The sequence below is a fragment of the Hemitrygon akajei genome, chromosome 24 (assembly GCF_048418815.1).
Source record: "Hemitrygon akajei chromosome 24, sHemAka1.3, whole genome shotgun sequence".
NCBI lineage: Eukaryota > Metazoa > Chordata > Chondrichthyes > Myliobatiformes > Dasyatidae > Hemitrygon > Hemitrygon akajei.
The window spans coordinates 271,100-509,101 of record NC_133147.1 but is presented as its reverse complement, the minus strand read 5'-3'; the positions used below and the strand labels follow the sequence as shown (position 1 = coordinate 509,101).

The 238,002-nt window shown below is 42.4% G+C and overlaps 2 protein-coding genes across 6 annotated transcripts; both read right to left on the bottom strand.

The window, feature by feature from the left end:
• Nucleotides 1–8,134: 8,134 nt before the first annotated feature.
• LOC140715779 (alpha-taxilin-like) lies at nt 8,135–71,841 on the bottom strand. The gene is made up of 10 exons (XM_073028158.1): nt 71,711–71,841; nt 61,287–61,923; nt 49,053–49,144; nt 44,715–44,885; nt 37,215–37,409; nt 36,345–36,464; nt 27,910–27,984; nt 24,509–24,601; nt 17,350–17,445; nt 8,135–10,434 (listed from the first exon to the last, which is right to left on the bottom strand). Exons 2-10 carry the CDS (start codon nt 61,897–61,899, stop codon nt 10,033–10,035), a joined length of 1,857 nt encoding a protein of 618 aa, XP_072884259.1. The 5' UTR covers nt 61,900–61,923; nt 71,711–71,841; the 3' UTR covers nt 8,135–10,032.
• A 22,939-nt stretch (nt 71,842–94,780) lies between these two features.
• On the bottom strand, nt 94,781–224,319 carry LOC140715778 (importin subunit alpha-7-like). Of its 5 annotated transcripts, XM_073028154.1 has the most exons (15): nt 224,220–224,286; nt 221,931–222,044; nt 209,144–209,277; nt 196,196–196,291; nt 178,761–178,860; nt 163,917–164,011; nt 159,039–159,170; nt 157,481–157,569; nt 156,971–157,070; nt 130,454–130,617; nt 129,664–129,742; nt 128,107–128,232; nt 115,052–115,179; nt 96,929–97,107; nt 94,781–96,836 (listed from the first exon to the last, which is right to left on the bottom strand). In XM_073028154.1, the coding sequence occupies exons 3-15, from the start codon at nt 209,240–209,242 to the stop codon at nt 96,649–96,651; spliced, it is 1,575 nt and encodes a 524-aa protein (XP_072884255.1). In that variant the 5' UTR covers nt 209,243–209,277; nt 221,931–222,044; nt 224,220–224,286; the 3' UTR covers nt 94,781–96,648. The 5 variants fall into 5 exon arrangements, with proteins under 5 accessions (XP_072884255.1, XP_072884253.1, XP_072884256.1 ...); XM_073028152.1 differs by lacking the exon at nt 221,931–222,044 and having other exon boundaries at nt 224,220–224,319; XM_073028155.1 differs by lacking the exons at nt 221,931–222,044; nt 224,220–224,286 and adding an exon at nt 221,876–221,895.
• Between the last annotated feature and the right edge of the window lie 13,683 nt (nt 224,320–238,002).

The following is a 238,002-nucleotide window of genomic DNA, read 5'->3' as shown; positions in this document are numbered from 1 at the left end:
CCATCCAATTTCTAAATGGGCATTGAACCCACGAGCACCAACTCACTGCATTAATTTCAGTTTTTGCACTACTTAATTTAACTATTTACTATACATATAAATACTGTAATTCAGCTTTTGTTTTTCTATATTTATCATGTATTGCATTACCGCTAAGTTAATAAATTTCATCGCATATGCCGGTAATATTAAACCTGCTTCTGATTCTGTCACATGAGGATTTGTTACTCACATTCCATCTTCACTTAACCAATCCATGCCCACTATTCCCAAGAATTTAGAAACATAGAAAGCCTACAGCACAATACAGGCCCTTCAGCCCACAAAGTTGTGCCGAACATGTCCCTACCTCCGAAATTACTAGGCTTACCTATAGCCCTCTATTTTACTAAGCTACATGTACCTATCTAAAAGTCTCTTAAAAGGCTTCATATCCATCTCCACCACCATTGCCGGCAGCCCATTCCACGCACTCAACACTCTCTGAGTAAAAAACTTACCCCTCACATCTCCTCTGTACCTACTCCCCAGCACCTTAAACCTGTGTCCTCTTGTGGCAGCCATTTCAGCCCTGGGAAAAAGTCTCTGACTATCCACACGATCGATGCCTCTCATCATCTTGTACACCTCTATCAGGTCACCTCTCATCCTCCTTCACTTCAAGGAGGAAAGGCTGAGTACACTCAACCTATTCTCATAAGGCATGCTCCCCAATCCAGGCAACATCCTTGTAAATCTCCTCTGCACCCTTTCTATGGCTTCCACATCCTTTCCGTAGTGAAGCAACCAGAACTAAGCACAGTACACCAAGCGGGGTACTATATAGCTGTGACATTACCTCTCAGCTCCTAAATTCAATTCCACAGTTGATGAAGGCCAATACGTCATACGCCTTAACCACAGAGTCAACCTGTGCAGCTGCTTCAAGCGTCCTATGGGCTCGGACCCCAAGATCCCTCTGATCCTCCACACTGCCAAGAGTCTTACTATTAATACTATATTCTGCCATCATATTTGACCTACCAACATGAACCACTTCACACTTATCTGGGTTGAACTCCATCTGCCATTTCTCAGGCCAGTTTTTCATCCTATCAATGTCCCGCTGTAACCTCTGACAGCCCTCCACACTATGCACAACACCTCCAACCTTTGCATCATCAGCAAACTTACTAACCCACCCCTCCACTTCCTCATCCAGGTCATTTATAAAAATCACAGACAGTAAGGGTCCCAGAACAGATCCCTGAGGCACTCCACTGGTGACCGACCTCCATGCAGAACATGACCCGTCCACAAACACTCTTTGTCTTCTGTGGGCAAGCCAGTTCTGGGTCCACAAAGCAATGTCCCCTTGGATCCTATGCTTTCTTACTTTCTCAGTAAGCCTTACATGGGGTACCTTATCAAATGCCTTGCTGAAATCCATATACACTACCTCTACTGCTCTTCCTTCATCAATGTGTTTCGACACATCCTCAAAAAATTCAATCAGGCTCGTAAGGCACGACCTGCCCTTGACAAAACCATGCCGACTATTCCTAATCATATTAAACCTCTCCAAATGTTCATAACTCCTGCCTCTCAGGATCTTCTCCATCAACTTACCAACCACTGAGTTAAGACTCACTGGTCTATAATTTCCTGGGCTATCTCTACTCCTTCTCTTGAATAAAGGAACAACATCAGCAACCCTCCAATCCTGCGGAACCTCTCCCATCCCCAATGATGATGTAAAGATCATCGCCAGAGGCTCAGCCATCTCCTCCCTCGCCTCCCACAGTAGCCTAGGGTACATTTTGTTTGGTCCCGGTGACTTAACCAACTTGATGCTTTCCAAAAGCTCCAGCATATCCTCTTTCTTAATATCTACATTAGGCCTTAATACGACGACATCTTTCCACCACGTTAGCCACCCAGTCCATTTGGTAATGGCACTCCACTGCAGCAACTCACTCTTTTAAACTCATCATAATTAACTGAGATTTCCAAATGAGCCTTATGAAACGGATGGTAATTAAAATGATTTTAGGGCTCTGAGGTCAAGGTTTATTAAATAAATCTAAGCATATTGGTGCAATCAATCTTCCATTTTACTAGGCAAAACAAAATTAAACTTGTGACAAAGTTATTTTTATTTGTTATTGCACATAAAGTCCAATCTCTTCAATTAAAATGTTCACAATAATCAATGTTTCAATTGAATAATACCTAAAGACAAACATTGTCAGAGTAGAGATGTCACTGGATAACTTATTAACAAAGATAATGTAAATTACCTAATACTAAACTGACATCACAATTATTTCCCAGCCTCCACAAAATGTTTCAATTAATACACGCTCATTTTGTCGAGAAACAGGATTATTGCAACAGGAGAGCTGATTATTTACAATTGCTGCAGAAAGTAAAGGGCTTTCAAAAAATATACAGTCTTCAAACAACATATGATATTGAACTACATTATACTCCAATTTAAGAACCATTTTCTAAACACAAGGAAACAATTTCTTTAGTCATCTTTCAACAAGAATCTAGAGCTTTCCCAGTGTATGTGATGAATAAACTCTTCTTGATCTTCCAGTTGGGTACAGGTATTGATTTTAATCAACATTTTGATAATTTCTCCTCATCCCTGTTCTAAATGAACATCCTTCTATTTTGAGGTTATGCCCTCTAGTTAATTTGAGCTGAGGTTAATATACCCATAAAAGATACCAGGCTGAGAGAGCCAAGTAGTCAGTTGTAAACCAGACTTTGAAACTAATAAATTTCATGAGGACTAGGATATAAAAGCAAAGATGTAATGTTGAGACTTTATAAAGCACTGGTGAGGCCTCACTTGGAGCATTGTGAGTAGTTTTGGGCCCCTTATCCAAGAAAGGAGAGAATTCAGAGGAGGTTCATGAGAATGATTCCAGGAATTAAAAGGTTGTCATATGAGGAGCATTTGATGACTGAGCCTGTACTCACTGGGATTTAGAAGAATGGGGGGTGGGGGGGGGGGAAGATCTCACTTAAACCTTTCGAATGTTTAAAGGCATCTTTAGAGTGGATGTGGAGAGGATGTTTTTTTTAATGGTGGTGGGAAGTCTAAGTCCAGAGGGGACAGCCTCATAGAGAGGGATCAAGTCAAGTCAAGTCACTTTTATTGTCATTTCGACCATAACTGCTGGTATAGTACATAGTAAAAATGAGATGACGTTTTTCAGGACCATGGTGTTACATGACACAGTACAAAAACTAGACTGAACTACGTAAAAAAAAAACCAACAAAGAGAAAGCTACACTAGACTACAGACCTACACAGGACTGCATAAAGTGCACAGAAACAGTGCAGGCATTACAATAAATAATAAAAGGACAATAGGGCAAGGTGTCAGTCCAGGCTTCAGGTATTGAGGAGTCTGATAGCTTGGGGGAAGAAACTGTTACATAGTCTGGTCGTGAGAGCCCGAATGCTTCAGAGCCTTTTCCCAGATGGCAGGAGGGAGAAGAAATTGTATGATGGGTGCATGGGGTCCTTCATAATGCTGTTTCCCTTGTGAACTAATTCTTGATTAGTCAGGGTATGAAGGGTTACAGGGAGAAGGCACGAGATTGGGGTTGAGATGGAAATAGAAATAGATCAACCATCATAAAATGGTGGAGCAGATGCAATGGGCCGAATGGCCTAATTCTGCTCCTATATCTTATGGTCGTAGGCTACTGCCTAGATAATTTTATAAAATATATTTACCACCAAACACATCTTTACCTCCTCCCCCCCCCCCCCCCAACTTTCTGCAGGGATCCCTTGTCTATTTGTCCCTCCCCACAAATCTCCCTCCCAGAACAAATGCTACACCTACTAATTCACCTCCATTCAGGGCCCCAAATGGCCCTTGCAGGTTGTCAACACTTCATCTGCAATGCTGTCAGTATTATTGACTGTATCTAATTGCATATGACATTGGCAAAGCCTAATTTGGAATATTGTGTGCAGTTTTGGTCACCTAACTACAGGAAAAATGTAAGTAAGGTTGAAAGAGTACAGAGAAAATTTACAAGGATGTAGTTGGGTCTGTAGGACCTGAGTTATAAGGACAGATTGAATAGGTTAGGACTTTATTCCTTGGAACACAGAAAAGTAAGAGGAGATAAGACAGAGGTAAACAAAATTATGAGGGGTATAGGCAAGTTAAATGCCAGCAGGGCTTTTTCCACTCAGTTTGGGTGGGTCCACAACTAGAGGTCATAGGTTAAGGGTGAAAGGTGAAAAGTTCAAGAGGAACATGAGGGGAAACTTCTTCACTCAGAGGTTGGTAAGAGTGTGGAAAGAACTTCCAGCCCAAGTGGTGCATCTGAGCTCAATTTCAACATTTAAGAGAAGTTTGGATAAGTACATGGATGGTAGGGTTATGGAGGGCTAAGGTTCTGCTGCAAGTTGATGGGAGTAGACAGTTTAAATGGTCAGGCATGGACTAGATGGGCCAAAGGGCCCATTTGTGTGCTGTACTTTTTGTGGCTATGCTCCAGTTGTAGCATCCTCTATATTGTGTGCCACCTGGCTTCACCTTCCTCTTCCCTATCCTTTTTATTCTGGTTTCTTCCTCCTCCTTCCTTTCCAGTCCAATGAAGGGTCTGGGCCCAAAATATCCACTGTTAATTCATTTCCATAGATGCTACCTGACCTGCTGAGCTCCCCCAGCATTTTGAGTGTATTGCTCTGGATTTCCAGCATTTTCAGAATCTCTTGTGCTTACATTTATAGAATTAAAGTTAATGATTTCAATTCACACAATTCCAGCCTTGGCAACATAATCTGACAAGATTCCCCTCTAACACACCAATTGAGTTTATGGCCACAGGCTCTTTGTTGGAATGAGGCACAGCATGCAGCACTGGGAGTCAGATTTGGATAATACTTGGCAATGGAAATGAATGATTGAATTCTGAAATTGTCAGAAATGCAGAGCACTTAAGTTTCATAAATGTTCCTTCGTCTAAAAGCCAAGCTAACTTGAAGATCCATAAAGCTGTGAAAACTACATTGAAGATTTTGCAAGCACTGAAACATATCGAACACTGAAAGGCTAGATAGAGTAGTTGTGGAGGGGATATTTCCTATAGTGGGTGAGTCTAAGACCAGCCTCAGAATCGAGGAATGTCTATTTAGTACAAAGAGGAGTAATTTCTTTAGCCAGAGGGTGGTGAATCTGAGGAATTCATTGCCACAGGTGGCTGTGGAGGTCAAGTCATTGGGTATACTTAAAGTGGAAGTTGATAGTTTCTTGGTTAGTCGGGGCATGAAATGTTATGAGAAGGCAGGAGAATGGGGATGAGAGGGATAATAAATCAGCAATTTTGGAATGATGGAGCAAAATTGATGGGTGGAGTGGCCTAATTCTGCTCCTGTGTCTTATAGTCCAAGGGGGTTGGTAAAGCTAATGTATTTAAGCCTCATTCTTCCTGAATCATTGAGGAAATCATTAAAGAGGAAACTGTCATTGGCTATATCATAGATTGCTATCACACTAGGAAGAGTTTTTAAAATCATGAAGACACTAAAACGTGTGAAACTGCAATAAGATTCAAATACTAAACTAACAGGGTCCTTATTCTGTTTTCTTTCATCAGGTACTGATACTGACATTAATTTCAAATCAATTTAAGATGTATTAATAAAACAAAAAACTGGAAAAATATTAGTACCCATTTAGTAAACGACTGTATCACCACTAATTTCTGCAAAGTTTCTATGGTTAATTGTCTTAACATTAAAGGGAAGTAAAAGTCAGAATGGACTGTTCCACACCCGATTCTTATTTTTTTTGTGTGTAACTGCCAGCTCTGTGGTGCATGAATATACTAATGACCAATTATCCATAAGAAAAAGGGGAAGATATTAATGATTCTAAACACATGGAGCAGCAAATAGAAAAGCCCTTTACGACCTCTCAAGTTTGCTCCAACATTCAAGAGCGTGGCTGAGCATTGATTATCCATCTCCACTCTAAATGGCCAACTCCTTACCCAGAGGCCTGTAGTTAAAGACTTTCCAAACTTAGATACACAAAAGCTATTTCCTGCTCTTTTAAACCTTCTCAAAACTTTATCTGATTGAGATCATCTTTCATTCTTCTAAAGCCAAGTTTAGGCCAATCTTAATGCATTCCTTCTCACAAGTCAACCATTTATTCTATGCTGAAAATCTTGATAAATAGAAGCATCTCAAAAGTGCACTTTACATGCTATTTCACATAAGTTCTTTCTTGTAGTTCTAGACACCAAAAGCAAAAAAAAACTGCACAAGAAAATAACATGAACTTAAGACAAAACCAAATATCCACACTTCCTACCTCCCCAATCTGCTCAGGACTTTTCCCAAAGATTATATTGAAAAATTCAAATCCATTGATAATATATAGTATGCCACTTCTGATCACTGGGCACTGCTGCTCTGTAACAATCGGGTTTGTCAATTATGAAAGGCAACTAATAGAAGGATCACAAGTACAATATAGGCACTCCAACTGATATTGCAGTATTTTACTTTTTTTTGCAGTAAGGGAATAATCTTTTTCATCAAGTGATATGCGCAAGGACAGAAGGAAACCCAAGTCATCAGGTCCTTCCACTTTCAGTACAAGTTTAAACTCGACTCCACAATGCCACCTGATCCCTATTTCAATGAGACATCATTCAAAACCCTCATGACAGAAAACTGTACAGATTCACCCACAAAGTTAAGAAATTTCTTACAGCAAGTCATGTTTCCATTTCCTGGGTTCTACACTCTTCAGCCAATAGAGGTAACTTACCAGATTCTTCCCTGAAGAGCAGTCCACGTGGTCTACGCCAAGGGGTCACACTCTGCAATGTGCAGTGCTGAGAAATCAGGATGTGCACAATTCAAACAGCTGAAGTTAACAAGAGTGAATCTGCAGATGCTGTAAATAAATAAAAAACACAAAATGCTGGCAGAACTCAGCAGGCCAGACAGCATCTATGGGAGGAAGTAGTGACGATGTTTCGGGCCGAAACCCTTCATCAGGAGTGAAGTAACATGGGATGGTCGAGGGGGGATAAGAAGTGGGGGGAGGGATGAAGTAGAGAGCTGGGAAGTGATAGGCTGGAGGGAAATGGGCTAAGGGGAAGGTGGAGAATTATGGGAAATAAGAGAGAAAGAAAGGTAGGGCTGGGGGGAGATAATAGTGAGGGGGGAAAAAGAGAGAGAAATAGAACCAGACTAAAATTATAGATAGGGATGGGGTAAGGGGGGGGGCAGGGGTATCAACGGAGGTCTGTGAGTTGAATGTTCATGCTGGCAGGTAGGAGGCTACCTAGGCGGAAGATAAGGTGTTGCTCCATCAACCTGCGTGTGGCCTCATCTTGACGGTAGAGGAGGCCATGGACAGACATATCGGAGTGGGAGTGGTCTGTGGAATTGAAATGTGTGGCCACAGGGAGATCCCGCCACTGCTGGAGGACTGAGCGCCGGTGTTCGGCGAAATGGCCTCCCAGTCTGCGGCAGGTCTCCCCAAATGTATAAATGGCCACATCGGGCGCACCGGATACAGTATATGACCCCAGCTGAAGTTAGTTCAGAATCACATGTGAACATTAGGGGAGAAATTGTATCTGTGTTCAGAATTAGCACACTGTTTTATTAAATGAGATTGACACAACGGTCTCAGTGTTGATCAATGAAAATTGAGATAGTGTTATATGTTGCTGTAAAATGAAATTTTCCACTTGTGAACTAATTCGGCAGCAAACAAATGATACAAGCTACTTCATATACAATATAGTAACAAAAAATTGAACCACATTAACTAGAATGGGTTGCTTAATTATCAAAGTATCTACAAGATTTAAAACAAGGACACACATTTCTGTGCATAGGTACAAGGTACAAAATATCAGCATTTGCTTACAATATTTTTTTTAGTGATTCTGATCTACGCACAAACTGAATATTGTTTTGGAATTAACTCATCTACCTCTTACTTTTAACACATTTCCAAGTGTAGAAACAAATAGGAACTTTATCACTTCGTGGATACCATCCATTTTGAACCTATGTCAGGTTTTTGATCATTGGTATAGGAGGCTAAGTATGGAGCAAATAAGTATCTTATTTCTCACTGAATTCAGAGCAACAATCAATATGATTTTTAATCTATATTTTTAAAAAGCACTGAAGCAACCAAGCAATTCTTCAATCGCATTACAGATAATCACACATCACATTGCAGATTTAATCTGCTTTAGTGTTTTTTTTAAATCTTCTCAGTGGTACATCGTTACTTTGTGATTGATGATGTATCAGTCAGAGCTAAACTGCCTTCCTCCAGCAAAGCAACATGGGCAACCAGGAACACAAGAGGAACGGCGAGAAATAGCATTTACCACTGTGCAATTGTCAGCACACAGTAGGAAATACTGAAAAATTAAGGCTTTATGTTCTGAGAGTTTAGCCCCTATTCACTTCCAATCTTGTCAACGACACTGCAAGTTGTATCAGTCCACAAATTATTAGAAGTTGGAAAGATATTAAATATTCTGAGTTCCACTAAAGTCATTAAATTCATAATATGAAATTCAAGAGCAAGTAATTCAATAATGCTTTTGTGTGGAAGTTTCTGAATAAAATTTCAACACTAAACATTCATAATCAAGGTACAGCTAATCATAGTTACATTTCTTCAGCATTATCAAACTACTTTCTTCTGTGCAATATAATGGGACAGCATTATGATGCAACATTTAGTAAGTTAACACCACTTTAAATGCTAAGTATAACAAAAGATTTTATTTGGTAGAAAATGTGGTTAAAAAGGAAAACCAATTGCCTCCACCGTCCATCTGTAACATCATCATAGTCCTGTAAAATCTCTCGGGACTTCAGAACAAAGTGAAGGTGGCAAATGAAAGTGCATGTGACATTTTTATTCAGTGCTCATATTAATGAGCTTTAAGAGAACATAATGAACTACAAACAAGTAAATAAAACTTTCCCAAAAAGGTAACATCACAAACACCATTTGCAATGGCACTATCTTCAGCTTTACATTTCACAATAATATGTTTTAAAAGATTTACTAAGATCCAAGATAAAAGTTTGAGATAATCTTTTTTGATTCTTAAGCAAATGTTAAATGAAGAAACAGTATGGAAGCAAGATTTTTTTTTAAAAATGGACAAAGAGAGAAAGTATGAAGTTTGGTTCAGTTAAATTGTCGATTTATGTAAATTAGATGGAATCGAGGATACGAAAGCTCCCTCAAAGACTTTTTGACAGTGTTATCCAAGAGTAAATGGTTTGCTTAAATATCACTTGCCTTAGTTAATTTAAATTAACATTTTCTTGGTTAATTTAAACCTTCAATCTTTTCAGTCTTCAAACAAAATGCAGCTTGACTGCATGAGTTGTGGAAAAAGGCTTCTCTGTACTTCCTTCTGTCTGACCCTTGTTTTTTCACATGCCAAGGGTACTTTAAAAACCATTTCAAAAGCAGGGGTGAAAAAGATGTGTTTTTTGCCATGCCACTGTTGCACATCCTCTAATGATCTATTAAAGAGCTAAAGTAGACAAAGAACTGTGTTTGCCAACTTTTGTGGACAGAAAACAGCTCAATAAAATCAAAGTAACTGGAGAGGTATAGGTGTATACTCCAAGGACAGGGAGTGCAGAAAGAACATTAAAACCTAAGAAAGTGTAAATAAAAAATGGACCATCTGATTTACTTCAAATGGCCTCTACTTTTGAATGTGCAAAGCTGACTTCAGGAGCCTATTTCAATCACACTGATAGCTTTTGCATGCAATTAACCAAACTTTTTTGACTCATACTTGCATGAACCATTTGGTCTAATACAGAAGTTTTGTCAACAAGCTTTTGAGGAAACTTATTTAACCAAATCACTAATGAATAATTTTACCCAAACGAAGATATTGTAAAAATGTCTCAGTTCCATACAGCCCAAACATTTTGGATTTAATAACATTCTATGTACTTCTTTTTGCACTCCCTATGGCCATGGCAAGCTACTCTGATGAGCTGTTTGATGATAGTAATTCAGGCTGGGTGCTAGAAGCTTCACTGGTAGATTTCTCCAAATTTTCTGTAAATATGGGTGACTGTATTTGCTCAGCCACACAAGCACAAACTTCAGATGAGAGCTGAATTTCTTGGCTAGGGCAATTAGGCTTTACAGAAACACCTGGTGTAGATCCTTTGCCTTGATCATCTTGGGGGACACTACTGAAGGACTGGGAATCTTCATTTTCTCCAGCCCCCTTGTTGTGCCCATCCTGTGTAGACTGGACACTCAGGTCATGAACCTTTTTATTCAAGTCATTCCTCTCAGTCTGAAGAGCTCGACACAATTTCTCCAGGCGCTGAATCTTTATCTGAAGATTTTCAAATTCTTTGTCGCGCAGGGTTTTCTAGTTTTAATTAAAAAAAAATAAAGCCAATATTCAATACAAGACATAGGACATAGGAGCAGAATTAGGACACTTGGACCATCAAATTTGCTTTGCCATTCCACCATGGCTGATTTATTATCCCTGTTAACCCCCACTCTCACGCCTTCTCCCCGTAGCTTTTGTTGCCCTGATTAATCAAGAACCTATCAACCTACGCTTTAAATATTCCCAATGACTTGGTCTCCACAGACACCTGTGGCAATGAATTCCACAGATTCACCACCTTCAAGCTACAGAAATTTTCTAAAGTGACATCCTTCTATTCTGAAGCTACCCATTCTTGATTCTCTTTTACTCTTTATATATCTTAAAAAACTTTTGGTGTCCACTTTTATATTCCATTTATTTTCTCCTTATGGCTTTCTTACTTGCCTTCTGTTGGTCTTTAAAGCCTTCCCAACCTTCTAACTTCCCACCAATATTTGCTATACAGTCGGCCCTCCTTATCCGCGGGGGATTGGTTCCGGGACCCCCCCCCCCCCCCCCCCCCCCAGTCGATACCAAAAAAATGCAGATGCTCAAGTCCCTTATTTAACCTGTCTCAGTACGGTGGTCTTTAGGACCCAGTGAAACCCCTGACCTTATTTAACATGCATCAGTGTGGTGGACTTTAGGACCTGGCGCAGCTCTGAATCAGCAGGGTTTCTGTTCATGAAAATAATCACGATCACGATTGAAAATAAAGTGGAAGTAATAAGGCGATCGGAAATTGGTCATTGGAAAAGTGTTAGACTACAGTCAGTCAACAACCGGAACAATTTTAATGGAGCATCTGAAAGGCCCTGCCCTGATGAAAGCTACAATTATCACTAAGCAATGCAGCGGTTTAATTATTGAAATACATATGTTTCTTAAATGTTTTATATGCATAGAAAGGTAAAATATATACTATATACTAAGCCAAACGTTTTACTAACTGAGGCTACATAATACCGGATGTACCTGTTCCAACTTCAAATCCGACAAAGACAGACTCAGGAACGGAACTCGTTCATAACCTGGGGACTGCCTGTACTTTTAAATCATCTCTAGATTACTTATATTATGATACCAGCCCCCTCCTTTGCGAGAATCGCAAGAGCCCTAGTGAAGGGGGGGGGTCAATGACCCAAGAGAGAGAGAGACGTGCTGAATACCACGTTCCACCGGGATGCAGAATAAAGCGACACTGACTATTGTCTCATGAAGACCACGTGTAAAGCCCTCGGGCAAAGTGGGCTGGTTGAGAGAGAGAGAGTGACACCTGCGAGCCCGTGAGGAAGTATAAAGGAGGGTCTGGGGGGACGACCCCTCCAGACGCACCAAGGAGACACGATAGCGATCCCGTCGTAGCGGGAAGCCATTTTGAAGGAAGCCACATGCGTTAGATTCCGAATCGGGAGTCTGTGGCTGGAATCACAGACAATTGCTTTTAACTAACGACAGGAAAGCCTGCTCCCCTGATTCCACGGCTTTGCTTCATAAGGACCTGGGCAAGTGTTCCTTTTCTCACCAATCTCTCTCTCCAACACGGGAAACTCAGCGGTTCCCAAAAGGCTGAAGCCTGCCGACTTTTGAATGACTGTTATATTTTTTACAAATGGACAAGATATTATCCCCTAGACAACAACAGAGCTTATTTCTTATTGAGTAGTACTACCCCTGTGCTTTAGATTGAGTATTGACGACGTGTGTTATCTGAATGTTTGTATTAACCTTACGTTTGTGCCCCTTTATAAATAAAAATGTTTGAAAATGGTACCATCAGACTTCAGCGGACCTCTATCTTTGCTGGTAAGTGATCCAGTTACGGGATACGTAACAACGTGGGAGCCTCGTCTCGAGATTTGAAACCAAAATTGGGAGGGCAGTGAATTGGGTTTGCAAGTCAAAAAAAATAAAAAATAAAATAAATTTGGATCTGGTACGCGGGTAGCCAGACGGGAAACCAGCAAAGATGGACGTGGATGAATTTATGAAAAATCCGACTGCAGGGGCGCTAGAGGCGGCCACCAAATCAGACTTGTTAAATTTGGCGAAGGGATTGGACCTCGCAGAAGTGAGGTCGTCCATGAAAAAGTGGGAGGTGTGAGGGGCCATAACTCGGTATTACATTGGGAAGAAAGTGTTCGAAGCTGGGGTCTTGGAAAATATCCCTGAAGAAGTACCAGCGAGTGGAACGGATCAGCTAGAGTTGGAGAAATTAAGGTTGGAACATGAATTTAAAATGAAGCAGCTGGAAGCGGCTGAGAGAGAGAAAAAACGGGCTGAGAGAGAGAAAGAACAGGCCCAGGAGCTCCAACTAAAGGAGTTAGAGGTGGGAAAAGAGCAGGACCAAGCTGAAAAGCAAAGACAGCATGAAATTCAGCTAAAAGAGCTAGAAGTAGCCGAGAACGAGAGGGAACGAGCCGAGAACGAGAGAGAACGAGCCGAAAAGCAAAGAGAGTATGAGGAGAGACGAGAACAGAGGGAACATGACTTGGAGATGGAGAAGTTAAAGAAAGAGCAAAGAGATCTAGGGTTAGAATGAGAGGAGAGGTTTAATGTTAGTCAGGAGTTCAGGGTAGTACCTCCATTCGAAGAGTCGGATGTTGATAGTTATTTCTTGCTTTTTGAAAAGGTGGCAGTAAATCAAAAGTGGCCCAAAGAGCAGTGGGTGGCGTTGTTACAAAGTGTGTTAAAGGGGAAGGCACAACGAGCATATGCGGCCTTGGCCGTCAAGGAAGGGGAAGCGGAGAATTATGCCAAAGTAAAAGAGGCCATTCTCCTGAGTTACGAGCTAGTACCGGAAGCATATAGACAAAGGTTCAGAAATTTACGGAAAGGGTGGAATCAAACATATACCGAGCTAGCCTATGAAAAGGGTGTGCTCTTGGACCGTTGGTGCACCGCGGAACAGGTGGACGGGGATTATGGGCGTATCAGGGAGTTATTTCTGATTGAGGAATTAATAGGGTGTGTTCCGGAGGCGATCCGGATGTATTTGAATGAGAAGGCGAATAAGTCCATCTCAGAAATTGCTAGGTTCGCAGATGAATATGCCCTAACCCACAGGCTAAAGATTTCCTCGCCAAAAGGTTACCCGAGAGACCGTCAGAACGGTAGGGAAAGTCCGCCGGCTGAGGCAGAGGTCCCGCCGGAAGCTAGTGGTAAGGTTGAGGGGGAAAGGCCAGGCGGCCCGAGATTTCCGGGCTTGAACTGTTTTAATTGTGGGAAGGGAGGACATATTGCCTCTAGGTGCTTTGCTCCGAGAAAGGAGCCAGAAACCGGGAGAGCAGCGGTCCCTATCGGGTATGCCGTGGTAATCAGTAAATCGACGAGAGAGCCCCGGGTAGACAGAGTACGAGAAGGGTCAGAGACCTGGCTGTCACCCGGAACCGTGTCCGTGAAGGGGGGAGACCCACCCATTCCCGTCCGAATCTGGCGAGACACCGGGGCGGAGCTGTCGTTGATCCGCCGTGAGATACTAGATTTCGGTCGGAGAAGGGGAATGGTCGCTGTGAAGGGGATAGGTACAAGAATAGAAATGGTGCCCCTACATCAGGTAATTATGGATTGTGAGCTGGTATCTGGACCAGTCGAAATAGGGGTGCCAGCAGAATTCCCGAGAACTGACACGGACGTTCTCCTCGGAAATGATTTAGCCGGGGGGCAGGTTTGGACACGGCTCAAACCGCCTGTGAGGATTGTAGCCCCGCCCCTCGCATCTCCAGTCTGTACCACAGGCGCAAGCATTCGCAGCCTGTCAAGAAAGGCAGCTGAGAAAGCGAGCAGTTTAAATCTGGCCAGTATTGATTTGGCCAAGACGGTCCTACCGACCCTGTACCATGGGGGTTCTGAGGGTGGTAAACTGAAGAGTAGTAAAGTGAAAGGGGTTAAGGGAGAGGAGCGAGATCTTCCCTTAGCGAAGAGAAAGGTCCTAGAGGTAGGAAATAAAGATGAGAGACGGGAAAAGCTGTTAAAATGTCCAGAGTTGGACATGGATGATCTGTCGGGGGTGGCAGCCCTGTTTGAAGTAGTTGAGAGTTATCAAGGTGTTCCCGATAATGAGATGAAGGCAGTCCTAGATGAAAAGGATGCCATTACCTTGGAGAGGTCCGCTGGGTTGGCAGACGAGGTTGTTTCAGCCCGCGGGGTTGAGTTTACTCCGGAAGGGAGTTGCCCAGAGAGGAACTGGGAGGATCAGGGGAATTTAGAATCTGAAAAGGGTACGGGTATTGAAAGCCTGGGAGAGGCAGATGTCCCGTTTGAGTGTGTCCAAGATGTGGATGCACGTGGTACTGAACCTAGTAATGGAGCTCAGAACAAGTCTGAGGTATTTGATTCAGTTGAAAAGGAATGCAGTCCCTGTGGGTCAGATGGACTGGGTTTAGTGAAGACAGGGTTAACCCTGGTAATTGGGGGAAGGGAGGGTTCCCAGGTGTTGGTACACGAAGGGGTGGTGAACCTTAAAGTGGAACTCGACCACGGGGGAATAAACATCATTATTGAAGGGAACGGGAAGTTTGTAGTTCCCAAATCGAATGAAGAAAATTTAAAGTTTAGATTGGTGTCAGAAGAAGCAACCAAGCTACAGAAACGAGGGCTTGGGAACGCGGTGCCTGCGCATTGATTACAGGTTGATTTGGAATGTAAAGGTGCCCCACACGCTGTTGTTATTCAAGAGAGCGCTGTGAAAAAGCCGAAATTTAAATGCGGCCTGAGGGAAAGGTTCGAACTGAAACCCATCAGCCTGCATGGTCCTGACAAAAGGGCTAGCCGCCTGGGTAAAATTACAGAATTGGGTGGAAATGGTCTAAGTGGTGTTGATAAGATGACCCCGATGAACGAGACGGGCGGGAGTTCACCACGCCAAATTACTCAAGTTCCCCACGGGGGGGACTCCCCGAAAAAGAGGCGACGGTTAATTGAAGTCTGATGCTACAAGATTTTCAGTATGGTACGCGATGTTAAGATATTAAAGAAAGGGACACTGTAATCGTTAACTGTTTAGATACTGACTTGAATGTATAACAGTAGTACTCTGTGAAAAGAAAAGCTTGTGTATTGTGGTAGGTTCAAAAAATCCTGTAAGACTCTATACCACTGTTTTTAACCGCTGGTAAAAAACGTTTAAGAGGGGAGGTGTTATGATACCAGCCCCCTCCTTTGCGAGAATCGCAAGAGCCCTAGTGAAGGGGGGGGGGGGGGTCAATGACCCAAGAGAGAGAGAGACGTGCTGAATACCACGTTCCACCGGGATGCAGAATAAAGCGACCCTGACTATTGTCTCATGAAGACCACGTGTAAAGCCCTCGGGCAAAGTGGGCTGGTTGAGAGAGAGAGAGAGAGTGACACCTGCGATCCCGTGAGGAAGTATAAAGGAGGGTCTGGGGGGACGACCCCTCCAGACGCACCAAGGAGACACGATAGCGATCCCGTCGTAGCGGGAAGCCATTTTGAAGGAAGCCACGTGCGTTACGATTCCGAATCGGGAGTCTGTGGCTGGAATCACGGACAATTGCTTTTAACTAACAACAGGAAAGCCTGCTCCCCTGATTCCACGGCTTTGCTTCGTAAGGACCTGGGCAAGTGTTCCTTTTCTCACCAATCTCTCTCTCTCTCTCTCTCCCCAACACGGGAAACTCGGCGGTTCCCAAAAGGCTGAAGCCTGCCGACTTTTGAATGACTGTTATATTTTTTCCAAATGGACAAGATATTATCCCCTAGACAACGATAGAGCTTATTTCTTATTGAGTAGTACTACCCCTGCGCTTTAGATTGAGTATTGACGACGTGTGTTATCTGAATGTTTGTATTAACCTTACGTTTGTGCCCCTTTATAAATAAAAACGTTTGAAAATGGTACCATCAGACTTCAGCGGACCTCTCTATCTTTGCTGGTAAGTGATTCAGTTACGGGATACGTAACACTTATAATACCTAATACAATGTAAATACTATGTAAATAGTTGTTATACTGTATTGTTTAGAGAAAAAAGACTGTACTTGCTCAAACAACGAGTGCTGGAGAAAGAACTTCCAGGTTTTCCTGGTCCGCGGTTGCTTGAATCCGCGCATGCAGAACCCGCGGATAAGGAGGGCCGACTGTATTATGTGTCCTTTCTTTTGCTTTTATGCTCTTTAACTCATGCCTCAGTAATTCCCTTTACTCCACTGTATTACTGATACATCTGAATTCAGCTTCACCCTCTCAAATTGAAGGGTGAATTCCATCATATTATAATCACCATTTCCTAAGGGTTCCTTTACCACAAGCTCCCTAATCACAACACCCAACCCAGAATTGTCTCTTCCCTAGTGGGCTCAACCATAAATTGCCTTAAAAAGCCATCTCATAGGCATTCTACAAATTCTCTCTTGGGATCCAGCAACAAGTTCTCTTTAAACCATTTCATTTTTTGGAAGGGGAAAAAGTTTCTGCAACAGTTCACATTGAATGATGAGCAACACGTAATGATCAACATTGTCAAATGTTGGAGGTAAACAGCCTAATAACATCAAACGAATTGAAGAAAAGTTCCAGCTTTGGGGATTCTTCTATGACAGTGGTCTGAGGTCAATGATCAGCCATGATAGTGTGCAGGGGAGCAGGCCCGAAAGGCCAAATGGCCTAACAGCAGTACAAATCAATACAGGTTTTTCTAGTCCAGGTGGTTCTAGATCTAGCTCCCATAAATTAATATGAAACCTTCAATTTAAAAAGTACTTGAAGCACAAATTATTTTCAAAAACAGACAAATGATTTAAACTTGAAAGTTAATTAATGAGAAGTAGATTAGAAGAGTACAGAAACAGGCCCTTTTGGCACACAATGATGGCACAAGTATCTATCATTATTATAGAAGTAGATCTAATTTAACATTTAACTTTGGAGTACAAATGATTACTTACCTCCTCGACCATATCCAGTAAAGCTTTATTACTGCACTCCCATCTACTCCGATACATCGTTGTCTCCTTTTCCAGTTTCTTAATCTTTTTTGTCATCTCATTAAAGCAAAAAGAGAGAAAAAAAAAGTTTTATAGCACTATGTTTTCTGGTCTCATGGAAATTACACAAATCAGATTACAACTTCTTGCTAAGGGCTACGGGCCATGGCGAGACCCCACTGCAAGCTGTGTGCAGTTTTAGTCTCTATCTGGAAGCCCTTGTCATGAAAGGAATGCAAACAAAAGCTTTACAAGATTAACTCCTGGGATGGCCAGATTGACATACAGAAAGGTATAATGTATATTAGAACATAGATCAGTATAGACCAGACAGGCCTTTCAGCCCATGATATTGTGTCAGACTAAATGAATGAACTTTAATTAATCTAATCCCTCTTCCCCACACATTGACCATAACCCTTCCTTCTCTGCATATGCATGTGCTTATCTAAGAGTCTCTTAAATACTCTATGCTATCTGCCTCCAACACCACACCTGGCAAATGGCCAAATTTGGCTCCCATGTCTTATGGTCCACTCCTGGCTCCTACTATGTGTATAAAAAAAATTGCCTCACACATCTTTGTATTTCCTCCTCCCATTTTAAATATATGCACTCTAGCACCAGGCATTTCAATCCTGGCAAAAAGATAATGGCTGCCTACTCTATTTATACCTCACATAATTTTATATGCTATCAATTTAACTATTAAACCCTCAGACTCCGCTGCTCAAGGGAAACCATGTTTTGATTATTTAGCCTCTCGTTATAGCACATGCCCTCTAATCCAGGCAACATTCTGGTAAACCTGTTCTTCACCCTCCATATCCTTCTTAGAAGGAGGGAAACATATCATACTCCTTTATCTACTTGTGTGGCCACTTTTAGGGAGCCACATGCTAGGAGTCCCTCTGTTCATTGGTGCTGCTCTATGTTGGATCTTCCAAAGTACAATACCTCACCCTTTCCCAGATTAAACCCCCATCTGCCACTTCTCCACCCATATCTACATCTATATCCTACTGTATTCTTTGGCAAATTTTTATGCAATCCGGAACACTACCAACCTTTGTAAAACTATTCATTCACTCTATCACATTTTCATTCAAATCACATATATTTGACAAAAAAACAGAAAAAAGGTTTATCATTAGTTTATGTTGTGAAATTTGTTATTTTGTGTCAGCAGTACATTGCAATACATAATAAAAGGAATAAAATATAACAATATACATATAAATTAAATGTTTTGAACAGCAACAAATATAAAACCTCGAACAAAGAAATCAAGTAAAAATACAGGGAAGCAAAAGGACAATGGATAAATGGAGAAAGCAAAGTGATAGAGAAACTGAAAGTTCTGGCAATGGTGCACAAAGGTGCTAATTTTTTTTACATCTAGTGAGTGCTTGAAGATGAAAGATGTATGAATACACATGGAAAAAGCAAATACACTGGCTTGATGGTTTGAATACATGCTGGAAGATACAAGAGGAGAGAAGTCAATAATTACTACGAACATGGATGGCCCACTGATTATAAAATCAGAAGTTAAAGCAGTAGTGGGGAAAATGAACAAAAATAAGGCATCGGGACCAGATGATTCAAGTGCTGGAAGATTTTGGAATTGAAAGCTTGACAGATTTGCTGAATGAAATCCATGATAGCAGGGATACACCTGAGGAAATGGACAAGTCAGTATGTACAAAACCTCGAGCAACCGAATGCGAATTACACTGCACAATTAGTTTGTTGAGTCACATAGTGAAAGTCCTACTATGAGTCATCATGATGAGCACAGAAAAAGCATGAAACCAGAGACTGTGCAAGAGCAGTGTGGCTTCATTGAAGATTATGAAACACAAAATGCAATCTTCATCCTTGGAATGATTTGGGAACACACCATAGAGGTCCAGAAAGACCTGTACCTACATTTCATCGATTATACCAAACCTTTTGAAAAGGTGAGACATGAAGAACTTATAAAAATCCTTCAGCACTTGGACACTGATGGAAAAGATAACAGAATAATCAGAAATTTGTACTGGGAACAAAGAGCAGGAATGATAATTGTAAATGAGACACAATTTTGTCCAGATTAAGAGGGGAGTCAGACAGGGTTGCGTTCTCTTGCCTCACCTATTCAACCTCTATAGTGAGAAGATTCTAAGAGAAATTAGTATTTCAGGCATGATAACTGGTGGATACAATCTGAACAACCTACAATACCCAGACAACACAGTGTTGATAACTACTTCTCAAGAGAAGCTCCAAGAAATACTTGATAAAGTCGAAGAAAGTGCAAAGACAGTGTTGACCATCAACTGCAAGAAGAGCACATATAATTATTTAGATCAATGATTTAGATAATGGAATTGCTGGCTTTGTGGCAAAGCTTAAGGATGACACAAAGATAGCTGGAAGGGTGGGTAGTGCTGAGGAAGCAATGCAATTGCAGCAGGACTTGGACAAATTGGAAGAATGGGCAAAAAAAGTGGCAGGTGGAATACAATATTGGGAAATGTATGATAGTGCATTTTGGTAAAAGGAACAATAGTGCGGACTGTCATCTAAATGGGGAGAAGGTTCAAACATCAGAGGTGCAGAGGGACTAAGGAGTCCTCGTGCAAGACTTCAGAAGGTTAATTTACAGGTTGAATCTACGGTAAAGGTAAATGCAATGTTGGCATTTATTTCAAGGGGAATAATTCTGAGCCTTTACAAGGTCACACTTAAGAGTATTGTCAACAGTTTTGGGCCTCTTATCTCAGAAAGGATGCGATCGTCATTTGAGAGAGTCCAGAAGAGCATCACGAGGATGATTCACGGGAATGAAGAGGTTAACATTTTTGAGAAGGTGTTTAAATAATTGATAAGCTACAGAACCTGGGCCTCTGTACTTCACTCTGCAATTGGATCCTCTACTTCCTAACCAGAAGACCACAATCTGTGCAGATTGGTGATAATATCTCCTCGCTGACAATCAACACTGGCACACCTCAGGGGTGTGTGCTTAGCCCACTGCTCTACTCTCTCTATATCCATGACTGTGTGGCTAGGCATAGCCCAAATACAATCCATAAAATTTGCTGATGATGCAACCATTGTTGGTAGAATCTCAGATGGAGATGAGGGTGTACAGGAGCCAGATATACCAGCTAGTTGAGTGGTGTCGCAGCAACAACCTGGTGCTCAACGTCAGTAAGATAAAAGAGTTGATTGTAGACTTCAGAAAAGGTAAGACAGGAAACACGAGCCAATCCTCATAGAGGGATCAGAAATGGAGAGTGAGCAATTTCAAGTTCCTAGGTGTCAAGATCTCTGAGGATCTAACCTGGTAACAACATACTGATGCAGCTATAAAGAAGGCAAGACTATAATATGGCTATATTTCAATAGGAGTTTGAAGAGATTTGGTCTATCACCTAAAACACTCAAAAACTTCTATAGATGTACCATGGAGAACATTCTGACAGGCTGTATCACTGTCTGGTATGGGAGTGGGGTGGGGGAGGCTACTGCACAGGACCAAAAGAAGCTACAAAAGGTTGTAAAATTAGTCAGAATCTATCTTGGGTACTAGCCTCTGTAGCATCCAAGACATCCTCAAAGAGCACTTCTTCAGAAAGGCAACATCCATTATTAAGGACATCCAGCACCCAAAGGCATGCCCTTTTTGCACTGTTACTATCAGGAAGGTGGTACAGAAGCCTGATGGCACACACTCAGTGATTCAGGAACAGCTTCTTCCTCTCTGCCCATACAATTCCTAAATGGACATTGAACTTGAACACTACCTCACTTTTCCTTTTAAATATATATTGCTTTTGATATATTATATTTTTACACACACACACACACACACACACACAGAGAGTAATTGGTTTAATTATTTATTTTCTTTCTATATTATCATGTATTGCATTGTACGGCTGCTAAGTTAACAGATTTCATGACACATGCCAGTGATAATAAACCTGATTCTGATCTCCCTGGTTAACATTGTACAACACAGTATGAAGGCAGTAGAAGTAGAACAGAAAGAGAGGAGAAAAAAGGCAGTGCTCATGGGTTCATTGTCCATTCAGAAATCTGATGGCAGAAGGGAAGAAACTGTTCCTGAAACATTGAGTTAATTGGTGGGTAGTAATGAGAAGAGGACACGCCCTAGGTGATGGGAGTCCTTAATGATGGATCACTGCAATTCATGTTAGGTTTTTGCTGTGTAAGTAGTAATGGCTCCTAACCATGCCAGAGCTATGTGCATCCAGTTCCATCTCTAACCTCAATAGGAATTGTTTTCTTCCCCCACACTTTAAATAGCTTTCCACCAGTGACCCTGTTTCCATCCAAGGGGTCAGTGTGGACATGGAGGAGGATTACAAATACCTGGGGATACGAATTGACAATAAACTGGACTGGTCAGAAGAACACTGAGGCTGTCTACAAGAATGGGTCAGAGCCATCTCTATTTCCTGAGGAGACTGAGGTCCTTTAACATCTGCCGGACGATGCTGAGGATGTTCTGCGAGTCTGTGGTGGCCAGTGCTATCATGTTTGCTGTTGTGTGCTGGGGCAGCAGGCTGAGGGTAGCAGACACAACAAAATCAACAAACTCATTCATAAGGCCAGTGATGTTGTGGGGGTGGAACTGGACTCTCTGACGGTGGTGTCTGAAAAGAGGATGCTGTCCAAGTTGCATGCCATCTTGGACAATGTCTCCCATCCACTCCATAATGTACTGGTTAGGCACAGGGAAGTAACATTCAGCCAGAGACTCATTCCACCAAGATGCAACACTGAGCCATCATAGGAAGTCATTCCTGCCTGTGGCCATCAAACTTGACAACTCCTCCCTCAGAGTGTCAGACACCCTGAGCCAATAGGCTGGTCCTGGACTAATTTCCACTTGGCATTACTTATTTATTATTTAATTATTTATGGTTTTATATTGCTATATTTCTACACTATTCTTAGTTGGTGCGACTGTAACGAAACCCAATTTCCCTCTGGATCAATAAAGTATGTCTGTCTGTCATAGGTTGTGCCTGTTCTGGACCACCAGTCCTTGAATTCCACAGCCCTAGCCCTCAACAGACTACAAATCTCCTGGTTCAGCCACAGCTTTTAGTTTGGGCATGTCCAGTACACACTCATTAACATAAGTCTTGATGAAGTCAGTGACAATTGTGGTGCATCATTCAGACTCAGATGAATCCCCCAAAATTGTCCTGTCCACTGACTTGAAGCAGTTCTGTAAGTACTTCTCCACTTCGCTTGACCCATGCCTTCTTGGCCCTCATTGGTGCTGCTGTCTTTAGTCTCTGCCGATACACTGGGAGTAGAAGTACAGCCAGGTTATCGGACTTTCCAAAGTGTAGGTGCGGGGGTGGCAAGGCAAGTGTTCTTGATGGTGATCATTTGTGTTGACTCCTCTGGTTCCACAAGTGATATGTTGGTGATAGCTGTTCAAAGACTTCAAGATGGTCTGCTTGAAATCCCCCACAATGATAGGGAAGACACCAGTGTCCCTGTGGAACACTAGTCACATAAGACTTCTATCCAGAATAAGACCCAACCACAACTACACTCGCCTATATTTTTTAATTTAGACTTATTTTGAGATACAACATGGTAACAGGCCCTTTTGGTACAATGAGCCCACACTACCCAATTACACCCATGTAACCATCAATCTACTAACCCTTATATATTTTGGTATGTGGTAGGACACTGCAGCACCAGAAATTAACTCATACAGTCACAGGGAGAATGTACAAACTCCTTACAGACAGTTTTAGAAACTGAATCCCAGTTCCTGGTGCTGTAATAATGTTATGCTAACTGCTATGCCACCATGTCCCCCCTTCGATGGGCAAGCCAATTTTGGATCCAATCAGTCAAGTTACTGTGGCTTCTGGATGAGCCCACCACCTGAGACCTTGGTGAATTCTTTACTAAATCCACAGCTCTACCTTCACCACAGAGACGAGAGACTCTGTAGATGCTGGAAATCTTGAGCACACACTCAAAATGCAGGAGGAACTCAACAGGTCAGGCAGTATGAATGGAGGGAAATGAACAGTCTGGCTTCTGCCCTCTTCGCATCCAGTCCTGATGAAGGGTCTCAGCCTGAAATAATTGCTCATTTCCCTCCACAGATGCTGTAGAGTTGCTCCAGAATTCTGTGTGATCTACCATATTCACTGTCATCCCCCTTTTAAAAACCTTGATCCAGCTGTGTCTGACATGACCTGCTCCAACACAAAGCCATGACGGCTGTCCCTTAATCAGCTTTTTGAATGATCTTAAATCCTTCCCCTAAGAATCCTGTCCATTACTTTCCTTACCACAGATGTGAGACTCACTGGTCTATAATTTAAGGACTTGCCTATTTCTTTTCTTGAACAAAGGCCTTGCCACTGCATCACCAGACCTTGATCAAAGCCCCAGCACCTCAGCTCTAACCTCTCTCAATAACCTGGGCATATTTCATCAGAATGGTGAGACAGGCCTCTATTTCTAAATTAAACATTTCTTTCTAGGGCTTGGTACTAATAGGGATAAACTGACAATTACACCTATTCTACATAATGGCAATTTTGTTCCTTTTCTATATTTAGGCTTTTTGTTATCAGGTATAAGTATTATAAGTATCCACTTATAAGCTTGAGTGGATAATAATGTCCCGAGGAAGAGCGTCCTTCAAGATCATTTCTGTAATCCAAAGGATGATAATTTAGTGTCAATACAGAGTAAACAGAGTAAATGCGATTACTGGTATTGTGTAACACAGATTTTCTGTTTCAAACTCATGCCTGAAGCAAAATAGAGAATCCCAAGTTACAAAGAGAATGGACCACTAAAATTTGGGTCACAAGATTTATTAAAACAGAACCTCAAAATTTCCACTCAGAAAATTAAGATTTAATTACAGAGGGTTTTGATAAAGTTTATAATAAAGTTGCTAACTCTTGTAATTACCAATATTTGAAACATCTGAGCTGCCTTACTGGAAAAATATTACAGCTAAATTTGCATGGTATGTTAGGTCAAATAGCTTGTTAAGTTACAAACCATCAGCCTGTACATGGCACATCTTCAAAGTGATAAACTTTACCTTTTCCATCTCTTGTCTGAAGGTTGTAAATACTTCGTTGCTTTTTGACAGAGTAGTCTGGAATTCTTCAAACTTTCCAGTGTAGAGTGCCAACTAATAAAATATAAAATAAATAAGCATTAACACTGGAACTGAGAGAGACTGCAGATGCTGGAAATCTGCAGTAACTTGGATGATTAAGTTTTATTATTTTGAGTACTTCAAGAATGTGAAATATAACTTCCTTGATCAATAAAGTGGGGGACCTACTAGAGGGCAGAACATTGGATCGCTACCTGGGGAATAAGGTAGGCCAACGCAGAAGTATCTGTCAACAAGCACTTTGGTCCAGTGACCATAACTGTATTATTTTAAAAACAATTATGGAGAAAGATAAGACAGATTCACAGGTTCTGAACTGAAACAGAACAAACACTTAGCCACTAAGCAGGAATTTGCAGTGGCTGATTGAGCAAGATTATTTATAGGGAAAGGAATGTCTGCCTTTAAATGTGCGGTGTCAGAAGCTCAGGGCCTGCCTGTTCCTGTTAAGAGTGAAGGGCAAGGCTTGCAAGTTTAGGGAGTGCTGGCTGATGAGAAATAGTGAGGCTCAGGTTAAGTAAAGCAAGGAAGCATTTGTTGTGCATAGGGAATTGGAAGCCTGTGAATCTCTTGATGATTGCAAGTAGCAAGTAGTGACTGTAAGTAGTGGATATAGTTCAGACCATCATGGGCAAAACCCTTCCCACCACTGAACATATTAACAGGGACAACTGTCACAGGAAAGCAGCATCCATCACCAGAGACCCCCACCATCCAGGCCAAGCTCTCTTCTTGTTGCTGCTATCGGGAAGAAAGTACAAAAGCCTCAGAACCCAGACCACGAGGTTCAGAAACAGTTATTGCCCATCAACCATCAGGCTCTTGAACCAGAGGGAATAACTTCACTCACCCCAACAATAAACTGTTTCCACAACCCATGGACTCACTTTCAAGGATTCTTCATCTTATGTTCTCAATATTTATTGCCCATTCATTATTATTATACTTGCTTTTTGTTGTTTCTTTGTATTTACCATAAATACCCACAAGAGAATGAATCTCATGGTTGTATATGGTGACATATTTGCATTTAGATAATACATCTACTTTGAACTTTAGAAGTGTAGGAGTGCACTTCAGGCAGAAGTCGGGAGAGGGAAAGAGGCTATGAGTAGGATCTGGCAGGCAGAGGGAGGTAAAAATCAATAGAGATTCTATAGACAAAGACTAAAATGGTGGATAAGGAGAAAATGGTCATCTGTGTACGGAACAAAGGAAACAGGAGTGAATTTTAATATTACCCTTCAGGTTTTACTGTGCAGAAAATGAAGGAAGCTAATGAAATGGGTGGTAAATGAGTAGTGATCTTTTGGACCACATTAAAACGTTGGGGGAACTCAAGCAGGTCGGGCAGCATCTATGGAAAGGACTAAATAGTCAACATTTCGGGCTGAGACCCTTCCTTCAAGACTGGAAAGGAATAAGAATGTGGGAGGAGAGGAAGGAGTACAAGCTACCAGGTGAGACTAGATGAGGGGCAAGGTGGCTGAGTGGGGGGGGGGGGGGGGGCAGGAGATGATTGGTGGAAAAGGTAAAGGGCTGAAGAAGGAGTAATCTGTTATGAAACGATAGTAGCCTATGGGAGAAAGGGAAGGAGGAGGGGCAGTACAGGGAAATGATGGGGAGGAAAGAAGAGAAAGGGTGAGAGGGAAGACAGAATGGGGAATGGATAAACAGAGAAATAGGAGGGGAAAGAAATCATCGGAATTTAGAAAAATCGACGTTCATTCTATCAGGTTGGAGTTTACCCAGAAGGAATGAGGTGTTGCTCCACCAACCTGAGTGACCTCATCGTGGCAGTAGAGGCGGCCACGGACTGACATGTTGCAATGGAAATGGGGAGTGGAATTGAAATGGCTGGCTGTTTCTACGTCAGGTCTCACTAATGTAGAGGAGGCTGCACTGGGAGCACCAGACACAATAGACGACTCCAAAAGATTCGCAGATGAAGCGTTGCCTCACCTGGAAGGACTGTTCAGGGCCCTAAATGGAGGAGAGGGAGGAGGTGAATGCACAGGTGAAGCACTTCTTCCACTTGCAGGGATAAGTGCCAGGAGGAAGATTGGTGGAGGGGGATGAATGGACAAGAGAATCACAGAGATCCCTGCAGAAAGCGGAGAGTGGGTAGGAGGTAAAGATGTGTTTAGCGACAGGATCTCATTTGAAGATGGCAGAAGTTGTGGAGTCTCAATAGTAGCAGGTGAGGACAAAGGGAACTTTCCCTGTTAAGGCGGCAGAAAGATGGGTGTACAATGTCCTGTGTATGTTACTAAAAAGGGCTTCTTTGGTTTGTTACGAGTAGGGATGTTTCTTTGTCTGTTAAATGTTTCTCTTGCCGTTGTTTTGCTTTAGAATGGCTGATATGGTAATTGTATTCATTTGTTAATCAATGGGGAATGTTATTGTGTTTTGTGAGGCTGGGAACTTGGGGGAGGGGTTGCACGGGCTTGGTGGGTGAAGGGAGTCGGAAGGGAGACGCCGAGGAAGGTGGACGTGCGCTCGGAAGACCACCGGGGAGTCCGAGGTGGAAGACGTGGAAGTCGGAGGCAAGCGACGAGGGGTCGAATGGTTCGCTGGTTGAGCTCCAACGAGTGCACTAACTGACTGAACTTTGATAAGTTGGCGCCTTTTGTTTTTTTCTTGTATATATATATATATATATCTATATATATCTATATATATAGTATTGCCTAATACTCTTTTAATTTTAGTAAACTCTTTAAAGTGTATTTCATACCGGTATTTGTTGTGGGTTTGATACTGTTGGCGGGCGCGAGGCATAAACGCGATTCTCACAGCACCTGCGTGTACGGGAGGCGGGGTTGGTGAGTGGCTGGATCTCCTTTTCCCCTAGACATATACCAGCCTTTTGGGTAAGTGTTACATGGGCAAAGGCAGATGTCCGGAAAATGAAGAGAACAGGCTGAAGGCAGCATCAGTCGTAGAAGGCAAGGAGGAGGACATCAGATTTTCTGGAATGGAAAGCCTTATCTTGAGAACATCTGTTTTTTTTTAAAAAAACAAGTGCCAGGGTGAGAAAAGGTACATTTAAGATAGCTATAAGAGTCAGTACACTTATAAAATATATAAGTAGACAGCCTGGCTCCAGAGATTGAGAAAAGGGGAGATATCAGGAAAAGGACTCCTGTCTATCTTCACCTCACCAAGATCACTCCAATCAAATATACAGCTTCATGTACAGGACCAGGAAACAAACCAATTCTGTGAATGCAATGGATCATTTTCATATCATCAGCAAATAAATACTTTGCTTTAGCATATCTAATCACAAGAATGTGAGAATGTCTACTTCAACACACCTGCTGTTTCAGATGAACTTCTTGTTGCTTCATCAGTTCACACATTCTCTGGCTTTCCACAGTCTCCTTTAACAGCTGAAGCCCAGACAAAGTGGTTAGAAATCATTTTGCAATATTTTAAGTGTGTTCATCACAAGTCTAAATATAGCCCATTATAGAGAGGAAGAGTTATTCTTCAAGGCCAAAAAAGGTAAAGTTCACACAAAAGTCATCAATCTCAAAGCAAGCTGCTGATAATTCCAGTGTTTTGCATGTATTGGCAGATATTGAAAAGACATGTTTACACCAGATAAATTTAGAATTAAGCACAGCTGTATTCCAATGCTGGATATTAGGGAATTAAAATTGAATAATTAACCTTCGTTGTATTATGAAAAATAGGCATCAAAAGAAAGCACGTCCACACTGAAGAATTGTTTGTGTCATCTCTGCTATTGAGTACCTATCTATACAAATTCCGTTAGCAGCATTTGGCCCTTATCCATTATCAGTCAAGTATATTATGAGAGCACAAACCTCCACCATCTTCTCAGGCAGCATGTTTCAGAATGCAATCACTCTCTAGGTGAAAGGCTCTTCCTTAAATTGCCGTAAGCCACATATTCCTCATCTTAAACATGTGCCCTTTGGACACAGAGATGACTGCTATGTAGAAAGGTTTCCTTCCATCCATGCCCCTCAATTTTGTACAATTCAGGTCCCTCCTCAGCTCCATAGAAAATGTATCCCAACCTATCTAGTTTCTCCTCAACTGAAACATTCCACCTCAGGCAACATCCTGGGTAATATCTTCTGTACCTCTCCATATTCTTCCTTAACATGGCAACCAGAATGGTACACAATATTCCAGCTGTGGCCTAAACAACATTTTATAAAGTTTTATCTTCCAGCCAAAGAAAGTAAGTGTCCCAAATGGCACCATAGTGCAAAGGAACTGTCCTTTCTGCCCAATTTGTCGATGCTGCTTTCTACTCTCTCATTCACCCACTCCACGCCTCATAGCCCTCTACTCCCTTCCTACACAAGATATCTTTTCAATGCTGTAACTGCTTCTGCCTCAACCAGTTCCTTTGTCAACTCCTTTCATATAACCACAGCCCCGTGTCAAAAACCTGACTCTCAGATCTCCATTTCTCCTCTAGTTTTAGACTCCTTCAGTATGAAAAATGTCTATCAATCCAATCCAAGACTCATAATTTTATAAACTTCTACAAGGTCACCCCCTGAACCCCTTACATTTGGGGAGAATAAGCCCTGTATATCTCTCCCAAGACCATTTGACCACAAGTTATAGGAACAGAATTTGGCCACTCGGTCCATCAAGTCTGCTCTGCCATCTCATCATGGCTGATCCATTGCCCTCAGCCTCAATCTCCTGCCTCTATCCTTTCATGCCCTGATTACTCAAGAATCCATCAACCTTTGCCTTAAATGTACATAAAGACAGTCTCCACAGCTGCCCGTGGCAAAGAATTCCACAGATTCACCACTTCTTGCCTAAAGAAATTCCTCCTCATCTCCATTCTAAAAGACATCCATCCATTCTGAGGTTGTGTCCTCTGGTTTAAGACTCTCCCACCATAGGAAACATCCTCTTCACATCCACTCTTTTGAGGTCTTTCAACATTCAATAGGTTTCAATAAGGTCATCCTCATTCTTCTGAATTCTAGTGAATACAGGCCCAGAGCCAAACACTCCTCGTATGACAAGCTTTTCAATCCTAGAATCATTTTTGTAAACCTCTTTTGAATCCTCTCCAATGTCAGTACATCATTTCTTAGATAAATGGTCCAAAACTGCTCACAATACTCCAAGTGAGACCTCATCAGTATTTTATAAAGTCTCAACATTACATCCTTGCTTTATATTCTAGCCCTCTCAAAATGAATGCCAACATCATATTTGCTTTCCTCGCCACTAACTCAACATGCAAATTAATCTTCAGGGAATCCTGCATGAGGACTCCCAATCCTCTTTGCACCTCAGATTTTTGAATTTTCCCTCCATTTAGAAAATAGTCTACACTTTCATTTTTTCTGCCAAGGCAACATCCCAGTAAACTCTGATGCCACATCCTTCCTGCAGTGAGAAGACCAGAATAGTTGAAAATTGACCAAAGTTTTGTACAGTTGCAACATGATATCACAAACTCTTATTCTCAATGCCTTTGCCTAGGGGAGTGTGTCAAATGCCTCCTTACTTCCATAATCATCTGTGTCACCATTTCCAGGGTGAAATGTGAAGTAAATGAATTTTCAGGCAGCATCTGAGTAAACAGAAACTGAGGAAATGTAACAAGCCCCGATCCTGTCCAAGATTTTGTTGTCTCCAGACTCTTCTGGTTGGACTATTGTCCACACTCTTTGCTGCAGCCAGAACTCTAAGTTTGACCCTTGAGAACTCTTTGCTATAGAGAAATTTACGTTCTTCAGGACCTAAATCATCCCACACTTCAATCTTTTCACTCAATCACAAATGAAAATAAATCTGGAAATCAAGTTAAAATTGCATACACGAGGAAATGTGCAGATGCTGGAAATTCAAGCAACACACACAAAATGCTGGTGGAATGCAGCAGGCCAAGCAACATCTATAAGAAGAAGTACAGTCGACGATTCAGGCCGAGACCTGTCCTAGCAAAGGGTCTCGGCCTGAAACATTGACTGTACTTCTTCCTATAGATGCTGCCTGGCCTGCTGCGTTCCACCAGCATTTTGTGTGTGTTGCTTGAACTGCATACAGCTCAGTATTAGCATCATATTTGAAAGAAAAGTAGATTCGTGATTGGTCAGTAGGACATCACCATAGGCCACGTTGTTCAATGGTGTCATCTTGAAGAAGGTACATAAAGTGGGACAGTGATATCTCTATTAGGCTGCAAGCTACAGAAATGTGGTCAAGACCATTCAAAAGTGCAGATTCTGAACTCTACCCCATTGAACACCATATCCTAATTCACAGAAATTGCATCACTGCATGATTAGAGTATGGAATCATACTAGCTAACACTGTACTACCTTAGCAAACAGCAACAATGTGTAGGCTGGGGCCAAAAATAGCACAATTTCTGCGTTCATGATATGCCAAATACACAAGTGTCACATTGCTTTTCAACAACTATAATGTGCTTCAAGCAACGTCTAAGAGAACAGTGGGTTTGCAAGAGATGAGGTGATTATGTGATTATTATTATCAATTTTGAGGCACTGAAGATCAAATGGTTATAAGCAATTCATTTCTTAAATTAAGCCTGTAAGCCATTAGCTGCCCCCCCCCCCGGCTACAAAGCGCCCCCCACCACCTTTAAAGTGTCACGTAGTTTTCAGACTGTAAAAATTTTCTACTCAGAGCTTTGGCTGGTCTGCGCAGCTGTTTAAAAAAAAACTAGAGGGAATGTTGCTGATGAGTATCCAACAAGGACCTCACCTACTTCCTTTGGCTGCACACATCTTTGACAAGTGGACCTATCCCTTTTCAGCTACACTAGATGTACAAACTGTCTTTATGTTCTTGGCAAGTAGGACTAAGAATTTCATAACCCTTTTTAGCCCTTCTAAATGCTGACTCTGGCACCCTGCATTGTCTTGTCTGTGTCCTTTGTTTCTCCTGGCAGCTGCCTACACATCTGCCACCTGTACCTCAGGGGTGACCACTTCACTGAAACCCTCATCTTCAATATGCTCAAGATCCCATATGGTTCCTTAATGGAGACAGCGAGGAGCTGGAGCTCTACACACTGCACAGGCGTAGTTCTCAGGGACAAAGGATCTTGTAGGATGTGGGACCCTGATCTCCCACATCCTACAAGAGAAGCACATTACTGGCCTAACTAACTTCCTCATTGCACTCATTCTAAGAGTAATGTGAAAAGTAAAACTTATCGGTCTTTCTTCTTAGCCTCTCACCAAAGCCTCTCAAGTCAACATAATACAAATTTAGCTCATCGCTTCTGCCGGTACGTGATCCAGATCCCTCCATATTCCTGCGCCTATCTAAAAACTTCTTAAACACCATGATCATACATACTTCCATCACTATGCCTGGCAGCTTGTTCCAAACACCCACCACTCTTTAAAGAAACAAACAACCCCACATCTAATCTCATCATAAATGTATTTGACATTCCCACTCTGAAAAAGTCTGACTGTCTACCCATCCCTTCCTTGTCCCTCTGAAGAGTAAAGTTGCCCCACCAGCTTTGCTGGGCCTTCCTACTCTATATTGCACAACTAACATTCTTTCTTCATGTTCTCACTCTAAAACTGCCCCCATTCACTCACTAACCTGATAACCTTGTTTACAGTTCATCTAAGGTTGCTCTGTTTAACCCCCAGAGACAACCCCATCATGTAGTTTCTGCAGCTGAACTAGTTCATTGTCTCTATTCCAATTATGAAGAAACATCAGCTTTGCTTCTCTTCTCACAGATGCACCATGACCAGCTGAATATTCCCCGCATTTTCTGTTTGATGTAAATTTCCTAATTTTCTGGCGTTCACTATTTGTAAATTCAAACCATTCTTCAATCTGTTTTAGATGGAGCCAAGAAATTACTAATGGCACAAAACTGTGAGGAGTAATTTATCAGATCCCTAATCAATATTAGACTGAGCAAAAGCAATAGAGGTTCCCAAAAAAAGTGAAAGGTGAAATGCTTAAAGGAAACTTCTTCACTCAGAGTCATAAGAGTGTGGGGCGAGCTGCCAGCACAAGTGCAAGCATGCAAGCTTGATTTAAGAAGTTTGGATGGGACGGTTATGGAGGGCTATGGTCCGGGTGCAGGTCAATGGGAGTAGGCACTTTAAAAGGTTTGGTATGGACTAGATGTGTCTGTTTCTATGCCGCACTTTTCTATGACTATCAACTTTCAATATTTCACTTCTAAATGCCTCCAACTTGCCCAGCATCCCTTTGCCAAAAAACAACCTATCCTAATCAACACTTGCCAGATTATTTCTGATGCCATCAAAATTGGCCTTTCTCCAATTTAGAATCTCTACCCAAGGACCAGACTCCTCCTTCTCCATAATTAACTTGAAACTAATGAAATTGCAATCACTAGATCCAAAGTACCTCCTTGCACACACTTCTGTCACTTGCCCTGTCTTGTTCACTAATAGAAAATTCAATAATCCATTCACATTAGTTGAAACCTCTACATATCAAAGAAACTTTTCTGAACATTTGACAAACTATCCCTATCCAGTCCTTTTACAGTATGGGAGTCCTAGTCAATATGCAAAAGTTAAAATAATCTATCACAGCCATATTTTACTTGCAACTGTCTGCCATCTCTCTACAGAATTGCTCTTCTAAATCCAGTCTATTAATGTTATCTTCCCTGTTTTATTCCTCAATTCCATCCATTTAACCTCAGTAGATGAGCCATCCAGTATGTTCTGTGTGAGCACTGCTGTGACATTTTTCCTGAAGAGTAAAACTTTTATTTTGATACAGGATGGTAACAGTTGGCCCAATGAGCCCATATTGCCCAATTACACCCATGTGACCAATTAACCTAATAGCATGTGCAATTTTTGCCATAGGCAGCTGTGGAGACCTGGTCTTTATGTATACTTAAGGCAGAGGTTGATAGATTCTTGATTGGTCAGGGCATGAAGGGATACGGAGAGAAGGCAGGAGTTTGGGGCTTAGAGGAAAATTGGATCAGCCAAAATGAAATGGCAGAGCAGACTTGATAGGCCAAATGGCCTAATTCTGCTCCTATATCTTATGGTCTTGTGTCTTTGGCATGTGGATAGAAGCTGGAGCACCTGGAGGAAACCCACATGGCCACAGGGAGCACATACAGACTCCTTACATACAGTGGTGTGAATTGAACCAAGGCCTCTGTTGCTGTAATAACATTACCCTTAGTGTCACCCTTAATGCCGCAATGCTATCTTATAATATCTCTCCCTGTTGAAGGTAAAACATTGAAGAGAAAAAATGAGAGGTTTCTATGGAAGGACAAGGACATTCGATTGTTTCAGGAAAAATGGAAACAACAAGTCAGGTTAAAGATTTTCTCTCCACAGAGACTGCACAACTTGCTGGATGTTTCCAGCTGCTGCAGTCTTTCTCTGATTGCATTGAAAACATTATGAAAAATTATTTAAAACATTATGACCCCTCCCATCTGTCCAACAATCTCTTTGACCCCCTCTCCACCCCATCATCAGGCAGGAGGTACCATAGCATTAAGACAAGAATTGTTAGAATGGGAAACAGCTTCTTCCCTCAGGCAGCTGAACTCCCTGGCATCACCCAGGTCTCATCACACATAAGGTGCCAGTAGTGTAATACCGTTTACTTTTTAAAATTGTATAAGGAACCTTATTATATGTTAGCAACACACACGAAATGCAGGTGGAACACAGCAGGCCAGGCAGCATCTATAGGGAGAAGCACTGCCGACGTTTCAGGCCGAGACCCTTCGTCAGGACTAACTGAAAGGAAAGATAGTAAGAGAATCTCTTACTATCTTTCCTGGCCTGGCCTGCTGTGTTCCATCAGCATTTTGTGTGTGTTGCTTGAATTTCCAGTATCTGCAGATTTCCTCGTGTTTATTATATGTTAATTTGTTTGTGGTAATATTACCTGATGTGTGTGAGATACATGTACTGTGCTGTGTACCTTGGTCTGGAGGAATGTTGCTTTGTTTGGCAGTATAGGGTTGAATGACAATGATCTGAATTTATGCCAAATGTCATACCCAGCACGATAAAGGGTTTAACTGTTCAATTAATAATTAGAAATTTATATCAGGAAAGGTTCTAGCATAAATCAGTTCCAAAAACATCACAAAAAGCTTTATGTAACATTTTCCCTTGCCATTTGAAAGGCATTGATTGACCCACATTGGAAAGTGGTTGGGGTTATTGTTGATGGAGGTGGTATATGTTAGGACTAGACTCTTGTTGGGAACTGGTTTGGGTTATCGTCGGTGGAGGTGGTGTATGTTAGGACTACTAACTGTTCCCAACAGTTCCTTGTTGGGAACTGGTTTGAGTTATTGTTGGTGGAGGTGGTATATGTTAGGACTAGACCCCTGTTGGGAACTGGTTTGGGTTATTGTTGGCGGAGGTGGTGTATGTTAGGACTAAACTCTTCCAATCTGATGTAGTACAAGAAACAATTAGGAAAGCTTATAGGGTGTTAGCACATTGCTCGGGGAATCAAGCACAATGTAAAAAGATTATTGACACACAAGAGAATACAGATGCTGGAACCTCGAGCAAAAAAAAAACTTCAGGATCACAGTGGAACGATCATAGAGAATTGGATGGTCAACGTTTTGGGTGAGATTCTTCATCTGGTTACGAGGCCTCTGGTGAGCCCCGATCTGGAATACATAGTACAGGAATAGTCTCCCAATGTAAGGATGTCAGTACACTGGAAACAGTTCAGGGAAGGTTTGCTACACAAATGGCTGAAAGTGCTGGGTTATCTATGGGGACAGGTTAGACAGATGAGGCTTGCATTCTCTCGAGATTAAAAGAGGGAGGTAGTTTAATTATGACATGTTCAATCCTGAGTGGTGTTGAGCAGTTATAGAGTAATTGTTTCCTGTTGTGGGAATCTGGAACTGGCTCATTGTTCAAACATAAGGGGTCACCCACATAATCCCATTAAAGGGGTCATCCTTTGCTTATTCTCAAAGAATCCAATCTTTGGAACTTCCTTCCCCATGGAGCAGTGGAAACAGAGCCCGAATAGGCAGAGGGAGATGGATTATTGATAAACAAGGATATTACAAGGACATGATTTGGACCGGAGAGAGTGAAGAGAAAAACACCAGGATGTTATCTTGGATGGAACATTTCAGTTCAGAGGAATGACAAGGTAATCTGGTTTTGCTTCATGGACCAGAGGAATGGGAGTGGGAGAAAGGTGTGGGAGTCTGATGGAAGGGTACAAAATTATGAACATAGACAGGATAGTGAGAAGCTTTTCCCCATAACAGAGGCATGTAAAACCAGAGAACACAGGTTTAGGGTGAAGAGTAAGAGCACTGGAGGGAAGTTAAGGGCAAGATTTTCATCCAGGGTTATTAGTTATTTGGAAATCAATACCCGAGGTGGTCAGGTCAGTATTCCCTTAAAGCCCTTGAGTCGACAAGGTACAGAAGACTAATGGGTCTGATGCTGGAATATGAGATCAATACATATGACTAAATAATGATTGGCAGGGATATGATGGACTGAATGGACTGTTTCTTTGACTGACTTTTGGCCAACCTGCCAAATAATTTATTTTCTAGCATTGTCAATATTTTTGCCTGTTTATACTGCATAAATTGCCTTGAAATATTTAATCTCCTTTTACGGCATTGTAAAATGCATATGGTTAGCAAATCAGCATGTTCAATTACACTGGTGCCTTTATGTGCATAATAATTGAAAGAGAAAGTTCAAAGGATTTGACAACTCACGTAATCTTTCTCCTTCTGATGCCTTTCTTCTGCTTCTTTCAGTAGCTCCTGTGCTTGCTGGAGCTTGGCATCAATGAGTTGTTGTTGTAGATCTTTGTGCTTGAACACTTTGTCAATGTGCTGTGAACAAGTTTTCATGATTAAAAACTGATACCATCTCAACACAAAATCAGTTCATTGATTCCTGCATGTACCATTTTGCCGATGCCATTGTAGACACTGTCTCCTGCTTTACTTTCACCAAATGAACTTGCTAAAAGGATGCTTACTTCACTGGGACAAACTATATTTTCAATATAAAGCATTGCACCAAACCTCACCCCTGTCAATCCTGCCACTTTCATAAACAAGCCTTGGCTTTATCTGAAGCAGAATATACTGTGTCTTCACATATATAATGTCTGAATACTTTGATATAAGGGTTAATATTTGAAATCAAACATTTCCAAGTAAAGACAACTCTACCCTACTTGCCACCTGGAAGAAGCATGAATGCTGTTGGCATTTTGTTTTACGTAATAGAAAGAAGTTTGGTCAAATGTTTGCTGATAGCTTCAGAACATTTGATTGGAAATAAGACAAAAAATACTTTCAAAAAAACTGCAGTATGTCAAATGTGTTCAGTAAAGTTTCCTTAATCAGTACATGGAAATCACAATAAGAGTGCGTGCGATACTTGAAATTAGTGAAAGATCCGGAAGTGTGGACCAGTGTCCCACTCCTCAACCTTGCACTGTGCTACCCTTGACAAAATGTGTTCATCTCTAGCAATCCACTGTACCACATCCAATTCAATTAACCAGATGTAGAACAAGACAATAAACTCCATTTCGAACAGACAGTCTCCGACAAACATTACAATTGGTTTACCTCCTCTCGCAGCTCATATTGCTCTATCAGTTTCTTCAGTTTCTCAGCCAACTCCATGTTTTCCTGGCGCAGTTTGGAATTCCGTTCATTGTGTTGTTCCATCTGTGCCTGGATATCGTTTAGAGTTACTTGAAAGTGAGAAGTGATCTCTTTACGCTTTTCTTCCTCATCCCTTCCACGTTGAACACCTTCTTCCTTTGGGAATATTTTATAAACAGATAAAATTATAATACTGACAAACACAAGAAAGGCAACAATTTTATTTGTTACGTGTCTCACATTTTATGGCATGTAATAAAGCTGAAATTGACCCACTGGCTAACAAAACTTTCTGACAAAGGAATAAACCTCAACTGGGCTGTCAAATATAATCACCAAGACAAGGCATCCAAGGTAAAAAACCAACTTGCAAACCATCGATCTACACAGAGAGGATGTTTTACAAGATGGTATTGGTGAAGCACAACAATGACTTGCTGGTAGCAAGAACAACTAACTATTTATCACACTCTTTTCTGGTAAACGATCACTGCAATCAGTAGTCTGCAACTTCCCCGTCAGAGTTGAGCTTTAGAACCGCCTGCACCACCTGGCATTTTTGCAGTGTGAACTGAAATCTCAAAGGTGCAGGACTGTTGCAGTGTGGAGGAGACATGTCAATCAAGGTGGAGCCCAGGCCCAAGAGCGGGCAACAAGCCAATGTTTGGCTGCGATTTGGAGACTATTCAAAGCAACCAAACTGAGTCGAGGCAGTCGGGCTGGGGCTCAGGCCCGAGAACAAGGAACAAACAGAGGGTTGACCAATTTAAGCACCAGGCTGAATTGGAAAGATTCAGTACGGGCTTAATCAAGGCAGCAGATCCCCGGCCAGAGAGCATATCGAAGCCACACAACCCGGGTCCGAGAGTAAGGACTGACTCGCTGTTTGGCCAATTTAAGCACTGGGCTAGATTGAAAAAGTCAGGGTGTTGGGGTCAGAAGAGCGAAATGGGCCAATGTTCAGCATCGCTGCTCTGCGAGGTGCTGAACTGATGCTGTGGCCTGCAACTAACAGGTTCTTGGATCAGCTGCAGTGAGGACAGGTGTTGTGGCTTTGGACTCACTTTAATGAACTTCAATTCTGAATGCTGTTGGCTTACTTTTAATGCTTGCACAATTTGTTTTTTCTTCTGCACATTGGGTGTTTGTTGGTCTTATTTTTTTTTAAAAATGGATTCTACTGGGTTTCTTCATTTTGTGGATGCTTGCAATTGACAAATCAAGGTTGCATATAGCATACATTCTTGTATAATGAATATACTCTGAATTTTGAGATAACACAAGTTCAAAGTACAACGTATGTAGACTATTTACAACCTTGAGATTAATCTTCTTCCATGAAAAAACCCCAGTCAACATCCAGTGTGAGAAATAAAGAACAAAACACACAAACAATAAAACAGAGAACACACAGAATATGAACTGCAGAGTCACTGAAAGCAAGTCCACAGCTACAGAGTCCATTCAGCAATGAGGCGAATTAAACCGTTCCAGGAACCCGATGTCCACAGGTCACAGGCTCGGTGTCAAGGTGAACACTGATGCCTGCAGGCCAGAGGCATGGAGCCCACTCAGTGTTGAGGTGAACATCGATCAATGCCACAGCTGCAGTCAGTTCAGCACTGAGGTGAGTGAAGCCTCATGGAAAAGTGAGCTGAACACTGGTTCAATCTTCGCCCTCTGCCTCAAAGTCCTTCATCTTTTTAATCTGACAGTGCTTACATTGACTAAACATCAGTCTGTTTTCCACTTTTTGGCCCAGGCCCCATCCCGTCAATCTGGCCCGGAATCTGCTCCAGCAAAGGCTGCCACAGTTGTACCTGCATTCGGGAGCCCAGGTTCACCAGAACCTTCAGGATACCACAAAAACTCAGGTCATACAGACTGCTTAAAAACTCATCTCCCAAAGGGAAATTACAGGCTGCAGATTGCAGTCCACATAAAGAGTATTTAATAGAGTAATTAGTTCCCATTGCTGCTGCAAAACATCACTATGTCTTGGAATACGTACACAACGCTGGAAGAACTCAGTAGGTCAGGCAGCATCCGTGAGAAAAGAGTAGCCAACATTTCGGGCCGAGACCCTTCATCAGGAATGGGGGGGGGGAGAAGAGAGGGCCGAAGCCCAGTAATAGAGATAGGGGAGGGGGTAGGGCCTAGAGGCACCAGGTGGAAAACCAATCAGAGGAAAGATAAAGGGGGGAGTGGGAGGGGATAAGCATGAAAGAACTGTAGAGATAAAGAAGCAGAAAGTTGAAAGGGGAGAGAGGCAGAGAGGGACCTGGGATAGGGGAAGGGGGAGGGGGAGGGAATTACCGGAAATTGGAGAATTCAATATTCATACCACCAGGCTGGAGGCTACCCAGATGATAAATGAGGTGTTGCACCTCCAACCTGAGTTTGGCCTCATCATGGCAGTAGAAGAGGCCATGTATGGACATATCCAGATGGGAATGAGAGGCAGAGTTGAAGTGGGTGGCAACCGGGAGGTCCTGTCTATTGTGACAGACGGAGCGTAGGTGCTCGACGAAGCGGTCCCCCAATCTGCGTCAGGTCTTGCCGATGTAGAGGAGGCCGCACCGGGAGCACCGGATGCAACAGATGACTCCAGCAGACTCGCAGGTGAAGTGTTGCCTCACCTGGAAGGACTGTCTGGGGCCCGGAATGGTGGTAAGGGGGGGGGAGGTGTGGGGACAGGTGTATCATTTGCGCTTGCAGGGATAAGTGCCAGGTGGGAGTTCTGTGGGGAGGGACGTGTGGACCAGGTAGTCGCGGAGGGAACGATCCCTGCGAAAAGCTGAGAGGGGTAGGGAGGGAAAGATGTGCTTGGTGGTGGGGTCCTGTTGAAGGTGGCAGAAGTTGCGGAGGATAATATGCTGGATCCGGAGGCTGGTGGGGTGGTAGGTGAGGACAAGGGGAACCCTGTCCCTGTTGTGGTGACGGGAGGGTGGGTTAAGGGCTGAAGTGCAGGAAGTGGAGGAGATGCAGGTGAGGGCATCTTTGATGACGCCAGAAGGGAAACCACGATCCTGAAAGAAAGAGGACATTTGAGAAGTTCTGGAACGGAAAGCCTCATCCTGGGAGCACTATGTCATCACTATGTCTTGCTAGTGCCAATTTGTAAGGTCCAAGGGATAAATGGGCTATTTTAAAGTTGCCAAGTTGTAACTAGTGAGGCCTTGATTATTTACATACTTTTTTGACTTGGATAAGAGTCCAAATGTAACCTATGCAAAAGCAATTTACTATAAATGCTGAAAAACAGAAAAGCAGAAAATGGTGGAAGTACTCAAGAGGAAGTGCTTGACAATGTGTGTACAAAGAAATTGAGTGAACATTTCAGGTTAATGAACTTTCATCAGAACTAGGGAAAAATAAACTTATACAGCATAGAAACAGGCTCTTCGGCGCAGCTCAGTCACATCAACTCTAATGCTTTACTACACTAATCTGATTTCCCTTTATATCCAATCACCTGCACAAAAGCCTTTTAAATACAAAGGTTTGCACTATTAATTGTGCCTCTACCACTTCCTCTGGCACCTTGTTCTATTTAACCCTCTGCATGAAAATCCAACCTTTCAGATCTCTTTAAGGTGAAAAGATTTCTCAGAAATCAGGTCCCTTCTATAGTGTCTGTGACCTAACCAATGTTTTATGAAGTGTCTGCTCATGTCTTCTATGCACCAGCTAATGAAGGCAAGTATCCTGTACTTGGACCTGAACATAGCATCCTAATTACTGTACTCACTGCCCTGACTCAATGTCAGTGAGTGAAACACCTTCCCCCCCCCCCCCCCCCATCCACTTATAATGCTGCTTTCAACAAACTATGCACTTGTACTTGTTAGGGTTAATGTTAGGGTTAATTCGAGACTGCCATTACAGGTCAGGAGTGGCTCACGTAATATTAGGAGACCAGAATGCGAGGGAGGGGGGAAGCGAAACTGGGGATTCCGCTACACCGAAACTACTAGTGTCACGCGATTCAGTAAACAAAAGAAACAGGTAACTCGTGAGTGTATGGCATCGGGCCAATAAGATGGACGCAAGTGCCCGATATTACCTAATTTGTAGCGGGGGGTTGTGCTGGGGGGAAAAGGGGTATAAATAAGAGCAGATTGTAAGGGGAAGAGAGAACGCGCCTTCTCCAGCGACTCCGTGGATTCGCTGTGCCAGTTACGAATTCTGCAATAAACCCAAGTTTTGTAATATTCCGGTGTTGGTTGTCTCTCTTCCTAAACGAACACAGGGCAGAATTTCAAGCCCAACATACTCCTGGACCCCTCTGTTCCATTACACTCCCTTGTGCCCTACTACTCATTGTATAAATCCTACACTGGTTTGACTTTCCAAATTGCATCCTGTATCAAAATCCATCTGCCACTCCTCAGCCCACTTCCCTATCTGATCAAGACCCACTTGTAATCCATGATAAATTATTCACTATCAGCCACTTTTAATTTCGTGTCATCCACAAGCGTACTGATCAAGCCTAGTGCATTCAAATCATTTAGTTATAACAAATAAGAATGACCCCAACACCAATCCCTGCAGTACAGTATCTGCCATTTCCAGAGACCACTTTTGAATCCATCTAAACTAGCTCTTCCTGGAGTCCATGGGATTTAACCTTTCAGATTAGCATACCATAGTACAATACACAAGTACAAAAGATTTTCAACCCACAAGGTTATGCCAACCTAATTAAATCAGGAAACAAAAAACAACTAAATGAATCCCTTCTACCTACACAATGTACATATCCTGAGCATTCATGTGTCTTTACTGTTCAATATCATAAAGTGCAATAATTCACATTTGGTCAGGTTCTTTGCCCTTATCTGCATCTGATCGATATTCCACGGTATCCATTGTCAGTGTGCTATGCTACTCGCCATCAATCTTCATAATATATGCAGTCTTACATCTACATTTTCAATCAGGTCATCATAACCAATTAATATATGTAATGACCATGTCGAAGACCTTGCTAGTACAAATAGACAACATTCATTGCCCTACCCTTATCTAACTTTTTGATTACTTCTTCAGAAAACTCTTAAAAGGTACGTCAAGCACAACTTCCCACTAACAAAGCCCGGTGGAATTCTAATTTCCACTCTGCCTATCCAAATGCTGGTGGATCCTGTTCCTCAAAATTCCCTCCAGGAACTTCCCCACCATTGATATTAAGCCTCTCTGGCTTGTCCTTGCTGCCTTTTCTAAACCACAGAACAGCAACAGTCTTCAGAACTACATCACTGGCTAACAATGAAACAAATATATCTATAAGGGCTTCCAGAATTTCCTCTCTGGCCTTCCACAAAGTCTGAGGATGCAGTTGGCCAGGCCCTGGGGATCTATCTGCCTTAATGTGTTACAAGGCTGCAAAAACATCCTCTCTGGCAATATGGAGGCTCACCAAAGCTTTTTTGCTTATCCCTTGAGCAACTACAAGCTTTTTCTTCAGTGAACACAAAGATGAAACATTAATTAAAAATCCCACCCACCTCCTGTGGCTCAAGACAGACAGGGGAAGAGGTAAATTTCCCTGAACTTACCAGGTTTACTCTTCACCCTAACAGGAACACGTTGCTCATGAACACTTGCTATCACTTTGGCAAATGCGAGGCTTTTAACATTAGTTTCTTCCCTTTCAAACAGGCCCACCCATCAACCTGCTGTATCTGTCTAATTAGACTCATTGGGCCAAATGGATCTGTTATTATGTTATATCTCTAAACAAAAAATAAATAAAAATAATTCCTCTAGAACTGGCCCAGCTCCAGTTTAGGACCCTAACCCATGGACCTGACCTATTCTTTTCTATTACGGTCTTAAAACTAAGAGTAACGGTCATTAGAGCTGAAGTGTTCCCCAACCGCCACTTCAATTATTCTGCCTCATTCCCAAGAAGAGGTCTGGTATCGCACCTTCCTAAATCGAGGACAACACTCCCTCTAAGGTGTGCGCGCTCACATCTTTTGCTACTGGCGCACAAAGGGTTGTCACCCTCTACCTCATTGGCATGTTAAGTACATTTCACGATCGTACACAATCACATTTCCTTTTCCAGTTTCTGATGCAGACAGTGTTAACAATGTGGAGTTTGTGATGATTTGTCTACAGATGTTAGAACTGGCATATTTCTACTGTTTGTATTGAACAAATTATTCAGTGTGCACATGTTGTAATCACTGGGTAAAAAACTGCACAGAGCAAGATTTTTGTTGACACTGGTCATTATAAATTAGAGGGAACATTGGTTGAGGCCTCCAAATAATGACTCTGTAAACTTTCCTGCACATTCCATAAATTCCATCCGACCCAGGCCCTTAACACTTTGGGTGGCCCAGCCAATACCAGGGAAATTAACATCTCCCACTAATACAACTCTATTATTCTTACAACAATGAGCAATTTCTCCACACACCAGCTCGAGTTCCTACTGATGATTGGATGGGTGTCAATAATACAGCCCCCACTAGAGTGGCACTCGACTTCTTGTTTCCAACTTCTAACCATGTGGCCAAACAGGACAATCTACCAAGAACATTAATCAAGTACAGCAGTTACGTCCCCTCTCATCAAACAGCTACACAACTCTCCAGGCTTAACTGCACTTGAGTCACACCTGTACATCTGTATCCAGGAATAGCAAGTTGTCAGGCCTTCCCTTCTTTCAGCCATGTTTCTGTTATGGGTTTGATATGCCAGTCCCAGAACCAATCCATATTGTGAGTTTGTCTGCCTTGCTTGTTAAACCTCAGGCATTGAAATCATTTAAGTATTTCCTTTCCTGTCTCACTGTGTCCCTGGCTATCTAGACAAACTCTCACGGATCCTGGCCACATCCTTGTCTTCTACCATGTGGCCAATTGCTAACCACCCCAAAAGACAAGCAAATTTACCACCAGATACAGGAATCAAATTATTTAACTGCATTAATCTATCAGGATCAAAAGAAGCTACAGAAGTTGTAAAATAAGTCAGCTCCATCATGGGTTCTAGCTTCCAAAGTAACCAAGACATCTTCACATGCATGCCTCAAAAAGGCAACATCCATTATTAAGGACCACCATTACCCAGGGCATGCCCTCTTCTCATTGCTACCCATCAAGGAGGTACAGAAACCTGAAGGCAAATACTCAGTGATTCAGGAACAGCTTCTTTCTCTCTGACATCTGATTTCTGAATGGGCATTGAACCCATTTTACAGTTCCTATTTTTTGCACGACATATTTAATTAACCTATATCAGGGTTAGGGCATACACACACACTTATTGTTATTCACACACACACTTGCTATTCAGAGTTTTATTTTTCTTTCTATTATCATGAATTGCATTGTACTTCTGCTGCTAAGTTAACAAATTTCATGACATATGCTGGTGATATTAAACCCGATTCCCATTGATATGGTCTGCCCACCCATTTAGAATGAACAATCAGCTTACCTTGAGTGTTCGGTTGTGGCGCTGCAGCTCACGACACAAGCTCTCTAGCTTGCTACGTGCTAGAATGGCTTTGCTATGCTCATTCCGCAAGTGATCCTTCTCTTGGATAATCTGGGTTTGTTTCTTTTGTAGCAGCCTCATTTGTTTTTGTGTATTTCTGTGCTCTTCAAGCTGCAGGAAGATCAAGTATTGCTATTTAGGCTTGGTACCAAACTTACTTAACAACCTAAAATCAAAACACTTTCTAGAAAAGTATCTAGCTATGCCAGGCCGAATCCAGATACTGATGTGCACAGATCTGTGTCACTTCATTCTGCAGTTAAAGTTACAGGGGCTGCTGTGTTCAGGACATGCATACTTGCAAGTAGCTGAATGCTAGTGCTATGCACCCCCAGCCTTGCTGACTAGTGGGTGCTGTGGGCTTGCAGCATGTTGCACTCGGGATAAGGATTTCACAAAGAGAGAAGCCTCTGACTGTGGCTCCAAGTTTAGCACAAACAGCAATATCAACATTTCAAGCTCCATTACTTCCTGATGAGCAGGAGGCTGAACCAATTAATACCAGATCTATTCCCCAATGCAGATAGTTAATGACTGAAGATTCTGCCTGCTCTACCCCTCCTGAGCGAAAAGGATTTGAACATAGAATCAGTAGATGACAGAACTCTTTTTTTAAAATCATTTATTCAATGGAGACAGCATTTAATTATCTGTTGCCAGTTACTACTGAGAAGGTGGTGGGAAGCTCCTTCAGAATTGCTGCAGCAGAGGTGTGGCTACTCCCATACTGCTGTAGGGAGGGAGTTCCAGGACTTTGACCCTGTCACAGCGAAGGCATGGTGGTGTTAGAAAGTTTGTGAATCCTTTCAAATGTTCTCTATTGTATCAGTATGACCTAAAATGTGATCAGATCTTCACGTGTCCTAAAACTCAACAAACAGAACCCAATTAAACAAGTAACACAAAAACATCATACTTTTTTCCATTTACTTATTGAGAAAAATGATCCAATATTACATGTATTTGCTGGAAAAAGTATGCAAAACTTTACTTTCAGTCCCTTGTACAACAATAACTTCAACCAAATGTTTCCAGTAACTGTTGATCAGTCCTGCACATCGGCTTGGAGGAATTTTAGGCCATTCCTTCTTACAAAACTGCTTCAACTCTGGGATGGTGGTGGACTTCCTTGCATGAATTGCTTGCTTCAGGTCCTTCCACATTTCTATAGGATTAAGGTCAGGACTTTGACTCGGCCATTCCAAAACGTGAAACTTCTTCTACTTTAACCATTCTTTGGCGTGTTTAGAGCTGTTGCCTTGCTGCATGACCCACTTTCTCTTGAGCTTCAGTTCACAGACAGATACCCTGACATCTTCCTGTAGAATTTGCTGGTATAATTCAGAATTCATAGTTCTATCAATGATGACAAGCCGTCATGGTCTCGAGGCAGCAAAACACGGCCAAACCATGACATTGCCACCACCATGTTTCACAGATGGGATGAGGTTCTGGTGCTGGAATGCAGTGTTTGCTTTTTGCCAAACGCAACGCTTCTCACTTAAGCCAAAAAGTTCTATTTTAGACTCATGCATCCACAGAACATTTTTCCAATAGCTTTCTGGCTTATCCACATGGTCTTCAGCAAACTTTAGATGAGCAGCAATGTGCTCTTGAAGAGTAGTGGCTTTCTCCTTGCAATTCTACCATGTACACCATTGTTGTTCAGTGCTTGTCTGATGGTAGACTCAGGAACACTTACATGAGCCATTGCATGAGAGGCTTGCAGATCCTTAGATGTTACCCTGGAGTTCTTGTGACCTCCTGGAAAATTACACATATTGCTCTTGGAGTGATTTTTGTTGGGCGACCACTCCTAGGGAGAGTAACAACGGTGTTGAATTTATTCCATTTGTACACCATCTGGCTGACTGCAGATTGGTGGAACCCGAACACTTTAGAAATGGGTTTGTACCCTTTTCCAGCCTGGTGAGCATCAACAACTTTTTTTGAGGTCCTCAAAAATCTCTTTTGATCGAGGCATGGCACACTTCCAAAAACCTGTGTGGTGAAGGCCCAGGTTTATGTTCTTTAAATGGAGCAGGGCCTCCCACACTCTCACCTGATTGCCATCCGATTGATTGAAACACCTAACTAATTTCCCCTTTAAATGAAGTGATAATCCTAGAGATTCACTACTTTTTCCAACATACACAGGTAATATTGGATCATTTTTCTTCAATAAATAAATGAACAAGTATAATGTTTTTGTGTTATTTATTTAATTGTGTTCTCTTTATCTAGTTTTAGGACTTGCATGAAAATCTGATCACATTTTAGGGTATATTTATGCAGAAATAGAGAAAATTCTAAAGCGTTCACTGTACATACATGTCACAGAGAAGGCACAGAACAGAAGCAGGTAGTGTTCTTAGGGAGGGAGTTCCAGGTCTTTGACCCTGTCGTGGTGAAGGTACAGTAGAGAAGAGGGTAGTGCTGGAGGATGTTTCAGGATTTTGACCCCGTCACAGTGAAGGTACATACTCCAATACATTTTCAAGGCCTAATGGAAGGTGGGTTGGATGCAACTTACAGCAGGAGGTGATCTCATGCTTTTGCTACACTCATCCTTCTAAAGGTTGAAGGTTTGAAAGTGGCTGAGAAGTCTTGCTGGCAGATTTTGTGCCTTGATCAATTTTCTGCTCAATTCCCATTTCACCCTCCAGTGAACCAGCTCACAAAGTGCCACCTCACCCCTCCCCCCATCCCCAGAGCAGGGACTTCCAGGTTTTCATCGCCAGCTGGTGGAAATATTTGCTCATGTTTGAGAGTCCTCCCCCAGTTCTGGATTCTACACCCTGCGGACCCTATCTATCCCTCGGCTGTTTGGAAATCTCAGTGGGGTCAGCTCTATTCTCTCGGAGTCCATCAAACAAGGGCAAATGTTATTTAACGTCTCCCAGCCTTGTCTCTTGAACTCACAAAGGAAAGTGGCCATCTTAGTGATTGCTAACCTCCATACCAGGAGCACTGATTGTTAAACAGCCAAATAACAGGTGTCCATGTCTAGATTGTAACTCAATCATCCAGCATGGAAACTGGCCTTCAGACCACATTGACCAACAATCAGCCAGCTACACTAATTTTGGACCACACCAGACAATTTTCCCCAGCCTCTCCTCCTAGGAACCTCCAAACACTTCAGATAACTTGCAATGGCCCATTAGCCTATCAATCTGCATGGCTTTGGGAAGTGGGATGAAACTGGAGCAGCACTGACACAGCAATGGAGATCAGGATTTAACACAGGTCTAGACTCTATATGGAGAATTTGTACGAACTAGGGATGCTTTCTCTGGACTGGCAGAAGCTTGATAAGCTTTTATAAAATTAAAAGAGGCATTGACACAGTAGACAGCAGGTATCTTACTCTTCAGGGGTGGAAGGTCTAACACTAGAGGGCATGAATTTAACATGGGAGGGGGTTGATGTGGGGAGCTTGCTGCTTGCTTCTTTTATTTAAAATACACAGACTGGTGTGTGCCTGTAATATACTGCCAGCCACACCGGTGGAGACAAGTATGATACAGGCAGTTAGATGTGTAGAGAAATATGCAGAAAACAGCGGGAAATGGACCATAGGCAGGCAGAAGGGATTACAGGCCATTAATTAGTTCAATAGAACATGGTGGGACGAAGGCCAAATCCTGTGCTGTTCTGAACATATACAACTTTTGTATTGTACGTCATAAACTGCAAATTCAGTAGCACTGGAGCAACATCTCACTGGTAAAAACCACATGGGGCATAAACAAGGACAGCCCAGTGGAGAGGGGCTGGAAGATTCATACAATAGCACTGTGGCGATGAATGTATTGTGCCAAAAATGTCAAGCTTATGTGACACATCTTAGGATCCATGTTATCCACCTTTTTAAACACTTAAGTTCAATCTCTTTACAGGTGAGACAGACAGACAGACATACTTTATTGATCCCGAGGGAAATTGGGTTTCGTTACAGCCGTGCCAACCAAGAATAGTGTAAAAATATAGCAATATAAAACCATAAATAATTAAATAATAAGTTAATCATGCCAAGTGGAAGTAAGTCCAGGACCAGCCTATTGGCCCAGGGTGTCTGACACTCCGAGGGAGGAGTTGTAAAGTTTGATGGCCACAGGCAGGAATGACTTTCTATGACGCTCAGTGTTACATCTCGGTGGAATGAGATGATCTCAGTGGCATGATTAACACATTGCAACATCACTACAGTAAATTACACAAGTTAATTGCAATTGGCAGTCTGAAAAACAATCATGTTCCAATGCATTAATTTACCATATCTGCATATTTTTTGCACAGTGCAGCAAGCTTCTCTTCCGGGGTGCTCAAAGTATTCAACGTTTGCATTAGTAATGTAATTTCCTTTCCTGAAAAAGATGATGACATACAAGAAACTTAATGGAATGCTTTTTGATAGTTGATCAACATGTCAACATTTGGTCTCTAGTTCTTCTCAAGGCAGGGCCTGACAGCAATGTTCCCTCTAACTTGCAATGACCAATGTGTGCAAAAATCTTGTGCTATGCTATTTTTTGCCTGGTGACAACAACATGTGAGCACTGAATAATTTCTTCAATAAGAACAGTATAAATAAGTCACTTCTAAAATCTGCAGATAAATCATCACAAACTCCATGTTGTCAACACTCTCCGCATCAGAAACCGAAAAGGAAATGTGATTGTGTACGATGCTTAACACACCAACAAGTAGAGGTGACAACCTTTTGTGCACAGTTTAAATTCCTTTGTGCACTGAGAGCAAAAGATGTGCATTCACGCACATGCACATACCTTAGAGGGAACATTGCCTGGCAGAGTAAGCTGAAATTCTCTTTGACATTTTCACACATTATATTCTGTCACCCAATTCTTACCCATCCTAACTCCAACCCATTTCACGATTAACCTAATCCTTCCCTCCCATGTAGGCCTATATTTTTAACTGTTACTCAGAGTTTTATGCACACTCTGTTGGCAGCCTCCTGATGGGGACCTTCACACAATCCTTCTGAAAGCCCAAATTGATCACATCCACTTATTGACTGAGTCACATTCCCAAATAATCCAAGAAAGAGGTTGTGATCACAATTCTTTTAAGTTTTAAGATAGTGGTGATAAGGTTACAGCTGGTTCTTGGGTAGAAATACTAAATTAAGGCAAGAGTAACTACAGCAGTTTAAACAGGAGCTGAGAGAGTCAATTGAGCAGGTAAATCCATATCTGATGTGGGTATCTTGACATTAGTATGGTAATGGATGCCATCTACATAAAGTCCCTAGTAAGCTAGCCCAGATATATAACTCACACAAGATCCATTGTGAGTTGCACAGACAGACAGACATACTTTACTGATCCCGAGGGACACTGGGTTTCGTTACAGTCGCACCAAGAATAGTGTAGAAATATAGCAATATAAAACCATAAATAATTAAATAATAATAAGTAAATTATGCCAAGTGGAAATTAGTCCAGGACCAGCCTATTGGCTCAGGGTGTCTGACACTCCAAGGGAGGAGTTGGAAAGTTTGATGGCCACAGGCAGGAATGACTTCCTATGACGCTCAGTGTTGCATCTCGGTGGAATGAGTCTCTGGCTGAATGTACTCCTGTGCCTAACCAGTACATTATGGAGTAGATGGGAGACATTGTCCAAGATGGCATGCAACTTGGACAGCATCCTCTTTTCAGACACCACCGTCAGAGAGTCCAGTTCCACCCCCACAACATCACTGGCCTTACGAATGAGTTTGTTGATTCTGTTGGTGTCCGCTACCCTCAGCCTGCTGCCCAGCACACAACAGCAAACATGATAGCACTGGCCACCACAGACTCGTAGAACATCCTCAGCATCGTCCAGCAGATGTTAAAGGACCTCAGTCTCCTCAGGAAATAGAGACAGCTCTGACCCTTCTTGTAGACAGCCTCAGTGTTCTTTGACCAGAAATTTGGTAGACAGGACCAAAATTTCTTGGTCCTACAAGATAGAGGGTAGTGGTAGAGGTCTGTAACCAGTGGTGCTCCACAGTGATAAGTGTTGGGACCTCTTTTGTTCTTAATATAAATAAAGGATTTGAATGAAAATGCAGGCAGTCAAACTAGAAAATATAAAGACATCACATGAACAGTCAGAATTGTTGATAGTGAAGAAAGATGTTAAAGGAAATTAATTAGTTGTAAGTTTGGGCAGATGGAGTTTAACCTGGTCAAGTTCAAAGCTCAAACAAATAAATAGAAGGGTAGCTCAAGCGGAGCGGCCTGTGGAAAGCGGCCAGTGAAGGAATGGAGATTTGAGGCTTTGACTCGAGAGGCTTCGACGAGAAGAGGCGGAGGACGAGTTTGTTCCCAGTTAGTCTTCGCAATGCCTCCTGAGACGGTGATGTGTCTCTCCTGTGAGATGTGGCAGGTCTTGGGGAAACTCCCCTCTCCCGCAGAGTCACATCTGCCAGAAGTGCTTGTGGCTGGGCGATCTGGAAGACCGTGTGAGGAATCTGGAGCAGCAACTGGATGACCTTCGACTCATAAGGGAGAATGAGGCAGTCATAGATGAGAACTACAGGGAGGTAGTCACACCTAGGCTGCTGGAAGCAGATCGTTGGGTGACAGTCCGAGGGGGAAAAGCGAAGGAGAGTAGACAGGTAGTGCAGAGCACCCCTATAGCCATTTCCCTGAATAATAAGTTTACCGTCCTGGATGCTGTTGGTGAGGACGACCGACCAGGTGTGAGCCACAGTGGCAGGGCCTCTGGCACTGAGTTTGACCCTGTGGTGCAGAAGGATGGGACGGAGAAGAGGAGAGCTGTCGTCATTGGAGACTCTATAGTCAGGGGAGCAGACAGGAGATTTTGTGGATGTGAGAAGGACACCCACATGGTTTGTTGCCTCCCGGGTGCCAGGGTCTGGGATGTCTCTGACCGGGTGCATGACATACTGTTACGAGAAGGAAAGCAACCAGAAGTCGTGATATATGTTGGTACCAATGACATAGGCAGGAAGAGGGATGAGGTCCTGAAGTGAGAGTTTTGGGAACTAGGCAGAAGGCTGAAGAACAGGACCTTAAGGGTGGAGTTCTCAGGATTGCTGCTAGTGCTACGTGATAGTGATGGTAAGAATTGGAGGAGATGGCAGTTGAATGCGTGGCTGAGGAGTTGGTGCAGGGCGCAGGGTTTTAGATTTTTGGATCATTGGGATATCTTCTGGGGAAGGTGGGACCTGTACAGATTGGACGGGTTGCACCTGAACTTGAGGGGGAGCAATATCCTTGCAGGTAGGTTTGTTAGCATGGTTTGGGAGGGTTTAAACTAATTTGCAAGGAGGATGGGACCCAGAGCGATAGAGCAGTGAAAGAAGTGCATGGAGTAAAGCCAGATGTAACATATAGAGAGACTTTGAAGAAAGAGAAGCAGAATAAAGGGTGTAAAGGTAGTAAGGTAGAAGGGCTAAAGTTTGTGTACTTCAATGCAAGAAGCATCAGGAACAAAGGTGATGAACTGAGAGCTTGGATACATACATGGAATTATGAAGCAGTGGCCATTACAGAGACTTGGCTGGCATCAGGGCAGGAATGGATTCTCAATATTCCTGGATTTCAGTGCTTTAAAAGGGATAGAGAGGGAGGAAAAAAGGGGAGGAGGGGCGGTATTACTAGTCAGGGATACTATTACAGCTGCAGAAAGGGTGGATAATGTAGCAGGATCCTCTTTTGAGTTAATATGAGTAGAAGTCAGGAACAGGAAGGGAGCAGTTACTCTACTGGGGGTATTCTATAGGCCACCTGTTAGCAGCAGAGATACCGAGGAGCAGATTGGGAGGCAGATTTTGGAAAGGTGCAAAAATAACAGGGTTGTTATCATGTGTGACTTTAACTTCCCTAATATTGATTGGCACTTGTTTAGTTCCAAGGGTTTAGATGGTGCAGAGTTTGTTAAGTGTGTCCAGGATGGATTCCTGTCACAGTATGTTGACAGACCGACTAGGGGGAATGCCATACTAGATCTAGGATTAGGTGATGAACCGGGTCAGGTCACAGATCTGTCAGTGGTTGAGCATCTGGGGGACAGTGATCACCGCTCCCTGACCTTTAGCATTATCATGGAAAGGGATAGAATCAGAGAGGACAGGAAAATTTTTAATTGGGGAAGGGCAAATTATGAAGCTATCAGGCTGGAACTTGCGGGTGTGAATTGGGATGATGTTTTCACAGGGAAATGTACTACGGACATGTGGTCGATGTTTAAGGATCTTTTGCAGGATGTTAGGGATAAATTTGTCCCAGTGAGGAAGATAAAGAATGGTAGGATGAAGTGGAAAATCTAGTCAGGTGGAAGAAGGCAGCATACATGAGGTTTAGGAAGCAAGGATCAGATGGGTCTATTGAGGAATATAAGGTAGCAAGAAAGGAGCTTAAGAAGGGGCTGAGAAGAGCAAGAAGGGGGCATGAGAAGGCCTTGGCAAGTAGGGTAAAGGAAAACCCCAAGGCATTCTTCAATTATGTGATAAACAAAAGGATGACAGGAGTAAAGGTAGGACCAATTAGAGATAAAAGTGGGAAGATGTGCCTGGAGGCTGTGGAAGTGAGCGAGGTCCTCAATGAATACTTCTCTTCGGTATTCACCAATGAGAGGGAACTTGATGACGGTGAGGACAATGAGTGAGGTTGATGTTCTGGAGTATGTTGATATTAAGGGAGAGCAGGTGTTGTTAAAATACATTAGGACGGATAAGTCCCCGGGGCCTGACAGAATATTCACCAGGCTGCTCCACGAGGCGAGGGAAGAAATTGCTGAGCCTCTGGCTAGGATCTTTATGTCCTCGTTGTCCACAGGAATGGTACCAGAGGATTGGAGGGAGGCGAATGTTGTCCCCTTGTTCAAAAAAGGTAGTAGGGATAGTCCAGGTAATTATAGACCAGTGAGCCTTGCATCTGTGGTGGGAAAGCTGTTGGAAAAGATTCTTAGAGATAGGATCTATGGGCATTTAGAGAATCATGGTCTGATCAGGGACAGTCAGCATGGCTTTGTGAAGGGCAGACCGTGCCTAACAAGGCTGATAGAGTTCTTTGAGGTGGTGACCAGGCATATAGATGAGGGTAGTGCAGTGGATGTGATCTACATGGATTTTAGTAAGGCATTTGACAAGGTTCCACACGGTAGGCTTATTCAGAAAGTCCGAAGGCATGGGATCCAGGGAAGTTTGGCCAGGTGGATTCAGAATTGGCTTGCCTGCAGATGGCAGAGAGTTGTGGTGGAGGAAGTACATTCAGATTGGAGGGTTGTGACTAGTGGTGTGCCACAAGGATCTGTTCTGGGACCTCTACTTTTTGTGATTTTTATTAACGACCTGGATGTGGGGGTAGAAGGGTGGGCTGGCAAGTTTGCAGACGACACAAAGGTTGGTGGTGTTGTAAAGGATTGTCAAAGATTGCAGACAGACATTGATAGGATGCAGAAGTGGGCTGAGCAGTGGCAGATGGAGTTCAACCCAGAGAAGTGTGTGGTGATACACTTTGGAAGGACAAACTCCAAGGCAGAGTACGAAGTAAATGGCAGGATATTTGGTAGTGTGGAGGAGCAGAGGGATCTGAGGGTACATGTCCACAGATCCCTGAAAGTTGCCTCACAGGTAGATAGGGTAGTTAAGAAAGCTTATGGGGTGTTAGCTTTCATAAATCGAGGGATAGAGTTTAAGAGACGTAATGTAATGATGCAGCTCTTTTAAACTCTAGTTAGGCCACACTTGGAGTACTGTGTCCAGTTCTGGTCGCCTCAGTATAGGAAGGATGTGGAAGCATTAGAAAGGGTACAGAGGAGATTTACCATGATGCTGCCTGGTTTAGAGAGTATGGATTATGAGCAGAGATTAAGGGAGCTAGGGCTTTACTCTTTGGAGAGAAGGAGGATGAGAGGAGACATGATAGAGGTGTACAAGATATTAAGAGGAGTAGACAGAGTGGACAGCCAGTGCCTCTTCCCCAGGGCAACACTGCTCAGTACAAGAGGATATGGCTTTAAGTTAAGGGGAGGGAAGTTCAAGGGGGATATTAGAGCAAGGTTTTTCACTCAGAGAGTGGTTGGTGCGTGGAATGCGCTGTCTGAGTCAGTGGTGGAGGCAGACACACTAGTGAAGTTTAAGAGACTACTAGACAGGTATATGGAGGAATTTAAGGTGGGGGGTTATATGTGAGGCAGGGTTTGAGGATCAGCACAACATTGTGGGCCGAAGGGCCTGTAATGTGCTGTACTGTTCTATGTTCTAAGTGTGAAATTATGCAAAAGGACCTTTGGGAGTATTAATACATTGAGGAATCTTGGGTGGTAAATTCATAGATCCCTGTAAGTGCCAACAAATGTGGATTAGGTGGCAGGCACAATTACAACAGTTAAGAGAAGTTAGGATGAGTACATGGATGGGAGGGATATAAAGCTGTGAATCTATGTGACCAGGCAGAATATCAGCTTGAAATAGACTGAATGATGCTATCAGTTGGGATACTGAGAACAAACTTCAGCAGTTTACATTGTCATTAAACAACACTTTGGATAATCAATACTTGGAGTATTGTGCATAGTTTTGGTTGTCACACAACAGGAAGCATGTAGTGGTCTACCAGCATTGCTGCCTAATTTGGACTGTAGTGTGTATTAGTTACAAGGAGATACCAGACAATCTAGTATTTTCACCTCCAATTCCGAGGCTGGGGAGGAGGGAGAGGAAGCAGTGGCTGGGAAAAGCAGCACACAAAATTACCTGAGGCACAGATAGAGAAGCCATTCAGCATTTAAGGAGGGAATAGATGGATATACGCCCTGTTCAGGCAGAGGAGATTCGTTAGATTGACATTTAAGACTGACATGGCACGCCAAAGGCCCTGCCTGCCCTGTACTGTTCAACATACTATTTGTCAAACATGATTTTTTTTTCATGAATCCATTCAAACTCTTAAATCTTATTAATTTTTAAAAGAATATTATATGATGCAGAACATCACCCATTGGGGTTGTTATCGTAGGTGATTTTAACTTTCACACATTGATTAACTCCCATATTGCAAAGCAATAGATGAGATAGAGATGGTCAAAAGTGTTCAATAAAAGTTTCCTTAATCAGCCATGGAAGTCCCAACAAGACGATGTGTGATATGAGGTCTATTAGGGAATGAGACTGGGCAGGTGACAGAAGTTTGTGTAGGGGAACACTTTGCATTTAGTGATCATATCAATCAAATCATTAGAAAGAGGTGACATAGGGTTGGAAGCTGTTGAATCATTGTGGATAGAGCTAAGGAACTGCAAGGGTAAAGAGACCCTGATGGGAGTTGTATACAGACCACCAAACAGTAGCAAGGATGTGGTTTACAAATTACAACAGGAGATAGAAAATGCATGCCAAAAGGGCAATGTTACAATAGTCATGGGGGCCTTCATAATGCAGATAGATTGGGAAAATCAGGTTGGTGCTGGATCCAAGTAGAGGAACTTCAAGAACGCCTGTGAGATGGCTTTTAAAGCAGCTCGCGGTTCAGCTCACTAGGGGATCAGCTATTCTGAACTGGGTGTTGTGCAATGAACTGGAATTGATTAGAGAACGTAAGGTAGAAGAACCTTTAGGGGACAAGTGATTAAAATATGATCAAATTCACCATGAAATTTGAGAAGGAGAAGCTAAAGTCAGATGTATCAGTATTACAATGGAATAAAGAGAATTACAGAGGCAAGAGAGAGGAGTTGGCGAGAATTGACTGGAAAAGAACATTGGCAGGGATGACGGTAGAGCAGCAATGGCTGGAATTTCTGGAAACAATTTGGAAGGCACAGGACATACATCCCAAAGAGGAAGTAGTATTCTAAGGCAAAGTGACACAACCACAGCTAACAAGAGAATTCAAAGCCAACATAAAAGCCAAAGAGAGGGCATATAATAGATCAAAAATTAATGGGAAGTTAGAGGATTAGGAAGCTTTGGAAAAACCATCAGAAGGCAACTAGAGAAGTAATTATGAAGGTAAAGATGGAATATGAAAGTGAGCTGGCCAATAATGTTACAGAGGATAGCCGAAGAGATCATGGCGGCATTAGTAATGATCTTACAATAATCACTAGATTCTGGAATGGTTCCGGAAGACTGGAAAATTGCAAATGTCACTCCACTCTTCAAGAAGGGTAAGAGGCAGAAGAAAGGAAATTGTAGGTCAGTTAGTTTGACCTCAGTGGTTGGGAAGACATTGTGAGCTGATTATTAAGGATGTGGTTTTGGGGCACTTTAGAGGCACATGATAAAATAGGCCATAGTCAGCATGATTTTCTTAAGGGAAAATCTTGCCTGACCAATCTGTTGGAATTCTTTGAAGAAATAACAAGCAAGATAGACAAAGAAGAATTGGTTGATGTACTTGGATTTTCAAAAGGCCCTTGACAAGGTGTCACACACAAGTCTGCTTAACAAGTTACAAGCTCATAGGTAGGTTGGGAGCATGGGCAAAGTGGCAGGTGGTTAATTAACAGGCTGAGTCTGTGGTAAAGATGCAAATCCAATGTTGGCATTTAAAGGGAATAGAACAAAAAAGCAAGGAGACAATGCTGAGGCGTTATAAGACACGTCAGGGCCACATATCAGTTTTGGGCCCCATATCTCAGAAAGGATGTGTTGTCATTGGAGAAAGTCCAGAGGAGGCTCACAAGGATGATTCCAGGAATGAAGGGGTTAACTGAGGAGCATTTGGCTGCTTTGGATCTGTACTCACTGGAATTTGGAAGAATGCGGAGGGATCTCATTGAAATCTACTGAATGTTGAAAGGACTAGATAAGGTGGATGTGGAGAGGATGTTTCCTATGGTGAGGGTATCCAGAACTAGAGGGCACAGCCTCAAAATTGAGGGTGACCTTTCAGAACAGAGGTAAGGAAGGATTGTTTTTTAGCTGGCGAGTGGTGAACCTGTGGAATGCTCTGCCACAGACTGCTCTGGAGGGCAAGTCCGTGAGTATACTTAAGGCAGAAGTTAATCATTTCCTGATCACTCAGAGCCTCAAAGGACATGGCGAGAAGTCAGGTGTCTGAGGTTGAGTGGGATCCTGGATCAGCCATGAAGGAATGCAGGGCAGATTCGACAGGCTGAATGACCTAATTCTGCTCCCATGTCTTATGGATTACAGTGTCAGGAAGTGTATTGTTACGTACCCGTGGGTATCTTGTGCCTGTCACATGACCATGATGTAATTGAGGCTATGCTGGGCATGATGTAATGGTCTTGTGATGGTGGAGTGACATAATTTTCCTGCCAGTGAGAGGTCATGTGATAGTTTTTTTTTTCAACAGGGTATAAAAGGGGAACCCCTCCCTGTGACACAGGGCAGTTCGTGGTTGAATTTGCCAGTGACTCCATTTTGCTGAGTATTCGATGTAATGATGCAGTTTTTGCTTTAAAGTAGAGTTTTACTTTCTGCCTTAAGTCTCAAAGGTTATTGCCGGCAGTTTTGCTACAATACTGCCAGTTAAAGTCCAGTCGGAGAGTGAAGAATTATCAAAGTTCAGAGAACCCGAAAGATCAAGGAAAGTTGGTATTGTTGGCGGTAAACGGGTCCGACCTTATTTGATCCTCATTTGGAAGGAATTAATAATCTGCACCCACGTTAGTCCCTGCTGTAGGAGCAGAAAGGACTGGGGCAGTGAGTTATTCGCCAAAAGGAGAAGGTCAGTGCCTTTAAGCCATTTTATTTCCTTCAATCGTAAATCCCTCGGCAAAGCATACTTTGGCTGGGATCAGCAGTAACATCGCAAAAGAGGATTTTAATTTACTCCAAGCAAAGTCTCTCTTAACTGACTGTGTAAATCATTTTGGACTTTTTGCAATACTACTTTAAAGAACTGAGTTCGCATTTCTCGCTTTAAGAACTGTTCGAGCTGCCGTATCGCAGCCAGCTTCCGGTTAAGTTAGTCGTTTGTTTACTTCTGGGGTTTTTTTCCAACAGTGTTTAATAAATGTTTTATTTGTTATAAAAAAACCTGTCTCAATTATATATTCATTGTTGCTGGATCATAACAGTATGGTCACACACTTTGGTAGAAGAAATAAAATGGTTGACTTTTCTAAATGGTGAAAAAATTCAAAAACTGAGGTGTTGAAGGTTTTGGGAGTCCTTGTGCAGAAATCCTAAAAAGGTTATTTTGCAGGTCGAGTCAAATGCAGCGTTAGCATTCATTTCAACAGGACCAGAATATAAATGCAAGAATGTAGTGTTGAGACTTTATAAAGCACTGGAAAGACCTTACTTGGAGTACTATGATTAGTTTTGGGCCCCTTATCTAAAAAGGACATTCTGAAACTGGAGAAGGTTCAAAGCAGGTTCACGAAAATGATTCCAGGCCCTAGTAAAAGGAAAAAGGAGTTGCAATGCCAGGAACAATGAGGTATTTATGGAGTATAAGAAATGCAAGAGAACACTTAAGAAAGAAATCAGGAGGGCTAAAACAAAGCTTGAGGTTGCCTAGCAGACAAGGTGAAGAAGAATCCTAATGAATTCTACAGATATTTTAAGAGCAAAAGAATTGCAAAGGATAAAATTGGTCCTCTGGAAGATCAGAATGGTAATCTATGTGGAGTCAAAAGAGATGGGGGAAATCTTAAATCTCTAGAAGAGAGTAAGCATTCGGCACGGACTAGAAGGACCGAGATGGCCTGTTTCCGTGCTGTAATTGTTATATGGTTATATATGGTTAAATGGATTTTATGCATCTGCATTTTACTCAGGAGATGGACACAGAATTTATAGAAGTGAGGCAAAGCAGCAGTGAGGTTGTGGATTATAGAGGAGCAGGTGCTTGTAATCTTAAGGCAAATTAGGGTGGACAAATCCCCAGAGCCTGACAAGGTGTTCCTTTGGAACTTGATTTAGGCAAGTGCAGAAATTACAGGGGTCCTAGCAGAAACAGTTAATTCATCCTTACAAAAGGTGAGGCACCAGAGGAGTGGAGGAGAGCCAATGTTGTTCCACTGTTTAAAAAAGCTCCAAATTTCAACCATGAATTATAGGCCAATGTGTCCGACATCGGTAGCAGGGAAGTTACTGGCATGTATTCCAAGGAACCAGATACATGAGTATTTGAATAGACAGAGAATGATTAAGGATAGTCAACATGACTTTGTGCACGGTAGGTCATGTCTAACCAATCTTAAAAGAGTTTTTTGAGGGAGTTACCAGGAAAATTGATGAAGGCAATAAAGTAGATATTGTCTACATGGACTTTATCAAGGCACTTGAAAACATCCGGCATGGGAAGTTGGTTAGGAAGGTTCAGTTGCTCGGCATTCAAGATGAGGTTGTAAATTGGATTAGACATTGGCTTTGTGGGAAAGCCAGACAGCAGTTGGTTGCTTCACTGACTGGACTGTGACCAGCGGTTTGCCGCAGGTATGCTGAGTCCATTGGTTTTTGTCATCTATATCAATGATCTAGATGATAATCTGGTTAATTGAATCAGCAAATTTGCGGATAACACTAAGATTGGGGGCATAGTGGACAGCAAAGAAAGCTATTATAGCTTGCAGAGGGACCTGGATCAGTTGGAAAAATGGGCGGAGAAAATGGTAGATGAAACTTAGTGCAACACCTTGCTTGTCTGCATTTCGGTAGGACCAGCCAAGGTAGGTCTCACACAGTGAACATTAGCGCACTGAGGAGTGTGGTAGATCAAAGGGATCTTAGAATACAAGTCCATAATACAAACGTACATTGAAAGTGACATTATGGGTAGATAGGGTTGTAAAGTAAGCCTTTGGCACATTGGCTTTCATAAATCAATGTACAGAGTACAGGAGATGAGCTGTTATGTTGAAGTTGCGTAAGACATTGGTGAGGCCCAACTTGAAGTACTGTGTGCAGTTCTGATCACCTACCTATTGGAAAATTGTGAGTCAGGTTGAACAGAGACCAAGAAAATTTACAAGGATGTTGCCAGGTCTGGAGGACACAAGTTATAAGGAAAGATGGAATAGGTTGGGACTTTATTCATTGGAATGTAGAAAATTGAGAGGAGATTTGATAGAGGTATACAAAATTATGAGGAGCGTAGATAGGGCAAATGAAAGCAGGCTTTTTCCCACTGAGTCTGCATGGGACTATAACTAGATGTCATGGAATAAGAGTGGAAACTGAACATTTTGAGAGAACATGAGGAGAAACCTCTTTACTCAGAGGGCTGTGGGAGTGTAGAATGAGCTGCCAGCACAAAAGGTGCATGCAAGCTCGATTTCAACATTTAAAAGAAATTTGGATAGGTATATGGATGGTAGGGGTCTACAGGGCTACAGTCCTGGTGCAGGTCAATAGGAGGAGGCAGTTTAAATGGTTCAGCACAGACTGGATGGGCCAAAGGGCCTGTTTCTCTGCTGTACTTTTCTTTGTTTCTATGACAATCACTGTCAGCATTTCATTGATTTTTCTCTTAACTGAGAAAAATAAACATGCAAATTTTAAACAAGAGAACTTGCATTACTTTAACTAGGAGAAATTTAGCTCACCCAATGCTTTGGTTTTCTTTTTTTCTGGAGCTTTTTTCAGGTCCTTGTTGTTCTGGACATCTCCATTCTCTTTGACACGAACCTCAGCCTTCACCACTTTCTCAATCTCTTCACTCATCTCTCCACACTCTATCTCCCGCACACCATTCCTGAGTGGCTCGCTGTTGGCACACTTTTCAAGCTCTTCCATTTCTGGTGATTCCTCAGACTGCACAGAAGAACTGTGGTCTGGCAGATTACAGCAGTAAGTGTTCAGAATGTCTTCTAGCTGTCGGCTAAGCTCATCTGAGACATCAGATGTCGAAGACTCAGGCTGGAGGCTGTTCAAGCTCTCTGCAGCTGACGTCCCTTGGACAATAAATGATTCCTCACCATCATTTCCTGCTGCTCGTTTCAGAACCTCTTCACAGACTTCGACATTATCATGGTTTTCAACAAGCCCATTCTGGCCACTAGATTTTTCAATTGTTTGACAAACGGTTTCCAGTCCAGCAGATTCAACCCTTAGGTCATCCTCTCCTCCAAAAGATTCTGCACCTGCGACTCTAACTAATTCAGCCTCAACACCATCAGCAGATGGGCTGAACTTACTCTCAGAATCTTGATTTTTCATGGTTATGTTTTATTTGATGGAAACCTGCAGAGAAACAATAGGAGTCATCTTAATTACTTTCATCTTCATTACTTTCTAAAATTAAAATCTACAAAATTCAAATAGCTACATAACCCAATTACTTGGAAACACATTTGGCAAAATGATTAATTTGGATAACCCTGCTATTAATTTCTCAGTTACCTTGTATTAATTGTAAAATTTTCTGAAATATTATACACAAGATGTAACTGATTAATTCAGATTATGAATGGCTGCACAGCATCACAACAGAATAAATTGTAATTTATAACTTTCTACTTTGAAGATGTTCAAAATGAGTTTAAATTTTTAAAAGACAGGTAAAGTGGAAGAGGCAGCAATAATGAATGAAATCTCTGAGAAAAGGCATGAAAAAAGCAAAAGACATGAACATAATAGTATCAAAAAGAAAGTGAAGAGGAGGATGGTGACTGGAGTGAGGGCAGGACTAATCAGGGATAATGTGGGAAACGTGTTCCTGATGTCATAGGAGGTAATGTGGGTAACTGATGAATACTTTTATTCAATATTCACCAGGAAAAGGGACCCGGAAAAATGCTGAACACATTAATGTACTGAAGGATGTTGTCAGGAAAAGAAGCAGTGTTGTAGCTTTTGAAAAAGTTTAGAAATGATAATTTCCTGGGCCAGGCAGAATATGCCCTAAATTACTATATGAAGTGAGGGGAGATATCGCTGTGCCTTTAGCAATGACCTTTGCATCTTCACTGGCCACAAGAGTAATACCAGAGCATTGGGAGGCTGGAAATGTTATTCCTTAGTTCAAAAAGAGGAACACTGAGAATTATAGACCAATGAGTTTTACATCAGTGATGGGCAAACTAATGAGGACTCTTAGCAACAGGATTTGAGCACTTGGAGAAGTGTATTCTTATTACCGATCAGCATAACTTTATGAGGGGCAGGGCATGACTCACAGGCCTGATTTAATTGTTTTTTGAGGATGTGACAAGGCACACTGATGAAGATTGAGCAATGGATACAGTGTACAAGGACTTCCGTAACGATTTTGACAATGATCCCATGGAAGGCTCATCCAAAATGACATGAGGCATGGGAGCCATGGAAACTTGGCAGCGTGAATTTGAAATTGCCTTGCACATAGGAGGTACAAGGTGGTAGTAGATGACACGTATGCTGCTTAGAGGTCAGTGATCGATGGTATTCCTCAGGGATCTGTTCAGAGATCCCAGCTCTTTGTGATTTTGGATGAGGAAGTGGAAGGGGTGAGCTAACAAGTTTGCAGTTGCCACGAAGGTTGGTGATGTGGATAGTGTAGAAGGTTGTCATACGTTACAACAGGATGCAGAGCTAGGCTGAGAAGTTTAATCCAGCTAAATATGAAGTGATACACTTTGGAAGGTCAAACATGAAAGCAAGTACAAAGTTAATCACAGTATTTTTAGCAGGGTGGTAGAACAGAGGGATCTTTTGGGGGGGGGGGGTGCTCCAAGTCCATAAAACCCTCAAGGCTGCTGCACACGTCAATAGGGTGGCTAAGGCAGATGGTTTGTTGTCCTTCATTAGTCTTGTGATTGAGTTCATGAGCTGTAAGAGAATGCTGCAGCTCTATAAAATTGTGGTACCACAGCATAGCAGTTAGTGCACTTTTACAGTGGCAACTGTAAGATCAGTATAAAATCCCTGCTGCTGTCTAAATGTTCTCCCCATGACAGTGTGGGTTTCCTCACATATTACAAAGACATACAGTTAGGGTTATAGTGTTGTGGCTATGCTATTTTGGTAATGGAAGTGTGGCAACACTTGCAGACTGCACACCATAAGCTTTGCTGATTTGACTTGACATAAGCGACCCATTTAACTGTATGTTTCAATGTATATGTGACAAATAAAGCTAACCTTTATCTTTAAAACTCTAGTCATGTTCTGTTCATCTCATTATAAGAAGGATGTGGTAGAATTAGAGAGGATGCAGAGGAGATTTACAAGGATGCCTTCTGGATTAGAGAGCATGTATTGTGTGGAAAGGTTGAGTGAGCCTGGGTTTTTCTCTTTGGAGCGAAGGAGGATGAGAGGCAACAATAGCAGTGTATAAGATTATAAGATGCAGAGACAGAGTGGACAGTCAGTGCCTTTTTCACCAGGATAGCAATGGCCAATAAAAGTGAAAGTCAATTTAACATACAACACAACAGCTCAGGAAAGAGCCTTCACCCCACAATGTTGTGCCAACCTTTGACTTAATCCAAGACCAATCTAGCCCTTTCCTTCCACGTAGACCTCCATTTCCTGTCATCAATGTGCCCATCCAAGGGTTTCATGAATGCCCTAATGTCTCTGCCTCTACCACCACACTGAGCTGCCAGAAGTGATTGAGAGAAGTACAATATTATATTAGAGGATGGAGAAGGAACTAGAAAAATCCTGATGAAAATACTTGCACCATGTTATCCACGGGTGCTTACCCTTTAACTATGTCTATTCCCATTATAATTTCCTGTGATTTTTTTTTCCAATATTTTCCTCACAACATAGAAAGTTATTGAAAGGTATTCCAAGGAACCAGCTATGAGTATTTGGATAGACATGGACTAATAGACAGCATGGTTTTGTGCGTGGTAGGTCATGTCTAATTAATGTTACAGAGTCTTCAAGGAAGATACCAGGAAAGTAGATGAAGGCAAGGCAGTGGATGCTGTCTACATGGACTTTAGCCAGGCACTTGACAAGGTCCCACACAGGAGGTTGGTCAAGAAAGTTCAGTCGCTCGGCATTCAAGATGAGGTTGGCTAAGACATTTGCTTTCTGGGAGAAGCCAGAAAGTGGTAGTAGATAGCTGCCTCCCTGATTGGAGAACTGTGACTAGTGGTGATCAGTGCTGGGTCCAGTGTTGTTTATCATATATATCACTGAGCTGGATGATAATGTGATAACTGAATCATCAAATTTGCAGATGACACCAAAATTCAGGGTGTAGTGAAGAGTGAGGAAGGCTATCGTGGTTTGAAGAGGGAGATGGACCAGCTAGAAAAATAGGCTAAAAAAAAAAATGGCAGATGGAATTTAATGCAGACAAGTATTAGGTTTTGCACTTCAATAGGACCAACCAGGGCAGGTCTTACACAGAGAACGGCCAGGCACTGAGGAATGTGGTAGAACAAATAGATCTGAGAATACAGATCCATAATTCATTGAAAGTAGCATCACGGTTAGATCAGGTCATAAAGAAAGCTTTAGGAACATTGACCTTCATCGATCGAAGTATAAAAGATGGATGTTCTGTTGAAGTTGTACAAGATATTGGTGAGGCCCAATTTGGAGTATTATGTGCAGTTTTGGTCACCTACCTAACGGAAAGATGTAAACAAGGTTGAAAGACCACAGAGAAAATTTATAAGAATGTTGCAAGGACTGGAGGGCCTAAGTTATAAGGAAAGATTGAATAGGTTAGGATTTTATTCCTTGGAAAGTAGAAGATTGAGAGGAGATTTGATAGAGGTATACAAAATTATGATGGTATAGATAGGGTAAATACAAGTAGGCCATTTTCCACTAAGGTTAGGTGGGACTACCACTACAGGTCATGGGTTAAGGGTGAAAAACAAAAAGTCTAGGGGAACATGAGGGGAAACTTCTTCACTCAGAGGGTGGTGAGAGGGTGGAACAAGCTGCCAGCTCAAGTGGTGCATGCAAGCTCAATTTCACATTTAAGATTAGTTTGAACATAGACAGTAGGGGATATGGAGGGTTAAAAAAACATAGATAGAAACATAGAAAATAGGTGCAGGAGTAGGCCATTTCGCCCTTCGAGCCTGCACCGCCATTCAGTATGATCATGGCTGATCATCCAACTCAGAACCCTGTACCTGCTTTCTCTCTATACCCCGATCCCTTTAGCCACAAGGGCCATATCTAACTCCCTCTTAAATATAGCCAATGAACTGGCCTCAACTGTTTCCTGTGGCAGAGAATTCCACAGATTCACCACTCTGTGTGAAGAAGTTTTTCCTCATCTCGGTCCTAAAAGGCTTCCCCTTTAACCTTAAACTGTGACCCCTCGTTCTGGACTTCCCCAACATCGGAAACAATCTTCCTGCATCTAGCCTGTCCAATCCCTTTAGAATTTTATACGTTTCAATAAGATCCCCCCTCAATCTTCTAAATTCCAGTGAGTATAAGCCTAGTCGATCCAGTCTTTCTTCATATGAAAGCCCTACCATCCCAGGAATCAATCTGGTGAACCTTCTTTGTACTCCCTCTATGGCAAGAATGTCTTTCCTCAGATTAGGAGACCAAAACTGCACACAATACTCCAGTTGTGGTCTCACCAAGGCCTTGTACAACTGCAGTAGAACCTCCCTGCTCCTGTACTCGAATCCTCTTGCTATGACTGCCAACATATCATTCGCCTTTTTCACCGCCTGCTGTACCTGCATGCCCACTTTCAATGACACCCAGGTCTCATTGCACCTCCCCTTTTCCTAATCGGCCACCATTCAGATAATAATCTGTTTTCCTGTTCTTGCCACCAAATGGATAACCTCACAGTTATCCACATTAAATTGCATCTGCCATGAATTTGCCCACTCACCTAACCTAACCACATCACCCTGCATCCTCTTAGCATCCTCCTCACAGCTAACACTGCCGCCCAGCTTCGTGTCATCCGCAAACTTGGAGATGCTGCATTTAATTCCCTCGTCTAAATCATTAATATATATTGTAAATAACTGGGGTCCCAGCACTGAGCCTTGCAGTACCCCACTAGTCACTGCCTGCCATTCTGAAAAGGTCCCATTTATTCCCACTCTTTGCTTCCTGTCTGCCAACCAATTCTCTATCCACATCAATACCATACCCCCAATACCGTGTGCTTTTAAGTTTGCACACTAATCTCCTGTGTGGGACCTTGTCAAAAGCCTTTTGAAAATCCAAATATACCACATCTACTGGTTCTCCCCTATCACTCTAGTAGTTACATCCTCAAAAAATTCTATAAGATTCATCAGACATGATTTTACTTTCACAAATCCATGCTGACTTTGTCCGATGATTTCACCGCTTTCCAAATGTGCTGTTATCACATCTTTGATAACTGACTCTAGCATTTTCCCCACCACCAATGTTAGGCTAACCGGTCTATAATTCCCCGGTTTCTCTCTCGCTCCATTTTTTAAAAGTGGGATTACATTAGCCACCCTCCAATCCTCAGGAACTAATCCCAGTATCTAAAGAGTTTTGAAAAATTATCACTGGATGCATCCACTATTTCTTGGGCTACTTCCTTAAGCACTCTGGGATGCAGACCATCTGGCCCTGGGGTTATTGTCCTTGTGCAGGTAGATGGGGGTGGGAGTAAATAGTTTGAATGGTTCAGCATGGAGTAGATGGGCCAAAGGGCCTGCTTCTGTGCTGTACTTTTCTGAGACCGACTCGTTTCTATACCAATTCAACAGAGCAATCCCACTCCCACACACACTTCTCCTCTGTATTCTGTTGTTCCTGCATTTTTAACACCTCCTCAACTGCTTATCTACACAAGGGATAATGTCCAGTTCAGGGACCAAACTAAGCCACATACCTTTGTGATGTAGAAGTTGCAGAATACAAGGTTATATGAAGATTGGTCAAATCAAATTCACAACTATACCATAGAAAAGGAATATGTGGGCTTGTGTTTGGAATAATACTCTATATCCCAAAGGAACCAACTTGGTTTTCTATGATAAGAGGATTACATAATGATGACCTTTGGGCTATGTGGGAAGTATACAGAGATCCCTGTGCATGGAAGTCAGGCTGGCAAGTGCTGAGGACGTAGACCATGTTGATGATACCACCCCCCCCCCCCACCCCCACAGGTCAGTAGGTGTTGGAATTGGAGGTCAGTGCAGGCAGGAAACACAAGGGTCAATGATCCCCCTCCTAGGTCAGTGAGTCTGAAGTTTGAAGACTGGACTTTGATGTCCCTTCGTTAGCAGGTCCTGGGGTCGATACAGAAGATCAAAGTTGGTGAGGCTGGAACTTGAGACGCTGATAATGTATGTAAAGGGTTAAACATAGCAGGCTGTTTTTTTCTGCAAGAAACCTTGATGATCAACAGATGTGCTAATTTTGTTATTCAATGCTGAGCAATATTTCTTCTCGAAGTTAGCCAGCTAGTGTTTCAGGATGCTTGTCTCCTTGTGCAGTCATGCGCAGAGACAAGACCACTCCAGTCTGTTTTGTGTATGTGGCCATTATACAGTTGACCCTCCTTATCCATGAGTTCCGCATGCACGAATTCAACCAACCGTGAATCGAGAAAACCCGGAAGTGCTCTTCCAACACTTGTTGTTCGAGCATGTAGAGACTTTTTTTTCTTGTCATTATTCCCTAAACAATGCAATATAACAACTATTTTACATTGTATTTACATTGTATTAGGTATTAAAGTAATCTAGAGATGATTTAAAGTATACAGGAGGATATGCGTAGGTTATCGTGGATCGGGATCGAAAAAGAATTGGAAGATCTCTTACTAAGTCAGTCGGAACAGGTACATCCGGTATTATTTAGTGTCAGTCAAATGTTTGTCTTAGTATATAGTATATATTTTACCTTTCTGTGCATATAAAACACTTAAGAACGTATGTTTCAGCTCGGAACTTGGAAGTTCCCAAGTTAGATCCAGTGACAGATCGCTCCTGAGCGCACTCTCCATCTGTGCCTGGTTGATGTGGAGGATCAAAAACCCAAAACCCAATAATTAAACCACTGCGTTGCTTAGTAATAATTGTAGCTTTCATCAGGGCAGGGCTTTTCTCACTTCATCCTTTAAAATTGTTCTGATCGTTGACCGACTGTAGCCTAATGCTTTTGCAATGACCAATGGCATTTCACCTCTTTCTGATCGCTTTACTATTTCCACTTTATTTTCAATCGTGATCGTGATTATTTTCGTGAACACAAAGACTGCGGATTCAGAGCTCCGCCGCACTGAGACAGATTAAATAAAGTGGGCATGCTGTGTTAGGCACAAGAGGCACATTTCACTGTACGTTTCCACAAGACGTGAGCAAAATTGGGCCATTCAGCATTGAGTCTGCTGAACCTCTATCATGTCTGATCTATTACCCCTCTCAACCCCATTTTCCTGCCTACTCCCCAGCTAATCAAGAACCTATCAACCACCACTTTAAATATGTTTACTTGGCCTCTAGAACCATCTGGGGTAATGAATTCCATAGATTCATCACCCTGTACCGAAAGAAATCCCTCATCTCTGTTCTAAATGGACATTCCTCTATTCTGAGGCTGTGCTCTCTGGTCCTAGACTTCCCCACCGTAGGAAACATCTTCTCCACATCCACGCTACCTACGCCTTGCAATATTCAGTAGGATTCAATGAGATTCCCCCTTATTCTTCTAAACTCCAGTGAGCACAGGCTCAGAGCCATCCAACACCCTTCAAACATTAACCCTTTCCTTCTCATGAACCTCCTTTGGATCCTCTCCAATGCCAGCACACCTTTTCTTAGACAAGGGCACCAAAACTGCTCCCAATGTTCCAAGTACAGTGACCAATGTTTCGATGTACATATGATAAATGGCCCTGAATTTGAAATCCAACTTCAATCTGAAATAATCTTTTGTGTTTTCTTTACTTCTCACTCATTCCCCATGCTTATCTCAGATAAGCTATTCTCTGCTTTTCCACCAGGACATCAGACTGTTTAATTCATGCTGCTACAACTGAATTTCTGTTATATTGACTATCTTGTTGTAAATAATATTATAAATTACTATAATTGCACATTCGAATAGAGATGTAAAGATTTTTAATTCCACATTTATATGAAGGATGTAAGTAATAAAGTCAATTCAATTTATGAGCAGTTTTAATATTATTTGCTAGTTCACCATTGTTTTATTTTATCCTTATTTAACCTAACTTTTTCTATATTTTAAAATTTCCAAATCTCTGGCCTTTATTGAAGGAACACAGCTCACCTTTTTTTAAACTTACTTTGATAGGCAGGACTAAAGCCACTTTCTCTCCGTGCCTTCACCGCTCCAGGAAATGGCTCAGGTGAAATTTAGCCTTGAATGTTTGTCACAAGATACAGCAGCTTGACATATACACTGTTACAAGACACATAGACAGACCTCTTGTACAATAATCATGAACTTTTGATTTCATCTTGACCTTTGTGGTTCATGTCTACTCACACAGCACAATCTTTGTAACTGTAACAACATTCTGCATTCTCTTGTTTTTCCTCTCGCACAACCTCAATGTACTTCAGTTTGGAATGATCTATACAGACAGCATGCAAAGCAAAGATTGCCACTGTATCTCAGTACGTGGCGGTTGATTAGGGGTAGCCAACCTGACAGCCTGGAGCCCAGACCGACTGGTTCCCCAGTCCCATCCCTGGACAAGGAATAGTTATAGATTTGCAGATGGTGTAGAAAAGGTGCCATCAAGAATTGCAGTGGGTTCTTGATCAGCAGGGTGGGGGGGGGGGGGGTGAGGAATAGCAAATAGAATTTAATTCAAATAAACATTACCTTTTGGAACTTCAAATCAAGGAAGCACTTTTACATTGAACAAATTACCCTGGGTATTGTTGTACAGAGTAAAGATGCATAGTTCCCTTCAAGTGGAGACACAGGAAAACAGGGTCCTGAAAGGTATATTTTGGCAGCCGGCCTTTGTTAGTCTGGGCACTGAATATACAAGGTTGGGAGGTTAAGTTGTGATTACACAAGACGCCGATGAAGCCACCTTTGGAGTACTGTTTTGTTCACCCTGTTACAATTCCATGCCTGGAAAATGGGACAAGTCCTTTCCAACTCCCGCAACGACGATTCTACTAGGCTGTATTTTTTAACCTCATACAAGATCAATGATTGCAGGTAACAGGAAGAGGAAATCCTGTTTCACTCGGTTACCACCTGGAATATTTATACAGGGCTTCACGCGATAAGATGAAACTGGCAGGACACTAGGCGAGGTAGAGAGAATAGACTGAGAGCTGATAAATACACAATTCCTTAATAAGGCTGAAACCCCAGAACGACAACGGTTCAGGCCTGAGGCTCGAGTGCACTAGGGCCAAGAGGACACCCAGCTCAGCCTCCGGCGTCTCCACCTCCCCCTAGGCCGCACTGTGACGGCAGTGCAGCCAATACCGAGCAACAACGCAGAGGCCCCAGGCCCGGCCCGCCGATCCTTCGCTGCCCACAACCTTGGGCTCTCTCCCCCCAAGGGCCATCGCTTAACAGTGCCTCCGACCCGCTCACCCATTCCTGGAGCCGGGAACCGGACCGATTGGTTCCACACCCCACTCCCCGGTCCCAGCCCCAGAGTCCGGACCGATCGGTCCCCCAGTCCCAACACAGACTCCGAGAGTCTAGACTCCGGACTGACCAGTCCCCCGACCCCTGGAGCCTGGACTCCGGACTGACAGGTCCTTCGACCCCTGGAGCCTGGACTCCGGACTGACCGGTCCCTCGACCCCTGGAGCCTGGACTCCGGACTGACCGGTCCCCCGACCCCTGGAGCCTGAACTCCGGACTGACCGGTCCCCCGACCCCTGGAGCCTGGCCTCCGGACTGACCGGACCCCCAACCCCTGGAACCTGGACTCCGGACTGACCGGTCCCCCGATTCCTGGAGCCTGGACTCCGGACTGACCGGTTCCCCGGAGCCTGGACTCCGAGCTGACCGGTCCCCCGACCCCTGGAGCCTGGCCTCCGGACTGACCGGACCCCCAACCCCTGGAACCTTGACTCCGGACTGACCGATCCCCCCCAAGACCCACCTGAGCCGGAGCAGGAGCCGAGTATTTTGACTCCGCAGCGGAATTCCCACACCGTTGGGGCGAGGAGGATATACGTCATTGCGTATAATCCTTTTATCAACCAATCAGAGTCCACCGCGCCGCCGCTTCACAACTGTTCCACAACGGTGGCCACGTCCGCTAGGGTCAGGGGTGAAAGGTCGGGGGCGGATGCAGTGGCATTGGTCCTTGGGATTCGTTCTTTTTTGGACGGGGTTTGTGTCCGCCGGGAAAGGCTCCTGAAAGTCGGACTGTTTAATCGCTGTCCCCACGCACATACACACACTTATTTGACAAATAAAATTAAGCCCTTGTTAAATTTCACATGTTCTGCCAGTGGTGTCGCCTGTTAAATCTTCTATACGGTGTTGTGCTGGGGCAATGGCATCAACATGGGAGATGCCAACATGCTCAATAAACTGATGAGAAAGGCTGGCTCTCGTATAGGAGTCAAACTGGACACACTGGAGGCTGTGGTAGAACAAAGGACTCTACGGAAAATCCCGGCAATTCTGGGCAATGTTTCTAATTTCTACATGCCTCCTTGGCTGAACAGAGGAGAACTTTCAGTAACAGACTAAGACAACTATGCTGCTCCAAAGAGTGCTATATGAGTTCATTCTTACCCTCAGCCATTAGGCTCTATAATGAGTCAACCTACAGCCGGGAAGTGATGGGCCCCTCCCATTGGCCTGTTTGTGGTTACTTTTTTTTATTCTTTCTTACTTTTATAATATGCACTGGTAATGCTACTGTGACATTGTAATTCCCCTTGGGATCAATAAAGTATCTATCTGTCTATTTCATGTAAATTGGACTGACTTTGATAAGGTTGGCCGTGCTAAAGACGTCCCACTTTCTTCCCCCACATCTCCATTGTTTTTGCAATGCAGAAATGAAACAAACTCCTGATATTTTCAATGACTTGGTCTTCTTTTGTATTGAAAAATTGAACAAAGTAATGACCCTTAGTTTTAAAGATAAGATAATGTACATTGAAGCATACAGTGAAATGCACCATTATGTCTACAACCAACACAGTCCAAGGATATGCTGGGAGCCCACCAGTGTCACCGTACTTCTGACACCACTTTAGCATGTCCTTAATTTACCCATATGAATGTCCTTGTAATGTGGGAGGAAATCAGAGGAAAACCAATGTCATGGGAAGAACGTACAGAGGCGAGAATTGAACCCAGGTCTCTGGCGCTGTTATAGCAATACACCTTGAACTCTGAACACCAATCACAATGCGTGCCACCTAATTTGTTAACAGTTTGGTTAGCTTCCACAAAAAAACAGAATCAATCATTCCCTTTGAGAGAGTTCCTGACCCGTTATTCCATCTCCAGCAACCACATCCCCTCTCCCAGTCACTTCCTTACCTTCAGAGAACGTTGTGAGGAATTATTTGTAGAAATAGTTGTAATGCTGAATCTGACATGTAACAAAAAAATTGGAAAAGCATGTAACAATCTAATGAAGTAATTATGGAAGAATTTGCTCCATATATAGGCCGTAGTATTAATTAAATGGTGAGAGAGAGAGAGGTAATGATGTTTGAACACACCTGAGTATATTGTATACAGGTCACTGAAGGACAAAGTGCACTTCCAGCAAGCAATTAGGGCAAATTGTGAGTCAGCCTTCACAGCAAGAGGTAAGGTTGCATGAGAAATTGTGTACTGTCACAACAGATCAACACCAGATGCCATTTCCTTGGCTCTTCACTCAACCTTGGAATATCTGGACAATGAAGAGGCATACGTCAGGATGCTCTTTATTGACTACAGCTCTGCCTTCAACACTATCATCCCCTTAAGACTAATCATTAACTCCAAAACCTTGACTTCAATACTTCCCTGTGCAACTGAATCCTTGATTTCCTCACTTGCATATCCCAGTAGGTCCAGACTGGCAACATCTCCTTTACAATCTCCATCAGCACAGGTGCACCATAAGACTGTGCTTAGCTCCAGCTCTACTCACTTTACACTCATGACTGTGAGACTAAGTACAGCTCCAATGTCGTATTTAAGTTTGCCATTGACACAACTGTCATCGGCCAAATCAAATGTGGTGATGAATCAGCATACAGGAGGGAGATTGAAAATCTGGCCAATGACACCTCAACAACAACCTCTACTCAATGTCAGTGTGGTGAACTACATATACCTATCTGGACACCCCCCCCCACCGCTGACTGCTCCTGTGGCTCCTCCCACAGACCCCAGTATAAAGGCGATTGGAGCCACAGACCCTTCCTCAGTCTCCAGGATGTTGTGTGATGGTCACTTGCTGCTTGTGCTTTCTTCCAGCCAATAAAAGCCTACCTTAACCCACGTCTCAGAGTTATTGATGGTGCATCAGTCAGCAAGGCCAAGAAGCAGATTATTAACTACAAGAGGAGGAAACTGAAGGTCTATGAGCCAGTCCTTGTCAGAAGATTAGAGGTGGAAAGAGTCAGTAGTGTTAAATTCCTCGATATTACCATTTCAGAGGATCTGTCCTGCGTACCAGAGAAGTACCATTACAAAAGCATGGCAGTGCCTCTAATTTCTTAGAAGTTTACAAAGATCTGGCATGACATCTAAAACTTTGACAATCTTTTATAGATATGCAGTGGGGAGTATACTAACTGATTGCATCATGGCCTGGTATGGAACACCAATGCCCTTGAATGGAAAAGCCTGCAAAAATTGGTGGATTTACCAGTCCATCATTGGTAAATCCCTCCCCACCATTGAGCACATCTGCACGAAACGCTGTCACAAGGAAGCAGCATCCATCATCAAGGACCCTCACCGCCCAGATCATACCCTCGTTTCACTGCTGCCATCAGGAAGAAAGTACAGGAGCCACAGGACTCGCACCACCAGGTTCAGGAACAGTTATTACCCCTCAACCATCAGACTTTTGAACTAGAGTGGATAACTTTGGTCACCTCGACACTGAACTGATTCCACAACCTATGGACTCACTTTGAAGGACTCTACGACTCATGCTCTCAATATCTATTATTTATTTATTATTATTATTATACAATGTTGCACAGGGGTCGGTATTGGGACCACTACTTTTCACGTTATTTGTTGATGATTTGGATGACAGAATTGATGGTTTTGTGGCCAAGATTGCAGATGATAGGTAGAGGGGTAAGTGGTGTTGAGGAAGCAGCAAGTCTGCAGAAGAACTTACACCAATTGGGAGAATGGGCAAGAAGGAGCAAATGGAATATAGTGTAGGGTCATGCGCTTTGGTAGAAGGAATAAAGGTATAGACTATTTTTTAAATGGGGAGTAAATTCAAAAGTTAGTAAATTTGCTGACAACACAAAGATTGGGGGTATTGTGGATAGTGTGGAGGGCTGTCAGAGGTTACAGCAGGACATTGATAGAATGCAAAACTAGGCTGAGAAGTGGCAGATGGAGTTCAACCCAGAAAAGTGTGAGGTGATTCATTTTGGTAGGTCAAATATGATGGCAGAATACAGTACTAATGGTAAGACTCTCAGCAGTATGGAGGATCAGAGGGATCTTGGGGCCTGAGTCCATTGGACACTCAAAGCTGCTGCGTAGATTGACTCAGTGGTTAAGAAGGCGTGTGGTGCATTGGCCTTCATCAATCGTGGGATTGAGTTTAGGAGCCAAGAGGTAATGTTACAGTTATATAGGACCCTGCTCAGAACCCACTTGGAGTATTGTGCTCAGTTCTGGTCGCCTCACTATAGGAAGGATGTGGAAGCCATAGAAAGGTTGCAGAGGAGATTTACAAGGATGTTGCCTGGATTGGGGAGCATACCTTATGAGAATAGGCTGAGTGAACTCGATCTTTTTTCCTTGGAGCAATGGAGGATGAGAGGTGACCTGATAGAGGTGTATAAGATGATAAGAGGCATTAATTGTGTGGATAGTCAGAGGTTTTTTCCCAGGGCTGAAATGGTTGCCACAAGAGGACACAGGTTTAAGGTGCTTGGAAGTACAGAGGAGATGTCAGGGGCAAGTTTTTTACGCAGAGAGTGGTGAGTGCATGGAATGGGCTGCCAGCGATGGTGGTGGAGGCGGATACGATAGAGTCTTTTAAGAGATTCCTGGACAGTTACATGGAGCTCAGAAAAATAGAGGGCTATTGGTAACCTTAGGTAATTTCTAAGGTAAGGACATGTTCAGCACAGCTTTGTGGGCTGAAGGGCCTGTATTGTGCTGTAGGTTTTCTATGTTTCTAGGTGCTGAGGGACTTTGGGAGCGCTCGTACAGGATTCCCTGAAAGTTAATTTTCAGGTTGAATCAGTGGTGAGGAAGGCAAATGCAATGTTAGCATTCATTTCGAGAGGAGCAGATTAGGATATAAAAGCAAGGATGTAATACTGAGGCTTGATAAGGCATTGGTCAGACCGCACTATGAGCAGTGTGAGCAGTTTTGAGCTCCTTATCTAAGAAAAGACATGCTGGCATTGGAGAGGGTCCAGAGGAGGGTCTAGAGAATGAATCCACCAATGAAAGGGGTAATATTTGAGGAGTGTTTGATGGCTCTGTGCCTGTACTCACTGGAGAATAGAAGAATAAAGTGGAATCTCATTGAAACCTTTTGAAAATTGAAAGACATGGATAAAATGGATGTGGAGAGGGTATTTTCTATAGTGGGGGAATCTAAGACCAGAGGGCACAGAATAGAGGGACATCCATTTAGAACAGAGATAAGAAGGAATTTCTTTAGCCTTATGGTGGTGAATCTGTGGAATTCATTGCCACAGACAGTTGTGGAGACCAAGTCATTGAATATATTTAAAATGGAGGTTGATAGGTTCTTGATTTGTCAGAGCATCTAAGGGTTTGGGGAGAAGGCAGGAGAATGGGGTTGACAGGGAAAATAAATCAGCCATAATGAAATGATGGCGCAGGCTCAATGGGCCGAATGGCTTAATTCTGTTCTGATGTCATAAGGTCTTAGGTCAATAATTGGATGAAAATGTGCAGGATATGTTTCATAAAGGTGCAGAGGACACTAAAATAAGTATTTTTTGTCAACAGTGAAGGTGGTTATCAAAAATTATCAGGGATCTTAATTAGCTGGGTAAGTGAACTAAGGATTGGCAAATGGAGTTTAATTCAAATGAGTGCAAGCTGTTGCAGTTTGGAAAGTCAAATCAAAGTAGAACTTTCACAGTGAACAGCAGGACCCTGGGGAGTGGTTGTACAACAGAGATCTTGGGGTTCAGTTACAAAAGAATCAGGAGCAGGAGTTGGTCATCTGATTCGCCGAGCCTGCGCCACAATTCAACAAGATCATAAGAAATAGGAGCAGAATTAGGCCATTTGGCCCATCAACTCTACTCCACCATTTCATCATGGCTGATTCCATTTTCCCTCTCAGCTGATAGGACAGTAGCCTCAACTCTATTACCTACCTGCCTTTTCCCCCTAGCTCTACTACCCTGACTAGGCAGGAGTTATTATCTAACTGTACAAAGTACACGCTTCTCTGAAAATGGAGTCACAGACAGTCAATGGTGAAGAAGGCTTTTGATACACTGGTCATCTTCAGTTGGGGGATTGAGTTGAGAAGTGAGGATGTTATGTTGCATTGGAGAGGTAGTATGAACTGTTGTGTTCAATTTTGGTTCCCCCACTGTAGGGAAAACTGGAGAGAAAGCAGAAAAGATGTATAAGGACATTGACAGATCTTGAGGGGCTTGGTTATGCAGAGAGGTTGGATTGACCAAGATTATTTCTGTTTGGAGGGGTGCAGACAGAGGTTTATAAAATTGTGAGGTGTGCAGATAAAGTGATGTACTGGCTCTTTTCCCCAGAGTTATGAAAACAAAAAATGGAGGCCGTAAGTTTAAGCTGAAAGAGGAAAGATTTATCAGGATCTGAAGGTACAACACAGAGCACAGTACATATATGGAATAAGCTACCAGAGGAAATGATCAAGGCAGCTACAGTAACATTTAGAAACAAAGCATTTGGACATGTGAATGAATTACAAGGCAAATGGGATTTGTTTAGATGGGGCATTTGGGTTGCTATGGACCAATGAATGTGAGGAAGTGGAAGGATATTCTCCCTCTCTCCCTCCCTCTTTCCCTCTTCCTTCCTCCCTCCCTCTCTCCCCGTCTCTCTCAGTTTCTCTCCCTCCTTCCCCCTCTCTGTCTTTCTCTCTATCTCCCTCTCCAGATCATGACCTGTCTTTGGGAGCTTTGCCATTGATTATTTGGTGGATAGTGAACACTGTTGCTTCCTGCTGAAACAAGTGGGGGGAGGGGTAATGCTTTGCTGCTGCATGTGTGTTGGAGGGGGAGGGGGCTTTGGGGTTCTATTTTTTCTGTTATTCATTGTTTGGGGTTCCCTTCTGTTTCATGGATGTCTGTGAAGAGTAAGAATTTCAGGTTGTATAATGTATACATTCTCTGATATTAAATTGAACCATTGAACAAATTTTCTTGGTTCAGCACAACATTTTGGGCTGAAGGGCCTGTTCCTGTGCTGTATGACTGACTATAACAATTTATTTTCCAGAGTCATTTAAACTTTAACAAACGATTAAAGGGTTGGGCAGTTTCTTGAGTCATTGTCAGAAAACAAAGAAAGTGACTCTTTGACACACTCTGTTCCAGCGACGATTAGGCACTTTTGTGCAGTAACCATCATTATTTACTAGCCACAACACACACAAAATGCTGGTGGAATGCAGCAGGCCAGGCAGCATCTATAGGCAGAAGCGCTGTCGACGTTTCGGGCCGAGACCCTTCATCAGGATTATTTACTAGCCCCTGGTTTGTAGCTTTCTCTGCTTCGGTGATTCACAAGCTCATTTAGATACTTAAATGTGGTGAGAATATTTTCCTCAAGCAGAGGCAATGTATTCTTTCCTTTATCTGACACTGAGACAAAGGTGCTGGCCTGTCACCGTCTCATTAGGCTCTCTATCTCCTTCTTGTATTCTGACACACCGTTATTTGAGATGTGGCCCACTCCAGTGGTATCATCTGCAAACGTGTAGCAGAATCTAGTCACCGGGAGCAAAGGGGAGAGTGTCATGGTCCTGATTGTTAATTCCCTATCTTGCTCCTAATTTCCTTTGATTATGCCTTGATACCGACTGTTAATGTCCCATTTACTGCTAATTCTCTTTGATGATGGCACACCTGGTTTCTATCAAGACCTGCAGCCTAGGAACCCTGGCTTTACAACCACTAGTCGCCAGTTCATTGGTCTTTTTCCTGTGAGTAACTGCATTCCTCGACCACTTAGAACCGTTTGTTCTAAGTTTAGCTCCAGTTCCAAGGTTGACCTATGAGACTCTGTTTCTCTGAGTCAAGGCTCTGTGTCAAGATACCATATCAGGACTCCTTGTCAAGATCCCTCCTGCTTGCTATTTGGCGTTTACGTCTGAGTTAACATCTAAACTCAGTCTCCGTGCCTGTGCCCTGCATTTAGGTTTGCTTCCTTCGCTGTTTGTAACAGAGAGCTGAGGGAGCCTTGTGGGGTGCCAGGGTTGACAATAATCATGGTAGAAATGTTAACCACCAATCTGGTGGTTAGGAAGTCAAGGATCCATTTCTGAAGGGAATGTCCCCAGTGAGAGGATGAATTCCAATTCCACACTCCCCATGATCTCCTATCCCTTCCCCACCCTTGTTCCCATCTCTCTTGCATATTCCCCCTGTCTATAGGACCACTCATTACCCTGTTATCATTAGATTCTATCATCTGTAGCCCTTTGACTTTACCAATCACCTCCCATCCCATCTGCTCATCGATCCAGCTTTCCAGCCATCCCCCTCACCACTTTATATTGGCTTTCTCCCTTTTATACCATCAGTCTTAATATTCAGAGTTAAAAGTAAATTTATTATCAACGTACATAAATGTGACCATATACAACCCCAAAATTCATTTTCTTGGGGACGCATTCAGTAAATCAATAACCATAACAGATGTCATGCCAAATCTCAGCAAACTTCTAAGGAAGTAGAGGCAATGCGGTACTTTCTTCATAATTGCACTTAACGTGATGGCCCAAGACAGGCCATCCGAAATAATAACGTAGAGGAATTTAAAGTTGCTGACACACTCTACCTCTGATCCCCAGTGAAGAGTAGCCCATGTTCCTCTGGTTTGGTCTTGCCAATATTGAGTAAGAGGATGGTTTTGTGGCACCACTCAGCCAGATTTTTAATCTCCATTCTATATACTGATTTGTCTCCAGCTTTGATTCAGCCTACAACAGTGGTGTTGTTAACAAACTTGAATATGGCATTGGAGCTGTGCTTAGCCACACAGTCATAAGTATGAAGTGAGTAGAGCAGAGGATTAAGCTCACAGGCTTGTAGTGCACTTGTGCTGATGGAGACTGTGGAAATGTAGTTTCTCAATCCAAAATGTCAGCACCCTCTAAGCCTCCAAGGTGGTGTCTGAGTCATTGAGTTTCTTGTTCCTCTAGCAGCTTTTTTTTTCAACCAAGTCATGCTCTCCATCCTTGATTACGGTCTCAATAAAATAATCTTCTGTAATGTCTTTCTCACCAAGCATTGTGGGCATTCTATTGCTGGTGTTGAAACATGTGGCAACACTTAGAGTCATAGAAAAGTACAGCATGGAAACAGGCCCTTCAGTCCATCTAGTCCATGGCAAACATTTAAACTTCCTACTCCCATCGACCTGCACCAGGACCATAACCCTGCATACCTCTGCCATCCACGTACCTAACCAAACATCTCTTAAATGTGTAATTCGAGCTCCCTTAGACCACTTGTGCTGGCAGCTTGTTTCCACTGTGTCATGACCCTCTGAGTGAAGAAGATTACCCCTCATGTTTCCCTTAAACATTTCACTTTTACCCCCTAACCCATGACCTCTGGTTGTTACTCCTTCCAAGCTCAGTGGAAAAATCCTATTGCATTTACCCTATCTGTACCCCTCATAAGTTTGTATACCTCTATCAAATCTCTTCTCAATCTACATTCCTAGCAACAAAGTCCTAACTTATTCAATCTTTCCTTACAACTCAGGTTTTCCAGACCCGGCAACATCCTTGTAAATTTTCTCTGTGCTCTTTCAACCTTATTTACATCTTTCCTGTAGGTAGGTGACCAAAAATGCATACAATACTCCAAATTAGGCCTCACCAACTTCTTATACAACTTCAACATAACATTCCATCTTATGTACTCAGTACTTTGATTTATGAAGGCATATGTGCTAAAAGTTTTCTTTATGACCCTATCTACCTGTGACACCACTTTCAATGAATTATGGATTATTCCCAGATCCCTGTGTTCTATAGCATTCCTCAGTGCCCTATCATTCACAGTGTAAGACCTACCCTGGTTGGTCCTACTGAAGTGTAACACCACCATCATCCCTTCAAAACTAGTCAGTGAGCTCCAAGACATGGGCCTCAGTCACTCCTTGTGCAGTTGGATCCTGGATTTCCCCACTTGCAGACCCCATACAGTTTGAATTAGTAAAAATATCTCCTCCACAATCTCCATCAGTACAGGTGCACACAGCAATGTGTGCTTAACCCCTGCTCTACTCACTTTACACCAATGTGTGGCTAAGTACAGCTCCAAAACCATATTCAAGTTTGCTGATGACACCACTGTTGTGGGCTGTATCAAAGGTGGCGATGAATCAATACAAGAGGAAGATTGAAAATCTGACTGAATGATGTCATAACAGCAACCTCTCACTCAACGTCAGCAAGCCAAGGAACTGATTGTAGACTTCAGGAGAAGGAAACCAGAGGTCTATGAGCCAGTTGTCATTGGAGGATCAGAGATGGAAAAAGTCAATAACTTTAAATTCCTGGGTGTCACTATCTCAGATGACCTGTCCTGGACCTGTCATATAAATATAATTGCAAAGAAAGCATGACAGTACCTCTTCTTCCTCAGGAGTATGCAGAGATTCGTCATGTCATCAAAAATTTTGACAAACTTCTACAAATGTGTGGTGGAAAGTGTATTGACTGGCTACATTATGGCCTGATATGGGAACACCAGTGCCTTTGAATGGAAAATCCTACAAAAGGTAGTGGATTCAGCCCAGTTCATCAAGGGTAAAGCCCTTCCAGCCATTGAGCACCTCTACATGAAAGGTTGCCGTGGAAAAGCAGCATCCATCATCAAAGATCCTCACGACCCAAGCCTTGCTTTCTTCTTGCTGCTGCCATCAGGTATAACATACAAGAGTTACTACCCCTCAGCTATCAGCTTCTTGAACAAAAGGGGAAAACTGCACTCATCTACTGAGATGTTCCCACAACAGATGGTCTCACTTTAAGGAGTCTTTATCTTGTTACTTCATGCTCTCATAATTTATTCATATTTATTTATTTATATTTGCATTTCCACAGTTTGTTGTTTTCTATGCTCTCACTCTTTCATTGATCCTGTTTGCAGTAAATATTCTATACATTGCTGAGTGTACCAGCAGGAAAATGTATCTCAGGGATGTATGTGGTGACATACCGTATACGTGCTGACAGGAAAATATATCTCAGGAATGTATGTGGTGACATACTGTACACTGTATGTGCTCTGATAATAAATTTTACTTTGAACCTTGCACTTGCCTGCCAGTTTTCAGCCCATTTTCCCAGCTGATGCAGATCCTACTGCAAGTCATAATAGCCTTCCTCACTCTCCACTACACCCCAATCCTGGTGTCATCTGCAGATTTGCTGATCCAGTTAACCACATTATCATCCAGATGACAAACAACAAAGCACTCAATACCGATCCCTCCACTCGTCACAGTCAGAGAGGTAACCATCTACTATCATTTTCTGCCTTCTCCCACAAAGCTAATGTCTAATATAGTTTACTACCTCATCTTGAATGCTGAATGACTGAACCTTTTTGACCAACCTCCCATGCAGGATCTTGTAAAATGCCTTGCTAAAGTCCATGTAGACAACATCCACTGCCTTACCTTCATCCACTTTCCTGATAACTTCCTTGAAAAACTCTGTAAAATTGGTTAGACATGACAAATTTTGCATGAAGCTGTGCGGACTATCCTTAATCAGTCCGTGTCTATTGGTTCCTTAAGGTTGTTATAACTGGGAGTGGTAATGGGGACAAGCTTCCACTACCTATTAAATACTCCTAATAGCGTGCACCTCAAAATCCTCTGACAACCAAGTCTACCTCCTAGCCTTCATGTGTGCCTTAGCTACTAAACCTGGCAGAACCGTTTTTACTGAAGGAGCAAAGTTCAATTCCACGATTAATGAAGGCCAATACACCATATGCCTTCTTAACCACAGAGTCAACCTGCGCATCTACTTTGAGCGTCCTATGGACTAGGACCCCAAGATCCCTCTGATTCACCATACTGCCAAGAGTCTTACCATTAATACTGTCTTCTGCCATCATATTTGACCTACCAAAATGAACCACTTCACACTTATCTGGGTTGAACTCCATCTGCCACTTCTCAGCCCAGCTTGCATCCTATCAGTGTCCCACTGTAACCTCTGACAGCCCTCCACACTATCCACAACACCTCCAACCTTTGTGTCATCAGCAAATTTACTAACCCATCCCTCCACTTCCTCATCCAGGTCACTTATAAAAATCATGAAGAGTAAGGGTCCCAGAACAGATTCCTGAGGCATGTGTGTAGGCCTCCGTTAGTCTTGATAGATCATGGATTTGCGCTTTGGAAAGTTTCCAGGGCACAAGCATGGGCAAGGTTTTTTTGATGGAAGTTGCCCAAGCTGCAAGTCTCCCCTCTCCATGCCACCGATGTTGTCCAAGGGAAGGGCATTAGGAACCATACAGCTTGGCACCCTGAGGCACTCCACTGGTGACTGACCTCCATGCAGAGTATGACCCGTCTACAACCACTCTTTGCCTTCTGTGGGCAAGCCAGTTCTGGATCCACAAAGCAATGTTCCCTTGGATCCCCTGCCTCCTTACTTTCTCAATAAGCCTTGCATGGGGTACCTTATCAAATGCCTTGCTGAAATCCATATATGCTACATCTACTTCCTTCATCAATGTGTTTAGACACATCCTCAAAAAATTCAATCAGGCTCGTAAGGCACGACCTGCCCTTGACAAAGTCATGCTGACTATTCCTAATCATATTATACCTCTCCAAATGTTCATAAATCCTGCCTCTCCAGATCTTCTCCATCAACTTGCCAACAACTGGAGCAAGACTCACGGGTCTATAATTTCCTGGGCTATCTCTACTCCCTTTCTTGAATAAAGGAACAACATCTGCAACCCTCCAATCCTCCAGAACCTCTCCCATCCCCATTGATGATGCAAAGATCATCGTTAGAGGCTCAGAAATCTCCTCCCTCACCTCCCACAGTACCCTGGGGTATCTCTTATCCGGTCCCGGCAACATCCAACTTGATGCTTTCCAAGAGTTCCAGCACAGCCTCTTTTTTAATATCTACATACTCAAGCTTTTCAGTCTGCTGCAAGTCAGCACTACAATCACCAAGATCCTTTTCCACAGTGAAGACTGAAGTAAAGTACCTCTGCTATTTCCTCTGGTTCCATACACACTTTCCCACTGTCACACTTGATAGGTCCTATTCTTTCACGTCTTATCCTCTTGCTGTTCACATACTTGTAGAATGCCTTGGGGTTTTCCTTAATCCTGTCTGCCAAGGCCTTCTCATGGCCCCTTCTGGCTCTCCTAATTTCCTTTTTAAGTTCCTTCCTGTTAGCCTTATATTGTAATATTTTGGATCTCTAACATTACCTAGATCTCTGAACCTTTTGTAAGCTTTTCTTTTCTTCTTGACTTGATTTATTACAGCCTTTGTACACCATGGTTCCTGTACCCTACCATAGCTTCCCTGTCTTATTGGAACATACCTATACAGAACTCAACACAAATATCCCCTGAACATTTGTCACATTTCTTCTGTACTTTTCCCTGAGAACATCTGTTCCCAATTTAAGCTTCCAATTTCCTGCTTCATAGCCTCATAATTCCCCTCACTCCGATTAAACGCTTTTCTAACTTGTCTGTTTCTTTCTCTCTCCAATGCTATGGTAAAGGAGATAGAATTATGATCACTATCTCCAAAATGCTCTCCCACTGAGAGACCTGACATCTGACCAGGTTCATTTCTCAATACCAAATCAAGTACAGTCTCCCCTCTTGTAGGCTTATCTACATATTGTGTCAAGAAACCTTCCTGAACACACTTAACAAACTCCACCCCATCTGAACCCCTTGCTCTGGGCAGATGCCAATCGATATTTGGGAAATTAAAATCTCCCATCACAATAACTCTTATTATTACACCTTTCCAGGATCTGTTTCCCTATCTGCTCCTCGATATCCCTGTTACTATTGGGTGGCCTATAAAAAACACCCAGTAAAGTTATTGACCCCTTCCTGTTCCTAATCTCCACCCACAGAGTCTCCATAGACAATCCCTCCATTATTTCCACCTTTTCTGCAGCCGTGACACTATCTACGATCAACAGTGCCACATCCCACCTCTTTTGCCTCCCTCTTTGTCCTTTCTGAAACATCTAAAACCCAGCACTTGAAGTAACCATTCCTGTCCCTGAGCCATCCAAGTCTCTGTAATATCCACCACATCATAGCTCCAAGTACTGATCCATGCTCTAAGCTCATCCACTTTGTTCACAACACTCCTTGTGTTAAAATAGATAGATGCTTTTCCCCAGGGCTGAAATGTTTAGCATGAGAGGGCATAGTTTTAAGGTGCTTGGAAGTAGGTACAGAGGAGATGTCAGGGGTAAGTTTTTTATGCAGAGAATAGTGAGTGTGTGGAATGGGCTGCTGGCAGCAGTGGTGGAGGCAGAAATGATAGGGTGCTTTAAGAGACTCCTGGATGGCTACATGGAGCTCAGAAGAATAGAAGGCTATGGGTAAAGCCTAGGTAGTTCTAAGGTAGGGACATGTTCGGCACAGCTTTGTGGGCCTGTATTGTGCTGTATATTTTCTATGTTTCTATCTACTCTGTCAACATTTGAAAGGTTTCAATGAGATCCCTTCATCCTTCTGAATTCCAGAGAGTACAAACCCAGAGCCATCAAACATTCCTCATATAATAACCCTTTCAGTCCTGGAATCATTCTTGTGAACCTCTTCTGGATCCTCTTCAAATGCAAGCACATCTTTTCGAAGATGAGGGGCCCAAAACTGTTCACGATACTCAAGGTGAGGCCTCACCAATGCCTTATTAAGCTCCCAGCTATAATCTTTCAGCCATGATTCAATGATGCCTACAAGGGCATACTTACCAATCTGTAATTGTGCTACAAGTTCATCTACTTTATTCTGTATACTGTGTGTATGCAAATATAATACCTTTAGTCCTGTTTTGAAATTGTCCACCTTTAATGTTGCAGCTCATCTCATTGATTAAAATTTTGCCCTATCAACAGACTCTCCTGGCTAGGAATCTCACTACACACTGCCTTTGTTTGTAAACCAGCTACGTCATCCTCAGTACTCTGGTTCCCATCCCCCTGCCAAATTAGTTTAAATGTTTCCAAACAACTCTAGCAAATATGGCCATAAGGATATTTGTCTCCTTCAGGTTCAGGTGTAACCCATTCCTTTTGTACAGGTCATACTTTCCCCAGAAGAGATCACAATGATCCATAAATCTGACCCTCTGCTCCTGCACCAGTTCCTCAGCGACAGATTCACCTGCCAAATCATCCTATTTTTACCATCACCAGTGCGTGGTACAGGCAACAATCCGGAGATTACTACCCCAGAAAACCTATTTTTCAGCTTTCTCCCCAGCTCCCTAAAATTTTTCTTCAGGACGTCCTCACCTTGGCTACCAATGTCATTGGTGCCGACGTCTACCAAGACTGCTCACCCTCGTCCTTGAGAATGCCTTGGACCTGATCCAAGACAGCCCTAATCTAGCACCTCACCTGTATCACCATCAGGAGCTTGAACAATCTGCTGCCTCACTTCTCACCTTGGGATACATCTAGCACCTCACCTGTATCACCTTCAGGGGTGTAAGCAATCTCTTATCTCACTTCTCATCCTTGGATACATCTGGGACATTCAAGGGTGTCTGGGAAGTGAAGTATGTGCAGTGAAAATTATGACTGAGAAGGTACTCAGCAAGCTTAATTTTCTGAGGGTGGATATAAACCTCCTGGACCTGATGGAATGCACCCTCAGGTTCTGAAGGAAGTAGCTGGAGAGATTGCGGAGGCATTAATGATGATCTTTCAAGAATCGATAAGATTCTGGCATTGTACCGGATGACTGGAAAATTGCAAGTGTTACTCGGCTATTTAAGAAGGGTGGGAGGCAGCAGAGAAGAAACTATAAACCTGTTAACCTGATATCAGTGGTTGACAAGTTGTTGCAATCGATTGTTAAGAATGAGATTACAGAGTACCTGGAGGCACATGACAAGATAGGCCAAAGCCAGCATAGTTTCCTGAAAGGAAAATCCTGCCTGACTAACCTACAACAATCTTTTTTGAGGAAATTACAAGCAGGGTACACAAAGGAGATGCAATAGGTGTGGCGTACTTGGATTTCCAGAAGGACTTTGACAAGGTGCCACACATGAGGCTGCTTATCAAGAGCCCATGGAATTACAGGGAGGTTACTAGCATGGGTGGAGCATTGGCTGATCGGCAGAAAACAGAGACTGGGAATAAAGGGATCCAATTCTGGCTGGCTGCCAGTTACCAGTGGAGTTCCACAGGAATTGGTGTTGGGGCTACTGCTTTTTATGATGTATGTCAATGATTTGGACTATGGGATTAATGGATTTGTAGCTAAATTTATCGATGATACAAAGATAGGTGGAGGAGCGGGTAGTGTTGAGGAAACAGAGCTTGTGGAGAGACTTAGTTTAGGGGAATGGGCAAAGAAGTGGCAAATGAAATACAATGTTGTAAAGTGTATGGTCATGTACTTTAATGGAAGAAATAAACGGGCAGACCATTATTTAGATGGCGAGAGAATTCAAAATGCAGAGATTAAAGGGACTTGGCAGTCCTTGTGCAAGATACCCTAAAGGTTAACCTCCAGGTTGAGTTGGTGGTGAAGAAGGCAAATGCTATGTTGGCATTCATTTCTAGAGGTATAGAATATAAGAGCAGCGATGCGATGTTGAGGCTCTATAAGGCACTCATGAGACCACACGGAGTATTGTGTGCGGTTTTGGGCTCCTTATTTTAGAAAGGATATACTGACATTAACCCCGTTGGTGGCACAGTGACATCAGCACCGGACTCCAGAACTAAGGATCCTGAATTCGAATCCAGCTCCCAGACACTCTTTCCATCTGTGCCAGGTTGAGCGTTGAGCTTGCAACTTGGCCTTGTAAACAAAACCACTGCACTATGAAGGATGTGGGGGACAACTACTTGAAAAAAAAAGTGGTCACCGAGGCTCCGGCAGAGTATGGCACACACAAAAAAAATACTGACATTGGAGAAGATTCAGAAAAGATTCACAAGGATGATTCCAGGAATAAAAGGGTTACCGTATGAGGAATGTCTGGCAGCTCTTGGGCTGAATTCCCTGGAGTTCTGGAAAATGAGGCGGTTATCTCATTGAAACATTCCAAATGTTAAAAGGCCTAAACAGATTAAATATGGCAGTTATTTCTCTTAGTAGAGGAGTCCAGTACAAGAGGGCACAACTTCAGGATTGAAGGACTTCCATTTAGAACTGAGATATAGAGAAATTAATTTAGTCAATGGGTAGTAAATCTGTGGAATTTGTTGTCACGAGCAGCTGTGGAGGCCAAGTTACTGGGTGCATTTAAGGCAGAGATAGATAGGTTCTTGATTAGCCAGGGCATCAAAGGGTATGGGGAGAAGGGATGACTGGAAGAATTGGATCTGCTCATGATTGAATGGCAGAGCAGACTCTATGGGCTGAATGGCCTACTTATGCTCCTATACCTTATGGTCTTATGATCAGGCCCTGGGAATTTATCCACTTTTATGACCAGTGAGACGACTAATAACACTTGCAAAGGGTCTCAGCCCAAAACATCGACTGTACTTTTTTCCACAGATGCTGCCTGGCCTGCTGAGTTCCTCCAGCATTTTGTGTGTGTTGCTGATAACACCTTCGCTTTGTTATCATATTATGAATTTCAAATCTCTGGTTTTGTTCATTTCTAAAGCTTATGTGGGGCTAAAAGAGGGGTTCAGAATTAAAGTGACAGATAATAACAGGGGTGGTGGGCAACTGAGGGTCAACAAGTTTTCCTCCAATACACTCAATCATCTGGCTGAATACATCCTCACATTGAGTGACTTTTACTTCGACTGTGGCTGAAATGGGCTGCCGGGATGGTGGAAGAGGCTAATGCAATAGGGACTTAGATAGGCAAATGGATGTAATATTTAAAAAAGAGGGTTATTGGATGTGTAGGAGGGAAGGTTAGATTCGTTGTGGAGTAGGTTTACATAGGTCAGCACAACATTCTATGTTCTACAAATTAATAGTTGTCTCATTGTAATTATACTATGCTACATTGAACATATCATTTGAAGGCCTGGTCACCACACTATAGGAATGAAATTGAGGCTTTGGAGGGGATGTAGAAGGATGTTCAACAAGATGTTTCCTGGATTGGAGTGCATTAACCACAAGGAAAATGAAGCAAACTTGAATTGCTTTCTCTGAAGCATTGGAGGTTGATAACTACCGGTTTGAAGTTTATAAAATTGAGAGACTTGTAGATAGGGTGGACAGTCAGGATTTTTTTCTCAAGGTGGAAATGTGAAGTACTAAGACAGATAGGTTTATGGTGGGAAGGGGGTTCTTTTTTATTTTACACAGAATGGTAGGTGTCTGGACCACATGTCCAGGTCAGGTAGTAGAAATAAATACAATAGCAATGTTTGAGGCACTTAGGCAGACAGCAGACACATTAACAGATAGAATGGGGGAAGCAGGTGGGATTAGATTATATTGGTCAGCACAAGCACATTGGGCCATAGGGCCTAACCCTATACTGTACAGTTCTAAATTTCTCCTGGCCCTTTAGAGAATCTTATATATGCACCCTTAAAGGACATAATTTGGAAGGCAGAATAGGCAGTTTAAGAACTGTCCTGGATCCAGCATGTAAGTGCAACTGTGAAGAAAGTACAGCAGCACCTCTCCTTCCCTAGGCATCTGCAGAGATTCAGCATGGCATCTAAAACTTTGATAAACTTCTATAGACGAGTAGCGGAGAGTGTATTGACTGGCTGCATCATGGTCTGGCATGGAAAATCCTACAAAAGGTAGTGGATTCAGCCCAGTCTATAATGGGCAAAGCCCTCTAACCATTAACCAGTAACCACATCTGCAATGAAACTCTGCCATAGGAAAGCAGGAATCCCAACCACCTAGGCCATGCTCTCTTTTCACAGCTGCCATCAGGTAGACAGTCCAAGAGCCCAGGACTTGCACCACTTGGTTCAAGAACTGTTACTCCCCCATAAACATCAGGCTCTTGAATAAACAGGAATAATTATATTCACTTGCCCTTGCATTGAGATGTTCCCACAACCGCAAATTCTCTCTTTAAGGATTCTTTATCTCATTATTTATTGCTATTTATTTATATTTGCATTTGCACAGTTCATTGTCTTCTGCACTGTGGTTGATCTTTTATTGCTCCTGTAATAGCTACTATTCTATAGACTTGCTGAGTATGTCTGCAAGAAAATGAATCTTAGGGTTGTATATGGTGCCATATATGTACTTAGATAATAAAATTTATTTTGAACTTTGAATTGTCTGGTTGATTAAAGACATATGTCATATTATCCATTCTCAACCTAAATCTGTTGTAAATTCACAATGAATGAGCCCAAAGCAATATCCACTTCAATTTAGATGATCATCACCTTTTGGCAGCAAGAAACAAGATTTCCCTTTAGGTTAATTTCTTTACTAACGTTGTTATTTCAAGTGCAATAAATTGAAATGATACATTCACTTTGGTAAGATCTGAGCAAATGGTTGAATTTTGCAAACAATACCCCGCGAAGAATTTTACAAATTTAATAGTCTGTTGTAGGCAACACACAAATTGTAGATTTGAAACAAGATTTATTTTATACTTGTACATTTACATTGTTTAAGCAGAGGAACAAAACTTGGTAGTGTGTGTGTGTGCATTCTTCATGTGCATTGTCATATGTAGTAAATGTTCTGTTGTGCTGTCATTTCACATATTCATACAGTTAGCTGACAAGTCCGTCCACTGTCAAAAGCATTTTGGGTGGTGACACACACTCCCAAAATGAATTAATAAGAAAAAGAAAACCAGGTTTATTTAAGTTTTGAAGATTAGTTTGGACATGGACATTAAATTTGCAAACATCTGTAGAAGATGAAGTAAAAAAAATCTTGTTATAATATGTATCAAAATAAATAAATATTTCTTTTGGTTATGCATTTTTAGGGTGCATGTTCAAAAAAACAAAATTTTAAATCTGCTACATTTGTTTGCAAACTAGCATATAAGATTCTGGCCATGGGCATACAGAGTTGGATTTTCTAGTTAGTGGTTAACAATCAATTATATTCCAAACCCATGAATCAATGGACAAGTACACGTAACGTCAGTACTCCCCAATATTCATGTGACCCAAGTAATAGCTTTGTGGTTGTTAATTATAAAGAGCAGCATGTTTCCACATATCCATGAAAAGTTTACATTCAAGTAACTACATTTGTTCAAGACAAAAACACAAATCTTCATGGACTCGTGGTCAGATTGGCACTTGTGTGAACATACAACAGGAAGGAGTGCATTAACATTTTGATTTATTTTTTGTTCTGCAGAAAATCTCTGCTATGACTTTGCAAAGGAGGGGTGCAGGTGCCAAAAACTTCTGTAAACAAATGCCAGTTAAGTTTAAAGTACAGAAGTTAACTTAGTTACAGCAGCTTAACTTTTGCTATCGTTGGCAGTGCTTGCCCTACAGTAGAATTCTCAGTAACAGTGTTTCAAATTATAACAGCTCTAATTAATACAAATTGAACCTTTCTCCCTGTCAAATTGCACATTTAAGCACTATACATTAAATTATATCTGTAGAAAAACTGTACAAGATCCCCTGGACAACAGAGATGCTTTATAATATTTTGATACATTGAAAGCAAGGATCCTGGTCAGAAGGCCTCAAACAAAAGTTTGCATAGAAGGAAAATGGAAGTTGTTGAATTTTTAATGACAATATTGCAATATCCATACTTCGTGAAAATTTGCATATAGCATCCTTGAGGAAAATTATTTGCTGTTCTGGTGTCAGTTGGAAAAATTCAAAAGATAGATGCTACTGGTATATTGGTTGGTGAAGGATTCAGAACCAATTTATGGTATTGATAAACAAGAAATGGACATAAGAGTACACCAAAATATGAAATACAATCAGGTCTCTTCAACTTCACGGCTCTAATGCAGTCAGTATTCTCAAATCAAAATATTAAAGGGTATTGTAGCAAATATAATATTTCTGTTTTTATTAAATAATCAACCTGTGATACGCAAGCCTAGAGTGCAGGATTGATAAAAACAATTATATCTCTCTATTGATATTTACGCTCCAAATACTTTCTTTTCCTTTATAAAATTTAAGCAGCTGAGATTACTTAGTGTAAGTAAATTATTTCTATGCCATCTTGCAGCCACTTCATATGAATACAAATTAAACTTCTTATTGGTAACAGGGTTTAACATTGTCACTGATCAGCAATATTCCAAAATTTGAATGCTGTTCTCATCAACTGTCCACCAGTAATTGAAACGAATTGTCCGTCAGCAACTCCACAAAGTCAGACCAATTACCAACACAATGTACTCTGATAACCATAGGTTTATAATTAAGTAAAAAGGAAATTCAGTTAAAAAAAAAATCAGGTTACAAAGACCAAAATGAGTAAACTCCAGCACTGGAAAATTTTTCTATAATTAACATTGTATACCTTAAAGTATTTGTTACGGTTCCAGAAGTGCAAAATATATCAGTTATCTAATAATTCCAAAATCATGCAGAAATGCTGAAAGAATCCTCAAGGATATTTTTTAAAAAGTCCTAACTCTGCATATTAGTTTTCCATTTTCCATTGTTTTGTTTGCTCTTTCACAATGTCCACCAGACAGGAATGAACACCATTTCACTGTCACTGAAGGTGCAAAATGTAGTTTCACTGATTCTAACCAACTGGAGAGAATAAACATCCTCCTCTCTTCCCAAAGTGAAAGAGTGGCTGAATCAAAGGAAAATATGTAAAGGTGCCAGATGCTGAAGGCCAAACAAGCATAATATTTACCAACTCAGCAAATGTTTTCAGGATTAATTTTAAAATACTAGTAAAACACAGTATGTAAAACAGGTAATCTTGAAGATTAAATTTTCTGTAGTATAATCATTATCCTACTACAAAATTTTTGAAAATCCGGTTCTGAGCCCATTCCTATCCTGCTGATTACATAGACTCGGGAAAAATTGAAACTGTCTGGTCAGAAGCAATGGAAATTGTAAGATTCAAACTTTCCATCCCAACACACTGTTATTGAGTCAATGTTAGGCTTGTCTGTTAGTAACATGTAGAAGAACCAAGCACCATAGTGGGATTTTATGGCAGGGTAAATATATTATACTACATATCCAGTACCCTGATCCTTTAGAGCTGATCTTCAGAAACTCCAAACAAAACTAACATGATCAATTTAAAATCCAATGAAAGATATTATAAATTGTAATTTCTGAAATGAATAATACCACTCAACCGGACATATAAGTACACTCAAGCAAGATTCTAGTTCAGAGTGATTCCAATTCCTACATCTTTAATATAATCTGTCTACCCAATTATAGCACAGTTAATCACAATCGCAGAGGTAGAGAAAAATGGCTTCACTGTTTAATATTTAATAGATCAGTAATTAAGATTCACATTTTATAGAATGGAGTCTCCCAGCACATTCTTTCATAATAACCTGTCTATCTGAATTGTAGAAGCCATTTCCTCTAAAACTGTAGATGTTAAACTGTATGCTGGTATATGCATACAAATAATAGAAAATCTGTTAAAATATCAACAACTATTCCTTTGCCAAAGCACAAGGCTATCAGGTTTTTTTTGTTTAAAAATTACCTTCTGGAAGATGTCTTCCTTTTTTAAAGAAAGGGGCTTCCCTTCATCCACTATCAACTCTGCCCTCCATCGTGTCTCTCATATTTCACGCACCTCTGCCCTCACCCCATCCCCCCCGCCAGCCCACAGGGATAGAGTCCCCCTGGTCCTCACCTATCACCCTACCAGCCTACAGATCCAACGTATAATCCTCCGTAACTTCCGCCACCTCCTACGTGATCCCACCACCAGCCACATCTTCCCCTCCCCCCCCACTCTCGGCTTTCTGCAGAGATCGCTCCCTATGCGACTCCCTTGTCCATTCATCCCCCCCCCCATCCCTCCCCACCGACCTCCCTCCGGGCACTCATCCCTGCAAACGGAAGAAGTGCTATACCTGCCCCCACACTTCATCCCTCACTACCATCCCAGGCCCCAGACAGTCCTTTCAGGTGAGGCACCACTTCACCTGCGAGTCAGCTGGGGTGATATACTGTATCTGGTGCTCCCGATGTGGCCATTTATACATTGGGAAGACCCGCTGCAGACTGGGAGACCATTTCGCCGAACACCGGCGCTCAGTCCTCCAGCAGTGGTGGGATCTCCCTGTGGCCACACACTTCAATTCCACAGACCACTCCCATTCCGACATGTCTGTCCTTGGCCTCCTCTACTGTCAAGATGAGGCCACACGCAGGTCAATGGAGCAATACCTTATCTCCCGCCTAGGTAGCTTCCTACCTGCCGGCATGAACATCCAACTCACAGACCTCCGTTGATACCCCTGCCCCCCCCTTACCCCCATCCCTATCTATTATTTTAGTCTGGTTCTCTTTCTCTCTCTTTTTTCCCCCCTCACTATAATCTCCCCCCAGCCCTACCTTTCTTTCTCTTTTATTTCCCATAGTTCTCCACCTTCCCCCTGGCCCATTTCCCTAGCTCTCTACTTTATCCCTCCCCCCACTTCTTATCCCCCCTCGACCATCCCATGTCACTTCACTCCTGATGAACGGTTTCGGCCTGAAACGTTGTCACTACCTCCTCCCATAGATGCTGTCTGGCCTGCTGAGTTCTGCCAGCATTTTGTGTTTTTATTTATTTCCAGCATCTAAAGATTCACTCGTGTTGCTTCTGGAATATTAGCCTTCTTTCTCATAAATTGATGTGGATTTTATACTTGCTTTAGAGTTTTTTCCTCATCATACTCCCAGCAATTAAATTGCCTAATCAATGATAACACGTGACTCTGTAGCACTCAGCCAAGACTGAATTCAATTGTTTTTCAATTCAGCTTGGATATAGGCTCCTTTAAAATCAGAATGAAAAGCTCCACTTTACGTCTACTTACAAACTAACTTAACAGTAAATAGAATCTAATTTCACATGGAAGATTTAACACATAGTATCTCTTCTGTCAAGGGCCTCAGGCAGACATCCAGAGATAAATTTGGTGTTTGAGGGAGGGAGCGATGTGCAAATAATACAGATGCTTCAGCAAAAATGCATGTGACCTCCCAAAGGAAAAGATGATATAAATGGCAGATGATTAGAAATACTGTACATAGCAGATTGACATAAACCAGGAACTTAGATATTCAAGAGGTAGCTGCTGAGAAAACAGAAGCAAGTTTTAAAACTTGGCATCTAAATGATCATGGTCATGATAGATTTATACCAGATGTGTGGCATGGGATAGAATTAGTTATTTAAATACAACATGTTAAATAATGGCTGATGTTCACAGGACTGCATCGTATACTCAATTCCTCCAGAGATCAAGTCTGTATATTTTTAAATAGATGAAACAGCTGTTCCAATGCAACACCTGGCAAGGTCAGATACTTCAATCCTTATAAACATAGCAAACATTTTCTATTTTATCCCTAACTACATTATCAGCTCACACCAAAAGATGTATCTTGCATTTCCAAATCATTACCAAAAGTTATAACACCCTTCCGTTTTTCCACAGAGGAAAAAATGTACAAATCAAATCTGAATGTTAAATTAATCCATAATCAACAAACTATTTTTAAACACTTGTGGAAAATACACATTTAACCTACTCAAAATATCAAAAATGCCAATTCTGAATCATTGTAGGTCTCCAAATATACTGCTCTTAACTTTCCAGTCAGAATCTTGGCTCCACCCTTGATTAATGTTAACTGCATCCAAGCAAATAATTATTTCATTAAAACTGCAAATTCACCACACTGAGAATCAGGACAAGCCTGTAGTTGCTCACTATTATGCATATATTCACTTTAGACCCTCCTCACTCACCCTTACCAGCCATTCCCACCAAACAAAAAAATTGCAAACAAAAATCCAAAGGGTTTTTTTCCAATACTTACATTTTTTAACTATCTAATCGATCAAATGGCATGTTTACCCAACTAAGGTAGTAATCATTCATAAGCATTCTACAAAAACTTATGAATTTCATAATTATATCAAGTGAAGTTTGGTGATTTTACTCAAAAGCATTCAATTTAGCCCAATTCAAATATCTACTGGATTTTGACCTGCTTTATTTCTGGGAGGATTGCATTTTACTGATGCAAGAGGTACGTTGCACACACTGGAAAAAAATTGTTTAATGCAACAGGAATTAAAGAAAGGGAAAGTGCAACAATTACCCCACAACTCCCACCACTCAAACAAAATAAAGGATACAATATTTTGTTCCTAATTAATTTTTCTCTTCAGACACTTTTTCTGATCATCTCTCAAGTCAACTTAACATGTGGTGGTGGTTTGGACAGGGTGGGGGAAGCAAGGAGGTGGATGGGGCAGAGGAGTACTTTGTTGAACACTTTACAATTGGAAACCCTCCATGGGCACCTCCTGTTGCTGAAAAAGAAACTGCTGTGTATTTTCATCCACTTGTGGAGTGATGCTACTGTCTTCTTCTTCCACACCAAAGTGATGTTCAATAAGATCAAATGCCTTCTGATAGATTTCCTGATTCTCGTGACTCTGCAAAAATTCTATTTTATCCAGTCCTAGGATTAAGAATTATGACATTTATTATAGTCCTTTCGTAAACAACATTATAATTCGAATGGAAAAAAGCAATTGTTAATTCTCCTCCTACCATAGGCTTCTTCAATAAGGCCACAATATGGATTGACACCTGTCCCATTCTGTTTTGCCTCCTGTTCTCCAAGTCTTAAGATATTCTCCAGCCCATTTAGAGCAACTTGAACTATTTTTGAGTCCATGACAGTCAGTAGATCACACAAAGGTTTAATGCAACCCAAGTTTACAAGGTACCTTTAAAATCAAGAAAACAAACAAAAATATACAGTCAATTTAATCAAAAGCTGACTTTTGTTTCATTATAATGGACCAAGTTCTGGTGTCTCCAAATTAAGTTGGTTTGGATGTGTATTAAATTGAGTACAAAAATAGACTATTCCGTTTTTAAATCAGAATCACATCACCAAAACAGGCCCTTTGCCCACTGTCCATGCTGACCAAAGTGCCTTCTTGCTAGTCTAATTTGTTTGCATTTGTTGCATATCTGCTAAACCTTTCCATCAATAACCCGTTTAAATGTTATAATTGTACCCACCTCTACAACTTCCTCTGGCAGCTCATTCTATATTCCACCACCACCCTCTCTGTGGTAAAACATGTCTCTCCGATCTCCTTTAAATCTTCCCATTCTCACATTAAACCTGTGCCATTAAATTTTCTCACTCTCTCCTTAAACCTGTGCCTTCCAGTTTTAGACTCCCCTACCTTGTTCACTATCCACCACACCACCAACTTTGGTGTTATTCACAAACTTACTAACCACGTCACCTACATTCTCAGCAAAATCACCAAGAGAAGCAGGAGTGAACCCAGCACTATTACACTTTCCACAATTACTCACTCTGGCTCCCATGTGATCCAATCTTCCAGATGAGCCTTTCATTTAGATCATTATCTAAAGCATTGTTAAAGTCTACATAGACTATGTCTACCTCCCTACACTCATCAGTCCTCACGGTGACCTCTTCAAAAAAATTTTATATGAGATACGAGTTTCCCCATACAAAGCTGGGCTGGCAGTCCTAGTATTATCAAGTACAAGTAGATGCTGTCTGTCAGAATCCCTTCCAGTAACTTTCCCACCAATGACATTAAGCTCACCATCATGTAGTCCCTGGCTTTCCTGCTCAGCCCTTCTTAAAGGCAGAACATAAGCATGAACTGGAGAATGTTTAGGAAGGCTGTTACTGATGGAAACCATGTTAACATCAATGAATAGGTGGATTCTGTGATTGGCTACATGGAGAAGTGTACAGAGAATGCTACCATCAAGAAACACATCTGGGTGAGGCAAATCAGAAGCCTTGGCTACTGTAGAGGTCTGGGCCAGGCTGAGGGATCATCATGCTGCTTTTAGATCCAGCGATGAGACAGGTCGCAAGGAAGCAAGAACTGTGCTTACCCACTCCATCAGGAAGGCAAAATGGGAGCATTCTCAAAGAATTTACAGTCACTTCTGCAACACCAAAGACATGAAGCACACGTGGCAGGGAATTCAAAGGATTACAGACTCCATCTAACCTGTACATCAGTGACTGGGATGCTTCACTCCCTGAGAGAGGCTGAATGTCTTCTATGCCCGGTTTGATGCACAGAACAAAGTGCTGGCAAAGAAGGCACCCCTCATGCCCAGGTGAGCAGACATTCTGTCTGGCTGAAGCTGAGGTGAGGAAGACCCTGGTCAGAGTCACCCCAAGAAAAGCTACGGGACCAAATAATACAGCAGGTTGGGTTCAGAAAGACTGCGCAGCCCAGCTGATGGATATATTCAACACCTCTAAAGAACAATTCATTGTCCTGTTGGTTTTCTAGGCAGCAACCAGCATTCCACTACAAAAGAAGGCAACAGTAACCTGCCTAAATGACTATCGTCTTGTGGCATTAACATCAACCATTATGAAATGTTTTGAGCGGCTGGTCATAGGAAAATTAAAACCTTTCTCCTGGCTACACTGGGCCTTTTCCAGTTCACTTATTGCTCAAATCGATCCACTGATGATACAATAGCCCCTTCCCTCCACTCTGTCCTATCCCATCTGGAAAATGGGGTTTCATATGCCAGACTGCTGTTTATAACCAGTTTGGCATTCAACATCATCATACCCCAGAAACTGGTAGGGAAACTGTCCTTGCTGGGTCTCAACACCTCCCTCTGTAATTGGATACTGGACTTTTTAACAGTAAGACCACAGTCAGTCTGTGTGTGAAGCAATATCTCTTGTCCCATTACACTGAGCACTGGTGCTCTCCAAGGCTGTGTGCTCAGCCCTCTGCTGACATATGACTCTGTTGCTAAAGCCGTGTCATCAAGTTTGTGGATGACAACAGTGGTTGGCCTTATCAAGAACGATGATGAGACTGAGTATAGAGAGGAAGTGGAGCGGCTGGTGAATCGGTGTGAGAAGAACAACCCAAGCTTGAACCTGGAGAAGACAAAAGAAATCATTGTGGACTTCAGGAAGGTGAAGACAAACCATCTCCCTCTGTGAATTCATGGCTCCTCCACAGAGAGAGCTAAGTGCACAAAGTTCCTGGGAGTTCCCATCATGGATGACATCACCTGGTCCCTAATATCACCTCCCTGAACAAGAAGGCACAGCAGTGCCTCCACTTCCTAAAAAGATTGAGGCAAACAAGACTCCCACCCCACATCTTAACTGCATTTTACAAGAGCACCATTGAGAGCGTCCTGACATTTGGTATGGGAGCAGTTGAACATCAAACCAGAAGTTCCAGCAAAGGACTGAGAACAGCTAAGAGGATCATAAGGGTCCCCCTATCATCCACAGGGGACATTTATCAGGAGCACTGCATACGTAGGGCTTTTAGTATTATTACCCACCCATCCATCTAGTATCCTCTTTGACTTTCTACCATCAGACAGGAGACTACAATACATAAAAACAGGAACGGTCAGGATGAGAAACAGTTTCTTTCCTGAGGCCATTAGGCTTATGATCTCCTAGCTGCATTGTATTTGAGATGTCACTGGTTAATCTGTTTTGTACCTTACAAAAATTTGATATTAATGCACCTTAGTTTGTTATTTATGTGTGATTCATCTGTAGATTTTATCCTTACCTTCATAACACACGTTATGAACCTTATGCCCCAGTTCAAAGAAACGTTGTCTCATTTCTATATACGTTATATGGTTGTATACATTATATTACAGGAGATTATAGGAGATTTTGTGGGGAAGATCAGGAGTCTCGGATGGTAAGTTGCCTCCCTGGTGCCGGGGTCCGGGACATCTCAGATCAGGTGCAGGTTATTCTCGAGAGGGAGAGCAAGAACCCAGATGTTGTGGTCCATGTAGGGACCAACGACGTGGGTAGGATGAGTGAGGGGGTCCTGCGTAGTGAGTTCAGGGAGTTAGGTGTGAAGCTGAAGGGCAGGACCTCCAGGGTAACAATCTCAGGATTGCTACCTGTGCCACGTGCGAGAGAGGCAAGGAACAGAAGGATTATACAGATTAATACGTGGCTGAGAGGATGGTGCAGGAGGGAGGGCTTCAGGTTTTTAGATAATTGGGCTTTGTTCCAGGGAAGGTGGGATCTGTTCCGAAGGGACGGTTTACACCTGAACTGGAGCGGTACTATCATTCTTGCAGGAAAGTTTGCTAATTCTTCTCGGGGGGGGGGGGGGGTTTAAACTAAATTTGCAGGGGGCAGGGATCAAGAATGCGAGAGAGGATAGCGAGATGAAGAATAAAGGACAGGTGGGGACTACACGGTTCCGGAATATTAAGTGTGTAGTAGAGAAAGGTGAGGCGGAACAAGTGATAAGGAGGACACATGTACAGAGGGATGGTCTGACGGAACATGGAGTTAAATGTGCTGAAAGAATAAGTAAATTTAGAAAGGACAACAAAATTCAAGGGGTGTATAGCCCGAAGGGAGTTCGGGGAGCTGGGTTAAGCACAATAGGCAGCGATTTAAACAGAGAGAGGAGAAATGGGCTGAAAATTCTATATCTGAATGCACGAAGTGTCAGAAATAAGGCGGATGAGCTTGAAGCTCAGGTGCGAATGGGTAACTATGATGTTGTTGGGATAACGGAGACATGGCTGCAGGGAGATCAGACCTGGGAAATGAATGTACAAGGGTATACGTGCTATCATAAGGACAGAAATGTGGGCAGAGGGGGTGGGGTGGCCCTGTTGGTGAGGAATGAGATTCAGTCCTTTGCAAGGGGGGACATAGGATCAGGAGAAGTAGAGTCTGTGTGGATAGAACTGAGGAACAGTAAGGGCAAAAAGACCCTAATGGGTGTTGTCTACAGGCCACCAAACAGTAGCATGGATATTGGGTGCAAGTTGAATAGGGAGTTAACACTGGCATGTGGCAAAGGTAATGTCGCAGTAGTTATGGGGGATTTCAACATGCAGGAGAACTGGGAGAATCAGGTTGGTGCTGGACCCCAGGATAGGGAGTTTGTAGAGTGCCTACGGGATGCATTCTTGGAACAGCTTGTATGAGAGCTGACCAGGGACAAGGCTATTCTGGATTTAGTCTTGTGTAATGAACAGGATTTGATAAGCGATCTTGAAGTAAAGGAGCCATTAGGAGGTAGTGACCATAATATCATAAGTTTTTTTCTGCAATTTGAGAAGGATAAGGGCAGATCGGAGGTGTCATTGTTGTAGTTGAACAAAGGAGACTATGGAGCCATGAGGGAAGAGCTGGCCAAAGTTAACTGGATGGATATCCTAGCAGAAAAGACAGTGGAACAGCAATGACAGGTATTCTTGGGAATAATGCACAAGGTGGAAAATCAGTTCATCCCCCGGAGAAGGAAGGATTCAAAGGGGGGAAAGGGGCCACAGTGGTTGACAAAGGAAGTATGACAGAGCTAAGGTGAGTGGGAGGACAGATGATTGGGAAATTTTTAAGGAACAACAGAACTTAACTAAAAAGGCAATACGGGGAGAAAAAATGAGGTACGAACGCAAGCTAGCCAGGAATATAAAGGAGGATAGCAAAAGCTTTTTTAGGTATGTGAAGAGAAAGAAGATAGTTAAGAACAATGTTGGGCCCTTGAAGAATGAATTGGGTGAAATTGTTATGGGAAACAGAGAAATGGCAGAAGAATTTAATAAGTACTTTAGATCTGTCTTCACTAGGGAAGACACAAGCAATCTCCCAGATGTATGGATGGGCCAAGGACATAGGGTAACAGAGGAAATGAAACAGATTGACATTAGGAAGGAAACAGTGATGAGTAGACTGATGGGACTGAAGGCTGACAAATCCCCAGGTCCAGATGGTCTGCATCCTAGGGTACTAAAGGAGGTGGCCCTGGAAATTGCGGATGCATTGGTAATCATTTTCCGATGTTCCTTAGATTCAGGATCAGTTCCTAAGGATTGAAGAATGGCTAATGTTATCCCACTTTTTAAGAAAGGAGGGAGGGAGAAAACAGAGAACTATCATCCTGTCATCCTAACATCAGTAGTGGGGAAGATGCTAGAGTCCATTATTAAAGATGAAATAGTGGCATATCTAGATAGCAGTGATAGGATTGGGCTGAGCCAGCATGGATTTACCAAGGGCAAATCATGCTTGACTATCTATTGGAGTTTTTCGAGGATGTAACCAGGAAGTTAGACAAGGGAGATCCAGTGGATGTAGTGTACCTCGATTTTCAGAAGGCATTTGATAAGGTTCCACATAGGAGATTGGTGGGTAAAATCAGAGCTCATGGCATTGGGAGGGAAGATATTGACATGGATAGAAAACTGGTTGGCAGATAGAAAGCAAAGGGTAACGGTGAATGGGTGTTTCTCGGAATGGCAGGTGGTGACTAGTGGGGTGCCACAGGGCTCGGTATTGGGACCACAGCTGTGTACCATTTACATCAATGATTTAGATGAAGGCATTGAGAATAACATCAGCCAGTTTGCTGATGATACTAAGCTGAGTGGCAGTGTGACGTGATGAGGATGTTAGGAGAATTCAGGGTGACTTGGATAGGCTGAGTGAGTGGGCAGATACTTGGCAGATGATGTTTAATGTGAATAAGTGTGAGGTTATCCACTTTGGGAGTAAGAACAGGAAGGCAGATTATTATCTGAATGGTGTAGAGTTAGGTAAGGGAGAAATACAAAGAGATCTAGGAGTCCTTGTTCATCAGTCACTGAAGGTGAATGAGCAAGTGCAGCAGGCAGTGAAGAAGGCTAATGGAATGTTGGCCTTTATTACAAAGGGAATTGAGTACAAGAGCAAGGAAATCCTTTTGCACTTGTACAGGGCCCTGGTGAGACCACACCTGGAGTATTGTGTACAGTTTTGGTCTCCAGGGTTAAGGAAGGACATCCTGGCTGTAGAGGAAGTGCAGCGTAGATTCACGAGGTTAATTCCTGGGATGTCCGGACTGTCTTACGCAGAGAGGTTAGAGAGACTGGGCTTGTACACGCTGGAATTAAGGAGATTGAGAGGGCGGATCTGATTGCAACATATAAGATTATTAAGGGATTGGACAAGATAGAGGCAGGAAATATATTCCAGATGCTGGGAGAGTCCAGTACCAGAGGGCATGATTTGAGAATAAGGGGTAGGTCATTTAGGACAGAGTTAAGGAAAAACTTCTTCTCCCAGAGAGTTGTGGGTGTCTGGAATGCACTGCCTCGGAAGGCAGTGGAGGCCAATTCTCTGGATGCTTTCAAGAAGGAGCTAGATAGGTATCTTATGGATAGGGGAATCAAGGGATATGGGGACAAGGGAGGAACAGGGTATTGATAGTAGATGATCAGCCATGATCTCAGAATGGTGGTGCAGGCTCAAAGGGCCGAATGGTCTACTTCTGCACCTATTGTCTATTGTCTATTATATACATGTATACAGTTAAATGATAGTAAACTTCATTTGACTTGATGAGCCAGCCTTCAGTCTTACAGTACCTTACCCATGGTTATCAATGATTTTAAAAAAAAGTCTCTGCATTTTATTCCCTCCCTTCCCACAACACTCTTGAAACATGGTCAGGTCATTGAGATTCATCTACCTTTCTACTTTAGATCACCAGCATCTCTTGTATCATTATTCTCTTCCTGAGCAATGCATTTCCAATAATTAATTAAATTGGTACTTAGTAGAATAAAAGAGTTTATCTGAATCTTATTGTGTCTTGCTTTGCAATTTCACTTTGCCTTGCATTCAAATGTAACTAAATGTTTTTCGCTTATCTCTAATGAGTGTATTTCTCTGCCACTCTACCCTAAAAAACAAAAAATTCTTTTTATATCTACAGGAAAGCTGAAATTTTTTTGCATTAATGTTAACAATCTGAAAATAGGCAAGCAACAAAGATTAAGAAATTGCTTGTGTCAACTACAAGTAACGAGAAGTACGCAGACGCAGTAGTTCATCATTGCGCAAGGCCGCTGAGATGATTTAAAAAGCAAGAAATTTCTTTCAGCAGGAGATTTGATTGGGAGAAGTGTGCAGATGCAGTAGCCTGTCATTGCACAAGGCCGCCGAGAAGGTTCTGGGATATAAGAGAGAGACTGCCTAGCAGAGCATTGTAAGAAAGGTGGATGAGCTTAAAGCGTGGATTGATACCTGGAATTATGATGTTGTAGCTATTAGTGAAACATGGTTGCAGGAAGGGTGTGATTGGCAACTAAATATTCCTGGATTTAGTTGCTTCAGGTGTGGTAGAGTAGGAAGGGCCAGAGGAGGAGGAGTTGCATTGCTTGTCCGAGAAAATCTTATGGCGGTGCTTTGGAAGGATAGATTAGAGAACTCCTCTAGGGAGGCTATTTGGGTGGAATTGAGGAATGGGAAAGGTGTAGTAACACTGATAGGAGTGTATTATAGGCCACCTAATGGAGAGCGTGAGTTGGAGGAGCAAATGTGTAAGGAGATAGCAGATATTTGTAGTAAGCACAGGGTGGTGATAGTGGGAGATTTTAATTTTCCACACATAGATTGGGAAGCTCATTCTGTAAAAGGGCTGGATGGTTTAGAGTTTGTGAAATGTGTGCAGGATAGTTTTTTGCAACAATACATAGAAGTACCGACTAGAGATGGGACAGTGTTGGATCTCCTGTTAGGGAATGCGATAGGTCAGCTGACAGATGTATGTGTTGGGGAGCACTTCGGGTCCAGTGATCACAATAGCATTAGCTTCAATATAATTATGGAGAAGGACAGGACTGGACCTAGAGTTGAGATTTTTGATTGGAGAAAGGCTAACTTTGAGGAGATGCGAGGGGATTTAGAGAGAGTGGATTGGGTCAAGTTGTTTTATGGGAAGGATGTAATAGAGAAATGGAGGTCATTTAAGGGTGAAATTATGAGGGTACAGAATCTTTATGTTCCTGTTAGGTTGAAAGGAAAGGTTAAAGTTTTGAAAGCGCCATGGTTTTCAAGGGATATTAGAAACTTGGTTCGGAAAAAGAGGGATGTCTACAATAGATATAGGCAGCATGGAGTAAAGGAATTGCTCGAGGAATATAAAGAATGTAAAAGGAATCTTAAGAAAGAGATTAGAAAAGCTAAAAGAAGATACGAGTTTGGTTTGGCAAATAAGGTGGAAGTAAATCCAAAAGGTTTCTACAGTTATATTAAAAGCAAGAGGATAGTGAGGGATAAAATTGGTCCCTTAGAGAATCAGGGTGGTCAGCTATGTGTGGAGCCGAGGGAGATGGGAGAGATTTTGAATGATTTCTTCTCTTCGGTATTCACTAAGGAGAAGGATATTGAATTGTGTAAGGTGTGGGAAACAAGTAAGGAAGTTATGGAACCTATGACAATTAAAGAGGTGGAAGTACTGGCGCTTTTAAGAAATTTAAAAGTGGATAAATCTCCGAGTCCTGACAGGATATTCCCCAGGACCTTGAGGGAAGTTTGTGTAGAGATAGCAGGAGCTCTGACGGAGATCTTTCAGATGTCATTAGAAACGGGGATTGTGCCGGAGGATTGGCGTATTGCTCATGTGGTTCCATTGTTTAAAAAGGGTTCTAGAAGTAAGCCTAGCAATTATAGACCTGTCAGTTTGACATCAGTGGTGGGTAAATTAATGGAAAGTATTCTTAGAGATAGTATTTATAATTATCTGGATAGACAGGATCTGATTAGGAGTAGCCAGCATGGATTTGTGCGTGGAAGGTCATGTTTGACAAACCTTATTGAATTTTTTGAAGAAGTTACGAGGAATGTTGACGAGGGTAAGGCAGTGGATGTAGTCTATATGGACTTCAGCAAGGCCTTTGACAAAGTTCCACATGAAAGATTAGTTAAGAAGGTTCAGTCATTAGGTATTAACGCTGGAGTAATAAAATGGATTCAAAGTGGCTAAATGGGAGATGCCAGAGAGTAGTGGTGGATAATTGTTTATCGGGATGGAGGCCGGTGACTAGCGGGGTGCCTCAGGGATCTGTTTTGGGCCCAATGTTGTTTGTAATATACATAAATGATCTGGATGATGGGGTGGTAAATTGGATTAGTAAGTATGCCGATGATACTAAGGTGGGAGGTGTTGTGGATAATGGGGTGGGTTTTCAAAGCTTGCAGGGAGATTTATGCCGGTTAGAAGAATGGGCTGAACGTTGGCAGATGGAGTTTAATGCTGAGAAGTGTGAGGTTCTACATTTTGGCAGGAATAATCCAAATAGAACATACAGGGTAAATGGTAGGGCATTGAGGAATGCAGTGGAACAGAGAGATCTAGGAATAACAGTGCATAGTTCCCTGAAGGTGGAGTCGCATGTAGATAGGGTGGTGAAGAAGGCTTTTGGAACGCTGGCCTTTATAAATCAGAGCATTGAGTACAGAAGTTGGGATGTAATGTTAAAATTGTACAAGGCATTGGTAAGGCCAAATTTGGAATATTGTGTACAGTTCTGGTCACCGAATTATAGGAAAGATATCAATAAATTAGAGAGAGTGCAGAGACGATTTACTAGGATGTTACCTGGGTTTCAGCACTTAAGTTACAGAGAAAGGTTGAACAAGTTAGGTCTCTATTCATTGGAGCGTAGAAGGTTGAGGGGGGATTTGATCGAGGTATTTAAAAATTTGAGAGGGATAGACAGAGTTGACGTGAATAGGCTGTTTCCATTGAGAGTAGGGGAGATTCAAACGAGAGGACATGATTTAAGAGTTAGGGGGCAAAAGTTTAAGGGAAACACGAGGGGGTGTTTCTTTACTCAGAGAGTGATAGCTGTGTGGAATGAGCTTCCTGTAGAAGTAGTAGAGGCCAGTTCAATTGTGTCATTTAAGGTAAAATTGGATAGGTATATGGACAGGAAAGGAGTGGAGGGTTATGGGCTGAGTGTGGGTAGGTGGGACTAGGTGAGATTAAGAGTTCGGCACGGACTAGGAGGGCCGAGATGGCCTGTTTCTGTGCTGTGATTGTTATATGCTATATGTTATATGGTTATCCGAGTAGCGTGAGTCAAGAGTAGTAGGGCTTTGGCTCATCGGGACTTCGGCGAGGACAGACCTAGGCGAGGTAAGGAGGTAAGTTACTTTCATATCTCTTTTTTCCTCTAACTTAAGAATAGTGGGTATGACTACCAGTTTTCTGCTCTGGGTGTCAGATGTGGGATATCCAGCAGACTTCCAGCCTCCCCTGATGGCCACATCTGTGCCAGATGCATTGAGCTGCAGCTTCTTAAAGACTGAGTTAGGGAAATGGAGCTGCAGTTCGATGACCTTTGGCTTGTTAGAGAAAGTGAGGAGGTGATCAATAAGAACTATAGGCAGGTAGTCACGCTAGGGCCACAGGAGACAGGTAAGTGGGTGACTGTCATGAGAGGGAGGGGAGAGTGTCAGGTAGTGGGGAGCACCCTGTGGCCGTCCCCCTTAACAACAACATTTTGAGTACTGCTTGGGGAGGGGGGGAACGACTTACCAGGGAGAAACAATAGTAGCTGTGCCTCTGGCTATGAGTCTGGCCTGTGGCTCAGAAGGGTAGGGAACGGAAGAGGATGGCAGCAGTAATAGGGGACTCTATAGTTAGAGGGACAGATAGGCAACTCTGAGGGAGTGAAAAAGAAACACAGATGGTAATTTGCCACCCAGGTTCCAGGGTTCATGATGTTTCTGAATGTGTCCATAATATCCTGAAATGGGAGGGTAAGCAGCCAGAGGTCATGGTACACATTGGTACCAACATAGGCAGAAAAAAGAGAGAAGCTCTTGAAAGTAGAGTTACGAAGGAAGTTGACAAGTAGGACCTCAAGGGTAGTAACCTCGGGACTGCTGCCTGTGCCATGCGACAGTGAATAGAATGAGGTGGCAGATAAATACATGGCTGAAGGATTGGAGCAGGGGCCAGGAATTCAGATTTCTGGATCATTGGGACCTCTTCTGGGGCAGGCGTGACCTGTACAAAAAGGACGGGCTGAACTTGAATCCAAGGGGTACCAATGTCCTAACAGGGAGGTTTGCTAATGCTGTTGGGGAAGGTTAAAAATATACTTGCAGGGAGTGGGAACAAAGTGAAGAGGCAGAGGATAGTGCAGTTGGCGCACAAGGAGAGACGGCTAGTAGGGAGTTTGTGAGGAAGGATAGGCAGAAGATAAAGCAAAGATGCACTCAGCCAGATAGTTTGAAACCCTTCCTGATGAAGGGTTTCAACCCGAAACGTCGTCACTATCTCCTCCCATAGATGCTGTCTGGCCTGCTGAGTTCTGCCAGCATTTTGTGCTTTTATTTATTTCCAGCATCTGCAGATTCACTGGTGTGTAGTTTGAAATGTGTCTATTTTAATGTAAGGAGTATCATAAACAAGGTGGATGTACTTAGAGTGTGGATCAATACATGTAACTGTGACATTATGACCATTACAGAGAAGTGGATGTCTCAGGGCAGGAATGGCTGCTGAGTGTGCCAGGCTTTAGATGTTTCAAAAAGGACAGAGAGGGAGGCAAAAGAGGTGGAGGTGTGGCATTGCTAATCAGGGATAACGTAAAGACTGCAGAAAAGGAGGAAGTCATGGAGAGATTATCTACTGAGTGTGGGTGGAAGTCAGAAATAGGAAGAGGGTAATAACTCTCCTGGGTGTTTTTTATAGACACCCAAAAGTAACAGGAATACCGAGGAGCAGATAGGGAGGCAGGTTCTGGAATGGTGCAATAATAGGATAGTTGTGGTGGGAGATTTTAAACTTCCTTAATATTGATTGGCATCTCCTTAGCGCAAGGGGTTTAGATGGGGTGGAGTTTGTTAGATGTGTTCAGGAAGGTTTCTTGACGCAATATGTAGATAAGCCAATTAAAGGAGAAGCTTACTTGATCTGGTATTGGGAAATGAAGTTGGCCAGGTATCAGATCTCTCATTGCAAGAGCATTTTGGAGGTAGGTATCACAACTCTACCTCCTTTACCATAGCGCTGGAGAGGGATAGGAGCAGACAATTAGAAAAAATAATTAATTCGATCGGGGAAAATATGATGCTATTAGGCAAGAACTTGGGAACATAAATTGAGTGCAGATGTTCTCAGGGAAATGCACGGCAGAAATGTGGCAAATGTTCAGGGAACATTTGCATGGCATTCTGCATAGATATGTTCCATTGAGGCAGGGAAAGAATGGTAGGGTAAAAGAACCATGGTGTACAAAGGATGTAGAAAATCTAGTTAGGAAGAAAATTATAGACCAGTGAATCTTACTTCAGTGGTGGACAAGTTTTGCAGAAGATCCTGAGAGGCAGGATTTATGAGCATTTGGAGAGACATAATCCGATTAGAGATAGTCAACATGGCTTTCTCAAGAGCAGTTTGTACCTTACAAGCCTGATTGAATTCTAAGGAAGCATGGGATCCAAGGAGACCTTGCTTTGTGGATCCAGAATTGGCTTGCTCACAAAGGCAAAGGGTGGTTGTAGATGGTTCGTATTCTGTATGGAGGTTGGTGACCAGTGGTGTTCTGCAGGGACTGTTCTGGGACCCCTCCTCTTTGTGATTTTTATAAATAATTTGGATGAAGAAGTAGAAAGGTGGGTTAATTAGTTTGCTGATGACACAATGGTTGGCTATGTTGTGGATAGTCTAGAGGGTTGTCAGAGGTTACAGCGTGACATCGATAGGATGCAGAACTGGGCTGTGAAGTGGCAGACTGAGTTCAACCCAAGAAAGTGTGAAGTGGTTCATTTTGGTAGGTCGAATTTGAAGACAGAATATAGTATTAATGGTAAGACTCTTGGCAGTGTGGAGGATCAGAGAGATCTTGGGGTCTGTGTTTATAGGACACTCAAAGCTGCTGCTCAGGTTGAGAGTGTTGTTAAGAAGGTGAATGGTGTGTTGGCATTCATCAACCATGGGATCAAGTTCAAGAGCCATGAAATAATGTTACAGCTATATAAGACTTTGGTCTTCTGTTTGTCTGTACTAAAGGGACATCCTTCTAATCTTAGCAGAGATCTTGGGATCCATGTCTATAGATACTTCAAAGTTGCTGAACAAGTTGATAGGGTGGTTAAGAAGACATATAGTGTGCTTGCCTTCATTAGTTATGACATTGAGTTCAAGAGCCATGAAGTAATGCTACAACTCCATAAAACTATGGTTAGACCGCACTTGGAGTATCTTGTTCAGTTCTAGTCGCCACTCTTTAAGAAGGTTGTGGAAGCTTTAGAGAGGCTACAGTGGAGATTTACTAGGATCCACCTGGACTAGAAAGTATATCCTATAAAACCATAAGTAGAAAAAGTTGAGCAAGCTAGGGTTTTCTCTTTGGAGCCAAGGAGAATGAGAGGTGATTTGATAAAGGTGTGTATAATGATAAGAGTGGACAGGCAGCACCATTTTCACAGAGCAGCAATGCTGATACGAGGAGGCACAATTCTGAAGTGATTGGAAAAAAGCATAGGGGAATGTCAGAGTAGAATTTTTTTCCCATAGAGTGGTGAGGCACCACCAGTGGTGGTGGTAGAGACAGATATGTCAGGGACAATTACAAGACTCTTAGATAGGCACATGGATGAAATAAAAACGTAGGGGTATTTGTGAAGAAAGGGTTAGATTGATCTTGGAGTAGGTTAACATGTTAACAAGGGCCTATATGTGCTATACAATTCTATGTTCTATTCTGAGGTTGTGCCTTCTGGTCCTAGTCTCTTGCACACCCTCTCCACATCCCACTCTATCTAGGCCTTTCAATATTCGATAAGTTTCAATGAGATCCTCCCTCAATCTTCTAAGTTTCAGCAAGATAGGCCCAGAGCCAACAATCGCTCCTTATGTCTTTCATTCTCTGAAACATTCTCATGAACATCCTCTGAACCCTCTCCAATGCCAGAGGGTTAAATAAGGGCCCAAAACTGCTCGCTGTACTCCATGTGAGGCCTCACTAATGCCTTATGAAGCCTCAGCATTACATCCCTATTATATTCTAGTCCTCTGGAAATGAATGCTAACATTGCATTTGCTTACCTACCACTGATATTAGATTCATCAGATTATGGTTTCCAGGATTATCCCTATTTCCCTTCTTGAACAACAGAACAACCTGAGTTATTTGTTGTGGCTGGAGAGTATATGCAAGATCTTGATTAAAGTCCCAACCATCACATCCCTTGCCTCTCTCAATATTCGAGGGTATTTCTCATCAGGCCTTGACTTAACCACTTTAGCGTTCTTCATGACATACATCACTACTCCACCTTCGTCTCAAAATGCCCTAATCTACAGTACCAAAGTACCATGCAGAAGTCTTAGGCACATATACAGTATACAGCTAGGGTGGCTAAGACACCTGCACAGTACTGTCTTTGTCAACGTGGAACAGACAGCGACTTTGTAATCTGGCGGGAGAAAAGGATGTTGGGAATGGTGAGGGTGGAGCAATGTGAAAGGGGTGTGGGACAGGTGGCAAAGGAGTGCCAGGAGTTGGGAGTGGCATGGGATGGTGTGCAGACACACCCAGCCCTGAGATACCACGCAAGGTAATTTGATTACAAACAAATGGTTTATTGATCATTACAGAATGTCTCTCTGGTTCTTCCCACTTCGTCCTCCCTTTGCAACCATGATTCTTCCTTCCCTTCTTATAAGATCCTCTTAGATACATGGAGTTTAGAAAAATAGAGAGCTATGCGCTAGCGAAATTCTGGGCAGTTTCTAGAGTAGGTTACATGGTCAGCACAACATTGTGAGCTGAAGTGCCTGTAATATGCTGTAGATTTCTGTTTTATGTTCTATGTTCTTCCCACTCTCAGTCCATAATAGAGACCCATATCAGACTCAGGTTTATCATCATGCAAATATGTCATTAAATTTGTTATTTTTTGCAGCAGGAACAATACAGTGCAATACATAAAATTCTTCATCTTCCCTGCTCCAGTGAAATGGTACTATACATTTCGCTACATAGTTTTTCTTTATCTGCCTCTTTCTCCAATAAATTTTATGCCTGATTTTTGTGACCTCTATATTTAGGACAATTTTTAAAAATTCTGGCAGTTTCAAAAATGCTAAGTGTTAGGTAGCTATAACATTTACATGCACTTACACTTGTCTCCCTGGTGAACTAACACTCAGTTTCTCTTTCGCCGAATGCATTCACCCAGTCCTGCCCCAAATGTTGCTGTGAAATATGTCACGTGCAAAATGACATTTTTACATTACATACACAGTGGATTCCACTTAATTGGGACACATCGGGGCCAGTACATTTTGGCACAATTAAGTGGCTGTCCCAATTAGGCAACTTCATGGAAATTGTTAAGAAGGAATTAAAAAAAGACAAACTACCACTTAACTGAGTAACAAATTATAAATTTAAGTGAAATACTGAATGAATTAGAACACTACCAATATTAAAGTATTATAAAACTATGTATTAGTTCCTAATAGTTATTGATGGAGGAATTCACTTAGAGTGAATAAACAAAATCAGCGCAGACATCTAGGGCAGATAGCGGAACTGCCTTCTGCTTATTTCTCACCAACTATCAGTGACAAATATCATTGCTTTTTGAACATAAACAGAATCAGGATCAGGTTTATTATCACCAGCATGTGATGTGAAATTTGTTAACTTAGCAGCAGCAATTCAATGCAATACATAAACTAGCAGAGAGAGAACTGCCAGAAAAAAAAAATAAAACATAACAATAAACAAACAAGTAAACCAATTCTGTATAATGGATAGATTATTAAAACATGTGCAAAAACAGAAATACTGTATATTAAAAGAAGTGAGGTAGTGTCCAAAGCTTCAAAGTCCATTTAGGAATCAGATGTCAAAGGGGAAGCAGCTATTCCTGAATCGCTGAGTGTGTGCCTTCAGGCTTCTGTATCTCCTACCTGATGGTAACAGTGAGAAAATGGCATGCCCTGTGTGCTAGAGGTCTTTAATAATAGACGCTGCCTTTCTGAGACACTGCTCCCTAAAGATGTCCTGGGTACTTTGTAGGCTAATGCCCAAGATGGAGCTGACTAGATTTACAACCTTCTGCAGCTTCTTTCAGTCCTGTGCAGTAGCCCCTCCATACCAGACAGTGATGCAGCCTGTCAGAATGCTTTCCACGGTGCATCTATCGAAGTTTTTGAGTTATATTTGTTGACATGCCAAATCGCTTCAAACTCCTAATAAAGTATAGTTGCTGTCTTGCCTTCTTTATGACTACATCAATATGTTGGGACCAGGTTAGATCCTCAGAGATCTTGACACCCAGGAACTTGAAGCTGTTCACTCTCTATACTTCTGATCCCTCTATGAGGACTGGTATGTGTTCCTTCATCTTACCCTTCCTGAAGTCCACAATCAGCTCTTTTGTCTTACTAACGTTGAGTGCCAGGTTGTTGCTGCGGCACCATTCCACTAGTTGGCATATCTCACTCCTGTATGCCCTCTCGTCACCACCTGAGATTCTACCAACAATGGTTGTATCGTCAGCAAATTTGTAGATGGTATTTGAGGTATGCCTAGCCACACAGTCATATGCATACAGAGAGTAGAGCAGTGGGCTAAGCACAACCCCTGAGCTGTGCCAGTGTTGATCGTCAGCGAAGAGGATATGTTATCACCAATCCGCACAGATTGTTGTTTTCCGGTTAGGAAGTCGAGGACCTAATTACAGAGACCTAGGTTCTGCAACTTCTCAATCAGGATTGTGGGAATGATGGTATTAAATGCTGAGCTACAGTCAATGAACAGCATCCTGACATAGGTGTTTGTGTTTTCTACGTGGTCTAAAGCCGTGTGAAGAGCCATGTAGATTGCGTCTGCCGTTGACCTATTGTGACAATAAGCAAACTGCAATGGATCCAGATCCTTGCTGAGGCAGGAGTTCAGTCTAGTCATAACCAACCTCTCAAAGCATTTCATCACTGTCAATGTGAGTGCTACTGGGTGATAGTCGTTAAGGTATCCCACATTAACCTTCTTTGGCACTGGTATAATTGTTGCTTTTTTGAAGCAAGTGGGAACTTCTGCGCAGGGCAGTGAGAGGTTGAAAATAGATGCTAAACGCGTGCAACTGATGTCATTTAAAAACTTCGCTCTAAGCACTGTGTAGTTTATAGCGGCTGCACAAGTGTATGTGACTAACAATTGTTAGAATCTGTTCAGCAACAGTCTCCTGCCCCAATTAAGTGGCATAGTGTCCCAAATAAATGAATGGATTCCCGGCTATTTTATCATTAGTTTTTGTTCTTTGAGAGTTACCCCAAATAAGCAGCTGCCAATTAACTGGAATCCATTGTATTTTTAATATATGAATGTGAATTGTACATTAGACATTGTTGTTTGTGGAACTGTATTTTGCACAAAGTAGCTAACATATTATTCTTAATAAGTGGTGGTAATTTGAATTGCCTGCAATTAAATAATTTATACTTTTAAGTTCTTTATGTCAATCACCTTTTCAGAGGAAGCAAATGGATCTGAACATTGGGAAGATCAGAACTGGGCCAAGCTACAATTTTTACAAATAACAGGTGAATCTCAATGCACTTGTTTTAAGGCAGGCACACAGGAAATGTCCTGGAGAGGGATGGGCTCTGCCAGGTTTCAAATGCCCAAGACACGCTGTATGATGAGCAATCACCAAAAAGATAGGTGCAAAAAGCTTGTCATGATGGCGCCCCGACGACTCCGCCAGGAGTTAAGGGCACACATGCACACAGGAAATGTACTTTGGCCATGGAACTATGATCCAACAAAGAAAATTAATGTTTTCAAGAAGAAAAATGAAATGAAAATTTCAAAGCTCTTTTTACTCACTTAATCTGTTCTGGTGTTCCTCCAGAGGTGGCATTCGTTATGGCCCATGCTGCTTCTTTTCTCGTCCGAAATTCTGCCTTTTGAAGGAGGTCAATAAGCACTGGAAAAATACTTGCATCTATTACAGCCTGAAAAATAGAGAGGATAGAAAGGGAGGAAGAATTAGCAATTTACATTTAAAACATTTTCATTTACAGAAGTAGTCACCCAACTTCAGTATTATCTTATGGAGGAAGGGAAGCGATAATTCAAATAAGATTCTGCAATGGGGTAGGTTGAACATGAAAATTTGGATCAAAATTTGAAAATCTGCTTTGAATACTGTTGAGGTGGGGGGTGAGGGGAACAACCCTAGCAGTCAAGGACATCTTAGATCCAGTCCATAGCATTCTGAAGTGGGAATGGTGGGCTATATCAAAGGTGGTGATGAATCAGAATACAGCATGCAGACTGATAATTTGGCTGGGAAGTGTAATAACCACCACCTCTCACTCAATGTCAGCAAGTCCAAGTAACTGATTGTAGACTTCAGTAGAGATTCATGAGCTGGAACTCATTGGACGATCAGAGGTGGAGAGGATCAGAAACTTTAAATTCCATCACTATCTCAGAGACCTGTCCTGGACCCATAATATAAATATAATTGCAAAGAAAGCACAACAGTGCCTCTACTTCCTCAAGACTCTGCGGAGATTCAGCATGTCTTCAAAAACTTCTAACAATGTGTGGTGGAAAGTGGGTTGACTGGCTGCATTATGACCTGGAATGGGAGCACCAATGCCTTTGAGTGTAAAATCCTACAAAAGGCCTACATCATCATGGGTAAAGTCCTTCCAACCATGGAGCACATCTACATGGAATGTTGCTATAGAAAAGAAGCATCTATCATCAAAGATCCTCACCACCCAGGTCATGCTCTCTTCTCACTGCTGCCATCGGGTAGATAGATAGATAGATACTTTATTCATCCCCATGGGGAAATTCCAACTTTTTTCCAATGTCCCATACACTTGTTGTAGCAAAACTAATTACATACAATACTTAACTCAGTAAAAAATATGATATGCATCTAAATCACTATCTCAAAAGCATTAATAATAGCTTTTAAAAAGTTCTTAAGTCCTGGCGGTAGAATTGTAAAGCCTAATGGCATTGGGGAGTATTGACCTCTTCATCCTGTCTGAGGAGCATTGCATCGATAGTAACCTGTCGCTGAAACTGCTTCTCTGTCTCTGGATGGTGCTATGTAGAGGATGTTCAGAGTTTTCCATAATTGACCGTAGCCTACTCAGCGCCCTTCGCTCAGCTACCGATGTTAAACTCTCCAGTACTTTGCCCACGACAGAGCCCGCCTTCCTTACCAGCTTATTAAGACGTGAGGCGTCCCTCTTCTTAATGCTTCCTCCCCAACACGCCACCACAAAGAAGAGGGCGCTCTCCACAACTGACCTATAAAACATCTTCAGCATCTCACCACAGACATTGAATGACGCCAACCTTCTTAGGAAGTACAGTCGCCTCTGTGCCTTCCTGCACAAGGCATCTGTGTTGGCAGTCCAGTCTAGCTTCTCGTCTAACTGTACTCCCAGATACTTGTAGGTCTTAACCTGCTCCACACATTCTCCATTAATGATCACTGGCTCCATATGAGGCCTAGATCTCCTAAAGTCCACCACCATCTCCTTGGTCTTGGTGATATTGAGACGCAGGTAGTTTGAGTTGCACCATATCACAAAGTCCTGTATCAGTTTCCTATACTCCTCCTCCTGTCCATTCCTGACACACCCCACTATGGTAGAAGGTATAAGAGCCTCAGGAGTCACACCACCAGGTTCAAGAACAGTTACTACTCCTCAACCATCAGGCTCTTGAAAAAAGGGAATAACTACACTCATTCTGGTTCTGGAGTTCCCACACTGATGGTCTCACATTAAGGACTCTTTATCTTGTTACTTCGTGCTCTCATTAATTATTGCTATTCAGTTATGTTTGCATTTGCCCAGCTTGTTATTCATTGATCCTGTTACAGCTGCTGTTCTATAGATTTGCTAAATATGCCCGCAGGAAAAAGAATCTCAGGGTTGTATGTGGTGACACGTATGTACTCTGATAATAAATTTACTTTGAACTTTGAACAGTCAGAAGTCATGATCCAAGTTGTTACCAATGAAATCGGCAGGAAGGGTGATAAGGTTTTACAAAATAAGTTCAGGAAGTTAGGTGCTAATTAAAGGACAGGACCTTCAGGGTTGTGATCTCTGGATTGCTACCCATGTCACGCGCCAGTGAGGCCAGAAATAGGAAGATCATGCACTTTAATACGTGGCTAAGGAGATGGTGCAGGAGGGAGGAATTCAGAATTTTGGATCACTGGGCTCTCTTTCAGCAAACGAGGGACCTGGACAGATGGGACTGTTTGCATCTGAACGGGAGGGGGACTAATATCTTAGCAGGAAGGTTTGTTAGTGCTGCTCTGAATGGTTTAAACTAGATTTGCAGGGGTTGTGGGGGAAGATAATTTTTAATCTACATATAAAGACAGGAACTGAAAGGTTGAGCATGGTGAGAACAACATTCTGAATTTTCTCTTTTTTTTGTAATTTATTTTTTTATTGAAATTCAGCATCATACAAACATTTCCATGAGATGTATTTCAGATACTGTATGTAAATATTATATATTCATGTTTGCCACAAATCTCCACATAGTATTTATCTGAGGTATACACTTATAGAAAAGAAAAAGAAAGAACAAATAAAAGGAAAACTATGTACAAGTAGGGAGTGATTTTTTTTTTACAATATAATCATTGATTTGTGCGAATAAAATCAGGCCTATGGGGTGTTATGTAGTTAAACCATTTTTCCCAGTATGAATCAAATTGTTCTAATTTATGGTTGACATGCTGTTATCTTCTCCATTTTCTCCATTGTAATTTCCATCCATGCATTTAAAGTTGGGCTCTCCTGTGATAACCATTTCCTGTTAAGAGTCTTTTTAACAGCCACCAGCAGTATATTCATTAAATATTTATCGCTTTTCAACCATTCTTGAGGTATATACCCAAAACATATGGTCTTACTTTCTAAGGGTATTTCACATTTAAAAATGTCTTGTAGGGCATTGTGTATCCCACTCCAAAAGTCTTAGATAACGGGGCAATCCCAGAAAATATTGTAATGGTTTGCATTTTGATTTCCACAATTTCTCCAGCAAACAGGGAGGTTACTATCATAATAGGATTTCTGAGAAGGTGTAATAAAATATCTTTTCAGACTTTTCCACCCAAACTCCCTCTATTTCTGTGAACTGGTACAATTCCATTGATACCTCCATATTATTGTCCATTCTTCCTCAGATATTATTATCCTTCCTTCCTTCTGCCATTTTGTTTTAATGTATGAAGTCAAGTGTGCTTTAAGATTTGACCGTCACTTATACATGCTTGAAATGATTCTACTATCATTATCTGAATTAAATGCTTTTCTAAACAGTTCTATCAAACATGTGCTTGCCTCGGTTACATTTTTCACCCTCCTATTAACATAATGACGCATCTGCAAATACCAATAAAAGTCTTGTTTTTCTAATAAGTGTTCCTCTTTAAACATTTCAAAACTGAACAGTGTTCCTTCTTTCATTATATTGCATAAAACTTTTATTCCTTTAGCTGTCCAGTCCTTAAATCTAGGATCCAGTTTATTCTAGTCATATGCACACCATTTAAGAATTGCAATATCTCCCTCTAGTTTATATTTTTTTATAATAGTTTTCCATATTTTAAGAGTTCATTTCACGCATGGGTTATCAATAGTATTTATATAACTTTGTAGGTTGTTATCAGCCAAAATTGCCTGTATGGGGATGGAAGATATCTTCTCTTCAATGTTTTTCCATTGACCGTCATATGATAGGTTGCACCAACATATCACTCCTCTCATCTGTGCTACAAAATAATAATCTCGAAGAGAAGGTAGGCCCCATTCCCCCTTTTCCTTGGCTAATTGCAAAGTTTTGAGATGAACTCTAAGTCTTTAACGTTGCCACATATACCTTGATAACATTTTGTGCCATTCATTGAATTGATTTTGGTTAATCTCTATTGGTAGGGTCTGAAAGAGATATAATAGTCTGGGCAATATATTCACTTTAGTAGATTCAATCCTTGAACTCAGACAAAAGAAAGGAATTATATTCCATCTTGTTATGTCTTCCTTAATTTTTTTTTATATACAAGCAAATAATTGCATCCTGATAATTTTGCCAAATCTTTTGGCATGATGATGCCCAAATATCTGAAAGACTCTGCCATGCCAAGGGATATCTACTTTCAATTTCTCTTGATGGGCTATAGTTTTATGAAAGTAATTGGGTTTTATCTATATTAATCATGTATCCTGATAATTGACCATATTGTTCAAAGGATTGCATCAATTTAGGTAAAGAGTATGTTGGTTGCCCTAGACAGATCAAAATGTCATCCGCGTAACAGGCCTATTTATGCTCCGTCCCTTTAATAGTAATTCCCAGTATGTTCATTTTGGCTGATGTCTGATGTATTGAGCTAGTGGTTCCAGATATAATGCAAAGAGTAGCGGTGACCATGCACAACCCTGTCCCGAGCCCCTTTCTAGGGTAAAGCTATTACATAAATATCCATTGATTTTAATCCTAGCAGTAGGATTGTCATATAGTGCCTGTATAGTTTTAATAATTGTCATGTAAAACAAATCTATGTAAAATTCAGTGAAGAAAATTCCAATTAACTGAATCAAATGCCTTTTCAGCGTCCACGCTCATCACTATTGCTTTAATTTTTTTTTGTATATTATCCATAATTTGTCATGTCCTTCGTATATTGTCTTGTGTTTGGCGTTGTTGTATAAAACCTGTCTGATCATTATGTATCAGTGTGGCTAGAAACTCTTCTAATCATTTGGCCATGATGTAAGTAAATAGTCTATAATCTACATTAAGAATAGATACTAGTCTAAATGACTCACATTCCATTTTATCCTTGCCTTCTTTTGGTATAGCTAAGATTATTGACTCCTTCCAGCTGGGTGGCATTTGCGCCTTTTTTAGAACCCAGTTCAGTGTGGTGAGTAAAACAGGAATTAACTCATTTTAAAACTTTTTATACCACCCTGCCATATAACCATCTGATCCTGGTGACTTACTTAATTTAAACCTAATTGCAGTTTTGAGTTCAGCTTCAGTTATGTCAGCAGTCATCTTTCTATTTCTAAAGTGGGTAACTCTAGAGAATTCAGGTAGGTGTCAATTTGGGTTATGCTTCACCCTAGAACTTTAGAATATAGAGTTTTGTAAAACCCTTCAAAAGCTTCCTGAATTTCACTTAGCTTGTTTTTTTAAATCACTTTTGTTCTTGGATCTCTAATTCTATGAATTGTATTTTCTGCTATCACTTTTTTCCCCAATTTCCGTGCCAGCATTTTCATAGATTTAGATCCACTTTCGTAGTGTCTCTGTTTCAAAAACATTAGATTTTTCCTGATCACTTGTGTAGCCAAACTATTAATTTTGTTCCTAATTTTTAAAAAAAATTCCTCTAATGCATTCTGCAGCAAACTCAATGTGTTTTTTTCCTAGTTCCTTCAGCTTGTTTTGTAATTTCTCTAATGTTTTATTCCTTATTTTTTTCTTATATGAAGATATCGCTATAATTTTCCCTCTTAAAACAGCCTTCAGAGTATCCCATAGAATGGGAGGTGAAACCTCTCCATTATCGTTGAATTCTAAGTAAAGGCCAATTTATTTTTTAATTTGTTCCTTAAAATAGATATCATTGAGTAGACTTGAATTTAGTTTCCATATAGTATTCTTTGGTTGTAGGTCAAAATCAACAGATAAATATATAGGTGCATGGTCACTTAAATCTATTGTCCCAATTCCACAGGTGTTCATTTTGTCTTTATCTTTTCCAAATGTTATGAAATAGTCTCTTCTTGTATATAAAGAATGGGGGGCAGAATAGTGAGTGTAATCTCTTCTATCGGCGAAAAGGTCTCTCCATACATCAATTAGACCAACATCCTCAAAAAATGTGTTAACTTTCTTATGTAATGACTTTGTTTCATGGGTTTAAGAGTCTAACTTTGGTTGTAATTGTAAATTTAAATCTCCCCCACATATCAAGAGACCTTCTGTTTCTGTTACCATAGTATTAGTGATTTTCTGGAAGAAACTAATTTTATGTCCTAGGGGTATGTATATATTTAATAGAGTAACTGAATTCCAATCTATATTCTCCCTTACTAGAATATATTTGCTCTCCTTATCTCCCATTTTGAATACTTTTTCAAAATTTAGCTTGCTTAAGATGAAAATAGCAACTCCTCTCCTATGTTCTGATTTATATGAGGAGAAAAACAAATTATTGAAGCCCATTCTCTTTAGTTTTCCAGGCTCATTATCATTTAACTGAGTTTCCTGTAAATATACTGCATGGGCTTGTTCTTTCTTCATTTTAGATAGAATTTTACTGTGCTTGATTGGATTCAACAGCCCATTAACATTAAAAGAAATGAATTTTACTTTGTCATTAGTCATGTGTATTTATGTCAGTGTATCATTGAAATTAGCAAAAAAAAAATTAGCCGATCTACTTCCTGAACAAGTAAGAACAAAGAAACACAAATAGAAAAAAAAGCAACACACACAAAATGCTGGTGGAACACAGCAAGCCAGGCAGCATCTATAAGGAGAAGCACTGTCGACGTTTCGGGCCGAGGTAACGAAGGTGTGATTTCAAGGCTGAGGTCTCTAGTAGATGACCCTGGGCTGAGCTAGAGGAAACGTCTAGCTGTGGGGGATAGCCTCTCCTACCTATGGGCTGAGGGCCCCCACTGCAGCACCCATAAAAGTAAGTGAAAAAAATCTATGTCCATTACACAGAAAAGACTTCCCTGTGTATTCCTACCATATATATGTTCTCATTTAGGTGGGGATAAAGGAGTGAATGAATAAATAAGAAGTAAAATAATAGAGTAATAGAAAATCCACATTGTAATATGTATTTCTTGAGATAAATATAGTATTGTCTATTTTGGCTTCTGCTTAGCTTATCAACACTTTTGAGATTAGTCAGACCTCGTATCTCTTCTGGAGGGGGTGAGGACTGTCTTCTGAAAACTTGCTGTCTCTCCCTGATATTCTTTTCTCTCTCTTCTCCCGTCTCCTGCTTTCTTGGTCCTCCCACCATTTCCCAGGCGAGCGGGATAGCTGCTCAGCTAGGCTTTCCATCGGTGTGATCACATTGACGGGCAGTTCTCTATTGTTCATATCTGCAATTGCCTCCTCCACTGTCTGGTACAGCCGCGTCCCGTTCTCATAGAACACTCGTAGTTTAGCTTCCAGACTCTGTACCCTTCTAATCTTTCTCTACTTTAACACTCACTTCACTTCAGAATATTCCGTACATTTCTGCAGGACCGCTGGGGAGTAATCTTGATCAAAATATATTAATCTCTCGTTCAAAAATACCTTCTTCTTTCCCCAGGCCTCGTGCAGAATCTCTGCTTTGGTTTTATAGTGGAGGAATCTGATTATTATTGACTGTGGCTTGTCTTCCCTATCCCCAAAGGGTCTCAGGATGAGCAGTCAAGTTCCGTAGTCAGGGGAATCTCCTGCGTATCTCGTCGTAACTTTTCCACAAACTTCACCATAGACGACCCCTCGGTTTTTTCGGGAACATTATATATCCTTATATTCTTCTGTCCAGACCTCCCTTCTTGGTCGAGTAGTTTATTTTCTCGTTGATTCATCACTTTTATCATCTTGCTTAGCACCTGTTCCACATTTTGAATGTGATCTTCCACCTTTTCAATTCGTGCCTCTGCTTCTGCTATTTTTTGATTAACAATGGTGAGCTCATATTTAATATCGTTTAGTTGTTGTTTTATGTCTTTGTGAAAGTCCCGTATCTCCTCCAGAACTTTTGCTAAACTTGCTTCTTCGTTTGAATGAGGGCTAGCGTTAACTTTGCCATCATGTGCCTGTATAGGAGAGCTGTTCTCTGTATTTTATTTATTTACAGGCTCTGCAATGGCACTTTTTTTGGCCCTTTTCAACATTCTTGCCCCCCTTATCAGTTCAAGTATTATTGAGAGATTTTAATGGGACAAAATAAGCGTTTTTTCGGAGGAGCTATTATTTTAGGCAGCCATTCTGGGTGATGACATCACCCAAACCCAAATTTTCTCTATTTTAATGCAAGTATTGTTTGAGTACAGTAGGTAAGGCAGATAAGCTCAGGGCATGGATCAGAACATAGAATTATGATATTGTAATCTTTAGTGAGACTTTGCAGGAGGGACAGCACTGGCAACTCAATGTTCCAGGGTTCCATCGTTTTAGACATGATAAAGTAGGTAGGATTACAGTGGGAGGGGTGGCACTACTTATCAGGGAAAATTTCACGGCAATGCTCACACTGGTCAGATTGGAGATTTTGTCTACTGAGGTTTAATGGGTGGAATGGAGAAGTATGAAAGAGATGACCACATTAATGAATTATATCATAGGCCCCCCAACAGTCAGTGGGAATACAGGAGCAAATTTGTGGAAAGATCACAAACAGTTGCAAGAAACACAACTTTGTGATAATAAGTGATTTTAACTTTCCACATATTTACTGGGACTTCCATACAGTTAAAGGACTGGATGGGATTAAGTTTGCCAAATGTGTCCAGGAAAGTTTCTTTAATCAATATATAGAGGTCCCAACAAACAGGCCTGCAAAAGTGAAATTTTCAGAGTTTGTATGTTCCTGTAAGAATAAAAGGTAAGGCCAACAGGTTTAGGGAATCTTGGTGTTCGAGAAATATTGAGGCCCTGGTTAAGAAGTAGAAGGAGCTGCATAGCAGGAATAAGAATTGCAAGAGAACACTAAAAGGGCAATCAGAAGGCACAAGTTGCTCTAGCAGACAAGGTGAAGAAGAATTCCGAGGGCAAAATTAAGAGCATATATTATGCTCTTAATTTTGCCTAAGGACATATATTAAGAGCAAAAGGAACAAGGAGCAAAATTGGTCCTTTTGAAGATCAGTGTGGTCATCCATTCATGGAGCAAAAAGAGATGGGAAAGATTGTAAATGGAATTTTTGCATCTGTATTTACTAGGGAGATGGACACAGCGTCCTTAGAAGTAAGGACATAGACCATATACAGACTACAGAAGAGGAGGTTGTTTATGATGGCACGTTCCTGCTCTTGGAGCTTGCTGATCGGCCACGTTATCGGGTGACTTCAGGGGCCTGTGCAGCCCCGTGGACACAACTTCTTGCCAGTGGCACATGCGGAAGTGTAACAGGAGCTAATACATCAACGACAGCACGAACAGCTGTCGGATGGCTCTACACTAGGTAATTGATTTGTCAGTTCTCAAGTTGGAGAACTCGAAATAAAAAGCAACGCTTCAGACTGACTGTAACATTGAAATAGTGACTGTTTTCTCCCCTGTTGCTGTGGAAGGAATGATATCTGTCTCTCCCTTGTTAGTGAGAGAGGTAGCCTGTAGGATGTTGAAATGTTGGAGTGAACAGTTAGTTTTTGATGAACTGTAGACCATGGTCTCTCTGGGAGCTTTGTTGTTGCTGGCATGGCGGGTGGTGAGAATTCCGATGCTTTGGCCCTGGCCTAAGTATGGGACAACTTGCAGTGACCAATTGGCCTGCCAGCTGATGCTTCTCTAAAGGGTGCTCGGGGTGGGGGTGGCTGTGCAGTCACGGGGAGTGTATGCAATCTCCTTGCAGGCAATGGTGGGAATTGAACCCGGGTCACCTGTGCTGTAGAGCATTGTGCTGGTCACTACGCTACCATGCCCCCCACCCCGCCACCATCCACAATTTATATCCTGCATGTTGTCTGTGTTTACGTGCCTGTGATGCTGCTACAAGTTTTCATTGTTCCTGTATCTCACCATACTTGTGCACTTAAAAATAAACTTGAATTAGGCTAGGTTATTGAGTGCATTTAAAGCAGACTTTCATAGATTCTGATTAGTCAGGACATGAAAGGTTATGAGGAGAAGGCAAGAGATTGGAGTTGAGAGGGAAATGGATCAGCCATGATGAAATGGTGGGACAGACTTGATGGGCTGAATGCCATAATTCTGCTCCTATATCTCATCTTATTTTTATTTTAGAAAGGTGGGAGGAGGGTTGATGCTGCTTGTGTGTGTGTGGGGGGGGGCAGGGGGCGGGGCATCTTACATCTTTTTTTCTTTCTTTTTCAATCTTTTTATTAGTATTAATAATATTATGAACAAAATACAATTGATATATTAATAAAGGGATTACAAACATACAAATTCCCATTACACATGAAAGAATACATAAGCAATGAATACAGTATAAATAAGTTTTCCCAAAACATGAACCATATAGTATATGTATGAACAAGGTAAATCTAGATATTTCATAATATATAATATAAAAAAAGAAAAAAATATATATATGCAAAATTGACTAACCTACTAATCTAATATCTAAAGAAAAAAAAGGAAGCAAAAAAAGAAAAAAAAAGAAAAACTAAAAAAGAGAAAAAAAAAGGGCTGTTTATAATATCTCACAAGAATACATAAACAGCAATGTCGTCAACTCCGATCCTCTCAACATAAATACGATTAAAGCTGAAAAAACCAATAAGCTTGGAACAGGGTCGTATTACATCATATGAAAATATTGAATAAATGGTCTCCATATCTTTTCAAATTTAATAGAAGTATCGAATACACCACTTCTAATTTTTTCTAAATTTAAACATAACATAGTTTGAGAAAGCCAGTGAAATACAGTGGGAGGATTAATTTCCTTCCAATTCAACAAAATAGATCTTCTAGCCATCAAAGTGAGAAAAGCAATCATTCGACAGGCGGAAGGAGATAAATGAAGTGAGTCCTTCATCGGTAAACCAAAAAATTGCGGTAATAGGATGGGGTTGTAAATCGATGTTCAGTACCGCAGAGATAATATCAAAAATATCTTTCCAATATTTTTTCAAAAGCGGACATGACCAAAACATATGAGTTAAAGACGCGATTTCTAATTGACATCTGTCACAAATAGGGTTTATATAAGAATAAAAATGAGCTAATTTATCTTTGGACATATGGGCCCTATGTACGACCTTAAATTGTATTAATGAATGTTTGGCACATATAGATGATGTATTAACTAATTGAAGAATTCTATCCCAATTCTCAATAGGAATAATAAGATTAAGCTCTCTTTCCCAATCATTTTTGGTTTTATCAAGGGGCACTGAACGTATCTTCATAATTATATTATAAAGTTTTGATATAAGCCCTTTTTGAAAAGGGTTTAATTCAAACAAACTCTCCAAAATATCTGAAGACACAAAATTTGGAAACGTAGGAAGTACCGTACTTAAAAAATGCCTAACCTGTAAGTATCTAAAAAAATGAAATCTAGGCAAATTATATTTATTAGATAATTGCTCAAAAGACATAAAACAATTGTCCGAAAATAAATCAGAAAATCTTAATAAACCCTTAGTTTTCCAAGCCAAAAAAGCTTGATCTATAATTGAAGGGTGGAAAAAACAATTAGATACAATAGGAATATTTAAAACGAATTGAGTCAACCCGAAAAATTTCTGAAATTGAAACCATATACGTAAGGTATATTTAACTATCGGGTTGTCAATTCGTTTCGGCAATTTAGAAAGAGCAAAAGGGAGAGAAGTCCCTAAAATAGAACCCAGAGCATAACCTGGTACTGATTTAATTTCCAAACTCACCCAATGAGGGCCAAAAGGACCATCCCATTCTTTCAACCAACATAACAAATATCTAATATTAACTGCCCAATAATAAAATCTGAAATTAGGTAATGCCAACCCACCTTCCTTCTTTGTCTTCTGTAAGTATGTTTTACCTAACCTGGGATTTTTATTCTGCCATATATATGAGGAAATTTTTGAATCAACATTAGTAAAAAAGGATTTCGGAATAAAAATTGGTACCGCTTGAAAAATATATAAAAACTTAGGTAAAATAACCATCTTAATAGCATTAATCCTACCTATCAGAGATAAAGATAATGGTGACCACTTAGTAAACATCTTTTTTTCTATCAAGTCAAGTCACTTTTATTGTCATTTCGACCATAACTGCTGGTACAGTGCATAGTAAAAATGAGACAACGTTTTTCAGGACCATAGTGTTACATGACACAGTACAAAAAACTAGACTGAACTACGTAATAAAAAAAAAACACAGAGAAAGCTACACTAGACTACAGACCTACACAGGACTGCATAAAGTGCTCAAAAAAAGTGCAGGCATTTACAATAAATAATAAACAGGACAGTAGGGCAAGGTGTCAGTCCAGGCTTCGGGTATTGAGAATCATCATTCTTTGGGGTTTTCCTTCTGTTTCGAGGATGTCTACAGAGAGTAAGAAGTTCAGGTTGTATATTGCATGCATTCTCTGATATTAAACAGAACTATCGAACTTCTTCACTCAGAGGGTGGTGAGAGTGTGGACAAACTGCCATAGAAGTGGTGCACTTGGGTTCGATTTCAACACTTAAAAGAAGTTTGGATAAGTACTTAGACGCGGGGGGTATGTAGGGCTATGGTCCAGGTGTGGGTCAATGTAACTAGGTGGAATAACAGTTTAGCAGGGACTTGTTGGGCTGAAGTGCCTGTTTCTGTGCTGTAGTCCTCTATGTCTATGACTGAATTGACACAATGTCTCTTTCAATATTCAAGAAACAAGTCTAAAAGTTGTCATAAGCCACTAAGAGCAGACTTCTGTTAAATAAAGATGCTTTTCTTGATTAAAGCTGACAGGATTTGGTAGCAAACCATAACGACTTTTATTATATCTTTAGTCTTATAAGAATAATAAATCAATCAAAAGTGAACTGATGATTAAAAGTTACAATTTAAATACTCCTGAAAATTCACTAGTACCTTGCAAATTTAAGTAAATCTAAATAAATTAAAGCGATCAATTCCATATATAGAAAATCATTTAATTCAAGTCAAATATATATTTGGCTACCTGGATCTGGGCTCGATTTCCAGCTGTAATGTTTGAAATGGTCCAACAGGCCTCCTTTCTTATGGATTCTTTTGGACTACTTAATAAATGTAGCAGACATGGTAAAGCTGAACAATTTAATATAACCTGCTCAAAACAAAGATAACATTCAATAAATAAACTCCCAGAATTTACATCAACACTGTTCAGAAACAGATTACATACAGAGAATCAAGGCCCTTTGGTCCATCATGCACATGCCTACGATCTAGTACATAGTTATGTTTACCAGCCTGCAATGCCTTGGCAACTCAAGTGCTTGTCTAGATACTGCAATGTTGTGAGAACACATGGTGTTGCTACCTTTATATTCAGTGAGGGGAAACTTCTTCACTTAGAGGGTCGTGAGAGTATGGAACAAACTGCCAGCGCAAGTGGTGCATATGAGCTAGATTTCAATGTTTAAGATAAGTCTGGATATGTAAATCGATGGCAGGGTATGGAGGGCTATGGTCCGGGTGCAGGTCAATGGGAGTAGGAAAGTTTAAATAGTTTGGTATGGACTAGATGGGCTGAAGGGTCTGTTTCTATGGTGTACTTTGCTTTAACTCTAGGATTCCACTGATTTAATTGGTTTGGCAGAACATTGTGTAATGCATTGTTTTACAATGTGTATATGCGCTGGGAGCAGCCCATAAGTGTCACCACAACTCCAGTAGCAATTTGTTATTATAATTCCCATTAAATATTTGGGGCCTACAGTACAATCCCAGCAGAGTTTTCATCCTCTTAATTTTAACTAAACCCATAAACCCTTACTGCATAATCCCTCAGTAATTTAATCTTGGACAATTGCCATCATGTTGATGCAACTCCCTCTCCTCTTATTCCTCTGCTTCTATGTCATAGGTTACACCTGGTCAAGCCCTGGATTTTATTTATCTTTAAGCATTTCTGTAACTTATTATCCTTCTCTAACTTAAAACTATTCTTACTATCAACATGATCATCTATTTTCATGTCAATCTGCAAATTTACAAATAATTTGTCACGTTCAAATTGATCATATATGTGACACACAGCAAGGGTCCATGGCCACAAGGACATCATCAACTACATTGCCCCCATCCATATATTTTGTTACCTTCTTCAAAAAAAACTATGTTAAATTGGTCAGAGAGGATCCCACACCAAGAAAGCAATGTTGACTATCCCTAATCAACCCCTCGCCTTTCCAAGTGTAGTTAATGCTGTCTCTCAGTGCTTTTTTCAATAACTTCCCATCCACTGACATTAGATTCATTGGTTTATTCTATGGCCTTCTAGAACAAAGGTACCAGTAATCTGGCACCTTAGCTGTGGCCAATGAAGATATAAAAGTCTCTATCAGGGCCACCAGAACCTCTTCCATTGTCTCCCATAGCAGCCAGTAATATATATCAATAAGCCCTGGGAGTTTATCCACCTCTACAGTGTCTACAGTTCTTTTTAGAATATGTCTGCCCCCCTTCTTGAAACCTGAAAGAGCAATGTCTTCCTTCTTAGTAAATATAGATGAAAGGTCTGTAGTGCACTTACCTGTGTCTGGATGTCATCACCTGTTACTATGTTACCTACAGCTCTTAATGCTGGTGAGGCAACTTTGTTATCATTATGCCTATAAGAAATACACATAATTATTTCTCAGAAATTATGCATCCAACATGCGAGCAGGCTATTTCATACAAGGCACAGAAATCAAGATTGCCACATACTGATCAGCAAGTCTTTTTGTAATGCTTATTTGTTGCTTTGGGAAAAGCCAGATACAAACTAAAAGCCAAACACAGCAGATGCTGTTAAACTGAAACAAATGCAAAAGCAGAAACAGACAGCAGCAGAGAGTAAATAGTTAACCATCAACAATCTTTTGTCTTGGATTTAAAACATAAACTGTTTATTTCTTCACAGATACTAAATATTCTGAGCTTAGTTATTTAAGGTGCAGCCCTATTTAGGAGGTAGTTTGGCAGCCCATTCCAAGCACACAATTTCCAGATTTTAGTTGGCAAAAGTGTAGAGATTTTATCATAAGACATTTATAGCCCTCACATCTCCAAACTGATAGACATAAAGCAAGCTAACAGGTGCAACAGGGGACGTGCACACGTACATTATAATAATGGAATGAGAAACAGGGAAATATATGTCAAACGTTATGACTTTATATATTAAATAAAAAGGGAAAATAAAACAGTGAAGTACTCAAATACTTATCCTTGTAAATTTCTAGCTCTATTCATGGATTGTTGATGTTTCTAACGTCTAGGGAGTGACCCAAAAGTAACCATAAAGAATATTACTACATCATGGGACAAAAAAAACTTACATTAAGAGTTCCACCAATCGTCTACAAATCCCAGAGTCAATAACAGCCTGAATTTTCTCATTGGGTCCATCTGACAAGTATGATAATGCCCAACAAGCATCAGCAAGCAAGTCAGGGTCACTGCTGAACAGTAATCTGGCCAGTACAGCTAAACACGGCGAAACCTGTAGGTAAAATAGAGGTTTATTCATTTTAACTGCTTTCTAAATTGAAGATGAAAATTAAATAACATTGAAATTATCCATTCATTTGAGACAATTACAGAGAAAATGTACAAGGATGTTGTCAAAACTTGAGGACCTGAGTTATAGGGAAAGATTGAATAGGAGCATATGAGAATGAGAGGAGATTTGACAGAGTTATACACAATTATGAGGGGTGTAGATAGGGTAAACGTAAGCAGGCTTTTCTCACTGAGGTTGCATGAGATTAGAAATGAAAGTCAAAGGTTAAGGACAAAAGGTGAAATATTTAAGTGGAACCTGAGGGAGAAATTCTTCACTCAAAGAGTGGTGCCAAGTGTGGAACGAGCTGCCAGTGGAAGTGATGGATGTGAGTTCGATTGCAACATTTAAGAGAAGTTTAGATAAGTACATGAATGGGAGGCATATGGTCCAGGTGCAGGTAAGTGGAACAAGGCAAAATAACAGTTTGGCACAGACTAGATGGGTTGTAGTATTCTTTGATTCTAATGTCCCACCAATACAACATTGAATGGTAGTGAGGGAGGAAGTGTAGCACTTGTTCCGCTTGCAAGGATAAGTGTCAGAAGAGAGATCAGTGGGGAGGAACGAATGGACAAGGCAGTCATGTAGGGAGCAATTCCTGCGGAAAACAGAAGGGGGGGAGGGATAGATGTGCTTAGTGGTGGGATCCTGTTGGAGACGGCAGAAGGTGCAAAGAATTATGTGCTGGGCGTGGAGGCTGGCGGGGTGGCAGGTGAGAACAAGAGAAACTCTATCCCTGGTAGGGTGACAGGAGGAAGGGGTGAGAGCAGACAGGCATGAAATGGAAGAGATGCAAGTGAGGGCAGCATTGATGGGAGGAAGGGAAGCTGCTTTCTTTGAAAAAGGAGGAAATCTCCGTTGTTCTGGAATGAAACGCAGGTATCCTGAGAGCAGATGCAGCAGAGACGGAGGAACTGAGAGAAGGGGGTGGCATTTTTACAATAAACAGGTTGGGAAGAGGTATCATACATGTAGCCGTGAGAGTCCATGGGTTTTTAATACACATCAGTAGATAAGCTGTCTCCAGAGTTAGCGACAGAGAAATTGAGAAAGGGGAGGGAGGTTTCAGAAATGGACCAGGTAAATTTGAGGGCAGGGTGGAAGTTGCAGGGGAAGTGGATGAAGACGACAAGCTCCGCATGGGTGTAAGAAGCAGCATCAATGCAGTCATTGCTATACTGTAGGAAAAGTGGGGGATGGCCACCTGTGTAGGCTTGGAACATGGAACGTTCCATGTAGCTGACAAGACGGCAGGCTATGGCTACACCTTTTGTTTGAAGGAAGTGGAAGGAGCCAAAGGAGAAATTATTAAGAGTGAAGACAAGTTCTGCTAGATGGAGGACAGTGGTGGTGGAAGGGAATTGGCTGGATCAGGTGTACAGAAAGAAATGGAGAGCTTCTGTGGCCTTCCTGGTTGGGGATGGAGGTGTATAGGAACTGGAAATCCATAGTAAAATAAGACGATGGGGGTCAGGGAACTTTAAATTATTGAAAAGATCCAGAGTGTGTGAAGTGTCACAGATGTAGGTAGGAAGGGACTGAACTAGGGAGGATAAAATGGAGTCGAGCTATGCAGATATGAGTTCAGTGGGGCAGGAACAAGCTGATATGGGTCTCTATTGTGGACTAAGAGTGGGAGGGGGCAGAGATAGGGGAATCATGGTTGAAAAAAAGGGGAAGGGAGAGGGAAGCACTGCAGAGACATTCTGTAGTGACCGACAAACCAATTGTTTGGAATCAAATAACCTTGCCTGGAGTCTCAGGGCTGGATAGGTACTTAGCTGTGCCAACTAACTCCCACCCACTGGCACTCATTCTTTGCCACCTGTCCCACACCCCTCCCACAATGCTTCACCCTCACCATTCCCAACATCCTTTGCTCCCAACTGATTTACTCGCTCTCCACTCCATGTGGACAAATACAATACTGTGCAAAAGACTTTGGCACCTCAGCTATATGGCGGCGCACATGGACGCAGCGGCCCCTCATGGAGCGATAAGTGTAGCTAGTGTTTGTTCTGTTTGTCCTAGACACATAACATACAGTCAGAATATGCTCGTTAATATCAGGGCATACTATGTTGGAAAAACTGACGAGTTCTGGTGTGACATGGACAGTTTACACTGCTACGGACTACTATCCGCTACCAAGCCGGTTGCTTCCTGAGGGAGAAGGAAGTGAAAGCACTGTGAGAGAAGACAGAGGAGGGGTAAGAGGGCCGGCATCCATGCTAGGCTATAAGCTAACCCCACCAGGCCAGCGGTACCATCCCTCCTGCTCTCAAATGTCCGCTCCATCGACAACAAGCTGGATGAGCTGCGTCTGCTGAGAGAAACATCCAAGGAATTTAAAGACTGCTGTGTGTATATCTTAACGGAATCCTGGCTCCATGACAACATACCGGATGCGGCGATACAGCTAGAGGGAATGACATCGTTTCGTGCGGACAGAGAGGGAGCTAGCTCCGGCAAGAGCTGAGGAGGAGGTCTGTGTATTTATATAAACAAAGACTGGTGTGTTAATGCTACAGTAGCTGTTAAACACTGCTCACTGCTGGCTGAATTTCTCATTGTGAAATGCCGGCCGTTCTATCTGCCGAGGGAATTCACCATCGTGCTTGTGACAGCTGTTTACGTAGCTCCCAGTGTCAATGCTGAGGCTAATGCTAACGAAGCACTGGGAAGCCTACATGAAGCCATCAGTGAGCTACTGACTACACATTCTGACAGCTTTGTGGTGATTGCTGGGAACTTTAACCACACCAGCTTAAAGTCTGTGTTCCCCAAATTCCTGCAATATGTGGATTTCAAAACAAGGGGAGAAAACACACTGGACTTGGTTTATACAAACACACCACAGGCATACAAAGCTGCCCTCCTGCCCCCATCTTGGCCACTCTGACCACATATCTGTCATGTTAACACCAGCATATTACACTGCTTAAACGTGTGAGAGCAGAGAAAAGACAGATAAGGGTCTGGCCAAAAGGAGCAGCCTCAGCACTACAAGACTGTTTTTTGCACACAGACTGGGACATATTCAAAACAGCAGCCTCCTATGATGACCATACAGACATTGAGGAGTATGTGGAGGCAGTAATCAGCTACATAGCCAAATGCACAGAGGATGTCACTGTGATGAAAGCCTTCACCGCACATGGTTATAAAAAGCCATGGATGACAACAGAGGTGCGTTCACTACTGAAGGCCCGTGACACAGCCTACAGATCGGGGGACAGGAGTACACTTCGCTCAGCCAGGTCTGCGGTTTCACTAGGGATCAGGAAAGCGAAAAGGGCCTACGCGGGCAAAATACATGGACGCTTCTGTGACACAGGTGACACCAGACGGATGTGGCAGGGAATTAAAGCTCTGACAGACTACAAGATCAGGCAGAAAACTGATGACAACGATGCCTCTCTTCCTAACAGGCTTAACAAATTCTTTGCACGCTTCGAAGCATCAAACACTACAGCAAGGGGGAGAGTCAATCCCTTCTTACCATCTGACCAGCCGGCTCCAATCATTGATTCAGAGCAAACACGGATGACCCTTGCCAGGGTTAACCAACGAAAAGCGGGAGGTCCCAACAACATCCCTGGATGTGTGCTCAAGGAATATGCTGATGTATTAGCAGATGTCCTGACAGACATTTTCAACATCTCCCTTAGTCAAGCCATTGTCCCCAGATACTTCAAAACCTCCACAATCATCCCTGTAGCAAAGAAATCAGATGTAGCCTGTCTAAATGATTACCGTCCTGTTGCCCTGACCCCCATAGTGATAAAATGTTTTGGATGGCTTGTCAACCTCATATCACAGCCAGCCTCCCCTCATCGCTGGATCCTCTACAGTTTGTTTATCATCCAAATTGCTCTACGGAGGACGCAATATCCACCACAATGCACACAGTTCTCTCTCACTTGGACAACAAAGACACTTATGCCAGAATCCTGTACATTGATTTCAGTTCAGCATTCAATACCATCATCCTGCAGAGACTAGTGGAGAAACTGTCGCTGCTTGGCCTTAACGCTGCCATGTGTCGCTGGATTCTGGATTTCTTGACAGAGAGACCAAAGTCAGTCCGTGTTGGCAGGAACATCTCTGACTCCATCACACTGAGCACTGGATCCCCACAAGGCTTTGTGCTTAGCCCATTGCTGTTTACACTGCTGTTTACACATGACTGTGCAGCCAGATTCAAGGAGAACCTGATCATTAAATTTGCTGATAATACCACAGTGGTGGGGCTCATCAGCAAAAATGATGAAACAACGTACAGGGAGGAGGTCAAACACCTAGAGAGTTGGTGCAGTGACAACAACTTGATGCTTAATGTCACCAAAGCCAAGGAGATGATCGTTGATTTCAGACGGTCTCAGCCTGAGCACACACCCCTCAGCATCAGCAGCTCCACAATGGAGAGAGTGGAAAACATCAAGTTCCTTGGGGTGCAGATCTCGGACAATCTCACCTGGTCCAGGAACACCACTGGGATTGTGAAATGAGCCCAGCAGAGATTGCACTTTCTGAGGAAGCTTAAACAAGCATCACTCCCCACTAACATCTTAACTTCATTCTACAGAGGCGTGGTTGAGAGTGTGCTGACCTTTTGTATCACAACCTGGTACTCCAGCTGCAATGCTGCCGACAAAAAAGCCTTGCAGAGGGTGGTTAGGGGAGCAGAGAAGGTTATTGGGGTCTCCCTACCTTCTGTCTAAGACCTCTTTCAGAGTCGATGCCTCCAGAAGACACGGTACATCATTAAAGACCCCTCACACCCTCTCCATGAATTATTTGTTCTTCTGCCATCAGGTAAACGTTACAGAAGCATCAAAACTAAAACCACAAGGCTACTAAACAGCTTCCTCCCACAGGCAGTCAGACTGTTAAATAGCTGCTCTACCTGACTCTGTTTTGGACACTTTTAACTTGCACTGGACACTTATAACTTGATTTTAACTGACATGTGGCTGTTGTGTTTTACTATCTATTATTTACTGTTTATTGTTATGTTTATTATTTAGTGTTGCGTTTGTTATGTTATGATTGCACTGCTCCTGGGAAACGCTGTATCATTCTGCCCTGCAGAGCTGATGTACGGTTAGAATGACAAAGTTTTTGAATCTTGATTATCTGTCCTAGAACTGGTGGTATAGTGAACAGTGATGAAGGTTTTCTAACATTTCAACAGGATTGAGATAAACTGGGAAAGTGGGCCAAGGTATAGCAGGTAGAATTTAATGCAGCCAAGTACAAATTGTTGCGTACTGTACTTGATGTCAGTAAGATGAAGAGCTAATTGTGAACTTCAGAAAGGATAAGATGAGGGACCACACACCAATCCTCAGGGAGGGATCAGAAGTGGAGAGAGTGAGCAATTTCAAGCTCCTGGTATCAATATCTCTAAGGACCTAACATGGTCCAAACACATCAATGCAGCTATAAAGAAGGCAAGATAGCTGTTATATTTCATTAGGTTTGAGGACATTTGGTTTGTCACCTAAAACACACGAAAACTTCCACAGATGTACCACATTAAGGACACTCATCACCCAAGACATGCCCTCTTCTCATTGTTACCATCAGGACTGAGGTACAGAAGCCTGAAAGCACATATTTGGTGATTTAGGAACAGCTTCTTCCCCTCTGCCATCAGATTTCTAAATGGGCATTGAACCCATGAACACTACCTCATTACTTTTTTCAAATTTGTTTTTGCACTACTTTTAATTTAACTATTTAACATACTGTAAATACATGTATATACTTACTGCAATTGTTATTTTTCTATAGATATCATTGCTGCCGCAATATTAACAAGCTTCACAACATATGCTTAAACCTGATTGTGATTCTGGTTAAGTTAAAACTGGCAGGACTTATCCAGTAAAACGGCAGGGCTCTAGAAAGTGTTGTAAAACAGAGGGACCTATGGATACAAATAACATTGTTTCCTGAAAGTGGCCACAATGGTGATGAAGGTGTTGGCATGTCTAACTTCATGGTCAGGGTACTGAGTAAAATAGCAGGGAAAACTGCCTCAACAGCTATCGCACAGTAGTACTCACATCTACTGTTATGAAGTGTTTTGAGAAGTTGGTCATGGCTAGAACTAACTCCTGCCTGAGCAAGGACCTGGGCCCACTACAATTTGCCAACCACCACAATAGGTCTACAGACTCACTGGCTCTCCTGACAACAACAATGCCGACACCAAGCTGCTATTTATTTATTACAGCTCAGCATTCAACAAGTTTTTAATTCAGAGCAAGAACGCTGCCAATGAACTGCTGATTTTTCGGAGCAAAGGGAGTTTTTTACTACTCCAGTTAAAGAGAGGTGAGACTGCGCAGGCACGTGACATCAGCCAGTAGAGCGCGAAACATTTAAAAAGAAGGCAGCCAAATCCAGCGAGCAGCGTCGGAGCGGGCAGCAGAGTGATAGGTGGCTCAACAGGCTTAGGCAGTAAGGGGACGAGGTGAGGTAGGAAGTATGTGTGTGAGGCCAGTTTTCTGTGATCAGTGTCAGATGACGGGGGTCCTGGAGTCTCCCAGCCTCCCGGATGGCAATATCTGCACCAGGTGTGTTGAGCTGCAGCTCCTGAGGGACCGACTTAGGGAACTGGAGATGCAGCTCGATGACCTTTGCCTAGTCAGGGAGAGCAAGGAGGTGACAAAGAGGAGATACAGGTAGGTGGTCACACCGGGGCCACAGGAGACAGACCAGTCACCTTTAGGAGGGGGAAGAGGAAGAGTCAGATACTATAGAGTACCCCTGTGGCTGTACCCCTTGACAATAAGTACTCCTGTTTGAGTACTGTTGGGAGGGGGGGGACAGCCTAACTGGGGGAAGCAGCAGCGGCCGTGCCTCTGGCACAGATTCTGGCTCTGTGGCTCAGAAGGACAGGGAAGGGAAGAGGAAGGCAGTAGTGATAGGGGACTCTATAGTTAGGGGGTCTGACAGGCGATTCTGTGGATGCAGGAAAAAAACTCAGATGGTAGTCTGCCTCCCAGGTGCCGGGGTCCAAGATGTTTTGGATCACGTCCAATATATCCTGCGGTGGGATGGAGGACAGCCAGAGGTCATGGTACATATTGGTACCAATGACATAGGTAGGAAAAGGGAAGTGGTCATGAAAAAAGACTACAGGGAGTTAGGAAGAAAGTTGAGAAACAGGACCGCAAAGGTAGTAATCTCGGGATTACTACCTGTGCCACGCGACAGTGAGAATAGGAATAGGATGAGGTGGAGGATAAATGCGTGGCTGAGGGATTGGAGCAGGGGGCAGGGATTCAGATTTCTGGATCATTGGGACCTCTTTTGGGGCAGGTGTGACTTTTACAAAAAGGACGGGTTGCACTTGAATCCCAAAGGGACCAATATCCTGGTGGGGAGGTTTACTAAGGCTACTGGGGAGAGTTTAAACTAGAAGTGTTGGGGGGTGGGAACCGAACTGAAGAGACTGGGGAAGAGGAGGTTAGCTGACAAATAGAGAAAGCTTGTAGACAGTGCGAGAGGGAGGATAGGCAGGTGATGGAGAAGGGACGCGCTCAGACCGAAGGCTTGAGATGTGTCCGTTTTAATGTAAGGAGTGTTGTGAACAAAGCAGATGAGCTTAGAGCGTGGATCAGTACTTTGAGCTATGATGTGGTGGCCATTACAGAGACTTGGATGGCTCAGGGACAGGAATGGTTACTTCAAGAGCTGGGTTTTAGATGTTTCAGAAAGGACAGGGAGTGAGGCAAAAGAGGTGGGGGCATGGCACTGTTGATCAGAGATAGTGTCACGGCTGCAGAAAAGGTGGACGCCATGGAGGTATTGTCTATGGAGTCACTGTGGGTGGAGGTTAGGAACAGTAAGGGGTCAATAACTTTACTGGGTGCTTTTTATAGGCTGCCTAATAGTAACAGGGATATCGAGGAGCAGATAGGGAAACAGATCCTGGAAAGGTGTAATAATAACAAAGTTGTCATGATGGGAGATTTTAATTTCCCAAATATCGACTGGCATCTCCATAGAACAAGGGGTTTAGATGGGTGGAGTTTATTAGGTGTGTTCAGGAAGGTTTCTTGACACTGTATGTAGATAAGCCTACAAGAGGAGAGACTGTACTTGATTTGGTATTGGGAAATGAACCTGGTCAGGTGTCAGATCTCTCAGTGGGAGAGCATTTTGGAGATAGAGATCATAATTCTATCTCCTTTACAATAGCATTGGAGAGAGATAGGAACAGACAAGTTAGAAAAGCGTTTAATTGGAGTAAGGGGAATTATGAGGCTATCAGGCAGGAAATTGGAGGTTTAAATTGGAAACAGATGTTCTCAGGGAAAAGTACGGAAGAAATGTGCCAAATATTCAGGGGATATTTGTGTGGAATTCTGTATAGGTACGTTCCAATGAGATGTGCAAGTTATGGTAGGGTACAGGAACCGTGGTGTACAAAGGCTTTTAATAAATCTGTCAAGAAGAAAAGCTTACAAAAGGTTTAGAGAGTTAGGTAATGTTACAGATCTAAAAGATTATAAGGCTACTAGGAAGGAGCTTAAGAAGGAAATTAGGAGAGCCAGAAGAGGCTATGAGAAGGCCTTGGCGGGCAGAATTAAGGAAAACCCCAAGCATTCTACAAGTATGTGAAGAGCAAGAGGATATGACGTGAAAGAATAGGACCTATCAAGTGTGATAGTGGAGAAGTGCGCATGGAATCGGAGGAAATAGCAGAGGTACTTAATGAATACTTTACATCAGTTTGCACCATGGAAAAGGATATTAGTGATTATAGTGATGACTTGCAGCAGACTGTAAAGCTTATGCATATAGATATTAAGAAAGAGGATGTGCTGGAGCTTTTGGAAAACATCAAATTGGATAAGTTGCCGGGACCGGATGAGATGTAACCCAGGCTACTGTGGGAGGTGAGGGAAGAGATTGCTGAGCCTCTGGCGATGATCTTTGCATCAATGGGGACGGGAGAGGTTCTGGAGGATTGGAGGGTTGCAGATGTTGTTCCTTTATTCAAGAAAGGGAATAGTGATTGCCCAGGAAATTATAGACCAGTGAGTCTTACCTCAGTGGTTGGTAAGTTGATGGAGAAGATCCTGAGAGGCAGGATTTATGAACATTTAGAGAGGTATAATATGATTAGGAGTAGTCAGCATGGCTTTGTCAAGGGCAGGTCGTGCCTTATGAGCCTGATTGAATTTTTTGAGGATGTGACTAAACCCATTGATGAAGGAAGAGCAGTAGATGTAGTGAATATGGATTTCAGCAAGGCATTTGATAAGGTACCCCATGCAAGGCTTAGTGAGAAAGTAAGGAGTTATGGGATCCAAGGGGACATTGCTTTGTGGATCCAGAACTGGCTTGCCCACAGAAGGCAAAGAGTGGTTGTAGACGGGTCATATTCTGCATGGAGGTTGATCACCAGTAGAGTGCCTCAGGGATCTGTTCAGGGACCGTTACTCTTCATTATTTTTATAAGTGACCTGGATGAGGAAGTGGAGGGATGGGTTAGTATGTTTGCTGATGACACAAAGGTTGGGGGTGTTGTGGATAGTGTGGAGGTTACAGCAGGATATTGATGGGATGCAAAACTGGGTTGAGAAGTGGCAGATGGAGTTCAACTCAGATAAGTGTGAAGTGTTTCATTTTGGTAGGTCAAATAAGATGGCAGACTATAGTATTACCGATAAGACTCTTGTCAGTGTGGAGGATCAGAGGGATCTTGGGGTCCAAGTCCATAGGACGCTCAAGGCAGCTGTGCAGGTTGACTCTGTGGTTAAGAAGGCATATGGTGTATTAGCCTTCATCAATCGTGGAATTGAACTTAGGAGCCGAGAGGCAATGTTGAAGCTATTTTGGACCCCACTTGGAGTACTGTGCTCAGTTCTGGTCGCCTCACTACAGGAAGGATGTGGAAGCTATAGAAAGGGAGCAGAGGAGATTTACAAGGATGTTGCCTGGATTGGGGAGCATGCCTTATGAGAATAGGTTGAGTAAACTCGGCCTTTTCTCCTTGGAGCGAAGGAGGATGAGAAGTGACCTGATAGAGGTGTACAAGATGATGAGAGGCATTGATCGTGTGGATAGTAAGAGGCTTTTTCCCAGGGCTGAAATGGTTGCCACAAGAGGACACAGGTTTAAGGTGCTGGGGAGTAGGAAGTGGAGATGTCAGGGGTAAGTTTTTTTACTCAAGAGTAGTGAGTGCGTGGAATGGGCTGCCAGCAACGGTGGTGGAGGTGGATACAATAGGGCCTTTTAATAGGCTTTTAGATAGGTACATGGAGCTTAGTAAAATAGAGGGCTATAGGTATGCCTAGTAATTTCGGAGGTAGGGACATGTTTGGCACAACTTTGTGGGCTGAAGAGCCTGTATTGTGCTGTAGGCTTTCTATGTTTCTGTTCTGTGTTTCTATCATGCCCTCATACTAGTCAACAAGCTTCAAAACCTGAGCCTCTATACCTGGATCCTTGACTTCCTCATCGGGAGACCACAGTCTGTGCTGATCGGACTAACTCCTCCTTGCTAATAATCAACACCGGCACACCTCAAGGATGCATGTTTAGCTCACTGCTCTACTCTATTTACACCCATAACTATGGCTAATCTCAGCTCAAACACCAACCATAAATTTGCCAATGACACAACTGTTGTTAGCAGAATCTCAAATGGTATTGAGGAGGCATACAAGAGTGAGATTGATCTGGTTGAGTGGAGTCACAACAATAACCGTGCACTCAAAGTCAGTAAGAACTAGGAACTGATTGTGGACCTCAGAAGGGGTAAGTTGGCAGGCAGCAGCAGGAAGGGAGAGGTGCTTCAGGTATCTCGGAGTCAACATCCTGGACCAAACGTATTGATTCAATTACGAAGAAAGCATGCCAGCAGCTACATTTCAATTAGGAAATCAGCAAATTTCTACAGATGTACCATGGAGAGCATTCTTACTGGTTACATCACTGTCTGGTATGGAGGGACCAATGTACAGGATTGGAAAAAGCTGCAGAGGGTTGTAAACTCAGCCAGCTCCACCATCAAGGCCATCTTCAAAAGGCAATGCCTCAAGATGGCGGTGCCGATCATTAAGGACCATCATCATCCAGGACATCATCAATGAGAAGGTACAGAACCTTAAGTTAAAGTTAAAGTCTGTCCTGAGCCTTATAGGCTCATCAGGCTGGTGCTTACATCAGTTTCCATGGCGTGAAACAACTGAGAGTACGAGACTCCCCCACCCACCCCCTTGCGAGGTTAAGCCCCAGCATTTTGCTGGTACCCTTTTTCAGCTGGGGAAACGTGTGGTTAAGTGCCTTGCTCAAGGAAACAATACACTGCCTCAGCTCGGGCTCGAACTCACAACCATCAGATCGCTAGTCCAATGCCTTAACCACTTGGCCATGCGCCACACAGAGACTGAAGATGCATGCTTAATGCTCCCCCTCCACCATCAGATTTCTGAATGGTCCATGAACCCATGAATACTACTTCACTATTTTTGCTCTCTTGTTGCACTATTTACTTTATATATATATAATTTATAGTAATTTTTAATATATCGCTCTGTACTGCTGCTGCTGCAAAACACAAGTTTCAGGATGTATTTCAGTGATAATAAATCTGATTTTGATTCAGAGATGGGATGTCACATTACAGCTGTAGATGTTATAGTGCATCAGTATTACGGAGGCACGAGAGAGTTGACCAGAATTGACTGGAAAAGAACACTGGCAGGGATGATGGCAGAGCAGCAATGGATGGAATTTCTGGTAGCAATTTGGAAGGCACAGAATATGTACAGTACAGGGGGTTCTGGTGATGTCATTATCCAGAATGGCAGCTTAAATCAAGAGCTCCTCCAGAATAATTTTTTTCCGGGGCATATTTTGCCCGTTAATCCATCAAATATAAGATCTTTTGAAAATATCTGAATTGATAAGGGGGGCAAGAATGGGGAAAAATGGAGATAAAAAAAAGCATCACTGCAGAGCCTATGGAAGAGAGGTATAATGTACAGCTCTCCTACACGTGTGCGTGGTGGCGAGGCTGACGTTGGGCCTCGTTCAGACGAAGCGGCAAATATGATAAGGATCTTGGAAGAGATAAGGGAAGTCCAAAAAGATATAAAACAGCAACTCAATGATATAAAGTCAGAGCTCACCAAAGTCAATCAGAAAATAGCGGTGGCAGAGACACGAATTGAGAAGGTGGAAGATCACGTGCAAAATGTAGAACAGATACTAAGTAAGACAATAAAAATATTTTATCAGCAGGAAAGTAAATTGTTTGACCAGGAGGGAAGGTCACCACGAAAAAATATCAGGATTTATAATTTCCCGAAGGAGCAGAGGGGTTGTCGATGATGGGAGTTTGCAGAAAAGTTGCTGCGGGAAGCGCTGGAGATTCCCCCAACTATGGAGACTGAAATTGAGAGGGCGCATCGCGCCCTCGTCCTGAGGTCTTCCGGAGACAGAGAAAGTAAGCCGTGCTCAATAGTACTTAGAGTCCTTCAATTCAAAAGCAAGGTGGAGATTCTACGAAGGGCCTGGGGAAAGAAGAGGGTGTTTTGGAACAGGAAGATAATATACTTCGATCAAGATTACCCCCCAGCGGTCCTACAGAAATGGAAGGAATATTCTGAAGCGAAACAAGTATTAAAGCAAGAAAAGATTAAATTCCAAACCCTGTACCCTGCTAAACTGTGAGTGTTTTACGAAGAAGGCATACAGCTATATCAGACGGTGGAAGAGGCGACTGCAGACCTGAACAATAGAGGATTGCCCGTTAGCGTGGTCAGACCGAGGGAAAGCATGGCTGAGCAATTATCCCGATCTGCTTGGGAAATAGTAAGAGAACTGAGAAAGCAGGGGGCGGGAGGAAGATGAGAGAAGGATATTAGGAAGATACTGTGAGTTCTCCGATGATAGCCCTCACCTCCTCCAGAAGAGCCATGAAGTTTGGCTAACTTTAAAAGTGCTGATAAACTAAACGGAAGCAAAATAGACGGTGATATACCTATCTCAAGAAATACGTATTATAATGTGGATTTTATATTACTAAATTTTAAAAAATTCATTCATTCACTCCTTCTTTCCCACCTAAATGAGAATACATACATAGGAGGAATACACAGGGAAATAAATTCTGTGTAATGGACATCAATTTTTTTACTTACTTTTATAGGTACTGCAGTGGGACCCTCAACTCACAGGTAGGAGGGGCTATCCTCCACGGCTAGACATTTCTTCTAGCTCAACCCAGGGTCATCTAGAGACCCCGGCCGTGGAATCACACCTTCGTTACCTTTTTTAAAATTATTCGCTCTTATTTGTTCAGGGAGTAGATCGATTAAGTTATATTCTACAAATTTCAATGATATACTAACAGATAAATACACATGGCTAAGGACAAAGTAAAATTCATTTCTTTTAATGTCAATGGGCTGTTGAATCCAATCAAGCACAGTAAAATTCTATCAAAAATGAAAAAAGAACAAGCCCATGTAGTATATTTACATGAAACTCATTTAAGTGATAATAAGCATGGAAAATTAAAGAGAATGGTCTTCACTAATTTGTTTTTCTCCTCATATAAATCAGGACATAGAAGAGGAGTTGCTATTCTCATCTCAAGCAAGCTAAATCTTGAAAAAGTATTCAAAATGGGAGATCAGGAGCGCAGATATATTCTGGTAAGGGGGAATATAGGTGGAAATCCAGTTACTTTAATAAATATATACACCCCCCCATGAAGTGATATTACAGTCGGCCCTCCTTAACCGCGAAGGATTGGTTCCGGGACCCCCGCGGATACCAAAAATCTCGGATGCTCAAGTCCCTTATTTAACCTGTCTCAGTGCGGTGGTCTTTCAGAGACCCAGCGGAACCCCGGACCTTATTTAACCCATTTCAGTGCGGTGGACATTAGAACCCAGTGGCGCAGCTCTGAATCTGCAGTGTTTATGTTCATGAAAATAATGATGATCACGATTGAAAATATAGTGGAAGTAATAAAGCGATCAGAAAGAGGTGATACGCCATCGATCATTGGAAAAGCATTAGGCTACGGTCAGTCAACGATCGGAGCAATTTTAATGGAGCATGTGAAAGGCCCTGCCCTGATGAAAGCTACAATTATTAATAAGCAATAATTACTACAATTATTGAAATACATACATTTCTTAAGTGTTTTATATGCATAGAAAGGTAAAGTATATACTATATATTAAGACAAACGTTTGACTAACTGATGCTAAATAATAGCGGATGTACCTGCTCCAACTTCAAATCCGACTTAAAGACAGACTCAGGAACGGTACTCGTTCATAACCCAGGGATGGCTTGTACTTTAAAATCATCTCTAAATTACTTATAATACCCAATACAATGTAAATGTTATGCAAATAGTTGTTATACTGTATTGTTTAGAGAATAATGACAAGAAAAAATAGTCTGTACATGCTCAAACGAGTGCTGGAGAGAGAATTTCCGGGTTTTCCCAATCTGCAGTTGGTTGAATCCGTGCATGCGGAACCCACGGATAAGGAGGGCCGACTGTAGTTTCTTCCAGAAAATTACTAATATTATGGTAATGGAAACAGAAGGTCTCTTGATATTTGGAGGAGACTTAAACTTACAATTACAACCAAAGTTAGACTCTTCCAATAGAAAAACTTATGAAACAAAGTCCTTACATAAGAAAGTTAACACTCTTTTTGAGGATGTTGATCTAATTGATATATGGAGGGACCTTTCCCCCGACAGAAGGGATTACACTCATTATTCTGCCCCCCATTCCATATATATATAATAGACTATTTCATAACATCTGGAAAAGATAAAGACAAAATAAACATCTGTGGAATTGGGACAATAGATGTAAGTGACCATGCACCTATATATCTATCTGTTGATTTTGACCTACAACCAAAGAATACTATGTGGAAACTAAATTCAAGTCTGCTCAATGATCCCTATTTTAAGGAACGAATTAAAAAAGTAATTGGTCTTTACTTAGAAATGATAATGGAGAGGTTTCACCTTCCATTCTATGGGATACTCTGAAGGCTGTCTTAAGAGGGAAAATTATAGCGATATTTTCATATAAGAAAAAAATAAGGAATAAAACATTAGAGGAATTGCAAAATAAGCTGAAGGAACTAGAAAAAAACACAAATTCAGTTTGGCACAGGATACACTAGAAGAAATCAATTAGAAAAAAATTAATGTTTCTGAAATAGAGACACTATGAAAGTGGATCTAGATCTACGAAAATACTGGTGTGGAAACTGAAAAAAAAGATAGCAGAAAATACAATTCATAAAATTAGGGATCCAAGAACAAAAGTGATAGAAAAATAAGCTAAGTGAAATTCAAGAAGTGTTTGAAATGTTTTACAAAACTCTATATTCCAAAGTTCCAGGGGGAAGCATAACCCAAATTGACACCTTCCTGAATTCTTTAGAGTTACCCACTTTAAGCAAAGAACAAAATAGAACAATAACTGCTGAGATAACTGACGCTGAACTAAAAACTGCAATTAGTAGGCTTAAATTAAGCAAGTCACCAGGATCAGATGGATATACGGCAGAGTGGTACAAAGAATTTAAAAATGAGTTCATTCCTGTTTTACTCCCCACACTGAACTGGGCTCTAAGAAAGGCGCAAATGCCACCCAGCTGGAAGGAGGTGATAATCTCAGCTATACCGAAAGAAGGCAAGGATAAAATGGAATGTTGGTCATTTAGACCAATATCTGTTCTTAATGTGGATTACAGAATATTTATCTCCATCATGGCCAAACGATTAAGAGCTTCTACCCACATTGATACATAATGATCAGACAGGTTTTATACAACAACGCCAAACACAAGACAATATACAAAGAACACTTCACATTATGGATCATATAAAAAAAGTGAAATTGAAGCAATAGTGATAAGCGTGGACGCTGAAAAGGCAATTGATTCGGTTAATTGGAATTTTCTTTACAGAGTTTTACATAGATTTGATCTACATGACACAATTATTAAAACTATACAGGCACTATATGACAATCCTACTGCTAGGATTAGAATCAATGGATATTTATGTAATAGTCTTACCCTAGAAAGGGGCACAAGACAGGGTTGTGCATGGTCACCGCTACTCTTCGCATTATATCTGGAACCATTAGCTCAATACATCAGACAAAATGAAGATATCAGGGGAATTACTATCAGAGGGACAGAGCATAAATAGGCCTGTTACGCGGTTGACATCTTGATCTATCTAGGGCAACCAACATACTCTTTACCTAAATTGAGGTAATCCTTTGAACAATATGGTCAATTATCAGGATACAAGATCAACATAGATAAAACCCAACTACTTTCATATACTATAGCCCACCAAGACAAATTGAAAGTAGATATCCTTGGGCATGGCAAACAGAGTCTGTCAAATATTTGGGCATCATTATGCCAAAATATTTGGCAAAATTATCAGAATGCAATTATCAGCCTATATATAAAAAATTAAGGAAGATATAACAAGATGGAACCTAATTCCTTTTCTTGGTCTCAGTTCAAGGATTGAATCTATTAAAATGAATATACTGCCCAGACTACTATATCTCTTTCAGACCCTACCAATAGAGATTAACCAAAATCAATTTAATGAATGGAACAAGATGCTATCAAGATATACATGGCAAGGTAAAAGGCCTAGAGTTCATCTCAAAACTTTGCTATTAGCCAAGGGAAAGAGGGGATGAGGCCTATCTTCTCTTTGAGGTTATTATTTTGCAGCACAGTTGAGAGCTGTGATATGCTGGTGTAACCCATCATATGATGCTCAATGGAAAAACATTGATGACAGGATACTTTCCATCCCCATAAAGGCAATTTTGGCTGATAACTACCTACAAAGTTACAATAATACTATTGATAACCCGTGGGTGAAATGGACTCTTAAAATATGGAAAACCATTATAAAATATAAAGTAGAGAGAGACATTGCAATTCTTAAATGGTGTGTATATGACTCAGAACTTATGCCGAATAAACTGGATACTAGATTTAAGGACTGGACAGCTAAAGGAATAACAGCTATTTGCAATATAATGAAAGAAGGAACACTGTTCAGTTTTGAAATGCTCAAAGAGAAACACTTGTTAGAAAAACAAGACTTTTGTCAGTATTTACAGATGTGACAGTATGTTAATAGGACAGTTAAAAATGTAACCAAGGCAAGTACAGATCTGATAGAGCTATTTAGAAAAGCATATAATTCAGACAATAGTAGAATCATTTCAAGCATGTATAAGGGGTTGTCAAATCTTAAAACACATTCTACTTCATACATTAAAAAAATGGGAGAAGGAAGGAAGGATAATATCTGAGAAAGAATGGACAATAATATGGAGGTATCAATGGAGGTGTACCAGTTCACAGAAATGGAGGGAGTTCGGGTGGAAAAACTTGATAAGATATTTTATTACACCCTCTCAGAAATCCCATTATGATAGTAACATCCCTGGTTGCAGGAGAAGTTGTGGAAATCAAAATGTAAACCATTATCATATTTTCTGGGAATGCCCCGTTATCAAAGACTATTGCAGTGGGATACATAATGCCCTACAAGACATCTTTAAATGTGAAATACTCTTAAAAAGTAAGACCATATATTTTGGGTATATACCTCAAGAATGGTTGAAGAGAGATAAATATTTAATGAATATACTGCTGGTGGCTGGTAAAAAGGCCCTTACCAGGGAATGGTTATCACAGGAGAGCCCAACTTTAAATGTATGGATGGAAATTACAATGGACATTTACAAAATGGAGAAGATAACAGCATCTGTTAATCATAACAAGATGGTGGCGCGACGCAGCTTGCAGCGGCCACTCCAGAGCTGATTATCTGTTATTTGTGAAGTGGGGTGCCGTGCGCAATCATAATCGATTGAAAACGGATATGGGAGCACGGAGGAACATCGGGAAATCTCCAGGAAGACCTTCTTCATTGCTGCTGCTGCTGTGAGATCCGGGACTCTGCTGGGAAGAACAGGCCCCCAGTCCTCGGGGTCGCGTTGCCGATGACCGTTGGCGGGGCTGTCTTAATACGCTCGGCAGAGGATGGTGCTCGGAGAAGCTGTGCCGGAGGGGATGGTCATCGACTCAGAGGTTCGACGGACTCAGAGTCTGCTGCGGTCAGGTCGCTTTCGGTGTGTGCTGCGTCTGCGAGGCTGGGTTCGACGGAGCTTTCATTGTGTGCTGCGTCCGCGAGGCTGGGTTCGACAGAGCTTTCATTGTGTGCTGCGTCTGCGAGGCTGAGTCGGGCGGTGCCGTGGAAGTCCATAGCAGGGGTATTCCCTTCTGCCACCGGCATGGGATGGCGAATCTGTCGGGACTCTGGGGACTTGTGGAAACTGTGTGGTGATTTCTTTTGAACTTATAGTCTTTTAACATCTTTGGACTATTTTTTACTGTGCCCATGGTCTGTTTTTGATTAATTATGCTATTGTTTGCACTGTTGTAACAATATGTTGTAACTATGTGGCTTTGTGCAGGTCTTGTAGCTTTAGATTTTGGTCTTGTTTTGTCTGGTGGATTTGGATCTCCTTTCCGGGGAACGCGCTAAGACGGTAGCGCGATATTAATACGCAGCAGCCTCTCCGGACTCTGGATTGGGTATTGCCAAACGTTATGTGGATTTTCTGGTGTAGTCTGTTTTGTCATATGCTTTTGTGATATCATTCTGGAGGAACGTTGTCTCATTTTTTAAACTGCATTGCATTTGCGGTTTTTAAATGGCAAATAAACTGAATCTGAATAAGTTGGAACAATTTGATTCATACTGGGAAAATGGTTTAACTACATAACACCTCATAGGCCTGATTTTATTCTCACAAGTCAATGAATATGTTGTAAAAAAATCACTCCCTACTTTGTACAGAGTTTTCTTATTTCAATTGTTCTTTCTCTCCTCTCTATAAATGTATACCTCAGATAATTATTATGTGGACATTTGTGACAAATATGATTATATGATATATATGTACAGTATCTGAAATACGTCTTATGGAAATGTTTGATGATAAACTTCAATAAAAAATAAATTATAAAATAAAAGAATATGTACAGTACATCTCAAAGAGAAATAAGTATTCTAAAGGCAAGATGAAATAATCATGGCTAACAAGGAAGTCAAAGCCAACAAAGAAGCCAAAGAGAGGGCATATAATAGAGCAAAAATTAGTGGGCAGTTAAAGGATTGGGAAGATTTTAAATACCATCAGAAGACAACTAAAAAGTCATCAAGAAGGCTCGTATTCTGCATGGAGGTTGGTGACCAGTGATGTACCAAAGGGATCTGTTCTGGAACACCTCCTCTTTGTGATTTTTATAAATGACCTGGATGAGGAAATAGAAGGGTGGGTTAGTAAGTTTGCTGATGACACAAAAGTTGGGGGCATTGTGAATAGTGTGGAGGGTTGTAAGAGATTACAGTACAACATTGATAGGATGTAGAACTGGGCTGAGATGTGGCAAATGGACTTCAACCCAGATAAGCGTGAAATGGTTCATTTTATTAGGACAAATTTGAAGACAGAATATAATATTAATGGTAAGAATCTTGGCAGCATGGAGGATCAGCGAGATCTTGGGGTCCGTGTCCATAGGGCACTCAAAGTTGCTGCACATGTTGATAGTGCTGTTAAGAAGGCATGTGGTGTGTTGGCCTTTGTCAACCTTGGGATTGAGTTGAAGATCTATGAGGTAATGTTACAGCTATACAAGACCTTAGTTAGACCCCACTTGGAGTACTGTGTTTAGTCCTGGTCACTTCATTATAGGAAGGATGTGGATACTGAAGACAAAGTTGAGTGATGATAGCGCTAAACAGCGACTCCTTTGCTTGCATCTTTGGAAACAGCTTTATTTCTATCTTTGATATCTTTTTTTTCCTTTCCAAGGTTCTTTTGAAGGCCCTGACCTGGAGTTACAGTCTGACTTCAGTTCTTTGTGGGAATGGGACCCGCTCTCAGTCTCACGACTGGCCGCTTTTCAATATGCCAAGGACGCAGCCTAGAAGGCTAGCATGTCTTCAGAGTGCTGGATTTTCATGGCTCTGGAGGTGGGCGGATTCAGGGCTGGTGCTGCTGTCGCCGACTGATGCGTTGCGCGAGAACAATGTAGATCAGAAGCAGTGGGCTTGCTGTTGGCTGTGTGCCCAGTGGTACAGAGCTCAGAAAAAGCACCGCAACAGACTTAACACTATAAATCTGCGAGTTGTTTTGTTATATCTGCCCTTTCACTGTGAAATGGGGACACTTCTTTTTCCCTTATTAGGGAGAGAGAGAGAGAGCCTGTGGTATGTCGAATACAGGGTGAACGAGTAGTATCTATAAGTCTGTGCCTTTATTGATGCTTTGCTGCACGATTGAGCGCTTGGTGGGGGACGCCGATGCTTTTTTTGCAGGTGGGGGGGTTGTTGCCTTGCTGCTGCTTGTGCATGGGAAGGGGGAATGGGGGGTGTTTGGGATTCTAACATTTAATTGTCATTCATTCTTTGGGGCACTCCTCTGTTTTCATGGATGTTTGTGAAGAAAAAGAATTTCAGGATGTATATTGTATACATTTCTCTGACATTAAATGTACCTATTGAACCTATTGGATACTATAGAGAGTGCAGAGGAGATTTTCAAGGATGTTGCCTGGATTGGGGAGCATGCCTTATGACAATAGTTTGAGTGAACTGGGCCTTTTCTCTTTGGAGCGACAGAGGATGAGAGGTGACCTGATAGAGGTGTATAAAATGATGAGAGGCATTGATAGTGTGGATAACCAGAGGCATTTTCTCAGGGCTGAAATGCCCAACACAAGGGGGCATAGCTTTAAGGTGCTTAGAAGTAGGTACAAGGGGGAAATCAAAGATAAGTTTTTCACACAGAGTGGTGGGCGCGTGGAATGCACTGCCAGCGAACATGATAGAGGCAAATACAATAGGGTCTTTTAAGAGACTCTTACAAACCCCATTTCCAGAAAAGTTGGGATATTTTCCAAAATGCAATAAAAACAAAAATCTGTGATATGTTAATTCACGTGAACTTTTATTTAACTGACAAAAGTACAAAGAAAAGATTTTCAATAGTTTTACTGACCAACTTAATTGTATTTTGTAAATATACACAAATTTAGAATTTGATGGCTGCAACACACTCAACAAAAGTTGGGACAGAGTTAAAATAAGATTGAAAAGTGCACAGAATATTCAAGTAACACCGGTTTGGAAGACTCCACATTAAGCAGGCTAATTGGTAGCAGGTGAGGTATCATGACTGGGTATAAAAGTAGCGTCCATCAAAGGCTCAGTCTTTGCAAGCAAGGATGGGTCGTGGCTCACCCCTTTGTGCCAAAATTCATGAGAGAATTGTTAGTCAGTTCAAAAGGAACATTTCCCAACGCAAGATTGCAGAGAATTTAGGTCTTTCAACATGTACAGTACATAATATTGTGAAAAGATTCAGAGAATTCCGAGACATCTCAGTGCGTAAAGGGCAAGGTCGGAAACCACTGTTGAATGCACGTGATCTTCGAGCCCTCAGGCGGCACTGCCTAAGAAACCGTCATGCTACTGTGACAATTATAGCCACCTGGACTCAGGAGTACTTTGGAAAACCATTGTCACTTAACACAGTCCGTCGCTGCATCCAGAAATGCAACTTGAAACTGTATTACGCAAGGAGGAAGCCATACATCAACTCTATGCAGAAACGCTGGCGAGTTCTCTGGGCCCGAGCTCATCTCAGATGGAACCGTGTGCTGTGATCAGATGAGTCCACATTTCAGCTAGTTTTCGGAAAAAACGGGCGTCAAGTTCTCCGTGCCAAAGATGAAAATGACCATCCTGATTGTTATCAGCGAAAGGTGCAAAAGCCAGCATCTGTGATGGTATGGGGGTGCATCAGTGCCCACGGCATGGGTGAGTTGCATGTATGTGAAGGTACCATTGACTCTGAGGCGTATATTAGGATTTTAGAGAGACATATGTTGCCATCAAGGCGATGTCTCTTCCCAGGACGTCCATGCTTATTTCAGCAGGACAATGCCAGACCACATTCTGCATGGGCTACAACAGCGTGGCTTTGTAGACACAGAGTGTGTGTGCTTGACTGGCCTACTGCCAGTCCAGATCTGTCTCCTATTGAAAATGTATGGCGCGTCATGAAGAGGAGAATCAGACAATGGAGACCACGGACTGTTGAACAGCTGAAGTCTTATATCAAGCAAGAATGGACAAAATTTCCAATTGCAAATCTACTACAATTAGTATCCTCAGTTCCAAAACGATTAAAAAGTGTTATCAAAAGGAAAGGTGATGTAACACAATGGTAAACATCCCTCTGTCCCAACTTCAGTTGAGTGTGTTGCAACCATCAAATTCTAAATTTGTGCATATTTACAAAATACAATTAAGTTGGTCAGTAAAACTATTGAAAATCTTTTCTTTGTACTTTTATCAGTTAAATAAAGGTTCACGTGAATTAACATATCAGATTTTTGTTTTTATTGCATTTTGGAAAATATCCCAACTTTTCTGGAAATGGGGTTTGTAGATAGGTACATACAGCTTAGAAAAATAGAGGGCTATGTGGTAGGGAAATTCTGAGCAGTTTCTAGAGTAGGTTACATGGTTGACACATTATGGGCCGAAAGGCCTGTAATGTGCTGTAGATTTCTATGTTTCTAGGTAAAGATGGAACATGAAAATAAGCTAGACAATAATATTAAAGAGGATACCAAAAATTTCTTTAGGGATGTAAAGTGTAAAAGAGAGGCAAAAGTGGATATTGGACCGCTGGAAAACAATGCTGAAGAGATAGTATCGGGGGACAAGGAAATGGCAGATGGACTGAATAAGTATTTTGCATGAGTCTTCACTGTGGAAGATAGTAGCAGTATGGTGGAAAGTTGCAGTTGTCAGGGGGGCATGAAGTGTGTGAAGTTACCATCACTAGAGAGACAGATCTTGGGAAACGGTAATATCTGAAGGTACATAAGTCACCTGGACCAAATGGTGCACACTCCAGAGTTTTCTGAAAAAGGTGGCTGAAGAAATTGTGGAGTTATTAGTAGTTATCTTTCAAGAATCACCAGATTCTGAAATGATTCTGGAAGACTGGAAAATTGCAAATGTCACTCTGCCTTTCAAGAAAGGAGAGAGACAGAAGAAAGGAAATTAAAAGATAATTAATCTGACGTCAGTGGTTGGGAAGATGTTGGAGTTGATTGTTAAGGATGTGGTTTCTGGGTACTTAGAGGCACATGATAAAATAAGCCATAGTCAGGATGGTTTCCTCAAGGGAAATCTTGCCTGACAAAGAATTCTTGGAATTCTTTGAAGAAATAACAAGCAGGATAGACAAAGGAGAATCAGTTGATGTTGTATACTTGGATTTTCAGAACGTCTTTGTCAAGGTGCCACACATGATGCTGCTTAACAAGCTATGAGCCTATTGTATTAAAGGAAAGATTCCAGCATTAATAAAGCAGTGGCTGATTAGCAGGAGGCAAACAGTGATTGGCTGTCAGTGACTAGTGGTGTTCCACAGGGGTTAGTGTTGGGGCTGATTCTTTTTACATTATATGTCAATGATTTGAATGATGGAATGGATTGCTTTGTTGCAAAGTTTGCAGACAATCTAAAAGATAGGTGGAGGGGCAGGTAGTTTTGAGGAATTAGAGAGTCTACAGAAGGACTTAGACAGATTAGGAGAATGGGCAAAGAAGTGGCAAATGGAATACAGTGTCAGAAAGTGTATGATCATGTGCTTTGGTAGAAGAAATGAAAGGTTGACTCCGAACGCTATTAGATTTGGGAGTCCTTGAGCAGTATTCCCTAAAGGTTAATTAGCAGGTTCATTCTGTGGTAAGGAAGTCAAATGCAATGTTAGCATTCATTTCATTTCAAGAGAACTAGAATATAAAAACAAGGATGTAATGATGAGAGTTTATAAAGCACTGGTGAAGCCTCACTTGAAGTACTGTGAATAGTTTTGGGCTCCTTATCTTAGAAAGGATGTGCTGAAACTGAAGAGTGTTCAAAGGAGGTTTACAAAAATGACTCCAGGATTAAATGGCTTATCATATGAAGACCGATTGATGGCTCTGGCCCTGTATTCACTGGAATTCAGAAGAATGATGGGTGTCCTCATTGAAACCTAGCGAATGGTGATAGGCCTTGATAGAGTGGATGTGGAGAGGATGATTCCTATGGTGGGAGTGTCTAAGACTAGAGGACACAGCCTCAGAATTGAGGGGCGTCCTTTTAGAATGGAGATGAGGAAGAATTTCTTTAGCTAGAGAGTAGTGAATCTGTGTAATTCATTATCACATGCAGCTGCAGAGGCAGAGGTTGATTGATTCATAATTGGTTAGGGCACAAAGGGATACAGCAGGAAGGCAGGAAACTGGGGATGACAGAGAAATGGATCAACCATGATGAAATGGCAGAGCAGACTCAATGGGCCAAATTCTGCCCCTAAATCCTATGGTCTCATGTTGGTGAGTATTAGGTGCAGTCTGGTTGCCTCACTATAGTGAGGATGAAATTAAACTACAAAGGGTGCAGAAAAGATTCAGAAGGATGTTACGGGCATTGGGCAGCTTGAGTTATAAGGAGAGACCAGACAGGCTTTCTCCCAGGTGCACAGGAGGGTGAAGAATTAACTTCGAGCCAGAAGCACAGGTAAGGTGAATGGTCACAGTCATTTTCCCAGGGCAGGGTTGAAAAGAGGTTTAAAAAGAACCTGGGGGCAAGATATTCACCTGATGGATGGTGAGTACATGGAATGAGTTGCCAGAGGAAGTTGTGGAAATGAATACAATTACCGTAGATTCCGGACTACAGAGCGCACCTGATTAAAAGCCGCTGGCTCTAATTTTAGAAATAAAATCAATTTTTTAATTGTAAAGGCCGCACCGGATTTTCGGCCGCAGGTGTCCCACGTTGTAATATGAGATATTTACACAGAAAGATATTACACGTGAGGATTTTTTAACTTTTAATTAAATCCATATGGTAACAAACAAATATATATTGCAAATGCTTTTTTTCGAACCGTGCCTGTAATACGGCTACTTTTAAATATACATACGTATCGGTAACACAAATTACGTTGCATATACTTTTTTACTGAACAGCACGAACAACATTCCAATATCTCCTAGCGACTGGTAAAAATATATATACTGCAGCCTACCAGGAAAAGTTATTGATCGCCTTTAACTTATAAGCAGCGTTTTCGCTCGGGTCTGATGAGCTCGCGTAATGCGATCGGGTCTAATCGGGTCTGATGTGCTCGGGTCTGATGAGCTCACATAACGCGATCGGGTCTAATCGGGTCTGATGCGCTCGGGTCTGACGCGCTCGGGTCTGATGAGCTCGCGTAACGCGATCGGGTCTAATCGGGTCTAATGTGCTCGGGTCTGATGAGCTCGCGTAACGCGATCGGGTCTAATCGGGTCTGATGCGCTCGGGTCTGATGAGCTCGCGTAACGCGATCGCGTCTAATCGGGTCTGATGCGCTCGGGTCTGATGAGCTCGTGTAACGCGATCGGGTCTAATCGGGTCTGATACGCTCGGGTCTGATGCGCTCGCGTAATGCCCCCACCTTCCCGTATATATCCCACAAGACGCGGCGAAACCGGGTGTGACGTCATAGCATCCCGGGATGTAGTACAGAAAACAAATATACTTAAAACACTTCTAACTTTAACTAACAAATGAATTACTAAGCGAAAATATAAACTAAGTAACTGCCATAAAGGCAGCACAATGCTTTTCTTCGAGTGTTTTCCATGTTGATGAGGGTGAGTACAAATGACTGATTTACAATAATTTAATTGTGAAAGTGCGCTTGATTTATCGTACAATTTCATTGGACCTCTGTGAACTACTCATCAATTTTATTGGTCTACTGTTACGTGGCAAAATGTTTACGAGGCGGCATGAAAAAAAACCATGTATTAGCCGCTCTGGATTAAAGGCCGCAGAGTTCAAAGCTGTTCAAAATGTGGGAAAAAAGTAGCGGCTTATAATCCGGAATCTACGGTACAATGTTTAAAGGATGCTGGACAGAAACATCAATAGGGAAAGTTTAGAGAGGGCTATGGGCCAAACAAAGGAAATGGGACTAGTATGGATGAGTTGAACCAAAGGACTGGTTTCTACACTGTATAACTTTATCAGTTTATTCAAGTTAAAAGTCATGTAACAAAAATATATTTTAAAACAGGATATTTACCTTCTCAAAATCAGGTGGTGGATTTTTCCCTCTGCACAAATTAGACAGTGCCCAGACAGCATTTCTTGTCATTGTGAGTCTGTTAGATTTTATCAATAACCTAGAAAGAGAAATAAAACACACAACACAGGAGCTTGCAGCTATTATAATAATAGATTACTATAATGGCTTGTTGTAAACAAGAATGTATTCACGTTTCAGATGCACAAAGTTTCTCAAATGCACAAAGTTTCGTCATAAAATAGTCCCACCCACATTCATTCAAACATTTTAGTGTGTTCTTAACCCCTTTCCATAAATTCTAATACAGCTCAAATCCTTGCCAAGCAAAAGAAAATCAAATTTACGACTGTTAATGCATAAACAATTGGATTATAAATTACAATTCAATATTTATACTGTACATTTTGCTATGAAACTCATTGACCTGAAGAGAACCAACTTCACTTTTCCCTGTCTAAGTGGTAAATAAATTAATTGTGAAAAGCTGTGACAAATACAACTACTTACTGTAACAAAGGTGAAAGGGTGCCACAGTGAAGTACAAAGTCCCTGCATACTGCACTATCACCAGCAATGTTTCCCAAGGCCCACACTGCCTACGAGACAAATACAAACTTTAAACCATTAGCTATACATACGTTTTATTAAATATCAGTCACATTTGAGAAAGCAGAACATTGGCCAGTTGTCTTATTGTAAATATAAAGAATTGAAAGAAATGTCTAAAACCGACCAATATTCCACCAGTTTCTGGGTTCCACAATTTGGGAAGATTATCAAGGCATCAGAGCATAAAAGAAAATTTCAGGAATGTTAGGACTTCATTTAAGTGAAAAGACAAGAGGACCCAGAATTAAAAACAGAAAATGCAGGAAATACTCAACAGGCCGGGTAGCATCAGTGGAAAGTGAAATGAAGAAATGTTTCAGGAAAAGTACAAACACAATCAGTCTGGTTGGTGCAGAAATGGATAGAACTAAGGGAATATCTAGAACAGAATGGAAGCTAAGGTCTTGGGGGTGATCTGAGCTGCCTAGTTAACAGATTCATGAAGAGACAGAGAAAATAAAGAAAGGTGCATCCTAAAGCTGTGAAATTCAGGACAAACTTTTGTTGAGAGCTGGAACCAGAAGGATAATTTAATTTTATCTATTCATTTAAGGGATGTGGCCTTAGAAGGCATGGTCACATCTCATTGTCCAGGTGTGCATTCTTATGCCCCCTATTTAAGAAAGGATACACTGACATTGGAGAGGGTTCAGAGGAGGTTCACGAGAATGATTCAGGGAATGAAAGGCTGATCATACAAGGAGTTACTGGTGGCTCTGGGCTTGTACTTGCTGGAGTTTAGATATTGAAATCTATTAAATGTTGAAAGGCCTAGATAGAGTGGATGTAGAGAGGATGTTTTCTATAATGGGGGGAGTCTAGGACCAGAGGGCACAGAGACTCAGAATAGAGGGAAGGCGATAAGGAGGAATTTCTTTGGCTAGAGGGTGGTGAATCTTTGGAATTCATTGCCCCAGGTGGCTGTGGGGGCCAAGTCATTGGGTATATTTGAGGCACAAATTGATATCTTCTTGATTAATCAAGGTGTGAAAGGTTACAGGGAGAAAAGGGGAGAATGGGGTTGAAATGGATCAACCATAATGAAATGGTGGGCAGACTTGATGGCCAAATGGCCTAACTTTGCTCCTACATTTTATGGTCTTATTCAGGCAAACAGGATCAGTGTAAATAGGGAAACAGATCATAATGGGCCAAGGGTCAAATGTCAGTGCTATACATCTCTGAATCTACAACTCCATAGACCAAACTGACTAACACTTTCTAGCAATAACAAAATAACCCACAGCAAGGAGCAATAGTCAAAAAGATTGGCCATAAGAGATCCAATAGCAAATTTCAAAAAGAAAACAGACATATATGCTTCAAAAGGAAAATGAAAGTCAATAGAAACAACTATCCGTGCAGCACTTTCAAAGAGCTGTCATGGACACTGACAAAAAATAGTGTTTGGTGTTGCAGTATAAAACTTCAATTATAATGGAATGTGGCATCTTACCTGTTCTTGAACATCTTCAAACTCAGAGTTTAGTAGCTCAATAAAAATAGGAACAGCACCAGCCTCTATGACCACTTTTGTCTGGAGAGATGTACCTGAAGCTATATTTGTCAAAGCCCAGGCTGCTTCAAACTTGAAAAAAAAGAGAAGTGTAAGGTAACATTTGGAATTTAACATTAGCTAAACCTGAGTTATCTATACAGATTTTGAGCTGCAGCTGTCCTAGCAAAACAGCCTGTACGAGTATTAACCTTCAACAGTATTAATCTGCAAATCAAAGCACATTGCATGACTTACCTCCAGCTTCGAAAGCAATTCTGTAGAGAGAATAGAACTGCACACACTATGCTCAAATATCCACATTAGTAAACTCAAAATGAGGGTCTTCTAATTACAAAGTAAACTGTGTCAGTTCAGGCACGTTCAATTCTTCCCATTACTCCTCCCCATCCCATTCCAACCCTATCCAGGGAGACATAGCAGCCCCCTTCTTAAAAAGAAATTTACCAGTCATGGAACTGGAATGAATTTTCACAAAATCACAAATTCAAAAAAACAAATCAAAGACCCTTTTTTATATATATAAAATATATGAGGGGTGATTGATAAGTTTGTGGCCTAAGGTAGGAGTCAAGTTTAGAAAACCTAGCACATTGATTTTTCCTACATTTACACATTTAGTCCAGCAATTGTGGAGCATACAGATCCCTTCTTTGTAGAAGTAGGCATCTTGGACCTCCAGAAGTGGTTCACAGCATGGGGTGATTGATAATTTTGTGGCCTAAGGTAGAAGGAGATGAGTTATTAACTTCAAACTTTCTGCATTTTCACTCAAAGAGTTGAACTGCACATGCACGTAACAAGAGCTGTATAACTCATCTCCTACTACCCTAGGCCACGAACTTATCAATCACCCCCGGAGGTCCAAGACACTCTCGTTACAGGCACGTGCAGTTCAACTCTTTGAGTGATAATGCAGAAAGTTTGAAGTTAATAACTCAAACAACACACACAAAATGCTGGTGGAACACAGCAGGCCAGGCAGCATCTATAAGGATTTGTCTATCCACGGCCTCCTCTACTGTCAAGATGAAGCCATACTCAGGTTGGAGGAACAACACCTTATATACTGGCTGGGTAGCCTCCAACCTGATGGCATGAACATTGACTTCTCTAACTTCTGTTAATGCCCCTCCTCCCCTCCTTACCCCATCCCTGACATATTCAGTTGTTTGTTTGTTTGTTTTTCTCTCTCTGCCCATCACTCTGCCTGTTCTCCATCTCCCTCTGGTGCTTCCCCCCTCCGCCTTTCTTTCTCCCGAGGCCTCCCGTCCCATGATCCTTTCCCTTCTCCAGCTTTGTATCACTTTCGCCAATCAACTTTCCAGCTCTTAGCTTCATCCCACCCCCTCTGGTTGTCTCCTATCATTTCGCATTTCCCCCTCCCCCACTACTTTCAAATCTCTTACTATCTTTCCTTTCAGTTAGTCCTGACGAAGGGTCTCGGCCCAAAACATCGACAGTGCTTCCTTATAGATGCTGCCTAGCCTGTTGTGTTCCACCAGCATTTTGTGTGTGTTGTTTGAATTTCCAGCATCTGTAGATTTCCTCATGTTTGCAAGTTAATAACTCATCTCCTTCTACCTTAGGCCATGAACTTATCAATCACCCCTGCTGTGGACCACTTCTACAAAGAAGGGATCCATATGCTCCACGACCACTGGACGAAGTATGTACATGCAGGAGGGGACTATGTTGAAAAATAAATGCACTAGGTTTTCTAAAATTGATTCCTTCTACTTTAGGCAACGAACTTATCAATCACCCCTTGTAGTTTCAAAGTTACCCAGACCTGAATACAATAAATGCACAAAGCCTGAACGTGCATCTTGGTTGGCATGGACAAGTATGGGCTGAAGGACCTCTTTTCACACTTGCAACTCTGTGACTTGCATGTCAGAAGGAAAATGTCAAGACAATTATGGGGGATTTTAATATGAAAGTGGACTGGGAAAGTCAAGAAGGTACTGGATCTCAGGAGAGGGAGTTTGTAGAATGTTTTGTATTGGGTGCTGTGTAATGAACCTGAGGCGATTAGGGAGCTACAGGCAATGGAACCCATGGGAAGTAGTGATCATAATATGATTGAGTTCAGTTTCAAATTTGAAAAGGAGAAGCTGGTATCAGGTGTATTGATATTTCAGTGGAACAAAGGAAATTACAGTGGTATGAGAGAGGAACTGGTCCAAGTTGATTGGAAAAGTAAGCTCGATAGAGGGACGGTAGAGCAGAATTGGATGAAATTCCTACAAGAAATAATGAAAGTGCAGGAAAAATATATTCCAAGAAAATGGGTAACATGGATGTTAGTGACATGGGTAGACATAGGACCAATTGAAAATAATGCTGGAGAAATTATAATGGATAAGAAAGAGATGGCAGAAGAACTAAATGAGTATTTTGCATCAGTCTTCAAAGTGGAAGACATTAGCAACATACCTGATTGCCAGAGGTCTCAGGGAATAGAATTAGGTACAGTCAAGATTACTAGAGAGAAAGTGCTTGGGAAGCTAAATGGATTAAGGATAGATGAGTCTCCTGGACCAGATGAGGTGCACCCACAGGTTCTGAAGGGGACGGCTTTGGAGATTGTGGAGGCATTGGAAATGATCTTCCGGGAATCAACAGACTCTGGTGTGGTTCCAGAGGACTGGAAGGTCACAAATGTAGTTCCGCTGTTTAAGAAAGGAGGGAGGCAGCAGAAAGAAAATTACAGACCTATTAGTCTGACATCGGTAGTTGGAAAGTTATTGGAGTCAATCCTCAAGGACGAGGTCATGAAATACCTCGAGGTGCATGACAAGATAGGACCAAGCCAGCATGGTTTCATGAAGGGAAGATACTACCTCACCAACCTATTGGAATTTATTGAGGTAATCTCAAATAAGATTGACAAAGGAGAGGCTGCGGATGTTGTGTATTTGGATTTTCAAAAGGCCTCCGATAAGGTTCCGCATAAGGGGCTGCTTAATAAGGTGAGAGCCCATTGAATTACAGGAAAGATACTGGAATGGGTGGGGCAAAGGGTGGGAATAAAGGGATCCTATTCTGGTTGGTTGCCAGTTACTAGTGGCGTTCCACAGGGTTCGGTGTTGGGGCCGCTTCTTTTTACACTGTATATCGATGATTTAGATTATGGATTAAATGGTTTGTGGCTAAGTTTGCGGATGACACCAAGATAGGTGGAAGAGCAGGAAGTGTTGAAGAAATGGAAAGGTTGCAGAGAGACTTGGTCAGTTTGGGAGAGTGGGCAAAGAAATGGCAGATACAACGTTGAGAAATGTACGGTTGTACATTTTGGAAATAGAAATAATTGGGCAGATTATTATTAAGATGGGGAGAAAATTCAAAAATTGGAAGTGCAAAGGGACTTGGGGGTCCTCGTGCAGGATACCCTAAAGCTTAATCACCAGGTTGGATCGGCAGTAAGGAAAGCGAATGTTATGTTGGCATTCATTTCAAGAGGAATAGTGTGTAAGAGTAAGGAGGTGTTGATGAGGCTCTATGGGGCACTGGTAAGACCTCATTTGGAATACTGTGTGCAGTTTTGGGCCTCTTATCTTAGAAGGGACGTACTGATGTTGGAGAGAGTTCAGAGAAGATTTACGAGGATGATTCCTGGAATGCAGGGGCTAACATATGAGGAGCATTTGTCGGCTCTTGGACTGTATTCATTAGAGTATAGAAGAATGAGAGGGGATCTCATAGAAACATTTCAAATGTTGAAAGGGTTGGACAGAGTAGATGTGGAAAGGCTGTTTCTCTTGGTGGGTCAGTCCAGGACAGGAGGCCACAGTTTTAGAATTAGAGGGTACCCATTTAAAACAGAGATGAGGAGAAATTCTTTTAGCCAGAGGGTCATGGATTTATGGAATTCGTTGCCACATACAGCTGTGGAGGCCCGATCATTGAGGGTGTTTAAGGAGATTGATAGGTATCTAATTAGTCAGGATATCAAGGGATATGGGGAAAAAACCAGAAATTGGAACTAGATGGGAGAATAGTTTAGCTCATGGTGAAGTGGCAGAGCAGACTCGACGGGCCAAGTGGCCTACTTCTGCTCCTTTGTCTTGTCTCTATGACAGAGTGTCTGTAATTCGAGGGTATATGTTTGGGGTAAGAGGGCAAAGGGATCTGAAGTTGAATGGAATCTGAGATGTATTGTCTGATCAGTGGTGGTGAGATGAAATCTCACATTTAGGAATAATCCAATAAGTACTTGAATCGCTAAGGCACAGACGCTACAGGCATGCTGGTAGATGGCACTAGCATGTACAAAGAACCAAAGGATTTGCTTTTGTGCCATGTGAATCTACATTTTGTTTAAGCTAGAGAACATTTCTTCTGCCTCTTTCTATCATTCAAATTAATTCACTAAATATGTTTATGTAGAAACTCAAGTCAAGGTTTTAAACAATAATTTTACAATTCTTGGCTCTTACTAAATTAAGTGGCAGCTTTGAACTCTCAAGGCTATTCTACAATTTGCATAAAATGCTAGGGATCTCAGCAGTTCAGGCAGGATCAATGAAGGCCCTTCATCATGATTGTATGAAGGGTGGCAGGCCAAGATATCAACTGTTCACTTCCCTCTATAGATGCTGCCTGACCTGATTAGTTCCCCAGGTCATTCAAGATTTCCAGCATCTGAGAATCCCATGTGTCTCTGTTCTACAATTCAAATGCACAATTAATAATCTGCATTACCCAACTTTGGGCAGTGAAGTATATTAAACTGAGCAATAAGACACTTTCCCTCTTACCACTGACTGAGCATCAAATATCTTGTGAAATCAAGTGTGGGATTATAAATTTTACCTGTAGTGTGTAATTGTCATTTCTTTTCAAAAATTCTACAAATCTTTCCACAACACCAGATGTGTTGATTACTTCATCAATGGGGGGATTTGGCTCTAGAAAGAAAACACAAGATTGAATGAAATATTAAATGTGTCTCGTGTCTCTTGCCCATGTATTAACTTGCAATGGTGAACAAGATTAAGATAAATCTGAAGGCATACAAGGAATAATGAAAAACCAGAAAAAGAGAAGACCCCACTGGGGACAATGTGTGCACCGAGTCAGATGGCATAGGTGAGCTCCTAAATGAACACTTCTCACTGACATCCACAAAGGAAAATGACTTTGCCCTTGTGGATTCAGCAAAGGAGAAGGTGAAATTCCAGTGGAAGTCTTGATAAATAACAAAGAGGTACCTGATTTCTTAGCGAGCACAAAAGTGGATAAATCCTCAGGGCTGGATGAGATTTCCCCCAGGTTGCTATAGAGGGCAAGGAAAGAAATTGTCGGGTCTCTGACTGATATTTTTAAATCTTCATTGGCCACAATGAATGGAGGACTGCAAATAATATCTTTCTTTTCAAGAAGGGCCATAGGGAAAAGCCTGACAATTACAGATCTGTAAGGCTTACATTAGTTGTAGGGAAATTAATAGAAAACATTTCTGAGTGCATGGATTAAAGACCACATTGAAAGGCAAAAGCTAATCAGATTGCCAGCATGGTTTTGACAAAGGAAGATGCTGTCTGATCAACTTGAGTATATTTTTAAACACAGGAGATTCTACAGATGTTGGAAATCCTGAGCAATGGATACAAAATGTTGTAAGTCACACAGCATCTATGGGGAGGAATAAACAGTCAGCATTTTGGGCTGAGACCCTCCATCAGGACTAGAAAGGAAGGAGGATGAGCCAGAAAAAGAACTGGAGGGGGATGAGGTGGGAAAGAGTACAAGCTGGCAGGTAAGAGGTGAAATCATTTAGGAGGGAATGTGGATGAAGTAAGAAGTTGGGAGATGATAAGTGGAAGAAATCTGATAAGACAGTGGATGATTCCCCTGCTTACATGTTGGTCCTTGGTCCCCTCTATTACTATGATGAGGTCATACTTAAGCCAGAGGTGCAACCCTTGATATTCAGTCTGGGTAACCTCCAATCAAATGGCATAAACATTTATATCTCATACTTCCAGTAATTTCTCCCCCTTCATCCTTCTCTCTTTTTCCATTCCCCATTCTGCTTCTCCTCTCACCCCTTCCTTCTACTCACCTGTCCATGACCTCCCTCTGGTGACCCTCCTCCCTCTCTTTCTTCCTTGGGTCACTGTCCTCTCCTATCAGATTCCTCCTTCTTCAGCCCTTCATCTCTTCTACCTATCACCTCCCAGCGTATTACTTCATCCACCCCTCCTCCAAATACACACCTTCCCCTTCATTTAGTCTCACATATCATATGTTATCTTGTACTCCTTCCTGTCCCCCACCTTCTTATTCAGGATTCTTCCCCCTTCCTTTCCAGTCCTGATGAAGGGCCTTAGCCCCAAACTGTTTATTTCCCTCTACAGATGCTGCCTGACCTGCTGAGTTCCTCCAGCATTGTGTGTGTGTTGCTCAGGATTTCCAGCATCTGCAGACTCTCTTGTGTTTATGCACACAATACTCCAAATTAGGCCTCTCCAATGTCTGATACAACTTCAACATAACATCCCAACTCCTGTACTCAATACTTTGATTTAGGAAGGCCAATGTACTAAAAACTCTGTTTACAACCCTATCTACCTGTGGCACTACTTTAAATCTCCTTATTGCTTTCCATTGGAGAAGTATCCAGGCATATTCACTTCACAATCTTTGTCACTTTAAATCAAGTTTCTATTGTGCCCGTTTGTTTCTCTATCTGTACCAAGTGTGATCTCTCTTCCTGCACATGATACACATCTCTCCATTCCCCACATATTCATATGCCAATCCAAAAGCCTCCTGGACGCTACTGTTGTATTTGCTTCTACAACCACCCCTAGCAGCATGTTCTAGGCACCAACTCTCAGTGTAAAAAATCTTACTCTACACATCACCTTTGAACTCTCCTCTGTCACCTTAAAGCTATGCCCTCCAGTATTTGACACTTCTACCCTGGGAAAAAGATTCGTGCCATCTACCATGTTGATGTTGTCTCATAATTTGATAAACTCTATGAGGCCTTCCCTGAGCCTGACACTCATAGTCATAATCATAGAGTCATAGAAGAGTACAGCTTCAGCCCATCTAGTCCATACCAAAACAATTTAAACTGCCTACTCCCATCAACTTGCACTGGGACCTTAGCTTTCCATACCCCTACTATCCATGTACCTATTCAAACTTCTTTTAAACGATTAAATCAAGCTCACATGCACCACACGTTGGCAGCTCGTTCCACAGTCTCACTTCTTCTGAGTGAAGAAATTTCCCTCATGCCCCCCTTAAATTTTACACCTTTAACCCTTAATCCATGACCTGCAGTTGTAGTCCGATCCAATCCTAGTGGAAAAAGCTTGCTTGCATTTACCCTATCTATACCCCTCACAATTTTATATACCTCTATCAAATCTCCTCTCAACCTTCTACATTCCAAGGAATAAAGTCTTAACCTACTTAATCTTTCCATATAACATAGGTCCTCCAGACCCAGCATCATCCTTCTAAATATTCTCTGTATTCTTTCAATCATATTTACAGGAAGGTGACCAAAACTGCACACAATACTCCAAATTAGGCCTCATCAACGTCTTACACAACTTCAACATAATATCTCATATCTAATACAAAATACTTTGATTTATGAAGGTCAATGTGCTAAAAGCTTTCTTTATGACCCCCATCTACCTGTGACACTACTTTCAATGAATTATAGACCTGTATTCCCAGATCCTTTTGTTCTACCATACTCCCTAGTGCCCTACCAATCACTGTGTAAGACCTACCCTAGTTGGTCCTAACCAAGTGTAACTGCATACTTGTCTGCATTAAATTCCGTATGTCATTTTCAGCCCATTTTTCCAACTGGTTCAGATCCTACTGCAAGCCTCAATTGTCCACTACACACCCAATCTTGGTGTCAACCACAAATTTACTAATCCATTTAACCAAATTATCATCCAGATCATTGATATAGATGACAAACGACAACTGACCAAGCACAGATTCCTGCAGTACTCCGCTAGTCACAGGTGTCCAGTCAGAGGCAACAATTTACTACCACTCTCTGGCTTCTCCCACAAAGCCAATGTCTAATCCAATCTACTACTTTATATTGATTGCCAAGTGACTGGACCTTCTTGATCAACCTCTCATGCGGGACCTTGTCAAATGCTTTGCTAAAGACTATGTAGGCAACATCCACTACCTTGCCTTCATCAATTTTCCTGGTAACTTTCTTGAAAAAAATTATAAGATTGGTTAGACGTGACCTACCAAGCATGAAGCCATGCTGACTATCCTGAATCAGTCCATGTCTATCCAAATACTTACATATTCATTCCCTTAGAATACCTTCCAATAACTTTCCCTCTACCGATGTCAGGCTCAGTGGCCTATAATTCTGATCTTCCAGAGGACCAATTTTGTCCCTTGCAATCCTTTTGCTCTTAACATATCTACAGAATGCCTTAGGATTCTCCTTCAACTTGTCTGCTAAAGCAACCTCATGTGCTCTTTGAGCCCTCCTGACCTCTTTCTTAGGTGTATTTCTGTATTTCTCACACTCCATAAGCAGCTCATTTGTTTCTACCTCCCAATACCTGCAATGCAACTCATTACAATTACAGGACAACATCACCTGACTGTGCAGGTGATGTCTCCCTCCCTAATGCGCTGAATAACTTCTATGCCCTGTTTGAGGCGGAAAATGACGTGGCGGCGAGGAAGTTCACCCCTCCTACAAATGACCAGGTGCTGTGTCTCACCGTGGCCAACGTGAGAAGAACCCTGTGCAGGGTCAACCCACGGAAGGCTGCTGGACCAGATAACATCCCTGATAGTGCTCAGAGGATGTGCAGACCAGCTAGCAGATGTTCTCAATGACATCTTCAACATCTCCCTGAGCAGCGCCACCGTTCCAAAGTGCTTCAAGGCTGCCACCATCGTCCTCGTACTGAAGAAGTCTTCAGTGTCCTGCCTAAATGACTACCGTCCCGTTGCACCTACATCCATCATCATGAAGTGTTTCGAGAGGCTCGCCATGAGGCATATCAAGACCCTGCTGCCCCCCTCACTGGATCCCCTGCAGTTTGCATACCGTCCCAACCGCTCAAAAGATGACGCCATTGCCAGCACCCTGCACCTGGACAAAAAAGAGACATATGTTCGGATGCTGTTCATAGACTTCAGTTCAGCACTCAATACAATCATCCTTCAAAAACTTATTGGAAAGCTGAGCCTACTGGGCCTGAACACCTCCCTCTGCAAATGAGACCTCAGTCAGTCCGGATCGGGAGCAGCATCTCCAACACCATCACACTGAGCACGGGGGCTCCCCAGGGCTGCATGCTCAGTCCACTGCTGTTCACTCTGCTGACCCACGACTGTACTGCAACACACAGCTCGAACCATATCATCAAGTTCGCCGATGACATGACTGTGGTGGGTGTCATCAGCAAGAACGACGAGTCAACTTACAGAGAGGAGATGCAGCGGCTAACGGACTGGTGCAGAGTCAACAACCTGTCTCTTAATGTGAACAAAAGAGATTGTTGTTGACTTCAGGAGGGCACTGAGCGACCACTCCCCGCTGAACATCGATGGCTCCTCGCTACAGATAATTAAGAGTGCCAAATTTCTAATCTTCCTCTTGACTAGGGTTTTTTTTTTCTTTTTTTTCTTCTTTTCGGTCCCTTGCTTTCAGCTCCCTTTTTCTTTTTTTTTTGGTAGTAGGCATTATTATCCTCTGTTACTAAGTGTATTCACAGTCTGGGAGTTTGACTGTCCTGACTTATACTCTCTATATTGTGTGGTGGTTGGTCTGGAGTTGTTGTTGTTTTTTTCTTGTGTTGTGGGGATTGGGGAGGACACTAAGCTCACTTGTCTTTAATTTAGGTGCTTTTTTGTTAAATTCTCTTCGTTTGTAGCATATTGTTATTGTATGCTTAATCTTGCACTGTATGAATGCTCCCCACTGGGATTTGGGGCTTTTAATTTTGTAAAATGTTTTGAAAAACTAATAAAAAAAAATTTTTTAAAAAAAAGAGTGCCAAATTTCTTGGTGTTCATCTGACGGAGAATCTCACCTGGTCCCTCAACACCAGCTCCATAGCAAAGAAAGCCCAGCAGCGTCTCTACTTTCTGCAAAGGCTGAGGGAAGTCCATCTCCCACCCCCCATCCTCATCACATTCTACAGGGGTTGTACTGAGAGCATCCTGAGCAGCTGCATCACTGCCTGGTTCAGAAATTGCACCATCTCGGATCACAAGACCCTGCAGCGGATAGTGAGGTCAGCTGAGAAGATCATCGGGCCTCTCTTCCCGCCATCACGGACACTTACACTACACACTGCATCCGCAAAGGAAACAGCATTATGAAGGACCCCATGCATCCCTCATACAATCTCTTCTCCCTCCTGCTGTCTGCAAAAAGACTCCGAAGCATTCGGGCTCTCACAACCAGACTATGTAACAGTTTCTTCCCCCAAGCTATCAGACTCCTCAATACCTGAAGCCTGGACTGACACCTTGCCCTATTGTCCTGTTTATTATTTATAATAATGCCTGCACTGTCTTTGTGCACTTTATGCAGTCCTGTGTAGGTCCGTAGCCTAGTGTAGTATTTTTTCTTCGTTTTTTTTACGTAGTTCAGTCTAGTTTTTGTACTGTGTCATGTAACACCATGGTCCTGAAAAATGATGTCTCATTTTTACTATGTACAGTACCAGCAGTTATGGTCGAAATGACAATAAAAGTGACTTGACTTGACTTAATCAGGGCCTCAGTATCTCTTGAAAGCCAAGGTTCCCCACACCTGCTATCTTTACTTCTCATTCTGCCAAGCACATACAAACCATTGTACTCTTAAAATTTTGCTTTTGAAGGCATCTCGCTTATCAAGTAGACCTTTGCCAGAAAACAGCCTGTCCCAATCCACAATTACCAGACAGCTCTTTTCAGATACCATCAAAACTGGCCTTTCTCCAATTTAGAATCTCGACCCACGGACCAAACCTATCTTTTTTCATATTTACTTTGAAACTATGGGCATTGTGATCATAAGATGCAAATGTTTCCCTCCTCAAACTTCTGTCACTTGCCCTGTCTCATTCCCTAATAGCAGTTCAAGTATCACACATTCTTTCGTTGGGACTTCTACATACTGACCGAGGAAACTTTCCTGAACATATTTGACAGACTCTATCCCATCTGGTCCTTTTGCAGTCTTGGAATCCCAGTCAATATGTGGAAAGTTAAATTCACCTACTATGCAGCCTTATGTTTCTTGCAACAGATTGCGATCACTCCACAGCACAAACCTTCTCCCCCTTCCCTTCTGAGTCAGAGCTGGACTCAATGCTGACCGCAGCTTTCCTCTGCTTGCTCACCCCTCCTGATGGTATCCAAAGTGATACACTTGTTGAGGGGGATGGCCACAGGAGCACTATTAGTCCGTGAGCCAGGACCCCAAATTTGGGCCACCAGTACCAATCTGGGGGGAATAATTCTTATAGTGATTTTTAGCAAGGTATATACCCCTAGTGCTAGAAAATACATGATAGCATTGCAGCGGTGGAAGCTTTCTTGCACGGGACAATATTGATACACTTGAGGACACTCTCACTGGAAAGGGTACATCACATAGAGTCAATGGCATAGTGATACAGGCCAATGTCTATGGACCACATCTGCCAAGAGCTGTGCTTCCATACATCGAGAAACTGAAGCAGAGATCAGCCACCATTGAGGACCAAGAACTGGAAGTATATGCAGCAGGTGCGTGTGTGGGCCCACAGCCTCTCCCAACCAGGGAACACTGTGTCCAGGAAACCAAGGAAGCTGCTCTTCTTGCCTGCAAGAAGAACCTGGTGTGGACACTTGCAAGGCAAATAGATCCAGAGAATCAGACAATCCCAAGCTGGACTGGTTTTAATATCAGCACCAGGAACCAAGAACCAATCTCACAAGATATTGTTGGGTATCTGCCAACCATCAATTCACCAGCCAGAGTTGACCACAGTATTTGAAATCCTGAACCAATCAGAGCTAATCAGGAAGGAACTTCATCTAGAAACAATTGTGGTAATCATGGATCAAGCACTCTGTGCAAAAGCCACTGAAGTCTGGAAGCACAAAGAGCGCTTCTCCAACATTCTTCTCGGGATGGGAACATTCCATACCACATGTAATGCCTGAACTATCCTAGGAAAGCGATTTCGGGATGCTGCTCTAAAGGACGTATGCAAAGAGGCTGGAATTGTCGCAGAGGGGTCCACCAATGGAGTCCTTGATGGTAAAAACTACAATCGTGCTGTCAGGGTCCACAAGTACACCTACGAAGCACTGATGGGACTCACATGGGCAGAGTTCACACCGTGGGTTGAGGAGAACGTTCCAGAGAGGAGTGGGATGATCAAATCATTCTTAGACCATGTGAACGACATGGCCAGTGACTTGAACCAATAGAATTTGAACAATCTGCTGCAAAGTCCACTCTTAGCTGAGCTGATGACCCTGTGAACAGACTTTCTGGAACACCTCCGTCACAACAATGGAAAGCTATCCGCATTCTGGATATCATACATTGACATGGTAGAGAACATAGTACTTGGGCTTCTGCGCGCCTCTCATGAGGGGGACTGGGAGTTGTACCTCCATGTTATAAGAACCATGATCCCATGGTGCTTTTGCCTATGATAAGATGAATTATGCCAGGTACCTGTCCCCTTACTTTGCTCAGATGATGAACCTCCCAGAGAAGAATCCTTCTGTGTATGAGGCCTTCAAGACAGGCCAATTCTCAGTGCAGCTGTCAAGTAACAACCCCTTTGGGCAGATCCCTGTGGACCAGGCTACTGAAGCCACAGTGAACAAAGACACACAGACTCCTGGAGGCACATCACGGTTCAGCTTGAATGCTGGAGCTACCAAGCATTACTACATAACAGCTGAGCACCGCAGTGCATTCCTGGGACAGTTAAGGGAGATGGTGCAAGGCAACAAATCAGAGCTTTGTCTTGTGGAGCTACAGCGGCCAAGAATGCAGAAAGATGAGGAAGCAGTTTTAGCAGTGGTTAGCCTCACACATGAATGGGTCAATCCATTTGCAGAGAAGTGGGACCTCATTAGCATCTCTACAGCAAAAGCAGCCCCCAAGGACATTGTCTCTGACCTGATGAAGGTATAAGAGATTGGTGAGCAATGCTATGCAATTTTGAAGGATGAGAGACAAGAGGAAGACCCACCAGCAAAGAAATTCCATGACCCAATGAAAACCAACAAGCTAAAAACATTCAGTGATATGTGTAAGAAGAGAGAAGTGAAATCAAATGGGAGGGCAATCATCTTGAAAGCAGACAGGTCTTTGTTTGAACGCATCATAGTGATGGCACGAGGGCGCAGTCTACGTATGGAGGATATCCTCTCTCACGCCTTTGGATCACTGCCCTGGGCCTTGTCCACACTAGAAGGATTGCTGAGAAAGACAAATAAAGCTACTTTAGCCACAACCTTGCAGAAAAATGTAGCAGTAGAAGAGCAACTTCCAGGAAACTCTGCTACAGTGGTTGATGGAGTGAACCTGGTCCAGAGTGAAAGGCAATCAAGTTACTTTCAGAAATGTTGCCACAACAATTCTGGGTATGGCACTGAGGGAAGGCAGTCAGAGTAGAAGAATAGATGTTGTGTTCAACACATACCAAGGAGAACTCTATCAAAACTAGTGAAAGATCACTACGGCGTGAAGAGACTGGTCATGAGTTGCAAGGTATCACAAGCACACAGATGGTGAGGCACTGGAGAAGCTTCCTGACCAAAGTCAGTAACAAAAATAGTCTCATTAGCTTCAAAGTCCATGAATGGAGGAAGACGGAGTACAGAGCAAAGATACAGGAGAAGATTCTGTATGCAACTGTGAATGACAAATGTTACAGAATCACATCTCAAGACAGTGAGGAGGTGTCAGCTTGTCAGTATCAACAAGAAGCAGACGGCTGCCTACTTCTCCATGCTGCCCATGCCACAAGAGAGGGTCACCAATCTGTAGTGATCTGCTCAGAAGACACAAATGTCTTTATCATGTCTTTAGCATTTTGTGACAAGATTGAGGCCCCATTGTTCCAGAAGTGTGGCACTAGAACCCGTACAAGGCTTGTAGACATCAGGAAGGTTGCTGCCACTGTTGGCATAGAGGTTTGTAGGGTTCTCATCGGGTTGCACGCATACACAGGATGTGACTGTAAGCATTTTTGCAAGCAAATTGGAAGTGCCCTAAATCTTCCAACCAGCAACAGGGAAACTCAGGACACATTCTTAGAGTTGGGTCAGGAGTGGGACCTCTCCCCAGAACTGATGGACAAACTGGAGGCATTTACATGTCTTCTGTATGCCCTAAAAACATCGACCATCAAGGTCAATGAGCTCAGGTATCACCTTTTCCGTGTCAAAAAAGGTGAAATCGAAAGACATCAACTTCCACCATGCAAGGACTGCTTAATAAAACATACACAGCGAGGCAACTACCAGGCTGGTATATGGAGAAGATGTTTGGAGAAGGACACACAAGTGCTAAGCCCTGTTGGCAGAGGATGGAAGATGGAGAGAGAAGAGGAAGCTGAACAGTTGGTGGTGCACTGGATGGAAGGCCAGCCAGCACCCGATGCCGTCCTGGATCTACTGGCCTGTAACTGTCCAAAAAAATGTTCACTCCCAAGATGTATGTGTGTTGCAAATGGTCTCAGGTGTACTGACATGTGTAGACTGGCAGACTTTGAGAACCAGGCATCCACCTCAGAGAAGGTGTGGAAGACTTGGAAAATTATGACTATTAATAGGAAAACAAAGTATGGAAAGCAGTCTTTGATTAAATATATTCATTTTACAACCAAATGGGACCTAAGTCATGGCCATGTGGAACCCCACATTTGAATTATTTTTCTGTAATTCTAAATGCTATGACAAAAGCTTAAGATTGTTTTGATTTGATACGACAATATGGAAAATATCATGACATTGATAAAACTCCAGAAATCTCTCCAAATGAGGTTTTTTACCTTTTGTGGGGTGGGGTAACATTTTCTGCTGCACTGATGTTAATATGGAATATATACAAAAAGTGATTACTTACTTGAATTCCTGAATAAATTCTCTACAAATTCATGTGATTATATGTGTCCTAGGGTTTTTATTGACTTTTCCAAAATACACAAGACGACAAATGTTTTTCTAAAAATGAAATGATTCACTTTACTGAAATTGGGCATTATACTGCGAGTGCCACCAATGACATAGTTTTCAATGTAGAATTTTATAACAACATTTGATGAAAAGTGCTTGAACTCAGCTATCATTGTGACAAATTTCAATGTTGAGCGGTCACTGATGACAAAATACCACTAGGTTGAATATATATGTTGTACTTTATATTGGTCACTTTTCAGAAATACTTATTTTAGGGTCATGTTATAAAATGCATGATAGCACACATAACGTTACCATTGGTGCAATGCTATCACATATTTTCTAACTCTAGAGATGTATACCTTGCCAAAAATCACTATGAGCATTATTCCCCTTAGATGGTACCGACCAACCCTACTGGCTCACGGACTACATACACTGGCTGTTTCACCCCTTTCCTCTTCCTGTCACCCAACTTCCTGTGTCCTGCACCTTGGGTGTAACTAACTCTGTGTCCTATTTATCACACCTTCAGCCTCCTGAATTATCTAGAGTTCATCCAGTTCCAACTCCAACTCATTAATGAGAATTGTTACAAGCTGCAACCGGGTACACTTCTCTCAGGAATAGTTGTCAGGGTTACTGGAGGTCTCCCTGCCTTCCCACATCCTGCAAGAAGGGCATTCCTTTATCCTGCCTGCAATCTCTACTGTTCCTAAATGAACAAATATAAAGAAGGAAAAACAACAAACTGTGGAAGCTTCCCAGAAAACAATCCAAGTTTGTCCAGCCTCTCCTTTTAGCTTATATCCTCAGTTTCATGCAACTTCTACTGTATCCTCTCCAAACTCCCCACATTCTTTCTGTAAAGGGGTGAGGAGAACTTTGCTGCCCAATTCAACAACTGTATCATGATATCCTTATTCTTATACTATATGCCTCTGGTAATGAAGGCTGTATATCTTCTTCGCCATGCTAGGAATGAGTATTATAACCAGGGATTTTGGTTAATTTAACTGGGAATTTTTATTTGTGAATTGCATGCTTCTTTTATTTCCACAGTAGAGCCCAGAAAACAGGGAAAATTGTAAAGCATGAAAAACTAAGAATTCAGAAACTGAAATGTCAGCAGTATTCATTCCCCTTTGCTCAGTACTAAGTTGAACCATCTCTTGCAGCTATTACAGCCAGTGATATTTTTGGATACATCTCTACCCCCAGAGCTGTGTGCTCAGTCCACTGCTGTTCACTCTGCTGACCCACGACTGTGCTGCAACACACAGCTCAAACCACATCATCAAGTTCACCAATGACACGACCGTGGTGGGTCTCATCAGCAAAAACAACGAGTCAGCTTACAGAGAGGAGGTGCAGCGGCTAACGGACTGGTGCAGAGCCAACAATCTGTCTCTGAATGTGAACAAAAGAGATGGTTGTTGACTTTAGGAGGGCCGGAGTGACCACTCCCTGCTGAACATCGACGGTTCCTCGCTAGAGATAATTAAGAGCACCAAATTTCTTGGTGTTCACCTGACGGGGAATCTCACCTGGTCCCTCAACACTAGCTCCATAGCAAAGAAAGCCCAGCAGCGTCTCTACTTTCTGCGAAGGCTGAGGAAAGTCCAACTCCCACCCCCCATCCTCATCACATTCCAGAGGGGTTGTATTGAGAGCATCCTGAGCAGCTGCATCACTGCCTGGTTTGGAAATTGCACCATCTAGGATCGCAAGACACTGCAGCGGATAGTGAGGTCAGCTGAGAAGATCATCGGGGTCTCTCTTCCCGCCATCACGGACATTTACACTACACGCTGCACCCACAAAGGAAACAGCATTACGAAGGACCCCACGCACCCCTCATACAAACGCTTCTCCCTTCTGCCGTCTGGGAAAAGGCACCAAAGCATTCGGGCTTTCACAACCAGACTATGTAACAGTTTCTTCCCCCATGCTATCAGACTCCTCAATACCCAGAGCCTGGACTGACACCTTACTGCCCTATTGTCTTGTTTATTATTTATTGTAATGCCTGCACTGTTTTGTGCACTTTATGCAGTCCTGGGTGGGTCCGTAGCCTAGTGTAGTATTTTTTCTACGTTTTTTTTTCCTAGTTCAGTCTAGTTTTTGTACTGTGTCATGTAACACCATGGTCCTGAAAAACGTTACCTCATTTTTACTATGTACTGTACCAGCAGTTATGGTCAAAATGACAATAAAAAGTGACTTGACGACTTGACTTACTAGCTTTGCACAACGTGATGGAGCAAGATTTACCCATTTCTCCTTACAAAATTGCTCAAGCTGTGCCAGGTTAGTTGGAGAGCAGAAGTGGACAGCAATCTTGAGGTCTTGCCAGAGATGTTTGATCAGGATTCTGACTGGCCCACTCAAGGACATCAATTTTCTTCATTTGTAGCCACTCCATGGTTGCTCTAGTAGTGTGCTTTGGGTGGGTGTCCTGATGAAAGACAAACTTCCTCCCCAGTTTAAGCTTTTTGACAGAGGATAGCATGTTTTTATCCAGGATCTGTCTGAATCTAGCAGCATACATCTTCCCATCAATCCTGACCAGATTTCTAGTCCCTGCCTCTGAAAAGCATGCCCACAGCATGATGCTATCTCCACCATACTTTACAGCAGGGATGGTGCTCCTGGGTGATAGGCAGTATTAGATTTATGTCACACATACCACTTAGTGTTGAAGCCAAAAAGTTCCAGTTTAGTCTCATCCAACCATAAGACTTCCTTCCACATTTTTACAACATCTTCTAAGTGATGCTTTGCAAAGTCATTCCAGGCAAGGACATGCTTTTTTTTTCCAGACAGGGCTTTTTATTTGCCACTCTTCCATAAATACCCTTTTTGTACAAGGCCTTAAGAAATTATGGAGCCATGAACTTCATTTTCAGATGCTGCCACTGGCTTCTCAGAGTGGCTGTTGGCATCACAGTAGCTACTCTTACAATGCATTCTTCTCCAGCGACTAACTTTAGAGGGGAGGCCTGACTTAGGCAATGGGGCTGTGCTTCATATTTTTTCCACTTTTTCATGATGGATTTTACTGAGCTCCAAGGAATGTTCAGAGACTTTGAGATGGGCTTGTGCTCTTTCCCAGATTTGTGCTTCTCTATTATCATTTCCCTGACTTATCTTGAATACTCTTTTGTCTTTATTTTGGTTTGGTTTGTTAAAAATCTACCATACTGTCGAACCTTACAAAGAGAGGGGTTATTTATTCTTATGAATTAATTGAGAACAGGTGATCCTCCAATTTTCTACATCAACAAATCCTTGGGAATGCCATGGACCCAATCTGAGACATCCCTCATTAAAGGGAGGTAATATACCATCCAGGTGTCTCGATTGCGCCCTCAGAATCTTGTCTCTGTTCCTGTAACTATGGAATCCCCTATCAACAATGCAGTCCTCTTCATCTCTCTGCTCACCGCTTTAAGAGGTTCCTAGACAGGCACGTGAATATACAGAGAATGGAGGGATCTTGACCACGTGCAGCAGAGGTATTAGCACCAATTACATAAGCAGTAAAGGGGAAGAGGTCCTACACCATGAGTATATAAAGTTCAGAAAGAAACTGAAGAGAAGGACCTCCAAGCTAGTAATCTCCATATTGTTTCTGGTGCCATAAGCTAATGCAGGAAGGAACGGGGTGATAGCACTGCTGAATGAGTGGTTGTGGAGATGGTGCAGGGGACAGGGTTCTAAGTTCTTGGATCATTGAAACCTTTTCTGGGAAAGGGGTGACCTGTACAAGAGGGACGGGTTATTCCTGACATGGAAGGGAACCAATATCCCAGCCGGGAAGCGTACCAATGCTTGATTTAATTTTTAGCTGGTTTGGTACAACATTGTGGGCCAAAGGGGCTGTTCCAGTGCTGTACTGCTCGATGTTCTATGTCAAGTGTTTTTATCTGCCACCTACTAGATCTTTTTGCTTTTCCACACCATTCTCTATAAAACTCTAGAGACTGTTGGACATAAAAATCCAAGGAGATCAACAGTTTCTGAGATACTCAAACCACGTTGTCTGGCACCAGCACTCATTCCATGTTCAAAATCACTTAATCACATTTCTTCCACGTTTTGATGTTTGGTCTGAAAAATAAATGAACCTATTGACAATGTCTGCATGCTTTTATGTATTGAGTTACTGCCACACATTTGGCTGATTAGATGTCTGCATTAGCGAGCAGGTGTTGTACAGCTGTAACCCACAAGAAAGCTGGAGGAACTCAGCAGGCCAGGCAGCATACGGCCTGCTGAGTTCCTCCAGCATTTTGCGTGCGTTATTTGGATTTCCAGCATCTTCAGATTTTTTCGTGTCTGAGGTGTAAAGGTGTAAATAGGGACCACTGAGTATACATACCTTGATTATATCTATTTTGAACTTTGAAATTTTTCTTATATGTGCTATCCGCCAAAAGCTTATTTGGTTACCAATTATAATATCATCCATCTGAAATAGAAAAGCATTTGAAACACTCTTACCTTTGGAAAGCAATTTACGAAACTTTTGAGTGGTCACTAGCTGCTGTTCAATATCATCAGAGAAAAGCATCTGTACCATTTCTCTTGTGATCATCCCCTCCTAAAATGGAAATAAAATTTTTAATATTCAAATTGTATAATTTGTTTTATAACAAAATAGCAAGTCAAAACAACTTTACAGAAAGCAAATTATATACTCTTAACCAAGCAGGTCTGGCCCTGTACCCACAACATATACAACTACAGAAAATCTAGACAAAATTGTTCATGAAGCATGATGCTTGAATGACGATGATTCATTTTCCTTTAAGCATCTAATACAAAAATAAAACTATAATGACAGTTATGTAATATCTGCAAATTTTTGTCAATAAATATGACAGTTATATAATACAATATCTGCAGTTTTTGGTTATTAATAAGTATAATGACATATAATACAATATCTGCAGTTTTTTGCTGTTAACAAAACTATAATGACCATATCTTCAGTGCTTTACTGTTATCAATCAACAAATTCAGTGTTTCAACTCTAGCAAACAATCTTTCTGTGGCTAATGCAAAAGGCTTAAATGGGCTAGGATTTCTGCAGTACATCCACAAGGGGTTCTTGAAACAGTCAGTAGAGAGTCCAGTTAGAGGAAAAAATATATTGGGAAAATTCTTTCTCAATAACCAACCAGCTCCCCTCCACCACCACCCTTCTCTGTCCTGGCAGAACCGATCCTCACCTTCAACAACTTTTCTTTCAGCTCCTCCCACTTTCTCCAGGCTTGAGGGGTAGCCATGAGCACTCATATGGGCCCAGCTACATCTACCGTTTTGTAGGCTATATAGAACAATCCACGTTCCAAGTCTTCCCCGGTAATACTTCCCAACTCATGCACCAATTGACAACTGCATCAGTGCTGCAATCATCACCTGCCAGTTTTGTGGTAAAATCACAACTTGCCACTTTTCAATCCATGCCCAAATGTCATCTAGTTCAGTTGCCTACACATATGAGGTGCTTCATTTGCTGACAATTTGTGAATAGAATTGAACATAGTTCTGGTCACTCCATTACATGAAGGATGCAGAATGAATTCATCAGGACTTTGCTTGGACTAGAGAGTATCAACTATACAGAGAGGTCAGCCAAAATAGGATCATGTTCTCTGGCTAGCTGAGGCCCAATCCAGAGTGCATCTGGTGTCCCTGTTTTCAAAATTTCTTCCAAGTTGGGTTCAACAGCTGGGGGAGCAGAGCAAGTAGTGATTTTCCTGATGCCATGAAACATCTTTAGAAGATGCTGACAATTTAGAAGACACTCCTACAGTCCTGATCAAAATGCTACAGAGCCTAGGCCTCTGTACCTCCCTCTGCAACTGGATCCTTGGCTTCCTAACCGGAAAACCACAATCTGTGCAAATTGGTAATAATGTCTCCTCCTCACTGAGGATCAACACTGGCTCAACCTCAGGGATGTCTGCTTAGTTCACGGCTTTACTCTCTCTATACCCATGACTGTGTAGTTAGGCACAGCTCCAATGGCATCTATAAATTTGCTGATGATACAACCACTGTTGGCAGAATCTCAGGAGACAAGAGGGCATAAAGGAGCGAGATATGCCAGCTAAAAAAGATGTGTAGCAGCAACAAACTTGCACTCAATATTAGTAAGACCAAAGAACAGATTGTGGACTCCTGAAACTGTAAGACGAGGCAGCAATCTCTCAATATCTCATTAAAAATCAAACCTGGTTTGAACATATCGATGCAGCTATAAAGAAGGCAAGACAGCAGCTATATTTCATTAGGAGTTTGAAGAGATTTGGTTTATCACCTAAAATACTTGAAAACTTCTACAGATGTACCATGGAGAACATTCTAACTGGCTGCATCACAGGATGGTATGGTGAGGGGGGGCTGGCAGGGGGAGGGTACTGCACTGGATTGAAGAAAGCTGTAGAGAGTTGTAAAATTTGTCAGTTCCATCATGGGTTCTAGTCTCCATAGTATCCAAGACAGCTCAAGTGTCTCAGAAAGGAGGCGTCAATCATCAAGGACCCCCACCACCCAGCACAGGCCCTCTTTTCATTGTTACCATAAGGAAGGAGCTACAGAAGCCTGAAGGCACACACTCAGCGATTTAGGAACAGCTTCTTACACTCTGCTATCCAATATCTAAATAGACACTGAACCCATGAACACTCTCACAACTTTTTTTAAAATTTCTGTTCTGTACTACTTATTTTAACTATTTAATATTGTTATGAACCCCATAACTGGGTCACTTACCAGCAAAGATAGAGAGGTCCGCTGAAGTCTGATGGTACCATTTTTAAATGTTTTTATTTATAAAGGGGCACAAAAGTAAGGTTAATACAAACATTCAGATAATATACGTCGTCAATACTCAATCTAAAGCACGGGTATAGTAATAATCAACAATTCGAAGGAGCTCTATCGTTTGTCTAGGGGTAAAACTATTGTCCGATGGAAATATAAAAAGTCTCGCCAGTTCATGAAGGCTTTTAGCCGTTTGAGGGACCGCTGGGTGTTCACGGGTTGGAGAGAGAAAATAAACTTGCCAGCCTGTTGGACTCAAATCGTGGAATCGGGAACGTGAGTTCCCCGTTGTCAGTTCGGAATCCTTTTCGGGGTTATCAGCCACTCGATTCCCTAGCTAGGGGAACCAAATCACATGTGGCTCCCGAACAGCTTTCCGTCCTTACGGGAGCGATGAGCGATGGTGTCTCCGTCTGGTGCGTCGCTGGAGTACCGCCTCCTGCAGTCTCCATTTTATCATGGCTGGCAGATTTGTAAATGTCAATCACGGTAGGGTGATACAATCCCCACCCCACATTGCCCGAGGGTGTCCATGTCCTTGATAGCTGGCACATACTATAGAGTTGCAATTCACACAGGTGCCTCTAAGAACAATGGTCAAATCCGTTGCATTGTCTCTCATTTCCTGGGTCCAAGACCCGAATTAATAGCGATCTTGCGATTCTCCGGAAGGAGGGGGCTGGTCCCGCACCCTTCGGCCCCTCAGAGCTGTGGTACATTCATAACAATATAAATATGTAATTACTGAAATTCAGGTTTTTAAAAAGATTTATCATTTATTACATTGTACTGCTGCTGCTAAGTTAACAAGTTTCACGACATATGATAGTGATATCAAACCTGATTCTGATTTTCTCCTAATGGAGGAGTCTAACGTACTATTTATATAATTCAATTAATAAGACTATGTCAAGCTGTTGTTCAATTCTCTGTAGGACAGCTTTTTTGTTTCAGATGTTACGAATGAGGAGCAACTCTGATGGGCAGAAGGGTACAGAATCGCCAATGCCCGCCCCCCCCACCCTTTTGAGAATCGCAAGATCGCTATTATTTCGGGTATGATACCCAGGAAATGAGAGAGATACACAGCATGTCAGGAAATGACAGAGAGACAACACCAGAATACACAAGGTGGAATGTCTCCTATTGACAAAGAGAGAGATTACTGCTATTGTCTCTTGAAGGAGGAATTGTGTATTGAGTACTGTACTATTCATTGAAACCCCTCGGGGGGCAGCCAGAGTGGTCTGGTTGAGGGATTGCATCATCCCAACCTGATTGACACCTGAGACCCCGTGAGTGAGGATAAAAGTAGGGTCTGGGGAACACCCCTCAGACGCACCAGGAGAAACGCTATGAGACCAGTGGGGGCTTGTGTGTGTGTCCACCCTTGCCTGGGTGACGAGTCCACCACGGAACGGTCTAGCTAAAGGACGCAGAGGGGTCCTATGTGAATGGCCACAACAACAACGAATCGAAGGATCCAGATCGTAAAAGGAAAGTCGGCAAGTTAATAGCTGTTACTGCTTTTTCTCTCTCTCCAACAATTGCAACACCACAAGCAACGACGACTGCAGCCTGTATGAACTGAACTGAACTTTATATTTTCATCGGACAATTCATTATCCCCTAGACAACGATAGAGCTTATTTCTTATTGATTATTATTATACCCGCACTTTTAGGTTTAGTATTGATGACGTATATTATCTGTATATTTGCACTGATATTATTTTTGTGTATTTTTACTAATAAATACTGTTAAAAATTGTATCATCAGACTTCAACGGCTACTCCTATCTTTGCTGGTAAGACACCCAGTTACGGGGTTCGTAACAACTTGGGGCCTCGTCTCGAGATTTGATACCAAATTGGAGGGCCAGTAAATCGGGCTTTTAAGTCCAGACTTGGATCTGGTTGCGCGGCTAACCAGACGGGAAACCAGCAAAGATGGACGTAGACGAACTTACACAAAACCCGACTTTGAAGGCGCTAGAGGGGGCCACAAAGTCGGACTTGGTAAATATTGCGAAAGGACTAAATCTCGCAGAGGTGAGGTCGCCAATGAAAAAGTGGGAGATGCGGAGGGCCATAACTCAGTATTACATTGAGAAGAATGTGTTTTCGGCTGAGGTATTGGACAATATCCCTGAAAAGGTACCAGCTATTGGGACGGCTCAGTTAGAGTTGGAAAAATTGAGGCTGGACGCGGAACAGAGGAAAAGGGAGCATGAAATTAGGTTAAAAGAGCTGGAAGCAGCTGAAAAGCAGAGGGAGTATGAGGAGAAGGAGAAACAGAGGCAGCATGAGCTGGACATGGAGAAGTTAAGGCAAGAGCAAAGAGCTCAAGAGCCAGACCGAGAGGAGAGGTTTAATGTTAGTAGGGAGTTTAGGTTAGTACCTCCGTTCGAGGAGATGGATGTTGATAGTTATTTCTTGTATTTTGAAAAGGTGGCAGTGAATCAGAAGTGGCCCAGAGATCAGTGGGTGGCGTTGTTACAAAGTGTGTTAAAAGGGAAGGCGCAACGGGCATATGCGGCGTTGTCTGTGGAGGAGGAGTAGTATGAGAATTACAAGGAAGTAAAACAGGCCATTCTTCGGGCCTACAAATTGGTACCTGAGGCCTATAGACAAAAGTTCAGAGATTTAAAGAAAGTGTGGAATCAGACGTATACCGAGTTTGCCTATGAGAAGGGTGTGCTCTTGGATCGCTGGTGTGCGGCAGAAAGGGTGGAAGAGGATTTTTGGCATTTCAGGGAGTTAATTCTGATTGAGGAATTTAAAGGTTGTGTTTCGGATGATATCTGGATGTATTTGAACGAGAAGCCGAATAAATCCATATCCGAATCTGCCAGGTTCACAGATGAATATGCCCTAACCCACAAGACAAAGTTTTCCTCTACTAAGAGTTACCAGAAAGACCGTAGGAATGGTAGAGAAAGCCCGCCAGCTGAGGCAGAAATTCAGCCGGGAGCTAGTGGTAAAAGTAAGGAGGAAGAAAGGCAAGATGGCAGGAGGGTTCCTGGCTTGACATGTTTTAATTGTGTAAAGGTGGGTTATATTGCATCTAAGTGCCTTGCTCTGAGGAAGGAGACAGGAAAAGGGAAAGCAGCAATCCCTACAGGATGTATTGTGTTGATCAGCAAATCAACGAGAAAGCCCCAGGTAGACAGAATACGAGAGGGGCATGAGAAATTTATTTCAGAAGGGACTGTGTCTGTGAAAGAGGGAGAAACACCAGTTCCAGTGCGGATCTGGAGAGATACTGGAGCTGAGCAGTCATTGATTCTCAGTTAGATTTTGGTCCTGAGACTGGAGAGGTAGCTTTGCGAGGCATAGGAAAAGGGACAGAAGCTGTGCCTTTGCATAGGATCATTATAAATTGTGGTCTGGTATCTGGACCAGTTGAAATAGGGGTGCGATCAGAATTCCCGAGAGAAGGCGTGGACGTCCTTCTTGGTAACGATTTAGCCGGTGGTGAGGTTTGGTCAGCAATGAAGCTGACGAGCCAGCCTGTAAGTGTTGAGGACCCGCCCCTAGATTCCAAGATCTATCCCGCATGCGCGATCACTCGCAGCATGTCAAGAAAGGCAGCTGAGAAAGAGACCAGTTTAAATCAGTCCAGTATCGATTTGGCTGAGACGTTTTTACCGACCCTGTACCAAGAGGGGTTAGAGTGTGGTAAAACGGAGAATAGGGAGGTGAAAGAGAGTAAAGGAGAGGAGGTAGACCTACCCTTAGCCAGGAGGAAATTTATAGAGGCACGGAGTAAAAATGAGAAACAGATAAGACTGTTAGAAGGTCCAGGGTTGGACATGGATGATCTGTCTGGCTCGACAGAACTGTTTGAAGAAGTTGAAGAACTTAAATGCGTACCCGATAATGAAATAAGGGCAGTCCTAGATGAAAAGGATGCCATTACCTTGAAGGAGTCTGCTGGGTTGGCAGATGAGGTTGTTTTAACCCTCAGGGTTGAGTTTACTCCGGAAGGGACTTGCCCAGAGAGTAACTGGGAGGATCAGGGGAACTTAGAATTTGAAAAGGGGACGGGTATTGAAAGCCTGGAAGAGGCAGATGTCCCGTTTGAGTGTGTTCAAGATGTGGATGCACGTGGTACTGAACCTAGTAATGAAACTCAGGAAAAGTCTGAGGTATCTGATTCAGTTAAAAAGGAATGCAGTCCTTGTGGGTCAGATGGACTTGGTTCAGTGAAGAAAGGGTTAACCTTGGTACTAGTGGGAAGTGAGAATTCCCAGTTGTTTGTGTTCGAAGGTGTGTTAAAAGTTAGTGAGGAGATAAAAGGTGGTGATGTGGATATTATTATTGAAGGAGAAGGGAAAAGTGTAGTTCCTAAATTGACTAAAGAAAATTTAAAGTCTGGATTGGTGTCAGAAGCAGTAACCAGGCTGAAGGAACAATGGCTTGTTAACAAGGTGCCTGCAAATCAATTACAGTTTGATTTGGAATGTAAAGGTACCCCACTCACTAATGTTATTCAAGGGTGTGCTGTGAAGAGGCAGAATTTGAAATGTTGTTTGGACAAAGAGGGATCGCTTGCAGATATTAAACTGAAAACTAATAGAATGAAGGGTCCTGAAGATAAAACTAATGACTTGCTTAAAAATAAAGAATTGTGTGGAAGTTGAGAAGATGGGCTAAGTTTGGAAAACATTGTTGATAAAATAACTCCTATGAAAGGAGCATGCAAAAGCCTATTCCACACTGGTAAGCAAGCTAACCACATGAGAGTTAACTGGAAAAGGGGCGAAGGTTGAAAAATGCTACTTTAAATAACCGGATCTGGTTTTAAGGGATTTCGACACAGCATGTAAATAATAAAGACAACACCATGGAAGATTGACCGTTAAGTTTGAAAGTAAAATAAAGATTAGTATTTGCATAAACTATTGTAATGTACTACAGAATAATCACACATATATTGGTTCACATTTTGTATTATATACTTAAGATCACAACCCTTTAGTTTTGTTTTGCTGAAGAAAAGGAATTTTAAAAAAGTGGTTATTAAGTTGGAGTCTGATGCTGCAAGAATTTGATATTAAGATACAGCATATTAAAGGAAGTGATAATGTGCTCGCTGACTGTTTATCTAGATGCTGAATTGAATGTATAACTGTATTACTCTGTAGTGAAAAAAACTCTTCTGTATTGTGTTAGATTCTGAAATTCTGTAAGACTCTGTATTAGTTAATTTTTCCCAGTGGTAAAAATCCTTAGAAGGATGGGTGTGTTACGAATGAGGAGCAACTCTGATGGGCAGAAGGGTACAGAATCGCCAATGCCCACCCCCCCCCCTTTTTGAGAATCGCAAGATCGCTATTATTTCGGGTATGATACCCAGGAAATGAGAGAGATACACAGCATGTCAGGAAATGACAGAGAGACAACGCCAGAATACACAAGGTGGAATGTCTCCTATTGACAAAGAGAGAGATTACTACTATTGTCTCTTGAAGGAGGAATTGTGTATTGAGTACTGTACTATTCATTGAAACCCCTCAGGGGGCAGCCAGAGTGGTCTGGTTGAGGGATTGCATCATCCCAACCTGATTGACACCTGAGACCCCATGAGTGAGGATAAAAGTAGGGTTTGGGGAACACCCCTCAGACACACCAGGAGAAACGCTAAGAGACCGGTGGGGGCTTGTGTGTGTGTCCACCCTTGCCTGGGTGACGAGTCCACCACGGAACGGTCTAGCTAAAGGATGCGGAGGGGTCCTACGTGAATGGCCACAACAACAACGAATCGAAGGATCCAGATCGTAAAAGGAAAGTCGGCAAGTTAATAGCTGTTACTGCTTTTTCTCTCTCTCCAACAATTGCAACACCGTGAGCAACAACGACTGCAGCCTGTATGAACTGAACTGAACTTTATATTTTCATCGGACAATTCATTATCCCCTAGACAACGATAGAGCTTATTTCTTATTGATTATCATTATACCCGCACTTTTAGGTTTAGTATTGATGACTGTTACGAACCCTGTAACTGGGTGTCTTACCAGCAAAGATAGGAGTAGCCGTTGAAGTCTGATGATACTATTTTTAACAGTATTTATTAGTAAAAATACACAAAAATATCAATGCAAATATACAGATAATATACGTCATCAATACTAAACCTAAAATTGCGGGTATAATAATCATCAATAAGAAATAAGCTCTATCGTTGTCTCGGGGATAATGAATTGTCCGATGGAAATATAAAGTTCAGTTCAGTTCATACAGGCTGCAGTCGTTGCTGATCACCGTGTGGCAATTGTTGGAGAGAGAGAGAGAAAAACTTGCCGACTTTCCTTGTTACAATCTTGATCCGTATCCGTCCTTTAGCTAGACCGTTCCATGGAGGACTCGTCACCCAGGCAAGGGTGGACACACACACAAGCCCCCACCGGTCTCGTAGCATCTCTCCTGGTGCATCTGAGGGGTGTTCCCCAGACCCTATTTTTATCCTCACTCACGGGGTCTCAGGTGTCAATCAGGTTGGGATGATGCAATCCCTCAACCAGACCACTCTGGCTGCCCCCTGAGGGGTTTCAATGAATAGTACAGTACTCAATACACAATTCCTTCTCCAAGAGACAATAGCAGTAATCAGTGGTTCCGTTCCGCTTTTGTTAGAAGGAGACATTCCACTTTTTGTGTATTCCTGCGTTGTCAATAACAACTGCCTTTTCTGTTATCTTGCGTCTCTCTCTCATTACTGACATGATGTGTATCTCTCTCATTTCCTGGGTATCAGACCAGAAATAATAGCGATCTTGCGATTCTCAAAAAGGGGGGGGGGGGGGGGGGGCAGGCATTGGCGATTCTGTACCCTTCTGCCCATCAGATTTGCTCCTCATTCGTAACATGACTTATATTATCTGTATATTTGCATTGATATTATTTTTGTGTATTTTTACTAATAAATACAGTTAAAAATAGTATCATCAGACTTCAACGGCTACTCCTATCTTTGCTGGTAAGACACCCAGTTACGGGGTTCGCAACACAGACACTTACCCCCATATCTTTGCAAGATCCCTAAATTGGGAATAAAGTCACCATGTCCACACTGATGCCAGGTGACTACTCCAGTATTATTTCTTCTCCGTTTAAATAAGGGATTTTGATGCAACTTGAATGACTTGTTAGATTTAAAAGTCCATAAAATTTAAAAGTCAACCACATGCAGGCCACACTGTGCAAGGATAACAGATTTTCTCCCCTGGACATTAGTGAAGTAAACAGATTTTGTGTTTTTTTTAATATAACAACTTGGTAGTTTCTTGTTGCAGTGAGATGTGGCCTTGGTTCTCTGGATTACTTGTCAACATTTTTAATGATACCTTCCATCGCTTTGCTGATGATGGAAAGCAAAATGATCCACAGCATTTCCAGTGCTCTCATCTATTTCCTACTGTAACATGGAGTGAATCCATTCAACGAAAGTCTTACTTCTGTGATGGAGAGAATCTCAGAAGGAAGCCGAGACAGACCATCCAATTCAGCACTTCTTATCAACATGGCTGCAAAAGCTAACAAATGTAAGGAAACTCAAACCAGAGTCCTCTGGAGTACAGAACAGATAGAGAGTGCAACAGAACTTGAAAGGGAGATGGATAACTGATGCCAAAAGGCGAGAAAGCCTGTAAGGACAGAAGATTGACTGACTAGCAGGAGGCAAAGAGTGCGAATAAAGGAGGCCTTTTCTAGTTGGCTGCCAGTGATTAGAGGTGTGCCGCAGAGATTGGTGTTGGGACCGCTTCTTTTTGCGTAATATGTCAATGACTTTAATGATGGAATTGTTAGCTTTGTGGCCAAGTTTGCAAATGATACAAAGATAGGCGAAGGGGCAGGTAGTGTTAAGGAAGCAAAGAGTCTGCAGGAGGAGTGAGATAGATTAGGAGAATGGGCAAGGAAGTGGAAAATAAAATATAGTGGATGGAACTATATGGTCATGCACTTTGGTAGAATGAGTAATGGCAGAGACTATTCTCTGAACAGGGAGAAAATTTAAAACTCAGACGTCCAAGGGGACTTGGGAGTCCTCATGCAGGATTTCCTAAAGGTTAACTTGCAGGCTGAGTTGGTGGTAAGAAAGGCAAGTGTAATGTTGGCATTCATTTCAAGACAACTAGAATATAAGAGTGAGGATGTGATGCTGAGGCTTTATAAGGCACTGGTCAGAACACACTTAGAGTAGTGTGAGCAGTATACAGACAGAGAGACATACTTTATTGATCCCGAGGGAAATTGGGTTTTGTTACAGTCACACCAACCAAGAATAGTGAAGAAATATAGCAATATAAAACCATAAATAATTAAATAATAATAAGTTAATTATGCCAAGTGGAAATAAGTCCAGGACCAGCCTATTGGCTCAGGGTGTCTGACACTCTGAGGGAGGAGTTGTAAAGTTTGATGGTCACAGGTAGGAATGACTTCCTATGACGCTCAGTGTTGCATCTCGGTGGAATGAGTCTCTGGCTGAGTGTACTCCTGTGCCTAAGCAGTACATTATGGAGTGTATGGGAGTCATTGTCCAAGATGGCATGCAACTTGGACAGCATCCTCTTTTCAGACACCACCGTCAGAGAGTCCAGTTACACCCCCACAACATCACTGGCCTTATGAATGAGTTTGTTGATTCTGTAGGTGCCTGCTACCCTCAGCCTGCTGCCCCAGCACACAACAGCAAACATGATAGCACTGGCCACCACAGCCTTGCAGAACATCCTCAGCATCTTTAGGCAGATGTTAAAGGACCTCAGTCTCCTCAGGAAATAGAAATGGCTCTGACCCTTCTTGTAGACAGCCTTAGTGTTCTTTGACCAGTCCAGTTTATTGTCAATTCATATCCCCAGGTATTTGTAATCCTCCACCATGTCCACACTGACTCCCTTGGATGGAAACGGGGGTCACCGGTGCCTTAGCCCTCCTCAGGTCCAACATCAGCTCCTTATTCTTTTTCACATTAAGCTGCAGATTATTCTGCTCGCACCATGGTACAAAATATAAGGAACTTTATCTAAGAAAAGATGTGCAGGCATTGGAGAGAATCCAAAAGATGCTCGCGAGAATATTCCAAGAATGAAAGAGTTAACATATAAGGAGTGTTTGATGGCTCTGAGCCTGTACTCGCTGGAGTTTAGAAGAATGAGAGATGATCTCATCAATACTTATCAATTATTGAAAAGTCTGGATAGAGTTGACGTGGGGAGAATGTTTCCTCCAGTGGACAAGTCTTGGACTAGAGGACACAGACTCAGAATAGAGGAACATCCATTTAGGACAGAGATGAAAAAGAATTTCTTTAGCCAAAGGGTGGTGAATCTGTGGAATTCATTGCACAGACAGCTGTGAAGGCCAAGAATTGTGTATACTGTATTTAAAACAGAGGTTGATATAGGTTCTGGATTAATTAGCGCATCAAACATAACATCATAACTTCATGTTCTACCAGCTCCTCAGTTTTCAGTGACTGACGTACAAGGAAACTCTGATCCTTTTGAATGTCAATGCTATCCAATTTTTTTTAAAAAACACGTTTTCTGCTGAGGTGATAAACACAGAACAGAATGGCTCTTCAGCCCACCCATGTTCATGCTAACCATCTACACTAGTCACATTTCCCTGCTTTACGGAGCATCCTTCAATGTTGTGCCTATTTAACTACCCGTCTAAATGTCACTTCATTGTACATGATTCCATCACTTCTGGCAGAGAAAGCATTCTGATTTTCTAACCTCTTTCTCTTACAATTTTATCTATCTCTACCAGGTAACCTCTCAGATCCTTCACTCCATGTAAAACAATCCAGCCTATCCAGTCCCTACCTATAACTGATGTCTTGCAATCCAAACAGCATCTTACATTTTTCTGCATTTTCCTCTTTCTGTCATACTGCAGCCCACTCACTCTGCTTATCCATGTACAGCTGAAGCTTTTTTAAAGCAGACTACAACACAGCCCCAGCAGACCACAATGTTGTGCTGAACCTTTAAAATTACTCTAAAATCAACCTAACCTTTCCCTCCTACATGGTCTATTATAATCCATTTTCCTACATCCATGTGCCTATCTAAATGTCTCTTAAATTTAAATCTCTTAAATATCCCTAGCTACCTCTTCCTTCACCACTGCCAGTGTATTCCAGACACCTACTACTCTCTGTGTAACAGACCTTCCTCTGACATTTCCCATTAATTTTCACTTACCTTAAGCACGTGTTCTCTGGTGTGGCCACTGCCTTCCTGGGAAAAAGGAGATATATCCACTCTGTCTATGCTTCTTCTAATCTTACAGACCTCTATCAAGTCATCTGTCATTCTGTCACTTAAATGAGAAAAATCCCAACTTAATGAACTTAACCTTTCTTCATGACATGCTCTCTAATCCTAATCCAGGCAGTGTCCTGGTAAATCTCCTCTGCACCCTCTCTAAAGTTTCCTATAATGAGGCAACCAGAACAGAACACAATATTCCAAATGTAATCTAACCAGAGTTTTATACAGCTGCAATCTCCGACTAATGAAGTCCAACGCACACAAAACACCTTAACTACCCTATTAATCTGCTCAGCAACTGTGAGGGATGTGCACACTACCCTAAGATCCCTCTGTTCTTCCACACTGCTGGGAATACAGCCATTCACCTTGCACTTAGCCTTAAAGTTTAATCCTCCAAAAATGTATCAACTCACACTTTTCCAATTGAACTCCATCAATGACTTGTCTGCCCAACTCTACATCCTGTCTGTATCCCGTTGTAACCGACAACCACCATCTACAGCACCACCAACCTTCGTGTCATCAGCAAACATACCAACACACCCCTCAAACTCGTCATCCAACTCATTATTAAAAACCACAAAGAGCAGGGGTCCCAGAACAGATCCCTACAGAAAGCCACTAGTCACCAACCTTCCAGACAGAATACTCTCCATCTACTACCATATTCTACCTTCTATCAGCAAGCCAGTTCTGAATCCACACAGCCAGGTCTCCGTGGATCCCACTTCTCATGACTTTCTGGATGACTTTGTCAAACACCTTACTAAAATCCATATACACATTTTTTACTTCTATATTATGTTTAGCATTGTACTGCTGCTGCTAAATTAATCAGAATTCAGAATCAGGTTTATGATCACTGGCATGTGACGTGAAATTTGTTAACTTAGCAGCAGTAGTTCAATGCAATACATAATCTAGCAGAGAGAGAAAAAATAATAATAAAACAAAACATAATAATAAACAAGTAAATCAATTATGTGTATTGAATAGAATATACATGTTTTCTGCAAAAACAGAAATATTGTATATTAAAAAAAGTGAGGTAGTGTCCAAAGCTTCAAAGTCCATTTAGGAATCAGATGGCAAGGGGAAGAAGCTGTTCCTGAATTGCTGAGTGTGTGCCTTCAGGCTTCTGTATCTCCTACCAGATGGTAACAGTGAGAAAAGAGCATACCATGGGTGCTGGAGGTCTTTAATAATGGACACTGCCTTTCTGAGACACCGCTCCCTAAAGATGTCCTGGATACTTTGTAGGCTAGTGCCTAAGATGGAGCTAACTAGATTTACAACCTTCTGCAGCTTCTTTCAGTCGTATGCAGTAGCCCCTCCATACCAGATAGTGATACAGTCCGTCAGAATGCTCTCCACAGTACAACTATAGAAGTTTCACGTCACATGCCAGTGATAATAAACCTGATTCTGATACTGATTCCATTGCCACACCCACAAAGCTAACAGCACTGTGAAGGACCACACGCACCCCTCACGCAAACTCTTCTCCCTCCTGCCATCTGGAGAAAGGTACCAAAGCATTCGAGCTCTCACGACTAGACTGGCAACAGTTTCTTCCCCCAAGCCATCATACTCCTCAATACCCAGAGTCTAGACTGACATCTACATCATTTATTAGTATATTGAAATTTGTCCTCTACTGTGCCTATTGCCTTGTTTATTAATTATTAATTAATTAATCGTTGTACTGCCCTGCACTGTTTTGTGCATTTTATGTAGTCCTGTGTAGGTCTGTAGTCTAGTGTAGTTTTTTGTTGTTTCATGTAGCACCATGGTCCTGGAGGAATGCTGTCTCATTTTTACTGTGTACTGCACCAGCAGCTTATGGTCGAAATGACAATAAAAAGCGACTTGACTTGACTTCATCAATTTGTTATGGTATCTCTTTGAAAAACTCAATTAGGCTCATGCAGATCAACCTTCCCTTCACAAAGTCATGCAGACTATCCCTGATTAGATGCTTCTCCAAATGCTGGTAAATCCCATCCATAAGACTCAATGGTCAAGTCAGGTCACTTCTTATTGTCATTTTGACCATAACTGCTGGTACAGTATATAGTAAAAATGAGACAACATTTTTCAGGACCATGGTGTTACATGACACAGTACAAAAACTACACTGAACTACATAAAAAACACAGAAAAAAAACTACACTACAGACCTACCCAGGACCACATAAAGTGCACAAACAGTGCAGGCATTACAATAAATAATAAACAAGACAATAGGGCAGTAAGGTGTCAGTCCAGGCTCTGGGTATTGAGGAGTCTGATAGTTTGGGGGAAGAAACTGTTACATAGTCTGGTCGTGAGAGCCCGAATGCTTCGGTGCCTTTTCCCAGACAGCAGGAGGGAGAAGCATTTGTATGAGGGGTGCGTGGGGTCCTTCATAATGCTGTTTGCTTTGCAGATGCAGTGTGTAGTGTAAATGTCTATAATGGCGGGAAGAGAGACCTCGATGATCTTCTCAGCTGACCTCACTATCCGCTGTAGGGTCTTGCGATCTGAGATGGTGCAATTTCCGAACCAGGCAGTGATGCAGCTGCTCAGGATGCTCTCAATACAACCCCTGTAGAATGTGATGAGGATGGGGGCAGGGGGAGATTAACTTTCCTCAGCCTTCGCAGAAAGTAGAGACACTGCTGGGCTTTCTTTGCTATGGAGCTGGTGTTGAGAGACCAGGTGATATTCTCCGCCAGGTGAACACCAAGAAATTTGGTGCAGTGGGGAGTGGTCACTCCGTGCCCTCCTGAAGTCAACAACCACCTCTTTAGTTTTGTTCACATTCAGAGACAGGTTGTTGGCTCTGCACCAGTCCGTTAGCCGCTGCATCTCCTCTCTGTAAGACGACTCATCATTCTTGCTGATGAGACCCACCATGGTCATGTCATCGGCGAACTTGATGATGTGGTTTGAGCTGTGTGTTGCAGCACAGTCATGGGTCAGCAGAGTGAACAGCAGTGGACTGAGCACACAGCCCTAGGGGCCCCCTGTGGAGATGCTGCCTCTGATCCGGACTGACTGAGGTCTCCCAGTCAGGAAGTCTAGAATCCAGTTGCAGAGGGAGGTGTTCAGGCCCAGCAGGCTCAGCCTTATTACCTTTCCGGACCAAATGATCCCTATGACCTTTCTTGAATATTCTCATCACCAGTCACAAGCCCATTTAAGTCCAACTCACCAGCAAATTTGCTAATTTTAGATTTGATCTCATCTAAGTCAATAATTAAAACTGTGGATAACTGGTGTTCAAGCACCAGTCTCCATGCCATCTCATTGCAACAGCCTGATGACCCATTGTTTTCTATCAAACAACTGGTCTATTACTCCCAATTCCATGAGCTCTAATTCATAGACCAATGACCACTTTGGCATCTTATGAACAACCTTCAGAAGATATAAACATCACATTTGGATAGGGACATGGATAGGAAAAGTTTAAAGGAACTTGGGCTAAACACAGACAAATAGGATTTGTTCAGTTAGTCAACTTGGTTGGCCTCATTTTCTGTAACTCTCTTTCCTGGAGCTCCTTCATCTGCTCTAAGACTAAATCTAGAGAAAATATCAGGTTAATCGAACATGATTTCCTTACCATAAATCCATGTCAACTCTACTGAACTGTATTATTAGTTATTGTGTATCTTGATATCACATTCTTTATTGTGAATTCCACTGTATTGTCTAGTATTGTAGGTTTTTGTAAATAAAAGGACGTGAGGTATTTTATGTTTAAGAAAAACCATAACAACCCTAACAACTTAACTGAACACAAAGCATGGTAACAGAAATTCATATAATACATCATCACATCAGACCAGCCTCTTAAAGTGAATCCCAACTCAATGTCGGTGGTTGCGAATTATGTACATTTCCACCAAATACATTACCCTATAGTTGAGTTCCTCCTGGGCAAGGCTGCCCTACAGTTTTGATATTAGACTGACAGGTATTTGTTCCTGCCCTCTCCCTTTCTCTTTTCCTACACAGTGTGGCCACATTAGTCACACTCAATGTATTCCAGAATCTATGTAATTCCTCTTATTTCTTTATTCCCCATTATAAATTCTTCCATCTCTACATGCAGGGGATCTACAGTTGTCTTTGAGAGTTCTTTTTCCTTTATCCACATATCAAAAGAAGCTCTTACAATCTGTTTCTATGCTTCTCACTAATTTACTATTGTATTTGTTTGGACATATAGGTTAAAAATATAGTTTGAAAGGCTTCCATGAATAGAGGAATCTAGATGTACACTATATTAGGAGTTTTTTTGGTATTGAAGCAACTTAAGAACATTAAAATATGCTTGTTCCTGGGTTTTTGCTGATAAATATAATATAAACCACACTGCATGTTATTTTACAGACAATGACACCATGGTACTACACCAAAGCCATCAAGATAGATGAAGAAGTAGTCCTGAAACATGAGTCAATGGTAATGGATGCCACAACGAATTCCATCACTCCTCCATGTTCTGGTTCTTGTTTTGTCTTGTTCCCTTGAGTTGGCTGTGTTCACTAGGTAGATATGTCTGCTACCAATGTCAAGTTGTGTCATATACAGGTCATAGCAGCATCCTTCTTACCTTGAAGGTTTCACATTTTAAAAAATATTAATAACAACATATTATTCTGTTCTAAAAATTAGAAATTATTCTGTTCTAAAAATTAGAAAAATTATTCAATTTCACAATTCACCATATGAATTCACACCCTAAAGGTGGCTAATTACAAACCATTGCCGCCTTGTTACTAGTTAAATTCAGACATACATCATCTACTGTTCTTACCCCTGCTGCTGAAGAGCTGACAAATGAATCCATGAGAGGACTTTCAAATGCGGCAGATTCATCATTAATAATTTCCACATTTCTCCTTTTAAACAGCTGGAAAAGAATAAGATTCATCAAATCTCAAGAACTGACAGTTGTGTAAAATAAGTATTTTGTTAAAGCTATCAACCGGATACAAGAGTTTCTGATTTTCAGTGATCAGTAAATGAAAAGGTGTAATATTTTAGCTGGAATGACAATCGGAACAGTAACGATTACATTAATGATTTCAATCAAAAAGTACTTGCTAGTTTTTAGCATACTTTTAATTCCCTGCCACTAAAACCAAAGAACTGATTGTGGACTTCTGAAAAGGTAAGAGGAAACACACACCTGTCCTCATCGAGGGATCAGAAGTGGAACGAGTGAGCAATTTCAAGTTCCTGGGTGTCAAGATCTGAGTATCTATGTTGGGCCCAGAATATCAATGCAGCTATAAAGAAGCACAACAGCAGCTATATTTCATTAGGAGTTTGAGGAGATTCAGTATGTCACCAAAGACACTCACAAAGTTCTACCGATGTACAGTGGAGAGCATTCTAATTGGCTGCATTATTATCTGGTATGGGGGGGGGGGAGGTTTGGGGGCTACTGCACAGGATCAAAATAAGCTGCGAAGAGTTGTGAACTTAGTTAGCTCCATCATGTGCACTAGCCTCCAAAGTATCCAGGGCATCTTCAAGGAGTGATGTCTCAAAAAGGAGGCATCCGTCATTAAAGACCCCCCACCAGCCTGGTCATGCCTTGTTCACGTTGTTACTATCAGAGAGGAGGTACAGGTTAAGGTCCAGAAGGCCTATATTCAGCAATTTAGGAATAGCTTCTTCCTCTCTGCCGATTTCTGAATGGACATTGAATCCATGAACACTACCTCATTACATTTTTAAGTTCTATTTTTACTATATATACATACACACTTCTGCAATTCACATTGTATTGCATGGTACTGCTGCTGCTGCTGCTGCAAAGACAACAAATTTCACAACATATGCCGGTGATATTAAACCTGATTCTGATGCTTCTTGCAAGAATGGGCAATCTTGAAGAAGCTCCATTGCTATCTAAAACTCTATGGGTCTTAGAGACATACGGTGCAGAGACAAACTCTTCAGCCCTTCTGATCCATGTTGTCCAAGATGCTCATCTAAGCCTGTCCCGTGTGCACCACATCCTTCCAAACATCCCTATATATGTACCCATCCAACTATTTTAATGTACCTGCCTGAACCATTTCCTCTGGCCACTCATTCCACTTACATATCACCCTCTATGAAACAAATCTCTCTCAAATTCCTGTTAAATCTTTCCCCTCACAACTTAAACCTATGCTCTCCAGTTTGTGATTCTCCAAAACTGGGAAATCAACCCCATCTATGCCCCTCATCATTTTATATACCTCTATGAGACCCCAACCATAAGGCACAGCAGCAAAATTTGGCCAATTAAGAATGCTCTGCATTCAATCATGCCTTCTTTGTGATGACACTTCTGTGTTGGTTCCAGGACAGATCCTCTGATATGTTTATGTCAAGAAATTTAACGTTATTGACCCTCTACACTTCTGTTCCCCAAATGAGGACAGGCTCATGGAACCCCAGCATCTTCCTCCTGTAGTGAATAATCAGCTGTTTGGTTCAGTGACGTTGAGTAGAGGTTGCTGTTGTGGCATCGTTCACTCAATTTTCAGCCTCCCTTCTATATGCTAAATCGTTGCCAACTTTGTACCAGCCAACAACAGTTGTGAGGTCAAAAAACTTAAATATGGCATTAGAGTTATACTTAGCCTCACACTCATAAGCGTAAAGTGAGTAGAACAGGAAGCTAAGCACCCAGCCTGTGGTGCACTTGTATGGATGGTGAATGTGGAGGAGATGTTGTTGCCAATCTGAACTGCAGTTTGCCAGTGAGGAAATCGAGGATCAAGTTCCACAGGGAGATATTAAGACCCAGATCTTGGAGCTTAGTTATAAGTTGAAGGGATGATAGTGTTGAATTCTGAGTAGTAACCAATGAAGGGCACCCTGATGTATGTCTCTAACTTCAAAGTTCAAAGTACATTTATTATCAAAGTATCTATACTATTTACAACATTGAGATTCATCTTCTTGCAGGATTCAAAATACATTTGTAATCAAAGTATGTATAAATTATACAACCTTTGGATTCATCTGTTACAGGCAGCCACAAAGCAAGAAACCTGAAAGAACCCAATTAAAAAAAAGACCAATATCCAATGTACAGAGAAAGAGAAAGAGTAGAAACACAGATCATGCAAACAATAAAAGCAAGCAAAAGCATTCCATACCAAATTGAGTCCATAGACCCAAATCCCAGAGCAGCCGGAGTAGGCCCATAGCCTCAGTGTCAGTTCATCATATATTGAGACAAATCACCACAAAGCCTGCACACACAAACGCTTAGTAGCTGGGGCAGTCTCACAGACTTAGCACCGCGGAGTGAATATGACAAAAAAGCAAGCAAAGTTGGCTCAACCCTCGTCTCCAGTCCCGACATCCCGCTTTTCCAGTCTATCTGGCTGGCATTTAAATCATCCAAACACTGGATTGTCCCCTGCGCTAGAACCCAGACCTTGCCACAATACACTCCAGGCCTAGAACTTGCTGGCAAGCCTGAAACTGCTCTGAACCTTCTAATCAGCTTGGTGCTGATCCAAACTCAGTCCCAGTTTAGGTGGACAGGCACGGAAACTCCTCTGCCTCAACTCCTCCAAATTGCTCACTCCAACTTTATCTCCAACACCGACACCATCTCCAACGACTTTAACGATGTCTCAAACATGTTCCATTCCAATTTTGCAACACACAAACACAGCTCATCCCTCAAGTCAGCTTCGTCTTCACTCACCTCTTCATTGTTTGTACACAACGTACCTCAGAAGAAGTGTTATTAATAATGTTTTTAGTCAAATTTCTTGCCTTTTGTACTACCAGCAACCTATTGCCAGACTTCAGTAGAGCCATCATAAACATAGCATGGAGTAAAGCCAGATCTAACATATAGAGAGGCTTTGAGGAAAGAGCAGCAGAATAAAGGGTGTAAAGGTAGTAAGGTAGAAGGGCTAAAGTGTGTGCACTTCAATGCAAGAAGCATCAGGAACAAAGGTGATGAACTGAGAGCTTGGATACATACATGGAATTATGATGTAGTGGCCATTACGGAGACTTGGCTGGCACCAGGGCAGGAATGGATTCTCAATATTCCTGGATTTCAGTGCTTTAAAAGGGATAGAGAGGGAGGAAAAAGGGGAGGAGGGGTGGCATTACTGGTCAGGGATACTATTACTGCTGCAGAAAGGGTGGGTAATGTAGCAGGATCCTCTTTTGAGTCACTATGGGTGGAAGTCAGGAACAGGAAGGGAGCAGTTACTCTACTGGGGGTATTCTATAGGCCCCCTGGTAGCACCAGAGATACCAAGGAGCAGATTAGGAGGCAGATTTTGGAAAGGTGCAAAAATAACAGGGTTGTTATCATGGGTGACTTTAACTTCCCTAATATTGATTGGCACTTGATTAGTTCCAAGGGTTTAGATGGGGCAGAGTTTGTTAAGTGTGTCCAGGATGGATTCCTGTCACAGTATTGTGACAGACCGACTAGGGGGAATGCCATACTGGATATAGTATTAGGTAATGAACTGGGTCAGGTCACAGATCTGTCAGCGGGTGAGCATCTGGGGGACAGTGATCACCGTTCCCTGACCTTTAGCATTATCGTGGAAAAGGATAGAATCAGAGAGGATAGGAAAATTTTTAATTGGGGAAGGGCAAATTATGAGGCTATAAGGCTAGAACTTGCGGGTGTGAATTGGGATGATGTTTTTGCGGGGAAATGTACTATGGACATGTGGTCGATGTTTAAGGATCTCTTGCAGGATGTTAGGGATAAATTTGTCCCGGTGAGGAAGATAAAGAATGGTAGGGTGAAGGAATCATGGGTGACAAGTGACGTGGAAAATCTAGTCAGGTGGAAGAAGACAGCATACATGAGGTTTAGGAAGCAAGGATCAGATGGGTCTATTGAGGAATATAGGGTAGCAAGAAAGGAGCTTAAGAAGGGGCTGAGAAGAGCAAGAAAGGGGCATGAGAAGGCCTTGGCGAATAGGGTAAAGGAAAACCCCAAGGCATTCTTCAATTATGTGAAGAACAAAAGGATGACAGGAGTGAAGGTAGGACCGATTAGAGATAAAAGTGGGAAGATGTGCCTGGAGACTGTGGAAGTGAGCGAGGTCCTCAATGAATACTTCTCTTCGGTATTCACCACTGAGAGGGAACTTGATGACGGTGAGGACAATATGAAAGAGGTTGATGTTCTGGAGCATGTTGATATTAAGGGAGAGGAGGTGTTGGAGCTGTTAAAATACATTAGGATGGATAAGTCCCCGGGGCCTGATGGAATATTCCCCAGGCTGCTCCATGAGGCAAGGGAAGATATTGCTGAACCTCTGGCTAGGATCTTAATGTCTTCGTTGTCCACGGGAATGGTACCGGAGGATTGGAGGGAGGCGAATGTTGTCCCCTTGTTCAAAAAAGGTAGTAGGGACAGTCCAGGTAATTATAGAGCAGTGAGCCTTACGTCTGTGGTGGGAAAGCTGCTGGAAAAGATTCTTAGAGATAGGATCTATGGGCATTTAGAGAATCATGGTCTGATCAGGAACAGTCAGCATGGTTTTGTGAAGGGCAGATCGTGCCTCACAAGCTGATAGAGTTCTTTGAGGAGGTGACCAGGCATATAGATGAGGGTAGTGCAGTGGATGTGATCTACATGGATTTTAGTAAGGCATTTTACAAGGTTTCACACGGTAGGCTTATTCAGGAAGTCAGAAGGCATGGGATCCAGGGAAGTTTGGCCAGATAGATTCAGAATTGGCTTGCCTGCAGAAGGCAGAGGGTTGTGGTGGAGGGAGTACATTCAGATTGGAGGGTTGTGACTGGTGGTGTCCCACAAGGATCTGTTCTCGGACCTTCAAGGATCCAAATAAAGTGGATGAGCTAGCCTCACTAGTAAGGAATGTTAAAGCATACAAGGAATGCAGTTTAATGTGCTTTTCCGAAACATGGCTGACGGCTAATATCCCGGATGTAAACGTAGAATTACCTGGTTTTACTACGGTAAGATTTGACAGAGATGCCAAAAAGTGTGGGAAGAAGAAAGGAGGGGGACTCGCTCTCTACATTAACGTAAGATGGTGTAACCCCGGGCATGTGAGTACAAAGATCTCCGTTTGTGAAAAGGATATTGAGCTGATTGCTGTGAGTATGAGGCCATATTACCTGCCTCGAGAATTCGCCAGCGTCATTGCGGTGATTGTGTATGTCCCGCCGCGTGCCGACGCAACGGTAGCGTGTGACGTCATCAGCTCCGCCGTTGCTAAGCTTCAGACACAACACCCTGAGGCACTGGTGTTAATTACAGGGGACTTCAACCATGTGACTTTGGACAAGACACTACCTGCTTTCTCCCAGTACGTGGATTGTTACACAAGGGGTAACAGGACTATTGACCTGCTGTATGCAAACGTACAGGATGCATATAGTGCATCCCCGCTGCCTGCACTGGGGAAAGCTGATCACAACCTGGTTTTGTTACAGTCAAGATATAAATCAATTGTGATGAGGCATCCCACTACCACACGCTCTTTTAGAAAGTGGACTCCTAAAGCTGAACAGGCCCTGAGAGATTGCTTCGGTACTACTAACTGGGATGTACTGCAAGGGGGGCTCTGTGGGGGCGTTGAGGAGGTCACTGAATGCACAACGGACTATATTAATTTTTGTGTGGATGCGGTTGTTCCTGTTAGAACTGTTCGCTGCTATCCCAATAATAAGCCCTGGATCACTAGTCACATCAAAGGCCTCCTAAACCAGAAGAAGAGGGCCTTTAAAGATGGTGATCGGTTGGAGCTTAAAAGAGTTCAGAAGGAACTCAGAGTACAGATAAGGGGGGCAAAGGAGCAGTATAGGAGAAAGTTAGAACAAAAGCTGCAGGAAAAAAGCATGAAGGAGGTGTGGGATGGGATGAAGATCATCACCGGATGTGGTGCAAAGCGGGGGGCAAACATAAGTGGAGATGTGGAGAAAGCGAACCAGCTGAACAACTTCTTCAATAGGTTCGACAGCACAATCTCACCCTCACTGCAGAACTCCACACCAGGCTTACTTCCCTCACAGGAAAATATCCACTCACAGGAGACCTGGCCCACGCCCAGGTTTACGGCTGCACAGGTGGAAGGTCAACTGAGGAAGATCTGTACCAGCAAGGCGGCTGGACCGGATGGAGTTTCCCCACGATTACTGAGGGCCTGTGCAACTGAACTGGGAGAACCACTACAGCGCATCTTCAACATGAGTCTAGATCAGAGAAGAGTACCCAGACAGTGGAAAACATCTTGTATTGTCCCGGTACCGAAGAAACCACAACCAAAGGAGTTGAATGACTTCAGACCTGTTGCCTTGACGTCGCACGTGATGAAGACCATGGAGCGGCTGATAATACAGAATCTGAGGCCACAAACCAGGCACGCCCGGGATCCGCTTCAGTTTGCGTATAAGGAGAAGGTGGGAGTGGAGGATGCTATCACGTATTTGCTGCACAAATCACTCTCTCACCTAGATGGGGTCAGTTGTGCTGTGAGGATTACATTCCTTGACTTCTCTAGTGCCTTTAACACCATCCAGCCCAAGATCTTAAAGCACAAACTAACGGAGATGGGAGTAGACTCTCACATGGTGGATTGGATAGTGGACTACTTGACAGATAGACCTCAGTATGTGCGGTTGGGAGACTGTAGGTCTGACACAGTGGTCAGCAGCACAGGAGCGCCACAGGGAACCGTACTCTCTCCGGTCCTGTTCACCCTGTACACATCTGACTTCCAATATAACTCGGAGTCCTGCCATGTGCAGAAGTTCGCTGATGACACGGCCATAGTGGGGTGTGTCAGGAATGGACAGGAGGAGGAGTATAGGAAACTGATACAGGACTTTGTGATATGGTGCAACTCAAACTACCTGCGTCTCAATGTCACCAAGACCAAGGAGATGGTGGTGGACTTTAGGAGATCTAGGCCTCATATGGAGCCAGTGATCATTAATGGAGAATGTGTGGAGCAGGTTAAGACCTACAAGTATCTGGGAGTACAGTTGGACGAGAAGCTAGACTGGACTGCCAACACAGATGCCTTGTGCAGGAAGGCACAGAGTCGACTGTACTTCCTTAGAAGGTTGGCGTCATTCAATGTCTGCAGTGAGATGCTGATGATGTTCTATAGGTCAGTTGTTGAGAGCGCCCTCTTCTTTGTGGTGGCGTGTTGGGGAGGAAGCATTAAGAAGAAGGACGCCTCACGTCTTAATAAGCTGATAAGGAAGGCGGGCTCTGTCGTGGGCAAAGTACTGGAGAGTTTAACATCGGTAGCTGAGCGAAGGGCGCTGAGTAGGCTACGGTCAATTATGGAAAACCCTGAACATCCTCTACATAACACCATACAGAGACAGAGAAGCAGTTTCAGCGACAGGTTACTGTCGATGCAATGCTCCTCAGACAGGATGAAGAGGTCAATACTCCCCAATGCCATTAGGCTTTACAATTCAACTGCTAGGACTTAAGAACTTTTTTTTTTTTTTTAAAGCTATTATTAATGCTTTTTGAGTTAGTGATTTAGATGCATATCATATTATTACTGAGTTAAGTATTGTATGTAATGAGTTTTTGCTACAACAAGTGTATGGGACATTGGAAAAAATTTTGAATTTCCCCATGGGGATGAATAAAGTATTTATCTATCTATCTATCTATCTTTACTTTTTGTGATTTTTATTAATGACCTGGATGTGGGGTTAGAAGGGTGGGTTGGCAAGTCTGCAGACGACACAAAGGTTGGTGGTGTTGTAGATAGTGTAGAGGATTGTCAAAGATTGCAGAGAGACATTGATAGGATGCAGAAGTGGGCTGAGAAGTGGCAGATGGAGTTCAACCCACAGAAGTGTGAGGTGGTACACTTTGAAAGGACAAACTCCAAGGCAGAGTATAAAGTAAATGGCAGGATACTTGGTAGTGTGGAGGAGCAGAGGGATCTGGGGGTACATGTCCACAAATCCCTGAAAGTTGCCTCACAAGTAGATAAGGTACCGTAGATGTCGGATTATAAGCCGCTACTTTTTTCCCATGCTTTGAACAGCATTGAACATAGCGGCTTATAATAAGGTGCGGCTAATAGAAAGTTTTTTCCCATGCCGCCAAAACATTTTGCCTCGTAACAGTAGACCAATAAAATTGATGAGTAGTTCACAGAGGTCCAATGAAATTGTACGATAAATCAAGCGCACTTCACAAATTATTGTAAATCAGCCATTTGTACTCACCCTCATCAACATGGAAAACACTCGAAGAAAAGCATATGATGCAGCTTTTAAGTTAAAGGCAATCAATCTGGCGGTTGAACAAGGAAATCGAGCTGCTGCGCGTAATCTTGGCATACATGAATCGATGGTGAGACGGTGGAGATTTAATTTGGGACTGCCGCTTCAGGTCAGGAATGGCTCACGTGATATTAGACAGCAGTACAAGGGAGGGAGGGAGCGAAACTGAGGATTCCGCTGCACAAAAACAGTAAAACTCGTGTGTGAATGGTATCGGGCCAATAAGGACACAAGTGTCCGATGTTACCAAATACCGGTAGGTATAACAAAGTTTAGCCTTACCAAATATGTGTAGCGAGGGTTTGGTTTGGGGGAAAAAGGAGTATAAATAAGAGCAGAATGTAAGGGGAAGGCAAAACGCGTTCTGCAATAAAGCCACGCTGCACTGTAATCCGGTGTTGGTTGTCTCTCTTCCAAAACGAACACAGGGCAGAATTTGAAGCCCAACACGTGTAATATCTTTCTGTGTAAATATCTCATATTACAAGCGGCCGAAAATTCGGTGCGCCGAAAATCCGGTCCGCCGGAAATCCAGTGCACCGAAAATCCGGTCCGCCGGAAATCCAGTGCGCCGAAAATCCGTTCCGCCTGAAATTCGGTGCGGCCTAAAATCCGAAGCGGCCTGTATAATAAAAAAAATGATTTTATTTCTAAAATTAGAGCCAGCGGCTTTTAATCAGGTGCGCTCTGTAGTCCGGAATCTACGGTAGTTAAGAAAGTTAATGGGGTGTTAGCTTTCATAAGTCGAGGGATAGAGTTTAAGAGACGCAATGCAATGATTCAGCTCTATAAAACTCTAGTTAGGCCGCATTTGGAGTACTGTGTCCAGTTCTGGTCACCTCAGTATAGGAAGGATGTGGAAGCATTGGAAAGGGTACAGAGGAAATTTACCAGGATGCTGCCTGGGATAGAGAGTATGGATTATGATCAGAGATTAAGGGAGCTAGGACTTTACTCTTTGGAGAGAAGGAGGATGAGAGGAGACATGATAGAGGTGTACAAGATATTAAGAGGAGTAGACAGAGTGGACAGCCAGCGTCTCTTCCCCAGGGCACCACTGCTCAGTACAAGAGGACATGGCTTTAAGGTAAGGGGTGGGAAGTTCAAGGGGGATATTAGAGGAAGGTTTTTCACTCAGAGAGTGGTTGGTGCGTGGAATGCACTGCCTGAGTCAGTGGTGGAGGCAGATACACTAGTGAAGTTTAAGAGACCACTAGACGGGTATATGAAGGAATTTAAGGTAGGGGGTTATATGGGAGGCAGGGTTTGAGGGTCGGCACAACATTGTGGGCCGAAGGGCCTGTACTGTGCTGCACTGTTCTATGTTCTATAAACCGGGAAGAAAGCAAAGAAACACGATAGAATCCACGAAAAGCTGCACACAACCAAGACCGTCAACCATCCAATGTGAGGAAAAAAAAGAATAAATCATGCAAACAATAAAAAAGTAAATAAATAATACACAGAACATGAATCGCAGAGTTTCTGAAAGACACGTGGCCAGGTCAGGCCTGAGGCAAGTACAACCATTAAGACTCTTGCACCTTGCACCCGACGGTAGCAGCAAGAAGACAGGGAGAAGGGATGGACTCAGGTGAGGGATCCTGGCTGACACAGAGCAGTGAGCTGAACACTGGTTCATTCTCTGCCCTTGGCCTCAACACTTTAATATTTTAATCTGGCTCAGTGTTTAACTCAACTGAACACTGGTTCATTTTGTGTTCTCTGGCCTGGGCCTCACTGCTTCAATCTGGGTAGAAGTCCACTTCAGCATTGGCCAACACGGTCATATCTACATTCTTGAGTTCACTGAATTCCTCAGGATATTGCAAAAATGCCAGATTGGTCAGATGGTTCAAATGCTCAACTCCCAAAGGGAACTTACAGGCTTCAGACTGCAGTGATTACAGTCCAGAAAAAGAATATTTCATAGAATAGTTAGTAACTTTGTTAGCTGCTCACAAAATTCCGGTGTGTATCACCAGCGCCATCTTGAGAACATTGTCCAGGTGTTCCAGAGCTGAATGAAGAGCCAATGAAATGGCATCTGCCATTGATCTGTTGTGAGGGTAAGGAAATTGCAGAGGATTCAGGTCACTCCTCAGGTAGGAGTTGATATGTTTCATGAAGCACTTCATCATGCTGGATGTACATATAGTGGCGGTAGAAAGTTTGTGAATCCTGTCGGAGTGGTGGGGAACGAACCAAGTGCAGAGGCCTCCAACAGCCACTCTCACTGTTTCTGGCTCCCGCCATGCTTCAGTATGCGACACTAGGTGTCTACAGGGTTGTGAAAGGTCACACCTCAAAGGCCCCTCACCTAGAATGAACCTGGACATTTCAAAAACGTGGCCGATCGGCAAACTCCAAGAACAGGAACACACCACCAGGCAGAACCGCAATTTTTCTCTCCATGGATATTGCCTGATCTGCTTCACATCTCTGGCAGTTCCTATTTTAATTTCTTCTCAACCATGTATTTTCCATTATTACACTGCAAGTGTTAAGTAACAATCCAATGCTGTGGAAAGATCAATAATTCAGTTTTTAAAATGCTCATTTTCCCCACAGTATATTTAACAGAATCCTAATGTTAAAGAGCTACAAAGCACAGAAAACAAAGCCATGCTAACCAAGTTCTATAACTGAGAAGCATCAATTACTTTGACCTATAATCACTGTAAACCTTCTTTTTCCGTGCACGTGTCCAAATGCCTTTTAATTGTCATATTGTACCCACTACTAGCTCTTCCTCTGGGATCTCACTGCATACAGCCACCACTACCTGTGTGAAAAAGTTGCCTCTTCAGTTTCTTTTAAATCTTTCTTCCAGCACTTTAAGTCTTTGGTCTCTAGTTACAGACAGCCTTATTCTGTGGGAAAGTCTGCAGATATTCACCTTATCTTCAAGTTTTTGTAAACCTCCATCTAGTCATTCTTCAGCTTCACACATTCTTGGGAAAAATGCATTAGCTTAACCGTTCTCTCTTAAAACTCAAACCTTCCAGTGCAATGCAAATTTTTGCACCCTTGTCAGTTTAGTGAAATCTTTTATAGCAGAACAACCAGAACTGTACACAGTATTCCAACTGTGACCTTACCAACATATTGTTCAGCTATAACACAGAGTCCAACTCTTATACTCAATATCCTGGTTAATAAAGGCAAACAAGCTAAAAAGTTTTGTTTACTATCTTGTTTACTTGTGTCACTACAAAATATATTTCTGTGTCCCAAAATTTCTCTGATCAACAACACCCTCTTGGGTCTTACAATTTACTGTGCAAATCCTGCTCCGATTTGTTTAGCCAAAATGCAACAGCTGATATTTATCTGAATTAAACTCTGCTATCCTCAGCCAACTGATCAAGATCTTGCTGGAATCTTCTTTACTGAGCATCACGCCAATTTTACTGTTATCCACAACTTACTAACCATGCCACTTACAAATTGTAATTGTAAATAATGAAGAACAAGTGGACCTAGCAACAAGTAACTGCAGTACACGACTGGTCACAGACTGACAATTTGAAAAACAACCATCTACAACCACCCTGTCTCTTAAACCAATTTTGTATTCAATTGACTAGCGCCCCATCTAACCTCCCAGACCAACCTTCCATGTAGTACCTCTTTCCTGTATCTCAGAACCAATAACTTACCAACACTGACATTAGACTCATTGCTCTGCCGTCCCCAGACACTTCCTCGCAGCCTTTTGTAAGGGTACATTAGCAATCCTCTAGTCTCTGAGACCTCACTCATGGCTATGGTGGTAGTGTTATGGTTAGCACGATGCTATTACAGCTTGGGACATTCTGGAGATCAAGAGTTCAATTCTGGCACCGTCTGTAAGTAGCCTCTGTACAACCTCCCCGTGGAATGTGTGAGTGCTCCAGTTTCCTCCCACAGTTCAAAGACCTACCGGTTAGGTTAATTCATCAGTGTAAATTGCCCCGTGATTAGGTTTCAGTTAATTGGGGTTGTCAGGAGGTTGCTTGGACGGCATGGTTCAAAGGGCCAGAAGGGCCTACTCACACTGTATCACTAAATAAAGTAAATTTCTCTGCAAGGGGATATCTTCCATATGTTACCACAATTTCCTGGGACACACATGTAGGCTTTTTTCAAGACATGACTGTCAATTTCCTTACATCAACAAGACAAAGGACACCACTTACACCCCTCTTTACATGAGCAGTAAAGCAGTGGAAATTGCAAGCAGTTTCAAACTGCTGGGAGTGCACATCTCGCTCATCCTCTCATAGTCCCAGAACACAATCAGGAGAGTTCACTAACACCTTTACTTTAAAGATAGCTGGACTGTGCATATCCACACACGTCCTTCTACAGATGAACAGTAGTGAGCATCCTGCATCTATAGAAAAGAGTAAACAGTTGATGCTTCAGGCTGAGACCCTTCATCAGTCCTGTGTATTTACACAGTGATCCAAACCAGACTGCAGTGATATACCTGTTGTTCTCGTTTTTGCTTCCTTAACTGAATCCCTTCTTCCTCTCTTCTCCTACGCATCTCTTCAGGATTTAATGCTTTGTTCTTGTAACGATTCATCCTGTAGTTTTCTTTTGCTGGACTGCTGGTGGTTTCTACAAGCAAAAATTAAAATGAAAATATGCAAAAGCAGTAGCAAACATAACAGGTTAAACAGCATATCTGGAAAGACATTGCAGCACAAGATGTTTTGTCAGAACTGGAAAAGTGTCAAAATGTTAACCCCTTTCTCTCTCCACAGACACTGCTTAATTTGTTGATATGACAGCATTTTCTCTTTTTATATCAGATGCCCAACATCTGCATTTCTTTTTAAATTTTCACTTACTGGTGGAGACATATTAGACCATGCTGCTTTGCTCCCCGATCTTCCAGTGGTGAACCTACACCCTCATTTGCTAGAGAAATTAGATATTACAGTGAACAAAGTGGGAACACAAGTTTAAATTGCCTGTATACAGCACCTTAAGCACAGAAGACTACCCAAGAGGATTATTAAACATCATTTGATATCTAATTACACAAGCTTAGGAAAAAGTAAAGTTGAAGGTATATTTTAGAAAAGAGTAACATGAGCACAAGAGATGCTGCAGATGCTGGAAATCTTGAGGAACACATACAAATGCTAGAGGAACTCAGCAAGTCAAACAACATCTATGGAGGGAAATAAACAGTCGATGTTTTAGTCTGAAACCCTTCATCTGAATTCACATGTTGAGGTCTAGGAAAAGAATGAGGTCTAAGCAGGTGAAGGAAATGATCAAAATCAGACAGACATAAACCACAATAGGAAGAGAAAAAAAAATCTGAGGATTGCAAGACTGGAGACTACAGGAATATCAGGAGTTCAGGGTGGGGAGGGAGCAGATGTAGAAGACTTGAAAAACTTGAGTAGAGGAAAAGAACACATTTGAAATCTAATAAGCATTGCAGAACAGAAGCATATGTAAATCAAAGGTAATGGGTGTGTAATTTGGTGCAAGTTCAGATCTAGCAGCAGAACTTTGATGAGTTCAGGTAGCAGCCAGTCAGAAAACTTTGGAATGACAGATCACTGTTTCAGTAGGACTGAGCTAAGATCAGAATAGAGTTAGGCAATGTTGAGGACAATGGGTCAAATTGGTGATCGAAAGGAAGTGACCAGAAGCTCAATTCTGGATTATCAAATATGAACACAAGGTTGTTTGTGAATTGTTTCCACCACAAGTAGTCATCAGAAGGAGGAATAGATTCAGAGGTCAAGGTTATGGCAAATCAAAAAACAAAAGATTTTTTTTCCCAATACTTAGTCAAAGAAAAAGTCTGCTCATCTGATATAAGTTATGAGGGGTGATGGTGACATAAAGCTGGACAACAAAAGCATTCTTCTGCATTCTGATGTGTCTGTGATGTCCCTGCAGGAAGTGGGCCTGGAAATTTGATAAGAAACAGGAAGTAACATCAAATTATCATCTAACCAGTTCTGTCTACTATTCACCGTATTTCTGCAACTATCCATCTGCTCATCCCCTACTCCCTTCATTTTTCTCAGAAAACCACTTTTAAAAAAATGTAATGCACAAGAGGTTTATTAGTGTTTCCAGGGATGAAGGATTTCTTCTACATTAGAATGAAGCTGGTGAGACGTTTTCCCTGAAGCAAAAGAACTTGAGTGAATAATTGAAAAAGTATTTACAAAATTAAGACAAGATTAGATATGATAAAACAGCTGTCTGCATTAACAAACCAAAGGAAACAGATTTACTGTGTCCGGCAAAAGGCAAGGAAATGAAAGGAAAAAAAGGGATTGATGATTTGGAACTCTCAGCAGTACGGATGACGGAAAGAGTCAATCAGGGTTTTTAGTCGGTTTGCAACTAAGGGGAAATAATTTGCAGGACAATTGGACAGAGCAAGGTAGGGGACTGGATGGATTATTCGACAAGCAGTCTGCAGACATTTAGCCCAAATAAATTTGTTCTTTGCCATCTGAGGCACAAGGTAGCAACATGATAGAAAAATGTCCATTTCTCAAAAGGAACATGGCACCATCTAGTACAGAGGTTCCCAACCTTCTTTATGCCACGGACCCATACCATTAATCGAGGGGTCCATGGACCCCAGGTTAGGAACCCCTGATCTAGTACAAAACAGCCAAGCTTGATTGGCAGCCATTCTACAACAATGAAGATTTCTCTACACTGCTACGCGTGCACTACAACTGAAATGTTCAGCATCTACAAAATGTGCTGTAACAATTCACCCCTTAGCAGGGGAAACATGTCTGGCATGTCAAACTCAATAACAATTTTATGTGTTTCAATTAAGCCATCTCTCACTCCTGTTCATTACCTTCTTTATGGCAACACTGCCATCTCAGGAACCAATCTGGTGAATTTTCACTAACTCCCTCTGTTGCAGGTAAATCTTTTTTAAACCAAAATTGCATAAAATATTCCAGGTGTGATCTCTTAAGGCCATATATAATTGCAATAAGATATGTTTACACAAGTTCTCTGTCAATGAAGGCCATATGATATATTGTGGCAACCCACTTTCTGCGCAGGCGAATCGGCTCACAAATAGCCCGCGCGCGGGGAGAGACTTTGGTAATGCACCTCTGATGTCAGTTCCGCCCGGAGAGGGCGGGAACTAGGGATTAAAAGCCAGCGCCGCGAAGTTTGAATAAACTAGTCTCAAAACGACTTACCGACTGACTGCGTGTCGTTGTTTCTAGCTCTGTATGTAGTACATTGCTACATTGGTGACCCCGACGGTCCAAACGGGATTTGGACCAAAGATGACCGACTCTTCATCTGTTCACGCAGTTTCGCTAAAACTGCCAACTTTCTGGAAGCTGCAACCACACGTGTGGTTTAGCCAAGCAGAAGCCCAGTTCCAGATTCTGCAGATATCTTCTGATTCCACGCGTTACTATTAGGTGGTGAGCTCCCTTGACCAGGAGACAGCCGCCCAGGTTGCGGATTTCATACAGTCGCCCCCAGAAGAAGGCAAATATGAAGCATTCAAAGCACTGCTCATTAGGACCTTTGGACTCTCACGGCGTGAGCGAGGTGCCCGCCTGCTGCACCTGGACGGTTTGGGAGACAGGCCGCCATCAGCATTAATGAACGAGATGCTGGCCCTGGCTGACAGACACAAGCCCTGCCTTATGTTTGAGCAAGCATTCCTAGAGCAACTGCCCGAGGACATACATCTGCTGCTGGCCGACGCAGATTTCAGTGACCCCCGAAAAGTGGTGGCCCGGGCAGACACGCTCTGGAAAGCCAAGATGGAGAGCGTGGTGTCCGTCGGTCAGATTACCAAGCCACGCGCCCAAGAGCAGACCAGACCCAGCAAGGGGGCGCACACAACACAGAGGCAGGAGTGAGGAGGCCAGTGAACAGTGGTGTTTTTATCACCAGCAGTGGGGCACAGAAGCCCACCGTTGTCGCCCGCCCTGCAGGGGCCAGGGCCAGCTGCCGCTAATGGCTACAGCAGCTGGCCACCAGGACAGCCTCTTGTACGTCTGGGACAAACAGTCAGGACGCCGTTTCTTGGTCGACACCAGAGCGGAAATCAGCGTCTTACCCCCGACAGGGTATGACACCCGCAACAGGAAGCCAGGACCCACCCCGAGGGCCACAAACGGCAGCACGATACGGACCTACGGCACCTGCACAGTGCAGCTGCAGTTCGGCGCCAGCCGGTTCACGTGGGACTTCACACTGGCTGCCATGGCCCAACCACTCCTGGGGGTGGACTTCTTGCGAGCTCACAACCTGCTGGTCAACTTGCAAGGGAAAAGACTGGTACATGCCGAGACTTTCCAGACATTCTCCCTGGGTGAAGCCAAGTTGCTGGCCCCATACCTGGACTCCATCACACCGTCGGACAACAAAATCACCAGAATCCTGGCGGACTTTCCATTGATTCTGGCACTGCAGTTCATGGCAGCCATGCCCAGACACGGAGTACAGCACCACATCCCGACCTAGGGACCACCCCTCCACGCCCGCACACAAAGGCTCCCCCCCGGAAAAGCTCCACCTGGCGAAGGAGGAGTTCAAGAGGATGGAGGAATTGGGGATCGTACGGAGGTCCGACAGCCCATGAGCCTCCCGCTCCACATGGTGCCCAAAGCAGCTGGGGGCTGGAGACCATGCGGCGACTACCGAAGACTGAACAAGGCTACAACTCCAGACCGCTACCCCGTGCCGCACATACAGGACTTTGCAGCAAACCTGCACAGGGCAAGAATCTTTTCCAAAGTAGACCTTGTCCGGGGATACCATCAAATCCCGGTACACCCTGAAGATATCCCCAAAACAGCACTCATCACCCCGTTCAGCCTGTTTGAATTCCTCCAAATGCCATTCAGCCTGAAGAATGCCGCACAGACGTTCCAGCAGCTAATGGATGCGGTGGGACGCGACCTGGACTTAGCGTTCATCTATTTGGACGACATCCTCATAGCCAGCAGTAGTCGTCAGGAGCATCTGTCCCACCTCCGCCAGCTCTACTCCCGCCTGAGTGATTTCGACCTCACGATCAACCCGGCCAAATGCCAGTTCAGTCTCAATACCATTGACTTCCTGGGCCACAGGATTACCAAAGACGGGGCAACACCTCTGCCCGCCAAGGTAGACGTGATCCGCCACTTTGCCACAGTCAAAGGCCTGCAGGAGTTCGTTGGTATGAAGAACTTCTACCACTGTTTCCTCCCCTCAGCAGCCCGTATCAAGTGCCCTTTGTACACCCTGGGTAAAGGCAAGGACATTACTTGGGACAAAGAGGCCGCGGCCGCTTTCGTTAAAGCCAAGGAAGCCTTGGCAGATGCCGCGATGCTGGTGCACCCCAGAACAGACGTTCCAACCGCCCTCACAGTGGACGCATCTGACACAGCAGTCGGTGGGGTGCTGGAGCAACTCATCGAGGGGCGCTGGCAACCCCTGGCACTCTTCAGCAAGCACCTACGACCACCCGAACTCAAGTACAGTGCCTTCGACCGGGAGCTGTTGGCACTGTATCTGGCAATCCGGCATTTCAGGTACTTCTTAGAAGGCAGGCCGTTCACTGCGTTCACGGACCACAAACCGTTGACCTTTGTGTTCACAAAGGTGTCCGATCCCTGGTTGGCTCGCCAGCAGCGACATCTGTCCTACATCTCCGAGCACACGACGGACATCCAGCACGTCTCAGGAAAGGACAACGTCGTATCGGACGCACTCTCCAGACCAGCTATCCAGGCCCTGTCCCTGGGGGTGGACTATGCAGCACTGGCAGAGGCGCAGCAGGCAGACGACGAGATGCCCAGCTACAGGACCGCAGTCTCGGGTTTGCAGCTGCAAGACTTCCTTGTAGCGACGTGGTTACCGGCCAACCTCGCCCCATCGTCCAGGCAGCCTGGCGGCGGCGAGTTTTCAACTCCATACACGGTTTGGCGCATCCATCTATCAAAACAACCGTCCGGCTGGTCTCCAGCAAGTTCACGTGGCACAGACTTCGCAAACAGGTCAGCGAATGGGCCAGAACGTGCACACAGTGCCAAACAGCCAAGGTGTAGTGGCACACTAAAGCCTCGCCGCAGCAGTTCGAACCCACCCGCTAGAGGTTCAATTCATGTGGATATTGTGGGGCCCCTACCAGTGTCACGAGGAATGCAGTACCTCCTAACTATGGTAGACCAGTTCACGAGATGGCCAGAGGCGGTCCCACTCACCGACACATCTACTGATTCCTGCGCCCGAGTGCTGATTGCAACCTGGGTAGCACGCTTTGGGGTACCGGCTCACATTACCTCCGACAGAGGCGCCCTGTTCACCTCCAGCCTGCTGGGAACGCAGCTACAACACACAACTGCCTACCACCCACAGTCGAACGGACTAGTGGAACGCTTCCACCGTCACTTGAAGTCGGCTCTCATGGCCCACCTGAGAGAACCTAACTGGGTGGATGAGCTTCCCTGGGTCCTGCTTGGAATTCGCACAGCGCCCAAAGAGGATCTGCACACATTGTCGGCCAAGTTGGTGTACGGTACACCCCTGGTCGTCCCAGGAGAGTTCATACCAGCCCCAAGGGGGCAAAAGGAAGAACCCGCAGCAGTCCTGGACAGACTACGCGAAAGGCTCAGCAACCTGGCCCCCATACCGACTTCACAGCACGGACAGACCCCGACCTACGTACCTAAAGACCTGCAGAACTGCAAGTTTGTGTTTGTACGAAGGGGCGCACACCGGACACCGCTACAGCGGCCACGAGGGGCCATTCAAGGTGATCAACAACAACGGGTCCACGTACATTCTGGACACTGGGGGGAAAGAGGGGGTTTTCATGGTGGACCGACTCAAACCAGCCCATGTAGACGGCGCAGCCAGTCGAGGTTCAGGCACCACAGCGCAGAGGCAGACGGCCAAACAAATACTGATCCAGACTGTGGACATTGGGGGGTGTATCGCCAGTTCTTGGGGGGGAGGGGGAGGGGGAGGGGGGGGGCGGGGGTTATGTGGTGACCCGCTTTCTGCGCAGGCAAACTGGCTCACAAATAGCGCGCGCAGGGACAGACTTTGGTAATGCACCTCTGATGTCATTTCCGCCCAGAGAGGGCGGGAACTAGGGATTAAAAGCCAGCGCCGCGAAGTTTGAATAAACTAGTCTCAAAATGACTTACCGAATGCGTGTCGTTGTTTCTAGCTCTCTATGTAGTACATCACTACAATACATTCCTAAAGAACATAAGACACTGGAACAGAATCAAGCCATTCAGTCCATCAGGTCCACTCTGCCATCCCATCATGCATGATTTAATATCCCTCTCAACCCCATTCTCCTGCCTTCTCCCCTTACTAATCCAGAACCTATCAACCTCCGCTTTAAATATACCTAATGACTTGGCCTCCACAGATTCACCACCTTCTGGCTAAAGAAGTTTCTCTTCATCTCTGTTCTAAAGGAACATCCTTCTATTCTGAGAGTGTGTTCTCTGGTCCCAGACTACCTCACTATAGGAAACACCCTCTCCACATCCACTTTATCTAGGTATTTCAATATTCAATAGGTTTCAATGTGATCCCCTTCATTCTTCCAAACTCCAGTATGAAACCCAGAGCCAACAAATGGTCTTCATACTTTAATCCTTTGATTTCCAGAATCATTCTCGTAAACCTCCTCTGGACCCTCTCCAATGCCAGCACATCATTTCTTAGGTAAGGGGCCCAAAACTGCTCACAATACATTCCAGTTCCTTATAAAGCAACAGCATTATACTTGCCTTCCTTACCACCAACTCAATCTGCAAATTAACCTTTAGGGAATCCTGTATGAGAACCCACAAATCCCTTTGCACCTCGGATTTTTTAATTTTGACTAGAAAATAGTCCGTGCCTTTATTTCTTCTACCAAAATGCATAATCATACACTTCCCAACACTGTATTCCAGTTGCCACTTCTTTGCCCATTCTCTCAACTGGTGCAAATCCTTCTGCAGATCCCCTGCTTCAACACAACCCACCCCTCCTCCTATCTTTGTATCATCTCCAAACTTGGCCACAATGTTATCAATTCCATCATCCATATCTCGATTAGATAACATGAAAAGAATCGGTAGCAACACTTTTCTCACTATATCTTATTTGCTTGTTGATGAAGATAGAGCACAGAATGGGCCTTTCCAGCCCTTTAAGCCGCACTGCCTAGCAACCTCCACTTGAACCCTAGCCTAATCACAGCATAATTTACAATGACCAATTAACTTACCAAACAATACGTCTATGATCTGTGGGAGAAAATGGGACCACCTGGCGGAAACCCACATGGTCACGGGGTGAACACACGAACTCCTCACAGACAGCAGTACATGTGACAGTAATAAACCAAAACACAATATCAAAATTGGCAAGTATGACATGGTGGCCATCTCTGAAACTTGCCTAAAGGATGGCTGCCATTGAGAGCTGAATGTCCAAGGATATAGGGTGTATAGGAAAAATAGGTTAGTAAGCAGAGGGGTGGTGTGGCTCTGTGTTTAAGAAATAATATCAAATCATTAGAAAGAGATGACATAGGATTGGAAAGTGTGGAGTCTCTATGGGTTGAGTTAAGAAACAGCTAGGGTAAAAGGACTCTAAAGGCAGTTGTATACAGGCCTCCAAACAGCAGCCGGGATGTGAATTACAAATTACAGCAGGAGATAGAAAAGGTGCGTCAGAAAGGCAATGCCATGATAATCGTTGGGGATTTTAACATGAAAGTGGATTGGGAAAACGTCAGTACGGGACTTCAAGAGAGAGAATTTGTAGAATGTCTAAAGGATGACTTTTTAGAATGACTTATTATTGAGCCCACTAGGGGGATCGGATGTGCTGGATTGGGTGTTGTGCAATGATCCTGAGGTGATAAGAGAGCATAAAGTTAAGGAACCCTTAGGGAACAGTGATCACAATATGATTGTGTTCACATTCCAATTTGAGAAGGAAAAAAATAAAATGCAATGTGTTGGTATTTCAGTGGAATAAAGGAAATTACAATGGCATGAGAGGAGAACTGGCTGAAGTTAACTGGAAAGGGACATTTGCAGGAAGGTCAGCAGAGCAGCAAGGGTTGGAGTTGGGAGGATTGGGAAGCTTTTAAAAACTACTTAGATTTTCAGAAGGCCTTTGACAAGGTGCTGTACATGAGGCTACTATGCCAAGATAAGAGCCCATGGAATTACAGGGAAGTTACTGGCATGGGTGGAGCATTGGCTGGTCAGCAGAAAACAGAGAGTGGGAATAAAAGGATCCTACCCTGGCTAGCTGCCGGTTACCAGTGGAGTTCCACAGGGGTCAGTGTTGGGACCACTGTTTCTTAAGATTAGGACTACAGTATTAATGGATTTGTGGCTAAATTTGCCAATGATACAAAAATAGGCAGAAGAGCGGGTAGTGTTGAGGAAACACAGAGCCTGCAGAGAGACTTACATAGCTCAGAGGAATGGGCAAAGAAGTGGCAAATGAAATACAATGCTGGAAATTTTATGGTCATGCACTTTGGTGGAAGAAATAAATGGGCAGACCATTATTTAGATGGGGAGAGAATTCAAAATGCAGAGATGCAAAGGGACTTGGAAGTCCTTATGCAAGATACTCTAAAGGTTAACCTCCAAATTGAGTCAGTTGTGAAGAAGGTGAATGCAATGTTGAGTTCATTTCTAGAGATATAGAATATAAGAGCAGGTATATGATGTTGAGGCTCTGTAAGACACTCGTGAGACCACATTTGGAGTACTATGTGCAGTTTTGGGGTCCTTATTTTAGAAACGATATACTGACATTGGAGAGGGTTCAGAGAAGATTCACAAGAATGATTCCAGGAATGAAAGAATGAAAGAACATCTAGCAGCTCTTGGGCTGCATTCCCTGGAGTTCCAAAGAATAAGGGGGGATCTCATAGAAACATTCTGAATGTTAAAAGAAATAAAAACACAAAATGCTGGCAGAACTCAGCAGGCCAGACAGCATCCATGGGAGGAGGTAGTGACGATGTTTCGGCTGGAAATGTCGTCACTACCTCCTCCCATAGATGCTGTCTGGCCTGCTGAGTTCTGCCAGCATTTTGTGTTTTTATTTATTTCCAGCATCTGCAGATTCACTCGTGTTGCCTTTGAATGTTAAAAGGCCTGAACAGATTAGATATGGCAAAGTTATTTCCCATGGTAGGGGATTCTAGGACAAGAAGGCACAACTTCAGGATTGAAGGACGTCCATTTAGAACTGAGATGCTAGAGGGTGGTATATCTGTGGAATTTGCTGCCACAAGCAGCTGTGGAGGCCAAGTCATTGGGTGTATTTAAGGTAGAAATAGATAGGTTCTTGATTAGCCAGGGCATCAAAGGATATAGGGTGAGGCAAGGGAGTGGGAATGACTGGAAGAATTGGATCAGCCCATGATTGAATGGTGCAGCAGACTTGATGGGCCAAATGGCCTACTTCTGCTCCTATATCTTATGGTCTTATAATATTGATAGGAAAGATATCATAAACTTGAAAGAGTGCAGAGCAAAGTTACAAAGATATTGCTGGGATTTGAGGACATGAGTTACAGGGATAGATTTATGCCAGGGTTAGGACTTTACTCCCTGGAGTACTGGAAAATTATGAGGGGTATAGATAAGGGGACACTCAGAGGGAGGTGTGAATGTGTAATAGACTGTCAGCCCAAAGTTGTGGGTGTGGTTTAATTACAACATTTAAGAGAGGTCTGGATAGTTACATGGAGAGTTATGGTTCAGGTGCCGGTAGATGGCACTATATTTTCCGTGTTCTAAGAGTATGCTTGAAAATGGTGCCAGGCAAAAGAGCAGCCACTGACTTAATGAACAGCAAACTCAAAAGGCCAGATGGCCAACTCCTGTTGCTAAAGTCTAATGTTAAAATGTAAGGCTCTCGTAAGCAGTACGTGAACCAACAGGGACAAGTCATCTTATGCCTCTTTCCCACTCTGTTACACTTCCAGTCATAAACAATCAACCTTTAAGAGTCTTACAGCACAGAATCAAGCCTTTCATCCCTACCTAAATTAGTCCCATTTGTCCATAACCATCTAAACTCTCCTTTCCACATACCTGAACTGGTCCCATTTGTCCATAACCCTCTAAACTCTCCTATCCACAAACATGAACTATCCCATTTGTCCATAACTCTCTGAACTCTCCTATCCACATATCTGAACTAGTCCCATTTGTCCATAACTCTCAAACCATTTCCTGTCCACATAGCTGTCTAAATGCCTTTCAAATACTATAATTTTGTCATCGTACCTACCTCTCTCACTTCCTCTGACAGCTTGCTCCACATACCCACCAAATGCTGTGTGAGAAAGTTGCTCCTCATGTCCCTTTTGGTTCTCTAAGGTTGTCAGAGCCAGGGATGATTGTGGGGATAAATTCCCACTGCCTATTAAATGCTCCCAATGGTGTGTGCCTCAAATAACCTCTGACAACTAAGTCCAGCTCCTGACCTATACGTGTGGCTTAACTACTAGGCCTGGTGGAACAGTTACTGATAGGAGAAGGGGCAAAAGCAGGTGACTGGTGCCTTAAACCAGTCACTTTGCATAGATGGGGCTCGTCAACCATAGTGGGCAGCTCATCTGGAAGGAAATCTCCGCTGCCTTGTACTATACCCACCCCTGGGGAAGACTTTGGCATTGAACCCCAAAGAATATCCAGACTGGAGACCCTAAGGCGGTCCTATGTTGAGTTCAACACTGACTGGAAACTCCTGTGACACTGCTGGTGCCAAACTGTATCCGTCTCTACCATTCCTTTGGATACATCAGCTGCGTGGAAAGGGGAAGCCTGTTACATGAGCAACAGCTTACTTTCCATATCAAGTTGCCCTGGCCTGCGAATCACTTTGAGGGGTGCAACAACCATGGTCGACCCTGACTAGCAGAAGGACTCTAATGTCCCTTTAAAATTTTTCCCCTCTCACCTTAAATTTATGCCCTCTAGTTTTAGATTCTCCTGTTCTGGGAAAAATACTGTGATTATTCACCTTATCCATATGATTCTTATGAGAATCAGATTTATTATGAATGACATATGTCATGAAATTTGTTAACTTAGCAGCAGCAGTTCAATGCAATGCATAATCTAGAAGAAAAAAATAAAATAAAAATAATAATAATAAAGTCAACTACAGTATACATATATTGAATAGATCATTTAAAGTATATCTAAAAGGTCACCTTCAGCTCCTAAATGCCAGGGAAAAAACCCCAGCCTATCCAGTTTCTCCTTATAACTTAATACTTCTAGTCCCAATAACACCTTTGTGAATCTTAGAACACAGAACACTACAACACAGTCCAGGCTCTTCGGCCCACAATTTTGTGCTGATCTTTTACCCTACTCTAAGATCAATCTAACTCTCCCCTCCCCCACATAGCTCTCCACTTTTCTATTACCCGTGCGCCTATCTAATTGAGTTTCTTAAATGTCCCTAATGTATCTGTCTTTACCACCACCCCTAGCAGGGCTTTCCACATACTCACCACTCTCTGACACCCCCCCCCCCCCTATACTTTCCTCCAATCAACTTAAAATTATGCTCCCTGGTATTAGTCATTTTCACCCTGGGTAAAAGTCTCTGGCTGTCCACTTGTTCTACAAAACCTTTTCCATGTATTGATATCCTTCCTGCAGGTATGGAAACAGAACTGCACACAATCTTCTAAGCGTGGTCTCACCACATCTTGTACGGTTGTAAGATAACAGCCAAATTTTTGCACTCATTGGCCTGACAAATGATGACAAGAATAGTGAGTCACCACCTTGTCTACCTGCATTGCCATTTTCAGATCCACATGAATGTCCTTGATTGTGAACCTCTCAAAATGTGGATTTATGACAAGCCACTAATTATTTCAATTACAGGCAAATGGGATTAACGCACAGAGACAACCTACTGGCATGAATAGGTTGAACCAAGGGTTCATTTCCAAGTTTCATAACTCCACTGAACCCACCAGTGTCAAGTTGACAGACCTGCAGTTAGTTGTCCACCACAGCCTTTCCTCCCTTGTTAAACTGGCAAACGCCCATTCCTTTGACTCTACGCCCTAGCTAAAATAAATCATAGATTATATTCAATGCAAATTTAAACCTGCAGAATAAAAAAAACACTCCCTTCTAGCTGTGATCATTAATAATTTATGATAAATTACCAAACCTACGTTGTCGCTGAAGCAAAGTTAGAAAGCTCTCTACCCAACAGCATTGTGGGAATACCTTCAGTACATGGTTTCAGTAGTTCATAAAGGCCCAGCACCACCTTCAAGGCCACGTTCAAGGACAACTAGGAACTGTCAATAAATTCCAAGACTTCCCTCTGATGCCCACCTCCTGAAGAATGATAAAAAGAGACCTCGTTTGTATGGTCAAGACACAGACAATTCCATTCACTTTTACCCCAAAATGGAGAAGCTAATTCTTCGGTTATCCAGGCCAAGGTTCATTCCTCAACCAGCACAACTAAAAAGTGATTAAGTAGCTATTCATCTCAAGGATCTTGTCTTTTGAATTGGCTGCCTAAAAGTGACTACATATTAAAAACAACTTATTGGCTGAAGTGTATTGTGAGGTCATAAGGACATAATAATGATAATAAAAATGCTTCATACACATCATTTTATTTCTCCTTTCTCCATTAGTAGTTTCTTATGATTGATCACTCTTATGAGTCTGACAAAACCACAGAATACTTTACAAGACAACCAATGTTGCCTGGACTAGAGTATGTCTTATGAAGATAGGCTGAGCAAGCTGGTACTTTTCTGTCTGGAGTGAAGTCGGATGAGAGAGAACTTGATAGAAGTGTACAAAATGATAAGAGGGTGGATTGCCAGAGACCTCTTCCCAGGGCTGGAATGGCTAGTACAAGGCACGTATCTTTAAGGTGACTGGAGGAAAGTACAGACGTACATTCTTTTTTTTACACAGAGAGTGGTGGGAGGATTGAACTCCCTACCGGGGTGGTGGCATAGGCAGATACAATAGAGACGTTTAAGAAACTTGTAGATAGACACAATGATGATAAAATAGAGGGTTATGTCAGAGGCAAGTCTTACGTTGATCTTAGAATACGTTGAGGTCAACACAGCATCGTAGGCTAAAGGGTCTGTACTGCTCCATCTTTTAACATTCTTGCAACATTATCCAAATTAAGGCAAAACAATCAGTTTGCTACAACAATTCAATATAACTGAAATTCACAATGAAATCTGCTTGACTCAAGGGGCAATGTACTTGGATCACTTAAAAAAGTCTACAGCTGTCCATTGCCACTCCCTCCTCCACGAAACAATTACCTCAGTTCCATGGACTACTTCTTCTACGGGATAAAAGCTCAGAAATTGGTGAGTGGTCAGTTTTGTGCAGCAAAAGAAAGAGGTTCATTCTAAACACAAAATTCTGTGGATGCTGGAAATCATAGCAACACACACACACACACACAAAGTGCTGGAGGAACTCAGTAGGTCAGACAGCATCTATAGAAATGAATAAATAATCAACATTTCAGGCCAAGACCCTTCATGAGGACTAGCAAGGAAGGGGGAAGACACCAGAATAAAAAGGTGATGCCAGGTGAGTTCCATTCTGTTACATTATTCCTACTCAATAACGTAAGCTCATAAAGAAAAGCATGGCAGAATATTTCAGACCAGTCACGTTCATAATTCAATACCACATGTGAACTGCAGGGTGATTCCTATATTCTAAACAAGCACAAGTGCAGGGGGAGCCACCAGCTGTAAGAACTCAAGTTCCAGATTTCGAGTCTGACCAACAACTAGTACCACAGTAGGTCATCCTCAAAGCTAACTGCTTCATTGATGGTGTATTTTCAAAGATGGTGTTAATCTGTGTTCCTTAGGCACAGTATAAAGAGATAAAGATAGCTAAATGTAAAAAGCAGGTTAACAAAATGCCATGGGTGTGTGGACTGCAGGTGAAAGGGAACTATAGGTTTCATGAGATTGGCATTTAATAAATTCAAGAGAAATGAGACAGCAGTGGCACAGGGTAGTGGAGAGGTCAGTAAAAATCAAATCAGAGGAAGAAGGCAGAAAAAAATGTGCAGTGGAAATTAGAAGGTACAGACTTTCTCAGGGGGATGGAAAGGTTGGTTCTCTTTGTATAGATTTCCATTCGTCAGAAAACACACAAAACTCACTCAATATCCTAACCAGACCTCCATAATTTTGTCATGAATAACATCAAAAGCATGTAAGAGTGATTAGAAAGAACAATTACTACAAGTGGAGTGGGAACTAGTTCTGCTATATGTAGTAATGAACACACACATAGAGCTCAGATGCACTAGGGTGCCTAGGACTTTTGCACAATACCATATCTCCCTCCCTCCCCTTCTCTCCCCATCTCCCTCCCTCCCTCCCCTACTCTCCCCATCTTCCTCCCTCGCTGACCCATGTCCCCTTCCCTCCGTCTGCCAACCACCCCTGCCGCCCTTCCTACCTCCGCCCAGATCTCTCCCCTACCTTTCCCTTAATCACTCACCCATCTTTCCAAATGGGATAGCTTCGTTCCAGAAACGACTCTGCGGCCAAAATGGTGGTGGCCTGACGGAAACCTAGTGGTCGACCGCACGGCTCCGCAGTAGTTGCGCTTTATTCAAAATGTGTCTTCAGTGGAAGTGATCGGAAACTCCCGGCGATAAACCATCTCCAATACCCTCCCCCAACCCACACCTTCCTTTCAAGTCTTTGTACTATATAAATCCAAAGAAAATTTTTGAAAAATAGTATTGTTGCCAGTTTTCTGAGAGAATGTTCCAAGATTCTGGGAATTAAGCAAGGGCACTGATGGATGTTCTGTATTTGGACTGTGGACAATCCTTGTTAAAATGCCAGGCCAAAGATCAATAAACAGTATTGGTAATCAGGTGGAAAGCAGAGAACAGAGCATGCAAGTGCCATTTCCCTTTATTTATTTAGCAGAGGAATAAAGAATCAGAATCAGGTTTATTATCACCAGCAAGTGACGTGAAATTTGTTAATTTAGCAGCAGCAGTTCAATGCAATACATAATCTAGCAGAAAAAAAACAATAATAATAATAAATAAAATAAAACATAATAATAAATAAACAAGTAATTCAATTATGTATATTGAATAGATCATTTAAAAATATGCAAAAACAAAAGTACTGTATATTAAAAAAGTGAGGTAGTGTCCAAAGCTTCAAAGTCCATGTAGGGATCAAATGGATGAGGGGAAGAAACTGTTCCTGAATCGCTGAGTGTGTGCCTTCAGGCTTCTGTATCTCCTACCTGATGGTAACAGTGAGAAAATGGCATGCCCTGGGTGCTGGAGGTCTTTAATAATGGATGCTGCCTTTCTGAGACATTGCTCCCAAAAGATGTCCTGGGTACTTCGTGGGCTAGTGCCCAAGATGGAGCTGACTAGATTTACAACCTTCTGCAGCTTCTTTTGGTCCTGTGCAGTAGCCCCTCCATACCAGACATTGATGCAGCCTGTCAAAATGCTCTCCACAGCACAACTATAGAAGTTTCTGAGTGTATTTGTTGACATGCCAAATCGCTTCAAACTCCTAATAAAGTATAGCTGCAGTCTTGCCTTCTTTATGACTACATCAATATGTTGGGACCAGGTTAGATCCTGCAAGATCTTGACACCCAGGAACTTGAAGCTGCTCACTCTCTCCACTTCTATGAGAAATGGTATGTGTTCCTTCGTCTCACCCTTCCTGAAGTCCACAATCAACTCTTTCATCTTATTGATGTTGAGTGCCAGGTTTTTCTTTCTGAGAAACAGTTTAACCTTTCAAGTCAGTGACTTGAAAGGGGTTTACAAGATGTTAAGATCCATAAATTGAATGAACAGCCAGACACTTTTTTCCCCAGGACGAAATAACACTGGATAACAGTGTAAATAATATATTGGGTCCTAATATCCAGAGATCCTGAAGCAAAGATAAAAATGATGGTTAAAACACTGTGTTGGGCAGCTTTTCACCAAGTGCAGCATCCACCAAAAATTTATACAACTCCAATGCCCTGACTGATAATGACGAGTGTGCCAAACACCTTTTCCCCACCCTGCCTACTTGTGACACTGCTTTCAACAAACTTTATTCCAAGGTTCCTCAGTACCATTATACTCCCTGGTACCCTACCATTCATAGTCTAAGTCCTACACCGGTCTGAGTTTCCAAACTGCATTACCTCACACTTGGTTTAAAGTATATCCATTAGATTAAAATTTTCATAACTTGCTAAATTCTGGGAGGCTACCAGAAGACTAAAAAACCAACAATGTGAGCCCCTTGTTTAATAAAGGAGAAAGGCAAATGGCAGGGAAGAATGGTGGAAAGGTAAAGTAGATAAATTTATATGTAATGTAATAGATAGATACTTTATTGATCCCAAAGGAAATTACAGTGTCACAGTAGCATTACAAGTGCACAGATATACAAATATTAGAAAAGAAGTAGGAAAGAATGAAAAATAAGTTACTTCATAGAACATAGAAAACCTACAGCACAGTACAGGCTCTTTGGCCCACAAAGTTGTGCCGAACATGTCCCTACCTTAGAAATTACTAGGCTTACCCATAGCCCTCTATTTTTCTAAGCTCCATGTACCTATCCAAAAGTCTCTTAAAAGACCCTGTCGTATCCGCCTCCACCACCATTGTCGGCAGCCCATTTCACACACTCACCACTCTCTGAGTAAAAAACTTACAATAGACAATAGGTGCAGGAGTAGGCCATTTGGCCCTTCAAGCCAGCACCGCCATTCAATGTGATCATGGCTGATCATCCACAATCAGTACCCCGTTCCTGCCTTTCCCCAGATCCCTTGACTCCACTATCTTTAAGAGCTCTATCTAACTCTTTCTTGAAAGCATCCAGAGAATTGGCCTCCACTGCCTTCTGAGGCAGAGCATTCCATAGATCCACAACTCTCTGGGTGAAAAAGTTTTTCCTCAACTCTGTTCTAAATGGCCTACCCTTTATTCTTAAACTGTGGCCTCTGGTTCTGGACTCCCCCAACATCAGGAACATGTTTCCTGCCTCTAGCGTGTCCAATCCCTTAATAATCTTATATGTTTCAATTAGATTCCCTCTCATCCTTCTAAATTCCAGTGATACAAGCCCAGTTGCTCCAATCTTTCAACATATGACAGTCCCACCATCCCGGGAATCAACCTCGCCAACATATGCTGCACTCCCTCAATAGCAAGAATGCCCTTCCTCAGATTTGGAGACCAAAACTGAACACAATACTCCAGGTGTGGTCTCACCAGGGCCCTGTACAACTGCAGAAGGGCCTCGTTGCTCCTATACTCAACTGCCCTTGTTATGAAGGCCAACATGCCATTAGCTTTCTTCACTGCCTACTGTACCTGGATGCTTACTTTCAGTGACTGATGAACAAGGACACCTAGATCTCATTGTACTTCCCCTTTTCCTAACTTGACACCATTCAGATAGTAATCTGCCTTCCTGTTCTTACCACCAAAGTGGATAACCTCACATTTATCCACATTAAACTGCATCTGCCATGCATCTGCCCACTCACCCAACCTGTCCAAGTCACCCTGCATTCTCCTAACATCCTCCTCATATTTCACACTGCCACCCAGCTTTGTGTCATCTGCAAATTTGCTAATGTTACTTTTAATCCTTTCATCTAAATCATTAATGTTTATTGTAAATAGCTGCGGTCCTAGCACCGAGCCTTGCGGTACCCCACTAGTCACTGCCTGCCATTCTGAAAAGGATCTGTTAATCCCTCTTCTTTGTACCCCTGACATCTCCTCTGTACCTACTCCCCAGCACCTTAAACTTGTGTCCTCATGTGGCAACCATTTCAGCCCTGGGAAAAAGCCTCTGACTATCCACACAATCAATGCCTCTCATCATCTTATACACCTCTATCAGGTCACCTCTGTCACTCCAAGGAAAAAAGGCTGAGTTCACTCAACCTGTTTTCATAAGGCATGCTCCCCAATCCAGGCAACACCCTTGTAAATCTCCTCTGCACCCTTTCTATGGCTTCCACATCCTTCCTGTAGTGATGCAACCAGAACTGAGCACAGTATTCCAAGTGGGGTCTGACCAGGGTCCTATATAGCTGCAACATTACCTCTCGGCTCTTAAACTCAATTCCACGATTGATGAAGGCCAATACACCATACGCCTTCTTAACCACAGAGTCAACCTGCACAGTTGCTTTGAGCATCCTATGGACTTGGACCCCAAGATCCCTCTGATCCTCCACACTGCCAAGAGTCTTACCATTAATACTATATTCTGCCATCATATTTGACCTACCAAAATGAACCACTTCACACTTATCTGGGTTGAACTCCATCTGCCACTTCTCAGCCCAGTTTTGTATCCTATCAATGTCCCGCTGTAACCTCTGACAGCCCTTCACACTATCCACAACACCTCCAACCTTTGTGTCATCGGCAGCCTTACTAACCCAACCCTCCACTTCCCCATCCAGGTCATTTATAAAAATCACAGAGTATGGGTCCCAGTACAGATCCCTGAGGCACACCACTGGTCACCGACCTCCATGCAGAATATGACACATCTATAACCACTTCTGTAGGCAAGCCAGTTCTGGATCCACAAAACAATGTCTCCTTGGATCCCATGTCTCCTTACTTTCTCAATAACCCTTGCATAGGTTTACATTGTCAAATGCCTTGCTGAAATCCATATACACTACATCTACAGCTCTTCCTTCATCAATGTGTTTAGTCACATCCTCAAAAAATTCAATCAGGCTCGTAAGGCACGACCTGTCCTTGACAAAGCCATGCTGACTATTCCTAATCATATTATACCTCTCCAAATGTTCATAAATCCTGCCTCTCAGGATCTTCTCCATCAACTTACCAACCACTGAAGTAAGACTCACTAGCCTATAATTTCCTGGGCTATCTCTACTCCCTTTCTTGAATAAAGGAATAACATCTGCAACCCTCCAATCCTCCAGAACCTCTCCCATCCCCACTGATGATGCAAAGATCATCACCAGAGGCTCAGCAGTCTCCTCCCTTGCCTCCCACAGTAGCCTGGGATACATCTCATCTGGTCCCGGCGACTTATCCAACTTGATGCTTTCCAAAAGTTCCAGCACATCCACTTTCTTAATATCTACATGCTCAAGCTTTTCAGTCTGCTTGCAAGTCAGCACTACAATCACCAAGATCCTTTACCATAGTGAATACTAAAGTATTCATTAAGTACCTTTGCTATTTCCTCCAATTCCATACACACTTTCCCACTGTCACACTTGATAGGTCCTATTCTTTCATGTCTTATCCTCTTGCTCTTCACATACTTGTAGAATGCCTTGGGTTTTCCTTAATCCTGCCCACCAAGGCCTTCTTATGACCCCTTCTGGCTCTCCTAATTTCCTTTTTAAGCTCCTTCCTGTTAGCTTTATAATCTTCTAGATCTCTAATGTTACCTAGCTCTCTGAACCTTTTGTAAGCTTTTCTTTTCTTCTTGACTAGATTTATTACAGCCTTTGTACACCATCTACCATAACTTCCTTGTCTCATTGGAACGTACCTATGCAGAACTCCACACACATATCCCCTGAACATTTGCCACATTTCTTCCATACTTTTCCCTAAGAACATCTGTTCCCAATTTAAGCTTCCAATTTCCTGCTTGATAGCCTCATAATTCCCCTTACTATGATTAAACGCGTTTCTAACCTGTCAGTTCCTATCTCTCTAACATGAGGGTGTCATCACTTCCCCGGTTATAGGTTGACTCATATAGGACCTAATGGCCAGGGGTAAGAAAATTCACATATGGGTAGCACATTTGTCTCAGTCTATTACTGAAAGTGCTCCTCTGTTCAGCCAAGGTGGCATGCAGAGGGTGAGAAACATTGTCCAGAATTGCCAGGATTTTCCACAGGGTCCTTTGTTCTACCAGTCTCCAGTGTGTTCAGTTTGACTCCTATAACAGAGCCAGTCTTTCTAATCAGTTTATTGAGCCTGTTGGTATCACACTTGTTGATGCCATTGCCCCAGCACACCACCCCATAGAAGATTGTACAAGCAACAATAGACTGGCAGAACATGTGAAGGGAAATCACTTCCCACTCTTCTGGATTGAACTCTATCTGCCACTTCTCAGCCCAGCTCTGCATCCTATCAAAGTCCCATTGTAAAGTACAACATTCTACATCATCCTCAGCTCCACCAACCATTGTGTCATTGCAAACTTACTAACTCACACTTCCACCTCCTCATCCAAATAAATGATTTATAAAAATCATAAAGAGCAGATGTCCCAGAACTGATCCCTGCTGAACACTACTGACCTCCAGGCAGAACATGCACCATCTACAACCGGCCTTTGCCTTCTGCAGACAGGCCAGGTTTCCCTGGATCCCATGTCTCCTGATTTTTGACAAGAGCCCACCATGGGGAACCTTGTGTAACATGTCATAGGATTTCACTGCTAATGTAATGGCCTCTCTGTAATGTTCACTGCTAATGTAATGGCTTCTCTGTAGCAACGGTGTTTGGGTTATGACTAGAGATAATGAGGGTTTAGGAGTGTGGGGCCATCCATTGAGAGGGATGTTGTTCTTTCTTGTAGGTCTGAGAGCAGGAATTTTGAGGCCTCTTGTCAGCAAGAGATTAAGAGAGAAGACGCGAGTGGAGAGAGTTGGTAGACTGACAGACGGAGTGGACTTGGAGCGAGGGTCCATGAGTCAGCGATGCTCAGATGAGGAGGTCAATGGGGAACAAATGGACGGAACTGTGAGCTCCAACATGCACATTAGACTGTTGCATTAAAATGGGCCCTTTTACTGTTTATTTTCTTTACTAACCCTATAGTCAGATTAAGATTTATAAAGTTCAATTGCTTAATTGCATATGGTGTACTGTCTGATATTTTGCGGTTCGGATTTGTAACTGGGCAAACGCATCACACAGCATTCACACGAACGAGATTCCTCATTTTGGCTGGGCTAGAGGCTGTCTTCCCCTAGACAACTGCATGCTGGCCGAACCTGAGGGTTACACTTGTCAAATACCCAATGAAAATATATAGACAAGTATAAAAAAGTACAAAGACATTTTATTATCAAAGTACATATTGTATATGTTACCATATAAAACCCTAATATTCATTTTCTTGTGGACATACACAGTACAGTATATCCAAGGAAAACAATAGAATCAATGAAAGAGCGCACCCTACAGGACGGACAGACAGCCAATGTGCAAAAAATAATGAATTCTGTAAATATAAAAGAAAAAAATAAGTAAAAATAAGCAATAAATATTAAGAACATGAGATGAAGAGCCTTTGAAAGTGAGTTCTTAGGTTGTTGAAACAGTTCAGTGATGGGACAAGTGAAGTTATTGTTATGTGCTCTTGATAAAATACAAACTTTGCATGGATTTTCAAATCCTTCACATACTTATTTACAGGACTCTCTTGTCATGGGTTTTGAGCTCCAAACTTTTAGCACACTCCTGTTCACCAACAATACTTCCTGTTCCTGGTGAAACACCCATATTGCACACTAGGCAGTGAAGTTCTTTATTATGTAAACACATAGTAACAGTTATTCCCTTTGGTTCAAGAGCCTGATGGTTGAGGGGTAATAACTCTTCCTGAACCTGGTGTTGAGAGTTCTGAGATTCCTGTACCTTCTTCCTGAAAAGAGAGCATGGCCTGGATGGTGGGGGCCTCTGATGATGGATGCTGCTTTGCAGCAAAAGTACTCAATGTAGATGTTCCCAATGGTGGGGAGGGCTTTACCTGTGATGGACTGGGCCGTATCTACTACTTTTTGTAGGATTTTCAGTTCAAGTGCATTGGTGTTCCCATTCCAAGCCATGGTGCAACTAGTCAAGATTTTAGAAGTCATGCCAAATCTTTGCAAACCTCTAAGGAAGTAGAGGTGCTGCCATGCTTTCTCTGTAATGGCATTTATGTGCTGGGTCCAGGCCAGATACTCTGAAATGATAACAGGATGATATACGCCACGTCCACTGCTCTACTTTTGTTGATTTGTTTTGTTACTTCCTCAAAGAATTCAATTAGGCTCATTGGGCATGTCCTGCCATTCACAAAGCCATCCCTAATCAGGGTATATTTGTAAATTCTGTCTCCAGGAATCCTCTCCAACAATTTGCCCACCACTGAAGTAAGGCTCACTGGTCTTTTATTCCCAGGATTTTCCCTATTCCCTTTCTTTAACAAAGGAACAACATTTGCCACCTTCCAATCTTCTGGTACTACTCATGTGGCCAGTGAGGACCGTAAGACCATAAAACATAGGAGCAGAATTAGATCATCTGGCCCATCGAGTCTGCTCCGCTATTCAATCATGGCTGATCCTTTTTTTCTCTCCTCCTCAACCCCAGTTCCTGGCCTTCTCTCCGTAACCTTTGATGCCATGTCCAATCAAGAACCTATCAATCTCTGTCTTAAGTACACCCAATGACCTGGCCTCCACAGCTACATGTGGCAACAAATTCCACAAATTCAGGACACAAAGATCATCATTAAAAGGCACAACAATCTCTTCTCTCATGTCCTACGGTAACCTGGGGCATATTGCATCTGCCTCTGGGAATTTATTCTAATATGCTTCAAAAGGTCTGGCATACATCTCCCATTTTGGATGGAGATTGAAAATCTGGTTGAATGGTGCCAGAACAATAATGTCTCACTCAGCATCAGCAAAACCAAAGAGATGGAAGGAGAGGCCAGCGGTCCATGAGCCATGCTCATTAGGGGATCAGAGATGGAGATAGACAGTAGTTTTAAATTCCTTGGCATTATTATATCAGAAGTCCTGTGACCATCACATAGGTGCTGTCACAAAGAAGGCACAACAATAACTCTTAGAAGTTTGCATAGATTCGACATGTCATCTAAAAGTTTGACAAACTACTATAGTTGCACGGTGGAGAGTATCCTGACTGGTTGCATCACAGCCTGGAATGGAAACACCAAAGACCAATGCTAAGGAATGGAAAAGGCTATTGAAAGTGCAGGATACAGTCCAGTCCATCACAGGCAAAACCCTCCCAAACATTTGGCACATTTGCAAGCAGCGCTATCACAAGATGCCTTGAATATTAATTATCACAAACCCCCACCATCCAAGGCCATGCTCTCTTCTCACTACTGCCATCCAGAGGGAGATATAGGACCTTAGTTCCCACACCACCAGGTTCAGGAACAGTTGTTATTACCCTACAACTATCAGGATAACTTCACTCACATCAACTCTGAACTGATTCCACAACCTACAGACTCACTTTCAAGAACTTTACATCTCGTAGCCTCAGAATTAATTATTTATTTTTTATTTGCACAATTTGTCATCTTTTGCACATTGATTGTTCATTAGTCTTTATGTATGCTTTTCATATATCCTATTGTATTTATTTTCCTGTAAATGCCTGTAAGAAAATGAATCTCGAGTTGTATATGGTGACACATACCTACTTTGATATCAATCTGTTCCAGCATATCAGCCTGCTTTACTCTGTCCACTCCAGTGTCAAGATCCCACTCACTGGTGAATACTGAAACAAAGTATTCATTAAGGGCCTCCCCTACCTCTTCCAACTCCAGGCACATGTTTCCTCTTCTATCTCTAATTGACCCTATCCTCATTCTTGTCATCACTTAGTTCATGCATGTGTAGAATGCCTTGGGGTTTTCCCTTAATCCCACTCACCAAAGGGATCCTTCTCATTCCTCCCCCCCCCCCCCCGCCTTTCAATCTCTCCTGTCCATTCTTTAGTTCCTTCCTAGCTATCTTGTAACTCCCCCGTAACAATTGACAGGGCATTCCACACACCCACGATTCTCTGTGTAAACAAAAACTTACATCTGACACCCCTCCAACCTACATTTTCCTCCAATCACCTTAACATCATTCCCTCCTGTATTTCTGACCTAGGAAAAAGTTTCTGGCTATTCACTTGATCTGCACTTCTTACCATCTTGTACACCTCTTTCAAAAGTTACCTCTCATCCTGCTTCACTCCAAAGAGAAAAACCCTAGGTTGTTCAACCTGTCCTCATAAGACACACTCTCTACTCCAAGCAGCATTCTGGTAAATCTCTGCACCCTCTCTAAAACTTCCACATCATTCCTATAATGAGGCAACAAGTACTGAATACAAATATTCCAAGCGTGATCTACTGAGTTTTATAGAACTGCAACATTACCTTGCTGCTTTTTAACTCAATCCCCCACTAAAGAAAACCAGTACACCATACCCCTTAACATACAGATCAACTTTTGCTATACCATTGAAGGATCTATGGATGTTGACCCAAGATTTCTCTGTTCCTCTAAACTGTTAAGAATCCTGCCATTGACCCTGTTTTCTGCCTTCAAATTTGACTTTCCTAAATGAATAACCATATAACAATTACAGCGCGGAAACAGGCCATCTCGGCCCTTCTATTCCATGCTGAACGCTTACCCTCACCTAGTCCCACTGACCCACACTCAGCCCATTACCCTTCATTCCTTTCCTACCTATCCAATTTTACTTTAAATGACAATATCGAACCTGCCCCTACCACTTCTACTGGAAGTTCGTTCCACACATCTACCACTCTCTGAGTAAAGAAATTCCTCCTCCTGTTACCCTTAAACTTTTGCCCCCTAACTCTCAACTCATGTCCTCGTTTGAATCTCCCCTACTCTCAATGGAAAAAGCCTATCCACGTCAACTCTATCCCCCTCAATTTTAAATATCTCTATCAAGTCCCCCTCAACCTTCTACACTTCAAAGAATAAAGACCTAACGTTCAACCTTTCCCTGTAACTTAGGTGCTGAAACCCAGGTAACATTCTAGTAAATCTTCTCTGTACTCTCTCTATTTTGTTGACATCTTTCCTATAATTCAGAGATCAGAACTGTACACAATACTCCAAATTCGGCCTTACCAATGCCTTGTACAATTTTAACATTACATTCCAACTCCTATACTCAATGCTCTGATTTATAAAGGCCAACATACCAAAAGCTTTCTTCACCACCCTCTCCACATGAGATTCCACCTTCAGGGAACTATGCACCATTATTCCTAGAATCACTTTACTTTCTCTAGAAAGAACTCCATCTGCCACTTTGCAGCCCAGCTCTGCATCCTGTCAATGTTCCTTCTGACTTATACATTATCCACAAGTCCACCAACCTTCATGTCATCCACAAACTTACTAAGCCACCCTTCCACTTCCTCATCCAAGTCATTTATATATTTTAAAAAATCACAAAAATCCACATGTTCTAGCCTGTTCAGTGTGGTGCTCACCTTCGCCAAGGTCCCTCTTACTGGTGACAAATGAAACAAAGTATTCATTAAGGACCTTCCCTTCCTCCTCCTCTAGGAACATTTCCTCTTCTATCCCTGTTCAGTCCTACTCCCACTTTAGTCATATGTGCAGAATGCCTTGGGATTTCCTCATTCTTTATGTCATGTATCTATATACCCCTTAAGACCATTCATCCCTTTCCTGGCTACCTCTCTACAGCCCTGCCTGATGGTCCCAAATTCCTGCACAATAGCATTAATATTCACCCTTCCTCAATTAAATGCTTTCCCATATTTTCTGCTCCTGTCCCTGTCTAAGACTGTGCTATAGGTCAGAGAGTAGTGGTCTCTGTTTCCCAAATACGAACCTGAGAGATCTGATACCTGACCTGATTCATTGCTGAGCTCCAGATCCAGTATGGCTACTCCTCTAGTCAGCCTGTCTACATCCTGGACACATCTAATGAATTCTGCCCCATCTAAACCTTTTGCACTAAGAGGTACCAATCAATAGTAGGGAAATTTGTCACCTATGACAACACTGTTCTTTTTTGTACCCTCCAAAATCTGCCTTCCAATCTGTTCCTCATTGTCTGTTGCTATGGGCGGGGGGGGGGGGGGTGTGTGGAGGTGGGGGGGGGGGGGGTGCATAGAATAGCCCCAGTAGAGTAGTTGCCTCCTTCATGTACAAAGTATCTGACTGCCATCCACATTGACTCAGCAGATTATCCCTCCACAACATCCTTCCTTTCTTCAGTAGGGATACTATCCCTGATTAGCAATGCCACTCTCCCATCTATTTTACCTCCATTTTGAAACATTTAAGCCCAGAACAACCAGCAGCCATTCATACTCTTGTGACAACCAAGACTCTAATGAGCACAAAGTTGTAATTACAGGTACATGTACTGACTCATACTCTCAGTTCATTACCTTTGTTCCTGATATTTCAACCCATCCCACTAACTGCAATTTTGACTGATCAACTGCCTATCCTACCTCACAGTATTTCTACACACTGCATCCATCTTTACAACTAACTGTCCCATCCTCTGCCCTGTCACTCTGGTTTCCACTGCCCTGCCAAACTTGTTTAAACCCTCCTCAAAAGCTTTAGCCAGCTGGTGGCATAGTGGCATCAGCGCTGGACTTCGGAGCAAAGGCTTCCGAGTTCGAATCCAACTGGGTCCCCTGTATGCTTTCCATCCATGCTGGATTGAGCATCGAGCTAGCAACTCAGCCTCGTGAAAACCAGAAAGCCTGCTAAAAAATGCTATCAAATGGCGTCCTGATGACTCCACTCAGAGTTAAGGGCTTTCTTCTTCTTCAAAAGCTTTAGCAAACTTTCCCACAAAGATATTGGTCCCCCTCTGGTTCAGGTGTATGATTTTTGCGCATATCATACCTTCCCCAGGAAAGATCCTGGCTGCAACTTAGGGGAAATTAGCTCTCTTATCTATCACCTCTTCATTCTCCTATACGAGCTCCAGCTCCAGTTCGAAGACATTGTCTGTAAAGAGCAGTAGCGAGATGATCTTCATGCAGTTGTAGTTACCAGAAAGACTGGAGGTCTCCCAGGATTCCTACATCTGACATGAAGAACATACCTCTGACCCTAGACACATTCTCATGATATTAGCTAGACAATAATAGACAAATAAAGGAGGAAACAGGCCAGAAACCTACCTTAGCCTCCACCTCTTCTCGTCAAAGCCTCTTCGCCCCACTCGCTTTTTCTAAGCTTGCGCTCAAAATCCACAAGCCAATGGCTCTACCCATCTCAAGAGCGTGAATCACTTGCAAACGTGAGGCCCTAGTAGCATTCCCCTGCACTTCTTGCTCTTTTCCTTCTTGATAATAAAGGCTTCAGGCTTGAGAGGCATTGCCATAGCAACTGGAGTGCTTTTATACCATAGTCACCATGATGGAAGCAATGAACTGCAGATGGTTAGTAGGTGGGGTGTTTTATCCTGGTTGGTGTTGCACTTTTTAAGTGTTGTTTGTGGTGATCTTGTATTAAAATGTGGAGAAAGTTCCATGATACCCCTGATATGCCTTGTAAATGTTAGAAAAGCTCTAAATGTCAGGAAATGAACCAATCATCAAAAGATATCCCAACCCCATTCTCTGCTCTACACTTGAAGCCATTGTACCTTAGCAGCTGGCTTAGTTGAGTTTATTGTTATTGTTGTTCCTCTCTGTGCCTTTTAACACATTGGGTGTCAATCTTGCAGTTTCTTTAGCATTTGTCTGTTTTTTTTTAAATGAGGCTGAGTTGCTAGCTCAATGATCAACCCAGCATGAATGGAAAGCATGCAAGCCGGCTGGATTCATACCCAGGACCACCCACCTTGAAGTCTGATGCTACTACGCCACTAGCCTGTTTTACAGTTCTTGGTTAAGTTGTATCAAGGCACTTGATACCATATTTAATCTAATTACACTTTGATAGCTTTTTGGTTCATACTCAAACTCTCATGCTCTCGTTAATCAGTCCTGGCAAAATTCAAACTTGGCATCGTTCAACAGAATATTGTTGTACAAATATTGCTCCACACCATCTGTGAACAGCATCTTCTATTACTCTCACCAATGAGCAGACAGATTTAGCAAAAATTACCTAAATTGGATTTGACCTGCTCTTTGTAAACAGAAAATAATTTGATGAGACATGAGGTTGCAGGTTGCTGAGACATTCATTAGTACTGCTGTTTTATAAAGAATGTACTCTAGTGGCAGACAAAAGCAACACACGCAATTGCTGGAGGAACTCAGCAGACTAGGCAGCCTCAATGGAAAAGAGTAAACAGTTGATGTTTTGGCCTGAGACCCTCATCAGGACTGTTAACTCTTTTCTATAGATGCTGCCTGGCCTGCTGAGTTCCTGCAGCATTTTGTGTGTGTTGCTTTGGATTTCAAGCATCTGCAGATTTTCTTGTACTAGTGGCAGACCTCCCCATTCACGCTTTTTT

Excerpts from the sequence above, each read along its gene's own strand:
- LOC140715779 (XM_073028158.1), bottom strand. The coding sequence starts at position 61,899 with ATGAAAAATCAAGATTCTGAGAGTAAGTTCAGCCCATCTGCTGATGGT. Across the intron at positions 36,465-37,214 it reads AATATGAGCTGCGAGAGGAG|CACATTGACAAAGTGTTCAA; the intron begins GTAAACCAATTG and ends ACTTGTTCACAG. Across the intron at positions 17,446-24,508 it reads TCAGACAAGAGATGGAAAAG|ATGACAAAAAAGATTAAGAA; the intron begins GTAAAGTTTATC and ends TGCTTTAATGAG.
- LOC140715778 (XM_073028152.1), bottom strand. Across the intron at positions 130,618-156,970 it reads CACCACCTGATTTTGAGAAG|GTTTCGCCGTGTTTAGCTGT; the intron begins GTAAATATCCTG and ends TTTTACCTACAG. Across the intron at positions 97,108-115,051 it reads GGAACACCAGAACAGATTAA|GTACCTTGTAAACTTGGGTT; the intron begins GTGAGTAAAAAG and ends TTGATTTTAAAG.